Source organism: Syngnathus floridae, chromosome 1, assembly GCF_059516105.1.
Source record: "Syngnathus floridae isolate MCC-2025c chromosome 1, RoL_Sflo_1.0, whole genome shotgun sequence".
NCBI classification, from domain to species: Eukaryota; Metazoa; Chordata; class Actinopteri; order Syngnathiformes; family Syngnathidae; genus Syngnathus; species Syngnathus floridae.
Window position 1 is genome coordinate 23,641,018 of NC_142413.1, and position 280,960 is coordinate 23,921,977.

At 41.9% G+C, this 280,960-nt stretch overlaps 22 protein-coding genes and 2 long non-coding RNA genes across 55 annotated transcripts in view; 12 read left to right on the forward strand and 12 right to left on the reverse strand.

Moving 5' to 3' along the window:
• Positions 1-13,345, reverse strand: part of atp10b (ATPase phospholipid transporting 10B) — a 14,251-nt gene extending 906 nt beyond the window's left edge. The window contains exons 1-21 of the mRNA XM_088389011.1: positions 12,836-13,345; positions 10,607-10,811; positions 10,290-10,375; positions 9,652-9,758; positions 9,193-9,324; positions 8,823-8,950; positions 8,487-8,739; positions 7,928-8,127; positions 6,317-6,481; positions 5,237-5,729; positions 5,054-5,154; positions 4,841-4,967; positions 4,585-4,769; positions 3,284-3,551; positions 2,852-2,928; positions 2,662-2,787; positions 2,370-2,570; positions 2,018-2,098; positions 1,840-1,944; positions 663-835; positions 1-23 (exon numbers count right to left, since the gene is read on the reverse strand). The exon at positions 1-23 is cut by the window's left edge and continues 906 nt beyond it. Of these exons, the coding sequence (XP_088245137.1) occupies positions 1-23; positions 663-835; positions 1,840-1,944; positions 2,018-2,098; positions 2,370-2,570; positions 2,662-2,787; positions 2,852-2,928; positions 3,284-3,551; positions 4,585-4,769; positions 4,841-4,967; positions 5,054-5,154; positions 5,237-5,729; positions 6,317-6,481; positions 7,928-8,127; positions 8,487-8,739; positions 8,823-8,950; positions 9,193-9,324; positions 9,652-9,758; positions 10,290-10,375; positions 10,607-10,811; positions 12,836-13,245 (3,646 nt within the window). The 5' untranslated portion in view covers positions 13,246-13,345. The remainder of the gene's footprint in view (positions 24-662; positions 836-1,839; positions 1,945-2,017; positions 2,099-2,369; positions 2,571-2,661; positions 2,788-2,851; positions 2,929-3,283; positions 3,552-4,584; positions 4,770-4,840; positions 4,968-5,053; positions 5,155-5,236; positions 5,730-6,316; positions 6,482-7,927; positions 8,128-8,486; positions 8,740-8,822; positions 8,951-9,192; positions 9,325-9,651; positions 9,759-10,289; positions 10,376-10,606; positions 10,812-12,835) is intronic.
• Positions 13,346-18,162: 4,817 nt separating this feature from the next.
• Positions 18,163-51,927, reverse strand: gabrb2a (gamma-aminobutyric acid type A receptor subunit beta2a). Of its 3 annotated transcripts, XM_088389186.1 has the most exons (10): positions 51,761-51,927; positions 51,566-51,666; positions 51,273-51,340; positions 33,857-34,077; positions 27,587-27,669; positions 24,510-24,647; positions 23,810-23,962; positions 22,088-22,332; positions 21,477-21,617; positions 18,163-20,006 (listed from the first exon to the last, which is right to left on the reverse strand). In XM_088389186.1, exons 1-10 carry the CDS (start codon positions 51,832-51,834, stop codon positions 19,650-19,652), a joined length of 1,581 nt encoding a protein of 526 aa, XP_088245312.1. In that variant the 5' UTR covers positions 51,835-51,927; the 3' UTR covers positions 18,163-19,649. The 3 variants fall into 3 exon arrangements, with proteins under 3 accessions (XP_088245312.1, XP_088245320.1, XP_088245330.1); XM_088389194.1 differs by lacking the exon at positions 21,477-21,617; XM_088389204.1 differs by lacking the exons at positions 51,273-51,340; positions 51,566-51,666; positions 51,761-51,927 and adding an exon at positions 43,489-43,610.
• A 730-nt stretch (positions 51,928-52,657) lies between these two features.
• Positions 52,658-61,681, reverse strand: gabra6a (gamma-aminobutyric acid type A receptor subunit alpha6a). 3 transcript variants are annotated; one of them, XM_088389225.1, is made up of 11 exons: positions 61,301-61,681; positions 61,115-61,221; positions 60,676-60,767; positions 60,086-60,306; positions 59,924-60,006; positions 59,701-59,844; positions 58,736-58,888; positions 57,895-58,145; positions 56,895-57,142; positions 54,815-54,869; positions 52,658-54,652 (listed from the first exon to the last, which is right to left on the reverse strand). In XM_088389225.1, exons 1-10 carry the CDS (start codon positions 61,348-61,350, stop codon positions 54,848-54,850), a joined length of 1,371 nt encoding a protein of 456 aa, XP_088245351.1. In that variant the 5' UTR covers positions 61,351-61,681; the 3' UTR covers positions 52,658-54,652; positions 54,815-54,847. The 3 variants fall into 3 exon arrangements, with proteins under 3 accessions (XP_088245351.1, XP_088245340.1, XP_088245359.1); XM_088389214.1 differs by having other exon boundaries at positions 52,658-54,685; XM_088389233.1 differs by having other exon boundaries at positions 52,658-54,869; positions 60,676-60,743; positions 61,301-61,677.
• A 22-nt stretch (positions 61,682-61,703) lies between these two features.
• Positions 61,704-63,009, forward strand: nudcd2 (NudC domain containing 2). The gene is made up of 4 exons (XM_088389256.1): positions 61,704-62,070; positions 62,317-62,365; positions 62,431-62,582; positions 62,670-63,009. The coding sequence occupies exons 1-4, from the start codon at positions 61,882-61,884 to the stop codon at positions 62,751-62,753; spliced, it is 474 nt and encodes a 157-aa protein (XP_088245382.1). The 5' UTR covers positions 61,704-61,881; the 3' UTR covers positions 62,754-63,009.
• ccng1 (cyclin G1) lies at positions 62,979-67,028 on the reverse strand. The gene is made up of 6 exons (XM_088389246.1): positions 66,831-67,028; positions 65,502-65,765; positions 65,177-65,427; positions 65,009-65,087; positions 64,000-64,110; positions 62,979-63,907 (listed from the first exon to the last, which is right to left on the reverse strand). The coding sequence occupies exons 2-6, from the start codon at positions 65,763-65,765 to the stop codon at positions 63,716-63,718; spliced, it is 897 nt and encodes a 298-aa protein (XP_088245372.1). The 5' UTR covers positions 66,831-67,028; the 3' UTR covers positions 62,979-63,715.
• A 777-nt stretch (positions 67,029-67,805) lies between these two features.
• LOC148404687 (septin-8-A-like) lies at positions 67,806-75,553 on the reverse strand. Of its 3 annotated transcripts, XM_088389274.1 has the most exons (11): positions 75,382-75,553; positions 74,075-74,377; positions 72,230-72,344; positions 71,913-72,108; positions 71,529-71,715; positions 71,295-71,456; positions 70,954-71,050; positions 70,705-70,873; positions 70,286-70,418; positions 70,029-70,216; positions 67,806-68,315 (listed from the first exon to the last, which is right to left on the reverse strand). In XM_088389274.1, the coding sequence occupies exons 2-11, from the start codon at positions 74,102-74,104 to the stop codon at positions 68,261-68,263; spliced, it is 1,332 nt and encodes a 443-aa protein (XP_088245400.1). In that variant the 5' UTR covers positions 74,105-74,377; positions 75,382-75,553; the 3' UTR covers positions 67,806-68,260. The 3 variants fall into 3 exon arrangements, with proteins under 3 accessions (XP_088245400.1, XP_088245409.1, XP_088245394.1); XM_088389283.1 differs by lacking the exon at positions 75,382-75,553 and having other exon boundaries at positions 74,075-74,429; XM_088389268.1 differs by lacking the exon at positions 75,382-75,553 and having other exon boundaries at positions 67,806-69,111; positions 74,075-74,248.
• Positions 74,732-77,264, forward strand: sowahab (sosondowah ankyrin repeat domain family member Ab). Its single transcript, XM_088389308.1, has one exon. It carries the CDS (start codon positions 74,892-74,894, stop codon positions 75,999-76,001), a length of 1,110 nt encoding a protein of 369 aa, XP_088245434.1. The 5' UTR covers positions 74,732-74,891; the 3' UTR covers positions 76,002-77,264.
• A 79-nt stretch (positions 77,265-77,343) lies between these two features.
• On the forward strand, positions 77,344-79,904 carry gdf9 (growth differentiation factor 9). Its single transcript, XM_088389296.1, has 2 exons — positions 77,344-77,878; positions 78,255-79,904. The coding sequence occupies exons 1-2, from the start codon at positions 77,515-77,517 to the stop codon at positions 79,142-79,144; spliced, it is 1,254 nt and encodes a 417-aa protein (XP_088245422.1). The 5' UTR covers positions 77,344-77,514; the 3' UTR covers positions 79,145-79,904.
• Positions 79,905-82,401: 2,497 nt separating this feature from the next.
• Positions 82,402-84,305, forward strand: uqcrq (ubiquinol-cytochrome c reductase, complex III subunit VII). Its single transcript, XM_088389329.1, has 3 exons — positions 82,402-82,510; positions 82,984-83,171; positions 84,126-84,305. The coding sequence occupies exons 2-3, from the start codon at positions 83,018-83,020 to the stop codon at positions 84,218-84,220; spliced, it is 249 nt and encodes an 82-aa protein (XP_088245455.1). The 5' UTR covers positions 82,402-82,510; positions 82,984-83,017; the 3' UTR covers positions 84,221-84,305.
• Positions 84,306-90,635: 6,330 nt separating this feature from the next.
• hspa4b (heat shock protein family A (Hsp70) member 4b) lies at positions 90,636-98,793 on the forward strand. The gene is made up of 19 exons (XM_088389320.1): positions 90,636-90,972; positions 91,532-91,589; positions 91,745-91,885; positions 92,694-92,816; positions 92,933-93,032; positions 93,792-93,925; positions 94,004-94,248; positions 94,331-94,407; positions 94,494-94,645; positions 94,925-95,031; positions 95,121-95,254; positions 95,422-95,606; positions 96,820-96,915; positions 97,000-97,155; positions 97,228-97,353; positions 97,436-97,543; positions 97,627-97,746; positions 97,829-97,990; positions 98,260-98,793. Exons 1-19 carry the CDS (start codon positions 90,866-90,868, stop codon positions 98,461-98,463), a joined length of 2,535 nt encoding a protein of 844 aa, XP_088245446.1. The 5' UTR covers positions 90,636-90,865; the 3' UTR covers positions 98,464-98,793.
• An 849-nt stretch (positions 98,794-99,642) lies between these two features.
• Positions 99,643-102,633, forward strand: gnpda1 (glucosamine-6-phosphate deaminase 1). 2 transcript variants are annotated; one of them, XM_088389386.1, is made up of 7 exons: positions 99,644-99,899; positions 100,020-100,112; positions 100,247-100,348; positions 101,265-101,447; positions 101,541-101,725; positions 101,809-101,983; positions 102,418-102,633. In XM_088389386.1, the coding sequence occupies exons 1-7, from the start codon at positions 99,878-99,880 to the stop codon at positions 102,474-102,476; spliced, it is 819 nt and encodes a 272-aa protein (XP_088245512.1). In that variant the 5' UTR covers positions 99,644-99,877; the 3' UTR covers positions 102,477-102,633. The 2 variants fall into 2 exon arrangements, with proteins under 2 accessions (XP_088245509.1, XP_088245512.1); XM_088389383.1 differs by having other exon boundaries at positions 99,643-100,112.
• A 220-nt stretch (positions 102,634-102,853) lies between these two features.
• On the forward strand, positions 102,854-109,244 carry ndfip1 (Nedd4 family interacting protein 1). Its single transcript, XM_088389399.1, has 8 exons — positions 102,854-103,063; positions 104,465-104,558; positions 106,461-106,600; positions 106,664-106,751; positions 107,071-107,195; positions 107,272-107,338; positions 107,423-107,535; positions 107,786-109,244. Exons 1-7 carry the CDS (start codon positions 103,028-103,030, stop codon positions 107,527-107,529), a joined length of 657 nt encoding a protein of 218 aa, XP_088245525.1. The 5' UTR covers positions 102,854-103,027; the 3' UTR covers positions 107,530-107,535; positions 107,786-109,244.
• A 175-nt stretch (positions 109,245-109,419) lies between these two features.
• Positions 109,420-113,249, reverse strand: fgf1a (fibroblast growth factor 1a). Its single transcript, XM_088396492.1, is given in 5 exon segments — positions 109,420-109,982; positions 109,984-110,003; positions 110,096-110,199; positions 110,918-111,024; positions 113,245-113,249. Coding segments are annotated over 5 exon segments (402 nt in total). The 3' UTR covers positions 109,420-109,816.
• nr3c1 (nuclear receptor subfamily 3, group C, member 1 (glucocorticoid receptor)) lies at positions 112,131-128,932 on the reverse strand. 4 transcript variants are annotated; one of them, XM_088389361.1, is made up of 10 exons: positions 128,572-128,932; positions 127,865-127,913; positions 126,787-127,764; positions 117,500-117,663; positions 116,861-116,977; positions 116,508-116,789; positions 116,297-116,441; positions 116,097-116,227; positions 115,863-116,020; positions 112,131-115,692 (listed from the first exon to the last, which is right to left on the reverse strand). In XM_088389361.1, exons 3-10 carry the CDS (start codon positions 127,755-127,757, stop codon positions 115,540-115,542), a joined length of 2,121 nt encoding a protein of 706 aa, XP_088245487.1. In that variant the 5' UTR covers positions 127,758-127,764; positions 127,865-127,913; positions 128,572-128,932; the 3' UTR covers positions 112,131-115,539. The 4 variants fall into 4 exon arrangements, with proteins under 4 accessions (XP_088245487.1, XP_088245498.1, XP_088245471.1 ...); XM_088389372.1 differs by lacking the exon at positions 128,572-128,932 and adding an exon at positions 128,046-128,113; XM_088389345.1 differs by having other exon boundaries at positions 126,787-127,913.
• A 2,846-nt stretch (positions 128,933-131,778) lies between these two features.
• LOC148404696 (BTB/POZ domain-containing protein KCTD16-like) lies at positions 131,779-144,582 on the forward strand. Of its 2 annotated transcripts, XM_088389418.1 has the most exons (3): positions 131,779-132,689; positions 132,909-133,255; positions 143,309-144,582. In XM_088389418.1, the coding sequence occupies exons 1-3, from the start codon at positions 132,472-132,474 to the stop codon at positions 143,758-143,760; spliced, it is 1,017 nt and encodes a 338-aa protein (XP_088245544.1). In that variant the 5' UTR covers positions 131,779-132,471; the 3' UTR covers positions 143,761-144,582. The 2 variants fall into 2 exon arrangements, with proteins under 2 accessions (XP_088245544.1, XP_088245536.1); XM_088389410.1 differs by having other exon boundaries at positions 131,779-133,255.
• LOC148404697 (uncharacterized) lies at positions 136,117-139,722 on the reverse strand. Its single transcript, XR_015861255.1, has 3 exons — positions 139,649-139,722; positions 138,788-138,944; positions 136,117-137,154 (listed from the first exon to the last, which is right to left on the reverse strand). It is a non-coding gene; the product is annotated as an uncharacterized LOC148404697 (long non-coding RNA).
• A 17,974-nt stretch (positions 144,583-162,556) lies between the features above and the next one.
• Positions 162,557-178,619, forward strand: sh3rf2 (SH3 domain containing ring finger 2). Of its 2 annotated transcripts, XM_088389441.1 has the most exons (13): positions 162,557-162,840; positions 163,041-163,167; positions 163,484-163,635; positions 164,008-164,388; positions 166,456-166,743; positions 167,545-167,640; positions 168,451-168,846; positions 175,252-175,361; positions 176,317-176,487; positions 176,686-176,963; positions 177,042-177,349; positions 177,707-178,002; positions 178,089-178,619. In XM_088389441.1, the coding sequence occupies exons 4-13, from the start codon at positions 164,050-164,052 to the stop codon at positions 178,267-178,269; spliced, it is 2,463 nt and encodes an 820-aa protein (XP_088245567.1). In that variant the 5' UTR covers positions 162,557-162,840; positions 163,041-163,167; positions 163,484-163,635; positions 164,008-164,049; the 3' UTR covers positions 178,270-178,619. The 2 variants fall into 2 exon arrangements, with proteins under 2 accessions (XP_088245567.1, XP_088245560.1); XM_088389434.1 differs by lacking the exon at positions 163,484-163,635 and having other exon boundaries at positions 162,561-162,840.
• Positions 178,620-178,944: 325 nt separating this feature from the next.
• kif3a (kinesin family member 3A) lies at positions 178,945-187,332 on the forward strand. Of its 2 annotated transcripts, none has more exons than XM_088389454.1 (17): positions 178,945-179,071; positions 179,828-180,101; positions 180,553-180,697; positions 180,958-181,042; positions 181,187-181,292; positions 181,547-181,686; positions 182,027-182,224; positions 182,304-182,478; positions 182,579-182,674; positions 183,611-183,767; positions 184,234-184,414; positions 184,687-184,797; positions 185,071-185,196; positions 185,611-185,664; positions 185,789-185,857; positions 185,955-186,085; positions 186,381-187,332. In XM_088389454.1, the coding sequence occupies exons 1-17, from the start codon at positions 179,063-179,065 to the stop codon at positions 186,427-186,429; spliced, it is 2,106 nt and encodes a 701-aa protein (XP_088245580.1). In that variant the 5' UTR covers positions 178,945-179,062; the 3' UTR covers positions 186,430-187,332. The 2 variants fall into 2 exon arrangements, with proteins under 2 accessions (XP_088245580.1, XP_088245588.1); XM_088389462.1 differs by lacking the exon at positions 178,945-179,071 and adding an exon at positions 179,236-179,430.
• Positions 187,333-189,431: 2,099 nt separating this feature from the next.
• Positions 189,432-190,960, reverse strand: LOC148404700 (uncharacterized). Its single transcript, XR_015861250.1, has 3 exons — positions 190,258-190,960; positions 189,592-189,684; positions 189,432-189,514 (listed from the first exon to the last, which is right to left on the reverse strand). It is a non-coding gene; the product is annotated as an uncharacterized LOC148404700 (long non-coding RNA).
• Positions 190,961-209,830: 18,870 nt separating this feature from the next.
• LOC148404701 (uncharacterized) lies at positions 209,831-212,975 on the reverse strand. Of its 2 annotated transcripts, XR_015862154.1 has the most exons (6): positions 212,604-212,975; positions 211,742-211,875; positions 211,458-211,649; positions 211,261-211,332; positions 211,036-211,182; positions 209,831-210,682 (listed from the first exon to the last, which is right to left on the reverse strand). XR_015862154.1 is itself a non-coding variant. In XM_088394354.1 (4 exons), the coding sequence occupies exons 1-4, from the start codon at positions 211,656-211,658 to the stop codon at positions 210,476-210,478; spliced, it is 627 nt and encodes a 208-aa protein (XP_088250480.1). In that variant the 5' UTR covers positions 211,659-211,732; the 3' UTR covers positions 209,831-210,475. The 2 variants fall into 2 exon arrangements, 1 of the variants encoding a protein (XP_088250480.1); XM_088394354.1 differs by lacking the exons at positions 211,742-211,875; positions 212,604-212,975 and having other exon boundaries at positions 211,458-211,732.
• Positions 212,976-214,014: 1,039 nt separating this feature from the next.
• On the reverse strand, positions 214,015-226,493 carry LOC148404702 (uncharacterized). 18 transcript variants are annotated; one of them, XM_088389578.1, is made up of 6 exons: positions 225,409-225,554; positions 223,445-224,150; positions 223,258-223,340; positions 215,302-223,008; positions 215,079-215,204; positions 214,015-214,962 (listed from the first exon to the last, which is right to left on the reverse strand). In XM_088389578.1, exons 2-4 carry the CDS (start codon positions 223,459-223,461, stop codon positions 216,521-216,523), a joined length of 6,588 nt encoding a protein of 2,195 aa, XP_088245704.1. In that variant the 5' UTR covers positions 223,462-224,150; positions 225,409-225,554; the 3' UTR covers positions 214,015-214,962; positions 215,079-215,204; positions 215,302-216,520. The 18 variants fall into 18 exon arrangements, with proteins under 18 accessions (XP_088245704.1, XP_088245734.1, XP_088245739.1 ...); XM_088389608.1 differs by having other exon boundaries at positions 215,302-221,168; positions 221,302-221,385; positions 222,868-224,150; XM_088389613.1 differs by having other exon boundaries at positions 215,302-220,860; positions 221,080-221,168; positions 221,302-224,150.
• Positions 226,494-248,007: 21,514 nt separating this feature from the next.
• LOC148404703 (uncharacterized) lies at positions 248,008-251,127 on the forward strand. Its single transcript, XM_088389640.1, has one exon. It carries the CDS (start codon positions 248,008-248,010, stop codon positions 250,588-250,590), a length of 2,583 nt encoding a protein of 860 aa, XP_088245766.1. The 3' UTR covers positions 250,591-251,127.
• Positions 251,128-255,802: 4,675 nt separating this feature from the next.
• Positions 255,803-258,341, reverse strand: LOC148404704 (uncharacterized). Its single transcript, XM_088389653.1, has 2 exons — positions 258,326-258,341; positions 255,803-258,180 (listed from the first exon to the last, which is right to left on the reverse strand). The coding sequence occupies exon 2, from the start codon at positions 258,026-258,028 to the stop codon at positions 256,502-256,504; it is 1,527 nt and encodes a 508-aa protein (XP_088245779.1). The 5' UTR covers positions 258,029-258,180; positions 258,326-258,341; the 3' UTR covers positions 255,803-256,501.
• A 4,862-nt stretch (positions 258,342-263,203) lies between these two features.
• atrx (ATRX chromatin remodeler) overlaps positions 263,204-280,960 on the forward strand; it is a 29,779-nt gene continuing 12,022 nt past the window's right edge. Inside the window, exons 1-29 of the mRNA XM_088389631.1 lie at positions 263,204-263,420; positions 265,131-265,192; positions 265,315-265,361; positions 265,459-265,568; positions 265,631-265,711; positions 265,947-266,056; positions 266,153-266,220; positions 266,322-268,264; positions 268,348-268,426; positions 268,891-269,036; positions 269,126-269,290; positions 269,381-269,495; positions 269,603-269,693; positions 270,262-270,438; positions 270,736-270,877; positions 271,355-271,464; positions 271,704-271,850; positions 271,932-272,109; positions 272,307-272,444; positions 272,521-272,696; positions 272,768-272,885; positions 273,320-273,450; positions 273,878-273,972; positions 274,093-274,232; positions 275,402-275,555; positions 275,687-275,787; positions 276,523-276,631; positions 276,716-276,893; positions 279,595-279,786. Of these exons, the coding sequence (XP_088245757.1) occupies positions 265,136-265,192; positions 265,315-265,361; positions 265,459-265,568; positions 265,631-265,711; positions 265,947-266,056; positions 266,153-266,220; positions 266,322-268,264; positions 268,348-268,426; positions 268,891-269,036; positions 269,126-269,290; positions 269,381-269,495; positions 269,603-269,693; positions 270,262-270,438; positions 270,736-270,877; positions 271,355-271,464; positions 271,704-271,850; positions 271,932-272,109; positions 272,307-272,444; positions 272,521-272,696; positions 272,768-272,885; positions 273,320-273,450; positions 273,878-273,972; positions 274,093-274,232; positions 275,402-275,555; positions 275,687-275,787; positions 276,523-276,631; positions 276,716-276,893; positions 279,595-279,786 (5,298 nt within the window). The 5' untranslated portion in view covers positions 263,204-263,420; positions 265,131-265,135. The remainder of the gene's footprint in view (positions 263,421-265,130; positions 265,193-265,314; positions 265,362-265,458; positions 265,569-265,630; positions 265,712-265,946; positions 266,057-266,152; positions 266,221-266,321; positions 268,265-268,347; positions 268,427-268,890; positions 269,037-269,125; positions 269,291-269,380; positions 269,496-269,602; positions 269,694-270,261; positions 270,439-270,735; positions 270,878-271,354; positions 271,465-271,703; positions 271,851-271,931; positions 272,110-272,306; positions 272,445-272,520; positions 272,697-272,767; positions 272,886-273,319; positions 273,451-273,877; positions 273,973-274,092; positions 274,233-275,401; positions 275,556-275,686; positions 275,788-276,522; positions 276,632-276,715; positions 276,894-279,594; positions 279,787-280,960) is intronic.

The following is a 280,960-nucleotide window of genomic DNA, read 5'->3' on the forward strand; positions in this document are numbered from 1 at the left end:
TCCTCATCACGTGAAACGTGTACCTGGGGGAGAGAGTGCAATGGTGAGAAAGTAGGCCAGTGAAAAACATGCGGCACTTTGATGTAAATCAGGGCATTCCTTCTAAATATCCTCACTTTGAGAAGGCGTCAACAAACAGAATGATGAGAAGCAGCCACTCATGATTTTTATAATTCATTGTATTTGCCCCATAAGAAAGTTTTAAAATATGGTATTTTGTCATAAACGTAAGGGGAGTCAAAACAGTACCAATTAAACTTTATCTGCTTGTTTTAAAATAATGCTATTGCCCAAGAAGACTCAGTTCCAAATATATGGTAACATTGTACAATAAGTGTGTTTAAAGCACGTGGGAGGAGTAAAACTGTTTTTGAAAATGTTTTATACGGCCTCTATATTGCAGATTAACACTATCGTGGATGGGTCTGAAATATATGTGCAAAAATGAGGATCTGATGTGAAGCTAATATTTTTAATACCGCTCGTGTTTCATCTGATTGTTTATGTTCAGAGGCTAATGATGTGCCTGATTGCTGTGATAGTCAAATGGGTAACCTCTTTATTAAATGTCAATATTAATGAACATTAAATCATTGTGTTACCGTGCTATTGTTTTTTTTCCCCACAGAGTTGCAATGGTGGAAGAATCTTTTCAATATTACCTGGGCAGTAGGGCCACCACTGTTGTGATGATGCAGATAAGGTAGAAAATAGGGTCTGCCAGTTGCTTCTGAAGCGTCCAGTATGAATTGCAGGTAATACAAGAAGTGTATAACAGCGTCAGGATGAAGGACACGGCAACACTGCCCAGCATGATGATCCAATGAACCACAGTCTGCAAACCACCAAAAAAAGCAACAACAAGACTGTAGTTCCAAAACATGTCAGATACGTTGACAGTAGACATTCCAAAGTTGAACACTCCAAATTGTTGTGGTTGGAACAATGTTCATTGATGGAATGTGACATAAAGACCAGTACCAATTACTACCCTATTCTCCTGTTTGTTTGGGGTTTTTTTGGGTTGGGCACCCGTGGTCTTTCTAGTCAGGGGAGATGGATGGAACATTTTGCCACAAAAAAAAAACCCCTCCAAACTAAAGTGTGATATAACGTGAATGCTTTTTTGCCACGAAAGACCAGTGAGACCAAAGAGAGTGAGACTACCCATAGAAATGCATTACATAAATATGTCTGCTGCTCAGTACAATAAAAAAACAATAAGATAAATCGATTCATTTTACTAACTAGATTCACTGTAAATTTATGCATGATAGACATTACTATTTGTTAGAAGTGTTATGTTACTAAAAATAGTGCCTGTAGTTTTCTGATGGAAACAGTATGAGTTTAGAACAGTGGTTCTTAACCTGGGTTCGGTCGAACCCTAGGGGTTCGGTGAGTCAGTCTCAGGGGTTCGGCAGAGCCTTCACTGCGGAGATCTGAACACACCTGAATTATTGTGTAAATTTGTGACGACACATACTATCTGAACTGGTCTCGCAAAGGCAACAGCAGAAGTCACGCTGATTTGCAGGTATGTAATTTGTTTTGAGTTCATGCATTGTATTGGTTATGTTCTTTGAACAAGGTGATGTTCATGCATGGCTCATTTCGTGCACCTGTAATAAATAAACAATGATGTCTTGAATTTGAAAAAAGTAATTTGTTCACTAAAGAGGGGTTCGGTGAATGCGCACATGAAACTGGTGGGGTTCAGTACCTCCAATAAGGTTAAGAATCACTGGTCTAGAACAATAATTCCCAAATTCTCCATATGTTTTTTATATTTATATATACAGTGTCATGATTTTTTCGTTGTTCTTGTTTGGTGCTCACCCAGGATTTGATCTCTATTGACAGATGCAGCAGGATGGTAATTAAAGAAACTGCATTCAAAGGCATTCCAAATGTGAAAACGTCAACGTCCAAATCTTTATAAACCTATGGAAAAATGAAAAGTGGTGTTTCTAGACTGTAGAATGATGGTAGACTCCACTGCTGAACGTTGTCTTACCAAGTATGGAATGAAGAAGCATACGAGACTCTGGTAGAAGGCATCAAGCATGGAAACCCAGAAGGTGCAAAAACGATATTCCTAAAATAATGATGTCCAAAATTACCATCAAATTTGATGGTAATTCTGAATGGAGTGTCAAAAAATCAGAAGAAAATTGACTTTCTATATACAATATAATTTCCAAAAAATACAAACACTAGTAATTACTAACTAGTAATTACTAGTGTTTGCATCTTTGGAAATTATATTGTGTATAGAAAGTCATTTTTTTTTTATTTATTGACACTCCATCCAGAATGTACAATCGTCTGCCGGGCCCCCCCCAAAAATTGGATAGATTTTTACTGACCCCTGCACCTTGTCCAGTTCTATAGAGTTCAGGAACCCCGAGCAGCACTTCTGCCGAAACATCTCTGTCCATGATCCCAAACATGATGGGGGGTGCGGAGGTGAAGAAGAGGTTGAAGAAAATCAGCAGCCAATAGTCCAGCATAGCCGTCGCTGTAAAGCCACAAAAGAACTGATACCAGAAGAGCAGGTTGACATTGGCCTGGAGAGATCAGTGACATTAAAACAAATTTGGTTAGATGACAAGAGGACAAGCAGGACTTACACACCACCGCTCCATTTTATTTACCCACCAAATTCTTAAAGAAGAAGTAAATGATCATATTGGCCAAGCGAGTGTAGCACCAGTGTCCGTGAACCAGCAGGAGCTTTTTAAGATGTTTGAAGCGAGAGATAGCAAAGTCACTCGCCATGACTGCCTGCGAATGACAATGTGAAATTACACATATAGCACTGAAGTATTGGCATGTTAGTGATTCTAACCTGCATCCCCTCCTGACCGGAAATCCCGATCCCAATATCAGCTGCTTGGATCATGTTAACATCATTGGCACCGTCACCTGTGGTCACATGTTACATGTTGTCACTTGAAAAGCAGTTGCGGTAGTTATTATGAGGGCTTTCAATTGCTTCCAGACAAAACTTATGCAAACATTTGTTTATGCGACTCTCTAGACAAACAAAAAAGGCTGACCTCGGTGTCAATAGCATGTTGCAACAGAGCTACAGAGAGACTGGAAGACTCACAGAACGCACACATGACCCTGCAGGAATGCATTAGTCTATATAAGCAACCTGAAATCACACTGTTGTTTTTCTGCCTGAGAAGGGATAACATGCTCATTCATTCGATAAATGACAATAAAGAGCTGAACACAAGTCCAAACAACTGTAAAAAGTATATTTTTGACTTACCGACAGCTAGAGTCATGACTTTGAGCTTCTCCCTGATGAGCTTCACCATGCTGCTCTTCTGCAAGGGCGTGACCCGACAGCAGAGCACAGAGCGGCAGCGCTTTGCCAGATCCACAAAGCGACCGTGCAGATCCTTGGACAGAAGCATGGCCAAGGTGTGTCCATCGATCACCAGAGAGATGTCTGGGGTGGTGTCCACATTACGAGGGTCGTTTTCATACCTTCGCACCTCTTCCAGAGTAGAATCCAGGATGGAAGTGCATACAAGCTGAAATAAATGGTTCATATTATTTGGCGGGTCACAGACAGTACATAAAAAAAAGTTGTGTTACTTTACACATGATACAAAGTGGGCCACATATTTTGTTTCCAGCGATTGTATGCAGTCAAAATGTCATATAAAGTGTGAGCGATGGTCAATGAGATGAGAAGTTTATTCATGTACTATTTTGCCACTCAATAAATGTACAGTTGTCATATACACTACTGCTCTCATTGCCTATGTAAATATATTGTACATAGATTGTGAAAATGTTGTCACCCAAGCACTTACTGTAATCACGGTGCTAAACATGCTAGCTATGTCAATCTTAAATTAGCTTAGAAGTTAGCATAGCTTTGTTAAGTCCCCCAATGATCATCGTCACACACACATCTGGGTGTGGTGAAATTTGTCCTCTGCATTTAACCCATTCCCATGTGATTTTGATCCATCCCCTGGGGGAGAGGGGAGCAGTGAGCAGCAGCGGTGCCGCGCTCGGGAATCATTTGGTAATCTAACCCCCCAATTCCAACCCTTAATGCTGAGTGCCAAGCAGGGAGGCAATGGGTCCCATTTTTATAGTCTTTGGTATGACCCGGCCGGGGTTTAGAACCCACAACCTTCCAGTCTCAGGGCGGACACTCTACTACTAGGCCACTGAGCTTGTTTCTTATTAGCCGCCACGGTGAAGAAGGTAACGATTACTATAAAAATAGCACTCCACAAATGTAGCCGCATGAGTTAATCGCTGTCTTAAGTAGCTACTCACGTTAAATGCCGCTTAAAAAAAAAGATTGTCGGTGTATGTCTGTATATGTTCCTCTGTAGGTCTTTTAGATTGTACTTTTTTACTTTTTTTGTCAATTATCAGTTTTGCTATTCATTGTGTTTTGATGAGGTGCAAAATGCAAATTCTGCCTCACAAACTGCGATCCACTTATTTCGAGCCTTGGGTAACAAGCGGGGCTCCACTCCCTCATCCTCTTACCTTAGCTTGGACATAAGGTGGACATAGTAGGGCGGTGAAGTGCCTCCTCACCTTATTTTTGCAGCTCATGTTAATCACCAGGTCTTCGTCTTCCAACAGTCGGCAGGCATAGCCAATGTTGACGGCCGTTTCCAACTTGTCACCAGTCAGCACCCACACCTTAATCCCTGCTTCCCGCAGCGCCAGGATGGTATCTGGAACGCTCTCCTGCAGACGGTCCTCAATGCCTGTCGCCCCTGCGAGAAGACATTTACAGATAGATGTATGTTTTACAGGCGTGGGGATGGATGGGTTGTTAACTTGTTACCCAGCAGGGTGAGATTTGTCTCCAGCTGCACAGCGGTGTCCATAATGAGCTGCTCTCTGCCGTCGATGGCGGCCATAGCGCTCTGTCTGCTCACGGACCATACGTTGTAGTCTTGGGCGCTAACAACCTGCAGCACGCACATCACAACCAAGGAGCTGTTGCAGTAGCAGGGCACAAACATGCTTGTAATTGTTCACATTCTCCGCTGCGTACCTTCTTTGTAAAGCAAAGCGTGCGCAGCCCTTCTTTAGCATAGCAGTCGAGGTGATACTGAGTATCTGCTACGACAGTCTTCTGATTTCCACTGAGATGCTCTAGAAATGTAGAAAAACAGGCAAATATTCGCATGGTTTTCTTTTGGATTTGAGTTCTTCGGTCTGTATAAAGTGTCTTCACCGGCATATGGTGCTCCGAGCAGCTCCATGATTGAGTAGTCTGCACCCTTAGTGTACAGCACACACTCTTTGGTGATGGGATGGCGCACCAACACGGACATTCTTTTCCTGTTCGAGTCGAAGGTCAGCGTGTCCAGCACCTCAAAGACCAGGACTTGACCCGATGGCAGCCTCACTGTCACGCTGTCGGGGGTGCGGCTAAGCAGAATGAAACCGTACGCTTTGGCGGCATACACCAAAGCCGCCTCGTCTGGACTTTCGGCCTCATAATTTCGGCCGTTGGATTCAATGGTCTGACCACATGATGAAAAAACTCCAGAGTCATCCTCTTTCGGAAAGGGGTTAAAGCGGTCGTCCTCTTTAAAAGAGGCGTCTGAGAAAGATCGGTCCCTTTTGGATGCAAATACTTTGCGAAGAGAGCTTGCCTTCGTCAAGAGGTTGGAGAAATTATCCAAAGGATTAGTTGACTGGAAGGAAGATGGATATTTATGCGTCTGAAAGAAAATGAAACCATTTGTTTATCATGTGTTATTTTTCATCATATATTTCAGCTGCATTGTACATCTTAAATTACACAACTGCGGCAAAGCTATATTCTCCCATTTGTCAGGCTTCCAGAAATAACTAAATTAATGCAAGTAACCTCGGCTGCCCTGTATATCTCACCTTTAATACCGAGCTCATTTAGAAAAGGCTTGGTATCTTTGCAACTGGCAGAGACAAATTAGGAGCAATTTAGTACTGACCACAGATAAAAGTGAAGACTTTAAACAACTGGAGAATTCATTTCATTCTGGGAGAAGCAATTAAATCTGAGTTAAACCTGCAAGCTGGTCAAATCATATATAACTCAGAGACCTAAAGCCATTAAATAATGAGAATACAGTAATATATTTAATTCAGAATTTTATTTACAGGGGTATCAATTTGTGATATTTATTTTTAAAGACAGAACACAAGGCACTAGGCTTAGGGCGCAAAAATAAATGATTACTTCTATTAAAAGAAGAAATCCCTCTGTCATCTTTTCTCACTTCCTTTTTTATTTCCCACCCACAATGACAGTAAACAGAACACTCACCCTCTGTCTCCGAGCTGTTGCCATGGAAACCACCACCGTGTTGCAAATGGCAAGAGCCAGAAAAAAGTCTAGGTATGGATCCATTTTCTGACTGCTGCTGCTAATCGTACTCTCTGCTACGCTGACCTGCCCGAGCAGCTTCCTGTCTTGAATCACCTCAGTTTCCTGCGCCAAAGAAATGAATCAGTCTATTAATTTATAGCTGGTGGAAATTGAAAAAGATTTATTCAAATGAATTTTATTTTTATTTTACTTATATGCACTGTATAATAAATCTGGAATGAGAGTTTATCTCATTGGACTTTCTTAGTCTTGGTATGGCTCTTCTGGCCTCTACCCGCCACAGACAAACACAGAAAGTGAACTATTCTACCATATATTATGATGTATAGATAGTGCATGCTTTCCGTTTAAGTGACATCGGTGGTCTAAGCCAAATGGCGCCCAGCACGACCATATGCCCAGTCACGGACGCTTGGTCAACTTTCAGCCAAGATAAATGTGCTCACCACTGACGCCTCACGGATTGACCATCTGCAATGACCGCTGGTGTCCAAAAGGTCTACTGACCAAAAGGTTGAGCAAAAAAAAAAAAAAAAGTCAATTTGAGCTATATATAACAATTTATGTGTGTATAATGCGTTCACCAAACACACTAACACACAGTATTTGTATTTGGAGAGATTCAGTCTTGTGCAAAGGTTTTTGGTTTGTTTCTACTTCCACAACATTTCGATGTGATAAAAAACATTAATACTAGAAAACACATTCCAAGAAGGCGCAAAAAATATACAACTTACAACATTACAACACATTACTTTGTTGAGGGGCAGTGCAAGAGCCAAGAAAGATTCCATTAAATCACAGGGAGGACCTGGACAATGATGCTAATGTAGACATGAAATGCATTTTTCGAATTTTAGTCATTGACATCAATGGAATCTTCCATTCCACAATGTTATGGCCATCAGTCCATTTGTCAGCCTCCACGCACAAGGAAGTAGAACAAAGAAACACTATTTTCAAGTGGCCTTTGTGAGTAGTTCATCCTTGACGCAGGTATGTGCATGTTATTTTGTCTGTATGCTAATAATAAGATTGTAATGGTGATGAGGCCTTCCCCGAATCAATTGTTCTTACCAGCGATCAATTTAAACAATACTATTTTATGTTTAATTTGTCTTTTGATTAAAGTTTTTACACATTATTATTACAATTATTTATTATCATTCATGTTCCAGCATGGTGTCGTAGTGGTTGATATGTATCACAAATCTGGGTTCAAACATTCAATGATCTATAAATTGTTTAATAATGATTCATATAGTGTCATTATTAAAAAATTTAATAATAACCCTTACTAAGTGTAGGATCGTTTGTTTTTCATTCAATTAAATTATCGGTCCCATTACGACTATGGAAGAATGAGTGTTTTTGCAGATCTGACCTTGAGTGACCCTCATGCACGGTCAAGACAATTCTTCATGATTTCCCTATATACGTATATTTTTTTGGGGCTGCCTCACAGTGTCAGACCAAGCAAGTACACAAGCCCCCTGTGGTTCCCTCCAGCATCTCTAGAACCAAATCTTGACTGAGCACTCATCCTACCAGTCGACTGCTGAAGGCCACGTTGCTCTGGGCGTTTCCTGCAAACTTGTTCTTTTGTCTGCTTTCATGGTGCCGATGAGTGCCTTCGGGGCTGCTGGCCTCAGCATCCAGAGACCATCCGTGCTGTGGGGATTGTGGCTGCTGGGTATAGATGACCTCTTCTTCGGATTCTGGCTCATCAATAATAGCCAAGCGGATGGCTAAACCCGCCCAAACAATGTTGTGTTATTTAAAATAGAGGAGAGAGAAAGAGACAGAGAGACAGAGACTCTCACACACACACACACACAGGCATACAGTACTGATTTAGACACTTGCAGAAGTAAAACTTGTACTATTTTCTCAGGTACATGTTTAGTCTTGGTTTCCAAACAACACCTTCTAGCATGTCCACATTCCACTGTGGTGAACAATTGTTTGTAAAAGTTAAACAATGAATTTTCCTATGACGGAGTCACTATCGCTTTCCCTTTATGTACTGTTGACACTTATTGAGTGATTCATGCTTGAGGACAGCTTTCACAATGCACGAATGATGGAATGTATTGGTGATGTTTACCATTCTCTTTGTGCGGGTACTCCGTTCCCATGATGGAGCAACGTCGAAACACCATCTTGTTCTCAGTGAGCGTGCCCGTCTTGTCGGAGAAGATGTACTCAATCTGCCCTAGGTCCTCCGTAATGTTCAGAGCTTTACACTGTATTCGGCTGTCTGTCTCCTCATCGTAAAGGTCTATGTCTTGCGTGATAAAGAAGATCTGGCCAATCTTCACCAGCTCAATGGAAACATAGAGGGAGATTGGGATCAGAACCTGAAAGAAGATAGAACAATAACTCAAATGTTTATTTCTGGGGGGTTTTGGCATCAAAACAAGAGGTGAAGACTTGTTTCAACCTGCAGAAGGATGATCATGCTGAAGAACATGTAGAAGCTGGACAGACTGGGACTGTCCACTTGGTCGTTGCTGTTGGGCACTAGGTAAGGGGGCACGCCAGGTAGTGCCTGCCGCCAAAAGAAGTGACCTAAATGTGTAAGGACAGGAGTCTCAATCACATCAGCTGCCATAAAGGGGGAGGCTATTTTTGGCGCCACGCCTCTCCGCACCCACTGCCACCCATCGTCATTCAGCAAAATGGGCTTGGGGCCAAAGTGACCAATCACCGGCTAGTGCAAATTAAATGCCCCCTCCCAGGTTTCAAAGCTTTTAAACATAAAGTGATGTGCATAATGATTTCATGGTTTGGTTATGTAATTCGTCACCGACCTAGTGCTCCGACGAGACACATGGCGAGGAGCAGAATGACGCAAAAGATGACGTCCACGTTCAGTTTCCGCTCCAGTTTGCTGCGTTTGTATCTTGGCCCATTGTTGTTCAGCATTGACTTTGTTTCATGGCCTTGATGGTGGGACAAGAAGGTTATTATCATTATTATCATCCATCCATCCATCCATCCATCCATCCATCCATCCATCCATCCATCCATCCATCCATCCATCCATCCATCCATCCATCCATCCATCCATCCATCCATCCATCCATCCATCCATCCATCCATCCATCCATCCATCCATCCATCCTTCCTTCCTTCCTTCCTTCCTTCCTTCCTTCCTTCCTTCCTTCCTTCCTTCCTTCCTTCCTTCCTTCCTTCCTTCCTTCCTTCCTCCCTTCCTTCCTTCCTTCCTTCAGCAGTTAAGATGGTCGGAGAGAATGAACAATATGTACCTGCATACACCACAAAGCCGACAGCGTGGTCGGTATTTCTGACAGTGCAACCTCGAAGCAGCAGACTCCCAATTCCAGCGCCGACTTTTTCTTCATTTGGTTTCTCCCTGTGGCAGAAGAAAGAATACCCCTTGTTAGACATTCATTGTATACGTCCCGCATTTTCAATTGTCTGCCTTTTAGGCCACAGCTGGGCAGCAAGAAGAGATGAGCTATTCGATTTGTAACTCCCAGGGAAATTGATTAGAGTCTATTATAGCTCTAATGATGCCTCTGATGGCATCAGAAAGTGCAGCAAGTGGGTAGGAATTAGGTTTTACCCTGCTCTGAAAGGTTTCATAAATCCAGACATCCATCTGTTTGGACTGCGTAACTTCCGTCTACCTCCAACAGTTTTCATTTTATATCATTTTCCGTTGGTCAACTTCTACTGCAGTCAGTAATTTTAAAACGTTTCTCAAAGCACTGCCTGTAAATGTAATCCTTTTGTGATGTTGACTGTCTGGACTCCAGAAAGACTTTTTCTAAATATAATGAAGCTCAATTGAAAACCTTATTTTGAATTCAGAGCAATTCAGATTTAACCAGTGGTAACAGATTGTGTTTGACTTTGGAGAGTGACCGTATTTGATACTTACACATAACACTTGAAGTAATTCAGATTGCTGTTGGGCTTTTCGCATACCACAACACTGTTGAAACTTTCAGGTTCAAAGTCGGGCTCCTGGTGAAAGACAGTGGAGCTCCATGTCATGAAACCGGCTCTCCCAGAGTGATATGATTGTTATATCAGACACAGGCACATGAAGTACAAAATGTTTGCATGTCAATCAATTGGTGAGGTATTCATCTTGGCGGGCTGCACCACCAACTACGCATAAGACACGTAAGACACGTCAGATTACTTTGGTTTGGCCGTCATCAACGACGATGATGAATTACTGGTCGTGCTCACCGTGACGCAGAGTCCGGGAACCACCTTTCTCTCTTTGAGGTTGGTCTCGCCATCCAGGTTGGACGTCTCTATGTGGCACATCCCATTGCGGTCTGATGTGTGCAGAAGCAGGAGGTCTGCAGGGACGATTTCGTTGCAAAGCGCCTTCACAAAGTCACCCACGCGTGCATCCTTCCAACGCCGCTCCACAAATTGCTTGTCTTTTCTGGAAGACCCACGGAGACATGAGGGATTTTTGCACATGCCTGCCACTTGAAGTAAAAAAAAGAGGCCTTTTTGCCCCAGGTTGTGATACTTCTCACGGAAATTCTCGTCCATGTAGCTGTGCTGGAAGCGCTGGCTAACTAGTAGTGACAGACAACTGCAGGTATGCTGCCCTTCATGTACAACCTGATCGGGTGGCTTCCTCACAACACCACACCTGGGATACAATGAGCTGAAGTGTATGTATGTTTTAGCCTTTTGTGTTTTTTGATGAGTCACTAACAACATCTATCTATCTATCTATCTATCTATCTATCTATCTATCTATCTATCTATCTATCTATCTATCTATCTATCTATCTATCTATCTATCTATCTATCTATCTATCTATCTATCTATCTATCTATCTATCTATCTATCTATCTATCTATCTATCTATCTATCTATCTATCTATCTATCTATCTATCTATCTATCTATCTATCTATCTATCTATCTATCTATCTATCTACCTACCTACCTACCTACCTACCTACCTACCTACCTACCTACCTACCTACCTACCTACCTACCTACCTGTCTGTCTGTCTGTCTGTCTGTCTGTCTGTCTGTCTGTCTGTCTGTCTGTCTGTCTGTCTGTCTGTCTGTCTGTCTGTCTGTCTGTCTGTCTATCTATCTATCTATCTATCTATCTATCTATCTATCTATCTATCTATCTATCTATCTATCTATCTATCTATCTATCTATCTATCTAACGTGCTGCCATGATATATTATATTATATTATATTATATTATATTATATTATATTATATTATATTATATTATATTATATTATATCATTTTGAGCTCAATTTGCACGGTGATACACATCTCAATTGCCCACACGGTAACATTCCATTTTTTATCTCTCCAGAGCTCGGAGGCAAAATGCTAATTAATGGCGAGTAGGTATAGCTAGTATTAGTCAACATCAACTCTGTATCCAGATTGTTCATTTTACTTTTCCATTAAAACATACATTCTGCTATTTTGGATTGGTTTGGTTGTGTTCAATCTGTCATTATCCAAGGAAACAGTGGCCTCAGACAACCTTACTGAGCTATTCTTGCAAAACAGCAATAGTATCTTGTTTGTGTTGCTTGAACGCAAGAGGATTGACAGGACTATGAAGTCAAGTAGATTAGATGGTCTAGAATGATAAGGCGCATAATGCTTTCACTATGCGTTGTGTGGAAACCCACAATAGAATTTGTTGTTTTGGAAATTAGCCATCCGTTTTGTCACATTGACTTTTAAAACACTCCCTTCCGTAAATAGCCATAGGAAAAAAAAAAACGTCTAACAAGTCTAAAAATATTTAGCATGTCCAACCAGAGTGCTGGGTAGGCTGCTTATCTCATTGCTTGGGGCCAAAGTGACAAGTGTCTGTCGTCATTGCGTTCAAGGCCACCTAGACTGACACACAAACACATATACACACGCACAGGTGCATCTGCCTCAACATCCGCGCTGACTTAAGTGCAAAGGTTGAAAGCGTGCAGGTTCCGGTTCAAATGACAAACTGGGAACCCTTCAGCCTCACGTGCAAGGAAATACACATTCTCCACTCCTCCTCTCAATGTAACTCCAAAATCACACCATTGAGATGGTTGGTAAAATGACAAGAGTTTTATCCTCCTTTGTAAATTATTCATTTTACACCAGCGGTTCAAAAATAGATCCCTGCTAACCTTAGTGTCTCTGCTGACACAACACCCAGTTGAGGCTTTCATCAAATGCGCACAATGCCGTAGTGAGATATACTGTTGTGAGCCTCTTCAAAAGAGGAATAATCTCCCACACAATTTCTATTTCTAAGTCGAGAATTCCCACCGGGAGCTCAAACGCAGAGGAGGAGGAGAAAACACACACACGCACTGTGGGACACTGGCTGCACACACTCATGCAGACATTTATTTTGATCACAGAGGTGCCTTGAATGCACCATTTTGCGCTCAATGCGCACGACGATGTAGGTTGTTACCTGCTATAGATGAAGCACGGCATGTTATTGAGCTTCTTGTCTGACTGGTACCTCCTGAAGTCCTCCCAGGCGTCTTTAAGGGCGGTGAGGGACAGAATGACACAAATGGGTATAAGAGCCACCTCGGGCTCAAAGGCGTTCACCACGGGCACAAAGTTGAGGATAGCCAGGCCCACAAAGTAGATGTTTGCCAGACGGTGAAACTGCTCAAAGAGATTGAGTGGTATAAAGAAGAGAAGGGTGTATTTGGTGGTCTTGATAGAGTTCCCGGGAAAGTGGCGGTTGGGTTGCTTCTTCTTCCCCAGGCCTTCATAAGGCAGATTGGATACCAAGCGGCGAAGATCATTCTCTCGTACCCTTTGACCTGTCAGGACGTCCCTGATCTGGGCCAGAAGGTTCCACCAAGCCATGGAAGAGCTCTCTGTTCTCCTGCTTGTCAACAAGCTCCCTTTCTTTCCATCGTCTGGCTGCTGTGTCACTCTTCCAGCTTGTGTGTGTTTGAGGCCTCATTCACATAAGTGACACCACCTTTCTGACTCGCTCCGCCCTACGCATTGACAGGTGTGTTCACATTCCTTAAGTCATTCAGTCTACCACAGAGGAGGAATACAGTTGCTCTGCAAAGGTCAAAGGTCTCTCTTTTTGTTTCCACGTGTTCTGTTTGGTTGCTTGGTATTGCAGGTGGAGCTGGAATACTTTTTATCCTGAACTGTTTTGCTGTGCAATGGGGGAGCTTGATTTTTTTATATGTATATATTTATTTTGAATTATTTTGTACTGTATAGGATATTTTTAGCCTACAAAAGAGAACAAAGGAAGTGCTGGAGCCTATCCTAGGCGGCATTGGGCAAAAAGCAGACTACACCCTGAACTGGTCAATTAAGTTCTTTTGAAACTAATTACCTCCAGATGTTTTTTTTTTTTAATTTTCTGTGGTCCTAAGACTCTTTCATTTAAATCAACAAAGCAACACACCATATCCAGTTGATGCAGATATTTTGTCTACTGTTGTCGAGTTTTGCAATCTGGGTTGAATGATGGTGTTTAAATGTTCTTGTGCCTGCAACAAAGCAGGCTTTGCACAGATGGCATATACGTAAGATGCCTTGCACTTCTTCATGTTGACATATGTTGTCTTTTCCAGATCAGGCTGCTGAACCTGTTCAAACAAACCAGATTTGCACAGGGGTCATGCCATTGATTACGATTACTATATTTACACACTGAGCCGAAGCACACCTGCCTGACTGAATGTACCGTATTTTTCGGACTATAAATTTTTTCATAGTTTGGGTGGGGGGGGACGACTTATACTGAGGAGCGACTTATATGTGAATTTTTTCACAAATTTTCAAAATTAAAAAAAAAAAGTGAACCCGCGATGTAGCAAGGGATTGCTGTAATTTGAATTTCAAGTGACGTCAGCGGCGCGGCGTGGCGCGGCGCGGCGCTGCGGTTGTTTACATAAAGGACAAGGATTCAATCACGGAATGACGAAGGGCCCCACGTACTACTGGCATCATGAGCGGCTTTGTTTGTAAGTGACACAGAGGATGAAGAGTTTGAAGGATTTAATGATTTGGAGTGACACAGAAGTTTTGAAAAACTATTATGGCACAACCGGTCCTACTCTACAGAACTCTCTTTCCCCTCCATGGATGGAAGTTGGGGGCCGGCGCTCGGCCGGGTGGCTGTCCGGGGACGGTGGATGGGGCTCGGACATGGCTTTTACGCACGCCCAGTCCTATTCTATGGAGCTCTCTTCCACCTCCGGGGCTGGAAGTGCCACCTCCGGGGATGGAAGTCCACGCCGCCACACGCCTGAAAGTCGACGCCGGTGCTTGGGGCCGTGTGGCAGTCAACTATTATGTTATAGTTATTTGATATATTTTATTTCGTGTAGCAACTTGTTTTTGTTAAATAAAGAGCCGTTTACCAAACCCACGTTTTTCCTGGTACTTTGTTAACGCTACAATATAGTTATATACTAGATCTGTGGAATAACGACGAGGCTGACGTCAGGGCGCATGCGCGGCGTTGTTGACAAAGGACGACGAATTTGATCGATGGATTTAATGATTTGGAGTGACACAGATGGTTTGATAATATTATTGCTTATACAATAGTTATTTGATATGTAATTTATATCGAGTTATATGGGTCTGTGGAATGTTTACAAGTGCAAGCGCCGTCAGTGTTGTGCTCGATTTGGTTCCCCCTGCCGCGGGAGCGCGCACGCCTTGATTGGAAAGCGAAAAACCGATGCCGCACGGCGTCGTACGGCGTCAGCACTATGCTATTTTCAATAAAAACATGAAGAACTCACGTTTGCGTCAGTCAATTTTAATTTTTATAAAGGATTATTCTCATTTGATGTCTTTAAATTCATCCGCGTTCTGCCGTTGAAGCGGGGTGCATTCAAAGACCAGTCGTACAGACGAAACACTCATTCACTTCACCCAAAAGCAACAATATAATTACGTGAGCTCTTTTCATAAACCTCGATGCAAAGAAACTCCTCTTTTTGGGTACCGTTACATGCTACAAGGAGTATATATTACAAAGGAGACGTTATACTTAATTGTGATCATCATTCATCCATCCATTTTATTACTCAGGTATTTTCAAAGCAAATTAATATTGTTGCATTTATTAATTTGTTTTAAAATGACAGCGCAATATAATTAAAAGCTGACACTATAACAATGTCAAACATTTAAGAAAAAGGCACACACGTTTTGTGATCAAATCTTTCATAACGAGAATGATTTGAGTGAATTGATTTGAATGAATAATTGAGAAGAAATTTCAGTTGTAAAGCCTTCTTTTGTCCCAAGCAAAGTGACAGGTGGTGGGGAGGGGGGATAAAAATTGTAACAGGAAATGTCAAGCCGTGAGAATTTGTGCCCCCCTCCCATTTTGAGAACAGTGAGTCCTGGACATCGACCGGCTTTTTTTCTGTCTTCCTGGGGGTCTGTTCAGGTTGTGTGGCAAATTTGAACAGAATCCCTCATTCCTAGGCCAAATTACAGGGGGGGGAACACATCCTCACGGCCGCCCTGTGAGGATATGTTCCCCCACCTCATTTTGAGAATGGTGAGTGCTGGACTCCAGCTGTTTTTTACTGTCTTCCTGGGGGTCTGTTCAGGTACTGTGGCAAATTTGAACAGGTTCCCTCATCCCTAGGCCAAATTACAGGGGGGGAACACATCCTCACGGTGGGCCTGTGAGGATATGTCCCCCCCCCTTATTTTGAGAACGGTGAGTGCTGGACTCCAGCTGTTTTTTTTCTGTCTTCCTGGGGGTCTGTTCAAGTTTTGTGGCAAATTTGAACTGGTTCCCTTATTCCTAGGCCAAATTACAGGGGGGGAACACATCCTCACGGTGGCCCCGAATTTGCAATGTCCTTCAATGGTCAGGTGTGTGTGATCCGTGGTCAGCTGGCGCATGAATAGTACGGTGACGCAGCTGTGAATGCACTCTACACACACAGAGTGATACCAAAAAAAAACACACATGCTTTCACATAGCAGAGTCCTGTGCATACCTAATTAGTTCAGTGACACGGAAAGACTACAAAGTCAAAAGCATCTGCCTTTTCCCTCTTTTCTTATACGTGCCAACATGAATGCCATTTTTCCCCCACCAAGAGAACACAAAGTATGTGTCTATTGTAGATTTGTGTTTTAGCAATGGATGGAGGAACATGAAACTAGATCCCATGTCGGGTTACATCAAATTGAACACCAGTTTTTCCTTTTTTGCCAAATCCCCTTGAGCATTTGTTACACACATTCGTAAATGATGGGTAGCTCTGTTAAGAGCATGGTTATGGCTTCCCTGTGACCGCGAGATGAGCGGGTTAATCTGTATTCCATTTTTTCTAAATGGACCTAAAATGCTAGAAAATTCATACAAAAAGAGGAAAAACAAGTAGCAGAGCCACAAGGAAAAAGAGTTGAGAATAGCCAAAGCTAGCACGGCTACCACCTTATTTTCATATTCTCTGACCAGCTCAGACGTATGAAAACGAAATAGGGGGTAAATCGAAAATTCGCGCTATGAAACACAAAATACGACTAGACGAGTTTCTTGAAGTGAAAACATGCGCAGGATTCCCACTTTGCGTCCGACATCTGTGTCAAAGTATTTTCTTTTTCTAGCATCCTTTTACAAAGCAGAATCAGAATCATAACACATTCCAAACTATTTTCCCATTTCTACAATTTTGTAGATGTTCACGTCAAGGGGATCTTCCATTCTACTGGTGTTTTATTGTGTTCTTAGTTGGAAATCAAACATTAGTTGTACATTATTCTCAGCTAGGACAAAATCCCTTTTAAAATATTAAATATTCAGTGTTTTGCAATATGAAATATTCACCAGCAGCCATTTAAGGGATGCAATAGTGGTCAGGTCAAGGAAGTGAGTGCACTAGAGTGGAGCAATGGAGAACTCTTTTTTCCTCTTTTTCTTTCTCTCCCAATCTTTTTTTTTGGAGCAGTAATATTTCCAAGTCAACAGAGTGCCTCCATATGAATGCGGCTCTGCATTTACGTCACCTGTTTTTCATCCATTATGTATTCCGAGATTCAATGCTCACGTCTCTATTCAACAACACTATTCTACTCGCTCAGTGTACTGTTCTCAGTTATTCACCCACTGGTACAGACACAAAGCTACTAATTTGGTAACGGACATTGCATGCCCTGTGCACACCATTTTATGAATGCGATGTGATCATCTTTAAAATCAACTAATTACATTCTAACTCAGTAGTTCTTAACCTGGGTTCGGTGAGTCGGCTTCAGGGGTTCGGCAGAGCTGGTATGTCATTCCCACCCCCCCGTGGATGGCCGAACACACCTGAATGTCATGTAAATTCGCGATAACGCATATCTGAACTGGTCTTGCAAAGGCAACAGCAGAAGTTACACTGATTTACTGGTATGTCATTTGTGTGTATTGTTTATATGTTTATTTTTCCCACTCATTAAAATATTTGCTTTTTTTTTAATTTGAGCTGTATAGGTCACATTAATGGTGAAAAAACATTTTCATCTAAGTCTAGTTTTTTTATATGACAAACATGCAGCATTTAAATAACTAGGGATGTGTAGAATTTTTATGTCTACTCTATGTTGGACTGATCTGTCATTAATAGACATAAATGCTTCCACATTTTGCAAAGGTTCCTAAAGCAGACAAACACTATCAAATTCATTTTGGGGGGTTAAAATTGAATTTCAATTCATGTCAGTGAGTGCCCATTGAAGGTTGAATAGTTGTAAAAGCGTGAGGCCAGCCAAGAAAATGCCACCTTGCACTTTGTTATTGAAGTGATAGACTGTATTGAGTTTTAATTGAATTTAGGTACATCTTCATAGTTGTCAACAATCATTACACAACATATTTACAGTTTTTATGAAATATTACAATTGGAATTTACATAATCTTTGTACAAAATACGCCTGACTTCAATGCCTGGATAGTGGGATCCTTGTTAAGTTGTTTGCAGAGAACAAAACATGGATCCAGTAGCCACTGGTGTCTGGAAGTGCTTTAGTTTCAGCAAGGAGGTGCTTCAAGAGTCCATTAAAAAGAAAGAAAAGGGGGAAAAGTCCAAAAAGCACATAAACAGCAAAGTTGTGGATTTGTGTTTCATTTTTCTATTTCTTTTTTTTTTTTTGCGCTCTGCTGAATTGCTTGTTTGTCTCTCTTTTTTTTTTTTTTTGACGGTATGGAAAATCAGGTGTAATTCAACTGCAAAACAACAACAGTTAAATAGAATAAATTGATCCTATTTACACAACGTGAGTATTGATTTATAAAAATGAATCATCTCGTTTTCTTTTAACATGATTTATATTTATCTACATTTTTTTCAAAACAGAAACCTAACCACAATGAAATGTATCATACTTCTATCATTCAATTCTACTGATAAAGATGATTGTGGATTGCCATATTTATGCAGCAACTCATTGCAATGAAAGGGTAGCCGATTGATATCTTCTTCTACCAGTTCATCCCATTAAAGCCATTCGCCGCTTCTAAAGCTCTTCTCACCATGCCAGAATGTAAGGAATTGTCAAATGTCCTTTTTTTGTTGAAAAAAACAAAACAAAAGAGGGTGAAACGGACTTGATTTGGTCCGTGCCGCAAAAGCAAAAAGCAAAACATAATGGTCAAAATGTACAACAACTCCTTCACCAAGATGTCCATGATGTCTTTTTCCTTTTCTATCCAGCATTGGCACTGCCAATTCTAATTTCCACGCCATCAACACTATCATTGCAACTGAGATGCAAATGAAATCAAATGTGAGCATGCTTTTAAAAGGATGTTTTGGATTTACAGTAATTATAGGAAAATAGACTATCAAGGATGACTCCTTTGAAATCATTTATAAAGCTTTCCCAGATGCTCGGCTACGAAGTAAATAGATACTAAACAAAACAAATCCTTAAAGTATATGCAAACACAAGCATAAATATTTGATCCACAGAGAGTAAGCTACGAATGACAAATATTAGTGATATATTGAAATTCCTGCACCGTTACTGTCCTTTTTAAAACTCTTGTTTTCAAAGTGTTCGTCCAATACGCTGGTTTCCCAAATGCTAAAAGAGTCACCGTAGTGTTGGTGGTGCTGCTGTCTGTCCAAAATGTCTTTGCACTCTCTTCACGTTGTCTAAAATGAACCCGCTAAAAGGTGGTGCACCGTTCACCGCTCATTCACGCAATCACACCATTTCTGTATTCCAACTAAAATCCCCATCTTCACGAGCCTGCCTCAAGATGGCCGCCGAGCTTAATGGACGTAGTAGAGCCAGTAGACCACGTTGAAGAAGGAGAAGACGGTGGGGAAGATCATCCTGGACCACTTATCAATAGAGTTCACGTCGGACAAGTCCGGGATGTTGACCTTGAGCTGCGAGGCTCGTCTCCGTAGGCGCGACTTCTTCTGAGCGTGGCGCTCCAAGGCGCTGTGGCCATAGTTCTGGCGGGCCATGGCCGCCCTGCGGTACTGAAGCGTGGAGCTGTCGTAGGCCAGCATAGTGTTGCGGGGGTCTCCGGGCGCTCCCAGGCCCCGGGACAGATCTCCGGCGCCCCCCATTTCATTCTTCATCTCCAGGGTGCTGAACAGGATGTTGTCGTCGGGAGTCATCTGCAGCGTGAGGGTGCAAAGATAGGCGGAGCCATGAGAAGTGACTGCTCGTGGAGAATCGCAGAAAGCTAAGGTCGGCTACGGAATGGATGCGTAATGAGTGAACACATCACTGTGTCAAAAACTAGAGTACAGTGGAACCTCTTTGCCACTTGAAAGATTCTTCATTTAGAATGGGGCTCCATTTTCATGCCCAGGCCAAGTCTGACTTAGACAGGCTAGGTTAACTTTTCTTATTTTCACAGACCCATATAAGTGGGTGCTGTATGGCTCATTAAAATAAAAAAGGCATTCTGCGTCCTTTTGGGCATGAACTTAGCTGACTTGAATTTTCACCGATCAAAGTTTCGTTCTCCCTAAATGTGACACACTGATTGTTATAATTTTTTTCCCAATGTATTTCAATGGGCCTCAATTATTTTAGCTATTCATGGACCGTGCTGGTCCTAATGCTTCACAAATAGTGGAGTTTGATTGTTAAGAAGTCGCTCAAATAGATTGGATAGATTGGTCCATCACATCTGTGCTGTTTTTTTTTTTTTTTTTTGGATAAACTCCTTACGGTTCTAAGGTTGGAGGTTTGAATCCAGACTTTCACCCAGTCAGCTGAGGCCAACAAGCACTATATGCATGATGTCCCTTCGAGAAGACTACATAAATAAATTTGACTTGACTTGAATGGTTTGGTTTCCACTTTAGAGGTTCCACTGTGTTTTCAAAACTAGTGATCATCTGTCAAGTGTACGTGATAGTATAACCACAGCACAATGACACAAACTAATTTCATCTCAGAATTTCAACTGGCATGGCTAAAATTCTGTCAATTCACAACAAAGACAAACGGAATCAAATCAAAGAGGAAGTAAGGCAAAGGAAAATGTGACAGGAGAAGGTTGAGAGAAACTGTAGGAACTTTGGCAGGAATGGAGGAGAAAAGCTAAAAAGGTTCAGGTGGGTCAGGAAAGGTGAATTCACTTGAACATTTCTTCATCCATCGCCTGACTTCTGAGGAAAACGTCTCAATGTCAGCTAGACCTGTGAGTATTGTTTTGGAGACAAAGCCCACTACTTGTCATAACACCGCTCGCTGAATGATCTAAAATCGAGCAATCCCATTTTACCCACAGTCACTTTTCTCTATTTGTATCTCAATGATTCGACTGTAGCTACTGATGCTTTCTGCTCTTGTGTCATAATTGTAATTGTCCATCAATTTCGGTGTACAGCTCAAGTTGAATTTAGGCAAAGCCTGCAGAAAACAAACTGCTAAGCCGTGGACGTCAGGAAAATGCATGAAGAGCAAACCAAGGGGGAGAAATAACACAATGGTGGGAGTGATGGTCAAAGTTGCCTTAAAAAAAGTCTATGGAACTCAAAAAGATGCACAAAAAAACTAAGAGCATTTCCCTCTGATCGGGTTCGATTCAGATTGATGACATCATTAGTTTTGACTTTCAAAACCTCCAGTACCTTATTTCTTTGCTCGCCTAGTCCTAATGCGGCATCGTCCACAAAGATGGGATCCCACATCGAGTCATACGCGTCAATTTCCCTCTGTTTCATTCTGGCATACAGAGCATCATCTCTCTGAACTACATTTCCCACCAGCCACTGCAAGCATACAAAATCAGCACTGTTACTTCTGGGAAATTGTAGCTTGCCACACTCACAAGGAAAGGGTGCTTCATTTCTTCATTTTGAAATATCAATATGATGATGCTGTTGGCGCTAGCTTCAAGATACTTAAAGAGGGGAGGTCACATCCAGGGATTTTTTTTTCTTTTTGCAAGGCTCCTTGCCCTTTGAGAGACAAAGCAACAATGCCATTCATCGCTTCTGCATTCACTCCTTCGGATGCACACACAAGTATAAATGGAGTGTAAGAGGACATTTAGCATTGGTCACATTGATCTGGAGAAAAGTCATTGATTACCAGCGCGCATGCGCGCGCACACGCACGCACACACACACACACACGCGCACACACACACACACACACACACACACACACACACACACACACACACACACACACACACACATAAACAATCTTCTCACAAGAGCAGCGTGTGCATGAGTACCTTGTTGGGGTCAGGTCGAAGCTTCTCGTTATTGGCCGTGGCCGCCTTCTCAGCTGCTTTCTTCTGCCGCTGCGGGCCTTGGCCAAAGAAGATATAGTTGACAAAGGCGTACTCCAGCAGGGCGAGGAACACGAACACGAAGCAGCCCATCAGGTACATGTCGATGGCCTTCACATAAGGGATCTTAGGGAGCGTCTCTCGCAAATGCGTGTTGATGGTGGTCATGGTCAGCACCGTGGTAATCCCTGGAAAGCAACATTATTAGGGAAGAGATTGAGTTCAATCCAGCGCGTGGAGTGTCACAGCGTAACCCATTTTAATAAGTCGGAGAACACTGTACATTGTCAAAGCAGTAGTGAAGGCATAATTGTAGTAAATATATGGACGAAAAACACTTCAAGGCTGTTAATATGAAATAATAATATGAAAAAAAGCAGCTAGCAGTTAATTGTGTATCACTGGTGAAATCAAAACATACATCAGTAACGACGTAAATCGAGGAACTTTCTTATCATCTCACAATACGCATCAACAATCACGTCCAAAGATGTACGTCATGAAAGGAATCTACAGCCCTGGCTTTCTGCCAGCGTAAAAAGCAGAATCACAAAGGATTTAACATTCAATGATTTTCAGCAAAAGCGAGTGATGAGCTTGAAATAGGCTCTTCTTCATTTTTACAGCGTCAAACTAAATGATAGTTTCCATCTAGTGACAGATAGTGGAATCACACCTAAATTAAACAAATTGAATTATACGTAAACTGTACAAAAAAACAGCAAAATAGCCTGACCGCAAACCAGTGCTGGAGGGGGTGATACTGTATTATTATAATTATTGTTACTAATATCATTATTATTATTATTATTATTATTATGCCCATTATGAGCTTAAAATGAAGTCCTGCAAACTGCAAAGTCTCTTAAAACCTCCATGAAGTAAACAGGTATGTGCATGTTTTAAACCAGTGCTCATAATGTATGCAATCATGTATCCAAATGGACGATAAACCGTAGTGCAGTCAAACATCTGCTATTATTTACAACACGATTCACCTATTTGGTTTTTGTTTTGTTTTGTTGGTCTTTTTTTACATACAAGCACTGTGCTTGATCGACATTAGTCATCTGCATGCACAATCTGCATTTGGTTAAATTCACACGTATTATAAATAACCCAGCAGTTTGTTTAGCTCGCAGCCTCCTGTCTCATTGGCTGCACTCGCCCGCCACTGCGTGTTTGCAGGACGCTGCAAGCAGGCAGATCTTGAAATCACGTTCGCCAGCAAGCATCCCATGCGGGGCTCCAACCTGCAAGCGTCCCACTTCAGAACACAAATGGCGCGTGACAAGAATGACACACATAAACGCTCGGAGCAGCTCCGACCTTCCGAGCCCAACGCCAAATTTGATCTTCGTGGCATTTCGTTTTAGCGCGGCTGGAAATATGAAAAAAATGTGCATTATTGTAATGGGGCTTCACTTAGCTAGCCAGTGAGAGACAGACGGACACAGCGTAAGACAGCACGCTTCAAGGTCGAGCCGCTGCGCCTCTCTCCGCATGAGTCATGCATGGAGTCACAATCCGCTATCAGTGGCATGCTTAAAGCTAATGAGAAAACCAGTCAAAACACACATCAGACGCATGACAGGCACAATGTATGCGAAATGCCTTTCATGATGTAACTGGGGGTTATTGTTAGCAGCAGCCGGGCCATCCTACCCAGGGCCACTCTGGCGGCAGAGGCATCGTAGTTGATCCAGAAGGAGACCCATGAGAGGATGGTAATCAGGATGGAAGGCATGTATGTCTGCAGGATGAAGTAACCGATGTTCCTCTTCAGTTTGAAGCTGAGGGACAGGCGGGGATAAGAACCTGAAGGAGGAAGAAGGAATGCAAATATATTTTTACTCCATGACGCACACTAATGTGCACAACATCAACTGTCTAGGGCACTAATGCAAAATTTCAGTAGGTTTTCTCACACACAATTCGTCATAGGCCTGTCTAATAGGAAAGTAGTGCTTTGTCGCCATTGACATTAGGTAGTTTAAAGACTAAAGATTCACTATTTCTGTTGCTGGTGTCATTTTTTTCATAATTTGGAAATAATATTGATGAGAGTCGAATTCAGGTTGATTAATCGGTGATATCGATGACATTTTCTCAGGGTAGTAAAGTGGTCCCCAACCCAACCGCCATTTTGTTTTTGCACTCTCTGACCAGCACAGACATAGCAACATTTGTGTTGCCTTGTTGCTGATGCAGAATGTTATCGTTGCCTTGTCAACTAATCTGCATTTAGTGGCAATGATAAGCCAATTACATACATATAAGCAGGACTCGGTCTCTATCACACTTTACTACTTTGGCCAATGAGAAAGCATGTAATGAAGCAGAAGTGAATCATTGTTTCGGATACCTGTGGAGAAGACCACCTTCGTGGAGATGAGTTTATAGTCGACGATGGAAAACTGTGGCAACTCAATCCTGTCGACACCAGACACCGCACCTTCTCCTCCTCGCCAGTAGAACTCGATATCGTCTGTAGTGTAGCCATCTGTCGAGCACAAAGAAAATGTTTGGGAAAGACATTGCGTCAGTGCTGGAGCCCCTGGGAATATCACATTTTAGTTTTTCGCATAGATGCTAACAATGAATACTTATATTATATACGTCAATACTTAAAGAGCAGTTGGGCATAAATCATGTCCAAAACGTAGGTCAGTGTTTTTTTGAGTCTCTTATTGTCACAATATACAATGCTGTTCGTTATTTTATCGATTTTATATTGCCTTGCAGGCAAGCATTTTCTCCGCAAAGGGATTTATCATGTTTTTATTTGTAATACCGTATTTGCCGGTGTATTAGTCGAACTTTTTCGATCCAAAATCGACCGAAAAAAATCGACCTCGACTTATACACCGAGTCATAAAATTTAACTTCGTATTCATCGCTTCAAATGTGATGGTAACCAAGGCCGTTTCTCATGCATCTCATTGTGCGTGGGTGTGCGTCCGTCAGGCTCATTAAACAGCGAGAAACTGAATCATTATAAACCGTTCGTCGCATTAACACGCATTCTCAGCAACAATTTCAAATATTCTCACCTCAATAACGGACATCGAAAGCCAGGCAGCGACCATGACTGCTAGGGGGAAGTACTGGGTATTGAGCGAATGTGCGAGTCATCGTGCGTCAAGCAACGACAATAACTACCGGTATGTAAACATTCAATCGCCATGTCTAAATGAACGTCGTTGGCACTTAGAAAATATTCTTCCAGGGGAAGAGGCCGAATTTTCACTTGTTCTGGCCGACCGGAGGAACCAGCCGAGGCGGACACTTTACGGCGGTTGAGTCGTTGGCACTTAGAAAATATTCGCCAAACTTGGCCGGACTTCCAGGGGAAGAGGGCGAATTTTCACTAGTGGTGGCCGACACGGGGAACCAGCCGAGGCGGACACTTTAGGGCGGTTGAGTCGTTCGCACTTTGGAAAATATTTGCCAAACTTGGCCAGACTTCCAGGGGAAGAGGCCGAATTTTCACTTGTGGTGGCCGACATGGGGAACCAGCTGAGGCGGACACTTTACGGCGGTTGAGTCATTGGCACTTAGAAAATATTCGCCAAACTTGGCCGGACTTCCAGGGGAAGAGGCCGGATTTTCACTTGTGGTGGCCGACATACACTTAAAATAGCAGGATACTTGACCACCTAAAAGTGTAGCACGTAATAGTGTGACGTCATCCAATGGACTTGTGTTCTGAGGGGTCCAAAATATGGCAACCTGACCATTTGCTATTTTTAGAACTGGACACAGCCAGACTTGGATAGTATAATGGTACTGAATGGAGTAGCCACTTTTGACGGATTAGGCAGCGAAAGAAAACAACTGACATGATGTAGCTTACTGTATTTGTCTCAAAAACCTGTCATTTTGTTACGTTAACTTTAAAATCGAACAAAAATTGACTAAGCATGCAACAGGTCACATTGACCCACAAACCTTTTTGGTTTATGAAAGACACAAACATAAGCTATAGCCCCATCAGAAATCTGTGTAGCCCCACTTTGAGCATTTTATCTTTTATTAATTTGGCATTTTCTCCTTAACCATCTCGGTCAAGTCTCTCTTTAGCCCCCGGGAGAGAAAAATTCCTTGAGTTGTCCCTGAAAGAGAAACGTGAGTTAAAAGTATGCCAGATGTGCAAAAGATGAATTTGTGATTCTGAGCAAAGCGTGTCTTTGTGTGTCTTCACTTGCGCAGCCATGTTGTTTTTTGTTAGTTTTCACTCTCAAAATGACCCCCCCCCAAAAATTCAATTGAGCTGTACAAGTCACAGGCAACATTAAGATGGAAAACCTTTTGGAATGATTTATCTTGCCCTTCGCGTCATTCGAACAGGGGTGTGAAGACGTTTTATAGTAGCCACTGAACATTTGTCATCAATGATCCAATTTTATTTAGAACATGAGCTGTATCTTGTATCTTGTATTGATTTTATGTGAAATCCATACAAATCAGATTTGAAACAATGTTGGACCTCTGCGGCCACACAGCTGTAAATCTTTGACGGCTCAGTTGCAACCCAGCGTGCAAAACCAGTGACGGGAGGTCCTGTTGGTGGAGCACGGGGCTATCCGGGCTTTTAAGATTCATGTCTGTTAAAAATGCATCAAGTTTATCAAGTCAAGTGAGAGTTCTCTGCACTCATTAGTCTGAATAAAATAGCATGTTCTGGCATGAAGCGATTCCAACGTTAAAACCGCTGCCAGTTAATCCATATGAGAGCAGATACTGTCTGCTGATCAAAACCGGGCCTGCGTGCTTCAGAGTGTGTGAAGAGGAGGAGAAGAAGAAAGGAGGTTATGAGTGATGGATAGAAAGAGATAAAAAGGCTGTGGGATGAGAGTGTGCAAAGAAAAGAGATGAGGAAGTGAAGAGGAGAGCGATGGCGAGCGTAATGGGAGAGGAGCGGAGAGGGGCGGTTCTGACCCGCCGCTGTTTTTTGGCGCTGCCAGCCGGCGGGCACTTCATTCCGGCAACACGGCGATGAAACCCAGAAAAGTGAGCCCTAGACCCATAATGCTCCTCCCAGGGGACCCAGATAACGCACGACGAGGACCTCGTGTTCCTCGCGTTCCACCCTCCCTCCCCTCTTCCTCACAGCGCTGTAAAATTACAAACTCATGAGAAATGAGCCCTTTGTACCTTGCTAACATGGTGGCGTAACATCCACAAGCACTGGATCAAGCTAGTCTAGCTGAATTAATTAGGCTGGATGTTATCAGCCGGTGAACCATTAGTGATGTTCCCCTTCTTGATCTGTATCTCCTCAAATCTCATCAGCTTCTCTCAGCATTTTACATCTCGCCTTATCACGCCGCATTCTACCTTGCCCCCCCCCCAACCCAGAGAGCGGCACACGTAGGTGGGATCGAAATCTACGTCGACGAGTGGGAGTGAGAGCCCTTTGTCAGGGACGACGGTACTTACAGCTTTCAATCTCCAGGGTGCAGTTTTGCTCATCGAGAGGGTAACGGCGCAGGTCCATCATGCAGGCTGCAGTCGTGGTGATCCTAGACACGAAAATAGACACCAGGTTGTTCACCGTCATCAAGCATGATTATAGCAAAGATTCCCACATTCAAAAAATGCTTTGCTGATTTTCTAAACCACTCGTCGAGTTGTTGTGGATTTTTTGGCTGTTTTAGGGATGAACCGATAACACTGGTCAACAGCAAATCAGAAATTGTTTCATGTCTCCCTAAATGTATTTTTGACGCAGATTTTTAAAAAAGGTCCTCACTTTTTCCAGTGCATCAGGTTTTTGAGATATTTTAATGTTTGACCTTTAAAAGCTTGCACAATACATATTTTATTTGAAGTCAAGGTAAGACTGCATTTATAGTTTGAAAGAAAGTCAGCCACAATTGGAATTTTGCTAATATCTTAAATACCGTCAAAATTCTTTTTTGCTTCAACACGTGAGAACAAACCGTTGTACTGGAAAAGTGTTATTTGAAATGTTCCTCTGTAAAATATGTGCTCTGCCGGGCCCAGCCGGGCTGGTTGGGGATTTCATGTTTTGAGCTACAGAGAGACAGTCTTCCTCACACTCACATTCTGCCTCCTTTTTCTTGCTCTCTGGGCTCTTATGTAAGAGCCAGTTAGCAGAGCCGTGGCGCATTGGGGGATTAACGCAGGAGTCAAAATCCCGCCCTACTTTACCCATTTATGGCTAAAATGTTGTTTCAGTGTTAGTGTTCTGGCAAGTCATTGATCGCGACTCGTCAACGGTGCCACTAAATCGTTACAGAAGCGAAGAGGAAACGAAGTAGGGGATAGGAACAAAAAAAAAATGAGGCCAAAATGGCAGGGGTATAAATACCAGACTATTTATAGCCCACCTACATCATCAGCAGAAGTCTCGAAGCTTTTCTGTCTGACAGAGACTCCGCATTGCTGATCAAGAGCGGCTTGAGCTACCCTTAGCTGAGCTAGCATGGCAAATAGCAACGATTAATAAGAAGCAAACAATAAGCGGGGTGATGAGAGATATTTGTGCAGGAGGCGCCATCCTGTCTCCTTCCTCCTTTTGTCTTTGCTTCACTGAGTGAAAGTGGAGCTCTGCAGCATGCAGGCTTGTTTGCGCTTCATCTCCATCACGGCAGGGCCGGTCCGAGCCGGTCCCCCCTCTCAGCCCGACCTGCCGGAGGAAAGACCTCGCCAGAGCATATCACGCAGATTCAAACACGCTACATTTGCTCTGCGTCCGAGCTAATAGGACATGCAGTTCTAAAAAAAGGCTGTTTTTGCTGCATGTTCCCCGCCTAGCCGCTGCGTGTGCGTGTGTATGTACGTGTGCGTGGACCCCCCCTGAGGGGAGCCGCGCACCTTTGTTCCCAATGACCTTGTTTACGGACATAGCACAACCACCACAAATTCCCAGACAGAAATTCATTTTGAGGCCGCGTCACAGCTCAGAGTGAATTCAAGAGTGCCAGCGTACGAATGTGAGCGTGCCGTAATCAACCTGACATTTGCATCCAATCATATTTTACCCCGTAATGAAGCCAGACAATGAAGTGAAGATGGAGTAGACGCCTCCATTTTGAGTAGAGAGCTCCCTGCGCAGCCAAATTTCAAAATAAAATGTCCGCTGTGCCAAAGTCCAGGCTTATCCACACACACTGAACATACCAACCAGCCTTGTTTGATCATCGGCCCGAGGGTGAGATTGATAACTTTAAAGGTGCAGATTGTGTGTATCGATTTGAAGAGGGCAGGATTCAATGCCTCTTCCTCTACTCAGCATCTTTTTCTCATCCTGGCCCAAGCGATGCCTTTTATTGAGCTGCGAGGATACGTCCTCTCACAAAAGGAGCGCGAAAGATAGCAAGTGGGGCAAGGTAGTGAGAGGAGGAGGGAGGGAGAATCCTAATAGTTTCTCCATTTTGAATGAAGTCTGACCTTCACGTCTCTTTCTCTCTGCATCTTCCTCTCTTGACCTTTGCCTGTGAATTTTGAGCATCATGCTTCAGGAGGTCCTGTGTGGTCTTTCCTCTCTCACTACATGTTTTTGTGCAACATCTGAGTTGAAAATCGAGTATTCGCGTGTGCGTGTGTGTATGTATTGCTTGTGTATGTGTACACAGGTTCTTCTCTCCCACGCTCGCTCGCTCTCTCGCTCTCTCTCTCTCTCTCTCTCTCTCTCTCTCTCTCTCTCTCTCTCTCTCTCTCTCTCTCTCTCTCTCTCTCTCTCCACACACATACACACGAATGGTTGTGAGTTGTCGACTGTATATTATTTTGGAGTTGTCCTGCTAAGTTGTGTTTTGGCCTCTTCAGGGCAAAGGGAGGACAGTTTTAGTGGTATACTCGTAGGGGTGAATGCTGCAAGTCAATCTTTCACAACAATGTCCTTGGTCGTTTTTATAGGCATAGCAGTAAATCATGCAATCTTCTGACTATCTCAAGGCAATAAGTCATCAAAGGCTGTAAGGGAAAACAGTTTTATTTGTGTACTTTCAGGCTTAAAGTCAATCATTTACAAACATCTCCTTGGTTGTTTTATATCGACGTTAGCCTTGTATCATGTATGTTACAATAGATATGGAAATAAATTCATCTAAAAACACGCATCATTATAAGGTGGGGCAATTTGAAAGTGTTCTTATCCATTCTGAATGCTGAAATAATTTAGCATGCACAAATACTCTATGAGCATCCTGGTTCATTTCATAGGCATGACTTGACTCTTTGGAAAAATTCAAATGACACATACGCCTATCCATGCATCTTTGTTGGACTGGCTTAGTTAAGCCCCACCCCTTCAATTCCCGCCATCTTCATTTTTCAACACGTTTGGTCAAAATTAATGCCAGTGCACCGTTGAATTCTAGTATGTGAGACTTGGGACAGGATTTCCATGCTACTGAATGATGACTGTCATCACGGACACGCACTGTGATTCTGTGGATGCATTGACGTACGTTCTCTTTTCCCTGTGAGGACTCTTCACGCAGTTGGCCATCTTGCACACATCCACTCCAGCCCTGCTGTTGCAACCAGCCTGCCCGTCTCTGCAGGTATGCGTCAGCCTGCTCAGAGCACTCAGGCATCTGGACGGCCTGACTCTGACAGCAGCTTGTGTCTGGACGCGCTAGCGTCAAATAAAACCTGAACCAAACCCACGAAGCAAATAACGGAGGAGCCGGGAGGCACCCGGCACTGACAAGGACAACGTATGTGAGATAACTGCATCTCTCCGCAGCACGCACACCCACAAATTCACAACAAGCCCTCTCTCCCATCCTCCATTTCTTTTGGCAGTTATGCAAAGCATATGTGTTGGTCTTATATAATTGGCTCAGAGTGTTATGAATTACATTTCTCAACAAAATGTTGGGATGAATAATCTGGTGCAGTGCAGATGCTTTAATATTTTAAGGAGCCTTTGCGCAAAAAAAAAGGCATCTCCGTGTCTAGTGAGAGAATGACTGAATGCAGCAACATCTTGAATTAGAAACAATTTTTTCGTTTGTTTTTAATGGTGCAAAAGTGCCAACGTGCTGAAGGAGGGCGGAGGCGACGGATCGGCAGCACGGCGACAGACGGGCCGTGCCGGGCTGTGCTGCCACAGATTCAGATACAGATTTGGTGTTTGTATTGAACTGCTACATTATTGATTGGGAGTTATCAATTATAGATTGCATTCTCCTCCGAAGTACGCCGGTTCAATGCCAAGCGGAGACGACTTGCAGACGAGTTGAACCGGCTCGGTCCGATCCGTTGGCTCGCTTGTTTGTATTGGCTGCTTCATTATTGATGGGGACAAATCAATTATAGATTTTCATGATCATCAAGGGACGTGAGCAGCTAAATAAGGAAAGTGGCACTTTTGCCATACACACCTCGCGAAAATTATCAAAGCACCTCGGCCTCCCAAAGGTATTAAGAGGAACAGGACATCCAACAAGTCGCGGACCAGAAACACGGAGGACTGCATAAACTACAACAAGAGCCTTTCAAACAGAGGCTTGTGTAATATCCATGAAATTCATTGTCCAGAAACAACAAGTAATGAGAACTGATTTCATTATTCATTACCAACAAGCACAAAATAAAACATAAATCAAATGCGGAAAGTTTCCTCCAACATGGCTAGGCAGGCTTTATCCGAGAACCACTATAGAGCCAAGGACACCTGGAGGAGGACAGTTGAGATAAGAGTTCAAGGAAGTGGGAACATCTTGGAAGGCAGTGGGCAAGATCACGGGGACCCAATGGCAGCTAAACCGAAGTAAGCTGCTGCAGGAAGGTACGACAGGTTTCAACTTCATATTGAGCGCAACGAGACACGCTAACATACAGCAGCAGTGAAGGAGAATGGATGGTTTTTGCATTTATTTTTCAGCATATGGAGTTTTATTGGGGAAGGGATTGAGGGCAGTGAGAAAGACCGCTGCAGCAAAGTGAAGAAGTGTAATACTGCAGAGTTCAGAACCAAGGCACAACAACAGGGCACACTCTTGGAACTGCTGGGTCAAAAACAACCCAATTTTGGGTTAAAACTTAGACCGACAAAACAGAACACAAAGCAAGCCACTTTTATTTTTTTTTGCACCAAACAACAGATTTTTCTTTTTTTTCTGCAAAACACACCAATGTTGGGTGGAATTGACCCAATTTCTGGATCACTCAAATTTTTAATCAAGCAGTCTTAAGGGTTTTAAGCTAATGTGTTTATTTGAAGTGTTTCCTCAAATGCTACTTTGATTGGTTCACAGACAACTGTATTCTTCTGATTTCTGCAAGGTTATCATAGTTAACAAAAACTAAATTAATAAAACCATAATTAAAAAACATTTTCAGTGATGATAATAGTGTTTCTTAATAACAGATGATTACTAAACCATATTTAATGATTATAATAAAAATGCACCAAATCTTACTAGAAGTAAATGTAAAATGTCCTTCCTTTTTATCTTCTCAGTTAGTTTTATACATGTGCTTTTGAGCGTTTATTTGAAATATTTTTGAAGTATTTTAGACTGAATAACTACTGTAGCTTTTTTGTTAAAGTCAACTGTGCATCTTTAACAAATAAACAGATAAGTTTATGTGTACTGTATGTGACTAATAGTATGACATTAGACTGACGCCCTTGGAACACTAGTTATCCAGGTACGAGACATAGTATGTGATTTACTTTGACCCCAACTACAGTGCAAGTATGGAGCAGATCTTTAAAAAGAATCCTAAAAATTCTATAGTAGCCACTTTTTAATTGGATTTGAATGAATTCATTGATATATTGTGCGGCACTGTCATCCACATTGTTTTGTTGAATGTGTTCTTTGCATACAGCCTTGAGCTTCTTTTGAATTGCCTCATGAATTGCACAAACATAGTTTTTCCATGGCAACGGCTTTTTCTTTGCAGTGATGATGCCACGATATTCTGTGAGAGGTATGTTTAATTTTACAGTCAAGGGCAGACAAAAATGTCAGGAAAAACTTGACATTTTATAGGAAAACTTTGACTCTATTGAGAAAGAAAAATGATTTTAGTGATGCCGCACTCAATTGTTAAATTGTTACAATGATGGAAAGAACTATTAAAAATAAACTTCTAAAATCTTTTAAAGTAGATGTAGGAAACCCTTCTCAGCCATTTCCATTTTTTATGAAGTCGTCTTTTTCACTTACAGAGAAAATATGATGCAATGATCAAACAAATGTTTATTATCAGCATTTGTGGGTTACGATAAACCCCAACTTAAGGGTCGAGCCCTGGTGTGAATAGCAGGAAAGTAATTTGTGTCCACCAAAAAAATCCCAACATTGAAAGAGTTTGAACCATGACTACGATCCAAAAACACCAATTACTACTTTCCTATTGGCTAACTCTTTGGTGTCATCTTGTGGCATCTTTTTTAGCAACTAGCTGAGGATAGGTTCCACAAAATAAAACATGAATAGTTGAATTTGTGACAAGTAAACTAATAGGCAGGGGCTCAATGTAATTGCATGATAAACTGGATCAAATGCTCTTGAACCATAAATCCCAGCCCTGCTTTAGACATTGTGCCAGGCTTGAGTGAGTCAAATCTAAGCCACATTAGTTCCAATAAACCAGCATACAGTACATCATAATAACAGCCCGGTTAGATGCACCAGATACAACCTCGTTAGCTCATTACGCTTGGTAATCAATGTGCTAATTATGGCACACAAGAGAGGGCAGCTTTAAGCGACTTACCTGAGTCCATAAAGCACGGTGCCGTCGGGATGCAGGCGGATCATCCTGTTCTTGACGGTGACGCCGTGCACAAAGGACTTCTTGTCGTTGAGGAAGTAGGTGTCCGGGACCCACAGTTGGTCGGCCACTCGGTTGTCCAGAGTGAGGTTGTAGGCTATCTCGGAGTAGGAGAGCCGCTTATCCTGCCACGCTTGCTGGAAGTACATGGTCAACGTGTAGTCCTATGGGAGAGAGGACCAAGTCAGTGGATGAATTCTGAGCCCAATTACATGAATATAATAATCAATGTTCTCATGAGCGTTTTGGAGGATTCAACAACAAGGCACTTCAATTAGTAGCAAATAATCAACAATGAATTCAGTCATCCTCCACAAAGGTGGAAGTAGCTTGCTAAAATGCGAATGAGTAAATACAAATTGCTTTTACTAAAGGCTAAAACAGGAGGTCTGTGCTCAACTGAGTGTCATTCTCAAAGTTTTTTTCCAGTATTATTTAGACAAAATGTGCCTAACATGTCCGTGACATGCTTTCGTCAAATAACTATCAAATTACTCTCGCTGAACGATTGCAGTCCACATGTTGACATATCATTGTTTCATGAAAAAAACAGTTGAAGTGATAAAGCCAACCATTTGTTTTCATTATTGTTGTTTTTTGATTTATAATTTACTGATTTCCTTTTTATTTAAACACCTGATGTGTTTGGTAGAAGTTTTTTTGAAGGTAATGTTAATAAATAAACTGTCTTTCATATTAATTCATTAAAAAAAATGCTATAAGACCAAAACATTCATGTATGTATAATAAAACTCATGTTGTATTAGTATATAGATTAATTTATTACTTGTGTCTGCAAAAAAATAGATAAGACCGTAAAAACATTAGCATATTAAACCACAATTGCAATATTAAGGGGACATTTTTTTGTATTAATTTCCAAAACAATCCAGCTTTATTTGTTACTATAACATTAGAGATGATAAGCATTCTTGTATTTCTTCTTTAAATTTCAGCAACCATTTCGATCAGGTTTAGAAATGCGTCATGCGAGGTTTGCACATGAATTGAGCTCATGTGTACCAACAAACCATAACTGTCTTGTCTGTAATTTACTACAAACTGTCAACAAAGTCATCCTTCACATACATGTAAATAAGACCCTAGCATACATGTGTGCTCCACAAGCTAAGGAGGTCATCCAAAAGGTCGATCGCAGACTCAAAGGCCAGTGCTTGTGCCGTGGGCCATCGCGGCTGCGCTCGGCGGGTTGGAATTCAACAATCCTCTCTTAATTTTGACATCATAACCGGGGGTTAACGTTCTCAGCTGGCTGACTGTTGTCATGCTAAAAATATCCTCCTCCGCTGGAACAAATGACGAAACTTTCCGCTTTATTGAGACAATTTTGCCCGGGATGCAAATAGCCAATAGCTTTCTCCAGCTGGGACTTGGGCGCTCTCTCTGCTGCTCCTGGCTGGCTTAGATTTTAATTCGCCTTGGTGATGAATAGCCAGAAGTAGTGAAGATATGGCAGAAAGCGCTAAATATTTTTGCGTTTACACCTCATCTCTCTTTCTCTGCTTCTCACTGTTGACACCCACACACCCACGGAGAAATACAGCACTGCGGTGTTATGTGCTCTTTTACGGTGTTGCGCGGAGCCATTGCTGTAATGAAGGAATACAGCCTGTAAAACAAGGCCGTCATAATGCCTCGTTACAGCATTTTTTTTTTCCCACCGCACATCGGCGTGACGAAGCACTCCCCACTTTTTGGGTCTCACTCTTTCGCTAACGAAACGCTGCGTAAAAGGGCTCCTGCCATGTTGATGTTGTAAGAGGGAAAAGTCAAGTGAGGACTTTGATGTCCTTGCCCCGTTACCCGGAGCTCCCGCTGAAGCTTTTCCTCTCACGCTCGCTCCCTCTCTGTCTCATTATCCGCCTGCCGATCGCACAGCTCCATCACCTATGGGATCGTTAGCTGCTGCTTGACGGCGCTGCGCTTGTCGCCATCTTGAGCAAGCGCAGGCGGTTTGAACTGCTTCAGAGAAACACACTGAGTCAAAGCGTTTCTTCTAGATCCAGAATTTACATTTGAACTGAAATTTGTTTCAATTTGTGGGTCTTTATTGTATGAATGAAATAAAAATTGACCAGTGACCAGATTTTTGATTGTCCAACCTTTTAATCCAGTATCCTTTGCTGCAATCAACCAAATTTAGTCTGTTAAGATGCCTCACCTATATTTAAAAACAACAATTAGAGATGAGTATCTAAAGAAGTTATTAAAAACAAAACTCACAAACATTTCCAACACATTCTGCTTGTTGGTTTAAAACGCAACTATGATTTTAGGGAATGTCCTTCGGCTTTGTCACTTAATATCATAAATCAGCTTCAGACAGAGCACCAATAAAGCTAGCCCTTTATTTGTCCCTTGTAAATTACATGTAGCTCTAGCTACGGTATTTGCGCCGAATTTTCATGCACCATCTCGAGTAGTTTTAGCGTAAACTTGCTAAATAAGAAAAATTGCACTCAAAACTTGAGGGATTTGAGTGCCACCAAGGTGTCGGTGTCTTGTTTTTATTCGTGCTCAGTTAAGTGTGCGTTGTTGTTTAGCTTTGTGGCTTTGTTAATGTAGTGAACACCTGCATGATGCCCGCTGGCTGTGCTGTGACGTTGGGAGTGCAATTACGAGATTACAGATGGTGCCTTTGCATGCACACTACCAAGCATCTCTCGCTACTGATAGCCTTGAATGCAGCCCCCAACTAACTACACCATTTTGCATTGCAACATGTGATCTTGGAGTCGATCACATCTAACTTTGGTACACTTTGGACTCGTCGCAAGTCAATTACCGGGCACATATGCACAAATGAGAACTTCACCCTAGCGCTGAACGATCCTTGAAATTCCCAGGGAGTGAGATCACAGATTAAAATATATATTTTAAAACTTGCTTTTCATATTAATATTGTACAAGTCACAATTTTGTGTTTTCTTGTTTGCATAATTCATTTTATACTCTTCTGTGCTATTGTTCTACTTTTCATTATTTAGTCAGCCTGTCCTGTAAACTCATAATAAAAACTACAATTAAAATGTGTGCTTGTCTATTCATAAACGTGGTAAAACAAATACAAAACGGTGGAAATTGGTCCTGTAAGCTCATGATTAAATTAAAATAAAAGAATAAATCCCAAAACATCCACATAAGCGCAGCAAACAAGAATCCTTTAGAAATCAAAACTGTCTGTCCTCGACTCAACACAATCAGAATTAACTGGAATTTGGAATTCTATGTATTCAGAGCCGGTCGAGTGTCCGCATAGAAGACGGAGTTCAGATGGGGGAGGGGGGTGAGGTAGGTGAGAAAGGCTATGCAGCACGCAGCGTCCCAAAAACGCTGTAGATAACCGAGATCCCGTGGAGGAGAACGGGCTTGCACAGCGACCTTCACTCTCCTTGTCACAAACTCCATTAACGTGACGCAGACGGCTCAGTGAGCACCAATGAGGGAGACATTTTGTGGAGAGGAGAACATTGAATAAAAAAAGAAGCGTGACAACACCCCGAATGCATAAATGCAGTGAGAGCACAGCCGGTTTGGATCGCATCAAGGCTGGTTGCACAGCGACAGCGGCGCCGCAGTTGTGTTTGTGGGGCTAACAACCCCCCATTAGGAATCTGACAGATTGACAACGACTATGTTTGTGTTTCGCTGAGAAATCTGACAGGCGACTGTTGTTACAAGACCTCCATTATGACTACATCAGCCGTCACAGCCGATACGACAGGGAAGTGCCAATGAACACACATTTATGTTGCACAGATTTGAAGGCTCCCCTTGTAATGCACTCAGAGTCTCCTCATGGCGGAGCCGCGTCCTGCTCTGTAGAACCAACCAGTACAGCTTGGTTTAGTGTACCATAAGGATGAAACGCTTTACCTGTAAAGTGTAATCACATTACAAACCGCCTTGGTTTAAATGCTGCGATATTTGTTCTTGGTCGGCATATGATCTCAGAGGCAGGTTAGGCCCAAGGTTAGTATTATAGTAAAGAACGCTTTGGTTAACAAAATAAAATAAAATGAAAATGCTTTTAAAATCAAAATAAATTAACTCAAACTACCTCTTACATTTAGAAAACTACTAAACTATAATTGTTTGTTTCCACCTTCGTTGTCTTTGTGCTTTCTTATCTTGCACTCAACAAATACTCTATTTAAAAAATAATACTGTAACTAGTAAAAACCAAACAAATACAAAACATTTACAACGTACTAAAAACTAACCAACTTGCTTTAAAAACATAAACAGAATTCAAAAGTGAAAACAAAATAAAAATGATCAAAAATTAAAGCCAATTTCGCAGGCCACTCCAAGAGGGAGGGCTGCACCACTGTGAGGTGATCACAGCTAACTTCATTCACCGGCAATCAAAGAGGCTAATTTTATTTCCTTTAAATTCAACAAACAAGTCATGCAATAGAGACTCCACATGTCGGAAACACATCTGCGGCATGAAGTGGGCACTTGGCGAGCACCCCCTCCCCACGCCAATCGTTCATGTGCCCCCCATAGCTGTACATAATACAATGATTCAGCGGGTTTGGGAGCTGTTATGAAAGAAATATGTCAGACATCCACCACATGTCCTCAGACCAGAGAATCTGCCCGTTCCTTGATCAAACTCACCAAAATCCTGTTAGACTAGCCACACCAATATTTAGACAAGGACCAAATTGTCAGTCTGCTGGGTTCATGTCCAAGTAGAGGAAACTCAGGAAACGCCGACATTTGCGCCACAGCGCAGGTGGCTGTCTCTGAAAATAGAGACCTTCGTGACAGGTACCAAAATAAGTGAGCACTTTTTGGCACCGTAATGTTAGGGCACCAACTGCTGATGATGGTCATTCAATTGCACTCACTGCATTTGCTTACATGCAGACTTTTAATTAAATGAAACAGCATTCTGAATGATTTCCCGCCTTCCGCCGTTCCCCTAACCCCAAGGGACCCAATGATGCTCGTATGATTCTTTGGCGTTTGCAGTCAACGAGCTATTTTTTCAGCCACTTAGCTTCAGTGGACAAAGTGCCTGACAGAATCATTAAGAAAGTCATCAACACATTAAAGGCCTTTAATGGAGGTGTCTGACGACCAACCACCAAGAGCTTTTTGTCTCTGCACCAGCCTCGAATGAACAGCGAGGCTAATTTCAACCTCGTGCCCCTTTTGCACTGAACAGTCTTGAAAGAATGAGTTCTTAAAACCAAACATGTATTTATTATATTCATACCACCAAATTAGAAATTGACAAATCGAAATGTGGAATATTTGTGAATTTTTTCAGTGTGGTGACTTTGTTTAGTATATGATGAGGAAAAAAACGATTACTCTATTTTAGACAGTTTTCCAGGGTAAATAACGACAATTTTTTTTAGAAAGGTTGGAATAAAAATTTATTGGAAAAATCGTTTTTTATTTAAAAACTGTGACTGCATCAAATCAAACCGAATCAAATTGGTCCACTTTAATGTATATTATACCTATACATACGCATGGAGCCATCTTTTATTGGAGAAATACATTGAAGGAAATGCCGGGTCATATGCTGTGCTATGCGATGCCATGATATGAAATTAGAGTGTAAATAGCTGTCTATATGTGTGTGCCCTGCGAGTGACTGGCAACCAGTCCATGATATGCCCTGCCTAAAGCTCAAAGTCAGCTGGGAGAGGTTCCAGCTCACCCGTGACCTAATGAGGATAAGCAGTTCAGAAAATGGTTGGATGGATGTATAATGTAATCATATACAGTATTATTCAGATTTTACAATCAGGAACGCAATAATGGCTCTTGTCATGCATACAGACATACAGTACTTAGTATTTACAAACAAGGCCCAGTCACCACGGATTAAATATAAAGCGGAAAAACCCAGTTTGCATGCAAGAAAGCCCCGGGATTAAGTGTTGTTCTTTCGCTATAATTATGCTTCTGACCATATTAATCTGCGCGTCCACTTAGCATAACTAATGACTTTGTCCTGCAGCTGCCATTCGTATCTTGAAGCCGGCTGGAGAGCTCAGCAGAGTCAATAGAGCAGTCAAAAGACACAAAATAAGCTACTCTTTGTAACTAAGACATCTTTATGACAATAACAATGACAGATAGTCAGGAAATCAAAGTAAATCAATGATCATTGGAAAGATTCATATCTGCAAAATACTACAGTCGTTTATTATTCTTTATTTCAGTCATGCGAGCAATATAGCTACGGTGGGCTTGCTCAGGATTCTGTATGTAGCCGCATAGAAATTGGCATTATCTGGATGCAGCTGAGCATCTCATTGTTGATACCATGTTGATAATTGGCCACCAGGGAGCAGTATAATAAGTCATACAGGAAGTCAGCACTCTGTGCTTCAATAAGATGCAATAATATTACTGTAGTTGTTTTTCCATCCATCCATCCATCCATCCATCCATCCATCCATCCATCCATCCATCCATCCATCCATCCATCCATCCATCCATCCATCCATCCATCCATCCATCCATCCATCCATCTTCTTCCGCTTATCCAGGGTCGGGTCGCGGGGGCAGCAGCTTCAGGAGGGACTCCCAGACTTCCCTCTCCCCACCCACTTCATCCAGCTCATCCCGGGGGATCCCAAGGCGTTCCCAGGCCAGCTGAGAGACATAGTCTCTCCAGCGCGCCCTGGGTCGTCCCCGGGGTCTCCTACCGGTGGGACATGCCCGGAACACCTCCCCAGGGAGGCGTCCAGGAGGCATCCGGATGAGATGCCCGAGCCACCTCATCTGGCTTCTCTCAACGTGGAGGAGTAGCGACTCTACTCCGAGTCTCTCTCGGATGACCGAGCTTCTCACCCTATCTCTAAGGGAGAGCCCGGACATCCTGCGGAGAAAACTCATTTCGGCCGCTTGTATCCGGGATCTCGTTCTTTCGGTCACGACCCATAGCTCGTGACCATAGGTGAGGGTAGGAGCGTAAATCGACCGGTAAATTGAGAGCTTTGCCTTTTGGCTCAGCTCTCTCTTTACCACGACGGACTGGTACAGAGTCCACATTACTGCCAACGCTGCACCGATCCGCCTGTCGATCTCACGCTCCATTCTCCCCTCACTCGTGAACAAGACCCCAAGATACTTAAACTCCTCCACTTGGGGCAGGATCTCATCCCTGATCAGGAGAGGGCATTCCACCCTTTTCCAATCGAGGACCATGGACTCGGATTTGGAGGTGCTGACCCTCATCCCGACTGCTTCCCACTCAGCTGCGAACTGCTCCAGTGAGAGCTGGAGATCACGGAAGAAGCCAACAGCACCACGTCGACTGCAAAAAGCAGAGACGCGATGCTGAGGTCCCCAAACTGGATCCCCTCAATGCCTTGGCTGCGCATAGAAATTCTGTCCATAAAAATTATGAACAGAATCGGTGACAAAGGGCAGCCTTGGCGGAGTCTAACCCTCACTGGGAACGAATCCGACTTACTGCCGGAAATGCGGACCAAACCCTGGCATCGGTGATACAGGGACCGAACCGCCCTTATCAGTTGGCTCGGCACACCGTACTCCCGAAGCACCCTCCACAGAACCTCCTGAGGGACACGGTCAAACGCCTTCTCCAAGTCCACAAAACACATGTGGACTGGTTGGGCGAACTCCCATGCACCCTCGAGGATCCTGCCGAGGGTGTAGAGCTGGTCCACTGTTCCACGGCCAGGACGAAAGCCACACTGCTCCTCCTGAATCCGAGGTTCGACCTCCCGACGGACCATCCTCTCCAGCACCCCTGAATAGACCTTACCAGGGAGGCTGAGGAGTGTGATTCCCCTGTAATTGGAACACACCCTCCGGTCCCCTTTCTTAAAGAGGGGAACCACCACCCCAGTCTGCCAATCCAGAGGTACTGTTCCCGATATCCACGCAGTGTTGTAGAGGCGTGTCAGCTATGACAGCCCCACAACATCCAGAGCCTTTAAGAACTCCGGGCGGATCTCATCCACCCCCGGGGCCTTGCCACCGAGGAGTTTTTTAACTACCTCAGTGACTTCGACCCGAGAGATTGGAGAGTCCCCCTCAGAGTCCCAAGGCCCTGCTTCCACAATGGAAGGTGTGTAGGTGGAATTGAGGAGGTCTTCGAAGTATTCTCCCCACCAACTCACGACGTCCCGAGTCGAGGTCAGCAGCACACCATCCCCACTGTAAACAGTGTTGACGTTGCACTGCTTCCCCCTCCTGAGACGCCGGATGCTGGACCATAATTTCCTCGAAGCCGTCCGGAAGTCATTCTCCATGGCCTCGCCAAACTCCTCCCACGCCCGGGTTTTTGCCTCAGCAACCGCCAAAACTGCGTTCCGCTTGGCCATCCGGTACCTGTCAGCTGTTTTTCCATTGAGGATAAAGAATGTATGCCTTTGTGTATTGTTATATGGTTGGTCTACGTGTGCTGCTCCATTTGTTTTCAAATATCCATTACCAAAAGTTGTAGCATTCCAATTATCGATGCTACTTGTTAGCCAGTTTGTACTTATTCAAGATTCAAGAGTTTTTATTCGCCATGTTTGAGTGTGCCAAACAAGGAATTTGACTTCGGTACATCACAGCCTCTGTTCAACATTTAGGTGACTAACAACACTCAGGACATGTGAAAAATGACATATATTCTCAAACATCCCCTGATCTTAAACTCCCAGGAGGGCAAGGAAAAACTCAAAACTCCAGCTAGGGGAAATGAGAAACCTTGAGAAGAGACCACAGATGGGAGGGTCCCTCTTCCAGGATGACCAGGCTGCAATGGATGCAGAGAGGACACATAGTACAAACAGTGTAGACAATTCAAAAAAGGTGTGGAGAGCAGGATGTTATTGCACAGCAATGACTCTGAGACTCGAAGAGTGGTGTGAGTTCATCAGAGCAACAGCCTGGGGGAAGAAGCTGTCTCTGTGTCTGCTGGTTTTGGCGTTTGGTTGTGTCTTATGGCTTATTTGTCACACTGCTTTATATTTTGAGCTTACTGCCAACATACGGCGCTCGTCTCTAGATTGCACTTGAAAGTCAAAGAAAAATACTGTGCGAACATCATGGGTCACTTGTGTCTCAAGGCAACACTGTCGTCAAAATTGAATCAATAGAGCCCCTGCTGGATGCAGCCAATTAGTGCACTCCAGTTAGCCTCAATTGCTTCAAAAAGTTATAAAGTGATCCATTGCATGCAATGGACAAGATTCATACAAATAAATTTTGTAATATTGATTACTAGCCCAATTCCTGATAGTAACTTTGCCAAAGGTGATGAAATTATTTAGTTAAAATACCAATCACTGATAATGCCATAACATTTTTAGGATTACAAAATATTCAACAAAGAAATTCAGCACTCATCACATGAAAACATTTCCATTCATTTGAACAAAACGTGCTCTGTATGCTAGGCTATGTAAGTTGTATATGCTAGGTTGAAGCTACAAACATGTACAGCCACTGGAATTCAACACCCAACTCAGACAATATCACTAATTGCACAGGGACCGACACATCAAACTTTTAGTTAAAATTCTCTCACCAATAAGAGTCTATGGTCTTTGCGCCCTTACCTGGAATTTGTGTCATAAAATGAGACGTGATATATAGGTAAATGATTGTTTAAAAATCTGGCCATTAACTGCACTATATACCCTCTTATAAGATATGTATAATCTGATATATATATTTATTTGGATAACATTGTACTTTCATTTTATTACTTCACTTGTCTTGTTCATGGTGACTCAGCTGAACGGGAGGGCGGTGCCCTAGCGCCCTCTATTGACCAGCCGCCATTGTCCAGATGTAGGCCATATGGAAAATCCCATTTAGCCTACAGCTCAGTGTCGAATGTCAGGTCACGACTTCAACAAGTTCATAATCAAAATAGGATTGTACATCACTTTTGTCAATGATGACCTTACTGATGACTTTAGACATGGCAAATGTGTAAGCCTTGGTGAAATTCTGCATTCTCAGAGTACATGTAAACTCATAATGCACATGAGGACAAAACTATGTAAGCATCTCATAGAAAATAAATGTTAGAAAGGTGTTTTCTTCCCTTGACTTCCTCGGATTGAGCGGGAAAAAAACAGAGAAAGAGGTTGTGTTGTCATGGCAACACTGAATAAAAATAACACAAGCTTATTTTCCACACGCTGAAAATAAAACGGAACAGGATCGGTTTGTGTTTTTATGCCTGGTTATGTGACGGCCACGTCCTCTTACTAATGTCAGTGTAATGACGGTTCTGAGGGCAACGCTCACGCCCCACTAATTCCTCTGTCGTGGAAGCCACCACAGCTGGTTTGTTTAAATATTTTAATTCGCAGGCAGCTAATTAACATTCAGAGAGGAGTATTATATTGCAGGCGGCGAGCTCAGGTATTTTACATGTAATTAACAAGCAGGATGAGAAGGGAGGGGGGGGCAGTCTAATTCCAGCACTGTGTTGCATGCTGAAAATGCAACATGGAAGCAATGCTTGTATAAATCAATCGCAATGCATTTCTCTTGCACATTTGGATCACGCAAGTGTGGTTTTGTTGTTATAAAAAGATTGTGACATTGCATATGAGGATTTAATAAATAAACCCCTACTCCACTGCAGGTTCCAGGTTCACGGTGCCTCTAATTAATAACACTATTTTGGTCTAACTCTGCTGTATATTGGGTGTGTAGAGATTCCACTTTCAACCACTAGATGGCGACACAGTTTGAGATTATGTAAATTTGAAAGAAGAAGAAAAAAAAATGAGTGTATGTTATGTGCTGTCCTGCTTTTCAAGCCAACATAAAGCAACAGCTCTAGATGAATTTTATAATGTATATCTTTGGGCATGATTATTGATGAATATTTCAAGATGAAACGTTTTTTTTTAATTATTTTGTAAAAACGAGTAAACGCATAGAGTGATCGGCACACCGCTACACTATACAATATTTTATAGTTATCCAGGTCTGTTGCCCACTCTCTTAATATGTTTGTTATATGTTTAAATGTGTTGGTAATACTTTCAAATGTGTTTAAAGATCTTTTAAAAAATAAAGTACTATAAATGCATAAAAACATAAATACAGGATATATTCCATAGGGTATTTTTATGTCATCGATTTCTCTTATTGCAAAGGTGGTCTATAAGCTCAAATATTGTGACTTAATTGTCACCATTGTAATTCGAGATCTGGGGGGTTGTGCCATTTAATGATATTTATCATTCCATGATTGGAAACCAAATTTACACGTTAAACGTAAGTGTCCTTCTCAATTGCTGTTGAACGCTCATCGCACAAATTCTGACAGGTGGCTGATTTTTCCCTAACACCAGCACAAAACATAGCACAATGTGTGAATGTCATTTCAGATGCAAAGTGGGGAGGATGAGTAATGGGGTGAGAGAGGGAATGGGGGTGGACATGGATGGATTCATGGCGAAGGGGGGGTGTCTCAGCCATGATATCACAGTTTGCCAGCATGGATGTGTGGTCACACCTAAGACTCGGAGGACTCTTCCCTCTCCAAGTAGCATGTTTGTTATGTTGGGCTACCGTAGTGTTGACTTGACTTCTAACAGGCCATTGCTGTGCATCACACAAGGCTAAAAAAAATCAACAATATTGGAACAATATTATAAACAGATTCTTTTGTTCAGACAAATGTCTACCTCCTAGGTCATGAAGAATCAGACATACCCGAATTATACCAAGTGATAGTCAAACATTGCGATTGCAGTGTAAGCTCTACCCAAATTGTTAAAACAAATGAGCATTGGTTTATTCCTCAATGTGCCTCCAGGTCACTTCTTGGCTTATGAAGGATGATTTATTGAAAGGACAGGACTGACCTATTTATGGCTCATGGACAGGGCAACAGTTCAATCTTGACTCAAGGAAAGAAAATCAATCCCCATAACAAATAAAGTTTTGTTAGCAGTCTACTTCCTGGATCATTGTCGTCAGGAATAGACAAGCAGGATTCAACCGTTTGCATCCTGGGGAATGTGGAACCTGTGAATGTGGGTTTATTTTGTTCTTATATTTTGTATATGCCGTTTGTGTTAAGACATGAAACATTATAGAACACGGCCAATTACAAATTTCTGTTCCACTCCAAAACAAGCAGCCTCTCCGCCGCCTCAGCGACTTCAATGAGCCCCACCAAAAATGTTGAGTTCATTCTCCACCAGAGGCGTTTGGATCTTTAATTAGACGAGCGGCCAGCTGTTCACAACACAGGCGCGCTCGCTGCTATGATGGCAGGCCAACATGCAGGCCAACACTGATCTAAGGACAGCTTCTTTCACATCCTCCATTTTGCTTCATCCCCATATCATTAAACGGTTGTTCTGAGGCGATGATGCAAAGCTGCTAGTTAGTCTCATCTATGCATGAATTAGCCAAGCTGTGGAAGGTTCTTTAGTAACATGCTGCCTTTTTCAAATGTGCTTTCAGGGGTAAAACACTTTGGTATCTGATTTTGCCATTTTAGCGCTTCAAACTTGATGTATCAGGTATTTTTTACAGTCATGGACCAAATCAACTCGCAGTGTAAGGCAAGGCCAAGGAAGTATTACAATATTCAAGTCATCTGAATAATACTTTGTGATTGTGCAGGAGTACAAATACAACAATATGCACTGACTGGCCACAAAATATACAACACAAAACTTTCCGGACAAAAACACTGACTGTATTATGCATGTAGACAAACACAGTAAGCCCAAAGCTCTGAACTGTGAAACAGACATGCTAGCTAACCATTAAGATACCATGCTGCCCCTTAACATATAGAGATATTCTGTATTGATTTGACACTGCCGTCACAGACAGTCAAACTGTCCTGCAACACAATGAGTTTCTAATATTTTGCACCGTTTAATCGTGTAACCACTCAGGGTTGAATTATTGAATCTGTTTTGTAATGTCATGTCTCAAGTCAAAGTCAATGAATCGATCACATCACTGATATTTTTCAAGAGCAGTCCAGCACAAGCGTTCCTTTCAGAATCCATAACATGGTGTGATGTTGATGCATGTTGTATCATACAACTTTGATGCTGAATAAAGTTATCGTTAGAACATTTTGGCGGCACATGATTAGCAATTTGTCTATGTCAAACAATGAAGATCAACAGTAGTCAAGTCGACTCATCGATGCAACCGCTAGTAACTACGCTATTAGAAACTGCTTTCACTATGATGCAGGGCAGTTTAGGGTCTTTTAGACATTCCATCTGCACTGTGGCGCAAAGGCCGGCGAATCCTTATTTTCTTATCAGCGCAAGGCTCGCTGGGCGTCTTTTCTAGCTGGGCAGCCAGCGCAGGCATGACAGTTTAGTTGCAGAAAGTCCATCTAAAGCTAACGCCTGCTCAGACCATGTCTAATATCAGCGCAAATGGATAGCTGGTCTAACGTGACAATGGCCGTCAAATCATCTGAATCATTGTATTAAATTTTTTAAATAATTGCAGTAGGCGGCACATCTATAGGGGAAGGCACAAACTATCAGATGTCACGCCACAGATGGGCTTCCGTCATGTTGAGAATCTTGTGCGCAACTCGCCCACATACAGAAAATAAAAGAAGTCACTTTGATTGGCCATAATTTAAGATGGCCTTGTCCACTCCCACTGCAGCACAGGCCTCCCACTTGCAGATCCACCCAGGCATGTTTCACGCAGGACTTACTCTGGTCATGAAAATGGAGCCCTGATACTGCAGACCCCTGACAGCATTGTTGTTTTGATCTTGTTAGATTGTCGACGGTGTAAGAAAAACATGCTTGATGTGTATCATCAGCCGGCCACCATAGGGACAGAGAACAAGAGGAATAACCTTAACCTCTCTCCCTCTTTCCTCATCGTCCTAGTGTTGTTAAAAGCATTCTAGCTTGATGAGGAAAATCAAAGCAGCCCAGCACCAACTTCAATCCCCACAATCGCTCTTGCATCGATGATATTATTGATTTCGGAGAGATTGATTTCATCAGCTTCTCTGATTTCTTCCATGTGAAGAAAATAGGAGGACATTTTGACCCGTTACATAAGTCGCACGATGCTAGCAAGCGAGTTTGAACAGAAATGTTGCCATGTCAGATTCGAGACAGATGCGGCGGGCTTTTCACAGGACAAATTCTCTGTCATGGCCATGGGGGGCTGCGTGACGTCAGTCACCATTCAGCGTTTGAGCACAGTTTTGTGTTAGGCTCCACACACGGATGTAGGAAGCAGTGTTTTTTTCCACATGAATGCTCGCATGGACGCCCAGTTCTTAAGTAAGAGGAGCCTTTGGAGCAAGGCAGAGGTGGATTACATGGCTGCTGAGCCCAGAGTCACAGCCAGGGATCCAGTCAAAGCGGTGGGAGGGAAAGGATGGAGGCGGGAGGGAGAATAGGAGGTGAAAAACCAATGAAGGGGTTTCTATTTCAAATCTCCCCCGAACCCCCGAGGCACTTCCACCGTGGCTGCATCCTCCACAAAAGTAAACAATTTTGCTCATCTCGGACCGTTCAGTTGTTATGCTCGTGTCGAGCGTCTTCTAAAACATGTTGGACAGGTGCAAGGGCTGAACAATTTGGTAAAAGAAAGCAATTTCATTTTTTTACCAAATATTGTGATTTAGAATGCAATTCAATGTTTCAAGGTCCTCTTCCCATGTATTTTTTTTTAAACAAACATGAGTAATGAATGAATCTGTATTATTACAGACATTTGATTTATGATAAATATTTGGGTCTTATAGGCTTGTGTTAATATAAATGCAAATGAAGCATAAATGAAAATGAAACCCAGTGTATTTATTAGAACTGCGCATGAATCGGTGACTCGAACTGAGTTACAAATTGGCCTGAAACAAATACTGAATCAAAATTTGGCATCCTGGTAAATTGAGTTACGAATTGGCTGAAAACAAACACCAAATCAAGATTTGCCATCCTGGCATGGCATCCTGTCCTCACGGAGGAATTTTTGGATGGCCCTCACGTCTCTGGATGTGTGACGTATCTACGTACGTGAGGAGTGCACATGCGTGAAGGCCACGTACATGCGTAGGAGTTGCGTGTGAATTTGCGTCCGTTGGCTAATGAGCATAAAACTCAACTCTTAAGCAATTACTCAATAAAGCACAGGTAGGCAATGTGAATGTATATACAATGTGCCATTTTTGGGGTCTTCTGAAAAGAGATGATTTTGGAGACACGAGGATTCCACCCGAGGCAAGCAATTAATAAAAATAAAATGAAGCCTACCGATGTTCATTAATCGTTCAGTCCTAAGAGGGGCACAATTCAAAACCTACGGAACACACTTTTGCCATTCGCCTAAAAATGGCCCTATGAATAATTGAAAACATCACCACTTCCAATCCCTCTGACTATTTTTGAGCGATTATGTAACATTTCTTCTCTGTTAGGCCATTTTGTGAATCCCAATACATAGCTCAGACCTAAATAAGGTCTGTTAGCTCAATGATAACAATGTAAAAAAACAAAAAACAAAACAATGACAAGCTACTACACACAACATTTGAACAAATGGTACCGCAACATACTGTATATAAAAAGGTAACATCACAATACTCTACAAAAATTTGTTGAACAGTAGAAGAAGGCTATTCTTCTTTGTTTCTTTCAGCATGACCGTACTATACGGTACTGCTCCTGGTGGCCAAGGCGGGCACACCAGAAGGAGCAGAACACTTAATTGGATTTTTGCATGATATTGTGCCATTTCAGTTTTTATAATCTTCCAAGAGCATTATGCGTTCATAACAGAAAATATGACGAAATGATGAGGGTCTGAGCAATGAATTGTGGCCTTTCATTGGCCAAAAGTGTTTGATGAATATTTTTAGCATTATGTATTCTAACAATTTTACAACAAGTAACACTGGTTTCAATGTCTATTACACATAAATCTATACAACCTTTTATCCTTACAGATGTATAAAGAAATTTGTCATTCAAACCAAAGCAAATAATAATTTTTTACAATCAATAATTAGGTGAGCAATGCAAGTTGATAGATCGATCACTCGATCGATAGATAGATCGATAGATAGATCGATAGATAGATAGATCGATAGATAGATAGATAGATAGATAGATAGATAGATAGATAGATAGATAGATAGATAGATAGATAGATAGATAGATAGATAGATAGATAGATAGATAGATAGATAGATAGATAGATAGATAGATAGATAGATAGATAGATAGATAGATAGATAAGATTGTGTTAAGTATGATTGGTAACACAAACACACATGGCAAGGATTAATGAGCTCATAGCTAATAGCGAGAATATGCGTATAACTGACACTTATTGAAATGCATTGAGTGGCAAAACACATGATTAAACAGCCGATTATTCTGGAATCTATATTTTTGTTCTGCCAGGAATCTGCAGCATCGGGCTAAAAATAATTTATACATCAAATTACTCAGAAATAACTAAACGGAATAAAGTATTGATATTTTTAAAACAAAAATGGTAATTTTCACACACATACAACTATGAATGACAAAATCGGACAAAGTTAAATTGCAGTGGTATTTTTTTTTGCTGTGTATATGGGTCCTTTTCATAAAATTTGATAATTGAAAAGACAATCTCAACTGAATTTAATTTTGAAAACCAATTAATTTGACTGATATGCAAAATTAAATTCTTAGCTGTTGTTCTCGTTCAAAAGGTAATCAAAGTTTCTAATGAAGTGGGATTTTTCACACACATGGCAAAATGTCTTAACCGTTATGTCCCAAACTAAGTTACATGATCTGTTTGTATGTTCTTTAAAGATTACATTTTTCGATCCAGCACAAATTTGTCTGAGTGTCTGAAGAGTTCCATTTTTCTCTTTAAATATAAAATGGTCCTGTATGGCCCCCGGGCCTTAGGTTCCCCACCCATGCAGTAATACATGCCAGCCCTTAAGGAGAGGAGCGTGTGCGTGTCAACAAAATTACACTAGTGAAGCAAGAGAACGTGATGCACTCACACAAACACACGCGCGCGCGCACACGCACACATGCACGCACACAGCTCTGAGCGCGCGTAGCCGTGCCAGTGCGTCTGAGTGCGCCACTGAGCGTGTGTTCGGAATTCAAATGCGGCCACAGACCAACGCTGCAAATGCGGGACTGAGACGAGCATCGCGTCAGTAGACACGGGCAACCAAACCCCGCATTTAGCAAATAGAAAAAAAACAAAAAAAAATTAAAACATCAACTTAAAATACACATGACACCATAGTTTATATATCCACATGTAAAACAGTGCTAATTAGCCCAATCTCAACTGCGCCATGCATGCGCATGATTTTATGCGGGATTGAAGATGCACCTACCATGTTGACTTCAGACACCATGTCTATGCTGGCTATGTCTATGTTCATGCCCACGGCCACTGGTGCACCTGCAAAGACGGACAGCCATTAAGCGGAGGACAAATCTTCTCATATCAATTTCATCTTCGTGACACAACACGCAGATGACCCATTCGACTCTGTCGTATTGTCAGCGGCTTCCATCGACTTATTCGCATTTCGTTTGTCGCCGCATTATGTCAATTAATGCAGATTTTGCGAGCCATGTCACCACCGCGATAGATTTTTTTTTCCGGGGGGGGGGGGGGGTTTACCTCCAAAATCGGGCCTCAATCGAATGTCGTATCCGTTCATCAGTCTGTCCACCGTCTCTTTCACCAGAGGCATGTTGCTGGGATCTTTTAGATCCTTGACGCTAAAAAGGAGGAAAGGGGAAAAGGTGGTGTCATGCCCCCCAAAAAATGAAGATAATCAATGCATGAAGCACAGCCGACGTGAAAGCAGTTTACCTTTGTGTCCAGACAAAAGTGACGAGCAGGGAAAAAGTCAAAATCCCAAAGTGGTTTTTCCTGATCCTCCCCATCTCAACAGTTTTTGAGGCGGTTTCGGGATGCGAGTGAGGAGCGCGCACATCCAACTTGCCGGAGACAGTGCAGAGGAGCCAGTGAGGTGCGCATGCGCACTGCCGAGCCGAGATCAAAGCGCGGAGACGGCTGATGGTGCATGAGAAGCTTCCATTGCGGAGGAAGAAAATGTATGACAGGCACAACTGTATGTGCATAGTAAAGAGAGGAACACTTTTTTTTCTTATCTTTTCTTCTTTTTTTTTTGGGCCGTGCACACTGCACCTGTATTTGTCAACTAGGTCCAACAATAACAGTGGAGCGTTTACGTGGTAGACAAGTTTAGTCCCTCACGCTAAGGAGGTTGTTGTCATCGACTTTCTGGGCACATCTCTCAAGGTGGCTTGTTGGAATTCAAGCAATTGATCAAATTCACCATCAGAGTCCAAAACAGAACAATCTCACCAAGTTCCCTCTGTCATAAAGGACATCAACAGTCTCAATTAAAGTTGAAAATGGAAAATACCGTGCTTAGAATAAATTTAAATAAGATTAATTCAAACATTGAAATTAAGTCAATTGGAAAATACTGTGCTTAGATACAAATCTAAATCAAAATGTAATTTAATTTTTTTGAAACCAAATGAATTAAACGCATTTAGCATTAATTTTTTGTCCTCATGGGATTTGAATTGTTAGGCTACGGATTTTAGTTATTGATCTGACTCCAAATTGCGATCAACCCTTAACACATAAATTGCTATGTCCTAATCCACACACTGGCGCACCTAACGATTTTGCGAGTTCGTTCTGTCAAAGAGAAGACCAGTAGATCAATCAGACCAAATTTACCAATTGTTTATTCCTGACAAAGCGCACTAATACAGGCCTGGGTCCCGGGTCCCTCACACTAAAGCTCGTGCGTTTTTGTGACCTCCAAAAGACGACACATTCTTCCGGGTTGCCCAGTTTTGAAGAAACAAAATATGAATATTAAAGCATGCAAAATATTGTGAGATGATTGGTCGATGGTCATCTCCTCCCCGTCCAGGTGTTGCTGAGGTCAGGCGGTTGGGTTTTCCCCGCGAAGCCCGGCCACATAGACGTGCTGTTGTTCTCGTTTCTCACCGACCTTGAGGTGTTCTCGTCCGGTACTCCCTATCTGGGCCTATTCCACAACACTTCGAAGAAAACAAGTTCATGCAGTTTGCCTGCATGCCTGCACATTCTTCGCCACCCACCAATCCACACGAGCACTCCAATACTAGATATTAATATGATTATAAGTTTAAACAACCTTTAAAAATATGTTTGCAAACTCCCGAAAGTACATTTCCCTTTAGAATACAGTAAATCCCAAGGCCAGACACAAATAGCAAAAAAATTAGAACACCCCACTCACTGTATGTTTATAATTGCCAGACAGGAATAGCAAAAAAATAGCAACACCCCACTGTATGTTTATAATTGTCTACACAAACTAATACATTAAACCGTAAATAAATACACCGCAACATAACATGATCTCAAAAGACCTTAAAGGGGAATTCAAGACAGACATGTTTTTTGCAAAAATGTATCTAACACAAAGTTGGTTGCAATTTTGGACACAGTTCTGCATAACTCATTGGCTAACTTTGGACATGAGGCTCAGCATTCAAATCACAGTTACCAGTAACGTCCAGTTGGGTTCCACTTTAAAACATGTTGATGAGGCAATCATCCCAATTCTGTGCAAAAACGGGTGGCTTGTCTCAGGAAGGGCATCTGTTGTAAAACCTCTGCCAAATAGATTACGCGAGTGACTTGGCATGGCAAACCTGACACAGGAACGTTTTTTTTAAATTATCTTTTTAATAACCACTTAGCTGAGCGAAAACATACATCTAGTGATAACTTAGAATCCTCTCCATACAAAGATCCTAAAGCAGTCAAGATGGCTCCCAGGAAGTGTGAATCCTTGACACCAATTACTACTTTCTTATGAGCAAGTCCTGACTGTGTTGAGTATGTGTCATTCACAATAAAATCACTAATTACAAGATAAGCTAACAGTCAGCCTAACATGTGTTTTTCTTCTTCTACAACTACTCTTGCAGTACAGATGCCCTGTAGCAGAATGCTGCCTCTCACAGATTGGTTGCGGTACTACAATAGTTTTGCCAAGTAGACATGCCAGTGGAGAAATCTTTGTCTTGTGCTGTGCCGGTCAGCTAGAGGATCTGTCAATTTTTCTCCCAAATTGGGTTATTTCTTTTGCCCAACTGTTTTTACAGTGTAGGATGAAAATCTTAACCCAACTCCTCAACCCAATGCAGTGGGTGTCTGTCCCTTTTAGACTTAGTGCTGAGTTAGCCATTTGAGTTACTTTAAACCCTGCAGTTTTAAGAGTGTGGGGATGGTCGCTCTACTTGGGCAATTTTTTTATGTTGCATTTGTGACGAGAAAATTAAAAAGAATTGTGTTTTCCTCATGCAGTGTTTTCAGAAGCAGCCTGCAGTGCAAGAAAACGAACCCCCACAGAGTCATGCATGGACAAAGCCCACCCTCACTATTCATTCTCTCAGCTTTGATCACGTTTGAAGAGGGAAGTCGACTTTGATGTGCTTGCAGTGGGGGCTGTGACTCTGTAGAGGGCAGCCTTCTGAAAGCGTTGGTTCCTTCTTGCATCACTAGCAGGTGCAGCCATCGACGATGATATCATCCGCTTTCTTTTTCATGTAACATGTGCGTTGCTGGAGGTGGCGCGCATGCCGTTATCGGACCGTCGTCGTCTGGTTTGATGGGTCAGTGGGCTTGATCGGGATGGAGACCCGTGAAGGGCAGCTCTTCGGCCTACTGATCAGAACACAAGTGGGCAGCGGTCACAGCCTGTGAAATGAATAGATGTGCGGCAGCAGAATAAATGAGTTTCTGATTCATTTCCTCTGTCAGATGAGAGCAGAACAAATGCTGAGAGCTTCAGAGAGAGAATGCGGAGGGGGGAGGGTGGTCTCTCACTCTGCACGCGCCCTTTCCCTGGCCGTCTTGCTTTTAAGAGGCTGGATCCACATCCCTGCAAGACCAGAATATATACAGCACAAGCTTAGAGCCCCATCTATGTATATGCACTGAAACACGTGACTCCTAAGCACTGCCTCATCTTAGCAAAGCGATGCAGTGAAAATATGAAAATAAGATGTGATTCAGCTCTTCTCCACGTTCTGGCTCTCAAAACAAGCACTGAAAATTCTCTGACAGGAACACAAGAAGCATGATGAGCAGATTTGCACTCCCCAGGCGTTACATAATATCTATCTCCCTCTCTTCTCTTTCTTGGTTGCGTTGGAGAAGTGGCCCACTTATTATGAGTCGTCGGTCAAAGTGAGAGCTGATTTATTTTCCTGTGTGACCAAGTCGCGGTGGAGAAAGAGAGTTTTCATTAAAGCGTTTGGGGTTTTTGCCGGCCCTCAGGTAACCCTTATATAAAAGCATGATGCATTCATTGGCACGTGAATCTAATCTAACGCAAATCTATTATTATGACAAAAGCAAGCACACAGGCTTGAATGAAATAGTGCCTAACATTATCTGACTCCTATTCTCTTGGAGCTTCTTCAATATTAGACACCATAAACATTAAGGTACACGAAGTTATTGTTTTACTGAAGCACCACAATATTGGAAGGAAAAAAAGATTTGTGACTGTTTTACTTGACAATTTTTTACCTTTACGAAAAAGCTGAAGAGGCTCCAAGTTTGCCTCGGCAATAAAATTCACACGACCATTCAATTTGGTGGTCTCCAAAAGCACTTGCCAATAGCAGCTAGCTGCTACCCGCTAGCTACTAATGTTGGCAACTGGCGACATATCATACAATTTTAAAAAGTGACAACATAATGTTTTTTTTTTTTGTGCGTATTAAATTAGTGATTGGACATGATTTTGGAATGCTGGTGTATTGATGTTGGTGGCAACAGAATACCAACTTGAATGCGAGTCAGCTGAGTCGCGCGTTTGCCATTAGTGGATCTCACCGATGTGTAGCTAGCTAGCTAGCTTGATATTGCTGAATATTTACCAACTCTGTCTGCTTTTGCTGGTTAAGTAAAGAAGGTAGAAAGTTTCTGAGAACTGTCACAATCTTACAAATTCACAGTCTTTAAAGAAAGAAATTAAACCAAGCTGCCACTTGTGTGTGACTGCCGGCCACATGTAGCCTGTTGGCTGTCAATTGCATATCCCTGTTATTGGCTAAAGACTTTGCATATAAACAGTTTTAGTTTGTAATAATAACTTAATAAACGTTATTTTCAAAAGAAAGTTGGGAAAAATAAAACAACTTTAAATTCAAACACCATTACTGAATGATTTGTACTCAACCTCAGAGGTTTTACTGTATTCAACATTTCACAGAAGGCCTTCTGCTGCCTTTGTCACGTGTGTACGAGATGGAGGTTAAATGCCGACCAGCAAGGGTAAATGTCTGTACGGATGGCTTATAAGATATTCCACAGCAAAGTGCTACCTGACTCATGTTGGGGTTAAGCCATTCATCCGTCAATGTGGTGCCACTTTGCTCATGAATATTAGTGACCTGTCGCTGCTCCTGATCCCATCTGGCTCAAAGGCCAGCTGACATGTACGATACATGATACAATACATGCGTTGAATAGAATAATAGCCCGTTCATTTTCTTCACAGCCCTGTTGAATTATGCAAACTTTGTATATCCTTCATCCCAAATTCCTTGAAAACTAACACTAGGTCAAGCTGAAGTCACACAAAACTTTAGGGTCGGACAAATCTAGGACTAAAAGCAAAAATGCAGGGCTTTTAAGAATTCTGCAGTTAGTAGTGATACTGTTGGTGATATATTCAGCGCTGAACAAATATAACAACAGCTGCCATAAAAATGTGAAAACTCCATCCAGCAACATGAAATAATTAAATGCGGGCTCTTTCAAGTTCATTGAACTTCTGGTGATGAATTTCACAAGGAATACCCTATTTTATCATACTCACATTTGAGCTAGCTCACTGGAATTTTCATTAAGTATAATATTCATGCATATCCAATAACTTTGTGGCTAAGTGTACCTGGCTCTCTCCATGGTGTCCTTGGCCAGGTAGATGTACCAGTAGACCAGGTTGAAGAGTCCGAAGGTCAAGGGGAAGAGAATGCGGGCATATTTGTCGATGGGGCTGGTGCCAGCCAGCTGTGGGATTTGCGGGAAGGCTGAGCCTTGCTGAAGGAATATTGGCATGGGCGGCGCCTCGGTTGCTTCACTGGGGCACATCGAGTGGTTTCTCCTCTTAAGGCCTTCTTGAGGGCTGGTGTTAGACTCCTGGGAGGTGGGCAAACGGCATGAGTGCAGGGATTGTAGCAAAGTGTTGTTGCGTAGTATTGTTTGTTCCCACGGGAGATTTCTGATGGCATGCAAGCCTGCTTATAAAAGACAGCAGGTCATTTGATGAATGCCCATAGGATGCCAGCAGATTATGCAGTGCTGGAGTTCTTCTCACACTGAAGTTATTTTTAAAACATTTAACCATTTAAGCACATGAGACCCATCCCAAGAGGCCACGGATGAGAGCGTTATAACGGAAAATATTACTATTTAATGTGCAGTGAGGCGAGAATGGGAATGATAGAGGTGGGATGATTGATGGGTAACGCATCAAAAAAGAAGAAAAAATAAATTAAATAATGACTGCTTTACAGCAACAACATTATGTTCATGATTAACCTTCTCAATCCAACTGTAATGCACATAGAAGAGAAGAATGCTTGCCATTACTACAAAATATGCAAATGCATAAGAAGAGCTCAATAAAACTAACTTTAATTATAAAATATTTTTCATTTTTCTCTTTCAATTAATTTCAACCAAGAACTTTAGAGGAAAATTATCATTTGTAATTCCAGGGTAATATTGTAAAAGATGTTTTTAAGGTATGTGGATTTTTAAATCAATGAATAATCATGTTCATTAATCATGATTTAAGTAACAATTGAATTAAAAAAAAAAAGAAATACTTTTTGGGCTTCAATATTGCATAGCCTGGTGCAAAACATGTAGTGTGACTCTGTGCTCACCAAAATGATATCTTCATCGTCGCTGGTTGTAGCTAAAACCTCGAGCTTTTCTTGTCGGGCTTTTGTCCTCTTCAGGCGGTTGGCTTGCAGCGTGGCAAAGTAGTTGACTGCCGCAAACTCGATGAGGGCGGATGCCACAAAGGCAAAACACACGGCAATGAACCAATCCATGGCTGTGGCATAGGCCACTTTGGGGAGGGACTGGCGGGCGCTGATACTCAAGGTGGTCATTGTTAGCACTGTGGTGATGCCTGAGGGAAAACAAAAGCCAGTTATTGTTAATATTATTATTAAGAGTTCCAATATATTATGCAGTAATATTTTCATCTCTTTTTTTTTTGGGAATTCCAACAGCTGTTGCTCCAACAACTGTAGTCATCTATCCATCTATCCAAAAAATCCATATTGGTCAGGTTCTAATTTCCCCTATTTAATTGCACGTGATTGCTCACATTACATTACATCACTAGCTCAGTGGCCTAGTAGTAGAGTGTCCGCCCTGAGACTGGAAGGTTGTGGGTTCAAACCCCGGCCGGGTCATACCAAAGACTATAAAAATGGGACCCATTGCCTCCCTGCTTGGCACTCAGCATTAAGGGTTGGAATTGGGGGGTTAGATCACCAAATGATTCCCGGGCGCGGCACCGCTGCTGCCCACTGCTTCCTTCGGGGATGGGTTAAATGCAGAGCCAAATTTCACCACACCCAGTTGTGTGTGTGAAAATCATTGGGACTTTAACTTTACTGTTTTAAATGTTAAGATCACTTAAAGTATTCATATGTATTGTATAATAACTGTGCTGTGTGAATTTTTTTTAAATTCACAGTTAAGATGACATACCGGCGACTGTACGCGCAGGGACAGACTCCTTATTGATCCAGAAAGAAACTTGTGACAGCACGACAACCATGATAAGTGGAATGTATGTCTGGATGAGGTAGTATCCAAGCTTCCTCTGGAGATGGAAATGGACCACCTGCACAGAGTAGTGACCTGCAAGATAAACAGAATGTGTGAGGAGAGCAGCCCGAAGGGGGGGGTTGAAAGGGGGGGGGGGGGGGCAATTTCACAAACAATGCCCTTGCCTGCCCTTGAAACTAAATAGCTGCTGGGACATAGAATAGAATAAAAAAAAAACTGTATTGCTAATGTAGGAAAAAGGATTAGGCGGAGGTGGGGGGAGCTTCAGTGTCATTATGCGCAACTCCTCTGTCTAAACACATGCATGCTGTTGCAGAGCAAAAATAAGATGCACACACACAGATTCGCTTTCTGCTTGATGAATGAGCATCACATCAGCCATTCTGTCCTCTTTTCAGTATTCCGCTGAGTTCACAGCAGGAAACACTCCATTTGGTAGAAAGACAAAAGGCTCAGGTTGCCATCTTTCCTCTCTGTCCACTATCGCTTTAAACACTGTACAGTACTGTAAAGGTATTTATGGATACACTATTAAGCCTGAGACCTCAGACATCTTGGAAAGGTGCCAAATTAACTGTACAGTGCTCTGTCATGGTTTGAGGTTTGCATGGTGGAGTGAGGAGGAACCACACACGGGAAGCAGGGAGGCAATCCTTGGACTAATCTCAAAAATATCTAGACAAATCACGCAAAACAAAGCAGTATGGAATAATCAAACATACTAAATCAACCCCCCCTCCCCGAAACAAAAATAAGATTCAAAGGAACAAGCCAAAACTTGAATTAAACTCATCGCGCTGACGATGACAATAGCAACAAAAACGACAAGAAATGGAGCTGACTGGTTGACACTAGGGACTGGGCCGACAAGAACAAGTGGACACCTGTGTTGGACTTGAAAATCTCACTGGACAGCGTCTGTCCCACCAGATCATACTGCAAAAGGCTCATGGACTCTTTGGGACAATCAACAGACTTGATAGGTCCCTTTCTCCAAGTGAAAACGATTTCATTGCTGGTGTAGGCATCTAAAAAGTGACATTTAAGAAAAAAATTGGTCAATCTCTTCACTCCTTCTGTTTTATCATCAGAACACCTTTTACTCACAGCTTCCAAACCGAAGAGGACAAGTATGTCCGTCCATAGGGAAGTCCATAAGATTCATTGGACACTCTGAACTTATTGTTAGTCTATAGCAAGAGGTTGAACACAAATCATTGCCGCATTGTGAAAAAAAATGAAATTGCTCGCGTGTAAATGCATAATCACCTCATTGTGTAGAGTACAGTCCCGTTTTGCATAATCCGGAAAAGCTTGTTAGGTGTGGTCATGTTGTGAGAAATTGATTTTTTGGAATTTCGGAAGAAGGTGTCCGGTATCCAGATTTTGTCTACCATGCGATTGTTCAACCGTAGGATTTCAATGGGACCCTCAAATTTGAGCCTCTCATCAACCCACATCTGCCGAAAGAACATATCCGTGGTATATTCCTGAGAGAGGGGGAAAAAAACAGCACATGAAAATATTCTCATCATTATACCACACTTTGCTTTCATCCTCTCACAACAGTTCCTCAAGATGCATAACAACACTGAAAAGGTCATTTCAACTTTCTGCGCTTACAGAAACAAAATGACGCTTGTCACTCATTCCGGAAAATCATTCATCAGCCTATTAAGCCCTCCCACGTTAACATGTTCTCATATAGATTCAGAAGTCATCGGTAATGGCGTTATAGAGCTGGTCAAACAGATTACAGCTCATTAGACACGCCGATGGCAGGATGCCCAAAGGCAGCCCGTCACTGTATGGCTCATCATGTTAAGGTTTCTTTTTGCATTGCAGAATTAATATCGTACCATCTCAACATCAGACACAGGTCCAAAACTTGTCACAAAGATGTCGGTTTTCACCTCAGTAATACCACCTGCAACACAATTCAACATGTGCTCTAAAACAAAAGACATCAAATTAAAATTCACGTATGTGAAGACACCGATCATGTTAATGATTTGACCACAAGATAAATATCAGCATGCAACACTTATTTTCTATACATTTCATTTTCAAATCACTTTTACAACATTCCTAGGAAATCATAGTGACTCACTTCATATATTTAGAACAGGCAAAAGGGCAAGTCATGCGGTCCTTGGTCTAACATAACATGTAAACTGCAAACAAGACTAGAACCTCACAACGAGGAGGCAGATGTGCAAATATTTCGTCACCAAACCTAGCACGTAATGTTTCTTGCAAACTGAAAAGGCAATTTTCCTGTAAATCTTTCAGAATTACCTCCAGATCCAGGTCGCAGCCTATTGTCATAACCGTCCAAAAGTCTATCCAGAATGCGAGTGATGTTGTCTGAGTAAATCTTCTCATTTGAATTTACATTGCCGAGACTTTAAAGAGAGAAAAAAACACACATTCAAACAAAACATGAGAATCTATGACAAATGTTGGACGAAAAGAGAGTCTAACCTTATCCCACAGATACAGGCAAGAATCCAATACAACAAATATATGGCCATTCCTAGAGGAATTTTGGTTATAAATGGTGCGGAAACTTCCTTAACATCAAACTATAATTAACTTTTTCAACAAACAGTGCCGACGTGACCTGTTGCTGTGCAAAAGGCGAGTGAGTGGTCGGGACATCAGGAAAACGAGTAATCCAATTAACAGATTACTAAATCCTCTCCTACTTTAGACAAACTGTATATTCTGTTAGATTTTTCCACAATTGTGTCAGCATGTAGCCTAAACGCAGTGCAAGACCCAATGCAAAAAATATATAAGCTAAAAGAGGGCTTGAAAAGGATTTCTTTCCATGAGTTACCAAATAGTTCATGTTATTAGGCACTAGATGGCACTATGACGCCAAAGTTGAACGGAAATGACATCGCCGCAGTAAAAAGAAGAAGAACTTTTGCGGAAAGCGTCGAAACAGAACATACATTATCGAAGACTCTCTCTGTCCAGATAGTTATTTTGTTACATTACTAAAGTGCAAAAAAAAAAAAAAACTTTTGGTGCATTACAAATTATTTCTTCCGAGTGACATGTCGGTGCACTTCGACGAGAGGAGCGGGCTGGTTCCCTGTCAGACAAGCTGGGGCTCGTGGAGCCAAACCATGGAGGAGGTGTTCATTGAAGTCAACGTGCCCCCCGGGACATCGGCGAAAGAAGTCAAGTGCCATTTGGGCACCAGGGACATAGAACTCAACGTCAAAGGGATAGAAATAATCAAGGTTGGCTGCTCTTTTTCTTGGTCACAGCAAATCAAATCAGCCAGCATAAACTAGCAAAACATTTCTGTCGTGATCTGTATACAGTAATACATTGAATAATCAGTACTGTATCTCTGGTGAGTGTGATGTATTTTATTTTAAATGTCTGCCATTCAGTAGATGAATATGGATTTTGCTGGGTTGTGAGTGGGAAATAATAGTTTTCACTTAAGCCACCTTCACTTTACCATATCCATCTTTTTACAGGGCAGGTTTTTTGGTGCAACTGTGTCTGATGAGGCTACGTGGACATTAGGTAAGTTGTGATTTGTTAAAAATGCATGCCTGGTCTCACTTCTGTTTTACTTATTTAATCGACAGAGGACAAATGTCTCATTCGAATCGTACTGATGAAGACAAACAGAGAGGCGGGGAACTGCTGGTCCTCTTTGTTAGAGGGAGAATACAGCGCTAATGCTTGGGTCCAGGACCAGATGCAGAGAAAGCTCACTCTAGAGAGGTTTCAACGAGAGGTTAGTTTTGATTTTCACACGCATGTAATTATTCTCACTTAATCATTCAATGACATTTGTGAATTAATTTGAGGGTCTCCTCTCCAGAATCCTGGATTTGACTTCAGTGGTGCAGAGATTTCAGGAAACTTTGCTGGTGGTGGTCCTGACTTTTCCAATTTACAAAAGTGACCTGCACTATAAAAGCCATATTGGGGGATGTCAGGTTGGCCTAAAGAACACTATTGTCAGTAGATCTAATATGTAAGTGTTTCAGTGTCAAGAGACTTTGGAAATGTGCCACCAATTGTTTCCTAATGGAGACCAAATCATCTGGCAAACGTTGGACCAATCAAGAAGCAGAGTAATAGGTGTGTTGATCCGCATTGGTGATTTGGAAACAAGGATGAACTCACAACTTTTTAATAAAGTTTATTGAAAGGTACAAGTCCACTTGAAAACGGTCCTTTTGAAATGCATTTTGGAACCAATAGTGACACTTGTCATACTACACAAACAGCAAAATTTACTGCAATGCAAATTCCTAATCACATTTTAGACCGAAAAGGTACCATCGTGCTCCCAACGGAAATCAGAAAGAACATATGGCACTTCACACTGTGCCAATAAATCCATCAAATGGCAAAAACAACTCATCCGTAACCACTGATGACTGCTGCGTTAATACCTTCAATAATGCTTTATTACAAAAAAAAATATCACCTTGGGTAGGAGTGTGCATTCAAGACAGCTTAGCAACCTAGGGTGGAAGTTAAGGATTTTGGGCCCGATTTCTTGGTTCCATATTTTTGTTTCACAAAATCCTTCTCCCTCCTCTTCCACATGGTGGACTGAGGACCTAGGTGGTTCAATACTTAGCTTAAAACCAGGAACCCGTTCCAGGAAATACCAAACACCGTGGTACGGATTCAAAACAAGAACATACTCGCACACCCTCGGAAGAAAAACTGAGCAGAAATGTAGTGGGTGGTTTCCTATTTCCTGTTATTGGGAGAGAAAAGCCTTTTTACTTGAAGAACACCATCTCACAGATGATCTTTTTGTAAAAAATGTGCGAGCCTAATCACCTGACAAGTTACAGCCAATCACGGAAAAAGAAATTTGGGTCAGGGAACAAGAAGGCAGCTAAGAGTTTAACAAGCCGATTCGGGTATGGTGGGAAGGTGAGTGATCTTGTAGTAGCTGTGCTTCAGCTGGCGAGCGGTTCTTCCCGAAATTGTCCAGCGAAGTCTCTTGCCGTTGGGCCTAGAGCACTTGGCGGTGGCATATTCAGCCAGGCATTTTCCCACCAACACGCGCACGTATGCAAGATCGCCAACTCTGATCTGTTGAAGAGCAGGCCAAAGAGTTTTGGTTTAGTTTTAAATCTAAATTACAGTATCTTAAATGTTCACATACATACATGGATGGTACTTACAGTTAATAGCTTCTGCAGACTTTCTAATGCCTCAGAGAGTTGGTCCCTTTCCTCTGGGTCAGGTTGGTCGTCCACCTCAAGACACAGGAGAGCAATGGCAAGCAGAGATGGCTGGAAACAAATCAGAAGAGAGAAGACTCATTGAGTGAGTAGAATTCGTCACCTATGACACTTTACAAGACTTATTTAAACATTTGGCAGGCAGGACATTGTGTTGTGTTTTTGTTGCCCACGGCCGTACAGCGCTCCCCAAAATTTGATTTTGGGGGCCTTGCTGTTTTCATTGTATTTGTTGTCCCTAGGTTCCATCTTAAGAAAGCATACTATTTCCTTTTACTGCCATGTCAGCTCTGTGTCCCGCTAAACCAAAAAAAGAGACTTCACCCTTAAGGCCACTTTTGTCTTGTCTGGAGAAAATCAAAGTCTGGATGAAACTGAACTTCAACAAACAGAAGTTATGCGGTTTGGTCCCAGCGGTCAGTATCTTTGCACATATCACCCTGTTGACTTAGGCCCCCTAGCATCTTGTAAACCATGAAACGCCAATTCTGGTCTCCCTTCACTTTTCAGAATTCATTTTTTGTTGTTGTTGTCTTTCAATCTTTATATTGTATTTCCCCCACCTTACCTATCTGAACTTTTTCACGCACCTGCCAGGTGCCTCAAGCAAGCGGACCTGAAGCCACTGGATTTACAGAGGACCGAGTGAAGGCTCAGAGGGGTATATTCAGCGTTTTCGATTGCCAGTACATTCATTTAAATTACATTACGTTAAACACTGTCCATCTCAGAAACACCTTTTGGCTCAGCATGATACTTGGCAAATTTTGCATTGTTTTAGTGCGTTTATGTTGTGAATTTGTTTTGATTTTTATTTAATATACAGCACATTATGTGCAGCTGTTTTTATTTTAACAGGCTCAAAATAAAGCTGATTGGACCTTGAAGAAATATGGTCGACCGTGTTTTTGGCATGTATGGTGTCGTGATGGCAGAATGAGACACCTACCTTCATTTTGGAGAAGACGAAGGAGCAATGACAAGCTTTCAATTGCGCCTCCAGTCTCTCAAGGCTCAGTTTCTTCTCACTGAAAAAAAAACCGAATATACATCTTTTAAACATGTGACTAATGATTCTACTAAGTAACATTAACCAATTTTAATAACTTGTCATCACCTGTCTGCACCAAGCTGCTCCTGTACGCAGCTGTGAAAGAGGCGGAGAAAGCGCAGGGCAGTGGGGGCTTTCACCTTCCAGTTGAGTTTCTCCATAATGATCTTCTCCATCCGCATCATGTCAGACACCGTGAAGCGGTTCTGACTGATACGGATCAGGTCGTTGGCATGGGGGATGTTATTCTCTTCGGAGGACTTCACAGCAATGTAAAAGCAGCAGAGACCCACGCAAGACAGGTGCTTTGGTTGAATCTGGGAAGAACAGAATGACCGTCATTCAGGTGTTTTGGTGACAACCTCGACAATTCAGGCATCATCGTACAAACCTTCATGACAGACAGGAAGCGGTCAAGCAGGCTGACGACCAAAGAGAACGTTTCAGAGCCGAACCCAAAAAACCTGCTTAGAGTCAGCAGGTCTTTCACTTCCAGCTCCCGCAGTCTGCTGGTCATCCTCAGCCCATTATCCGACGCGCTCTCAATGATCCTCAGACCGCTGAGCTTTGGCTGGTAGCGGCCTTCCAGATCTGTCAAGGCCTTCAGCTGGACTGCAAAAGGCAATGCTCCGGGTCCTGTCACTGTGTCAATCATCTGTGAAGAAATTCACAGAAAATATTTTGGAAAAATAAAAATGGTGTCTACAGCAATGGTGTGCAGACTCTTGTGCGCAAAAAATGAAATTAATGAGGTAAAATAAATACTCTATTATTTCAGAAAATAAACAGTACATTTTAATTTTTTAGGTGAAATTATCACTTTTATTTCTAGTTCCACACGAAACAAAATGAAGACAAACAGAAGATGGCATCTTTGGTTTGACATTGACTATTTTATTTTAAATTGAGCTTTAACCAAGCATATTGTGAGGGATTTGGGAATGTATTTAGGGACAAAATACATATTTTAAGGACATAATCGTAATCTGATTAATGATTAAAAAAATATTAATTTCTATCTTTATATTGAAAAAAAAAAAAGAGTTTATTTCGAAACAACTGTTCTAGAGAGATAAATGCTCGGGCTTCTGATAGCAAGCTGGTTTACGTGCAGCGTGTCTTGCAGGCGCGACTTTGCAGTCAAGTTATTCTAGTGGCCTTTTGCAACTCAGCAGCTGTCAAACTGGGCTCAACCGGACTAAGGGGGAGGGGCAAACGACGTCACAGGGAGCAGCACTATAAACTTTCTTCCAATCAATTTATATTTGATCAAGTTAAGGTCGCAGACTGTCGTGTTCAATTAGATTGCGGTGGTCGTGTTGAACGTTTCCCAGCCTTGTTAAATGGGGGGCGTGAGGGTTAAGGCCGTTGATAACATGCCCGGGCATGTCCCTGCTCATACAAAGCTAAACCACAGCGCTAACACTAGGCCCGGTAATAACAACAAACCAAGGTCATATAACACTAGCTAGATAAAAAAGAAAAACTATAATGACACCTGAAGTGAGACACAACGTTGTGATTAATAACCAAGCAGGGAGACGTACAAGTCTTAACTGGAACAGCTAACGCTAACTATCGGTGAATATACAACAAACGACCAACCAAAGCTTTTATATTCTTACTACTTAGGGCGTTCAAAATATTTCATCCTCTCTTGTGAACTCTAGTGTTAAAAATTTGTAATTTCTTAAACGTAAAAGAGTCTGCTCTTACTTACCTTGGCTCAAATTGCGTTGGTTATACAATTTAAAAGAATCCGTAGGCGTAAAAGCGGGTGATCTAGGTGTAATATACCCCTAAAATTTTGAGTATGAACTTTCTCTTAGGAAAGTTTTAAGCAGAATTTTTGTATCTGCCTATGCACACTCCCGACCCTTGGATTAAGGCGACGGGGAAAAGGACAGATTTGCGTTTAGTAGCCCTTAAAACCAGGCCCATGTTCTAACACAGCGAGCTTTCATTGGCCATCCGTGGTGACGTTCAATACTCTGTAATTCTATTGGATAATTTTCTTGTCTTTCACAAGTAAGCCTCGCACGAGAAGCAATCGCACGATGGGAATGGAAGAGGTGGATACTCTTCATACGGTCATTTCAGTGTAGCCTACATACAGTATTCTAAAATACAAATTAAACTTCTATCAAACGTCTCTGAAATGCATGTTTTTTTTTTAAATTTAATGCAGCAAAATGACACCTCGTGGCTAAGACTACTGACACTTTTTCTAACATGGACTTTTTTTTTAATCAACATAAAGTACATGATAGTGGGAACTTTCTGGAACAGTCTGGAAGCAGTTTTAGCTCGTATATTTTCCAGGCACGCTTTATTTTGATGTCAAATTACGGGCCAAACAAGGTACATATCTAATGAAGTTAGTCTTTATTACATAGGATGGCCAACACAGATCAATAACTTGTGTGTCTGTGATTGTGTTTGTGTGTGTGCGTTAATGTTCAATCTTGACTCTTCACAAGCGCTGTAAAATGTACATTCACTGGCCACATCATAAGACGTAATTTTATAAAACAGCTCACCATATGGGGCCCCGTTATAAAATCCACATTTTTGCTTGGATTTATTTCTATTTATACTTACTGATAATGGCGTTCTTGCTTTGTGTCAAGTCATGGCTGAAAAATTCTTGGAATGTTAAGCAATAGTTCAATATAGTGATATTTCTATGCAGAACTGATAGCAGGGTTCTTTTATTAATTCACATAAGCATACACATTTCCAGTTATATGTTAACTTTTAGTATGACAAGGTGCTGATTATGCTAATGAAAGCACATTATAGTCTCTGCATGATATAGAATTTAAATCATTAAAAAAATAAGTTCGTAACTGTCGCCAACAATTTCATGTCACTTTATGGGGTATACAGTATTATGTATTATTTCACAGTGTAATCAGTCAAGACTGAAAAGTACATGAAAAATGAAGGAAGGGCACATTTAAAACTAGGACTTTTCTTTAAAGGAAGATGGTTATATGTCATGCAAATTCCATGCCACATAGCAGAGGAGAGACCACACATCCAGCGATTGAAGTGCATTTCTCTTCAAAGTGCTCATTCAACTGTTAAAAAAAAATATACACTTGCTTGTCCCTCTTTCACATCACATCAGCGTAGTTAGAAAATCTTCTAATTCAAATTCCTGGATGAGGTTAAGGAGCACGCAGAGGGAAGACTAAAGAAGCTATGGGAAGAAAAAACAAAACATGAGCAATATATTCTACCCACTTCATGTTATTTGTTAGTTGTTAGTGAAGCCAAAAATGCAATTTAGCAAATTGTTTTTAGCCTCACACCTGTTAATACACTAAAATGCTAGACACATTCTGTAATAAAAATGTCTGCAGGCTTTGTTATGCAAGATTACATTAGGGACTCTTACAAATCCTAATGAGATCCAATACATACATTATAATTGTATGCAATCAAATATTTTTACAGTGCAATACAGTACATTTCCACCTGTACTGGATATAAAAGTCTACACACCCCATGTTCAAATGCCGCCTTGTCGTGACATGAAAATGGAGATCATCACTAAAACCTAGCAATGGAACAAGGTCTTTATATACACTGTAATGAATCTCACTGAGTTGTAGTTAATGATTGACCAGGAAGTGTATATCTTTCTTCACATAATAAAATCTTCCTAATTTGATTCAGAACACTATTCTGTACTGTCCAACTCAATCATGAGACTAATAAAATGAATACGTGAAAGATAGTGAACACACATTCATAGCAAGATCACTAAAATAACAGCAGCTACAATTATTGAAAACAGTCCAATGATTTGTTTTAATGTGTCTCGCAGAGTCAGCATCAACGCAGCGAGCAAAGCTAGCATTATTATTGCTAAGTACACAGTGGATTACAGCAGGCGCATTCATATTCAGGCTCATACACCACAACGGTCTCTTTGAGCAACGCTGATGGCGGACACATTCATGGTTTTCCTGGATGATGGTTCTGTAAATCAACTGAAAAGGGGACAAGACATACAACAACAACAAAATATGGCGGGAGGTAAAAAAACAGGATTTAAAACACAAAAGGATGACGTGATAAGGGATGGGACAATGTGATCCGTCTTTCAGGTCATTTATGTCCTCACATCCTAGAAGGGTTGACTGTTTTCATCCTGACCATCAGGTGTGTCTATTTCGTGCACATAATTAGCTCCTGACATATGGTGTGTACTCCTGTGTAAAATAATTTGGTACAGTGAGGTCATCCATGTCAGCAGTGAGACCAGTCGTATGCAAACGCAATTGGCCCTGCCTGATACCGTCTGGCAGGTCAGCCTGCAGAGACAGAAGCATCGGGCTGTGTCAAACTGTGACACAGCCTACTGTGTCTGGACACGTAGTGTCGCTCTCAATCTGTCCCTGGATCACTATCTCAGCAATACATGGCTCCTGGGAGGACGTCACGACCTCATTAATCACACCCCGTCTGCATACGCTACTGCGGAGAATACTGTCCTTTAATCATGTATCCTTATTTGGCTTACTCAGCATAAGCACCGGAACCTCTAAGGTCAAACAAAACACGGTCTCGGATTATTTTTAAATTTGTTCCGAGGGGTTAAATTGTGATTATTCTAGAACCTTTAATCTAGACCTGTTTAGTTGACAAAACTTCATGCACATGTTGTTTGGATACGGGTTAATCGTACCTTGAGACATCTAGCAGAAGAGAATGTCCTGTTATGCAAGACGTACTATTTGTCATACATAGCTAATATTTGTCATACCAATTACGTGAGTCAAATTCTAAATCAAACGACGTGAAGGCTTGTTCAACTGGTTTGTGATAAGAATTTTTTTGGGCCATTTTTTTTACAAAGCAAATGTCATCAGCATCACCACCAAAAATGAACGAAAGGGTGACTTACTTTTTCTTGTCCTTGTCCTTCTTGAGAGGTTGAGCAGCACCCTGGAGAGCCTGGCCCATCAGTGTCTCTGCAGCAACCCTCCTCCTGTTGAAAGCATTCATCTCTTCCTCCAGCTCCCGTCGTTTCTCTTCCAAGTTCTTCTTTTCTTCCTGGTGCAGCCGTTTGAGCTGCTCAAACCTCTCGTGGAGCTGGAGACCAAGTGCAAAAACAAAAGTGGACATACATTCCCCGGACGTGTTATTTGTGCTACGTGTCACCTCTTTTTCCTTTTCTTTCAGCTCCGCTTCAGTCTCTTTTACTTTGTTGACAAACATCTGCCTCATTCCTTCCTCCTGGTGTTGCAGTTCTCTCAGAAACTCCTTCCTCTTGGCTTCATATGTCTCCTGCAGGCTGCAGATTATGGATTTGTTTTCATTTTATTTTTTACTCATTGTCAACTTGACTAGAGGGTTAAAAATCAACGGCATTACAAGTTAGTGGTAAGGCTAGGCGACCTTGGGAAAAAATAATAATCACGCTATTTTTTATTAGATTTTTAATTTTCTTTTTTTTGCGCAAAACTGAGCCTATGCCATTGTAAATCTCCTTGGCATAGATAAAATATATTAATACTGCAAAGTACCACAATAAAAAAGACATTGAATAGATAGCGGTAGACACCATACAATAGTCTCACCTGAACGACTGGCTGTTGGGGTCTACATCCTTGAAGCCCATCTCCTCCAGTTTACAACGGCGGTAGAGCTCGTAGTGGCGAGTGTGTGTTTGCTCATGAAGATCCTCCATGTTAACACGCAGCAGCATCTCCCTCAGTTTCACAAAATCACAATGATTCTCATTCTCCACTAGGGGAAAAAAAGATACAAAAGACATTCCAAATCTTGACTGACTTTTCAACACTTGGAGATGCATGACTTGGACTTACCTTGTACAGATCCCCAAGGATACAGTCTTGCTTTGACTATTTTATTGCCTACTTTGACGTCTTCTACGCTGCCAACGACAGCAAATGGCAGGTGAGTCTGTAAATGAAGATGAAAACCACTGCTGTTGCATTCATGCAGTCATTGTGCCTTGTTGAGTGAGTGAGTGAGTGAGTGAGTGAGTGAGTGAGTGAGTGAGTGAGTGAGTGAGTGAGTGAGTGAGTGAGTGAGTGAGTGAGTGAGTGAGTGAGTGAGTGAGTGAGTGAGTGAGTGAGTGAGTGAGTGAGTGAGTGAGTGAGTGAGTGAGTGAGTGAGTGAGTGAGTGAGTGAGTGAGTGGCGCACATTCATGGAAGAGTTGATTTCAGCCACAGCCTCATCCTCAGTTGGAAACTGGTATATCTGCACTCCATTGCTGACCAGCTCGCTCATGATCTTGATCTTTAATTTGTCCAGTTCACTCCTGGACACCGTGTCTGCCTTTGCAATGACAGGGATGATGTTCACCTGCACGCAAACAACAAAGCTGAACAATTGTAGCGGCTAGAAACAAAGCACACACACCGTCATGTGGGTCACCTTGCTGTCGAGCTTCTTCATGGTGACGAGATCAAGAGACTTGAGGGAGTGGCCGTTGGGAGCGATGAAATATAGGCAGATGTGGATTCTCGTGTCATGGAAATTGTACAGGGACCGTTTTATTTTTAGCTCCTCTTCGAGGTATGTTTCAAACTGAGTGTCAATATACTCTACAATGGGTTTATAGCTGCAAAGGGAAAAAAAAGTCACTTTTTTTATGTTCATTCTATGAGGAATGCGTTTTCATCTTGGTAAAATAATCACAAATCATTCACTGCTTTCAGAATCTATTCTTGCACATTTTTTCCAGGTCCATGACAAGAAACAAAACTCTCTTAATTAACCTCCAATTAGCTCCTTTCACGTTTTCTATACAAACATCACCTTTCTTCTTTGTTGACCTGGTCCCCAAAGCCAACAGTGTGTACGATGGTCAGCTTGAGGTTGACGTTGCTCTCCTGCAGGTCGTATGTGTGTGGTTGCAGAAGCACGTCTTTCTCATAGTGGCTGGCCTCTTCATTTTCAAACCTTGTATTGAAAAGTGTGTTCATTAAGGTGGATTTGCCTATCCCTGTCTCCCCTATAGAAGAAGCACGCAAAGAAATGACAAGGGGAAACAGATGTGAGGGGAAAAGAAAAGTCTGTTGTTTTTTTACAACAAAATTAATGTGCAGTAATGACAACGGCAAGCTTTGACTTGCCTATGCAGAGGATGTTGAAGCTGAAGCCCTGTGTGACTGATTTGCTGATCAACTGATCTGGAAGACTGTCAAAGCCCACATGGCCCCCGAGCTCCAAGGTTCGTTTGTCTTCATTCTGAAGTGATGGAACACTGCATAGTAATACCTCCTCCATCACCGGTTCGCTTTTTTTGTATTCTCTCTCCGTGTTTTTTGTTCTGCTTTGATTTTGATTGTACTTCCACTGTCGGCACAGTATTTAGTTTGACACAAAATTTGACAAAGGAAGAATAAAAACAAGAAGAATTTCAGCACATTCTAGTTTTTGCGAAGGATTATTGAATTATTTATCTCCTTCAATCCTGCTTTTTATACCTACACAAAGCAATGCATGTTGGTCAATTTGATAATGTATTGGTGTATATGTTGAGATGACATTGTAAGTTTGTTCATTTGGGAAAATTTGGATTTTATGAGCTAGGCTATGTTATGCTATTTTATGTTAAGATTTTTAAGTATGTACATAAAGTAACATACAATCCTGGCTCATATTGCTTTCTGACCACAGATTTGTAGTCTGTTGTTCAAAATCACAACACTCTGTCTGGTTATATTGCTAAATGAATTATTCTAATGTACATGTAAGTTGGCCAATTGTGATAGAATGATTTACTGATTGTCTTATATAATGTTTGACGGACTAACCAATTGACCTGCAGCATTTGTAAGCATAGTGATATGCGCCCCTCCATGCTGATGAGAAACTGGCATTTTCAAGCCGCTCAGCATGAGGACTGGGATGTGTTCAATACAACATTCATCTGCCTAGGCCTCTTCAACAAACACATACTACAAAGAGCTCTTTATCTAACTGTTGTTTCAGAGGATGAGAGCCTATTCAAGCTGGTGGTACCCATCGGCAACCCAATCCTCACCGATCAGAATGCCATATTTGCAAAGCACCCTCTTAAAACTTATATTGGTCAGAAAGTCAGAGCATTTCTGAATGTTAAAGCAAGTCATTTGATCCAGCTGCCCCTTATCCTCTTAAATGCATTGCTGCATGACGTCCAGTATGGAAAGCTGTTGGAGGATTTATTCAATATCCTTAATATCCATCTTAAGGACCATGTACTATTACGCTCTTTGTCTCAACTCACTCAAAAAACAACCACACCTGAAACAAAGTTGTTCTACTAATGTTCTGACATTTTTGCACACTAATGGGACAAGTTTAGAATTGCATCAAAAATAGCAATGGGCATTTTAATGCTGTCAGTAGGGGGTAGGCTTTTATAGTGCTTGATAGCCTACTTGCCTATTAGTCTGACCTATATTACTAATGCAGAACATTAGTTCCCTAGTAAGGCTTAATTTTTAGTCATAGGCCAAAAGTCGCACTATTAGTGGAAATTACGTTACACTTGGTTGTCTAACCAGTGAGGACAAAAGTAGTTAGTCCTAAGACTTTAATGTGTATATAAACGATATGGAATAAGTGTTCCAACGGCTTTCATAAAGTCGCAGAGCATTCTGAATGATAAAGCAAGTCACTTGACTCCAATGCCATTTATCCTTTTAACTACATCGCTGCATGCTGTCCTGTGTTTCATTGAAACTAATAGAGCCTCTTGACGCATTCGAGTGCTTGCTCCAAAGCCGCGTGCACGGATTTATTCACACACAAAAAAAGATGTCTCCTATTTCGAAACGACAGCGCATCATTTCTCTAAGTGCAGCCGTAGGAGAAAATCCTAATTTATCACCGAGTCATTGCGCATACGCATTATCAGAGCATCCCCACCGATTCACGTACATACACGCGAGTGAGAAAATTCAATTCGCATGAGAGACGATCATACTCACGGCGAAAACGTCCACTTCACTGGCCGACATGGTCACTAGCGTCTCCGTCCTTATCACAGACGCACGCTGCTTTTTAAAAATGACCACTTGGAGGCAACACCCCGTGACTACGGGAGGATGACATGACAGCCCTCCTTCCACTGGTGAACGAGAACAGCGCAGCGCTACTGCATAGTGGATGTTGTTTTGCTTGTAGGAATAATCCCCATCAACTGTTTTCCCAGTCGGGGCCTCTGGATGTAGCTGTTGCCATGGCAAACGAGCTGTGGTCTGAAACCATTGCCCTCGATGCTCACCCGTGTCCTGTACAATGGGAAATGTAAAGTTACATACGTCACTCAAAATAAAAATTTGGTGCAAGATAGTAAACACTAAAAATAAGGCTAATTACGACCCGACTCTTAATTTCCACTCAAAACAAATCGAGACGTTTCAGCGAGTTTCAACCTTATTTCAACAACCACAACAAATTGGAACAGTATATTTTGGCAAGTGAATTGTGGTGCTGTAAAGCTTTTAACCAATCAAGACAAGTCCATTGAACAGTCGCTGCATGGTTATTGGCTCTCATTAGACCACGTTGCAGAAATCCCAGTTATTACTTGATACAATATATGGCTGATGGTAGATTTTTGTCAAGGGATGTATGATGCTGACGAACGGAGTGTCACGATAAAAAAAAAAAGGGAGGTGGGGAGAAGTGAGGGGAGGGAGTCAGCGGAAGCGGCAGGTTGGAAGAGCACACAGCCACAAAAAAATACCGGAGGAGATCATCAAAACATTATTTCGACTCACACCCCAATCGGACTATAGCGCGATGTCTTTGACCCAAGAGTCCGTTTTGTCTTTTTTACTGGAGCGAGGCGGCAAAGTGAGAAACGCCGAGCTACTCTCCCACTTCGGCGTTCTCATCAACGGCGGCTCGCCCGCGGAAAAGCAACACAATAGGGAGCTGTTCAAGAAGTTGGTCAACAGCGTAGCCGTGGTTCGCCAAACGGACGGGGTGAAGTTCGTGGCAGTCAAGAAGCGGTACCAGGACTTTGTGAAAGATGTGCTGCATGGGACTTTGTCCTGTTCAAACTGGACTTTGCAAATTAGTCATTCAGACGTGAAAAATAACAGTGCATCACACGTGAACTTGCAAAGTAAGTCAGACACTACTCTCAAAGTGCTGAACATTTGTAGAGATCAAGTAGGCAGCAGATCTTCAGGAGCTGTGTTTGCCGTAGTAGCAGTCACCTCTCCTTCTAAAGGGAAACCACAATCTACATCGCAACCTCATATTCCAGCTTGCAATGAAGACAAACCCCTGCAAAGTTGGAGAAACCGTCACACCGATGACCAGAAGAAGAGGCAGGGCGGCGAAGCCGAGTGCTCCGGGTCAGTACCCCTTGACCCCCTGGTCCACGAGTGGCTGGTGAAGTGCGCCGCCGGGCTGTGGGGTCACGTCCATGCCATGCTCCTGCAGGACGCCCGCCTGGCCCAGAAGAAGGACTTCATATCAGGCTTCACGGCGCTGCACTGGGCCGCCAAGGATGGAAATGGCGAGATGGTCCACAACCTGATGGACATCGCCCGGAGGAGAGGGGCACATGTTAACGTTAACAGCAAAGCTCACGGGGGCTACACACCTCTACACATCGCCGCCATACACAACCACACAGAGGTCATGCTTCTAATGGTCCAACGTTACGGTGCAAGTGTTGACGAGAGGGACAACGACGGCAAGAAGGCCCGCCACTACCTGGGGGCGGGTGTGTCAGCGGAGGTCAGAGCCCTTGTGGGAGGTGTGCAGCTATCTAAATACTGGAACAAGACGGATGACGAGCATAACCGGGAGCAGCCTAAAGGTCTCAACACTATCAGTAAGCTGTTCCAGCCTCACAGGAAGCAGAAATATGCAACAAGACTCACGATTGATGCATGAGACTCAGCAGTGATTGTTTCTCTTCTGTCTGTTATGTACCCTATACACACATTGGATATGGTTAATCATTTTTTGTATAAAAAATGAGAAAACCCACACACGCACGAGGAGATCATGCAAACTTCACACGGGTGGGCCAGAATCAAACCCGCGACCTCCGCACTGTGAGACGAACGTGCTAACCAACGTGCTAACCAGCTTTCTACCGTGTTGTCACAAGGTCCATGTACTTCACTGTTAAAAAAAATGCTAAAAAATTGAGTCTCAAAGCTGCTGGACACAAAAGGGGCACATACAATACTGGGTTATTTACAGTATACACTGCAAAAAATGGACAATGAAATTTACTTAACAGTAATATTTACTCAAAATCTCTACTTGTGGAATTTATTCTGAATTTCGGAGTGGGAAAACTTGACTACTTTTTTTCACATAAATTTTAACCTACTAGCCTGCATGGCCTAAAAGTAGAGATGTGTCAATTTTTTGTTGCTATTGCTATTGATTTTTGGTATAGTTATTGTTTTTAAATCATACTTGAATTGGTGTAACAAATGTTTTTACATAATTAGTGGATATGAAAGTTCTGTGACATTTTATGATGTTTTCATCATGGAACTGAAATCCTTTGAAAATGCATTTGCATTTTGAGGGGACTTGTATGGGATTGGTTATGCAGATCAGGTCATTTTCTTGGTGGACTTGCGGTTGTCATGGATACAGGAGCATGGGCCCCATTTTCTGGCAAAAGGGTTGCATGGAGCCTCCAGAGTTGTAGATGGGTTCTGGATTAGACACAAATGACATATTTTCATTGAAATTGGTCTCATGATTTGTTCAAGAACAAATGAGATGTTCCAGTCTTGTCACAGTTTTACTTGGAAATGACTCAATACAAAATGATGACATGTTATTTATTATTGGGAAAGTATTCTGTCTGCATGATGATTCATTATTCACTTAAAAGGGCAAACAATAGCTGTCATTTGTGTAATGTTTTTTTTAAATTCAAATTGTTTAAAAATATTTGGTCATTTCATGGCTTTGAAAAGTTAGAGCTTTGTTTTTTTATCTATATCTCCCCATTTTCTGTAACGATTGTCCGCATGAGAGTCATAGGTGAGCTGCAGCCCATCCCTGCTGACTTTGAGCAAGCTGGCTGCAATGCCAATCACATGACCGATATAAACACAAATAATGGGGGACTTGGGTGCCCCCCAAAAAATCTGTGAATAATATTCAATAAAAGATGTTGCAGAACTATTTTTACTATACAGTTATTCTTTGCAAAAAGCCCATAAAAATAGCCCTGCTATAAAAACAGATGATAGACAGGGCCACCGGAAGAGTCGCGGCCTTGCCTGATGACGTCATAGACGTGACGGTTGATTGGTAACACCTGCACCTGTTGATCAACGGCGCCACGTACGTATAGTTGGAGCTTCAGTGCGGCGATTTTGCGTTGACATTTTGGGCCGGTTCCCCCTGTTTATTTTGGTTGAATGAAAAGCAAATGTTGACGTCAGTTGCCCTTCGTTGTTTTCGCGCTGTTCTGTTCCTGCTGCTGGTCAGTAGCAGCCGCCCGCCGACGGTTCGATGCTCCGTGGTCCGCACGGACTCCTGGAGCGATTTGAGCCAGCACTCCTATGGCACCATTTTCTCCCCGCTGCTCAAAGCTTTGACCGAGCACGGAGGCTCTAGGTGGAACCAGCCCCCCGTGAAAAAGATCAAACCCGAGCACAAGTACATCAAGTATTTGACGGACACGGCGTTCAAGAAAACGTCCAGAGCTCAGAGAAGTTTAGAAGGGAGCGCGCGCTACAACGTCGTCAGGCTGATCAAGCCGCAAGAGCAATGTCTTGCCAAAAGCAATAAAGGTACGCTCAACTGCGAAGTAGCCACAACACCAGCAGTGACATGGGAGTGTTGAGTGTGGGGGCGACAAATCTGAAGTTAAGGTCCGAATATTTGCCAACAAAAATGGTAAAGTACTGGAAAAATCTCATCTGCTCTATAATGTTCTATTTATGCTTAGAGTGCATTATTAGAGTACTATTGCCAACATATGTCATTCAATTAGTGTGGGATGATGATTTTCTCTGTTAATTTGATGCATATATTTTACACCTGCTTTCATTGACTGAGAAAAGTTGAATTATGTTATTCCGTCCATCTTTTTCCCCTTACTCAATGTATTAGTCCAATTTCAACTTTCTGAATCACAGTGCATTGTTTTCCCCTATTTTCCTGCAGAGGGTTTCACACTAGACCTGCCCTACAGTCTTGATCAAGTTAGAGAAAAAGAGCAGCTCACAAAGGCAACGCTGCTGTACAGTTCAGCCCACGTCAACTCTGTGTGCTTCCTGAGCATCAAGGAGCAGGAGCACTCCAACAAATGTCCCCTGTGTCCCGGCATCCACCAGGCTATAAACTTCACAGCCGCCATCGATGGTCCAGGAAGAGGAAACTGGGCGGAAGTTGAAGTAACTCCACTGATTCTTCCGTCTTCAAAATTCCCAAAACAAAATGTCCACCTTCAAATAGGCGTCATTTGCCTCAAGCAGCAACACGCCGGGCTCGAAGGCCCTTTGGAGTTTGCAGTGGGGTCCCCTCCGCTGTTGCTTTATCTCCATGACGACAGCAAAGCGTCACACCAGACGTTGCCGCCCACCGCTGCAAACGGGCTTCGCGGGCAGGTGTTTGTCAAAGCCCATCAAGTTCTTCGAACCAAGAGGCGGCGAAGAAGGGCGTCCGCTAAGAGCAAACGAGGCGATAAAAGCCTGGACATCCACTTACCGGAGCTTCTTCCAAGCTCGGAATTCCCAACAAGTTACTGTGCCTTGTATGATTTCAGAGTGCGCTTTAGCCAGCTCAAACTGGATCACTGGATCGTTTTCCCGCCCAAATATAACCCGAGGTATTGTCGAGGCATCTGCCCGCGGACAGTTGGCTTCATCTATGGGTCGCCCGTCCACACCATGGTACAAAACATCATATATGAGAAGCTTGACTCCTCGGTGCCAAGGCCGTCATGCATTCCGTCCCATTACAGCCCCTTGAGCGTCATGATCTTCGAGGAGGATGGCTCGTACGTTTACAAGGAGTTTGAAGACATGGTTGCCACCAGGTGCACCTGCCGCTAAACCAACCAATCAACCAACTGCCAAACCCCTCATTCTCTCCCTTTTTTCGAAATATGACCGTAAACCTTTGGCGCATTATTCAAATAGAAGATGTTCTGACCAGGCTCTGTGATTTCATCATGGTTAAAATCGTTGTGCATACAAAATATTTGTTCTGGAGCAGGTGTGTTTCCTTAAGCAATGTATTTTAACATTGGGAAAGTCAGTTAAACAATATTCATTTCTTTTTTTCTTGATGCCTTATTTGAAAGGATGCAAATGCATCCTGTGTTTCACCTCTCAAATAGGGCACTGATATGAAACACTGAAAAAAACAGTGCAGTTCAGTATATAATTTTGTTTTTGTTTTTTTTAACCTTAGATTTTGTTAACTTATTTTGTGTCTGTTTTTGATTAATTTAACACAGTAAGTATTAATTCGCCCTGTTCTGGATCAAAAATAAAAGAAAAATCTGTCACAAAATCTTATCAAACCTTTTACATATTTTATTCCTGAGCATTCCAGACAAGTCGTCTTGAGTGGCGGCTGTCTTCAAATTTTCCAGAATGAAAGCTGTCAAGGTGCCCGCGTGTATTTATTACTTCTGGTCACTAAGTGACTACATACCTATGAATTTGTACTGGTTACATGTGACTACATGCATGCCATGTGTATTTATGCAAATGATGTGAATTCACTGTGTCTGTGTTCAGCTTCTGCATATTCATACTGATGTTAGCATTCTCTGAAGAGTTGGAAAAATAAATAACAGCATGCATACATTTGGTATTTTCTTTCGTTTCAATAAAAATATGGGACTATCAATATCTTATTTACACTTAAAAGCAATATATTTTTAAAAAAATGTAATGTACACTCAGTGATCTGTCCATTGCTAAGTGTGTAGTGTTGGATTTTTGATCCACAATTTGAGAAGCGCGTTATCCGCGCCTCACGGCAAAAGCCATAGCCAATCACCTGTTATCCAATTTACTCACTGAGTGCTTGTTTTATTTCTTCAGTTTTAGGAAAAGGCTAAGACACTGAAACAAAATTTAGACTTGCACAGGTTGGTTGAGTTCAATCACAATTCTTGATAAGAAAGCTCTGTTTTCAGGAAAATACAATACAGCGCTGGGCCTTTCGTGCGACCATGCTCATGAGCAGAAAGTCTCCATTCAGAAAAGGCAACGTTCAAGGTTCTTTGGTCACCTTATATTCAGTTGCACATGCCAGTGTGGGCCGAGTTTGATGGGTAATGAGTCAGGGGGTGTGGCAAGTTCGCAGGAGAGCTTGATTCCATGGGAGTGGGTGCTGGTTCGGTGAGAGCTGGTTCCGTGGGGGTGGGTGCTGATTAAGGGCGATTCAGTGTGTGTGGGGGCTGTTGTTTTCCATCCCATCTTTTTGCTTTGGCGATCACCTTTGCTCGGGTTCTTGGTTTTCTGCAAGTGTCCTTCATGTAACCATTCTTGCACATACATCCACTTCGTCCACTGTCGCACACCGCCCATTCATCATTCTTGCAATTTTGTCATTTTGTACGGAATTATGTGAGCTTTTGGCTGTGACATAATCAATTTATTAATGTTCCCTGACTATGCAAAGTTTGTACTCACCACTTACCATGTTTTTGTTTGTTTGTTCTTTTGATACTCCATGTACTTGCTTACGTCATCATATTCTTAGTTTAATCATGCTTCCAACCATATCTTTTCTATTCTAGGCAAAATATTTCACTCTGTCCAGAACGTTCAGTAGTAATCGAAAACTGGCGTCTAGCATTAGTCAAAACATAAGATATAATCAAGTACTGAACATTTTTAGACGACTTTGGAAGTGTCCGTGATTTAGAAAATCATCAGGCATGGATTAAACAGTTCCTTAAGGGTCATTAAGCTATTCAGGCAATATATCAAAAAACATTTGTTATTTCAAAGTGCTCAGAAATACATATCAGATCACAAAGTTATAAAAACCTTTGTCATTACCCCCTATCAAAAATGTCAAGTTATGTCTTCTTCATTGATTTGGTGTGTAGGTATAATTATATGCTTAACATGTTTCTTTTATTGATTTAATATGTGAATATACTTGTCTGCTTATTCAGGGGTGTCCAAGTCCAGTCCTCGAGGGCCGCATTCCTACATGTTTTCCAAGTTTCCCTTGTTAAACACACCTGTGCAGGAGCCTGAACATTGAATCAGGTGTGTTTAACGAGGGAAACTTGGAAAACATGGAGGAATGTGGCCCTCGAGGACTGGACTTGGACACCCCTGGTTTATGTACTTTATTCAATGAGGTTTGAGCATATCTGTTTTTGTAGCGAGGCAGGACTTTTTGTATTTCGACCCCATTCCTTCACCAGCATTCCCTTTCTTCATGACTCAAATTTTACTCAAAAAAATCCGCAGAACTAACTAATCCAAATCAAAAATAGAAATTAAAATGATAATTTATTTAATAAAAAAGAGTTCAGTACACGTTCGTAGTACTCATTAAGTGTCATAGTAGGGTTTTAAATTAAAGTCATCTTTTCAAACTTTTAAACTAGGGCTTGGGTTTTGTCGTAGGGATTAAAATTTGCCTTAGGTTGTTTCAAACTAGGGCTAGGATTAGGTTAGGGGTTAGGTTTAGGAGTTAGGGGTTAGGGTTTAAAGTGTCGAAACTATTATTAATGAAATGAATCGTAGATTCAAAAAATGCTGCTGAAAAGCTAAATAAAGTTATATTTCAATAGAAAAAAAATCAGTTTTCCGTACGCACAAAGTGGTGTACCGAAACTGTAGCGACAACTGCAAAAATTGTACCATTGCTCTCCCTAGTGTACCACTGCTATCAATCAGAAAAAGTTACTAATTATCACATTTTTCCATAATCAATTGCGATTAATCACATTTTTTTTACTACTATTTTCTATACAGTTTGTAACAGATGGTTGAGTAAAACCTTGAAAGTAATGTAAAAAAGTATCAGAGAAAACATATTTATCTTCAAAAACGTTAATCCTTGATTTCATTTAAATATGCAAATTATAACTGTTGCTGGTAAATGTTTAATTGAAAGAATAAATGTCACAGTAATTACAGAAGCTTGTCAATACCTTAAATGTTTGATCCATTTAATTTTGTCGTCTAAAATAGACGACAATAAAATATTTCTTCATGTCTGCATAATTTTCTTAATTCTTGCCGGTGTTTACGCCTAATAGACGTCTATTAGACGTCAAAATGCTCGCAGGGATAAGTACTGCAGCGATTTTTTTTTGTCAAACCAGTCATTTGCCTCCAAACCGTTAGATGGCAGTAAAACAGTAGCTTTGAGCTCAGCGTAGATAGTCATAGAGGAAGAAGACGGGGACATTTTAGCAAAAGACGAGCAGCAGGACGGTAAGCCTCAATGTCATTCCTTTTTTACGAGAGTTTTCCTGCAATTGTTTTCGACGGCAATCTTGAATGACACTCATCAGCGAATTGAAAAGACGTTTCTCTACACGTGGGGCGCTTGCCGTAATGCCATTAAATGACATGGTTCAAGGTCTAATGTTTGTACTTTCGCCAAACCATCGAGGTTGTTCTGTTTCTTAGTCACCACTATCATGATCAATAAACTATTTCAAATTCTGCTCTTCAGATTACAAGTTTGTATATTGACATTCGTGTCAGGGAACTAGTGTGAATTTCATTGCAATGTTTATTGAAGGAATGTGATTTCTTTGTAGTTAAGCATAGCATTGGTGCATTAAGAAATGCTATTTACAGTCACTTAGAGGCTTGAATTTGCCTCGTTTGTTTTTTACTCCTTCTGTTCTTGTATTCACATCGAAAACACACCCTCAAATTGTAGCCTTTCTCCTTCACAGTTCTTCGACCTCTTTGGTTGGCATCCGCATCAACATGGGCCGCCACTTTGGAAACTTGGCCAGGGTCAGGCACGTCATCACATACAGTCTGTCACCCTTTGAGCAGAAGGCGTTTGCAAACTATTTCTCCAAGGGAATTCCCAACGTATGGAGAAGGTTCTCATCATCTTTCTTCAGAGTTGCCCCTCGTGAGTATTTGCTTGAATATTCAGTATTTTTAATTATTGTGGTTTAATATTATATATTACTGAATATTTGAAAATCTAATACCATCTGCAATTATACTAAGCGTGCTTTGTTTATGATGGTCATGACTTATATTTTGAGGTAACAGATGGCTCACGGATTTGTAAGACAGACATTTAGAATTGAAAACTGTTTACTGAAACACTAAAATGTTTAACCTAACCATATAAGTTTGTCTGATGAATTTTTGCTATGTGAAAAGCCATTGCAGGTTTATAAAAATGGTCACAGGTGTTATGGTATTTATGAACCTTCAATTAACAATGAGCAGCACCACATACAAATAGGCATATATATTGAGCTTGCAGTCATTGGGGACCTTATCTGCCTGTTGTTCTTACTTTTACCTTCTTAACTGCTGCTTCTGTTCCAGTAGAGGTCAATATGTTGTGGCACAATCTGGAGTTATTTTCCAACTCTAAATCAGTCTTGCCTATCAAATAAATAGCTGTGTAAATCCCAGAAATCATTGTTTAACTATCTCCATTGTAATAGAGGCAAAAATGCTGAATCACAATATAACAAAGTTCACTTTACCTCATCGAGCATATATTTTGACAGTTTTTTCTCAACTACAGCATTTTTTAATTCATATTTTGCATTTCACCCGTTTCATGTTGTTTCAAGTTGTGTTTCAAAATGTCATCTTAATGCAAATTCTCATTACCATCATTTTTTATTTTGCTTTTCAGAAATTGCTTGAGGTTAATTTTATAATGTCGTCTGAATACAAAATTTCATTAGCGTCATTTTTTATTTTGCTTTTAAGAATTTTTATTAGGTTCATTTTATTTTGACTTCACTATAACATAATACAGCATCTTTTTTCAATGGCACAGACAAGATTCAAAAGCAAATCTAATACTGCACATCTTGGTGCATCTGTTCAATTGCAGCAATGATCCTCATGTACGTGACCTACACGTGGGGCAACAGTGCTCACAAGCAGAGCAAGAGGAAGAATCCCGCTGACTACGAGAACGAAGAATAAACTTTTGTCAGTCACAAGGTTTCCTCTGTTGTTAATTGCTGCTTCTGTTTCACCAATAAAGATGAAAAAATATTTGTTTAATTAATTCAGCCTGTTTATTGTGCTCATGGCATAACCTGTATTGGGAGGTATACATTGTGTTTAGACATAAATCTTTATTGATGAAAAGAAGAGAAGTTTCATTTTGCAACATGACAAAGGCCCAAGCCACACTGTCAACACAACCAAGGACTTCATCTGGGGGAAAAGCGGAAGGTTCTGTCAGTCGTGCACTTATCTGATGTAAGTGACTGGCTCTCCGTTTAAAGGGTAAAATTCGGTACTTTAGCCCCTCTGCAGTAACACAGTCTGTAGGGGAGACGAGAATTGATTTAAGCCGGTACGAACAGAAGATTCGTTCCGAGTCTAACCGCTGTTCCGGTAACTAATCTATTGATAGATTAATTCCGTCATTTCCGGACGCCAGTCCTTCTGAAATCAAAGAAACCTGAGGGTTGAGTAACTACTTTGTCGAGACCCAGAATCTCCTCGATCGCGGACGTTTCAGCAGCTCTTCTTTCCTATAATGATTGGGGCTTTTGTTAACCGCTCGGAATACATTTAGCTGTCTTTAAGACCACAGGAACTCGTTTATTTACACTAGCGTGCACCCACACTATCTTAGCTCAAGTTAACGGTTTCGAACCAGATTCTGACACTCCCTGATGTCAAGGATTAAAGCTGTCTTCATTTAAAAAAGAACTGAACGGTTTAAAGCGGGGTGTTGCTGGATTTTGTCCACAATTTAGGGAGCGCGTTATCTGCGCCTCACGGCAAAAGCCTTTGCCAATCACCTGTTATCCAATTTACTCACTGCGTGCTCGTTTGATTTCTTCAGATTTAGGAAAATGCAAAGACACTGAAGCAGAAATTAGACTTACACAGATTGGTTGAGTTCAATCACAATTCTTGTTCAAAAAAGCTCTGTTTTCAGGAAAGTACAATACAGCGCTGGGCCCTTCAAGAGCGGAAAGTCTCCATTCAGAAAAGGCAAAGTCCAAGGTTGTTAGATCAGTTTTATATTCAGTAGCACATTGTGGGCCGAGATTGATGGGTGATGAGTCTTCGGGGTGGGGCAAGTTCGAAGGAGAGTCTGCTTCCATGGGAGTGGTGCTGGTTATGGGCGAGTCGGTGTGTAGGTGGGGGGCTGTTGGTGTGTGTGTGTGGAGGGGGGCTGTTGTCTTCCATCCCGTCTTTCGGCCTTGGCGATCATCTTTGGCCGAGTCTTTGGGTGGCTCCTTCTGGCACCTGCTGGTTTTATCTCCACGCGACCTTCCTGTGAACATTCTTCTCCAATCTTGGACATACACTGTCATACCTCATTCTTTTAATTTTGTCATTTTGTACGAAATTGTTAGCTTTTGGCTGTGACATCATTAATCTATTGCTGTTCTTTTGATACATCATGTCTTTGCTTATTCTTAGTTTAATCATGCTTCCAATCGTATCTTTTCTTTGTTAGGCAAACTATTTCCCTCTGTGCAGAGCGTTCAGTAGGAATCAAAAACTGGCGTCTAGCATTAGTCAAAACATAAGATACAATCAAGTACTGAACGGTCAAGACGACTCTGGCCGTGTCCATGATTCAGAGAAAAAACATCAGGCATGCATTACACAGTTCCTTAAGGGTCATTAAGCTATTTAGGCAATATATCAAAAGTCATTTGTTATTTCAAAGTGCTCAGAAATATATATCAGATCATAAAGTTATAAAATCACCACTTATCAAAAATGTCTAGTTATGTCTTCTTTATTGATTTGGTGTGTAGGTATAATTATATGCTTAAAATGTTTCTTTTATTTATTTAATATGTGAATATACTTGTCTGCTTATGTACTTTATTCAATGAGGTTTGAGCATATCTGTTTTTGTAGCTAGGCAGGACTTTTTGTATTTTGACCCCATTTCCTGCACTGTCCAAACTTTTTGCAAGGAGGGCCAAATTTGATAAAGTGAAGGGGCCCGGGGGCCAATACGTTTTTCTGACATTTTTTGACTACAGAAATTTCATGGAAATACATACTGTTATGAAACAAATTTCATTGTCCCAATTGTCTTTATTTTTTAAATGACAAAATAACCAAATATAAGCCACTCAGGCAGATGTGAACAACTTTAAAAACACAAATTCTGCCTTTCATTCATATCTGAAGAGTCATATAACATTGAACAAACTGTATGAAATAATTTAATTTACAAGAGTTTAAAATTATTTTTGCCTCATGAACATTTTAAACAGGAGTTATAAGTAATGCAAAGTTGTCTGTTATTTGTTAGGTTACGGATTCTAGTTATTGATCTGACTCCAAATTGCGATCAACACTTAACACATAAATTGCTATGTCCTAATCCACACACTGGCGCACCTAACAATTTTGCGAGTTCGTTCTGTCAAAGAGAAGACCAGTAGATCAATTAGACCAAATTTACCAATTATTTATTCCTGACAAAGCGCACTAATACAGGCCTGGGGCCCGGGTCCCTCACACTAAAACTCGTGCGTTTTTGTGACCACCAAAGACGACACATTCTTCCGGGTTGCCCAGTTTTAAAGAAACACAATATGAGTATTAAAGCATGCAAAATATTGTGAGATGATTGGTCGATGGCCATCTCCTCCCCAGTCCAGGTGTCGCTGAGGTCAGACGGTTGGGTTTTCCCCTCGAAGGCCGGTCTCATAGACGTGCTGTTGTTCTCGTTCCTCACCGACCTTGAGATGGTCTCCTCCGGTACTCCCTATCCGGGCCTATTCCACAACACTTCGAAGAAAACAAGTTCATGTAGTTTGCCTGCACATTCCTCGGCCCCCACCAATCCACACGAGCACTCCAATACTAGATATTAATATGATTATAGGTTTAACACAACCTTAAAATATGTTTGCAAACTCCCAAAAGCACATTTCCCTTTATATTAAAACTTAAAACAAGTGAATTTTGCTCTTGTCATTTACAATATTTTTCGGAAAGTAATAGTTTGTGTCACGTCTACAGGTTCATAACTTCAACAGTATTATGGCCACTTCGTAATATTTAATATTAAGTATTTTTTACTTTTGATTCACAGCCCCACGTGATGAATCGCTGTTGTGATGCCAGTTCAGCTTGGAGCTGCTTGACTTTATCAGCGCGGTCACTCCCTGTTAGCTTGTCGTATGTGTTAGCATGTTTAGTCTGATGGTGTCTATTTAGGTTGAAATCCTGAAACAAGGCAACAGTCTTTTTACAAATTAGACAAACACAATTGCCTTGATTTTCAGTGAAGAAGTATTGTAATTCCCATTTCTTTTGAAAGCGACGGCCCTCAATGTCAACTTTCCTCGTTTTCTTTGCAGTCGCCATGGCAGAAATGAGTGGAGAGGGCTGGTGCTGACACCTTTTGGTTTCAAGTTTCATGTTTTTTTTTTTTTTTTTTTTTTTTTTTAATTTTTTTTTTTTAATTCAGTTTGACAGTGCAGGCGGGCCATGAATAAGTTATATATTATAAGACCAAAGCTGTGGGCCGTATGAAATATGACCGGGGGCCGGATTTTGGACACGCTTGGTTTAAAGTATGACTATGATAGTGAAACAAAAGAGATTTAAAGCATAAAAGATCAAAATAATCATTAATCGAAATTAATGATTATAAAGTAGAAATTTAATGAATAAGCAAGAAATAGAATTACAAGTTCCAATTGTTCGAACATCTAACAATAATTTCCACTCACCATTCTCAATAGAGCAAAAATTATTCAGTCTCGAAGTTCTCTCGATTGAAAACTCAATAATATAGTAAAAAAGGGTAAGAGGCTAGAGGTCTAAAATGCTGTTTGGTGGAAAAGTCGAGTGATCAGTTCTCCTTGTTCCAAAATCCGAATTCTGTTTAAAAGAACAGGCTGGCCTAAAGAATGGAGATGACGACGCCCTAAACGCTCCTGCACCGAGGTCCGCATATCCTAGCCTCTCTTTAAGCTTAAAATGTGACTAAGTCCAATTTGAAGATAGTATAAATTCATTTTAATGGACCTTGGGTTAATCTCAGAAAGAATGAAATCTATCTTTGTCTAATCGGCGTTCTCGACCCACGGCAGTGGCCAGACGGGTATACCCCTGACGGGGAGAGCCCACCGGGCGAGAGAGAGCGCTGCTCTTTCTCCGAACGAACCTTTTATACCAGTCCAGTTCGTGGGTACTATGCCTGCTTGGTCACCTACCCGTTTTTTTTTTTCCCCCATGACGTCATACATTGGCCTCAGATGACCCAAATGCTTCCAGAATAGACTGCACCTGCATCTCGGCCGGTCTCAACCGGATTCAACCAGATGAGGTGACCACGTTCTCACGGAAGTAACAATTTTCTCAGGGATGCTTCATCCTGTTTCCCACTTCCAAATCTTGTCAACTGTCCGTCAACGTGACATTTGCAAATGTTTTTTCTCTGACTTGTGTTCCGTCAAACAGCATTCTGTTTATGCCTCAACTGGAAAAACGTGACCGAGGTCACACTCCTGTGTGGGATCTCAGTCTTCCACCACTTAGTATCACCATTAACCCTTTCTGCTTCCTTGTCTTCGCTCACATTTATATATTCGTGTGTAAATGGAACATCAATATTACATACATGTGTGGTGTATTTTTATTTAGGTCTCATGCAATGTATATTTCACTTCTAAGTTTAGAGGTGACCAGATCACGCGCGCATGAGATTTTATGGGGCCAGGGCCAGGAAGGCAGACTTCCTGGCACGAAGATACAGGAATCGGCCATTTGGTTAGAATCAACAAAGCAAGCTGGCGGGGGAGAAGTTGACAAGCTGCCCTCGTGTGCGTGCGCCCGAGTAAGGGGGGGCACGGGGTATAAGACCCAAGGCGGGAGAAGACAGGGGAGCTTCTTTTTTTGGCTAGAGAGAGACACTTCAATTCTGACATCGGTTGAATAAAATCTTTCCCCAATCATCTGTGTGTCACTGAAGTTTTCCTTCCCTGAGCCAGCCACCTATCCACCGTTTGATCTTGGAGACCAACAGAACATCGAAGAGAATTCACCACACGTTTGATACTGATTAAACATCGTGACAATAATATCGCATACTTTCACAATAGTCAATTTAACACATAATCATAACTATGATCGCGAATTCTCCTAGTTAGCAGATTAAAACACTCAAGCATTTTCAAAACGTATTTTGACAAGCTGGTGACCTCTAGGTCAAGCTCAAGTGTGGGATTGCCGTTGTATTTATGTTGTATTCAGCGCATAGTGAACACGGCTGGTAAGATAATTGGTGCTTCACTCCCCTCCCTGAAGGGCATTTACGCCTCCCATCTCGCCCGCAAGGCGGCCACGATTGTGAGTGATGTGAGTCACCCCGCTCACTTATTTCGATCTCTTTGTGTGTCTTGGTATGTGAAGAAATTGACAATAAAGCAGACTTTGACTTTTTTGACTTTGACTTTCCACCCATGAGATCACTGTCAACCCCTTGTCCTTACTCAACTCTTAATACATTCATGTGTAAATGAAACATCAGTGCTATGATGCTGCTCAAGTTGCTACTATACTAACTATACAATATTGCAAAGCACAATAAAATAAAGTACGTATATTGCAGCTTACTCTAACTGTGATTAACATGTCTCATTCTCATTACCTAACGATGAGCATGGGCTTTCCCTAGTTAGCAAATTAAAATAATCAAGCAGTTTCATATTTTTTATTTATAGCAAAATAAAATAATATAACATAATCCGAAATTGTGTGTTGCTGTGCTTCAGAACAAGTCTTCTTCTAATCGATGACTTTTTAAACTATTAAAATACTATGTTAGGTCAATCTGACTTTGGCACCATCCTCTGGTGAAATTTGGAACGGGAATGGAGGTTTACTGGTTCAACCAACAAATTCCCCTTTACCAATTTAACAATAGTTAATTTTGAAGAACTAACTTTTAAGTAACCCCTACTCAGGCCCCCTTCTTCAGGTCTTCCATGTCAAGCTTTGAAATTTGGAATTTCATCTTAGCCAATTCGTCTGGGCCAAATCCAATACACACTCACGCACCATCTTTTACCATCCTATCCACCATGTAACTCGACAGTACCCAAGTTGGTCACCGGACCTAGCCTAGAGCATCCATTTCACGTCTTGAAGAAACAAACCAGAACCCAAAGAGGCTGCAATAAAGACCTGGATAAGCATTTGAAGTGAAGGATGCAACAGTCTGATGAAGTAAATGAATCTCAGACTTGGAATTATTGCAAGTAAAAAATGATGCTACCAAATGAACAATTGATCCTGCCGTTCTACTTTTGTTGTAAATGACAACACAGCTCCCCTACGCTACTCTTTCTGGCCTGTAGGTGTCGCAGTCTCCTCATACCGGGCTCACGCACTATTGGTTGGCGACACGGATAGAAAATTCTTGAAGCCTCTCGCCTCATCTGCCGGTATACCGCATGCTGCTGTGCTCAGCTTCATGGAACAAGAACAAGGGTAGACCAACGACAGCCGCTGAGTGAAATCCTAACCCTGTAGCTGCTAGGTTCTCCTTTTACGCAGAACTGTACCGCTGCCCTTCTTGGTGTATTTGCTCTCCACAACACTATCCCGTTAGCTTGTTTTAAGATGTCAGTTGTTGGATTCGACGTGGGCTATTTGAACTGCTATGTAGCAGTAGCCCGTGCCGGTGGGATCGAAACTGTCGCCAATGAATACAGCGACCGATGTACACCGTAAGTATGAGCGATAACTTTACTTCAGTGTCGCCTGCACCTAATAACAAATCGGGAATGCTCGCGAATTCACCCGTGTTCATCATCCTCTTGTGTGACGCTAACGATGCTAACACGGCGAGTTAACAAGCTAACGAATTTTACAACAGGAAACAGCATGTGAGTGCTACGGCTAATGCTAGTGACCGTCGTGAGTTTAAACAAAACGACCCTGCCTTTCCTTTGTGCATAAAATAGGATTTTATTGTAATTCAAATTAATAAGGTAATGTCGCGTCAATGTTACAGAATTTATTGTAGAATAACGAAGCGATTTATTCCTCATGCCTACGGGCACTGAAATGCGCGTGATTGGGAGGAGGCCGCCATACACTAGCTGTCAAAACGGCTTGATCATTTAATTTTGCTTTAGGTTAGCTTCCAAATCACAGATGAGACGCTATTACACCGATACACTTCAATCCCATTGCATGAAACAGACTGAAATGCATCAAGTAAATGCTTGCTTGTTGCTTGTGCCATAAAGGAGGGCGAAACGGATTTGTCTTCTCTATTTATAGAGCATGCGTTTCTTTTGGACCACGGAATCGATCAATTGGTGCAGCTGCAAAAAGCCAGGTATGATTTTTTTGGAATTGGTACTTATTGTCTTGATAACAGCATTGTCTCTGGAGGATTTTGACAATGAGCATGCTTAGAATGTGGCATGGTAATATCAAGCAGAATAGCAACATGTGTTCACTCACTTGATTCAAATCTTTGTGGTTGATCAGGTTGTCACAAACTGCAAGAACACTGTGCAAGGCTTCAAGAGATTTCATGGACGAGCGTTTTCGGATCCATACGTGCAGCGCCTAAAATCCAGCCTGGTCTACGATGTTGCACAAATGCCCACAGGGACTACTGGAATCAAGGTAAGCATATAGTGAGGAAGTTCCTTAGAATTCCGCTTGTGCATGAAAATAAAATAGATAGACTTGCTGCCGTGACAAATGTGGCCATCATGCTAAACTGTGATAGTGTGAAAACCTATGTCATCAGGATAGTGTACAACTCATTAAATGCATTTTCAATTTAAAGAAACAGTCCAGTAAGTTGACTGCTATTATGTAACCGAGACTATTGAAAAATAAAATGCCTGAGCACAATCTGTTCTGGGGCACGGGTCCACTTCTGATATCGCACAATTAAGCTACTTTCCCCCTTAGTAAACAATGAAAATGGATTTAATCTTATCCAGAGACAAACTATCGCCATTACAAGACCTTTAAGTGGACAGGCAGTCTGTTAAGTGAGAGCTTAATATTATTATTTGTAATATGGTGTACAAACGTAAAGGTGAACAATAACATGCGGTGAATTTCATACTTGATGATGAGTTCCCTTGCGCTAAAGACGTAATTAATCATTCCTTTCTAACATTCTTGACTGTGATACATAAGAAGATTTAACAATGTTAGGATTAAAAGGTTTAAAGGTAAAAAGATGTGGATAGTGCATTATAAAAAGCTTATTGGGGAGGTTTCAATAACACACAGGTTTTTGCTTTTACCCTTTAGTGATGTCTTAGACAAAAAAATGAACAGCTTTTTCTTACTTATAAATTGTGTTTTTGTATTACGATTATTGTTACTGCTTCTGCTATTACCAATGTTACACTGCAACATCAAATCATGCTTAGTGTATGGGGATTAAATTGTGTTTATTTGGCTTCCCCTATAGGTCATGTATATGGAGGAGGAAAAGGTGTTCAGCATTGAACAGGTTACTGCGATGCTTCTCACCAAGCTGAAGGAAACCGCAGAAAGTGCACTAAAGAAGCCCGTTGCTGACTGCGTTGTCTCTGTAAGTAGGAAAAGACAGACAATTTTAAGGTTTGATAGAATTTCTGCAAGCATGCAAAGAGGACTGCGTCCACACTTGACTGCAACGCGCCCCAAAAATTTCCTGCTGTTTTCTAGGTTCCCTGCTACTACACTGACTCTGAGAGACGATCGGTGGTTGACGCTGCACAGATTGCAGGACTCAACTGCTTGAGGCTAATGAATGAGACAACTGCTGGTGTGTATCACTTTTTTTCTGAATGTTCTTTATGTACTGTAGGCTAAGTAGCCCAGTCGGCATTCACGATGGTTCCTCTGGCTGAATTTACACTTCTGGGTCAAGTGCCCAATCCTGAAACGAGAACCAGCCGTAGTTTTGTCTTTTCGTTCAGCTTTGTGCTAGCAGGCAAAATTATGGATTGAAACAAGCTGCAGATATCCCGCTACTGAAGTAAAGTTGAAGGAAAAAATACAGCTGTTTACTGTCAAACACCCAAAAACAAAAGCTCCCTTATTTCTGAGCACAGCCATGACCTCTTTTTTTGGGAGTTCTCTAGATATTTCTTGTTGCTAAGATACCGGCACATGTCTTCAAGGCGGTTAATATTACCTCCTTGTCAATTACAACAATTAGGAAAACAGGCATGACAAAGATTGCGATGGTCTACACAATTGTGACCATGAGTATCATATTCAAGGTGTTATATACTGTAGCTTTAAACTGTATAAGCAATATGTTTTTAGTGCTCCTAACACTGAAGCCCACAGGATTTTTGCCAAATGTAACACATGGGCCACTTGGTATTTATTTAGACACTCACTACAAGGAAAGAAGCAATAGCTGGTATAATCAGCCAGCCTTCATTTCACCCGTTACACCCACGCTTGTCCTGCCGTGACATGTTTACTTTTAGTACATGAGTTACGCCCAGATAATTCCAGGCTTTGTGTCTTTTCTGTCGATAATATTAATGATGTACCAACTGTTCTTTTGCAGTGGCTCTGGCATATGGCATCTATAAGCAGGATCTACCTGGTCCAGAAGAGAAGGCCAGGAATGTGGTTTTTGTGGACCTGGGCCATTGCGGGTACCAGACATCAGTATGCGCATTCAACAAGGGCAAACTTAAGGTTGGGAATTGTCCCAAAAAATTGCTATTCGAGCTCTGACAGGCTTTTTGCATCAACAAATCCTTCCCCATTTCCCAGGTTCTCGCCACAGCCTGCGATCCCGACCTGGGAGGCAAGGATTTTGATGAGGTATTAGTCAAGCACTTCTGTGAGGAATTTGGCAAGAAGTACAAGCTGGATGTGAAGTCAAAGCCCCGGGCTCTGGTCAGGCTCTACATGGAGTGTGAGAAACTGAAAAAGCTCATGAGCGCCAACTCCTCCGACCTGCCACTGAACATCGAATGCTTCATGAATGACATAGACGTGTCGGCAAAGCTCAACAGGTACGTAGATGAAATTTCTTTGTCATTAAGTCAGATGTCATCAAAGGTGTCATTGATTATTCCTCCTCTCCCCTGTCACAAGGGGTCAGTTTGAAGAGATGAGCACGGACCTTTTTGGCAAAGTGGAGCCTCCCCTGCAGAGTCTTCTGGAACAATCCAGTAAGCATCATACTGTTTAATTCTTTTATTATTTATGACACAAGTACCGTCCTCTAATTCTTTTGCTTGTCTCTGTGTCCCTCAAGAACTTAAAAAGGACGACATCTATGCAGTAGAGATTGTGGGCGGGGCTTCCAGGATCCCAGCCGTCAAAGAGAGAATCAGCAAATTCTTCGGGAAGGAATTGAACACCACGCTGAATGCTGACGAAGCAGTGGCCAGAGGAGCTGCTCTGCAGGTATATCGCACTTCCTTCCTTTTATTGATTGACGCACGTTTCTGATGCTCAGCGTGAATTTTTGGCCGAAACTTTTTCGACACAGAAACAATATCATTTTTTGGGTTAGTCTTACTAATGCTACAATTTCGCTCTGAGTATCAATTGGTCAATATTTTGAATTAGTCTTTCATTTTATTTGAAAACTGAGGTTCAGATCACCAAAGCAGTTTTCCCCTATATGAACGTGACGACTTTGCCTCCATTGCAACATGTGACGACAACGCTCCTTTCCCACAGTGCGCAATCCTGTCACCCGCCTTCAAAGTGCGCGAGTTCTCCATCACCGACGCTGTTCCATATCCTATCTCCTTGAAGTGGCATTCTGCTGCTGAGGAAGGTGTCAGGTAAAACAAACCACTTTTGCTCCATCTTTTCTACTCTCCAGTCTTTATGTATTGTAGCATTGACGCTTTGACATGGTTTTGTTTTGTAGTGATTGCGAGGTGTTTCCCGTGAACCACCCAGCACCTTTCTCCAAGGTGTTGACGTTCTACCGCAAAGAGCCTTTCTCTTTGGAGGCGTACTACAACAACCCCAATGCGTTGCCCTACCCTGACCCGACCATCGGTAAGCAACTAGAGTGAAGCCTCTAAAGTCAAACACAATCTATTCTGGGAAGTTGGTTGACCTTTGCTTTGTTAATATTAATAATTTTCCCATATATTAAAAATCGTCCGTTCCAGGGTGAAACTGTTGCTGTTAAAAAAAAATAATGTCAATTTTCTCCCAAACAGGTCAATTTCTGATTCAAAAGGTTGTTCCTCAAGCTTCCGGCGAGAGCTCCAAGGTGAAAGTGAAGGTCCGAGTCAACATCCACGGAATCTTCAGTGTGTCCAGTGCCTCCCTGGTCGAGGTGATCAAGTCAGATGAGGCAGAAGAACCCATGGAGACGGAGCAGGTCAATGACAAAGACGGGGAGGTAATAATGACATCAATACTAAACTTTATGTAGTGATGGGAAAATGAAGCTTCAAATTTGCTTCATGAACCAGTGGTATTTTTTTAACTCTCTATTTAGCATTGGGCTAAAAACACACAGACGTGTTTTTTTAAACCCCTTTATTTAAGCCATCAGTGCCATCTAGAGGAGTCAAAAATGCAATAACTGGTTCATGAAGCAAATTTGAAGCTTCATTTCCCCATCACTAACTTTACTGCCCTTGTGTTGGGTCTAAATACGATTAGACATTAAATCACTCGCTGGAATGAAGAGGAGAAGACAACCAGAACAGGTTTACTCGCGAGGAGAACGATAGAGAAAGCAATCTCAGTTACAACCTCCATCAGTTCTGAGTCCTTACTCCACGTGCCCCTCTTTTTAATGTTATGGTTGCCCTGGTTACAGAGGCGTTGCTACACTAAAGGGAGGGGGGATTGTGTCTGTAGCAACGCTGATTAGCAAAAGAATGTAGTGTGGTGTGAATTAGCACTTCGTTGTTGGCTCTTGAACCCCCGCAGAGACCGTCCTCAGCCGTCTTCCCTCACAGTTGGCTGACTCCTTCTCGACTGTGGTCAAATACCCTGAAGCACGTTGATTGCCGCTTTGCTGTGGAACAAATGCAACTAGACCTTTGCTAACTTTGTCTACTTGGTAATTAACACATAATAATAATAATAAGTAACTTGTCCTAAACACTTCAACACACATTAAACAAATGTGAGGTAACCGGTATGCAGTTCCTTAAACAAACATTGAGTAAATATGGGATAACTTTTATGCAAATACTTCTAACTGTATGTAACCTTTAACAAAGAAAAACAGGTCTGATAAACTACAATCTATGAACCAAAACTATATCTAACTGCAAAGGAATGAAGTTCCTGTGAATCAAACAAAGAACATGTCACCTATGCAAATAAGCCTTGCTCATTGTTAGTGAAGGCCTCTTACGGGAATGAAAACACACAGACAACATAAGGACAGGAAGGATACAAATGGCTGACAGGGATCAAAAGACATCCCTATCACTAAAAAGGAAGAACCTAGATAAAAGGAAAGATAAACTCGTAAAGTCGGGGCCTCCAGGTCTGGCAGGCCAAAGCTTCACTTAAAATTATTCCAACACCTTGTTAGCTGCAATTGGATTTGTGCTTGAGGGGCTTAAAACCATGACGTCTTTTGCTTTCTGCAGAACAAGATGCAAACTGACCAGGAGGAGCAGCAGGATGAGGGAGATGGTCAGAAAGAACAAGAAGAGAAGACGCCACGAGAGAATGAGAAGATGGAGGTGAATGGAAAACAAATGTATTGTTTTGAACAAGCATGCACGTCAGGAGTGAATGAGTTTGTAAAAGAATCTAATTGCGATTAGACTACCACAGAAGAGGGCAAAGGTGAGAAGAAGTCTGACCAGCCACCACAAGCAAAAAAGCCCAAAGTCAAAACCAAAGTCTTGGATCTTCCCATTGAAAACAGCCCACAGTGGCAATTAGCAGACGACATGCTGAATCTTTTTGTGGAAAACGAGGTACTCGCAGCATGGATACATTGTCAGCACAATTTGACGCTCATTTATTGACACAAAGTGGTCTCCCCACAGGGTAAGATGATCATGCAGGACAAACTGGAGAAGGAGAGGAATGATGCCAAGAATTACGTGGAAGAGTATGTGTATGAGATGAGGGACAAACTGCAAGGCATGCTGGAGAAGTTTGTGAGCGAAGCTGTAAGTTGGCATTCCAGACCACTTGGGTGAGCATCAATGAAACAAGGTGTTCCTAATGCGAAATAATATTTTGTATTTTCAGGAAAAGGATGCCTTATCATCAAAGTTGATGGATACTGAGAACTGGCTGTATGAGGATGGAGAGGACCAACCCAAGCAGATGTACATTGACAGGCTGGCAGACTTAAAGGTCATTTGCAGTTTAAATCAACTCTTATATTGCTCTGTCAAATCAATGAAATGATATTTTGACTTGTCTTGAAATTCCTGCAGAAACTGGGCCAGCCTATTCAGGAGCGCTACACAGAGGCCGAGGAGAGGCCTAAAGCGTTTGACGAGTTGGGGAAACAAATCCAACAGTACATGAAATTTGTTGATGCATGTAAAATGAAAGTAAGCATATCAAAGTGTGGCTCATCTTGCTGTAGCCCCTAAAAATGTACTTGTCATCTGACTTTGAATTTGTGTTGCTCAGGAGGAGCAGTACGACCACATAGATGAAGCCGACGTCACTAAAGTGAACAAGCTGGCCACTGAAGCCATGATGTGGATGAACAGTGCCATGAACCAGCAAAGCAAGCAGAGCTTAATGATGGATCCCTCTGTCAGAGTTAAGGAAATTCAAGAAAAAACCAGGGTGAGAAGCTCCATCCGTTCTGCGCAGTGCTAAAGAGATAGGTTCATGAGAAAAGCGCACAAATAGACATCTCATGAGGGATTAATGAATCAAATAAAAAAAGTTTTAATTTCAAGCCCCTCGATTATCAAAATTAAATTAATGAATAGGGATGGGTGAGTACCAATATCTGGTAAAGACAACGCTTTCTATCGCTGTAAACGTGACAGAATTTCATTTTATTGATTTATTTTTTTAAATTGTGCTCCTTTGTATGTGAACTTTTCCAGGAGCTATTCTCTGCCTGTAACGTTACCGTGACCAAGCCCAAGCCAAAGGTGGAGCTGCCTAAAGAGGACACACCAGCAGAACAGAACGGGCCCATGAACGGACAGGAGAAGGCTCAGGAAGAAAGTGCAGACAAGGGAATGGGCGAAAACACGGGCAACGCCGCTTCGGAAACGGAAAACAAGCCGGAGATGGACCTTGACTGAAGCGTCATCAAAGCTCCCAATTTTGGGAGCTGGTCGATTGAGATTGAGTTGCTGTCTTGCGTGTGTTATCAGTGCAGGTGGAATGTTTCAGGAAATGCACTTATATCAACAGCAGGCAGAGTTTTTAGCACACTAATCCCAGCTGCGGGTGGTGGCTCTGTCTGATGCCGTGGCATCCATCTCTCTTTATTTTCCCCCTCGATGACATCATTCTGAAGCCAGCTGCAATAAGCCTGTTTGACGAGCGCCATCATGATGGTATTTATTTCTGTTCTGTGCCCCATGTTCTGGTCTGTCACAATATGATTTTAATAAAGGTATTGGAAATCAGTCCCAATTCTTCAATGAGATTTAAACACTAAACTAAAACATGCTCTGACCGACCGCATTTGTGGTGTGCTAAATCAAATGTAACCAAACACCACGGTCTCAATAATTCTGCCTTTAAAATTAATATGCTGGTTTTAATGACACAAGCAGAATGGAATTCATTTAACAGTTTTTGTGGTCTCAGTAGTCGAGAAGTGCACTATCCCATCGAGTTGCTTCCTAACTTTTGGGTCATGTTAGTAATATTTAGGAAAAACTTAATGACAGACTGTATTAAAAACATCCAATGATGATTAATTGCCTAAAAAGTCTGTGCTGATTTATCAGAATTTATAATTTGCCTCACTCCAAAAATACCTTAGTGCGCTTTGCCGTGTGGAAAATTACATCACCAACGACGCAGGATGCCTATTTGTAACACATTGAGGTACATCTTTATAATACTGCAATTTATTTTTATAAACCCCTTGAGAAAGATAAACTTCTTCACAATTTGACAAGATTTTGATTTGATTTCTCAGTAAAGTTCTTTATTTTGTTGTGACGGCCAAGAGGGGGCGTTAGCGTCTTAACTCATCTTTGGCACAGTTTTGTAACATTTGATTGGTGTGAATGAATACATATACTACAATATAATTCATATAACCGATTTTGAATTTTTTGTAGTTACATATCTGACGGTTTCACTAGGCTTTCTGCACATCAGTAGTTACTAATTATAATGTAAAATAAGCACTTAAGCACATCGAGTTTTAAATTTGCTCGGATGACGAACCTTTTTCTGAAACTACGCACGTCAATTTTACAAAAATATGAACGTCTCTATGATGTGACGCAATTTCCGCTGCAAGTTCCTTATCCGTCCGCCACTGCGCACATCACATGATCAGACAAATGGTACACACTGAGGCAGTTGCAATCCACCGCAACTGTTTTCTTTACGATCTTTGGTGACAGTACAATAGATAGTTTTTTGCTTTAATGTGTTTTGAAAGTTGTATGCATCTTCTTTTGTAACTTGTTTAATAGCATATACAATACCAATCGTATTCGGAACGTACGTACTGGATTGGTTTACGCTTTGATGAGTCTAAAGTCTGTTGTAGGTGTGTTTTGTCCTTAGTTCCGTCCAGGTTAGCTTTAGTATCTGGTTTTTATTTTTCTTCTTTTTTTTCATATTTTTACAAACGGGAAAATGAAACTGATTATCCTTAATGACTACGAAGCGTCAAGCGAGTGGGCTGCAAAGTACATCAGAAATAAGATTTTACTTTTCAAACCTGGCCCAGACCGCTATTTCACTCTTGGCCTTCCTACTGGTGAGTATCTTCATTCCTAACCTCGCTATTTTTTAAATTCGACATTCAAGATGTATATGTGTTTTTTTTTTTGTGAGAGGGGGTTATAAAACCAGTGAGCAGCCCAAGCGTTTTTTTTCTTTGTTTTTTTTCAGGAAGCACTCCCTTAGGCTGTTACAAGAAACTGATTGAGTATTATAAGAAAGGAGTAATCTCTTTCCAGTATGTCAAGACGTTCAACATGGATGAATATGTGGGTAAGTCATCACTCTTAAATAGAAACAAATTGTGCCCTCCCCCTCAAACACACACATACAATTTACACATTGACACAATTTACAGCAATTGCCAATTGTCTTAACGTTTGTGACTGGGCTTTTGTCAGTGTACCCCAAGGATGAAGAATGAAAACATGCTTTGCGGACCAGAATTCTTCCAGTTGAAATTCACTCAGCCCCCAAATACTGCTGGGTCAAGAGCTTATGGAACTAATGAATGCAAGTCCTCAGAATGACATTGAAAGCATTTCAATTTGTGGGTTCTGCATTTCATATGCTTGCTCAAAAGTGACTCTTGCTTTGGAACTTCAGACAGCATAGCTGCAGATTCATTGAGTAGCTAAATTAGCCCCACTGTTATGCAACAGTGCAGCGGGAGTGCAAAATGCCTTTCACAGACATATTTTCAGAAATATGCTGCTAGTGGATTGACAGTAGTGCCTCGATTTACGACTGCCCAAACTTAATTTATTTTTTCTTTGTCTTGTGAGCCAAAAACAAATATGCTTCAACTCGAGTTAAGTAAAACACAAAGGTGAACCACAGCTACTGATGAACTTTCAAGCCATTATTGAATGGGACAAACAGTCAAACACAAATCCAAAATGATAACACATGCAAGGAGTACAAATCCTCTTCAGTCCTGCTTTTTATGGCTACAGAAAGCAGAGTCTGTAGTTTAGTTTTATAATCCGTCGGTCCATCCATCCATTCATTTTTAACAGTGCTTATCCTATTCAGAGTCACGGGGTAGTTTTATAATGTACATATAAAACACATGCCTAGGAGTATTCAAATAGAATATTTCCATATTGTAGATTTCACTTATTGCAGGGGTGCTCCGGGATGTAATGAAAGATGTAAATCAATTATTTTAATGTGCTTTGCTTTGTAGGACTTCCCAGAGATCACCCCGAGAGCTACCATTCCTTCATGTGGAATAACTTCTTCAAGCACATCGACATACGAGCCGAGAACACGCACATCCTTGATGGCAACGCTCCAGACTTGCAAGCAGAGTGTGACGCCTTCGAGAAGAAAATAACAGCGGCCGGGGGCATCGAGCTGTTTGTCGGAGGTATAGAACCAAACTCAGATTAAGACCGTGTGTTTACGACAGATCACATCATGACATCATGTCACATTAAACACAATCATTCCGTCACCTCAGGAATCGGGCCGGATGGCCACATCGCCTTTAACGAGCCGGGCTCAAGCTTGGTGTCGAGGACCAGGGTGAAGACTTTGGCAAGGGACACCATTGTGGCCAATGCAAGATTCTTTGATGGAGACCTCAGCAAAGTGCCCACCATGGCCCTGACCGTTGGAGTGGGCACCGTCATGGATGCAAAGGAGGTTAGACCCAAGAAGGATGTCAACACATCCTTAATATCTCGCTAAAATGCAAGAAGACAAGATATGTTTGCTTTGCTCCACAGGTGATGATTCTCATCACTGGAGCTCACAAGGCTTTTGCTTTGTACAAAGCCATCGAAGAAGGCGTGAACCACATGTGGACCGTGTCTGCATTCCAGCAGCACCCACAGACTGTTTTTGTGTGTGATGAAGACGCCACGCTGGAACTCAGGGTTAAGACTGTGAAATATTTTAAAGGTGATATTTAATCATACCGTTGCCTAAGTGTATTCCTGCCAGACAAAAAAAAAAGACTGCTCGTGACCATCTGAATATGGAATCATATAAAAAGTTGTTATAGCAATCTTTTTTATGCTTTTGTGGAATTTATGACGCTTGTATATATAGAGGGTGACTCCGTTCGTCAAAATCCCCCTTTGAGTACGGTTACTGATACGAATCTTATCAACGGTGCTCAATCAACAGTGCTCAATAACTTGAGCCAAGTATAAAGTACAATCTGGGTGAAAAGTAACTAGACAATAAAACTTGGTCATAAAATCCATATTCTGATTTGTGATACAATGAGCCCTTGAAACATTTTTTTATGCGGGCAGCAATATGCCTATGTACAGCATCAGTCAATATGAATTTCAAAGTGCTTATTCTTCTTTTGTTTTTCTCTCCTGTAGGGATGATGTATGTGCACAACAAGCTGGTGGAATTACCCGATGTAGAGTCCAAGAAATAAGGATGCTTTGTACAATTTTTGGGATCATGCATTAAAAAAAAAAAAAAAGTTCCAATAATTCATGTATATTTTAGCAGTAAAGCATGGGGCGTGACTGTGGAAACAAATCATTCGTTATTACTGCTGTTGCATATTTATAATAAAATGATTCACAATCTTCTTGTCCCTCAACTCGTGTTACATTTAGTTACACCAGGAACTCTTCATTATCTGGACTGTACAGGAAAAAAAATGAGGAGATGGTTTATACAACTCCAGTTGATAACCTCAGGTTGCCTACTATTTTGAATATCAGACAACTTGTGATGTTTAGTTTGTTTCCAGATTTGTGCTCAATTCGATTATCTGTGACGTGACAACAATCGATCACAAATTTTCCGAAAGCCATGAACGCATCATCAGACCGAGTTGGAGGCGCTCGTGAAGGAAAAAGTTGGCCGATTTAAGGCAGCGTAACAGCCCCTCGTTCATCGGCGAGGGCCGTTCTTCTTCAACGTATTTTGCCCTCCTGGGTCGGAAGAGGTTATTTTAATCAACACAAGGCGTTTACGATGGCTGAGCAAAACAGCAACGTCAGATATCAAGAGGTAAAGCCTAGCTCAGCATAATCAACCGACGCTAGCCGGATATTTGTTCCCACTAGCTTAGCCTGTCATTAGCGATAAGAAACGCGTCGCATTTGATAATGTTTCGCTTCTATTGGATCGTGCACAAAACACTTGAAACGCATCACGATCCGTGTATCAAGCGCATTTGACTACATATTAGCACCATCCTGCGTCAGTTAGCATTAGCTGCGTTTCGCTAACCACAACCCAGTGTTATTTTCCAAAGAAACAAATTGAAATGTCATTCATCAACAATGTCATAGAATACAAACTACACTGATTTAAGAGCATAACATCTTGCAACCATATCAATCATTACCATTGAGCGAAGTAGGGCCTGACTAATATGGATTTTTTTGGGGGGGGGGCAATTATGACATTTGGAAGAATAAATCTGATTCACAGAAAACACATTCATCGGTAGACTAATTCAAATATAGAAATTGTTAACATTACCAAGTTTTGTTCCTTCAGTCTTACAACAGTAATGATATGAAATGCAGGCAGAACATTTGACAGTTTTGCAGTACATTGTCCTTCACTAGCTAGATTTTAGATGAGAGAAACACTGCCTTTTGTTTGCATTTCATCATATTTATCTTGTGTTGTAATGTGCAATTGTGTAAGTAACCAAGAAAGAGCAACAAGATAAAAACAACTAAGACAATTGGCCAATTTCTAAAGTTCTAATTTCATTTGATTAAATGAGCCAGCCGCTTAATTGGTTGAGCACCATTAACATGTAAACCGGGCGTTTGTGTGTTCCTGCAATGTTTGTCCTCAAATTTAGTTGATGAAATTAACTCTGGTCAACAAATCATTACATATTATAATTAGAAATTCTAGTTAATTTTTATAGATGAATTTGTTTGTGCTGATTTAGAATCTGCCCAATTTTTTTCTCTAGCGCATCAGGTGTTCATAATAATGCAATAACTATATAAGATGTAATACAGTTTAAGTAACATTTATGAATTAAGAGTTAGGTTTAGCAACAAGTGGACTATTTTATGAAACATCATAGCTATAAACAAAATCTATATTGCGCTTTTACAGGTAAAACCTCTCAAAAACATGATGTGCTAGAAAAAAGTAGATAATCAGTCAAAAATACCTTTAGTGGCACATAAATCCACCTCTGACTAAAATTTGTCATTGTTAATCTTATCCATTATCTATTCAAATGTCACGATTATAAGTAAAATAATTTTCCCTATACTTGTTTCAGTTGAAACAAATGAACATTATGCCCTTTATATATTGATTTGGTCATTATCCTGTTGATCGATAGGTGATATTTGATGCATTCCTCCTCATCAGCATGTGGAGCTTTGGCCCAAAGCGGGGTTTGGTATTGACACGTTGTTCCTTATCACTCAGCTGGTGAACGAGGAAGAGCCGCTCCCGACATCCGAAGAGGATCCTTCCCAGGATGCGCCACCGCCCTACACCAGCGTCGCAGCAGCTAATGCAGGTTCGGGAGCTAAATTCTGCCTCATCTCATACGTACGGTAGACCTCCAAGTTGGTATGGGTGCTACTCAATTAATCATGCTATCGTGGAACAGTTCAATTCAGAGTAGAATTCTGATATCATGCCGATTTATTTAACACTTGCATTGAAATTGCTGCGTGTAGGCCAATTCATATCTGATTTTGGTGTTTAATTGTTTTTCATGTTATTTAGGTGTGAATTGTAATTGTTATAATTTGGGGGAAACAAAAATATATTTTACTGTGTGTGTTTGTGTGTGTGTGTGTGTGTGTGTGTGTGTGCTGAATCTTTAAAAAAAATGCTTTTGAGTTTCCCATTTTGAATTGAACTACTAAAATTGAGTGCATTGTCCTTGATATTAAAACTTTGTTTCACCTATACAATAGGAATTAATTAGTCATCCATCCATCCATCCATCCATCCATCCATCCATCCATCCATCCATCCATCCATCCATCCATCCATCCATCCATCCATCCATCCATCCATCCATCCATCCATCCATCCATCCATCCATCCATCCATCCATCCATCCATCCATCCATCCATCCATCCATCCATCCATCCATCCATCCATTTTCTTTCTCAAGGACAAATATTTGTTCACATCCACTTGAATTTTTCTTACTGTGATTAATGTGCGAAAAATGGATGCCAAAACTCCACCAGTATTGGAATTGGTCGACAGACCATACATGTTGTAAATGGATGCGAGTCCACTTACTCACTTGACTGCCCTCCGTTGTGTTTGGGCAAAACACAAAGGCGGCTGCTGGATGACAGCCACATGAAAGTCTTGCCTTGAATGGAATGGACCATTAACAGTAATGGATGCATTTCACTCTAATGCAGGGGTGGGCAATTAATTTTTACAAGGGGCCACATGAAAAACCTGAGTTGTGTCAGAGGGCCACAGCTACGATAACTTAAACGTGCTCAATTTTCTTCCATTGTAAAATGCACTAAATTATTTATTTTAAATAGTTGGTACTGGTAATTAGAAGAATACAATTATTCTGTTTTTATTTATATTAAGCTATGTGAAATTGTGGTGTAAAGGTCAAATAAAAAAACAATTATTAATCAGTACAATATATTCTTAACTTCTTTAACTTTTCCTCAAATGACAAAGCCGCTCCATCTCTGGGTGTGAAGTTTGATAAAAAGTCCTTGTTGGGCTTGCAGTTTTGCTAGCAATGAATCAGCCTCTGATGCGCCCTGTTTATCAGACAGATGTATTTTTTCTCATGCTTGGTCGTGTGGTGGTGACTCAAATTATATTCTTTAAACACAGCGACCTGTGTACCACAATTCAGGCACATGGCTTTACCTTTCATTTCTGTAAAGAAATACTTGGCAGTCCATGTCTTGTTGAAAACACGGCGCTCCTTGTCAACTTTTCTTTTCTTCGCGTCAGCACACATTTTGAGGGCAGCATTACTTCGCACTGTTCACCTACACGCACAGCTCACATGCACGCACGCTACACGGAAGTGCGACACCGTTCAAAATAAAAGCGAAACAGTTGTATTGTACGCACGACACAATTTTTTTTAATTTTTTTTTTTTAAATTACGATTGGCCTCATGCGGGCTAGACAGGGACGCACAAAGGGCCGGATGTGGCCCGCGGGCCGTAATTTGCCCAAGTTTGCTCTAATGTATTCCCCCCCCCCCCCTTTTCCTTGCTGCTCTGCTTTTAGTAAATTACCATTTACAGAAGGTCCTCGATTGCGACTAAGAGAAATAAGATGCTTTGAGGTTATGAGCGATGCTAGTTTGCGACGTAAGAATTTCTTCACTGCTTCTCCTCATGACAGTGTTAAATGCATACTTTCAGCAAAATGAACAGTTTCATGACAAAAGAGCTTTCTCCTTGCCAGCTTTCTTTGAATATAAGGAAGATAGCGGCAGATTCCCCAACCCTCCATCCTACAGCGTGGCCACCACTTTGCCGTCCTACGACGAAGCGGAGCGAAGCAAAGCGGAGGCTGCCCTCCCCCTCGTCACCAGAAGAGTCACGGTACTTTCTTCGCTCCGCTCATTTGTTTGCTGCTGCATCGCTTAATCAACTATTTGCTTCCAGGAGGATGAATTTGTGGCCCGAGACGACTTTGAGGATGCCGACCAGCTGCGGATAGGCAATGACGGCATATTCATGCTCACGTTCTTCAGTAAGAAACTTTCTTCAAGATGGTGTCAAAGCACGACTTTGATATTAGGGCAAATGCGTCTAAATGAAGCTCCTCATTCTACTTCAGCATTGTCTGTTGACGGCAAAATGACGTGAGACAAAACTGACCAAGTTAACATCTGCATGCTACTAGAACTCTTAGGAAGGTGCAAGATCACCAGTGTCATACTCAAGGCCCAGGGGCCAGACGTGGTCCCCCATACCTTTTTATGTGGCCCTCGAAAGCAAATCATGTCAACTTCCACAATCTTTGACAGCAAAACAAAATGTCAGAGTTCTGAAGTGTTTTTGTCTTTCAGTGGCATTCCTCTTCAACTGGATCGGCTTCTTCTTGTCCTTCTGTTTGACCACGTCAGCTGCCGGTCGATACGGAGCCATTTCAGGGTTTGGCCTGTCCCTCATCAAATGGGTTCTTATTGTCAGGGTGAGAAATAGTTAGGATTAATTATGTATGCCGACTGTAGCTCGTGTTTTGATTGGTTAATGGCTGCTCTTCGTAGTTTTCCACCTACTTCCCTGGCTACTTTGATGGCCAGTACTGGTTGTGGTGGGTGTTCCTGGCCTTGGGTGAGTAAAAACTAAATTTAAAACAGTTTTTTTTCTTCTTTTAGACAAAATGCTAGCTACGCTTTACCAATGTTTGCATTGCAGGCTTCATGCTGTTCGTCAGAGGCTTTGTCAACTACTCCCGAGTGCGCAAGCTGGCTGATCCCACCTACGCCAGTCTACCCCGAACAAGGGTGCTCTTCATCTATTAGACCGAGGTGAGTGTGTCTTGAAGTCAGGCGGGAGTGTAGACCGACATTTTCGGAACAACAAAAAAAATCCTCACTTCATGAGAAAGCCCGCCAGACCACGGTTTACGGTTTGTACTCGCGCGACAGTATATGTGCGTATGAAACTCAAAAGTACATTTTCCACATGTCCTCTAACATGAAGAAGTTGTTGAAATGTCACTTTTCCTCATTAAACACAATTTATTCCTGTGTGATAATTACTGTTTTCTCAATTCAGCTGATCGGATGTGGAGGCCAAGGACATGACACGACGCAGAAATCAAGACGGCTCTGTAGCGAATGAGCCATTTGAGGAAATAGTCGACATTTTGTTTGCCATTGTATTCTCAGAAAGCGGTTAGCAGTACTCGTCCCTCAGTGTAGTCAGTCATTAGCGACGCATGTTAGCTACATCTTGTGTGTAACGTTTAATAAGTGATGCCTTATTATTGCTTTGCTAGAATTACAAGTATGACTCTTGCTCTCTAAGGAGAGGCTGGAAGTCACAACAGGTTTTCATGATTCAACATGCGCCATATAAGCATGCAGCTCACTCACTTTATAGCGCCACCTCATGATTTTATTGTGACTGTTATATAGGCTCTGTTCACGCACTTGCACAGCTCCGCCCACATAGCTCACTCAACTGTTAGCTTGAGGGTTAACAGTGTTGTCTCCTGCCCCAAGTGACTCATTCAGGGCATTTTTTCTCTCCCCAAGTAACGATACGTGGACAAAAGGTTCCGGGACACAGGATGTATGTCCCAACAGTGCACTGTTTCCCAACCTTTATCAAGCCAAGGCATACAGCACCAAAACAGAAAAATGTCACAAAAAAGTACAGATTAAATGTGGCTTCTGACATCCAGTGGAAGAGCATTTACTTGTTCTGCTTGCCACTATATGTTACTAGCATGGACTGATTAACATATTATTCGTGGTAAATAAATATCTTTCAGACCAGTTTAGTGGAATTGTCTAGTTTTCTGTGGCACATTAGTGGTTGGGAATCACTGGTTCAATGTACATGCTCGTAATGAATGGTTTGTGCAACTCAGGTGCAGCGTCCAAAATTGCACCCTTGTGTCATGTGGTTATTGGCCATTTTGATGTTTATCCATTCAGATTAAATATTTTTAGTCTTCAAAATGGATTTAAATTCAGTGTGAGATGTTAAAGAACAAAATTTAGGCTCACCCAATGACAAATGAATAAAGTTAATCTTCTGAGTCATTTGTTAATGGCATCACAACAAACTGGGAAGTATTTGCCACTTTGTTATTGGATGCCTGCACTTGACTCTCAATGCAACTTTGTTAACCTTGTGATCTCGTTTATCTTCATGTAATTGAAAATGAGCACGGCGAAGGTGCTTGCCATCCTGTGGGTAGCGCGAGAACTTTATCAAAGAATGCCATATGCCGGCACACTTTGACTGAGGAAATCATCTTTTGACCTCAAGTTTAAGTCTGATGAATATTCTGATTTGCATGTCAGAAGGATTCTCCATTGAAACACAACTGTTTTCTTTTTAGCCTTAATGATTTCACCTTCAATTGAAATGGAAATTATTTCAACTTCACTGTCACAGCTTTGACGCTCATTTAAAGTGATGTAGAGTGACATCGATGAGGTTTTGTTGTCCTGACGCTGTACGGAAGGGAAGACCTAGTTCAATAAATGTCACTATGATATGAGTGGTCTTGAGTTCCTGTCGGCTAAGGCTACAAAAAGGCACTGTGGTATACAGCATATTTAATCATTATCTCTTTTCCCAAAACACTTTCAAATTAGGCAGAATGAGGTTAGAGGTTACGAGAACTGAGAATGAGTATTATGCAATTAACAAAATGACCACCAGGTAACAGTAAGATTGCTGCAGTATTCGTAGTATATTTCTAAACTCTTTAGAAAATGTCTATTCATCAGATTGACATTTCACATGACACATTTTAAGAAATTATTTCATATACAGGTGCGTTGGCCATAGTCCTAATATATGAACACTTTAAAAAATAATGCGTCATCTATATCTGACCAAGGTGTTTTTGTGAGCAGCTACCTGGTTAGCGTGTCTGTCACATACTTTGTGTTAAATATTAATCAGTTGTATTGGTTAGTGAACAGCAAGAACACAAATAATTACAATTATAAAGTAATAAACTGCTGTTAATGTCTACTCGAATGGTTAGCTTCACAGAAGGGCTACTAGATGACAGGTTTTCATTCGATCAGGTCAATTTTTGATAAGCATATTTGGGTGAATGTTTCAATCCAGCCGGCGGGGGAGGAAGAAGATGGCCTTTCGTCCAATGTCAGTTTGGGGACCCAGCTCAGGTTTCCCATTTCTCTTCAGCGCCACATACCAGCGTTTCTCCTGATACTTCTGGGACTTGTACGTGTTGTAGTTGTTCTCCTCCAGCCTCTCCAGAAAGTGACTCATCATTTACAACAGGCTGAGAGACATAATACGAATGATGGAAAAAAATCATTAGTCAAATGTTATCCTGTAATTACACATGAACTGGAATCATATTGATTGACTTACCGAAGCATACAAGCGACCCTCCTTGTTTATGGCCAAATATCGTTCTGATTTTTGGCCTTTGATCACCACCACACCTGGAGCCACAGCCGTGAGCTGCAAAAAAGCTGAGAAAAATATTGAGAAAATAAAAATATATAAATACATTCATCAATCCATTGTCTGAACCGTTGGCGCGCTGGTGCCCATCGCAGCTGATATTAATAATAAAACATAACGCATTTTCGAGTTTGCATACGTAATTGATAAACTCGTTTTAAAACACATTTGTATTTTTTCACTTTCGAGTCAGTGTGAGTCTGCGTTGTTTGTGTGTTTTAATGTTAATTTATTGTATTAAATGACTTTTTCTCTAATTTGGTACTTTGTCATCATTTTGTATGCAGGTACTGTTTTGAAAGTGTTCTATAAATAACGTTGGGTTGAGTAATTAGATCACTAACATTGCCTTATAAACTGCTTGACTGGTTATGACCCTGTCTTTTTCAGGAACCCTGTGTGCTGTATATGATATCACTAGCTATAGTAGCATATAGAAGTCGAAAGATGTCTATTAGACGTCAAAATGCTCGCAGGGTATCCAATGCAATACTATTAAGTTATCAAGTCAGTCTTGGCTCGTGCTTTCAGCGAGGTTTTAAATTGGTTTATAACTGCATACATGAAGCTACTTTAAATATTTATTTAAAATAATGTCATGTGTAATCGTTAATAAAACAAATTGTAATAAGCAGTAAAATATGCAATATTGTTTTAGTTTAGGGTTTCAGCTGGATGTTACAGGTATCTGTAATGTACATAGAGTCCATGAACGCCTCACCCTACTATAAACGTCCGTGTCGTCCCTCTGGCCGTGGACCGTCCCGTCGGGGAGAATCTGGAGGTGATGTCCGCCGCTCATGCAGTACAGTCGGGTGGATGCAGATGTTATCCTTCAGCAATCAGAGGAACGGAAATGTCAACTAAAAATGCTTTTGAGCGTGCATGCGCGGAAACACTTGGGATGGACGCCCGCCCCGGACCAGTGAGTCCCCACTAGTGTTGGCTCGTGAGTGAACGATTCGTTCAAAGGAACAGTTTTGTTTCAGTGAACGAGAGTGAGCGAATCATTTCCTAAAGTGATTCGTTCTTTTTTCAATTCATATGACTTCAACCAGTGTCAGTAATGCGCATTGAAGCTGGTGCCACCTCGCCGTAAAACAAAACAAAGAAGAAAATGACGTAACTTCCCGTTCACGAACAAGTCGTAAATTGCATTTCCCTTTCACCAACTGAACGGATCTGAGAGTGAACGAGTCAGTCAGTGAGTGATTTGCATTTCCAGTTCATCGCGAGAACGGATCAGTGAGGGAACGAATCCTGCCTTTCCAGTTGTTGAGAGACTGTTGCCAACGGATCAGTGTGGAGGTGTTGTATTACAGAAAGAAATGTGTGAACTACCTGAGCCAATTATTATCATTATTATTATAATAACTTCTTTGAGGGGGGTGTAGTTGTATTGTGTGATGTATGTTGTTCCCACAGGATGTTGTAATATAGAGAAAAATGTGTGCGTTGCCGTTGTCGACATTACCGTGTGTTTACGTGATTGTTTTCTGTCTGGTGTATTGCTTAGTTGTGTGTTATTGAAGTTAAAAAAAAAAATAAAAATGGATCAGTGCTGGTGTGTGGGGGGGACGATTCGTTGAACAATTCGTTTGAACGAATCTTTTGAGTTGACCGATTCTAAAGATTCAATTCACTTAAATGAACTGGAATGCACATCACTCGTCCCCACGGTCCAGAATGAGGAAAAAAGTACTGAGGGCAAGCAAGAACAACTTTTATACATTCTCTTTACATGTCAAGTGATTTAATATATTAGTCATGTCTACTTATTGGCCAATAAAGGCACACATAACGCATTTGGGTAATTCCAGAACAAACAAAAAACGTTAGAAAAATTATAGTGGAAATAAGGTTAATATATAAAGAGGATACTTTTAAATTTATGCCAGTCTAGTCTAGGCAGTTGGAACACAAATCAAGAATCACCTGCCAGGATGGAGAGCTCTTTTATTTTTCTAAACTGGTGCTTGAACAGTGACTTACAAAGAACTACATGACTGCATTTTTAAAAATCTGGCAAAAATCAGCATGGACATTAGGATGGAAGAGAGGTACAGAACATACAAAGCGAAATTGGGGGGGGGGGGGGGGGGGGGGTGCAAGAGTGGCATTACAGTGGAGAGGAAACAAAAAACAAGTGTATAAGAAAAAAAAAAAGTTCACTTTGTCTTTACACGGGATATACTTTATATATAGTATATCTATATGTATAGTGTATGTACAGGAAAACAAAGCTCGTATTTGCCCTTGACAAGTCTACAAACGTCTGCATATAATTTGTACAAAATTGATTTCCAAACAACAGTTGGCTAGTGCAAAGCTTTTCCCGTTCAAGCCGGCTGATGACTTTTACGGTTGGTGTGAAAAAGACTTGACTCCTATTCTAGTGTACTCGACTTACAGTTTAACACAATTTAACACAATGTCACAGAAGCCGTCATGTTTCGTTTTACAAACACACACGCACGCACACACAAACAAAAACAAAAAGTTACTTGGCGAGTTTGTGTGGAGAATAAGTGCTTTGGTCACCTTGTTGTCAATTGAACATTAAAATAGGCTTTGTGTGTGTGGTCTGATCCATGTTTGTTACTGTATACGTGTTCCTGAACATCTGGCCTGTATGACAATAGCTTATATGTGGCGTGGTGGTGATTAATTAATCTGTCATTTCTACTGCATATTTTGTTGAACAGGAAAGAAAGATAGCCACCTTTCTAAACAAGACGAGGCAAGTGCGTTATTAGTATTTAAAGTATTTGTATATATATCAATATACTATTTATAGGTATGTGATTTCAAAAGAGCAGCAGCAGAGATTTGTGTTCACTGAATGTGAAAGTAAACCTTAAAGATGGCAAAAATGTGACTTTTTCTGATAGGCAAACGTATGGAGAAAAGAGTTGATGACTAAACACTTTAAAAAAATAAATAAAAAAAAGTTGAATGAGAAAGACAATCAATCACCTGAGCCTGGATCAGACATTAGTAATAGGTGCCTCCACATTTGTGTTTAATGAATTTGTCCTTCCACAGAAGCTGACGCCATGGTCATTGTATGAATCAAGTGACCTGATGGGAAAGTGACTAACAACTGCATTATTTCCTCAAATAGTGGCCTTTGCTCTAATTAATTTCCGTGTAAGTTGTCCACTCCAAGAAATGCTAGACCAGGGGTCGGGAACCTTTTTGGGGTACAGAGCAGTAAATGCCCATTTTTTAAAAATAATTTCCCGTAAGAGCCATACCATTTAAAAAAAAAAAAAAAAGATAGGTTAAATACAATTAAATGCATGTATTTTAATTAAGACCAACGATTTTTGAGTGTACTAATGTATTCTTTTTAATAACGTTTTTAACGTCGCCAAAAGAGCCATATCTGGCTCGCGAGCCATAGGTTCCCAAACCCTGCGCTAGACAAACGTGAATTAGACAAAATCCAGAATGCGCACTAATTTCTATGGCAGATCATCTAAACATGCCAACCTGAAAAAGGAACCGTTCAACTAAATGACAGCTCTATTAATGACAGCCATAGCCATAAGTGGAAATGAAAACTTTTGACTTGCCATTCATTCTCTTGTGAGCAGGTGCGAGTATCTGCCTTGTCTGAGATGTGTCAGGCCTCAACATAACTCGGCATCAGAAGCTGTTTCAGCACTTTGGTCACCTTTTAAAAGATGATTTTTCAGCAATTAATCCTGACGATAGACTGAGAAGCGAGTAAAATCTTCAATTGGCAGCGAACGATTAAAGAGACGCATTAATGTGACGACGTATGGCTCGATTATTAAAATAATTGAAAACGTCTTTTGGGTGGAAAAAAAAACTTGATATAATTGTCCATCCATCCATTTTTCTGTACCGCTTGTCCCCACGGGGGATTGCGGGCGTGCTTGGAGCCTATCCCAGCAGTCATCGGGCAGTAGGTGAGGGACAACCCGAACTGGTTGCCAGCCAATCACAGCGACATAATTGTTTGGGTCCTAAAGATAGCTAATTCTAATATTTACCATATACAATATTCTAGTTATTATAATACATACACTATGCAATATGCATGTTACACTGCAGAACCGTTAAAAAAATAAGAACCATTATTTGACATGATAAAAAAGCATCAGTGCAAAATAGGTCTCTATGTCCTAACATTAAAAGACGCCTCGCCTCGTACTCTGCTGAAGTTAAATAACAAAGCCACTAGATGAGGAAACATGCAAACCCTTCAATGATATTATTGTTTAACATCAGAAGTGTTTGTGGGCATTTTGAGTAAAATACTGTGAGCTGATTATGTTGGCGACATTGATCACCATCACATCCTCGCCATCATGGCCGCACCCTTTGGATGCACTAATAAGCTACAAATCTGCATGAAAATAGGATCTCTCTTCTGATTGGTTGACGCAAATCGCAATCTGTTAAATTGATTCCAAGGTTAAAGTAAATAAATGAGCGAATATAGGGAGGGAGGTGCCAAATTGAGATTAGGGAGGCTAAAATATAAAAAGAAGCCGCAGTCAGTCACCCTTCACAGTCTTAAAGCCTTTATAGCTGAGTCCAAAGCGCTTGCGTCGCACTCGGGCAATTTCATGTGTGGTCTGGGGACTATTCACGCACATGCGCACGAATCCATCCACTCAAAGGAGCAAGGAAAAACACAGTCGTTTCAAAAGGAAGCGTTGTAACTGCGTGGAGTACAATCAGGGTAAACTTGCGATGGGCTGAGGAGAGGCACGCCCCCGACAGGTATAGTTGAGAGATAGCTGAGATGATTAGTAACGCAACAACAAAACAAAGGCACATTTTTTCCCTTTATGAATCGATGTGTGTAAACCTTGTAGAGGTCAGCTTGTGGAGTAATCCTATTAAATGTCTGTTTAAAAAAAAAAAATAATATACCAATCCTCGGGCATTGTTATTCATATCAAACCGGATCAAAGCATAAAATCAAGTCGGATCATTACAGAGGGTTGCTACCTAGTCACAGCCTCCTATGATAACTACAAAAACCTAATTAGTCACCAAGTTTAGTTTGTTCGCGTGTGACTACAACCTGGAAATCTGAACTGACTATTCAAATGTGTATAGAATAATTCATGTGTAGAATCTGTGAGATCTAGTTGTGTATTTGAAGGGAGTCACCTGAGACAACATGGTTGTGAAGTTCTTTCGTCCACAAGACAATTTTTGAAGAAAATTCCTAAAAAACCTCAGTTCACGCCCAAAGACGTTCTCAGTCTTTTAACTTCAACTCTTTAGGGTGAAAGTAGGTGATGCTGTTGTTTGTGGTGGTCTCGGGTATTAAGGCATGGTGTCCGTTTGGGAACTAACGACGGTCATTTCTGGTGGAAAAGGAGAGCTTTGACGCCCCCAGCCTTGACTTTGGGAAGCTGGTGGCTGATGATCTCGGCCAGCATTTCCGGGAACTCCACACTCAGTGATTTATTCACAAAGGTGTAAAAGCAAAAGTTGAGAAGCCCGCCGACCATCTGCGCACACACAACGTTCACGCAGGCAATCAATTGACATCACTTTTCCAAACCAAGTCAGAAGTGAAGTCATTTCTGTTTTGCAAGCAACCAAAAATCCCAAGTCTCCACTTGAACCGAACGAATGTAGATGACAACATGTTACTTTTCCATGTTATGTGATTTCTCACCTCATGCATGGAGTCCAGCAGCTTAGTGAGCTGGTAGAAACGCTGCCAGTTCTGGCTGGAGTTCTCCTCTCGCTTCACAATGGCTTTCCCCAGTTCCTTGATGTATGACATCCGGATCTCGTCAAAAGCCGCCTGACTCCTCAGGCCGTCCTTTGGCACTGCCGGAGTAGGGAGTTGGACGTTTACCGCTGTGGACCGCCGGCAAGGAAAGCATGACGGGACCAAGAGACTCACCCGTGCTGAGAAGCAGCAGGACCTTCATGCAAAGATACTCGTCGTGGGAAACCTGCAGCCGGACAAACTCGCTGGCAATCCTCATCATTTGCTCGCACTGTTCGGCCATGTAGGGCAACTTCATTTGTTCCCTTCAAAGTGGAAAGAGCGAGAGTCAAGGCGGGAGGGAGCAGTGCGCGACAAATGTTTGCCGCACATACTCGTTCATGATGAGGTCCGGCGCAAAAAAGAGGATGCTGCCGTTACACTGCTGGTAAGACCTCCAGCCCAGGCTAAAAGACATAAGGAAGAGCCACGAGCACTGGAGCAGGGTCATCTGGTCGTCGAGGTGGAGGTTCCGGAAACCTGAGCGGGACGACAGCACGATTGAAGACCGACAAAAGGCGAGTTAGCCTTGCCCGAGAAACCCACCTGGCAAAGCCTTGGCCCACTTGACGGCCGAGATGAGCTGCCGGCCACCCAGTCTGTTGAGGGAGGTGAGGAAACGAGCGAGGGTGTCGGGGAGGGTGTTGTCGTAGCCCGCATAGAGGGTGTCCGGCTCGATGGCCTTGAGAAGGGACAGCATTGTGGGGGCCAGCTGCGGCATACACTTGGGTACGATCGCCTGAGGTTCGGCCGGCTCCGGGGGGAGCAGCTCGGGCGGGTTGCTCGTCTGGGCACCTTTGAGGCGATTATTCTTCTTGGTTTTGCGTGCTGAAGACGAGTCAATGCATAAAAGTCAAGAGGATCATAAACGGACTCCCGGCGGGTGTGGCTGTGCGTACCTTCGAGATTCATGCCCGCCATCAGACACTTGCGGAAGCGGCAGGCTGGGCAGTTTTTCCTGCGGATTTTATCAATGATGCAGTCGTTTCTTCCAGCGCACAAGTAATTATGTTGACCTGAGAAGCAACAGGAGAAGTGCCATGTTAGCACAAAGTTCCAAGAACTAAATGCAGTCAACTCAACCTCCGTTCCATTGCAGATGCATTACGAATTTTAGCAACCATTTTAGGGGGTTTTAAGAAGTGTAGGTTCATCTGAATATAGAGTTGTGCCCCTCAAAATATTATTTTTATTAATATGGGATCTTTATTTCACACATTTTTTACCTGTTGCAGGCAACTCTGGAACATATCCTCTGCGAGAAACTGCGCGTCATAGTTCTTGTAAATTAATAACTGACTTCATATCTCATATTCTTGAACTTACACTAATGGCAGAAAAATAAACCTCCCTCAAAAAAAAAAAAAGTGTTGCGCGTTTTTGTTCTTTCTTTCTCATTGAGTGATTCATAATAGCAAACTTACCTTTTGATAATTTTTTGCCAGAGAAAATTTTGTATTCTTTCATTGTAATACGTTGCCATCACAATGTCCCCAAACAATGGTGTATATGTAGCAAGTATGGCATGGCAGCTTCACCTTCCACTGCTCTTTTGAAGAAGACCTTGCAGCTCCCGCATGTGAGCACACCGTAGTGGCACCCGGAAGCCTCGTCGGAGCACACCAAGCAGATTTTGTGAGCGCCACTCTTGCCCTGGGTTGATGACGACGGTGCCGTGGTGCCTTCCGGTCGGGAAGTCGAGCTGAGGGTGAGACAATCAGATCGTGAGAGGTGAAGGACGGCCTTGTCAACTCTATTCGCATTAAAAAAAAAAATAATAATAAATCTGATGAGCAGGAAAAACAAGTTTGATTCCACAACTTACATTTGAGGATTCAGTCCACAATTGTAACGGTCGCTTCAATGGCAGGCTTATCCATATTTGATGCACAAAATTTAAAACTAAAGGTCACCCTTGCAATTCATTGACGCACATATCCTTTCGAGTGAACAGCGGCTTCTTGATTTTTAAAACGGCAGGTATAAAATTCTGCACATTGTCCCGCCTCCTGAGATGCAGTTCATCAAAACCACCACAAGAGGTCATCTGACCTCTGTAAATGCATGCAAGGTCACAGCCCCGCTTTCCAATCCAGTGGCTTCATTATCAAGTAAGCCCATCTCAAGCTTGAGCTGCCATCATCTGTGTTTGTGCATCTTTGGGTCTTAACTCTGTGTGAGCTTGACAAAAAAACAAAAATAAAATAGGGGCCGTGAGCAGATCTGCTGCGGATGCACAGTGTGCCGTTAAGCCACGTTTACATAGTTGCGCAACGTAAAGCGTGCACGCGTGATGAATGGGGGCCAGACAGTGGCAGTCGGTGGGTGTAGTACGATGGGAAAAGTGAAAAGGAACAACAGGGCCTCACAGTCTAAGAATTCAGTGGCCTGCAAAAAAAAAAGGAAGGGCTGTCGCAGCAGCGCTCGGGCTAGTTGGATTCAAATTAATTAGCGCGCACGGTTTTTCAGAGCAACAACTTGAACAACACACAAAGCTCCACGTTTTGTAAGGACTATTTGATTCAAAAACAGTCATACGGTGAGGTTTGGCATTTATACTCCGGGGATCATTTGAATTAATCCGTCTTTAATTTTGATTATCTAGTGAGTGGTAAAGCCATTGCAGCAAACGTGCACCAGTGTGAAGGATCTTGTGGTTTGAGCCGCTGCAGACAAGTTTTACAAAAAGCTCAGAGCCCACACTGAGTGAGTGACAAGCAAGGTGGGACCAATAAGTTCACTGTGAAGAGGGTGATGTCACAGGGTGTGGATGGCAAATGACTCCACCTTTCATTGGCCCAATGGAGATGCTGTGCATCGGGAGCGGCTAGTGTGCTATCACTCTTATATGTTCATCTTCTTGTTTTATTTTTCCTGTGTTGTTTACTTGTATGTGCGTTGTGAACTCTGTCTTGTCACCCTGGGATAGTGAGAAACGTAATTTCGATCTCTTTGTGTGTCTTGACATGCGGAGGAATTGACAATAAAGGAGACTTTGACTTTGACTTTGAGTGGTGTCATTGGGACAGCTTCCCTGTCAACGCTTTAAGCTGCTCATTGAAATCCAGTTACTCTAACACATCTTAAAACACAGGTAAAATTGAGGCAGATTGGTGAGGAAATTAAAGAGTTGTAACAGCAACATCAACGCTTGTTTGGTTAACCCATCCACGGCCATTTTGCATCGTGTGTCATCATTAACCTGGCAGCCTTTCGCAAGACAAAATCATTTGGTCTCATTAGATCAAACCCGGGCAAAATACGGCCTGCGGGCCATATCCGGCCCTGTGTGCGTCTCTGTCCGGCCCGCAATCATAAATTACATTTGATTACAACTTACTAAATAAATAAAAAATCAGTGTCGTACATGCAATACAACTTTGCTGCTTTTATTTTGAAAGACGTCGCACTTCCGTGTAGCGTGCGTGCATGTGAGCTGTGCGTAGGTGAACAGCGCGAAGTAATGCTGCCCTCAAAATTTGTGCTGACGCAAAGAAAAGAAAAGTTGACGAGTGCCGTGTTTTCAACAAGACATGGACTGCCAAGTATTTCTTTACAGAACTGAAAGGTAAAGCCGTGTGCCTGGTTTGTGGCACACAGGTCGCTGTGTTTATAGAATATAATTTGAGTCGCCACTACACGACCAATCATGAGGAAAAATACAGAAATCTGTCTAATAAAGAGCACGCAACAGAGGCTGATGCATTGCTAGCAAAACTGCAAGCCCAACAAGGACTTTTTATCAAACTTCACACCCACAGAGATGCAGTGGTCAGGACAAGTTTTGTCATTTCCCACAAAATTGCCAGAAAAAGTAAGCCATTTACTGACGGAGAGTTTATTAAGGAGTGCTTATTGGACTCTGTTGCACTGATATGCCTGGAGAAAAAGAGCGCATTTGAGAATGTGTCACTCTCCCGACGTACCATAACAAGGCAGGTTGAGGACACATTGATATGTTTCTATAAATGTGTTGTAATTCACAGTTTGAGGAAAAGTTAAAGAAGTTAAGAATAAATTGTACTGATTAATGATTTTTTTATTTGACCTATACACCACAATTTCACATAGCCTAATATAAATATAAACAGAATAATTGTAGTCTTCTAATTACCAGTACCAGCTATTTAAAATAATTTTGTGCATATTACAATGGAATAAAGTTGAGCAGGTTTAAATTATTGTTGGTGTGGCCCTCTGACATAACTCAGGTTTTTCATGTGGCCCCTTGTAAAAATTAATTGCCCACCCGTGCATTAGATACTAAAAATAATTCTCATTGTTTCATTTTGTTTTACAGTAATCCTCAAATGGAAGTAGCAATAACCTGCTTGGAGCAAACAAGGACGCGCCAAAACCGGGTTGTCAATGATGAACATAGTGTTTCTCAACTGTTGAAATGAGTGCGCCCCATCAAAGGAAGTTGCTGCCTTCTTTTGGAGTTAACTTTGGCTCACCATTCATAGCCCAACGCGGCAGCATCGAAAGAGGCCGCTTCAGCCAGAGGTGTCGCTTACGTTTGTGTGAGTGTGTGATTAAACAGCGCGGCTTTGGAGACAAACTACATTTGGAAAAAAAAAAACTGGTGGCCCAGTGACCAGCTTAACAATTCATAATCTCCTGGTTACATGTAGGTTAACAGCTTCCTCCTCTATGCGCATTGAGTGTTTGTATCTACGTGTAAGCAGCAATTTTCCCAATACAATAGAGCAGACCATTTTACAATCACTTAAGCTATTATTATTATTGTTGTCATTATTATTATTATTATTATTAGATGTGAGCGCTCTCCTGCTCAATGTAACTATTAAGGTCATTGCTTGATCTGCAAGTGGGGGAGTAGATGAGTGAGGCCAACACATGGATATCCGCCAAGAGAATTATTGTGGCTCAACTTTTAAAATAATGCAGAGTATGGCTGAAAGCAGATACCTTTTTTGGATTTGAGCCAAGGAATAACAACAATGGGCATGACTGCAATTAAGTTCATGAGTCACTGAGGGTATCTTCAATAGCCACAGAATTCTTCCTGATGTTTGAGTTTTTTTTTTTTTTTTAAATTCAAAGACCAGATGAGTTCTCAGTTATTGTGGAACCGCTGTTACTGCGGCAGAGGCAGATTACAGATCGACTTGCACATCGGTAGCGCCTGGAGTCATGACATGTGTTGACACATAAATTGTATATGTAAGACTCGCTCATAAATAGCAGCTCAAAACCATGTGGGGGGAGGAATGCAAGTCACTGGGGTAATATTCAATACAACTTTGCTGATTTGGCGATTTGCATTTTCTTGCAGATATTAATTTCAAACTCGTGTCGATGCAGCCTTGAAGATTATTAAGGTTATTAGGCATACTGAGGGATTCCAGCGTATACAAAAAATGCTTTTCAAACCGACCCTCAAAATATGTCAACTTAAAACCTCGCCCACAAAAGCGCCTACATTGCTTCACTACAGAGAAGGACTTTAGTGGCAAGCTCAATACATCATGCTGTGATTCTCACATACTTTTTGTGTCATGCAAAAGGGAGCGGAGCAGACACAGGAGGATGTGCTCCTTCCCTGAGCTAAGAGCGACCAAAATAGAACTAGGAACTGCTTTTTCATGCATATGTGCGAGTACTTGTACTAGCCCACAAAAAGTTGCTTCAATGCAACTTACTCATCATGACATAGCGCAAATGAGATGTACACTTACTAATGAGAGACATATGGACTTTAGTCTGAGCAAGTAACTCTTTGGAACTAATGGCAGAGCAGATGAAAAACAACACTAAGCGACTTGACTTTTCACATTAGTAGCCATAATTGGAGCAGTGTGTGTGTTTGTGTAGGTGGGAGGAAGTTTCCTGCCGTAAGAATGAATTAGAGCCCCGTTGCTACTGTGCACACGGCTGCCGCAGCTGAAGCTGGAACGTGGGAGGAACGTCCTAAAATTTGCTGACTCGTCACGTAAGCACAATGGTAAGACGAGAAGCTCGACCCGCACGCATACCTCGATGGGAAAAAGTTCTTCTATGGTGTCAAAGCAAACACAAATATGATTATGCACAATTGTGGTTTGTGGTGAGAGCATTAGTAACTGGAATGGCCAGCATTCCATCGGGTGCGTTCAGGCGGCGCCAGCTGTGTACAGGCGGGAAGTAAAAGTAGGTCAGGGAAGTGAGGGCTTGCTTCACAGCCGAGCTCTGTGGTTCTGCCTGGCTGCCCGTGAAGCACATACACAAGCACACACACACCCACACACTCATGCATTATACACAAAGCTAAATGATGAATTGGAGTTGATATAAAAAGCAGCTCAGAGACTTTAGCGACAATAAGCTTGAGGTTGCCCTTGGCTAAAGTGAGCCGGAGAGGTGATGATAATGGAAGTTGGGGCCTGTCTGTAAACAACATATTGTATACACTATACACGGACCAGCCATAGCATTACAACCACTATAATTATATCCAATATATAAAATGAACCCCTTGCAAAGATAATCTGATCTGAGAAGTATTCATTCAATGTTCAATGCTATATTTGTAGCATGCTGTGGTGTACAACAATGGGAGCAGTGTCAAACAGTTCAATTACCTCAAATAATTACACGTCTTGTAAAAATATTAGAAACAGCAGCACTCAGTATGATGCAGAGCAGTTTGATGCCTCTGTGGAATTTTGTTTTTGCCGCCCCCTCCCCCACACAACTTTTCATTGCCAGGATGTGTGTTTTATTGAATTAGTCCAGTCTGAGATGCAACAACCAGTCACAAGATAAAAAGCGTCAAATGAGGAAGGCCTGAATGTCTTGCATCTGGGATGCGAGAACAACTCGATTCAATGAGATGGACACAAACAATGCTCGCCATTCACACCAACGTTGATTCAACAGCCCACCGGAAATTCCAGAACCAGAATGCGTTCATCGTGATTCATACGACTTGACAGACTAAAAATACTACTTATTTGGTAAGAGCAGCAGGGATCAAAATGTGGCTTCATCCACACGCTGCAGAGAAAATGCCACGTTTAAAACATAGGTTACATACCAGCAACTACAGGCTGGACGTTCGCCTTTCGGTTACGTAACTCAAATGTAGCGTCGATCATAACGTACAAATCAACTGCACCACCAACATGATCTAAACAATGTGGAAACATTTCTTTTTCTTTAGAATTTCAACTGTTGCATATATCGCTCATCCGAGATAACTGGAATAATGCACTTTTCGGGTGTACAATGTAGAAACTGTAAAACACATTTAGAAATAGGACTTCAGTTAAACTGTGTGGAATTAATAGTTTACTAGTAAGACTACAATCATGAGCCTAATTTCAATCAAGAGTAAAAATACATTCACAGCACTTCAACTTTCCCCTCAATGCTGACTAGTTTCCCAGTGCTATTTCTGAAAGACATTTCCACAGCATGATGATGCCAGCACCACGCTTCACTGGAGCAATGGTATTTTCAACTCAACTGTATTTATAGAGCAGTTTAAAACAACCGCTGCTGCATATGATGTGTCATTGCAGTGAGTGTTTTCTGACATAAAAAAAAAATAAATGCGGCAGATGCGATCAGTGCACATATTTGATTTATTGAAGGCTTTCTCTGATCAGAGGTTCCAAGCAACCTCTCCCAAAGAGCCTAATGAGGGCCCCCAGTAGGCAAGCCCTAAGAAAAACAGAGACTTCAACCAGCAGCAGCACTGTCTAACTTGAACAGGAAGGTCACTGGAAACACAATCAGGAAGGGGGAATACATTTGTCCTTGACCAAAGTGTGATCCGCTTCTTTACCTGCATATCATGTTTGCAGAAGTCTTTTGGGCTCTGCACTTTCCTAGTGCAGTTATTAAAATTAAACAAGGGATCCTGGGCGAGTTAAATCGTGCACACCCTGCATTTTTGCTTTGACTTGAAATAGGTAACCAAGAGTATAATATAATAATATCTACTAATGATCATGCTGATGATTACTCAACCACATGATAGGCAGCTATTTAGGCTTGAGGTGTTTAAATTAGTCTCCCTTCAATGTGCAGAACTAGTTGCATTTGTTATTTGTTAAATACACGACTATGTATAGTAAGATGCCATTTAAGGACGCCAACTCTGACTATACATGAGGCCATGGGGAACTAGATTATAAGATTTCTTGTAAAGATTCTTGTGTATGATTGCTGTTCTCAGACTTGAGCTGGAAATTAAACAAGCTCACTTAACAGCAGGTCGTACAAAAAACAATCACTTGGGTCTTGGGTGTAGCATTCTGCAACTGGTTGCTGGACTTCCTCACGGGTAGACCACAAAGTCGGCAGCAGCTCCTCCAGGACCATCACACTAAGCACTGAGGGCGTATGCTCAGCCAACTGCCCTTTATTGCGATCCCACGATCATGTTCCAACCGACAGCACCAACCGCACCATAAAGTTTGCGGAAGACAAAGATGGTGGTAGGCCTCATTACTAAAAATGATGAGGCCAACCAGGAGGGAGCCAACTGTGTGCAAAACACAACAATCTCTTCTTTGAGGTGGTAAAAATTTAAGAGATTGTTAAGACCTCAGGAAAAGTAGTTCACAGCACGTGCAACTTATTTTACTGCAACCACATATTGTCGTGATTAGCGTGGCAAACGTTTAGAGAATTCAAAGGCATCCACAGTCACCATGTCCCATCACACTTGCACATCACAAACTGTTGTCTCATTACCAGCCAGTTTAATTATTCAATCAATCTCTGTAGCATGATAAAATTGTCTCATGACCAGCCAGTTTCATTATTCAATCAATCTCTGTAGCATGATAAAACATTCACAGGTTAAAAAATATATATGCATCATTGCTCAGCAACTTAAAGGAAAAAAAAACAACATAACCAATCTGATCAGTAGATGGACCCATCCAACCCATCTATTGAAACAAGTCAAGAGCTATGCACGTTATTTCTTGGGGTGCAACTTCCTGTGAGACACCAGAAGTAGCAATTTATGAATCTTTTACAAAACAATTGTCAGACCCTTGTAGCATTTTAAAATGGGTGCGCTGTTTGCGGTTGTACTAACAAGAAGTTGAATCAGTGGCTACAAGAGCAAGGTTTTGAACAAGTGGCCCAAACAAAGAAAGGTTGAACCAAGGATTGGGGTGCGCATCTATTCTATTCATCACTTTTGAAAGGCATGATTTGTATGGAGCATCTGCAGATCACACTGGTCGTGAGAAGACTTAAAGACCTCCATAGCATTGTTGAAGGGGGAGGAGGGGCTTACGCATCGATCTGGAGCTCATATACTATAGCAGCTATCCACAAAAGAACTGGATCAAAGTTTTAAATTCTTTGTGATTCTTGAAAAATTTGAGGAGACACACTGCTGATGACTCTCTTGCGCGATGTGCTGTTGAAGAGCCTTCAGGAATGTGGTCTTTTATGACGACTAAAATGACGTGGTCTGTTTTATGACGATTAAAATGATGTGGTCCGTTTTATGACGATTAAAATGAATGCGCTTCGCTCAATCTTTTCAGTTGCGCTTTCTTCCTTGAGCCCACCTTCCACTTTCTCTGTACAACGGGTGCATGAGCCCCCCCTCCCCGTCTGACTGCCAACTCAATTGAAAATATAAAGTATAGCCTCCGCGTTTTTATGAAGGCATCAACCTTCATCAGAGGTGTGTAGTAATTAGTTACTTTCCAGATAAAATGTACTCATCTAGTTTACTCGAACACAAATTCTTTTTTGACTTGTATTTACGTAATTCTACTCTTGAGTAACAATAGTCATCATGAAATTTGTCTTGTTTTTCAGACCACCTCTGTACATAATTAAATGCAATGGAAATGATCATTAAAAGTTGCACACACACAGAAAAAAAAAATCAACAATGACTTTCTAAAAGAACGCCGGCAGCATGGCTGCAAGAGCGGCTTTTTCCTGAAACACAAGAACATAATGCTGTTTGCATTTCACATGATGTTGAAAACTTGAGACTAAAACCCAAGGTGAGAGATTTGAGGCAATTTGCTGGGCTCTGTCCCTCTACATCTGCTCTCAGGTATCTACATCTGCTCTCAGGTAACTAAGCCTATGTCCCACCTCCAATCAAAACGTGAGCAGACTTATTACGGTGCATGTAATTGTACCCCTGAGAGCTTTTAGGAGGGTTCAAATCTTTAGCCACTCATCCTTCCACCCCACTACAATGCAATTATAATGGTTTCTCCTTTCAATTGTGACAACTGAGGTTCTAATGTGGTTTATGATGGAAATTGAACATTGACAATGTAATTAAAAAGCCAGTTCCAAATCATGCTCATAATTCACGGTGGATGAACTGAAATTTGGCCATACATTGCCAATACATAAAGTACTTGAAAAATGATGTTCATACAACATAGCATATAATAGCAGAACGTGTTTGAGGACTTTTACGAACGTACAGTCCACAAGCTCACCTTTAAAGCCAATTATATAACGAGAGAATCAAAGACCAACCAAAAAACGCCATAGGACTCTTTATTTTCTTTTTCAACATTTTGATATAAATGACTTTTCTATAAAAAAAGAACAAAGAACCTGTATGTTGTTCAATTAAGAGACCGCAATAGTAAAGATATGCTTGTGAAGTTGAACGCCTGCGCTTATTTCTCAATGCTTCCATTCCTGACAAGAAAGAACAATACAAAGCTGTCTCCAATGGAAATGATGTTTGCTCAAACAAAATGAAATATGGCAGTGCAGCAAGTTTGTCAACTTGGTTTTTTTTTTAAAAGCATTATAAAAACAACCTTAGCTGCCTACAAAGACAATTTCTCTCGACTCCAACGTGTCTTACCTGGCAAAGCCGCTGCGGTAGGTAGGAGTGGCTGAGAAGGCCTCAGAGGCTTGACTCAAGCCTGAAGCTGGCCCAGGAGTCAGACCTCGGTTCCAGGGTGCGCCAACGGTGGCAACAGGAACATACTGACAGGTGACCACTTTCTGATCCTTAAGTGGCTGTGCGCCAAGTCCAAAGTGGAAGCTCTGACCTCCCGAGGTGCTCACCCCACAGATGGAGATGGGACTGGATGCGGGCAGGTCTGGGGATGTGGTACTGCTTATCTGGCAGTAGGACATCTTCTCATGTTTAATCACACCTTGAGTGCAGAGCTGAATGAAGCTGCCGTCTTTTTCTTTCTTAATCAAAATGGGGCTTGGCGCTACATTTGTGGAGATACTTGAGCTGGACTGATCGGGACTGGTGAGGATGTCGTTGCCATTGAAAGCGAGCGGGCCGCTGCTGTTAGCGTTCTCAGCCATAACGGACTTGATTTCCTTCTCCTGGGTGACATCTGCAAGCAGAGCATCATCTGCTAAAGTGGACAGGAAAGCGTCGTCCCCGACATAAAAATCCGAAGGAGAGCCGGTGAGCTCAAAGTCACTGAGCAAATCCATCGTGTTATCGCTGAATAACTTCTGGTTCATGTCTATGTCTTTGCCAATGTGCTCAAAGGCATGATCAAGGTCAATAGGGTCGTGACCTACTTTATCCAAAGAGAAATCCTCAGTTTTCATGGTGAAAAAGCTAGGATCGGATCCTCCGATAAGGGAATCCATGGAAGACGGGGTTAGGTGTGCTATCTTGCCCCCTGACTGTGGCAACTTCTCCTCTAAGTTTAGGCGACTAGATGAAAGCAACTTCTGATCTTTGGTCAAGCCCTTAGGTTGCGGATCTTCCTGCAACGCGCCAACGCTGGGAGTGATAGAAGAGGATGTCACTTCCACTGACGCAGGGCTGCTGTTGAGGCCGTTAGACTGTCCAGGCTGCATTAATTGACTGGAAGGGAGAATAACAGAGGCTGGAGAGTTGCTAACACTGAGTGGGGGCACTTTCAATGGACTGTCCCCCACTGGAGTTTGGATGTTGACCGGTTTACCTGTACGGTCATCTCTGCTCAGTGTTAGCTTTACTTCACTGTCGTCCATCTGTTTGTTTGGTGGGAGAGAGAGCGAGGGAGGGGGGGAGAGAAGGGAGAGAGAGATTGAGGCCAAGGGTGATCAGCTAGGTTGCATCTTAGCATAAACAGGTAGTCAATTTAACACACACACAAAAACGACCTTGTTTCCTCACTCCACGCTATTCTTGAGCATTTCTTTCCTTCTAAGCATATTTTTAGACTGGAAGCGCTTTTACACACGAGTGATGTGAAGTGACCAGAGGAATGTGGTTTTCAAAGGTAGCAGGCGGTGGGAGGGGCTTTTTGAGACTTAATGAATCTTTATGAAGCATTTTGTCTAGTCTTTATACAAATAATGGTAGACTGAAACAAAAACAAAGGGATTACCACCCGCGCTAATTAGCTAGCCACCAAAACCAAATGGCCACATAGGGCGAGTAAATATACCTGGACAACATAAATTAAGGTACATATTGAGATAATCGAGTGTGAGGCATATTAACACTGCCTTATCGGTAGTTGTTACGATGCTAAGCTAGCAGTGTGACTGGCGTGCCAACACGTCTCGTATAACGCTGAAAGTACTGCTAATATCGCCAAGATAGCTGCGTGTTTATCGTTCGCGTCCGTGTCCGAGTTTAGTCAACAAACACATCGAGCCAACCTCGAGAAAAACTTTGATTTACCCTTGAAAAGACTTCCTGTTGATGGGAGCCCACTTGTCGTCAGTCAACATTGTTGTGGTTGAATTTGGCCGACCACAACACGCCAATAGTGACTTGCTATTTATGAAATCCTCTGGCGTCGTATCTTCGTCCTACATTTGTCGATGAAAAGCTGAACTAAAGGCGAGCGAGGGGGTCGGCTTGATGTTTACGTCTCTTGATTCTTATTGCAGGCCTGAGAAGCAGAAGTGGAACTGCAAGTAAACAAGCTGAGCACAGTGCTCCCCAGCTAGCCATTAGGGAAGTACATACGACTTTATACGCTAACCTTCAAGCATAACACAAAATGGAGAATCAGGCAAGCTGATCTGTAGCAGATCTCTTTGCAATCTGCAGCGACATCTGTCGGCACTCAAGGGTAACAACAGTATAAACAAAACAGTTGGGTCCCAACAAATGGAGATAAGTTCATCGAGTTCAATTGCCCTTAAAAATGAAATTCATATGAAACGCAAATGCTTTTCAGAATAACAATCCACATTTAATTAACATACCACAGTAGAACGACAGACTTACTACTATCTTATTGTTTCCACTCTTGGCCTTATCTACTGCACACTAGTTTCACATTTTGGCTATTTATCTTTCACTAATTCTACGCTACAGGACATCCAGTTGTCCATCAGATGCTGCATCCCCTAGAGACAATTTCTACTGAATATGTGTAATTGTGATTGTGTCACCTTATTATTGTAAAAGAGAATATATGCCAGAGCTGGATCCTCGATATTACACAAAACGCAATGTTTCCCTCCTCAAGGCACACCACATCACAGTTTCACAACAAAATCTACTATAGAAAAGGAAAAGGGAAGGAATATAAAGCAGGATGCAGCATGAAATTTAACTGTACGAACATGGAATACTCAAAATGTCTGCAGATTTTCATTATTTGTGTCTCGTTTGACATTCTTTTTAATGCTTCACAACTTCTGCACATCATTTCCAGGTGGGAACCATATTGTATTGCATTTGTCATGCTGAAGCGGCATGATTTCCAATTTCTTTTAGAAGATACAATTGGAGCTGAGAAGTAGCTAATTAAAGGATAAAAATGAGATACTATACTGTTAAATACATTTGATGATTTTGCCTTTAATCCCCATGGATTAGAAATAAAACAAGATGTCTTTCAGAAATATGGAGTTTATCTTTTAGGCCATTTATAAAGTTCCACAATTTGTATCAAAATGATAGGGAGAAGAACATATTGTACAGTGAGAAGAAGGAAAGGAACAATTTATGATCCAAAGCATAAAACATCAAACAAGGTAGATTGATACATCATAGGTCAAATTAATTAAAGAATAAAATAAAACCTTTTTAATGTCTTACAGCCCATGACATTCTTTAGTGGGTAAAATGTGTGCTTTATGTTGTATGTGCCATTAAGAGTTCCTTTAACTTTTTGCTATGTTAAGTCTTTTTCTGTCATGCAAAACTGACTGCATTGTTACAGAAGTTGAGTTGCATTGAGTAAATCTCTATTTAATGGCAATTGTTTTCCATATTGTTCCTCTATGTTACCAAATAGATCTGTGAAACTCCAATGAAGCCATGTACCAAATTGTGATTTTTGGTTACACCACAAGCCATTAGACCAGGGGTGTCAATCTCATTTTTTTGTTGCGGGCCACATCGTAGTTATGATTTTCCCTCATGGGGCCATTAACTATTTTATATTATTGCATACACACAACAGAATCCAGCATAAAAAAGTTGAACCATTTTCTAATTTATTTTCAAAGTGGGATTTTCTTTTCTTTTTTGCAGTCTCTCACTGTTATTAAAAGGGAAGACAATTTTGGTATTTTAACAAGAAACATTGAGTTGACACACAAATTGCCTTTGAGGGCCACATAAAATAACGTGGCGGGCTGGATTCAGCCCCCGGGCCTTGAGTTTGACACTTGTGCATTAGACATTCATGTTGTTTCACCAATGCGAGCGCTACCCTAAGGGGGCTCATAACTATGATGTAGCCCATGATGAAAACAAATTTGACACCCTTGCCTTACATTCAGCAGCAACATTCAAGTACAAGCATCAAAAGCACGCACCATAGACACATATATTCATGCTTGTGTAGCTCTATATCCCAACAGTTTGAATCCCACTCAGTCCCTGGTGGCTGCTTAGCAACCCTTCTCCAGCACAATGTACTTGGAATTAACAGGGCAAAGCGTGACCGCTGCCTCCTCAAAACCAGGAGTCAAGTGTGCTCCACTATCATCAGCACTGTGGCAGTAAAAGCCTCTCCTTTGCTCAATGCCGCTCTAGGCATTGAAAAAGAGGCAGAAAAATGAGCAGTTGATTTGTCTCCATGTTGGCAGTTGTTTGTGTATACTAATTGTTCATCATGGATCCCACATAGGATACCTGGAAATTCCCAATGGCTACCACGCCATGGAGATGCCCTTCCCGACACAACAAATCCATTTTCTGTTGGTGGGTCATCCGCCCTTGACTTAGATTCAAACCCTAATCTCTGTGTCCACAGAGAGCAGTTACCCGCTGAGCTATAACATTTTCTAACAATGTTACATTAAATGTACTTCAGCTACTGTAAACCTGTCAAAAATGGCGACCAGCCTCAGCTCTTCAGCCTGAATCTCCAGTCCAATCTGCTGGGTCAATAATAATGAGTCCAATTCATAGGGATGGGCGAGGACCGATACCAGGTATCGGTGTTGGTGGCTATACCAGCAAGCATCAAAATCCCTAATATAGCCCACCATGTTAATGCATTCAAGTCAGTTTGATCTTCAAAATTTGAAAACGAATGAGGATGCAGGGTTGCCTTAGATCTGTCCGTGGTCCTGAAACCAGGACGAAATATTAATCGATGATGCCGATCAGATGGATATTTTTCAATTTAGCGATTTGGGTGACGAAGAGAAAACCGTCCGGGGTGACTTCATTTCCAAAGTATAAACCAGATGTTTAATGACAGCAGTGAGGCCCAGGCTGCGTTTGGTGCCACATAGCTGTCACTGATGATGAGCGCAAGAGCCCCTCCCTCCGCCCTTCCAGTCTCTCTCTCTCTCTCTCTCTCTCTCTCTCTCTCTCTCTCTCTCTCTCTCTCTCTCTCTCTCTCTCTCTCTCTCTCTCTCTCTCTCTCTCTCTCTCCTCTCTCTCTCTCTCTCTGGTTATAAACGCACATGTAAATATGGGACAGTCTAACAGGATTAAAATGGGCACGGCAGGATGATAAAACCGCATTAGTCGCAATTCCTGCAGGTCGCCAGTGTCTGGGTGATTTTTTTTAACCCACACACATCACATCTTTCGCCATGCAAATGTCATTTGTCTTTAAGATGATGTAAGACATTATTGGACCTCGCTCTCCCACTCCCTCTCTCTCCGATCTCTCTCTCGTTTACAGCTTCACTCAACGTGATCTTAAACCGTCTGCTGGCCATACTCAGCACTTTGGAGGGATGTGGGTACGCACCGGAGTCCCACTTGCATCCATTACCTATACGAGCAGCTTCCGGCGTCCAGCCAGAGTGGAATTGTGACTTTTACGCACTGATCTTGAACCGTGAGAAAACAAGACGCTTCCGAAAAAAAGATGTATACTTTATTGATGGTGGTAAGTTACAGAGTGAAGATTATGTAGTCTGGTATCGCAGTGGATGCGCGTAACCCGATGAGCTCGTGATGATCGATTGCGTTGAAAAAGGATGCGCACATTTACGCACGGACTCAAAGGATTTAAACGAGGGACACACCTTGGATTTTGATGACTGAGGCTTCGACTTGTGAGTGCTTTGCCAGCATGCATCTGCACCGCGCGCCCTGAACTTGACGCCATCTACCCACTTACATTCCAAAGCGAGATTTAAAGGAAAGGGGGAAATGACCGCCAAAGAGGCTGGCGCGGCGCAGAGCCCTCCATCGGATGTCATCGAGCTGAACGTGGGCGGGCAGGTATACTACACCCGCCACGCCACATTGACCGCATTCCCAAATTCCCTACTCGGGAAGCTGTTTTCCAACAAGAAGGGCTCCTCCAATGACCTGTCCCGGGACTTTAGAGGACGTTACTTCATCGACAGAGACGGCTTTTTGTTTCGGTACGTATTGGATTACTTGCGGGACAAGCAAGTTGTCCTCCCAGACCACTTCCCCGAGAGGGGGAGGTTGAAACGGGAAGCGGAATACTTCCAGCTTCCAGATTTAGCCAAACTTTTATCGTCTGAGGAGTCCAAACTCTTTCCGGAGGACTACAGTGATTTGGACGATGCGTCCGTGGGCAGTGAGCACAGGTTTTACCCGTCTTACTCTCTGGACAGGAGATACGGCTACATCACGGTGGCTCTGAAAGGAGCGGCGGGAAGCAAAGAAAGTGAGCCCGACTCCAAGCGTAGAAAGTTGCCGAGGATCTTCATCAGCAGCAGGATCGCTTTGGCCAAGGAGGTCTTCGGCGACGCGCTCAATGAGAACAGAGACGCGGATCGTCCCCCGGACCGCTACACCTGCCGGTTTTACCTCAAGTTCAAGCACCCGGAGAGGGCGTTTGACATGCTGTCAGAAAGCGGCTTTCACATCGTGGCCTGCAACTCCTCCCTGACCGCCTCATCTGTCGCTCATTACGCAGACGATAGGCTCTGGTCTAATTACGCGCAGTACATCTTCTACCGTGAGTCGAGTGCGCATGCACGCACGCACGCACACACGCACGCACGCGCAACACACTCACCGGCCATAGAGCTCATTCCATAAGTTTTTTTCTTGGTGTTTCTGTATGCTTGCAATTTAGCCTAAACTCTAAAACATAAAAAAAACATTCATTCATTCACCCTTAAAACCGCTGGATTAAAAACAACCCAGTTTGCATTAAAAATATTTAACCCAGCAGTTATAAGGGTATTCATTCATTCATTCATTCATTCATTCATTCATTCATTCATTCATTCATTCATTCATTCATTCATTCATTCATTCATTCATTCATTCATTCGTGCACTCATTCATGCACTCATTCATGCACCCATTCATTCATTTGTTCATTAATTAACTTGTTCATTCATTCATTAATTTATTAATTAATTCATTCATTCATTCATTCTCTGAAACAGCTGGGCCCCAAAAAAATCTGATTTAGGTATAAAAATCAACTTTTGCAATTGCTAAGTCAAAAATTGGACAGACCTATACAAACTTGGGACGATTTCACCAAACATTGGATTGTTTTGAACAAAAACAATTTTACACAATTATTTTTAGGGTGTGGGTCAAAAAAAGGATCTTTTACTCTTTTCCTTGAACCAAAACATTTGGGTCAAATGAATAACCCACAGATCAAGTAAAATTCAATCAAGTTATTTTAAATAAAATCATATTTTTCTTTATACATACAATTCATATGATAACTCTTGATTCACAAGAGCTGTTGCTGTAACAAAGCGCTTTACAGAACATAACAATACAATAGAACACATCACATAAAACATTGGCACAATCAAATACAATCATATCCTTGTTATTTGAAGTAGGAGTTGTTTTGTTTTTACAGAAATGACCCAATACTTTGGGTTGTTTTGTGGATTATCCAATTTTACCCAAAAACTTGGATTGGTGCCTTTTCGACCCATGTTAAGTTTCAACTCAAGTGATTTTAGAGTGTATTATTACAGTAGCATCATCGTTCTGGTATTTCAATCTGGACTTCGAGTTTGCTTGTTCTTGCATATTCTAGTGATGGGATTCCCACATTCCCCAAACATGCACATTAGGTCATGTGGCCCAAATACTGGAACTTGCTACTTTCACAGCAAGCTACACAACGCAACTCGGTCAACATTGCATAAGAACAAGGGCCATAAATGCACGTCACAGTCTCTGAAGTAGAACCCAATTTGTTCCAGAACACTGGACAACCAATTTTATTGCACTGGTGGTGTACAGTGGTGCATGCTGCTGCCTTTCATGCAGACAGCACAACTCTGATTTTCAACTAGTGTCCCGAGCCCAGACAAAAAATGGATGGGCAACCCCTAACTGCAAAAGCAAGGCGTCCCAAGCAGAATATAGTCCCTTTTTCTTTTTACAACACAAGAATGCATGTTAGGCTAATTTACAACTCCATATTGTCCATAAGTGAATGTGAGTGTGAATGGTAGTTAGTGCAGCAATTGGCTGACAACGCATCCAGGGTGTAGCCCAACTCTTGCCTAAGGTCAACTGGGATAGGTGGTATTTAGAAAAAAAATTAAGTAAGACAAAACCAGACCTTAATAATTTAGAACAATAATGAAATTGTGATTTTTTCCCTCAATATTGAAATTACAATTTAATATGCCATTATTTTTTTCAATGTCTTCTTATATCTGTATGTAATAAATAATCTGTAATTCAATAAACAAGATCAATAAATGTTTTGGAGTCATAGGCTAGGCTAGGCTATTTGAGGGACTGTTTTGTTTAGCAATCGGTTTAAAAAGGGCTCAGCATTTCAACTGAACTGATGCTTGGAGGGGTTAAGTCATAATTGTGCTGCACTTCAAGTACATGTGTCATACGTAGACATAAATGCTTACTGTGCCTATGAATCATATAGCACCAGTCGACAGCAGAAAAAGAGAAACTCAAATCTGACTGACTAAAGTCTGTGCTGCTTTCTCTCATATCAGCTTTTTGCTTGGAGTTCTTCATCAGCAAAAGCCAGATTTAGCTTCAAATATGGCATATTTGCAAGGAAGAGGAGGACCATATGGCCAATTAAAAATCACTTTGTTCATTGTTCTGAATGCTTCCCTTTGGAATTCAGGAAGAAAAAAAACGAGTTGGCTTGTTCAGGTTGGAAGTGCAGAGAAGAGAGTGAGTGATGCGACTTCTCTCTAATGTTACAATAGCCTAGATTTGAAAGGTGCAGTGGCCCGAGCCGAACTTCACAACAGCATGTGAGTCATTTGACATGTAGGAGCAGCTCCAGGTGTAGGTTAACCCCACTTTCTGTCCATGGAAAGCTTCGAGAGAGGGGGTGTATTTTTTAGAGCTGCTTAAGGGAAATAATGAATTCTAAGAAGAAAAGAAAGGAACATGGAGAGAGAATGTAAAGGCTCGGGCTAGAAGGGAAGAGAAAAGTGAGCAGATTGAGGCCGGAGCGGATGAGCAACAGGGATGAGAAACTAAAAGTTGCATGACGCCTGGCCAAAGGGGGCAGAAAAAAAAGACAAGGGAGCAAAAACACTGACATATAACAGCAAAGGTCATGGTAAAAAAATAAAAAGGCATCATCCCATTTTGCTGGTGGTGGCATGGGATAGGCGACTCACATCGTGATTCGTGATAGGACACCACGACCGGGGCCAGGACAGAGTTGTCATATTTAGACTGCAGCACATTGCTCAGCAGCCCCTTTCTAATGCTGCAACCTGATTCTGAACGTGAGACATTGAATGACCTCAGGCAGGCACCCCCCATTTAAAATTGCATTTACTGTACTGTGTACGTAAGGTCTTTGTAAAGCAAAAATAAATGTCTTTTAAAGTTGACACACCACAGAGAAAGGTGCTATTGATAACCCTGCCAGCTTGAATAATTAAAACCTTTGAAATTGTGAAAAATTTGCACACTCATGGCGCACAACAAGGCACAGTAAAATGTTTATGCAAGCGGAGTATCTGAAGAGACATTAACTAACTAGTGATAATTGCACATTACATTGACATAAGCAAATTTATCAAAGAGGGCGCAAGAAGAAAAATAGTCTTATTGTTACGTGCCTCTCTTGTAAGTCAGTGTTTCACTTGTATGGCTTGGAATTTGGGTCAGAATAAAAGGGGAAACAATAAAAAGGGAAAATCAAAAGTGTCAACTCCACATTACTCTTTCTTTGAAATCATTAAGGACATCTTTTGTGCCATTTTCCTGCAAGCAGGTTTGTCTCAATCGAGTTATCACTTCACTCCATTCCATCAAATTAGTGCAGTATTGCGCAATCTGGGTCATTAGTCAAGGGACCAGTTAAGATGCTCAACTGCCATTTCTTTTATATTCGCTCTAGAGTCCCCTGCTGACTAAATGAACGATTCCATCAGCAGAATCTGTCCTAGGTGTGTGTGTGTGTGTGTGTGTGTGTGTGTGTGTGTGTGTGTGTGTGTGTGTGTGTGTGTGTGTGTGTGTGTGTGTGTGTGTGTGTGTGTGTGTGTGTGTGTGTGTTGATGTGGGGGAATCAAGGCATTTATCAAAAAAGTGCTTGTTGGGTTGTTGTTTTTTTTGTAGCTGATAGTGGTTAAGTCCTCATTTGAGCAATTGCGAATTACGCATCCTTTCAATTATTTATTTGTCCCTGTGGGGCCATTTTCAACAAACTGTTCAACAAATGTGTCGTAAGCAGTTAGCAGCAGTCACTGCGAGTATGCAAAATGGCAGGCTTGACACTGCAATCCAATGTAGAATTGATTCTCTCTCACTGACTGGAGGTACAAACGTAACTTGTGGTTGTTTCTGTGCTTTGCGACCGACTTCCGACCAATCGGCAAGTCTGCCATTCACACATAGTCAGCTGGGACTGGCTCCAACTGACCGGTGACCCTGAAAAGGATAAGTAGAAAAATTGATGGCTGAGTGGATAGATAGCAGTGGGATGGATTTGCACACTTTATGTGACCCAAATCAGATATACGGCACTCATTCGTAACAGCCAAGTGGTATAAACACACAAAATATGTATTTACAGCCTCAAACAAAATGCGTGTGTGTTTTCAAATAGTTTAATATGTTCTAGTAGTTTTCATGGCAATATTTTATGTTTCTTAAGCTTTTAAAAATTATTTGATACCCCAAACGATAGGCCGATGTCATACATGGCATCACGTATGGTTGCCGACAGAACTGGTTAACTTGGATTTGTTGTGGTGAGTGGTGGCCAAAAAAAAGCAGGATGAATTCCGATACTGCGAAAACAACCAAGAGTTTTTGAAATCAAAGAAGTGCAGTGCTATGCAATGACCAAGGCCATCACCCATTCTCGCATGCATTCTACTTGCTGAAGACAAAAGTGAATGGAAAATGCCCCAGGCATTGCAAGCAGGAATTGCAGACAGTTGCAGCAGAGAGTCCTGGCAGAGCATCACCAGCGATGAAATCCAGCATCTGGTGATGTGTACGCATTCCAGACTTCAGAGTGGAATTGACCGGGACCTGATTATAGTGCTTCATTATTTTAAGTTTTACACTTGAATAACAGTTAAGAATGTTAATTTCTGTACTGTTAAGTTAAATAGTGAGTTTGCACCATGCCCTGCCTTTGTGTGTTAGATGTAATAAAAGTTTCACAAAACCTCTGAGGTGCATTATGTCATGGATGGAGGCTTGGGGGAAGAGAGGGAGGGAACCAGCTAGCCCAGACCAAATCAGTGCTATCATATGAAATATTTGGTTTACAATACTAACTACAGTCAGTACTAATTATTTTTATTTTATATATTTTTTTAATATTTTTAATTTATTTTTATCTGTCATTGTTTGTGTTTTGGGTTTGCGCCTGCGCAGTGATATCAGATCTACTGTAAGTCACCAAAATAGATACTATAGGCCTTAAGTAAGGTATTAGGCATACCTGCAGTGTAATGCCCCTGAAGTTTAATAAAGACCCTCTGGTAGCAGCATCTCAACAGACTCCAGAGGGACTGCTGAAAGGGTTATTTATCACAAAAAAAGTAGGTCATCCCGCACAATAAGCACATTGGCAGTGGTGATATTATTCCTGTTAGGACTTAGAATTCCAAAACTCCCAGCTGGCATTTGAGGACAGTCTTATTACCACTAATTATCTCTGGGGAACGTGAAGGGTGTTGGCTGATTAAAAAGCAATCTGGGATCCCAAAATACTACCCTGTCTACAGCCATCTACTGGAGACACAGTTTGGAAAGATGAAGGGTAACCTAGTTTAAGGGCTGCTTCTTCAAGTCATATAATGCTGGCCAGAGAAAAGGAATACGGTGAAGCCCCGCGTAGTTGCTGTAGTTATACTGGTGTGACGCACAACTCAAATAATAACGACTTTTCTTTCAACAACAAAAGGCACAAAATATTTAAAAAATCAAATGTAAACAAATTGACTTGTCAAGTGGAGTCTTTCAAGGTATTTGCCAAGCAAGTCGCAAGGCATAACATTAGCGGCTTCTGTAAGTCGACTTGAGTCATGTGACTCGAGTCCCTTACCTCTGGAGGAATGGAATCCATTCCCAGGCTGTAATGCAGGCCAGGCAGAGATTGGGCCCAGCTCGTTTGGAGTCAGAATGGATTGGCGATGCCTCTGACAGATGGATGGTGGCAGCCATGAATAACTCATCCACTTCTGATAGAGCACTTGTGCTGGCTGAGAAATGGTCAGAAGTAAGTTACGGCTGTGAGCTGCTGCCATTTTGCACTACATCACTTCAAGTAGATGTGCCACCTCACCTTGGCAGTGAATGGTTTTGAACAGAAATGTGCAGACTCCAACATAGTTGGATCAATCAATAGAAGCCGATCATTTGTATTTCAAAGTATGATGAATCACACGATTTATAGTTTGTACTCAAATCTGATCCTGAACCTTAAGACTCACTTTTTGGAGGCCAAAATGAATAAACAAATAAATCAAGGATTATTGAAACATGATTACGCAGTTAAAAAAAACATTTATGAGTCCCATGAGGTCTCCCCCACGTGTAATATTGTCACTCTTTGTCAGTGTCTTGGTTTCAGCTCCACTGGCTGGCTGAGGGTAAGCACTTTATATTGACACATTCAAATATATGCAAATATTTGTTGCGTGCGCTAACAATCAGTTAAGCTGCGGCAGAGATGCTTGTGCAGCAAATAGGACCGTCGTGGTCAAACGGATTTCTTTTCTGCTATAAGGCCGGTCACTTTGCAAGGCAAGCTTTTCCCCCCGCTGCTGCAAGGGCACACTGACCTAATTCGTAAGCTAACAAGCATGTAAACTACACTCCTCCCGAGGCTGCGCTAGCTAAGCTAAAATGTATTTGTGCAGATATGAGACAGGGTACGAGGCGCCTGAGACTGTTTGCAATTTACCTGGTAAATGAGGTTACTTGGAAGACAGTCTTGAAGTACAACTGTTGATGTAACACCCACAAGATGTGTCAACGACACACTTACCCAACTTTGAGACTTTTTTGCACAATTCCGATCAAAGTCAACAAAGGCTCGATTGTGGCATGTCTCAAAAACATTATGCGCTGATGTAGGGTAGGTAAAGTACATTCACAAAACTTTAAATTTGTAATAAAATGAGATGCCAGCACTTAGTTCCACTGTCACAACGATGATGACACCCACGAAGTAGAATCGTTTTGTCTAATTCAGTGCAATCATTCTCAATGGATATTACTCAATGGATCTCCTTGGGGGTTCGATCCCCGACTGTCAAAGTGTTCTTGAGCAAGACACTTGCTCCTGATGGCATGTCATCAGTAGTTGAATGAGGAAGCAGTGTGAGGCGCTTTGAATAGCCAATCCAGAAAAGCGCTACACAAGTATAGCCCATTTACCATTTCATCACGAAGATGAGGACTGCTTTATTAGTCCCTCAAGGCTACAAAAGAGGGCAGAAGTGCTCACTTGGGCAAATATGACAAGATAATGCAAACAAACTCATTGTAAAAATTATTCCACCGTTAATTCAAGTGAAAATAGAACAAACAAGGCCAAGAAATAGTCAGGGGTTCAGTGGCTCGCCCGAGGGCACCTGTAATTCCCAATTCCCTATTTAAAGCTGCAAAAATTTTATAGTTCATCTTTTGCTGTTCACTGAGCTGAGATCTCATAAAGTCCCATGACAAATGTCGCTGTGCATGACAGCGATTCAAACAGTGACGTGTCGTTTTCCTTTTGTATGAAAGACATATTTTTCTAAGGCGCATTCGGAACAGAGTATTCTTTCAGGCCAAGCCCCAGAACTGCTTTCCTGATGACGGACTGTATGCAAGAAGTGTGTTAATCTAGAGGCAAGCAAACAAACCCAGTGACATTTACGTTTGTCTGAGCCCCCTGCCTTCGGTCCACGTCATGTCCTACTTCTTCTGCCATTTAGGACAATTTACCAGCAAAAAAGTGTCATTTTAATGAGCATCCAAGCTGATGAAATGAGACCATTTCCTGTCAGGACAAGTGTTCCTGGTCTCATTAAAAAGAGAATTTAGCTTAGCATTGTTGAGAAATGCGGAAACAGAGTTTGCTCCTGTCTCTTAATGTGGCGGAAACAGGATCTCTTAAGAGAGGCTGTATGGATCTGAGAACAAAAGACAAAGACAAGCGATCAATGGCTTCCCTGAAAAGATTTCAGAAAATGGACGCCCACTTGTTTAAACATACCCGCATGTATGTATGCGTATCCTGGTATCATTCTTTAGTGGCATCTCCCTTCCTCTTCTGAACAAAACTCCACAAAATTGTACATCAAGTCAAGTGAGTGAACTTCAATCTCAGGCAAGCTCGAGATTTGAAAATACAGAGTTGCAATTTGTGCCAAATGCTTTGACAGTTCAACTGCTGCACCGGTTTCACATGCACTGTACACATCATCTGATTTTAAGGTCACAATTCACTCTGAAAATTGCACACAGCTATTATTGGGAGTTGGCGTATTGCCTTCATGCCCCCCACCACCCGGACTCCAACCTCCATCCATTTAGAAACAATACTTACAACCCCGCTCCCTTCCTCTGGATACCGGTCACTAAAGCGCCTCCATCCATTTGCCGAGTGCTGCTCGTCTGCTGGACTCGGCTCGATTCATTTTCTGCGGGGGGGGGTGGGGGTGCTGATTGGCCACTTTACTCATGGATTAGCCATTAAAAAGCTGTTAGTGACTCTCTTACTATCATTTCAATATAATCATTGCGTCTAGGATAAGGTCATTATTACAGTGAGCGCGGAAAGGTTCAAATCCCCCCTTGAACTCCGTTCACAAGGAGCTAATGGACAAATTATTGCTCCCAATGTGATATCATAGCAACTGAGGATATCATATTGGAAAAAGACCATTAAAGGGTGTTGCTTGCGTGGATGATTCTATTTCTTATAAACGGATGTTGACCCTACAACTGCACCTTCTTATCTCCGATTGCATGGAAAATAGCGAAATAGCGAGTGTATCTTCAGTAAAAGAAGCCTATTTTCTCTGTGTAATTGACAACGTGGGAGGACATGTTGAAGGAAGAAAAGTTACGAGCTGTGAAGATGAAGTGTATGCCCCGTTGTTGTCTTGTGGTACACTCCCCCGCATTACTTTGACTGAATGGGGTAAAAAAACGGCGCTCAGTGAACCACAGAGCTCCAACATGGCTGAACAATAATGGGAGATAATCACACCTGGCTCTTGACATAGCAGTTGGTGTAAGTCTATGTCAGGGGTGTCAAACTCATTTTTGTTACGGGTCGCGTGGTAGTCATAGTTTCCTTCGGTGGGCCATTATGACTGTCAACCCAGATAAATGTATGTTACGCCTCATATTATATTCAGTATAAGCTTCAAAACAAACTGGTGAATAATTCGTTTTCAAATCAGGGACTAGTAAAAACTGTTCAAATATTTTAAAAAGAAGTTTCTTAATAGTGAAGACGATTTACAATTTTCGTATCGGCACATAAATTTACTGCGTAATTTGTCTTCGCGGGCCACATAAAATGATGTGGAGGGCCGTATCTGGCCCCCATGCCTTGAGTTTGACACCTGTGGTCTATGTAATGGAAATGGATCCGATGAGTTTTAGTTCCTGTCTAGAACTCAGTCTAACTAGAATAGACAGTGCACTGCCATAACATTGACATAAACACATGATAACTCCTTAGCCCACCCCCACCACCATCAGAAAATGCATGGATTTATGACTACAAGGACTGGAGGTCTATGCCAGCTGATTTAAGGCGAAAGACCCACTACACCTGGACTGCTTGCTAATGATTCTGAAGAATGGGAATCGATCTTCTTGCCACACCACACGGAACAAAAGTGGTGAATATTCAAGAGTTCATTACTGACAGTGGCCCAAGAATTTTTTTTTCATTGCAGTATTGAAGTGGCATGACCCAAATTGACATTTTTGTATGTCCAAAGTGCTGCTTTTGTACACAGGTCCTCAACTCCTTGGTGGCATCGCTGGGTGCATGAGAGTGAAACACAATCCACATTCACTGCATATCGTATGCAACCTAGTTATATATAGTTTTGTGATATTGCTTCAGCATATTTTGCCTAGCTCTGCTCCCACACAAACAGCCACAACAATCTCCAAATTAGATGGCTTGGATGAGACACAGTGTGCCCCCCCCCCCCCCCCCCACACACACACACACACAATTTTAAATGCTTCTTGGGTGTCTTAATAAATGATATTGTTCAGTCACTAAAAAGGATTAAAAATTGCAGCACACTTAATAGCCATTTGTCATTTTCTCGCTCGACATAGCAACAAAGCAACAAATCTTGGGACTTTCTGTGGAGTTATCAGAGATTTCTAATAAGAAAGAAAGCTGAGTTTAGGCTCTTTGAGAATGCATGATACTGCATCAGTGATTATCATCTGAATAATGTTAATCATGTTAATAGCATACATGAATTTGATGTGCTTTAAAAGCCGAACCACCTCAGCTAACAAGCTAAAACCATAAATGTGTGTGCGTGTGTGTGTGTGTGTGTGTGTGTGTGTGTGTGTGTGTGTGTGTGTCACGTAGGTGGGCCCTCACGGTGGTCATCCTCACACTGCGACTGCTGCTGCAAGAGCCACAAAAGTGAGCGCGAGGGAGAAAGCGGAACTTCCTTCAACGAGCTCTCTACTTCCTGTTCCGAGACCCAGTCAGAGGCCAGCTCCCCTCAGGGAACCGTCATCTGTGGCCCCGTGACTCGACGCCCCAACATCCAGTCCCTGGACCGACCCATGCACAAAGTCCCCGCTCACATGATGCAGCAGGCGGAGATGCGGCATAAGACTGACATGCTGCGGGGCAGGACCTTCGGGGTCCGCGAGCGAGAGGCTGCCAAGAGGAAAGCCAACAAGGAGAAGATGACACCTGAGCAGGAGCTGGAAAAATGCATCCAGGACTTCCGTCGCATTAGGATTCCCGATCACTTCCCGGAGCGGAAGTACATGTGGCAATCGGAGCTCTTGAGAAAATACCGGCTCTGAGGATGGAGTGGAGAACGGCGTCATGTCACCAGGTTATAGTCAGCACCCACAACAATACACTTTACTATTAAAAATGCCCACCAAAAAAAGAGCAGCTTGGAATTTCAAAATCTTTGGCATTCAAACTTCTAACTGCTCTACGATGTTGTGCATCGCCACCACACATACGCAAGCACACAACTCTGGTCTGAGGTGAAACTTATGCCTCCCCGTTGACATTCTTATGTATCTATCGACCTCTCGAGAGGGTCCCAATGGAAAGAGTGCATCACAAGCACAGTTCATAGCAAGCACTATTTTTAGCGAGATTCTGCAGGATCGCACAAGGCAGTGTGAGCCATTGATTTGTCAAGTGTAGCACCATGTATGATACGCACACGTATGAATCAGGTTACTCCTGTTGGGGGGGGGGGGTCACATCACTCACCTCTCTTTACGTCAAAGGCGGCCACAAGCAACAAAGCAACCTCAGGGGCAACATCCTGTCAAGCTACCACATTATCGATGTGCTCTTGTCCCTTTTTCACGTGCTGATGGTGCTTTGAGTTCACTTTGCTCCACGGATAACACAAACTTGTAATAGGCTTTGACAACGGCACTGCATGTCATTTCACTCTTATCGTAATTATGCAATATCACAAAAGATGGTGTGGTCGGATGGTGAAAGCGCTGCCTGGTTCTGTCTGCCATTGTAAAACATTTTGTCTCATGTCATTGTGTCTCGGATTGATGATTGATGATGATGTGTATGTAATTCAAGTGGCTGTTGGATTAATCTTGGATTGTAAGTGTGAATAAAAGCAAATAAAAGGATAAAAATGATGGTGAACCTTCTTGGTGCAGGCACTAAATAAAAACTCATTGACAGACAATATCGAATTCATCATACAAAAATGTTTTGTTCTTATAAGCTAGGTTTACGCTAAAATAGAGACAAATGAACCATGAACTAATATAAAATACAGTTTATGTAGTTCAATTAGAATTTATCTTGCTACAAATTTTGGGCCCTTTTTTTGTGTCCAGCATAAGTCTTAATGTGCGCATTGGGTGGAATTTTCTTTCTCTTGGCATTTTCAGAGATGAGCATAATTAGAAATGGGCGTTTGCGCCGTTGTGAGAACACAGCCAACTTGATTCCCGCCCAATTGAAGCAGCTCCCTTCATTCTCTTTAAACTCTAAATGGAGGCAGAAGTCCATGCAGGAGATTGGTCAGTAAATCAGCCATTCAAAAGTCAGTTTGCACAAATTGTCACGCCCGTGACAGAGCACGCTCAGCGGTCAACTTCCCTCAGCCACACCCCTTCGTTATCGTCATGTCTGTCACCTGCTCCCTCTTGTTACCTGATGTATTTAAACCCTACCCGTGTGTTCCTCCTTGTCGGTGTCTACTGTTGTGTTCCGTCCCCGCTCCCGTCCCCGCTCCCGTCCCCGTCCCCGTCCCCGTCCCCGTCCGTGCCCGTGCCCGTGCCCAGTGTTCCTGGCGTCTGGTTTTCCCCTGGTCTGTCTGGAGGCTCAAGGTCAGAATTTTAACCTTGTCCCAGTGGACTTCTGTCTGTCGGTCGGTCTGTCTGTTTGCTGGCTGTGAGTCTCTATCCCGTCTGTGTATTCGGTTCCCCACCTACCTCCCTTCCAACTCCCTTTCCCTTCAATAAATCCTGGTTCAAGCTGCATTTGGTCGCCCTGGCTCAACTCATTCCTGGCAAAAATAATACAAACAGGTCTGTGGTTTTATCAATGTGTTACAAAACATATGTATGTAAACATGCAAACTGCGCTGCTTGAGAATTGAATTGATCTCCACTCTAAATATAAAAAAGGTCTACGGAAAAAATTGAGGATCCAGATTAAACCTACAAAAAAAAAGGAAAAAATATTAGCTATAAGGTTCATTCCAGTTCTATTTACTTGCCCCTATCCAGGAACCAAAATGCTCAAAATTGATTCTGTACAGTTCTATGCATCTACAGTAGTGAACATACAATATTGTAATATAATACCTCTCACATTGACAATAAAAAAGGCAGAATGTCTGATACCACTATGATATTGGGCAACATTAGATTTGTCAGTGGTGCCTAACGAAGGGTGCACAGACTTTGTAACTACATTTTGACTACTATTTCTAGCAAAGTCTTCTGCACTTGCTAGTTTCCTCGTGGCATCGACAAAGAGCGTGGCCTGGGGATCATATTGCATGCTGGGTAGCCTTAAAACAGCCTGTGTGATGATAGATGAAACAGTACTTCTCTCCTGGGACAGACAGTGTCCTCAATGACTATGAAAAATGCTGGAAGGGCTGCATTAGGCAGCAACGTGACAATATCCACTTTTAGCAAAAGACGCTTTATTGTGCTGCCACAACCCTTCTGTTCACAGAGTTGAACATTTTGATTTGGCACAGAAATGTAAAAACTGTTCATCCAAAGTTAACAAAAACCCTAACACACATGTATTCAGTATTATTTATTTATGTATTTATGTATTCATTGATTTATTCATTCATTCATTTTTACATTTTTTTAGTTTTATTTTTTTACTTTTAATTTTTTTTAATTTTTAGTTCCTTATTTATTTATTTATTTATTTATTTATTCATTTGTCATCTTAGTAGATAAATATTGGTTATGAACCACAACAGATGATACAGATGGCCCAATTGTATGCTGTTACATTGCATTTTTTTGTGTGTGGAATTGACGGTTTCTATAATTGTGACATGATAGTGGCAGCATTAAGAGGTGGATTAAGTCGAGTTAGTCTCCACCGAAAGTGCAGATGCACGGCCCTCCACTAATCAAAAGTATCCACTTCTAAAGCCATTTGGAGAGTCTATCAAAACCTAATCTGCTTTACATGGCATTTTTCTTTATACTTTGTAAGATTCCTATCGCTGTGAAATCCTAATAGGCTATTAAAACATAAATAAATCCATGACTTTGTGCATATTCGTCAAGGTGTGACCCGGCCGGTGCGAGTTGACCTTGGAGGCCTATCCCACACAAGCACCTGACTGTGGCCGTTGCCACTCCGCTTTCTCCACAGATCAATAAGCTCAGATCCTACCCCGGCCTCTCAAGCTTTATAGTGGATCGATAACCGGCATTTTCTTCTTGGATGCAAAGTTACATTAAATCTTAAATCAGAAAACATCACCGGCGCTGAGAGCAGGCTGCAATTATCCAGCAAGGCTGCCGGCCGACTTTGCAGTCCCCACAACGTCTCCCTTAAAGTACAAGCAATCGCTGACAGCGTGATTACAGTCTTTGTAATAGGAAATTACTGTAAAGGCTGAGGGGACTTAAAAATGTGAGAATTAGCCTGCTTATCAGAAATAGGCGACCGGACAAGATGGTTGTTTACATATTCACAAGAATAACGATGTAAAGCCAAGCAAACGGGATTTTATTTGTTTTATAGTGAATCCCTTATTAATCCCTTATTAACATGTATTATGAGAGAAGTCTTTGCGTCTTTGTGGTTGTGAATCATGCTAGTATATTGTCTGGATTTGCACATCAAGACAGCGGATCATTTCACAGCTGGGAAGCTGCAACAGAAAGATTAAATATTCAGCTTGTCCCTTTCATGTGGGAGAAGTTCCAAGCTCCAAGACAAGGTGCTTGCAGCATGGTCTCCATAAATATCTCACTTTATTTTCCTGCGCTCATCTAAATTTAGACGAGTGACATCAGAGTTGAATAAGCACGAGGGAAGTGAATGAAAATCTGGCTGACTAATGACAAGACCTAAAATCCTCCAGATCCACCTCAGGCTCACATCCTAGTGATGGATTTGCACAATTAATAATCACCACAGCGAATGCTGAAGGTTCAGCTATGCATTGAACTAAATCATTGGGTGGATTGAGACTGCTTTTGTATGTATTTCAGTAGAACTATTGTCTGACCTTGTTGTTTGATGGTGTTCTGTGAGCTTTTTCTAAAATATGTCCCTTGGTGCAATAAAGATTGAAAAACACTGCTGTAAATATTATGCCATAAATCCAACTCCCTGTAAAGTGAAAATAAAAGTCTTGTAATTTCGACACACTCGAGAAAAGAATGTTGTTAACAACCCTGCCAAATCTGAAAGTATATAAATTAGTATACAAATTAAAGCTTTGGAATTGTTCCAATCAAGCTTTTCTCCACACACTAAAATGCTGCAGGCATGTCCACTGGGTGCACTGAAACCAAGCCTCAAATGTCAACTGTCAATCAAATATCACTTCCGCGAGCTGGAAACATGGATGCTACTTATCCGCTTAAAGCCTCCGGTGGTTGGAATAGTATATCCCACTGAGTTGTCGCCGGGCTTTTTCATAGCGCAACAATGAGGCACTCTACTCTTGTGGATTTTCTTCCCAATGTGCTCACATTTACAGCCAACAATCATACGGTCTAAGACAGCATATTATCTGGAGGGAAAATGCTTTTATGGGGTTAGCTAGCTAGCTATATGATATGGAATTTTTTAGGCTGATTCAAATATTTGATAGAACAAAATTCCAATAACCGATTAATTGGACGAATAATTACAAAATACCTATAATGAATGAAATAACTTATTGCTTTGGGCCCTTAAAGCAGTTTAAATGTCGTTATCTTTGCTTTACATAGTAATGTGTTCAATAATCACCCAATTTTTGTCAATTACAAAAAAAATTAAATCAGTTCTTTGCTCTGGTTCTTACATCAGTTTGCACATGTTTTACACATTATCTTCAAATTTTTACAGTGTATTTAGGAACAAACTTCCAAATTCACTTGACCGGTTGTCATACTAAAGTACTGAAAACAAATTAAACAAATTTGAATGTTTATTAAAAAAGAAAAATCTCTAGAACAAATCTCATTAAAAATCAAATGGTAAAGGTTTTGTGATGTCAGAAGTTTGACCCCGCAACAATTCCATGATTTGCTGCAGCAAAAGTTCAAACTAATCAATCAGGAACGCGTTGTGTTTGACCCAAGGCAAGATTGTACAATCACTGCTTTTTCACCGGGACACAAATTTATAACCTCAGTGCATTGAGGAATTTATTTTTTATTTTTTCCTTCGGCCTGATTCTGCCAAGTCCACTGTGTGGGAACACGAGTGGAAGCACTCACAAACGTATCCAAGAAATGGAATGACAAAAAATGGTGACGAGTGTCATCACCATCAACCCTGACAGACGAGTGGGAGTCGAATGCTGCATGAGGCCTTCCTGCCAGGCTGCAAGTGCGGGAAGAGGAGCAGTCTAATTGGCGTCAAAACCTCCTCGGGAATATTTACACTGAGTCTCCCTGCACCCAGCTCCCGGGATTTATGTTATTGGCAGAGTAGGGGTTGGGTTAGAACAGGCTTGGTTAAGTGTCACCCGCTTCGATTTGCCGACCTTATTTTTTTACATGTAGGCGACTTGAAATGCAGATTCATGGCAAATGTGTTATGTCTTGGGCCAGACTCAAAACACATATCACCATCTGGCATTCAAAAATTCATTTTGTTCAAAAAATACATACAGGCATATTGCTTCATTTGTTATCAATAGGTAATTTTGTATTATTTTTGTTAGTGAGTTATCAAGTTTTGATACAATAAAATGCTGAGCCAATTTTGTTTTCTAGTATGAGCACTATGAAAATTAATAAATGAAGAAATTGATTTTGAATGGTTTGTGTGTCTATTTGCAGATTTCCCCCCTCATTGTGCCAAGTTATCAAAATGGATATTGTTGATAATTGACAGTAAAATAATTGCGTGTTTTGTTTTTGTTTCACTTAAGGAGTTGAATACTTTTACTGTTACTTTTTTACACAGATAACTGTACTTCTAGTTCCATATTGAACGTGAGCATGTTTGCTATGTAGGACTCAGTACAAGAACTGTATAAAAAAATCTGCTTTTACAAACACAATAACGCTCATCTTTATGACACTGGTGGAATATTCGATAGAACTCATACATTGGATGTGATTATTTCCCTACATTGTTGCATGCACAAACACATCGACACTGGCAGGTGTCACTCTGTAGTGCTGACTTCAGCAGTCCTCAACTGAGTGTGCTTGTCCATTTGTTTGGCACCCAATGTGCTCCCTCAGCTCGCTCCACTGGCGCCAGCACTGAGTTACTGCCACCGACACACACTCATCGACATCCTCAGACACCAGCATTCACCGTTAGTTATCACTCTAAGCATCCTGGAAGTCATCCTGGAACTATTCAGCAGTACTCCACTCTGCACTGCAGCCTCGGTAATAAATTAAACTTTGATACCACATATATATATATATATATATATATATATATATATATATATATATATATATATATATATATATATATATATGGTATATTGTTTTAACCATGTCTATGCCTTGGCTCAATAAAGGTTGGGAGACACTGGTCCTATATATATATATATATATATATATATATATATATATATATATATATATATATATATATATATATATATGATATATGACGATACCCTGCACGGACACGTTGAAGCCCTGATATATATGTGTATATATATATATATATATATATATATATATATATATATATATATATATATATAAAAAACTTTTTCCTCACCCCCCGTGGGTGGTATCTTTTTCCCTTCAAGCTCGGGTCCTCTACCAGAGGCCTGGGAGCTTGAGGGTTCTACGCAGTATCTTTGCAGTTCCTAGTACTGCACTTTTCTGGACTGAGATGTCAGATGTTTTTCCTGGGATCTGTTTGAGCCACTCCTCCAGTTTGGGGGTTACTGCCCCTAGTGCTCCAATGACCACAGGTACCACTGAAGTCTTAACTCTCCAGGTCTTCTCCAGCTCTTCTCTGAGCCCTTGATATTTCTCAAGTTTCTCATGTTCCTTTTTCCTAATGTTAACATCATTTGGGATGGCTATGTCAACCACAACGGCTTTCCTCTGCTCTTTGTCCACCACCACAATGTCCGGTTGGTTCGCCATTACCATTCTGTCTGTCTGGATCTGGAAGTCCCAGAGGATCTTGGCTTGGTCATTCTCTACCACCTTTGGAGGTGTTTCCCACTTGGATCTTGGGACTTCCAGTCCATACTCTGCACAGATGTTCCTGTACACTATTCCAGCTACTTGGTTATGGCGCTCCATGTATGCTTTACCTGCCAGCATCTTACACCCTGCAGTTATGTGCTGGATTGTCTCAGGACCTTCTTTGCACAATCTACACCTGGGGTCTTGTCTGGTGTGGTAGATTTGGGCCTCTATTGCTCTGGTGCTCAAGGCCTGTTCTTGTGCAGCCAGGATCAGTGCCTCTGTGCTGTCCTTCAGACCAGCTCTTTCTAGCCATTGGTAGGATTTCTGGATATCAGCTACTTCAGCTATGTTTCGGTGGTACATCCCATGTAGGGGCTTGTCCTCCCATGATGGTCCCTCCAGCACCTCATCTTCCTTTGATGCCCATTGTCTGAGACATTCACTGAGCACGTCATCCGTTGGGGCCTTATCCCTGATGTACTTATGGATCTTGGACGTTTCATCTTGGATAGTGGCTCTCACGCTCGCTAGTCCTCGGCCTCCTTCTTTACGGCTAGTGTACAGTCTCAGGGTGCTGGACTTGGGATGGAACCCTCCATGCATGGTTAGGAGCTTCCGTGTCTTGATATCTGTGGTCTGTATATCTTGCCAATGGCAAGCCACTTGCACACGTGACCATCAAATGTGGTATATATATATATATATATATATATATATATATATATATATATATACTGAAGTCCACTTATGGGTCCAATAGTGTAGCATCTCCAGTATGTGTGACTGTGTGTAGTTGTAAAGGCAAGTAGAAAGCTCCTAATGAGACAGAATGTCCCATGGGGGTGGGTGGAAGTTCATTGCACTCACCTACAAAATCCTGTGGGACAAAGAGTCCACAGTGCGTTGAAAAAAAGAATGTGATGTCACACAGGTGTATTTGAGGCTCTGGTGTCCTCAACTTTTTTTTTCTTTTTTTTAATGCCTCCACTCTGCAGCTGTGGCAAGGCTCATTTACTATACAACCAAAGTGTCTTGGACTTGTCATTTTCTTCCTCATTACCCTATCCCTTCTCCCAAGAACTGCTCTGGAGACTATCACCTTTCAGGGCTGCTCCTGATCACTGGGAAGAGCATCTCTCCGAGCAGGAAGGCAGGAGTTATAAATCAAAGGTGGAGTATATTGCAGAGGGTAAAAAATAGCTTTACACTAAGCTGTAAATTGGCAAAATCATAATGATACCAAACAACAAACGCAGGAACAGTTGTGGTGTCATTGGAGAGTGAACAAGGACGTGCAAACTTTGATTTGAATTTAACATCACAGTTAAATGCAACATTTATCGCCAAACTCAGCTGTTTGATACTTATATAATCAACAATGTAACGTGACCTATAAATGCATATCCTACCTTTAGGCAAGACAAATAGCTTCAGGTACTTTCCTTCTTTGGAACATTCTTAGAGTGCAGAAAAATAAAGCCTCACTTTTAGCGTTTTGCTCTTTAACAAGAGCACTGGGAAAACCTGACTCCGGCAAAATCATTACTACACAACATAGTACTATGTGCAAATAATGTAAGCATCATTAAAATGATTGCAGCTTTGCTAGAATGGAGGACGGAGGGGGCGTTACAGCAATGTCGATATACAACATCTCGAGGTTGACACATAACATTAACAGTTTTATTTGAGATTCGTATATTCACGGTCTCAGGTGTTTTTCAAACAACATAAGATAAAGACAAATGATCGATTTTTCTTTTTTTTTTTAAGGTAAATGCAAAGGACATTGTTTTTTAATAATCGGCCAATTAATCGGCTATCGGAATTTTATTTTGGCAAATATTAGAATCTACATCTGCCCCGCAGTATCCACATCCGTTGGACCTTAATTGTTCTATATACTCCCCCAAATTTTTTACGAGTAAACATGGCACAAAACAAGGTATTTTTATTCCAGCTATTTTTTTCTCGCAAAAAAACCCCAAACAAACAGTATAGTAGGCATGTAAGAATCCCTTGAAATTGCCTGTGGAGTGACAGATTAAAGCTGCCGGAGATTAGATGTTGTACACAGATGGTGTTCATGCCCGTCTGACCTGCTAACATTGCTATGACTACCAAGCGTGTGCTAAACAAGTCACGAGCATGCTGCCCTCTCCTGTGCCGTTGCGTTTCTTCCCTGCTACTCTCATTAGATGCCCTCTTGACCTCTGGATTTATCCCCCTGATTTATCTTGACATCACATTCCTTGTGTCTCTGTGGTGGTTTTACCTCAGACCACTTTTGAGTTTTTCAAAAATTAATGAGTCCAATAATTATTCCAGTGGGTCCCTTGTTGTGTATAATGGATTATACTGGAATGTAAACATACCAACCTACCCAAGTGAACAATTTCTCTCTTTTTCATAGATTTTAGTGAGACTCGCCACTAAGAGCTGAGGCTCGTTTTGAAAATTAGTAATTCACCAATTTCCATATGAGCACCAAAATCTTCCGCATGAAGCCTCGGAACGACCTAAAATTGGGTTTCACCAAAACATCTGCTGGTATGGCATCCAGGCCAGGCCTTTCCCTGGATTTGTGGAGTTTGGTGTTTTTGTCATGTGTGGTAATAGCAGGCCTTCCGAGTATGAGGAGAACAACACAAAGCCAAACACGTTGTCATCTTCCCACAGTGTTGACTCGCTCGCCTGCTCATTAATCCCCATCGGCCCATGTCACCGCTCGGCACGAGGGGCCAGATTACTCCCATTTCTGGCGTCCGACTCTCATTTAGCCCATACTTCACACCGTTATTCAACCATTCAGCCATAAAGCAAATGGTATTTATCTCAAAGGCCAGAACACCTCAGGCAGCAAACTAGGAAGCCAGGAGAAGGGGAAATAATTAATACGAGTGTGAAAGTAGAAAGTGACTTCTTTTGGAAGTATAAGCCTGTCATCAGTCATCCAAGAACACAAGAAACGGCTGAAATGAGCTGGAGAGGGATTTGACACAGATGTCTGACATTCCCATCTAATCCTTCACCACAACTGGAAACGCCTGGATGGAATGAACTTGATTGCCATGGCAACACACAAAAAAATAATCCCGCCGACCCCCAAAAGCTGAGGTGATTGAGTTTGATTTGGATTTCAAATCACTGGCCGGCTGCCATATAGTGCCTCAACGAGGAAGCTGATAATTAGTCAACATCATGGGCAGGGCCCGCGGTCCATTATCATCCACAGCCATGAAATTCTTTTCCTACGGCTGCCCAAGCCTCTTATGGAGCAGGAGCAAAGCTTAGCCTCACGTGTAACGCTGATTCCATCTGTTCTCATCTCCATAGCTCAGCCTCTCTGCCTGTCATTTGTTTTAATGCCACACAAACAATTCCATTTTACCAGAGGACATTAACATCTGGCTTGAAAAGTGTGCATTCCAAGACAAGCCAAGGTCAAAGCAAGTTCCCAGGATAATCTGGATGGTGCAGACCTCTTTGTGTCAACAAAGAACCAGACGGTTCATGATCTGACTTCTGGATGGCATTTGGTGTCACCTTAATAATTTCTGACATACTTTGCATCACGCCTGTGCTCACATGATCCAGTACTGACAGATGATTTGATTTACTTCTTCCTTCAAACAACCCCACCGTGTTTGTAAAAGACATAAAAATGTGGAACTTCAATCTCCATTCATATTTCAAATTAGGGAGTTACTCAGCCTGTTTTCTCAAATAGTTTCTGTCCATCTAAAATCTCGACCCCCACAAAAATTAAATTTGTCTTTCAAATAAAATACACTTCCCTTTTCCCAAGACATTGCTAATTATTTGTTCACATGCACACATTTAAAAGGACGTGATCAATTAAATCAAAATTAAAATTAAATCAATTTCCGCATGATCAATTAAATTAATTATCTATTTCGATATTATGCATGTGTTCTATTACGTTAACGTACATTTTTCATATAATTGTGGGTCAAGTAATTGGTAATTGGTTATATGACTTGGGTCACGCCTCCACCTGACGTATTTCGTCACCATCTTTCAGCTACGGATACCCAAAGGAGACTAATTTAGCGAACGTAGTCCATCAATGTGCATACACTAAAAATGCACAGCACTTGCTTTGTCACTTGAATGAATTCTAGAAGTCGTTTGTAATGACATTTTGATTGTACTGCTGCCAAAGTAATTTGTAGTAGGCTTGCAAGGGGCGGTCTCTCTGTGGCACAGTTGTGCGCGTGCTTGGAACTTGGGTCGTTGCATTCTCTTAGTTCAACACTAGATGGCAAGTTCATTTTAGACATTGGAATTGTATGAATAACAGTATTTTAACTCTATGGCTAACCAAAACAGAAGCACCGACCGTTCCATATAAACAGTCACTCAAAAGAATTCAAGTGTGGAATAAATTAGTTGCAACACAGAATGAAAGATGATCTTCACTAAAGAGGCGTCTTTAAAGTTTAGCAAAACAGCATATTGGTTTTTTTTCCGCTCAGTCATTCCACTTCAGCATATTGGTTTTTTTTCCGCTCAGTCATTCCACTTCTCCATATTAGTCCTTTTTTATAGTTTTAAAACTCCACTTTCACATGACATAAACTAGTGCACTAGTTTATTATTCATTTATTCATTAAAACATTACTAATAATGTCCACAGTATTTAATAATGTCTATGATTAATAAAAAAAAATGCATATGTAGAAAATGCCCCTTCTACGAGCAGCTGACTGAATAAACATCAATAGATGATCCGAAATTTACGGGGAGCGAACAATATCGCACGGAACTGCCCACTGAATGGGAATTAGGCACACAAACAGCACATCAAAGCATACATGACTGCTTGTGTTGTGCGCATAGATTACTTTCATGTGCACACACGGCATGCCACAATAATCCTGCTAGTGCAATAAAGGTTTGGACGCCCAATGAATGCACACAATTTTGGAATCTGTGAAGCATGTGATGCTATGTCTCACCATACTAAAATAATCTCTGATTTCTCACTCAGTGAGGTCTCGGACTCTGCTATTGTTCCTTGTTGTGGATGCTACATCATACTTTCAAATATAAATAATACAAATTTAAAATTTTGAAGAGCGGAGCAGTAGGAATAAATTGCACAGTGCAGTTGCTTTGAGATTTGTACACCACAGAACGAGTGTACGCAATAAACAGACAATGAAAATAAAAATAATCATAAGAAATGAATAAGGCAACGATTTAAATAATGGAGTTTTAAAATTTAAGCCAGTTTCTGGGTTCAGAGAGAATACAAAAACAAGATGCAAATCCTCTTCAAAAGGCAGGCTTGATTGGCTGCCAAAGATTTCATTTTTTAATTAAGATTGGTTATCACATGATAAACACTTAAATCTTTCTGTGGGTTCACTATGAACTTTTGTGGGCCTCTCAGATAATTTGATCTCAGGGCCATGGGAGCAAGACTTCACATTTTTTTGCATTTGAGTGCTCTGCTCCCTCATCAGGTTCAATAATGGACCACAGTGAAGGGAAGTGGTATCATGTTTCAAGTCTTTTATGTCAGGAGAGGACTGGCTAGACACATACACAGCCTGACTTATGACCAGCGGGAAAAGTTGGTGAAGAGAGAAACAGACAAAAACTAACAACAAGCACTCAGAGAGGTGGAGATGCAAAATGCAAAGAGGAGGCAGCTGTCTCCGAGGTGTGTGTGCGTCCCATATTTAGTTTGCCTAATGCACATCTTCCAACTCAAACAGCTGCTGGAGCATTTGCATAGCAAAACACTTGAGCACTGTTGTTGTTTCCTGCAGACGACGCCGGTCGATTCCACGCAACAGGGAGGCTTCTGCTGGCTCAAGTGTAGTTTAGCCGTACAAGAGGGTGAAGGCCCGCCTCTCAGTCCTGCGGTTATTTTTTTCTTAGCGTGAGTTACCTAAATGTAGCCGCACGACAACGAGGTGGGGCGTCACATCACCCTGAGTGCTGCAGCTGCGCAAGACGCCAGGAAATTGCTTGCGTCCCATGTGAGCATGTGAGTGGGACACAGCAAGCCGGAAGGGGTCATTAATGGAGTTAGTCTATCCCATGATGGGAAGGGATTGCAGAAAAGTAATCATTTGTTATTTACAGTAGCTTCTTTGATAGACTGCAAAGAGACGCATGTAGTTAAAAAAAAGCTTCATATTTTAATATTTAAACCATTGGGTAAAAAATAACCCAATTTGTGTCAAAAAAGGAATGACCCTTTTGACCCAAATTTGGGTTATTTTTTACTGTTTTTTTTATGTACACACACACACACACACACACACACACACACACACACAAAATGCGAACCCATTAATTGGGTAGCCATTTCTCGATAGTTTTAACTCATCAGTATGGGTAGTTTTAAAAATCTTGACTGACGTCCTGGGTCAAATTCTCAACCCAGCATTGACTTGGTCCCTCTTGGACTCAGGGCTGGGTTAGCGGTTTCACCTAATTTGGGTTACTTTTAACCCGCCAGTTTTGAAAGTGTGAATGTCTTGAACATTCTGGGCCCGAACTAAAGGTTGCCATTAGAAGTTCCTGCAAACGTAGGTAGGGGAGCAACATAACCCAGAAGAAGGAAAGGAGGTTGTTTCATTTATTTATCAAATGTAAAATATTTATAGGACTCAATCTACTGGCAGAGGACAACTAAGCAGGGCAAACTGTGGGTGGAAGAATAGCAAAGTTGCTTTATGGGTAGCTGTTTTAAAACAAAAAAAAGCATGTGGTGGAGAGCCTGCCTGCTGCTCTGCATACATTTTGGTCGTGAATTACATTTGCCGAGCTTTGAGGGAGTTGAAACTGAGTAGGTCAGCACACCGGGAGCCACTAATGCAGGGGTGTCCAAACTTTTTGCGAGGGCCAGATTTGATAAAGTGAAGGGGCCCGGGGGCCAATACTTTTTTCAGACATTTTTTAACTACAGAAATTTCATGCAAATACTTACTGTTATGAAACAAATTTCATTGTCCCAATTGTCTTTATTTTTTTAAATGACAAATGTTGGATTTTGTCCACAATTTAGGGAGCGCGCTATCTGCGCCTCACGGCAAAAGCCATTGCCAATCACCTGTTATCCAATTTACTCACTGCATGCTCGTTTGATTTCTTCAGATTTAGGAAAATGCTAAGACACTGAAGCAGAAATTAGACTTACACAGGTTGGTTGAGTTCAATCACAATTCTTGTTCAGAAAGCTCTGTTTTCAGGAAAGTACAATACAGCGCTGGGCCTTTCAAGAGCGGAAAGTCTCCATTCAGAAAAGGCAACGTTCAAGGTTCTTTGCTCAGCTTATATATTCAGTTGCACATGCCGGTGTAGGCCGAGTTTGATGGGTGATGAGCCTTTGGGGTGGGGCAAGTTCGAGGTCACCAAAATCATTGATACCACCAGGGTCCCTCTGTTGGCACACCACGTCCCTCTGTGGAGCCGCTTCAAGTCCTTCTGTGGGGCTGCCAATGAGTGAGAAAAATTAATATAGATAAAATTCATACCCAGACATTTGTAAAAGATGGAGAGTGGAAAGGCAATTGGCCTAGACGACATTCCAGTGACAGCATGGAACTATCAAGGAGAGATAGCAGGGGAGATTCTTAAAAAGCGAGAAGATTCCTGGAAAGGTGCTGACTCCTATTCTTTATTTCAGGCCACGGCGATGCGCAGAACTGTAGTAGCTACAGAGGTGCTATGTTGATTAAGCAAAGCATGAAGTTATGGGAAAGAATGTTAGAAGCGAGGCTTGGAAAACTCTACTGGCCAAAATAATGGAGAGTGTTTTGCAGAGATGAAGATGTTGCAGGACATGCAGATGGTTGGTGTGACAGGACGGAAAGATATGGAAACGATTGCATAAATAATCCACCTGTTCCTAATTCGTTTCTAGTCTGTATGTTATTGTTCCAATTTTTTGCATTTAATACTCTCCCACCTATTTGATCCTATTTTGTAAAGGTCTACAAATTATTATAAGCTATTTTAAAACTCTCCACACTTGTTACCAGGCTTTGGTTCCATTTCACGATGTTGTCTCCCATTAACTTCATTTCTGCCGAGCTACTTCTTCTCCTCCATCTAGCATGTTGAAGACTTAAAAGCCATCAAATCTGAAAACACTTAAAATCTCACAATTTTTCCCCCCTCCCCCTTTTGACACATTCTAAAAAATGTGTCACAAAATAACCAAATATAAGCCACTCAGGCAGATGTGAACAACTTTAAAAACACAAATTCTGCCTTTCATTCATATCTGAAGAGTCATATAACATTGAACAAACTGTATAAAATAATTTAATTTACAAGAGTTTAAAATTATTTTTGCCTCATGAACATTTTAAACAGGAGTTATAAGTAATGCAAAGTTGTCTGTTATTATTAAAACTTAAAACAAGTGAATTTTGCTCTTGTCATTTACAATATTTTTCAGAAAGTAATAGTTTGTGTCACGTCTACAGGTTCAGAAATTCAACAGTATTAACATGGCCACTTCGTAATATTTAATATTAAGTAATTTTTACTTTTGATTTACTTTTGACTCACAGCCCCACGTGATGAATCGCTGTTGAGATGCCAGTTCAGCTTGGAGCTGCTTCACTTTATCAGCGCGGTCACTCCCTGTTAGCTTGTCGTATGTGTTAGCATGTTTAGTCTGATGGTGTCTATTTAGGTTGAATTCCTTAAACAAGACAACAGTCTTTTTACGAATTAGACAAACACAATTGCCTTGATTTTCAGTGAAGAAGTATTGTAATTCCCATTTCTTTTGAAAGCGACGGCCCTCAATGTCAACTTTCCTCGTTTTCTTTGCAGTCGCCATGGCAGAAATGAGCGGAGAGGGCTGGTGCTGACACCTTTTGGTAATAGGAGGAATTACAGTTTCAACTTTCATGTTTTTTTTTTTTTTAATTCAGTTTGACAGTGCAGGTGGGCCATGAATAATACATTATAAGACCGAAGCTGTGGGCCGTATGAAATATGACCGGGAGCCGGATTTGGCCCGCGGGCCGGACTTTGGACATTTGTGACTAATGCATCGTTATGGAGTCGTCGACTGACACTGGGAGTGGGACACCTCGGCCGCATAAAAGGAGTCTGTCTGTATGTTTAGACACGAGAAACCTGCAGACGTTCCAGTTGAGCCAGTTTAGCAAGAGCGTTGTGTTTTCCCTCAAACGACAACTCCTTGACGCATCCCTTTACAAAGTTCATCACAGGGCTTTGATGCACCTTATTTGGTGTTAATCCGCACCAAACTGCTGTGTGAGGATTACACGTTTTGACTGACGTCGCATTCAAATTAAACTCCCGAAAAAGACATCGCCTCTGACGCACATCTACCCATACGAAAGACAGATGATCAAAGACAAAAGGGTGGATAGGAACTGTGGGGGGGAGCAATGCAGCGAGAGATCACATTCAGTGACTTAGCAGCGCTCTCTGAACATGGCGCTATTTTAAATAAAACATGAAAGCAGCAGAAGAAGGCACTTCTCCGGATGCTGTGACTTGTGACAAAACATGATATTGTGAGAGACCACACCCAGCTCGAAGCGACCCCTGGGAGGACTCTACCCTCCCCTTCAAGTGGACTCTAAGTGGAAGAAGCGGCAGTCGACCACAATTTGCTCCGAGATACTCATCTATTTGTTGTATGCGACAACTATGTTTCCCGTACATAATAATGGAAATCTAATCAAGGGTCTGAGTGTCATACAAGTGTGAAAATGAAAAACCCTATAGATTGAATTCAGAGATCCGTTTCTAAATGTTTGAAGGTTTGCTAAATTGTTTGAATCAGAGATGCAAGTGCTTTGTTTCTAGAGAAAAGAATGATCAAGATAATCAGGTATTAACTGTTTTATTTAGATTGCTGAATGCTGCTAGCTACAAACGGGTTTAGCTGTTCATTTGACCGCGTCTGTGCCGCATTATGTAAGTGTCGTCGTTGTTTGCTGATGTAAAGGAGCAGCACAAAGAGCGCCAACACCTTCCAAATGGCCAATTAGTAAGCAGTGCATTTTTTGATGCTCAATGACAGAAAGCTATGAAAACACCAAACATTTAAATAACGGGATTCTTCATTGGATGGGCAGATGATTCCGCTGGGTGGGCACGGCTTATCTCTGGGTGGGCAACCCCATAGCCACATCCCCATGTGGTTGCTTTAGAGCGCCTCGCTGTGGCGAGGAAAAGCCTCACAATGACCTGCCAGCAGAGGCCCAAACATGTATTATGTGTAGGCATAAAATAGATGCTAGACAAGGCCTGTTTTCCCACGACTCAACTGTGCTTTTTTTTACTCTGCTTGGTAGACCCTGACAGACACATAGGAATGCCAGAGCCATCACTCAGTGAAGTTTTGACAACAAGGAACATTATCCATGAACTGACATCCAGATCTGTTTAGGCATCCTTTCACTCGGTGCCATTAAACTCAGAGCCTGGAGAGGAAGCGCCTGTGTCAACACTGATATGAACATGTAAATAAGTCATGTCTCTCTCTCTCTCTCTCTCTCTCTCTCTCTCTCTCTCTCTCTCTCTCTCTCTCTCTCTCTCTCTCTCTCTCTCTCTCTCGTACATTTTTAGAATTCCCTGGTTTCTGCTGATGTAGAGAAACGCATGAAAATTTCATGTCATTTTGAAAAATTTACAAGAATGTTTTGAACTTCTGGAGGCAAGATGGATAAATTGTTTTTTTTCTCTTTGGACAAGCATTTTTTAAATCTAAGCAATGATATTAATGCAAGAGCAGAAAACAAACAAGCAATTATTTCCAATCATTTTTCAACATTAGCGATCTAATTGAGAATTTGCCAAATTTCAGGTGTGGAGCAGAGTTATAATAGTTTGGGGTTTGTCATGGCTAATGTTTACTTTGTTTGACTTGAACGTTTTAAAATTCAGTTAGTTTTAGTTAGTTTTTAGGGCAGACTAATTTGATTTGATAACAGTTTTTTTCAAAATGCTGAATTTTAATTTAAAACTGTAACAAAACACTTGAAAGAAAGAAAGAAAGAAACAAACAAACTCACAACGAAAGAAAGAAATCATGCTAACAACGAAACTAGCATTAATTTTTGAACACAAATGGTGCAGCAAACCATGTAGACAGACAAAAGAACAATCCGCATGGGCATGTTTATTTTTTTTTATCCTCCAGCAAAAATGACTAAAGTAGTCACTTTTTGAGCAGTTGTAAAAGTATTCTTTGTGTGTATCTGTATGTCTATTATATTGCACTCTGGTCCCCATGGTGCACAAACGATAAGACGCTGTACAACAAATTCGTAAAATCATGTCACACAAACTGTTAAATTCTATACATTGAAATTAATTGTTATTACTGTATATTTGATAAACATAAAATACCAAAGAGCGCTACTGATTAAAAACATGTTGCAACAAGTTTTGTTGGCCTCTTAAACAACTCACATTCATGTTCATAAAGCATGGACAATTTAAGCCCTTTACTTTCAGAAGTCATCTTCAATTCACCTACACTGGATACTTTAGGAATGAAGGACAAAGAAAATGGAGAAAGCCTTTAAGGCGATATAGCAAATTTAAAACTGAACTTCAGAACTGTGAGGCAGATGTGATAACCAAACACTAGTCCACCGTGTTCCTGTTCCTGTTTCACGAGTGCGGTATTTAACGTTCATCTTCAGTCTCTCAATCTACAATTAGAAATAGGTGGCAAATTGCACAGGCATTTGTATTTTATTTTAGAAGAAAGCAACTCTTTTATTGCGCTTACATTTGAGAATCAGTATACAGACGTGGAAAGGACAGAAAGACTTGAGGTTACGCTGCGTGGTCAATAAATGCACCAGCAGAGGGAGACCATGGCATATGACAAGTCTGTAAACCAGCGCTATCTCGTTACATTCATCGACATACTGCTAGAATACATTAACCTAGAGTAAATTCACGTCCTCAAATTGTAGATAAATATAAACCAAAGCAACTTCGTATTAAATTCATGATACGACTAGAACCTCGCAGCGCAAGAACCCGGAAATTGGATTACATTCTGTTACATAAGTAAGTAAATCTTAAATAATTAAAATGTTATATCATCTAGTCTTTTTCGCCTAATTACCCTTTTTAGTCAGCGACTATGTTAGCCCGTTAAGGGTTAAATCTCGACGGTAATGACATTTGATACTGTCCCTGTTGTGGGTGCGCAATTCTTAGGAGCTTGTTACCTGTTGCTTGTAAACGTTTGTTTCCACGCTACTCAGGTACGCTGTGATCGCCATTAGCCGCGACGACTACGTGTCGTGCTGATCAGGAGGACGTTATGGTGGCGGCGGTGGAAAAGAACTTCTCTTTTTAGTTGGGGGAATTTGGCAGCCTGTGGACGAGCATGTAAGTTATAAATGTTCCCAGTCTGTGTTGTTCAAACAAATGTACAGTCACTTTCACTATGACAGGTGAGCTGATATGTTGTGTGCCCATGTGGAGGTTGGAACAGGATTGGAAAAAAAATAACAAGAACATTGATTACTTCAAAGTACGACGTAAGGCAGTAAATTTCAATTGGGAATTGCAGTATAAGTTGCAATTCTGGTACCAAGATTAGCTGCATATTTTTTTTTATTTTACAGCTCATCACTAATGATCATTTTAATAATCGATTAATTAATGTGCCAATGATTTTTTTCAATTAATTTATGAATCCAAGGCATGGTAGTCAGCTGGTTAGCCTCACAGTCCAGAGGTGCAGAGTTTCATTCATGCTCTGGCCTTCCTGTGTGGAGTTTGCATGTTCTCCCGTGCCTGCATGGGTTTTCTTCGGGCACTCCAGTTTCCTCCCACATTCCAAAAACACGCATGGTAGGTGAATTGAGCGCTCTAAATTGTCCTGAGGTGTGATAGTGAGTGTGAATGCTTGTTTGTCTATGTGTGCCCTGTAATTGGCTGGCAACCAGTTCAGGGTGCCTACTTTCCAGAGACCACTGGGATAGGCTCCAGCACGCCCGCGACCCTAGTGGGGGATAAGCGATTCAAACAATGGATTCATGGATGGATAATGAATCCGATTTAAAACCCTACCAGAGCCCTTAGGCACTGTGATGTCATTCTCAGTCAATATTATGTGGCAGTATGGCCTCCCACTGAGATGGATAAAAATAGGTAGATGTTGCTGCTTAATTCATATTCTATAAACTCAATATTAATCAGAATACCTCTCTTCCTGTCTTTTAGTATGGTGGATTAAATGATCAAGAAGCTCCAGTCCCCACATAAATGGAGGGGCTCTCCATAATGGCCTTGCTGGAGTGCCCTCTGTGTTCCCAGCCGCTGGATGCATCAGCCAAGGTGCTGCCCTGCCAGCATACCTTCTGCAAGGCTTGCTTGCAGAAGCAGGAGGCCGCACACTCGCAGCTGTTCTGTCCAGAGTGCAGAGCACCTGTCAGGGCCCTGACAGTGGAGGAGCTGCCCGCCAACAACCTGCTGGTGCGGCTCCTGGAGGGTTTACAGGGGTCAGCGGGGCCAAACCGGAACCCGCACTACGCTGTGCCCTTTGCCAGGAGCAGTGGGACGGGCAGGGAGGGTCATTACAGAGAGCACCAAGGGCACAAAGAGGTCAGTGTGCATTTCTCTGTACCAATGCTGGATTGGAGAAAACTGGTAAATTTGTGTAATGACATGGAATATAAAATAAGGCATTTTGGATGTACCTAAACTTAGCATCTGATTCCATAAATGTGTTACACACAATGATGATTAAAGAGGAGGTCAACCCCAGAATTTTCTTAGCAATAACATATTGTTTGGGCCTCTGCTAGTCTAAACACGGCATTCTGATTAATATTACGTTTGTGGAATATAAACTAAGCAAAATCCTCCCGTTTGTATCCAACCCAGGGGCGGCCATTTTGCCAGTTGCTGTCGACCGAAAATGACATCACAGGTGCTCAGGTCAGAACCAATCACAGCTCCGCTTCAGAAAACTAGTAAGCCGTGATTGGTTGTTACCTGAGACGTGAGCAACTGTGATGTCATTTTCAGTCGACAGCAACTGGCAAAATGACCGTCCCCTGAGATGGATTAAAAGATGTGGATTTGGTCTGTTTAATTCATATACCACAAATGAAACATTAATCAGAGCACAAATACGTCACAACCTAAAAGCCATCTGAACTATCAAATTATTTCCCCAGGCAAACTGCAATTCAAAGGCTTCTCAGGGCTCGAGGTTTCTTTAAACCGGTTTCTACAATGACAACTTTGAACTTCTGACTGCCACTGGCTGACTTGGAAAGAAGTTATATCTTGCTCTTGTTAAATTAGCTCATTTTAGGAACTGTATAACCGAGTGGTTGGGATCTTCACCAGGGTGACACTGACACCCCAACCTTTAATCTTAATAATTATTTTCCCATGAACGTTCTTAAAATGCACGTTCACATTCGCGAGTAGTGCGACTTTAGTCAGAGACATGAGGAAGGAAATAAATGAGGCTACTTTCAAATCTTGCTAACAGTTTAAAAACTCCTAATTCCCCCTTTAATGTCAAACTATTAAAACAAATTTTTATTTATGAGAGAAAGCAAATGTAAACCAGGTTTCTCGCCTTTAAAATTCTCAATTATAAGACGGCTTAAAGGAAATGAAACATGATTCATTGAAAAAAATGAAACAATAACAAATCTTTTGAAAACAAATGCTCGCGTTTGATCATGTCCTCTTCACCAAAATTATGGTTTGTATTTTCATTCATCTTCACTTCACACACGTAGCAAGAAGCTTTTGCACTCAATAGATACTCATTTTATGTTGCTGAACTGAGATCTTTTGAGGTACTTTTTTGTTTTGTTAAATACTAAATTGTATAACTGTAGTCTGTTTTATAGAGAATGTATGAAAACAAATTTTAATCTGATATGCACGGACCTGAACTCCATCATTAGGTTAACAAAGCTCTCCATGTAGTCTGTATCAATTTATGTCTACTGACGATGTGGGAAACTCAGAGCAGCCATCACAGTTTTACATCATTTACAGAATTCAATGTTCACAAGTTGGCTGGTCAATCCTTAACTTCGGTTCAGTGAGAGTTCAAAAAGCTGGGCCGAGTTCAAGCGGGAGGGAGTTTGTGATCATCATGCTATTTAGACACCCAAGACAAGCTGCAGTTCAGAGCAGTCTTATATAACCTATTCTACGTATCCTCTCAATCAGACCAGGCTTCACAAAATGTTATTTTAGCGTGGTTGATCTTAAAATAACATCAACCTGGCCACGAGAAGCCCACTGTGCCTGAGAAGAAGCAAGCAGATGTCTTTGTATCTTTCTTCAGCTGAGTTACTATTAAGTTGTCTTCAAATGGCCCATCTGGAGAATAATGCGTCCACAATGCTGTTTTAATTCACTGGTACATTCTTCTTTTGCAAATAATGTTTCTGATATTTGCTCGTCCCATTAATCTTAATGTAACCAGAAAATTATCTCATGAAGTGAGCTGTGATAATTATAGTTCATATGGTGAGTAAAAACAACTATGAATTTAGATTGTAAACAGTATGATGATAGCTGCTGCAGGCTTTTGGCCCCGCCCAATGAGTTATTCGCTTAACACTCTTAATTGAGAAGTGTATTTATGTTTGAATTTGTGCATATGACTTGAAACTTGCTTTTTCTGTTTCCCAGGCTTCTTCAAGAACTTCAATGCACAGCCAACAAGGAGATTCAGAAGGGGAGCTGGTCCTCACCCCTGTCAACGGCATCACGGCAAAACACAGAGCGACACCGGGTGATGACTGGCTCCATAGACACGTTAGCGACAACAGCGGCACATCCGGAACGCTGCACGCCGCCAGCCAGATGCTGCAAACGTTCCCGCACCAGCAGTCGCTGGCTCTCTGCCGAACGCTGTGTGACTTTAGTCCCAAAGAGATGAGCGTGGAGAGCAGCGATTCTTGTCTCAGCTTTCGGAAGGTATGTCTCTCCCAATCCTACTTGAACAGGTACAGAAGATCCTTCACAGATCTTACATAGTGGAAAAGAAAATAGTTGTGACCACAGTCCAAATACTGTATAGTTGAACGTTAAAGATAACGATCCAGTCTGAATTCCTTTTAAATCAAAATCACGTTTTCTCACGAGAAACAATGAAATGAAATTCTTCTGTGCCCTGCAATTGGTTAGCAACGATCTCGCGCTCAGCTGGGATCAGCTTTAGCTCACTCACAAACATTGTACAGATGTTATCACGGGAGTTGAACTTTGTTCTAGCAGCTCAAGATTTTGAAAAGAGTATCTGAAATAATTGTGATGCTCATGACTTGACTCAAGTACAGCAATGTCCTTTTTCTGAAGTGTGCTCACGTGCTCATTGTGATCTCTCACCAGGTGTTTGGTGTCTCTAAGAACTTGCCAGGCACAGAAAGTTCCTTGTGGTGCTAATTTATAATATTCATGGTCATTCTTTTTCTTTTTACTGTTTTGCAGCATTGCTGCCCTGAAGGATTTTTGAGTTATATAAGGGCCTTGTTACTGTCTGCTTTCCATTAAAGCACAGTTGAGGCTTCCCTTTCTTTCTTTTTTTTTTTTTTTCTTTCTTGATGGAATAAGCCTGGCCACAAAAAGGCCCCGGCCTTCACACAGAAAAGGGAGTTGATGGTTGACCAGGCTATTTAGTGTGAGCATGAAAAACTGACAAGCTGTCATTTTATCACGTCACCTCTTTGTCACTTTTGCCTCCCTTTAAGTTTGCTCACATGTGCTTGAGCTCTGCAGGGAGAAATTCTCACTGTCATCAGACGGGTGGATGAAAACTGGATTGAAGCCAGGCTGGGCGACAGGGTAGGAATTTGCCCTCTCCAGTTTACCGAAGTGAGTGTTCTCCTCATCCGACATGCCGCCTGTAAATTCTTTTCTCTTTGCGTTTTTCCCTAAGTGTCATTCTATGTCTGCGAAGTGCTGAGGGTAGGGAAGTCATCTTTGAAGCAGTGCTGGGTGTGCAGATGCTCATTAGTCAGGTTCTCAGCGCTTGCTTAGCTCGCTGACTGTCACTTGTTTCCCTTTGAGCTTCCTGACTGCCATTATAAACCTGCTCCTCGCTGGGACATGTTGCTGGTTCATGCGCTGGGTTCAACGTAGTGGCGTCTGAGTTCCCTTGCTTCCCTCCTTTTTTTTTTTTTTTTTTAACCATATCACTCCTCACTTATTTTCCCAAGCACTTCCCCCCCCCCTTACTCCTCTGTATCGTTCTCCTCAAGCTTCGCCTCAGCAGCCTTCCAATTTTTTCATACTCCTCTCCGCTCTCCTCGTGCTGTGCAGCCGGGCGTAAAGACACAGTAATGCTTTCTCTGCTCGGATGGCATAACAGCACATCACTGTGGTGAGCGAAAGCATTAACCCAGCCTTGGCTGCCTGTGTCGCTCTGTATTTCACCTTGCCTCCTCCCGCTCGGCTCTCAGCGCCAGTCGATCCTTCCGGGCTTACTGGCTGCTGCTTTATCTTCCCGCCTGCCCGTTCAACAAGTTGGAGTGGGCGAGTGGAATGATGAGCAACCGTATGTAGACAGCAGCTTCACTGCTCAGCACTCAGCCTGTCAGGTGCTAGTGACAGGTAGACTTTGAAAGCTTTCCTAGTTTCAAGGAGCTGACATCACTTTCCCCTTTCTGCTTCCATCTTTCCCAGCTAAACTCAGTGGCAACCAAACTGCTGGAGGCAAAGAGTCAGCAAAGGAGTGACTCAGCAGAGTTTCAGCATTGGACGATCGGACGCAGGAGCAAAGACAAGGCCCCAGAGGCATCCAGCAGGACGGCAAACCAGAGAGTCACGCAAGTTCCGGCAAAGACTCCTCTTACTGGCGCTTTGATCCCTTCCAACCCACACAAACAGCCCAAACCCGGCAGCAGCAACTTTTCCCGCGTGGCCTCCGAGGAAGAGAACAACATTGGCGGCTTCAACCTCCAGCGACAGTTATATCGCTCCTCCGTGCGACCCACCGCCCGTGGACACGTGCATCCCTCCAGAGTTAACTCTCAGCGAGTTCGACGCCACTCTGACGGCCCACGCAGGCTCCTCTCACTGGTGAGTAATTGATTTGATTTGAAGACTTGTGGCTGACATAAGAGGTGCCGGTTCTGTGAGCTGAGAGATGTTTTCATCAACAAAGATAATGTTGTTCTCAGGGGTTCTGGGTGGGGTCCATTGTCGTAAGACCCAAGGAATGAAAATTGGCCCGGTGCTAGACTTTGCATGATCAAATGTCTCCTATTAAGATGAAACACATGTGAAAAGGGCTGGGAATGTAAACTACTGGGTTAAAAGATTGAGGGTCGAAGGTGAACAGAGTGGAACATTTGAGAATTTTGTCATCAAGAGTCCTGGGACCTGAGCCAAAGTTTCCTCTCAGAAGTGAATGTGACAGCGCGAGTCGTTTCCCTCTTCCAACAAAAACACAGCCAACAATACCATACTATAATTTTGCCACTCTTTATCTTTACTGTTTGACGATGTACCAAACTTTAAAAAATACATACAGTCCTTTAATCTTACTGTGACTGATTGCATAAAAGTTGGATTAACACATCAAAACCACTCAATTGGTATGCAAAATTGAAGAGAGCGGGGAGACTTAATGGAACAAGTTTATGTGACATCAACTCAAATGTTAACATTTTCAAAGTGTATTATGGTTGGAAGGAAAACCTACCTGTTTAAAAAAGGGCTTCACAAAGCCTTTTTTCAAACTGTTAACCTCTCTGTTTGCAGTGGTGTAGAAGTGCTCTTCATCACACTGACAGCTGTTTCTGCTATTTGCATTTGCACCATTTGGACCCATCAGAAGGGCAAAGTATTAGAAATGCCAACTCCCACACTTCATTTCGGTACTCATTGCTCTCTTCAGTTTAGATGCTGCTGCATTTGCATCGTGTATAGTGACCGCATCATTTTATTTCAAAGGGCTATTATAAATATTGATAGTCAAAACAGGTTGCTTTGGCAGAATGATGGATGGCTGATAGCTTTTGGATGCTGGATGGTGCTGTGTTCTCTTCAACTCAGCATAAAATCTTAAAAGGACACGTGTGAATGTCGCATATGTGCTGACCATCCATTCCATTTTTTGGAGCGAGTCGGATGCGACTTAATGAGGAAACTGCACAGAGTCACAGTAAGGTTATGCAGTCCCAACATGAAAGTTTGGTTTTCAGCATTTAACTTTCCGCCAAGTGACCTGCTTCCTGAGATAATGATTTCCTTTGATTCAGTGGAAGTTTCACAGCTCTGCCCTGCAATTAAACATGTCAGCTCATAACTCTCCCCCCCCACACACACACACACACCTCAAGTAGGTCTGAAGGTGAGATCAAAAATACAAGCGATAATGGCAATATAAAAAAAAAAAAAGGAATCAGCCTGGGAAGACAAAAACACAATTTTTGAGCTGTGTGAAGGCAAGTAAGTAGGAAGATGAGGAAAAATATGAGATACTGTAGATTCAGCGTGTAGGAGGTTCGGAGAGTCCCTCAGTGCGTCTGCTCATCTCTCTCATGCTGATGATGATGAGTCACTGGTGAAATTTGTTATATAACAAACCCTCGACTCCCCCCCGCCATGCTTTAAAACTCCTTCCTCTTCACTAAGCAGGTAACATCCACTCACACATCAGTTGGCTAGCAATAGCGGACAAGCCCTGCTTTCTTTAAGGAAGTGTGTCCTAAAACTTTCTTGAATCAGGTTTCATCCACTTGAAGATGAAGCGAATTTCCTGTCGTGTAAATTCATAGTGGATATGAATTAATGTGACCTAGAATCTGCATGTATTAAATTGAAAAAAAAAAAAACTTTTTGGGAAAGTCGAAGTATAAAAAAAACAACACTACCAACAACTGTAGTTGCACAAGTGTGCACACCCTTTTGTAACTGCAAATGTGGCTATGTTCAGAATTAACCAATCACATTCAAACTCATGTAGCACTCATGTTAAATGGGAGTTGGCACCTGCCCACATTTTGTCTCTTTGTTTAACCCCAACTAATATTCAGATGTTATGGTAGGAGTTTCCTGAATGTTATTGTAGTCACCTCTTACAGCAAGTCTAAGATTTCACAGCTCAATCTCATTGTTCAAAGATATTCGTCATAACCAGGATAGAAAATATTTTCCAAGGTATTAATCATACCATAGAATTCAGTGACGACAGTCATAATCAAGTGAAGACAATATGGCACAACAGTGACATTCCCAAGAACTGGACTTTCCTCGAAGATTGATGAAAAGATTGCGGGTAAAAAAAAAATGGTAAGGCCACCTGCCAAGAGGCAGTCAGCTACAATGAAAGAGCTGGAACTGGGGTCAACTGGGGTCTCAGTTGAAATGGGTGGAATTATAAACAAAAAGTCCTTGAGGCTACAAAAGGAAATTAAAAGCCAACTCAAACATCTGAATCTTTTGGGTGGATTTTCAAACTAACATTGGCCATCTAGTATACAAATTAATCATTATCAGATATATTTTTGGATGTGTTTTCTTTTTTAGTCTCAAAATGGCTTTAACTTAATTGTTTTACTATAATTCTTACTTTTCTTATCATTTTAGTAGTGGGAAACCTATAGCCCCTGGCCCAAATACAACCTGTAAAAACATGTGAGCCAGCCCACCATGCAATTTTAACATCTTTTATTTTTTTTTAAAGCCCTAAAGCCTTTAACAAACCCAAATTCTTACATGTTTGCACATTGCATCATATTTTTAAAACATTTAGAAGAATTTCCACAGGCTTCCAATGGCGTTCTATCTGTGATTTATCAGTCCACTATCTGTCCATTAGAGTTCCTCTCCCCCTGTAAATACTCTGTAGCGATTGCTGGGTCATTGCACATGGCAATTGCGTGACTGCTGCCTGAGTGAGACAGCCTCCTTGTAGCTGATAAAACAGACCGAGAATAGAAGACGGACACGTAGAAGTGACTTAAATAATTGAATACACGAAGAATGCAGTGCCGTGCTTTTCCCTTGCTGAATGACTTGCATAGAGTTAATGGCGTTCAGAAAGGATTAATTACCCTCAGTTTGTCTGAGTTTGTTCACATTTAACCATCTGCCTTCCCAGGAACGATGTCAGGGCTTAGATTTACACCAGAATCTCTGAGAGCTAGAATGGCTTCAGGACATACTCAATGCACTTTGTCCCCTCTTTTACATTGTGCCTCACAGCTCTGCTTTTCACAAGTGACTTGCAGGCAGTAGCAATGAGTCCATGTAAATTATAGCTTGCTTTATGTTTCGTGCTAGCATTGAATGCCAGTGTATGTGCAATGCAGCCTAATGGCCACAGAGCCTCAGGATCCAGGCACCTTCCAATAAAGACTACCTCTTGCTTCACTGGCCACGATTAATTCTTTAAGCACTAGTTGTGCTTTAAATAGCATCAAGCTTGCATTGAGGCCGTGACACGGAATATCATTTCTGTATTTTGTAAAGAGCAAACTAAAATAATCAAAGGACTGGTTGTATATTTCCTGGCCACAACATTCACTTGTGCAGTGTGTCAAACTCATTTTTATCGCGGGCCACATTGTAGTCATGGTTTCCTTTGGAGGGCCATTATGACTGTCAGCGTCTTCTATATACAGTATAGGCTACACAACAAACTGATGAATAACTAGTTTTGGAATAAGAGTGAGTAAAAACTGTTCAAATATTTTGAAAATACAAAAAATTGGAGAAAAGATCATTTGTAATTTTAGTATTGACACATGAGTTACGGCTGTGGCCGTAAGGTCGTTGGTGCCTGTCGTGGCGGCAATCCCCGAACCCGCTGGTGGACACCGGCGGTAAGGGATGCCGTCAAGCTGAAGAAGGAGTCCTATCGGGCCGTTTTGGCCTGCGGGACTCCGGAGGCAGCTGACAGGTACCGGATGGCCAAGCGGAACGCGGCTTCGGCGGTTGCTGAGGCAAAAACCCGGGCGTGGGAGGAGTTCGGTGAGGCCATGGAGAATGACTTTCGGACGGCTTCGAGGAAATTCTGGTCCACCATCCGGCGTCTCAGGAGGGGGAAGCAGTGCAACGTCAACACTGTTTACAGTGGGGATGGCGTGCTGCTGACCTCAACTCGGGACGTCGTGAGTCGGTGGGGAGAATACTTCGAAGACCTCCTCAATTCCACCTACACGCCTTCCATTGAGGAAGCAGGGCCTGGAGACTCTGAGGCGGATTCTCCAATCTCTGGGGTCGAAGTCACTGAGGTAGTCAAAAAACTCCTCGGTGGCAAGGCCCCGGGGGTGGATGAGATCCGCCCGGAGTTCTTAAAGGCTCTGGATGTTGTGGGGCTGTCATGGCTGACACGCCTCTACAACGTTGCGTGGACATCGGGGACAGTGCCTCTGGATTGGCAGACTGGGGTGGTGGTTCCCCTCTTTAAGAAGGGGGACCGGAGGGTGTGTTCCAATTACAGGGGAATCACACTCCTCAGCCTCCCTGGTAAGGTCTATTCAGGGGTGCTGGAGAGGAGGGTCCGTCGGGAGGTCGAACCTCGGATTCAGGAGGAGCAGTGTGGCTTTCGTCCTGGCCGTGGAACAGTGGACCAGCTCTACACCCTCGGCAGGATCCTCGAGGGTGCATGGGAGTTCGCCCAACCAGTCCACATGTGTTTTGTGGATTTGGAGAAGGCGTTCGACCGTGTCCCTCAGGAGGTTCTGTGGAGGGTGCTTCGGGAGTACGGGGTGCCGAGCCAACTGATAAGGGCGGTTCGGTCCCTGTATCACCGATGCCAGAGTCTGGTCCGCATTTCCGGCAGTAAGACGGATTCGTTCCCAGTGAGGGTTGGACTCCGCCAAGGCTGCCCTTTGTCACCGATTCTGTTCATAATTTTTATGGACAGAATTTCTAGGCGCAGCCGAGGCGTTGAGGGGGTCCGGTTTGGGGACCTCAGCATCGCGTCTCTGCTTTTTGCAGATGACGTGGTGCTGTTGGCTTCCTCAGGCCGTGATCTCCAGCTCTCGCTGGAACGATTCGCAGCCGAGTGTGAGGCGGTCGGGATGAGGGTCAGCACCTCCAAATCCGAGTCCATGGTCCTCGATCGGAAAAGGGTGGAATGCCCTCTCCGGATCGGGGATGAGATCCTGCCCCAAGTGGAGGAGTTCAAGTATCTTGGAGTCTTGTTCACGAGTGAGGGGAGGATGGAGCGTGAGATCGACAGGCGGATCGGTGCAGCGTCGGCAGTAATGCGGACCCTGTACCGGTCCGTTGTGGTGAAGAGAGAGCTGAGCCAGAAGGCAAAGCTCTCAATTTACCGGTCGATTTACGCTCCTACCCTCACCTATGGTCACGAGCTATGGGTCGTGACCGAAAGAACGAGATCTCGGATACAAGCGGCCGAAATGAGTTTTCTCCGCAGGATGTCCGGGCTCTCCCTTAGAGATAGGGTGAGAAGCTCGGTCATCCGGGAGAGACTCGGAGTAGAGTCGCTACTCCTCCACGTTGAGAGGAGCCAGATGAGGTGGCTCGGGCATCTTATCAGGATGCCTCCTGGACGCCTCCCTGGGGAGGTGTTCCGGGCATGTCCCACCGGTAGGAGACCCCGGGGACGACCCAGGACGCGCTGGAGAGACTATGTCTCTCAGCTGGCCTGGGAACGCCTTGGGATCCCCCGGGATGAGCTGGATGACGTGGCTGGGGAGAGGGAAGTCTGGGAGTCCCTCCTAAAGCTGCTGCCCCCGCGACCCGACCCCGGATAAGCGGAAGAAGATGGATGGATGGATGGATGGACATGAGTTGACGCACAATGTGTCTTTGCAGGCCATATAAAATGATGTGGCGGGCCGTATCTGGCCCCCGGGTCTTGTGTTTGACACCTATGAGTTCCATTATAAGAGATGTATTAGAAATTCAGTGTTTCAAAGACGTTCACTTTGTAACTGACACCGTCACATGGTGGAATAAATATCAAATAATGGTGTGCTCTAGCATTAAGACTAAAGTACTGCTACTAGCATAAAAGCATGGCAAAGATGCCACTCTGTGTCCATAAACGATTTGTGATGATGATGAGAGTAAATCATGCTGCAGTCATTTTAGTTTCCCAATCTAATCAAATACCTTCGGGTGATTTTGGACTGACGCAGTTCGCTGCCCTTGCCATTGCTATTCTTAGAAGACTGAGTCAAGCGGCACTGTATCTTTATCTAACATATGTCATTTGGAAAAAAACCAAATATCAAGGATGAACTTATTCCTTGGATGACGAGTTTATAGCTCTAGAAATTTTGATCACTCTTACGTTAAATGTCATTAAATTGGGCGGGTGTATGTAATGTGGCCTGTGAGTGTATGTTCTGGTATGTTGAGTCATGTCCTCATGTGAACTGTTGGAATTCCCCAACACCACCCTGTGACGACTTTGGACTGAGTGTGTGCTATGGTTTAAAAGTTCAAACGTCTTCCTTAAAATTCAAGTTGATGATTGTTTTGCCTTCATTTTGTTTACAGAGTGAGAAGATGGCCAACGAAGCTCCGCCCAACATCTCGATGGCTCTGTCAAATCCACAGATTTCCTCAGACAGCAAAAACTCCAACACACAGCAGCTCTCCATCAGTGTGTGAGTCCCTCAATAAAAACTTTTGCTGCGGTATCCCTAGAGTCAGCCAGGTGTATGCAATGCTGCGGCCACATTTGAATGAAATTCAGAAATTCTTCCAAAAACACACAGGGGTCAGCTGCAGCTTTAAATTGTTATATCACCATTCACCACTAGATAACAGTCTTGGCTTTTATATTAAGTCATATACTACTCCATACAACAATAGGAGTTGGCCTAATATTTTTTGGGGCGTATTTGTAATGGTATGTAGAACAAAGATAGTACCCAAATAAGATTTAAAAATTAGAGTTGCTTTTTGTTAAAAAATAAATGTACAAAATGAGTTCTTGCACTGTTGGATTGTTGTTAAGTCGCTTTGTGCTGACCTTGAATGGTACTTTTAAAGCAAGAGAGCATTGCACATTATGCATGCAATGAAAAATATATGATCAAAATTGAAATATATTAAGAGCTCGCATTTTGCATGGATTTTGCCCATATTTATTTTTGTCATACATTTGGTTAGGAAGTGCGTAGTCCTATGTGGTACTGATGGCACTGTTATAAAGCATTTAATATTGCCCATCCCTGAGCTAGACTGTTAGATTGCTTTGACCTTTATTTTTGCCAATGCTGCTTTGTGACTATTTGCATCCTTTCACACTTACCATTTGAAACCAATTAAGACCGTGAAGTTACACAAAGAAAGATTGTTTAGGAAATGCCACGCTCCTGCGAGGCGCATGGCAAAAGACAGAATAAGTGCAGGAAAAATTTGGACACCTTCTTCGGCACCTATGCTGTGTGATGATCTTTTTGAAAATTTGCAACACTTGTTTTTCCCTAAAACATTGGTAGAATTGGGGGATTCGACTTGAACTGTTCCATTACCTTAACCATTTAATGACATTTAGACCCATACGCCTGCTGTTCCTCATGGTGTGATAATAACATGGGCGACTTCACCCTTCAGGTGTGCTGTGCTGTACTCCTACAAGCCGCAGCGCCCAGAGGAGCTGGAGCTGAGAAAAGGCGAGATGGTGGGAGTGTACGGCAAGTTCAGAGAAGGCTGGCTGCGTGGGTTGTCTCTTCGAACGGGCAAAGTGGGCATCCTGCCCAGCAACTACGTCACGCCTGTGCTCAGGTGAAAGACCGCGATCCCTGACGGCAGAATGCGTCAGCCGAAGGACGCTTGTATGCCGACGCACTGCATTTGTATGGGCAGGAATATGTTAATCATTAAAAATGTAGAATGCAAAATGTATCATACGTGTAGTGGAAAAAGGATTGTGCAGAATGCAAGTGTGAATGGCTAACTTTAACCTGCTGTGTCTCGCTGTAGAACGTCAGCCAGACTCCTGGAGACCAAAGCAGCGAGCTCTTCTTCGTCACAATACTACGCAGCAGCGTCAAAGAAGCACACAACTGCCAGGAATCCTGCTGTGGTCCTTGCCCCTGATAGGGTAAATAATGATGGAGCGCTGTACTCAGCAGGACAGGTCCCACATGTGCCAAATGGAGCGCAGCACGCAATGTCATCCACAGACAGCGGAAAATCATCCTTCTACAGTAGCTCACCAGGTTGGGAGACAGTTAGGCGATTATTTAACCCACACAGAGGTGAATGCCGTCAGTCCGTCTCCTAATTTCAGAACTGTTGTGCATTGTCCCCTAATGTATCCTTTTTTCATTTTCCAGTATCCAACCCTTTCAACCATTCATCCAATTTGAACGTCTCCTCCAATTCGGAGCACTTTGCTCAAGTTCAGGCATCCGGCTACTCGCCAGCCCTGCAGAGAAAGAAAAACAGTGGGATCCTTGCCAACGCTGGAAGACTAGCCAGCTGGATGAATGAGCCGACAGCGCTCTCTGCTGCCCCACTGTTGAAAGACAGAGACTTCAGCTCTTTGAATGAGGCGGGAGGTTATCAGCATGAGCGCCATCCGTCCAGTGGCCCTCAATCAATTCTTGTCAGACCCGATTCGCATAAGAGCACTGCAGACAAGGTAAAGTAGTGCTCACATTAAGTTACACTGTAGTCACTCCTCCAGTCGCTTCCATTTGGTGATTTTCTGCTGATCGATCAGATTTTCCTGTGTTTATTTATTTGCATTGAAGCAAATATTTTGATCAATATAAAAAAGTGCACAGCTGTCATCTCCGCTGTGTTAGAACTCTAAAATTACCCGAAACTGCAGTTTTGATAGGATGACTTGCTCTCATAAAAATTTATGTGAGCAGCGACCCAGAGAAAAAAAACTCAAGATAATAATTAACGCATTCCAGTTTAAAGTCATTTTCTTCTTTGATTCATGTCCCATTGTCAAATTAAATTTTTTTGTCTATGTCCTGGTTGTTTCTAGCCTGCCAAGTCTGTGCGCTTCCTCACAGATGAAGACCACCCACCTCCACGGCTTCGGACCTCCTCCTGGTCTTCAGGAAGCCAGGTTTCGTCCAACTTTGCCCCAGCACCTCCCCCGCTCGAAGTATGGGCACCATCACTCACCTTGGGAAGAGATGGACCCGGTATCATCCTCAAAGACGGAAAAGCTTCAGCTCTCAGGAAAAGCATGGAAACTGGCTTTTTGGATCCAAACTCAAACCAGCTTAAACCAATGTCGCCACAGCCGTCGCTATCGGCTCAGTTTAGCCCCACCAGGTACTTTGACAATCAGAACAACCATTAACAAGAGAGTCGTTATATGACTTGTCTACATAAGTGTACACTGTTTTTTCCTCCCTCAGACACAGAGTGAATTCAACACATCTAGCCCAGACAGAGTCTGAGCTCAGTCTGCTCCAAGGAGAACTGGTCCTGGTCCACAAACCTCGACCTGATGGCCGTGTCCTGGTTACTCAGGAGACCAGCGGCCAAACGGGGCTATTTCACAGTAGTGTTCTTCATGCTCTGGAGAGACTCAGCTGACTTTGTTGAATTAATATATTTTGGATACCCTTTGTCAAGATCCAGCGATTGAAATTTTCAAAAAGAGATTTCCATGAGGGAGTTTATTTTTGCTTCGGGTTCATATTAAAATGTGTGGCGATATGTTTTGTTTCTTCAGTGTAAAGAGCATGTACTGTACTGTATGTCTCACGTGTACTGAGAATTTGCACACAAACCCACCAAACAGCTCTCCCTGTTTCTGCCCATGTTACATACAATACATAGGTGAGTGCCTTTGTCAAAACCTACAAAGTCAAGACAATTAATTTAACCACGTGAAGTGAATTATCTCTATTTTTCTCTGCAAATAAATTACCTACGACAGCTAATTGGATTTCTTGCTGGAGTTATTTGATTTATATGGGGCAAAGTAACTCAAACAAAAAATAATGATAAATGTGTCTACTCCAAAATTCACGTGAGAGCCATACAATTAATCAAGATGGCAATAAACAAGGCTATTTTCCCAAGTTTAAAATATATAAAGGAATATAGGTTCTACAAAATAACAACCGTTTAATGTTAAATATTGCACATTTATTCACAGATAACACATTTTATGTAGCTATTTAAATAAACGTGACTGCGTGACGGATTTAGTTTTGACCGTTGCCGTGGTGATAGTCGAAGACGTACGAAGGTTTGTCATCCTTTGAGCTATTCACGTATCAAACTAAGATGATTGAAACTGATGAAAATGTATACAGTTTTTATTTTATTTTTATTTTTTTAGCATTGATGCTTGAAGTCCAGACATTTGACACTGGGAGTGATGAAGCAGGTGAGGGTTCGTTCTTGTATTTGGAAACTTATTTCTGTACGACGGAAAGCACACCGTGTACATTTTGAGACCAAATTTAGTTTAGGTTACAGACGCCTTTTTGCGTTTAATTTCATTAATAAATGCCCACGTCACCTTATGATAGCTGTGAGGAATTCCTCCGAGTCGCCCCCAGCAGGTAACGCATGCGCACTATGCACAGGCTTAGCCGAGCTACGGAACGTGAGGCTGATGTTATGGATTCCACAATGGCTTTTAAATTCTTAAAATAACCAGTCTAGTGCTCAACGGACACAATAATACAAACACCGGTCGTTGCACGTATACTCTAACTACTTCCCTGCTGTTTTACCATGCCGGTAAGTCGCTCCGCCGAATTTGTATTTTGTGTTTTGTTCGCCAAGGGTTTCCTCCCTTCCTCCGATCCCAACGATGTGATGCTAACCGGTTAGCCTGTTAGCTCACTCGCAGTTAACCAGAATGTTAGGGAAATGTGCACTTTGCGCTTTGTCGTTGTCCGTTTCAACGAATGGGTTTAGTCACTGGAAATTTCTCACCGTTGATGTCATCTGTAATCTGAATTGTTTGCGTCTCGTCATCCTCAGCAACCAAGCGCCAACAAACAGAAACTAGTGGTAATTAACCAATCTACTCAGAGTCTTATGGCGTTAATCAATTCAAGCCCTTCCAATTTTCCACTGTAGCGTTATGACTGTGTCTACGTGTCGCGCAATGACCGACCGTGATATCTTGCAGAGCAATAAGGTTGAAAAGCCGGAGGTGAGCGATAACGTCAAGGTGGTGGTACGATGTCGTCCGCTGAACCAGAAAGAGACTGCGATGTGCTACAAGCTGGCCGTCGCCGTGGACGAGTTCCGCGGTACCATCACGGTCAACAAGCTGGACACTCAGCAGGAGCCTCCCAAAACATTCACTTTTGACACGGTGTTTGGACCAGAAAGCAAACAGCTGGATGTCTACAATCTTACTGCCCGGCCCATCGTTGACTCGGTGCTGGCAGGATACAATGGTATTAATAATATAGTAATATTATGTGATCATGTTTTGCTTAATAGCCTGTGGATTCATATACACTCACTAGACACATGAATAGTCAGCCCTCCACAGTCTGGTCCACATAAAGCTGAATGATGTTTCAATACATTGTCATGAATCATAAGCCATTGTTTCCCAGCCTTTATTGAGCCAAACCCCCTATCTTACATTTATATAATCTTATTTTACACCACCAAAGTACTCAAGATGTGTCAGAAAAGTTCTAGGTCATGTACTGCTGTCACAGGTGATATACACCAGCACATTTAAAAGGGATCCTGCTTCAATCATTGCAAAACCCATTTAATGTGTAGCCATTATGATATGTTACATTTTGCAACCCATATTGAATCTCAGTGGGATTTATTTTTATTTTTTTTTTATTATTTTTTTTTTTTGCATCTATGTGCTTCTGTTTATTTCAGGTACCATCTTTGCCTATGGCCAAACTGGAACCGGTAAGACCTTCACCATGGAAGGTGTACGAGCAGTGCCAGAGCTCCGAGGGATAATCCCCAATTCCTTTGCACATATATTTGGTCACATTGCCAAAGCAGAGGGAGACACTAGGTATGTAAAAATGACAGATTTGAGGCTTTTATTTCCTCATTATCAATATTGGCCCCTTCATTTATATTATTCCATTTCATTGTCTTTACAATCTAAAATTTCATTAAAATGTTAAATTTGCACCTAAAACATTCATGCCATGTGTTGTTTTTTTAACTTGCACAATCCATCTAAACATTGTGTTGCTTGGAAAAATTGAAATTGTATTGGAGCAACTACTAATATTTTGATGAGTCAGAGACTGTTATACACCTCGACAGGTTTCTGGTTCATGTATCATACCTGGAGATTTATAATGAAGAAGTGCGTGACTTGTTGTCCAAGGACCAGACGCAGAGACTGGAGGTATCATATCTGTTACCAAAAATGGTGTTGATTCAGTGATTCTAATTGAAACAGCTGCAAAAAATACTGCTTCATTTGTAGATTGGCTTCTAAGGGAATCAATCATTCTTGCGCATCATAACGTTTTGTTTTTTTCTATATTAGGTTAAAGAAAGACCAGATGTTGGCGTGTATATCAAAGATCTTTCTGGATATGTGGCGAACAATGCTGACGACATGGACAGAATCATGACTTTGGGCAACAAAAACCGTAAGAAGAGAATTAACAACCACTTATTCCAACTTTAGTGTTTATCTGTTTGCAAAGATTTCCAATCGAGTGATGTGGCAACCCCACCCTCCAAATAACGAGGAACTCAAAGTGACTGTAAAGAGGCTTTATCAACAAGCCTGTACTTTACACAACACTGAGTAGCCTCTTAACTCTCATACAATAGTTGTTTGTGTGTAGCTTCATCATTGTTTTGATCCAACCACCTGTTTTCTGCATTTTCCTCTCAATAGGCTCTGTTGGTGCCACAAATATGAATGAGCACAGCTCTCGATCACACGCCATCTTCACCATCACCATCGAGTGCAGCGAGAAGGGCGTAGATGGAAATCAGCACGTGCGCATGGGAAAGCTTCATCTTGTTGATCTCGCAGTATGTCAAACATCAGCTATATAACTTCCACAAACGGAAATGATCATCACAGTAACTTATCAATGGTTATGATCCACGTGTACATATTTTTTTCCTCTCTGTGGTCAAAACTAAACCTCTATTCACAATACTGGGGTAAGACTACATTTACTAGAGTGTCAAGCAGGAAAATTTGTGTAACACAAGAGTTCAGAGGAGTTATTTTTGAATATCACGTGGACAGAATTTGGCAGTTAAGGAAAACACTGCATCAAGTTTAGCCTTTACCATGGCTAAAGGTTTTGATTGTGGACATGGCCTGATTCTTACTATTAATTTAATATGTGTACCCCCCTCACAGGGTTCAGAAAGACAGGGTAAAACGGGGGCCACAGGCCAGCGCCTGAAGGAAGCCACAAAAATCAATCTGTCACTCTCCACTTTGGGTAACGTCATCTCCGCCCTTGTGGATGGCAAGAGCACCCATGTGCCCTACAGGAACTCCAAACTTACCCGCCTGCTGCAAGACTCCCTAGGAGGGAACTCCAAGACCTTGATGGTAAGGCCAAACAAAGGAGATATTTTCCGAGATTTGGCAAGACTTCAGCGTGCTGACGTTTTGGCGTGTCGCCGACCAGTGTGCAAACATAGGTCCCGCGGACTACAACTACGACGAGACCATCAGCACTCTGCGCTATGCTAACAGAGCCAAGAACATCAAGAATAAGGCCAGAATCAACGAGGACCCCAAGGAAGCTCTACTGCGCAAATTTCAGAAGGAAATTGAGGATCTGAAGAAGAAACTTGAGGAGGGTAATAAGTTTCCTCCTGACCCCACTTGAGCTGAGCACACTCTTCTTATGTCGTAGTCTTTGTGACCTTATACTGTTCCATAATGCCTTGACGGTCCCAGGTGAGGAGATCTCCGGCTCGGAGGGCAGCGGCTCGGACGAGCCTGATGAAGGGGACGAAGAAGGAGAAGCAGGACAAGGACGCAGGAGACGAAGAGGTAACAATTACAAGGCCTTGAATCTATTTTCTCCTCTTGTAGAGAGGAAATTTGAGTATGTGAACTGCTTACTTGATGCATTAATTTGACGGACGTTTTGTTAGTAGTTTTCTCAGGATTTTTTTTTTTCTATTCCACCACCATGCTGGTAGCAAAATGCATATGACACACACACCTCACATCCCTTTATTGCTGAAGTCGATGAATGTTAGATTTAGTTCATTTGTAACACTAGCTCAGTGGCCTAGTGGTAGAGTGTCCGCCCTGAGACTGGAAGGTTATGGGTTCAAACCCCGGCAGGGTCATACCAAAGACTATAAAAATGGGACCCATTGCCTCCCTGCTTGGCACTCAGCATTAAGGGTTGGAATTTGGGGGTTAGATCACCAAATGATTCCCGAGCGCGGCACCGCTGTTGCTCACTGCTCCCCTCTCCCCCAGGGGATGGGTTAAATGCAGAGGACAAATTTCACCACACCCAGATGTGTGTGTGACGATCATTGGGACTAAAAAAAAAAAAAATGCCCACAGTCAGCTCATGGCTCAGCTTTATTCTACTCCTTCAAGCCTTCACCTGTACCATTTTTCATTCACTGACCTGCGTTAAGTGTTCTTATTTTCTTTGTCTTTGCTGTATTGGTATTTGTCTAACATTCGTGTGTTCTTTCTCCTCCTTTTGCCTTTGTCTTTACAACTCTTCTTCCTCCAAGGAGAAAGAGGTCGGTGTAAGAATATTTATGGTCCATCTGTCCTGTAGCAAATGTTTTGCTTTTAACGAAAGCATATGACATATTCTGAGGTTATTTTCAAGTAGGTTGTTGCTAAACCACAGCTGACATTTCTGTCCAAGATTCAATTCCCACTGTGGTTTGTAACCATTGTGCCATTGAAATATTAGATATTGCAGAATCCAGTTAGCACATATTGTTATTTCAGGGAAGAAGAAGGTTTCACCAGAAAAGATGGTGGAGATGCAGGCCAAAATTGAAGAAGAGAGAAAGGCTTTGGAGGCCAAGTTGGACATGGAGGAGGAGGAGAGGAACAAGGCAAAAGCTGAGCTGGAGAAGAGGGAGAAGGATCTTCTCAAAGCTCAGTGAGTAAACCAGAAGAATAGCAACACATCCTCACATACTTAAAATGAATTTTTCTTTCACAGTGCACATCAAAGTTTTTTTGGGGGAACTTTTTGTGTCTAAGTCAAAGTCTGCTTTATTGTCAATTTCTTCACATGCCAAGACATACAAAGAGATTGAAATTTCGTTTCCCACTATCCCACAGTGACAAGACATAGTACACAATATACATACAAGTAAACAACACAAAAAGTAAAAACAAGAAGGCACAAACAATGAATACATAAGAGCGATGAATAAATAATAAATAAACAAATAACATAATAAATAAGAGGAGCAAGTGTGCACAAAGCAGACAGTCAGAACATAGCGTAACAGTTTTGGAGGTTACCTTATTGTTGGAGCCTGTTTCTGTGTATCGAGTTTTAGGATGTTTAAAAAAAACGTCACATTTCTCACCGCATATGTTCATATTATCACTCTTAGGCAGGAGCATCATCTTCTGCGTGAGAAATTGTCAGCCTTGGAGAAGAAGGTAATTGTAGGGGGTGTCGACCTCCTGGCAAAGGCTGAAGAACAGGAGAAGCTTCTCGAGGAGTCCAACAGTGAGTTGGAGGAACGCCGACGGAGGGCGGAGCGCCTTCGCAAGGAACTGGAGGAAAAGGAGGTAAACACATGGCATGGGAAATCAACTCTTGTTTGTTTGTTTGTTTGTTTGTTTGTTTGTTTGTTTGTTTGTTTGTTTGTTTGTTTGTTTGTTTGTTTGTTTTTTAAATACTGTAATTCATTGTGGGGGTCACATTCCAGACCACAAGCAAATTGCAACGCAATATATGGAGGGAGCTGTCTTAAAAATGGCTTGTCAAACTATTCCTACCTACGGTACCACTGCAGCCATGTGTATCTGTGTAAATCTGCATCTGTGTATTTCCAAAACAGCAAGAACGCTTGGACATTGAGGAGAAGTACACAAGCCTTCAGGAGGAGGCCCAAGGAAAGACCAAGAAACTGAAAAAAGTCTGGACCATGTTGATGGCTGCCAAGTCAGAGGTAAGTGACTCTGGCGGTGATGTATATTCAGCATAGGTTAAATTAGATTTCGAAAGGAACATCTGTGGACCTTCTTCAAGGTTGAACACCCTGCAGGTGGCAGAAACGTGCCATTTCACAAATCTGATGCCACATTGCTCCTCAATTTGTGTGAGAATCTGTTGAATTGTGCTCGCACTAAATGCTTGTGAAAAACGTTTATAGGCACTAATTGGAATTTGCTTGGATATGCCATGTGACCCTTCACATTGAGTCTTCTCCTTCCTACTTCAGTTGGCAGATTTGCAACAAGAGCATCACCGAGAGATTGAGGGCCTCTTGGAGAACATTCGCCAGCTGAGCCGGGAGCTGCGACTCCAAATGCTGATCATAGACAACTTTATTCCTCAAGAATATCAGGTCTGTGTCTATTTATTACTATTATAATTTTTTTCAGTTGTTCATACATGCTGAGAGCTTGTATAAACTCTGTTGACTAAAGTTAAAGTAACTTTACCACATGCTCAGAGCAGACAGCCAAAGAATGGCTCTGTTTTGTTGTAAATTTAGCTTGCAAGTTGTTTCTCAGTACTTTTTTTGCTAGAAATGTAAACCTAACTTTTAAGAATAAGAGTGTATGTTGATGCCATTGCTGTTCTTTCCCTAGCTAGAAGCATTGCTAACATTTTTTTCATTCCTTGCTGTGAGTGGTAATTTTCATAAAGAGTTCCCTGTAAACTGCCAACATGAGAGAGATCCATCCAGTCAAGTAGTGAATAAAGATCATTCTCTATAACTATGTATGTATAACTTTGACATTTTCCCTCTGTGTAGGAGATGATTGAGAACTATGTGCACTGGAATGAAGACATTGGAGAATGGCAGCTGGTAATTGTTTTGTTTTGCTAACTTGACTATGGAGCTGAGACCCACCGTTGTTTTTATTTGATGAAGTGAATCACGATGGTCCTCAAGATCCAGATTGTCTATCATTTGTATTTTCTCGTGTCAGAAATGTGTCGCTTTCACTGGCAACAACATGAGAAAACAAACACCTGCTCCAGGCAAAAAAGAAAAAGACGTAAGGTTTTTCTGCTCTACTTGTTCCCGTCCAATTGACAAATATTCGATACCTGTCGCTTTTCTTCTCAACACCGTGCTTGACTCTCATCCTGCAGCCTTTCGAGGTGGACCTGTCCTATGTGTATTTGGCCTACACAAAGGAGAGCATGCAACAGTCACTGATGAGGCTTGAGAGACCCAAAACCTCTAAAAGTAGCAAGAGTGGCCGGCCCAAGACTGGTCGCAGGTAAACACAACACAACACAGACCACAAGTAAAGCTTACTAGAACTTTAGTTGAGGTTTAATGGGGTTAGTTGGGGTTAATTGGAGGTCCATAACTAATAGTTTTTTATGAGATATGTACATTAGATAGAAATCTATGTGACAATGATGACTATTGCAATGTGAATTCGACCCGGTGTTGACCTAATGAATACATCGCAGCATTTGTGCTGACATCAAGATATAATCTTCGTTCTGAGAAGCCGCCTTCCAGATAGAGCACCACTAACGCTTATCTCTTTTATTAACCCCTAACAGGAAAAGGTCTGCAAAAGCAGAGGCGGCCGTCGAGTCCCCTCAGCAGTGAAGACATGTCGATGTCAAGAAAAATCGTATAAACTAATGATCCTTATTTTAAGAAAAATGATCTGAATACACTGACAGGTTTAAATGTGACGCGGCTGAAAAGCTATTTGGAGTATTATAGTCAATAGGATCCCCGGCTTCACATAATACTGTATCTTGGCAATGCATTTCAACAGCAGCGGCCCCAATGAGAGGGGCCGCTGCTGTTGAAATGCATTGCCAAGATACAGTATTATGTGAAGCCCTGCGTCTAACGGGAGATAAATCTGGGCTGCTTACAGGTCATGGCTACATTTGTTCTTTTTCTGCAGCAGCAGATCCTTTTCATTTAAGTCTGAAATTCCAAGTTAGTTCTACAAAGACTGTGTCACTGAAAAAGAACGGTCCAAATAGCTCAGCCTAACATTTGCATTAATAGATGTCAACATATGTTAAAACATTTTAAACTGGATCTGTATGTTCTGATGACCGACGGCAACTGTTGTATTGGTTGGAAACTCCATGCAGTCATCTGCAATGATAAAGATCCTAAAGTCAAATTGTTTTTGAAGATTCAGGCTGAAGAGAGATTACGTAGTTATAAGTATTTAGGTGAACGTGTGCTTTCTACTATTTCACGTGGGTGCAAAGTTTTGGGAACGTGCATGCCAGCCAGCTGTCTCATTAGTGCCACGTGTTCATCTATCATTTTGAAAAATTACAGCTGTATTGTTGAGATGCACCATATTTACTCTATGCCTTAGTATAATGCACTTGTATGAGGCTCTGTGAAGGTCATGTTAATTTCACGTGGGTGTTTCATAGTGGAGGCAAAACGGCTTTTGTTTGATATCACGATACATGTCAAATGTTTACATTCACCCTGGAAGTTTTATTTATTAAATTATTTTACACGTTTACCTCACATTTGTGTTGTTCTTTTTGTCTTTGTCTTGATGGTGTAGATGACAGTGGTGATTAGTAACGTGCATTTACGTACCGATTTTCCTGTATGCGTCGGGCTTGGATGACTTTCTTTGTAAGATAAGGCTTCCCTCTCACCACCTGACACCGTAGGCCAGACATATAAAGAAGATGAGTGATTATTGTCTCAAACCGGTACTTAGCAGAAAATCTTTTAGCTCCTTCAATGATGAAGTCGGCCTGTTTGCAGCCTTTTCTTGTCTTGTCATCAAAAAGACAAGGCAGTCATCAGTTCTTGGTAATGTCAGTTATGCCACATCTCCACTCGATGACTGTTTTCACTGAGTCCTATGGTGTGATTATTTTCCATCCTGGTTCTGACCGATACCTTTGAGCAATTTGATCCCTTTGTTGTTGTGAAAGCTCTCATCAAGATGTGACTGGAAACATTTTATTTGGTGCATCTGAAATGGTGACAAATGGTGACGCTGACTCCTATTTAGCATGAGTTTAAATTAGATTGGTTGATTCTGAACACAGGCACTTTTTGGGTTATTTTTGGCCCAACTGTTTTGAGAGTGAGAGCAATTTAACTTTTTATATCTGCTGTATGTACATGCCCTTGTAATTGACTGGCGACCAGTCCAGGGTGTACCTCGCCTCTCGATCAAAATCAGCTAGAATGGAGGAACTTTACATAAAATGGTTGTACTAAGTTCATCTTGTTTTCCCTTTTTAATCACTTCACTGGTTTCTTTTATAATATAAAAGACCATTGGTAATGGTAATAAATAAAAATAAAAGTACACAGAAAACCCACACGCATCGACCAATACCTCCTCTGGACCTCAGAACATCCCACCATACATAAACTGTCAGTAGTCAGAACACTGTACGAACGCACAACAATAATCACGGATCCGGATTATTTTTATTTATTACCATTACCGACCACTGTAAAAGAGAAAACCACATCGTGGACTGGGAAAAGGCCAGAGTCATCCGCACTGAAGAAAACAAACATCAGCGTTGGATCAGGGAGGCCATTGAGATCCGCAAGCGGGGCCCGAGGACCATCAACAGGGATGAGGGAGTTTACATGCTCTCTACAATCTGGAACAGCATTCTGGAGAGGTGAATGGACAGCAGAGGGCGTGACTCACCTGTCAAATCTTCATCCATCAGCTGATAAAGACGCGTCACAACCACATCGGTGAGACTCTGATGAAGGCGGAAGAAACCGCTGAAACATGTCAGGTAATGCACCTAAAATAATTTGTTTGCTATAAAAGAAACCAGTGAAGTGATTTACATAAAATGAATCATATTCCTGTGTGGTAAACTAAATAAATAATACAAATAAATGTAATAAAAATGTAAAATGTACTCCACTTTAGTCACTTTGGTTGTTTTATTTCAAATTCTTTGGTATGAAGATAGAGTCCAAAATTCTTCTAGACTTAAGTATACCATGTTAGAAATTATTTAACATTTTGCTAAGTATGAACACTTCAACACGATAATGGAAAAATGAATATCAGATTTTATAATTAATATACAAAATAATTTATAAGTTATTCTGATGAAAACATACAAGCAATCGTCACTTTTATCAGAACAACTGCTGGAGTGCACATTTTGCGATGTCTTCCAACAATTTGCACAGAGGATATTTTGTGTTGTTTCTCAGGTGACATGTCTCGACTCTATTCTGGAACAGAACATGAGCATGAGTTGAGTAACGCACAAGATTTGAAGAATAAAACTCTGTGCTCTTATGAACAACAACTATGTCTGTTAATAACGTTATCTTTTTATCATAAATGCAATCAAACTTTTCTAAATCTTTTTTTGCAGTGATTCCAAACCTGCCCTCAATTTTTTCTCGAGCACATCAGATTTTCATATTGACAACAATAATATTATTAATACAATAGCATAGCCGTTCATGGGGGTGAATGAGTTAAATGAGAATATCTCAAAAACCTGATGTGCTCATTTAAAAAAAATACATATTGACACTTCAAGCCATCTCTGATTAAAATTTGCTTTAGAGAAGTGTAATAGGAGTTTACCTTCTTATTGTACTGATGTAGATTACGGGCAAGTATTTTTAGTTCTTCACCAGTAGTTTTGTTCACGCCTTTCTCAGCTTTGCAAAAGGAACTTTTCTGTAAAGGTCACTGTTAATGATGTCAACTTTCTGTTCAGGTGACAACCTTACTTACCTTGTCATCTTACGAAAATGTCTCAAACTTACCTGACATGTTGCCATGTTTGGCTTTTGCGTCATTCCACGCGACTTTGAAAAACAATTTTTCAAGGTTTTCTCAGCTTCGCAAAAGAAACTTTTCTGTCAAGTAAAAAAACACTGTTATTAATCCGGTCAAGTGCCATCCATGTTGACATGACAAAGCCTACCTTTCTGTCATATGAAAATGTCTGAAACCTACTAGACATCTTGTGGTGCTTGGCTTTTGCACCATGAGTGTTAGGGTTTTCCAGGTTATCTTTATCATAGGATTATGTTGGAATGTAACAGGTAATAAATACCTTACCTTGTCCTCCTTATCACAAGGTCGTAAAACATCCCCTGAGATGTTTAGACTAGAGGACAAGGGCTTTCTATTCAGCCCACTCATACCCCCACTCTGTTTCTCTTAATAAATATCCTCTTGCAGGAAGGAGAGTCCAGAGCTCTATTCGAACATCGCTGCACACACAGCGACGAATGGACTCTCCACCTGCAGGTGTCCAAAAGGACTTACTTGTCTGCCGTGTGGTTCTTGCAAAATAAGTTGGAGTGAACAAATCTCTAACATTGAGAGTCAGTCGCGGGGACTGTAAAAAAGGCAAAACCTATCAATATAATAAAATAATAATTATATTTTTATCATTTTTATTTGAATATACCGTATGTACTTACTGGGAGAAGACATGCATTCTCCGTTGCTTCCTGGATACTCTTTAGCTGGATATCATCAGAAAGCACAAAGGATGCTGAAAAGAAGGCCATGAGTATGACTATTACATCAGTGTTAAGTGTCATCATGATTTCGAAAGCAAGCACAGGCCGACGCTGTCAGGTGGGGCAAAAAAACAATAAGCCCCACTTTCAGATGCTCTGCTTTACATAAGAGGCATAAGAGGAAAGAAAGACCATATAAGGACTTAAAGTAGCGTGGGTCCACGCATGTGACCCGCGCCCACATTGAGTAGCACCTCGACATTTATTGTATGTATTAGGGGTGTGACAAAAACTAATTCATATTGGAAAAATTGCTTTTAATTTGACAAATCGAATGGTACATTTTAAAATAGACGAGTAACGCACATCGAGATACCTCATTTTCTACTAGTATGATTGAATATTATTCAGTGTCCATTTCTTATTATATATAAGTGAGAATCCAATCTGCATTTCACGTGTGGATGAATACATTCACTGGTTTACAATGTCAATTTTAGCAAGGCCTTGGTGGTGCAAAGGTTAGTGTAGGCGCTGGTTTGACTCCTGCCTCAGGCCTGTTTCGGTCCAGAATATTTTCCAACTCCAGTTTGAACTCCTACTTACTCTACATAAACCCCTATTTCAAACTAGGGTTATTTATATATATTTAATTTATTTTTTACTTTCATTTTTTATTTTTTATTATTATTTTATTTTTGTATTGTTTTTTTTTTTATTATTGTTATTTATTTATTTGTTTATTTATTTATGCTGCCTACCCCGACTCTTGTTTTTGATTATTTTGCTCGTCTTCAAAAAACTTAAGAAGCCTGTATAACGCCATACAAAGCGTGTCTACAATCTTTTTGGCGTGGTGTTCGTGTGTGTCGGTGGTGACTTGGAAGCTTTTGCGCACACTTGTGTTACCGCCGAGCGCCGACAACGAGACAAAAGCTGACTGAGTTGACCTCACAAACGGGTCCACTCAACATATGATGCTGTCATTCTCCGTCCGTCTCTTGTTTACCTTCAGAGTGTGTCAGACCTGCACAGGTGAGTAAAATATTCACTTTATTTTTATTTATATATATATATATATATAAAACACCTCGGTTTTGTGCACACCGGGCAGGCTTTGTACTATCTGCAAAAAAAAAAAAAAAAAAAAATATATATATATATATATATATATATATATATATATATATATATATATATATATATATATATATATATATATATATAATTATATATAATATTATATATCTATATATATCTATATATCTATCTATATATATATATGTGTGTATATATATATATATATATATATATATATATATATATATATATATATATATATATATATATATATATATATATATATATATATGTGTATATACACACACACACACACACACACACCGAGAGATTCGCACCCGGGACGAGTGGCGAAAGAACCAAGCGGCCTTTCTCAGCATCTGGGGCCTCAGCTGTCTCTACGGCACCGCCTGGGCTCTCGCCTTCCTAGAATTCAGACCGTTCTCAGACTTTATAACGTTCCTCGCCTGCATCCTCAATTTCATATATATATATATATATATATATATATATATATATATATATATATATATATATATATATATATATATATATATATATATATATATATATATATTTATACATATATAAATATATATATATATTATACGGCTGACTAGCTTTATACGTCTGACTAGCTCAATCAGTAAGTGACATGACTTACAAACGGAAGACCCGGGTTCGATTCCCGGCAGGGGCACAATATGAGCAATGAGCGATTACCTTACCAACAGTCAGTGTGGGTCCTTAGGCAAGACCCTTAACGATACCGCCTACCTCAGAGATAATGAGAGTACAAGAAACGAAAGACATGCCGGCTCAGACGTCGCCCGGACAAAGAAGGTCTGCGTCAGGTGCTGGGGAACCAGAGCACCCTGATGAAAAATGGGCTACTGGAACAAGACACAAATGGCCGAGATGCGAGAATAAGGATCTATTGGAATGCTACTACTCCAGCAACCCGAGCGAGAGGGGTTACATGCGGAGAATGCGGGAACAATGGCAACTTCAATACCCACAGTCAACACTATCGGCCAAGCAACTAGTAGCTCAATGATCCAATATCCATAAACGGCACCTGCTATCACACCTCGAGATTGAGATACAACACAAATGCCATAGCGAAGACCAACCAGAGCACCAGGTCAGAGACGAGTTAAATCCATGTAAAAGTCCAGAGGTTGGGTACGAAACCCCAATAAGCACAATCAAGCTGAACGAGGCAGCAACTGACCTGAAGAACAAGATCACGGTGAGAATGAATGCTCGGGAACCTAAATACACACTGCAGAGGCTAAGTGAAGTACCCTCAGAAAGTCTCCTAGAAGATGTGAATGCAGCATTGACAACAATTCCTACGGCTACCATCACTGAAACCAATGAGCTGATATACACCTCAGCAGCAGTGATCCTAGAAATGCTTGGCTACAAGAAGAATGACCATATGCGACCACAACAGTGCCCACCATGGAAGAGAAGGCTGGAGGCCAAAATCAAGATAGCACGGAGAGAAGTGAGCCAAATGACAGAGGCCCAGAAAGGTGCAATGAAAAAGCAAGTTCCCAAGAAATACAGCCAGATGCCCATACCTGAAGCACTCGAAACTGCCAAACAAAGACTCCAAGCCTTGGCCAGCCGCCTAAAGAGGTACACAAGAGAGAACTGTACCAGGCTGTCAGTGAACAGCAAACGGCGCACCCTGACGGTTTAACCATCTTCGCTGGAGACTTCAATCATGCCAACTGAAGTCTGTTTTCCCGAGGCTTCACCAGCATGTTCCTTTTCCGACACGTGGAGACAGCTTCCTGGACCTGGTCTACTCGGCGCAAAAGGGAGCCTTCAAAGCCACCCCCCTCCCCCATCTGGGGCTTTCTGACCCGTTTTGCTTTTGCCCGCATACAGATAGGTGGTAAAGGCATCCAGGCCGGTTCGGAGGCAGGTTCGAGTGTGGCCTGAGGGTGCCTCCGATGCACTTCGTGACTGCTTCGACACCACTGACTGGGACTTGTTTAAGCAGGCAGCCACCTACAACGATTGGACGGACATAGAGGAATATACTGACTCTGTTACCTCTTACATCACGAAGTGCATCGATGATGTGACTTGCTCGAAATCCGTCGTAACTCGCGCGAACTGGAAGCCGGGGCTGACGGGGGCTGTCCTCAGACTGTTGAGGGCCAGGGACAAGGCTTTCAGAGCAGGGGATGAGGCTGGCTTGAGGACAGCGAGGGCCGACCTGTCCCGAGGCATCAAAGAAGCGAAGAAGGCGTTCTCGTGCAAGGTCTCCACCCACTTCAAGGACAGCAAGGACGCACGTAGCCTTTGGCGGGGCATTCAGACCATCACGGACTACAAGCCCGCGCCGAGGAGCTGTGAGGGCGACGTCCGTCTGCTGAACGATCTGAACCGCTTCTTTGCTCGCTTCGACGCCCAGAACAGCACTTGCCCGCTGAAGACCACTCCCCCCCCACACGAGCAGCCCCTGCGCCTCTCTGCCGACGGTGTGAGGAGGGCGCTTGCCGCTATTGACACCCGTAAGGCGGCGGGCCCTGACAACATCCCGGGTCGAGCGCTGAAGGACTGCGCTGGGGAGCTGTCGGGTGTCTTCACGGACATCTTTAACGTTTCCCTGCAGCAGGCCATCGTCCCCTCGTGTTTCAAGGCTGCCACCATCGTTCCTGTGCCGAAGAAACCTGCACCGTCCTGCTTCAATGACTACCGCCCTGTGGCACTGACGCCCATCATCATGAAGTGCTTTGAGCGGCTGGTCTTGGAGCACATCAAGTCCGTTCTCCCCCCCACCATTGACCCTTTCCAGTTTGCGTACCGTGCCAAGCGGTCCTCTGAGGATGCCATCTGCTCTGCCCTCCACTCGGCCCTCACCCACCTGGAGAGAAAGGACTCATATGTGAGGTTGCTGTTTGTGGACTTCAGCTCTGCCTTCAACACCATTGTGCCGCAGCGACTCATCTCCAAACTCGACGAGCTGGGCCTCAGTACCTCCCTCTGCAACTGGATACTGGACTTCCTCTGTCAGAGGCCTCAGGTGGTGCGTGTTGGCGACAAAATCTCCGCCAGCATCACGCTGAGCACGGGGGCCCCCCAGGGCTGCGTGCTCAGTCCATTGCTCTTCACCCTGCTGACGCATGACTGCACTGCGACCTACAGCGACAACCGCATAGTGAAGTTTGCTGACGACACGACTCTGGTGGGTCTCATCACGAAGGGCGACGAGACTCGGTACAGGTCGGAAGTTGACCTTCTGACCACGTGGTGCAGGGACAACAACCTCCTGCTGAACGTCGGTAAGACCAAGGAAATCATTGTTGACTTCCGGAAGGGTCACAAAACACACCTGCCGCTGATCATCGACGGTGCTGTGGTGGAGAGGGTGAGCTGCACCAAGTTCCTGGGGGTGCACATCAGTGAGGACCTCTCCTGGTCCGCGAACACCTCGTCACTGGCAAAGAAAGCTCAGCGCCGCCTGTACTTCCTGCGGAAGCTCAGGCGTGCATGTGCTCCTCAGGCAGTCCTGTCTACATTCTACCGTGGCACCATTGAGAGCGTCCTCACCAGTTGCATCGCTGTCTGGGGTGGTAACTGCACTGAACAGAACTTGAAGGCCCTGCAGCGCATAGTGAATACGGCTGGTAAAATTATTGGTGCTTCGCTTCCCTCCCTGAAGGACATTTACACCTCCCATCTCACCCGCAAGGCAACCTCGATTGCCAGAGATGTGAGTCACCCGGCTCACTCTTTGTTTGACCTTCTGCCCTCTGGGAGGAGGTACAGGAGCCTGCGCTCCCGCACCACCAGACTCGCCGACAGCTTCTTTCCCCAGGCTGTTAGGGCCCTGAACTCGCTACCCCCTTCTGCGCAGCGTGCGGCACTGTTGCGCTATTTTCGGGAATGTCTGCTGTACGCGCACTTGCTCTTTTTTGTTTTTTTCTTTTTGTGCTCCTCTTAATTATTTATTTATTTGTTTATTGTTGTGTTATTTATTCATTATTTATTCAGCACGCTTTTGTTATACTTGTTTACTGTTTGTCTGTTGTGAGCCATGTCTTGTCACCGTGGGATAGGGGGGAACGAAATTTCGGTTTCTTTGTGTGTCTTTGGCATGTGGAGAAATTGACAATAAAGCTGACTTTGACTTTGAATGAAGCCAGACGAATAAACAGGTTGTTCACAACACAACCAGCGAAAGTGTACGCTCAGTGGCAGGGGAATAATAGCAGAGCAGACCCACCAAGGCTGGAAACTGAACAGTACTGGAAGGATATATGGGAGCGGGAGGCATCACATAAGAAGGATGCACAGTGGCTGGTGGCTCTGAGAAAGGACCACAGCAAGCTCCCTGAACAGAACCCAGTAACCATCACAGTGGCAGACATCCAGAGAAGAGTCTCAGGAATGAAAAACTGGACAGCGCCAGGCCCTGACATGATCCACAGCTACTGGCTCAAGAAACTTACAACTCTCCATGAGCGCCTGGCAGCACAAATGAACCAGCTGCTAAGGGATGGGACTCACCCTGAATGGCTAACCCAAGGGCGTACGATCCTGATCCAGAAGGATCCATCAAAGGGTACAGTCCCATCCAACTACCGGCCAATCACCTGCCTCTCCACAACATGGAAGCTGATGTCGAGCATAATATCAGATAAGATCAGCAGGCACATGGATCAATACATGAGCACTGCTCAGAAAGGGATTGGTAAAAATACCAGAGGAGCAAAACATCAACTCCTGGTGGATAGAACAGTCACCCAAGACTGCAGAACTAGACGTACCAACCTGAGCACTGCCTGGATTGATTACAAGAAAGCATATGACTCAATGCCACATACTTGGGTCACGGAATGCTTGAGGCTGTACAACATCAATGGGACTCTGAGAACCTTCATCGCCAACTCGATGAAACAGTGGAAAACCACACTTGAAGCCAATGGCAAGCCACTTGCACACGTGACCATCAAATGTGGTATATACCAAGGAGACGCTCTGTCCCCAATGCTGTTCTGTATAGGACTGAACCCCCTCAGCCAAATAATCAACAAGACGGGCTATGGATACCAACTCAGGAATGGGGCCACCATCAGCCACCTCCTCTACATGGATGACATAAAGCTGTACGCTAAGAACGAGCGGGACATTGACTCCCTGATCCACACTACCAGGATCTACAGCTCTGACATCGGAATGTCATTCGGACTTGAGAAATGTGGCCGCATGGTGACTAAAAGAGGAAAGGTAATCCACACAGAGGGGGTCTCACTCCCAGAAGGAACAATAGCAGACAGTGAGGACAGCTACAAATACCTTGGAATTCCACAGGCAAATGGCAACCTTGACGAGGAAACAAGGAAAGCAGCCACAGCCAAATACCTCCATCGAGTAAGGCAAGTCCTAAGAAGTCAGCTCAATGGCAAGAACAAGTCCCTAGCCATTAACAGCTACGCCCTACCAGTAATCAGATACCCTGCAGGAATCATACGGCGGCCAAAGGAAGATATACAGACCACAGATATCAAGACACGGAAGCTCCTAACCATGCATGGAGGGTTCCATCCCAAGTCCAGCACCCTGAGACTGTACACTAGCCGTAAAGAAGGAGGCCGAGGACTAGCGAGCGTGAGAGCCACTATCCAAGATGAAACATCCAAGATCCATAAGTACATCAAGGATAAGGCCCCAACGGATCACGTGCTCAGTGAATGTCTCAGACAATGGGCATCAAAGGAAGATGAGGTGCTGGAGGGACCATCATGGGAGGACAAGCCCCTACATGGGATGTACCACCGAAACATAGCTGAAGTAGCTGATATCCAGAAACCCTACCAATGGCTAGAAAGAGCTGGTCTGAAGGACAGCACAGAGGCACTGATCCTGGCTGCACAAGAACAGGCCTTGAGCACCAGAGCAATAGAGGCCCAAATCTACCACACCAGACAAGACCCCAGGTGTAGATTGTGCAAAGAAGGTCCTGAGACAATCCAGCACATAACTGCAGGGTGTAAGATGCTGGCAGGTAAAGCATACATGGAGCGCCATAACCAAGTAGCTGGAATAGTGTACAGGAACATCTGTGCAGAGTATGGACTGGAAGTCCCAAGATCCAAGTGGGAAACACCTCCAAAGGTGGTAGAGAATGACCAAGCCAAGATCCTCTGGGACTTCCAGATCCAGACAGACAGAATGGTAATGGCGAACCAATCGGACATTGTGGTGGTGGACAAAGAGCAGAGGAAAGCCGTTGTGGTTGACATAGCCATCCCAAATGATGGTAACATTAGGAAAAAGGAACATGAGAAACTTGAGAAATATCAAGGGCTCAGAGAAGAGCTGGAGAAGACCTGGAGAGTTAAGACTTCAGTGGTACCTGTGGTCATTGGAGCACTAGGGGCAGTAACCCCCAAACTGGAGGAGTGGCTGAAACAGATCCCAGGAAAAAGTCAAGTCAAGTCAAGTCAAGTTTATTTGTATAGCCCTAAATCACAAACAGTCTCAAAGGGCTTCACATAGCCAAAAATTGACAATTATTCTCAAAGCATCCCCTGATCATAAGCTCCCAAAAGGGCAAGGAAAAACTCAAAAAACCCCTGCCAGGGGAAAATGAGAAACCTTGAGAAGGGACCACAGATGGAAGGATCCCCCTTTCAGGATCACCAGGTTGTAATGGATGCAGAGAGTGCACAAGTAATACATAATATGAAAATCAATGAAAAAATGGATGTCGGAGGTGCCCTCGATTGTCCTGGCCGTGTCTTCAAGGGGGTTGAGCTGCAGTTCCTTCATCTTGAATTGGTCCCCGAGAATCCAGCTAGCCGCGATCAGCTTTTGAGCCACCTAACCCCCTCCCCAGCCGGGGAGGGGGTGGGCAGAGAGAACAAAACAAACTCCGGCCAAATCGGCCATCACAAGTTAGTTAAAGGCCATCTCATAGAAATGTGTCTTTAAACATGTCTTAAATGTTTCTACTGAGGTAGTAGTTCTAATATCCATTGGTAGGGCATTCCAAAGCTCTGGAGCCCGAATAGAGAATGCTCTAGACCCTGCAGACATTTTCTTGGCCCTCGGTATAACTAAAAGACTAGCGTTTTGCGAACGAAGGTTACGAGACGGAACATAAGGAACGACTAGGTCGACGAGATATGAAGGCGCTAAGCCATGCAGTGATTTATAGGTTAGTAGAAGAACCTTGAAGTCACATCTTAAATGGACCGGGAGCCAATGTAATTTGGCTAATATTGGGGTAATGTGATCAAATTTTCTTGACCGTGAGAGCATCCTCGCAGCGGCATTTTGCACTAACTGTAGACTTTTGATACTGGACTTAGGAAGACCAGAGAATAATACATTACAGTAGTCCAGGCGCGACACAACGAACGCATGTATAATGGTTTCCGCATCCCCGGTCGAGAGGATAGGACGAATCTTAGCAATATTACGAAGGTGAAAAAACGCAATCCTGGTTATATTCTCGATGTGTTTTTGAAAGGAGAGCGTTTGGTCAAATATTACCCCGAGATTAGTTACCGTATCACTCTGAGTGATAGTCCGGTTATCTATAGTTATAGTGGTTTCCTTAAATAAGTGTTGATAACGAGTAGGACCAATTATCAACATCTCAGTTTTATCTGGGTTAAGACGAAGGAAGTTGAGAGACATCCATTGCTTGATCTCCGCAAGGCACGCCTCGAGATTACAACAGTCCCGTGGATCTGTCATCGATAACGGCATATATAATTGGGTGTCATCCGCGTAGCATTGAAAGCTAATATTATATTTACGTATTATGTCCCCAAGCGGAATCATATAAATATTAAATAAAATCGGTCCGAGTACCGATCCCTGTGGAACACCACACGTAACATTATAAAGCTCAGAGGACGTATTACCATGGACCACTCGGTGCGTCCTGCCTGATAGATAGGAATTGAACCAGCTGAGTGCTGACCCTGAGATACCAACACGACTTTTAAGACGCCCTAATAAAATATCAAAGTCTACAGTGTCAAAGGCAGCACTAAGATCGAGTAGTAACAATACAGACGACGTATTTGAATCCATAGCTATGAGGAGATCATTAGTCACTTTAGCAAGTGCTGTCTCTGTAGAATGATTAGCTCTAAAACCAGACTGAAAGGAGTCATATCGATTATTAGCGACCATGTAATCAATAAGCTGCTGCGCTACTACTTTTTCGAGAAGTTTTGCTATGAATGGGAGGTTTGAAACTGGCCTATAATTACTGAGACAGTCCGGGTCAAGATTTGCTCGCTTAAGTAGTGGTTTAATAATAGCGGTTTTAAAGGCTATTGGCACTATCCCAGAGGACACAGACAGATTGATTATATTTAAGACGGACGGTCCTAAAATTGGAAATAATTCTTTAAGTAGTTTGGCTGGAAGCGGGTCGAGTAAACATGTTGTTTGTTTAGCCGTACTAACCAATTTTGTAAGCATTTCAAGGGACACGCTTTCAAAATTTGAGAGGGTTATTGCATGATCCCCAGCGCTAGTAACCGGCGGAGCGATTGGCATGGTATTCTTGATCTCGTCCCTAATGGACTCAATCTTTTGAGCAAAAAATTTCATAAACTCGTCAGCTGAGTGGAAGGAGCTATCGGGGGTCGGCTGGCGCAGAGTTAGCTTTGCCACTGTATCAAATAGGTATTTAGGATTGTTTTTATTAAGATTAATGACTTGCGAAAAATAACGAGTTTTTGCTAAAATTAGCGCATCTTTATATTTCAGGAGGCTGTCCTTCCATGCCTGATGGAAAACCTCAAGTTTGGTTAAACGCCATCTGCGCTCAGGCTTTCTACATAATTGTTTAAACGTACGTGTTTCATCTGTGAACCACGGAGTTGGCCATCTACGGCGAGTTTTCAGACGTAGCGGTGCCACAGAGTTGATGGCTTTTAATAATGTCGCATTGAATTCATTTGTAAGATTATCGATAGAGCCGCTGTATGCGGGAAACATGGCGGTTGCCGGCGACAGTAACTCAGACAGCGCAGTTGCAGTCATGGAGTTAAAATTACGGCCGCTATAATTCCGATTGCTCTCTTGTCTTTGACAAGGAACTAAAATTTCAAATTTTATTAAGAAATGATCAGACAGAACAGTAGTGTATGGCAGTACTGCTATATTTGAGATTGCTAGTCCCCGGGATAATACCAGATCTAAGGTATTTCCATTCTTATGCGTTGCTGCTTGTACAGCTTGCGTAAAACCACACGTATCGATTAAAGTTTGAAATGCCGAAGTCAGTGGTTCTGACGGTGAATTCATGTGGATGTTGAAATCACCCATGATAACTATATTATCTGCATTTGTCACTAGATCAGCCACAAATTCTGAAAATTCATCCAGGAAGCCAGAGTAAGCCCCGGGTGGGCGGTAAATAACAACAAGATAGAATGACGGTAACGCAGTGGATCGCACAATGAGAACTTCAAATGTTTTAAATACGTGAATTGAGCGAGGCATAAATCTAAGCTCAGAATTTGAGATGAGGGCGACACCCCCACCCTTTTTTCGAGGACGTGCCACATGCGAGCTCACAAAATTTGGAGGCGAGGCCTCGTTAAGTGGCAGCAATTCATTAGGTTTTAACCAGGTCTCGCAAAGACCAAAAACGTTTAGATTATGTTCCGTGATAAGGTCATTAACGAGAACTGCTTTCGTATGAAGTGATCTAATATTCATAAAACCGAATTTAAGTGTAATCGGTTGATCAGGGTGCGTATCTATCGAAAGATTTTTAAACGGGATGCGAGTAAAATTGTGTTCTCTAGGCCTAATATCACCTCTCAAAAGTTTATTAGGGCGGTGGGATGAAACGACCGTGGGAATTTGATGATGAATATTTGTTACACATGTGAAGTTATCTAAAACAGGCACCATTTCATCAGCAAGACCGGTCGGGACGGAGTGATTGGATTTGTCTACTACCCCAGTAGAAAGTGTGTTTATGTGTATTGCAGCACTATTTAAACTGTCGCGCTCTAGTCTACACGAGGAGCTATGTGTATGCTGAAAGTCTAGCCTAGCGCTAGTTAACTTTAACTTAACAGACTCCAAACCCATCCTCACAGGTGGTCTAATCACCTGTGCCCTGGCCTGCTCTAGAGTGACCTGTCATGAGAGGCTCAAACAGTAATCTATATTCCTAGAAAGAGTGAAGGCGCCTTCACGGTTAGGGTGAAGGCCGTCCTTCCTCAGCAGGTCGGGGCGGCCCCAGAAGGATGACCAGTTATCTATAAAATACAGTCCCTGCTTTCTACAGAACCCAGCCATCCATCGATTAAGGGAGACTAATCTACTAAACCTCTCATCAGTGCCTCTCCCAGGCAGGGGGCCAGAGACAAATACTCGATGCCGACTCATCTTTCTGGCAAGATCACAAGTCCTCGCTATGTTTTTCTTTGTGATTGTCTCATCCTAACATCATTGGAGCTGACATGTATCACTATGTCCGAGTAGCTAGTGTTGTTGGAACTACGCTGTTGACTAGGCCTATTGCGAGTCAGCTCCCTAAGATTAGCTTCTATGTCGGGTGCTCTGCCCCCAGGAATACACATTACCGTGGCTGGATTTTTAAGCGTAATGTTTCGGGTAATGGAGTCGCCTATGACCAAAGTGCGAGGGCCAGTAGACCGAGATGACTCTCATCTGACATCTCAGTCCAGAAAAGTGCAGTACTAGGAACAGCAAAGATACTGCGTAGAACCCTCAAGCTCCCAGGCCTCTGGTAGAGGACCCGAGCTTGAAGGGAAAAAGAGACCACCCACGGGGGGTGAGGAAAAGTTTTTTTTTTTTTTTTTATTTCTTTTTTTTGCAGATAGTACAGACCCTGCATGGTGTGCACAAAACCGAGGTGTTTACGCCTATTTGGTTTGTGGCTGTGAGCGCAACGGCCTGCGTTGGACTTTCTCTTGTCTCGCAGCACCCCGCTGAGGTGCATATTTGCAATGACAAGATGGACACGCGAGAAGTGTTGGAAATAGTTACACAACGAGCCACCCCAGCTTTTCTTCTTTCTGCATGTTAAAGGGAAATGTGCTTTTGGGAGTTTGCAAACATATTTTAAGGTTGTGTTAAACTTATAATCATCTTAATATCTAGTATTGAAGTGCTCGTGTGGATTGGTGGGGGCCGAGGAATGTGCAGGCAAACTGCATGAACTTGTTTTCTTGGAAGTGTTGTGTATAGGCCCAGACAGGGAGTACCGGACGAGATAATCTCAAGGTCGGTGAGAAAGGAGAACAACGGCACATCTATGGGACTGGGCATCGAGGGGAAAACCCAACCGCCTGACCTCAGCGACACCTGGACGGGGAGGAGATGGCCATCCACCAATCATCTCATAATATTTTGCATGCTTTAATATTCATATTGTGTTTCTTTAAAACTGGGCAACCCGGAAGAATGTGTCGTCTTTTGGTGGTCACAAAAACGCACGAGTTTTAGTGTGAGGGACCCGGGACCCAGGCCTGTATTAGTGCGCTTTGTCAGGAATAAATAATTGGTAAATTTGGTCTAATTGATCTACTGGTCTTCTCTTTGACAGAACGAACTCGCAAAATTGTTAGGTGCGCCAGTGTGTGGATTAGGACATTGCAATTTATGTGTTAAGTGTTGATCGCAATTTGGAGTCAGATCAATAACTAGAATCCGTAACCTAACAATTTCTTGGTGACCGCGGACGTGATGTCAAGAGAAGGGTAATTGACAACTCGTGGTCTTCATCCAGGACACCGGACAGTGTCAGGGACATTGTCTCCCGGTCGGCGAACCGTTGGAAATAAGCGCACAACGTTGAGCTGGTACGACGTCTCCTCAACCCTGAGCTCACCACTGATAAGGTAAGCAGAATACCTGTTACTATAAGTCGAAATTCTGCAAATTGAAAGAGGAAATTTAAGAGGAGACTGTTGTTCAGATCAAATAAGGTGTGCATGAAGTGAAGATACATACGGTGAATAAGTTTGGAACTTACGTGTGTAACGTGTACGGTAAAGTCAGGGACTTACGCGTACTACGGATAGGTCAGGGACCTAGTGCTTCGTCGTGGCGGACAAGGGTACGGTGACGATCGTATTCAGATAGCTGGGGTTAATAAAGAGATCCCCGAGGGGAAGTGAGGCCTCCTCAAAAAATATCCGGTGGTAACAGTTCCTCCTGTGAGAGATCAGACCACTAAAATATCCAAAATGAACAACCAAATTGGGGGGAGTTTGTGTGATGAGGGGAGTTTGTGTGATGAGAGCAGTGTGTGTGCTGAGAGGAATGAGTGGAGTGAGATTGAAAGAATGTATGCTGATGTGGAAGCGCAAATTGTGAGTGGCATTGACCGAAAGAGAGTGGCGAAGGAGCGAATGAGACACCGAAAAGTCTTCGCGAAATTGGAAGGTGACAAATTGTTTAAGGGCTTCCCAACAGCTTGGGACATGGAACGCCTGGCACGGCAGTTGCAGCAAAAAGAGACTGGGGTGCTGAAAAGAAAGCTCGCCTTAGAGGACGAGAAAAAAGGCGCCGGCTGGCGTAAGCGGAAGGTGCTCGAGAAGCACATTAGGGAGAATGAGGAAGAGCGACGCTCCTTGCACAATTTTGCGACAGCTGCAACAGCCATTTTTGCCACTCAGAAGAAACTGCCCGTAGAAAGTGTTGTTAATGTGAGAAAAGCAGAGGAGGTAGAGAAAGCGGTGAAAATAGACGAGGAAAGAAATGAATACAAGGGCATTTATCCATCTTTGCATGATGTGACACACCCGAGTGCCCCCACCCTCGGAGTGAGCTATGTTGGACCGCCGCCGTACGGCGACCCCGGAGTAATGGCTCCGGTGGTGACGCTGGGTGGCAGGATGGTAGTGGATGTCGAGGGCGAAGGCGAAAGGGCGGATCAGAGTATTGTACAGTTGATTGAACAAGCAGTAAATAAAGAGAGGCGACGTGCCCGGGAGGGGGACACATCCCGCGTGGACACCTCCACCCCCGGTCCTAGCCCTCAACCGTCCAATGTGACGAAAGGAGAAAGCTGGCATAGACTTACGGCCGAGAATGAGGCGCTAAAAAAGAAAATTGATCAAGCCGATGAGCAGCGTAGACAGGAGACGCAGATGTTAAAATGGGCAACGGAGAAAGGGAGACGAGAAGACGCGAAGAGCGCGCGAAGACAGCAAGAGCGTCCACAGTGGGAAAGCAGCGAGGGTGAGGAAGAAGATGATGTTGTGATGCAACAGAGAAAAATGTTGGAGTGCGCGAATCAGGACAGTAGAAAGAAGTGCAGACAGGGAGAGAGAGAGACACGGAGAAAATATAATTTGCGGAGTGGTCAGGGACAGATGACACAGGCCGAGGTGCAGAAAAATGAATTGATGTGTCCGCTGGTGACCACATCGGGCGGTCAGCACTACGAGCCCATGGTGCTCCGTGATGTGACCGCGATGATGGAAAAGATGCCCCCACTTCACAGAGGAGGCAAGGTGTGGCTGAACAAATTTTTGGCTCTGATGAGTGGGCAGAGCTGTACACTCGGTGACATGCGCCAGATGTTGGCAGGAGCATGCTCTCTAGTGCAATTGCAGGCAATTGAGGAAGCAGCAGGCACAGCGAGACTGGGGAGGGAGGTGCCCTTGCCACAAGTAGCAGCGCCCCTGTTTGAAAACATTAAATTGACTTTCCCACAACCCACCGATCTGGCCCCCACTATGTTTCCTTATGATGTGAAAATGTCACCTGCACAACATTATGTAACATGTGTGGAGAGTTGGATTGAAACCACAGGTCGACATCCGGCTCTCACGCACGAGGCAGAGGTGCTCTTCCGAACGGCGCTGCTGGACGGACTTCCACCAGATGTGAAGAAGCAGCTAATGTCAGATCCTGACATTCTGGTTTGTGCCGAAGAACGATTTAAACGTCATCTTTTGCATCACTGCAGAATGTTCACTGAGTCACAAGCTAAAGTTGAAAACGAGACAGACGCATTATCTAAACAGTTGTTGAAATTACAGTTGGCAAAAATGCATGGTGAAGCTAAACAGTCTAAATCACAGAAAAAGGAAATGCAAATGTCACAGGCTCCTCAGGTGGTGGGGCGCGGAAGAGGCCAGTTCCGGGGCGGATACAGAGGCCGGGGAGGGAGTGCACCTGCTTACCCGGGGAGGGCAACATACAAGCCCCATTCAACAAACGCATGTTTCATCTGCGGCGAAACCGATCACTGGGCAAAAGAATGTCCACAGTATCGACCACGCGGAGCCACCCGCCCAGCCGGAGGCCCGCCATACCAACCCGGGGCGCCGATGCAACAGGCAGGAACAGCTCCATCCGGTGGACGGCCCTGGCAACAGCCACAAACGCACGGAGGTCAGTACTACCAACATGATGATCTCTGGTGTGGACAATTTGAATAGGGCTGCCCGGGGAGCCAGGAAAGCAGTGGCCCGGCGGAGCCAATGCTTCATGTGACAGTGGAAGGAAAACCTGTGAAGATGCTGGTGGACACGGGAGCAACTTATTCATCAACTAGAAAATGCAATTTCTGGAGAAATTGCGTGTGAAGGCGAAGACTTTGACTCACTTCTTGGGGAATGATGCCGAATGATGTTGAAATGAGTTGAATTACTTGAGAAATGTAGAAAACAGAGGTGAAAAACGGAATTTTGGAGAATTTGGTGGAATTTTGGAGGATTTGGTTGAATTTCGAATCTGAAAATGTGGAATTCATGGTAAGTGGGAATTTGGGGAATAGGTAGGAAAAAGATGAAGAGTTGAAAGTTGGAATGGGTTGAATCGGTTGAAAAATGTAGAAATTAGAGTAGAAAAACAAATTTTTGGAGAATTTGGTTGAATTTCAAATTTGAAAATTTTGAATTTTTTGTAAAGGGAAGTTGTGGAATAGGTAGGCAAAATATGAATACTTGAAAGTTGGAATGGGTTGAATCGGTAGAGAAATGTAGAAATGAGAGTAGAAAACGAAATTTTGGAGAATTTGGTTGAATTTCAAATTTGGAATTTTTGGTAAGTTGGAAGTTGTAGAATAGGTAGGCAAAAGATGAACAGTTGAAAGTTGGAATGGGTTGAATCGGTTGAACAATGTAGAAATTAGAGTAGAAAAAAAATGTTGGAGAATTTGGTTGAATTTCAAATTTGGAATTTTTGGTAAGTGGGAAGTTGTGGAATAGTTAGGCTAAAGATGAAGAGTTGAAAGTTGGAATGGGTAGAATCGGTTGAAAAATGTAGAAATTAGACTAGAAAAACAAAATTTTGAAAAATTTGTTTGAATTTCAAATTTGGAATTTTTGGTAAGTCGGAAGTTGTGGAATAGGTAGGCAAAAGATGAAGAGTTGAAAGTTGGAATGGGTTGAATTGGTTGAACAATGTAGAAATTAGAGTAGAAAAACAAAATGTTGGAGAATTTGGTTGAATTTCAAATCTGGAATTTTTGGTGAGTGGGAAGTTGTGGAATAGGTAGGCAAAAGATGAAGAGTTGAAAGTTGGAATGGGTTGAATCGGTTGAACAATGTAGAAATTAGATTAGAAAAACGAAATTTTGGAGAATTTGGTTGAATTTCAAATTTGGAATTTTTGATAAGTGGGAAGTTGTGGAATAGGTAGGCAAAAGATGAACAGTTGAAAGTTGGTATGGGTAGAATCGGTTGAAAAATGTAGAAATTAGAGTAGAAAAACGAAATTTTGAAAAATTTGGTTGAATTTCAAATTTGGAATTTTTGGTAAACGGGAAGTTGTGGAATAGGTAGGCAAAAGATGAACAGTTGAAAGTTGGAATGGGTTGAATCGGTTGAAAAACGTAGAAGTTAGAGTAAAAAAACAAAATTTTGTAGAATTTGGTTGAATTTCAAATTTGAAAATTTGGAATTTTTTTGTAAGTGGGAAGTTGTGGAATAGGTAGGCAAAAGATGAACAGTTGGAAGTTGGAACGGGTTGAATCGGTCGAAAAATGTAGAAATTAGAGGTGAAAAACGAAATTTCGTGAAATTTTGTCGGAATTTTTAACGTGAAAACGTGAAATTTTTGAATTTGGGAATTTTGGGAATGTCGAGAATCATTCTGAATGTGGTTTGAATGTGCTGAATGAGGTGAATTTAAAAGGGGAATGACGTAAATGTGAAATGTCGAATCTGCCATTGAGAATGAATGGGGAAAAATTTGTCGTAAATTCGCGAATTTTGCGAAATCGGAAAATTTTCGGAACGAGAAAAATGGAAGCGCTCATCTCGTGAATATTTGGAATACGTCAAAAGTGGAACGGAGTGAATCGGATGAATTATGTGGAAGAAGAAGCGGGACAAAAAAGTGTGGAGAATAAAATATAATAATAATAATAATAACTAGAATTGCAATTCCTGGAGAAATTGCGTGTGAAGGCGAAGACCTTCGCACTATTGTTATTCTACTTTTTTCGAAATGAAAGACAGGAAAAATGAAAAAGGGCAATTAATGAATATAAATGATGATGAATAAAGTAAATGGGTAAAATGATGTGTTAAAATGATAAGCAGGAAAAATAAAAAGGGAAATAAATGATGATGAATGAAATAAATGGGAAAAATAAGTGGTAATAATAAAAAGGGAAATAAATAATGATAAATGATGATAAATAAAATAAATAGGAAAAATGATGAGTGGGAAAAATAAAAAGGGAAATAAATGATAAATTATGAATAAAATAAATGGGAAAATGACGAGAGTTACAAATGAAAAGCGTGAATAATGATAAGCGGGAAGAATAAAAAGGAAACTAAATTATAAAATAAATGGGAAAATGACAAAAGTTACAAATGATAAACGATAAAAATGATAAGCGGGAAGAATATAAAGGAAATCAAATTAATATACAATAAACGGGAAAATGACGAGAGTTACAAATGATAAGCATTAAAAATAAGCGGGAAGAATAAAAAGGAAAATAAATTATTATTAAAATAAATGGTAAAATGACAAGCTACAAATCATAAGCGTTAAAAATATTAAGCAGTGAATAAAAAGGAATAAAAGCAGTACCCACAGTTGGAATTGAACTCACGCGGGGAAGCGGCTCGAGTTAATTAGCGCCTGCATTACCAAGTGAGCTAATTGATTTGCTATTTTGAAATGGTGTAATTTGCTTAATGTCATCAATGTTCATGTTGAATGCGCCATTAAGAATGAATGCGTAATTTTATACCACAAATGTACTAATTATGCAAAAACGATAAATGTTTATGGCGAAAAAACTGCAGCCAGTGTCGTGTGAGTTTGTGTAATGGTGAGACGCCAGATGTGGCACGTGTAAAATTCGAACCCACGCGGGAAAGTGGCTCGTGTTGAAATCGCCATTAAGAATGAATGGGGATTTAAAAGTCACAAATTTGCTAATTACACAAAAACGGTAAATGTTATCAACAAAAAAAATGGTAGCAAGCATGCCATGAATTTTTGGAATGTGTGAAAGTTTGAACGGGGTGAATCGGTTGAAGCATGTAGGACTAGTTAGGTGCCAAAAAAGCGGGCGGAATAAGTTTAATAATAATAATAACTAGAATTGCAATTTCTGGAGAAATTGCGTGTGAAGGCGAAGGCAAATGTTAAAAATGATAGGCGGGAAGAAAAAAAAGGAAAATAAATCATGAAAATATAAATGGGAAAATGACAAGAGTTACAAACGATAAGCGTCAAAAATGATAAGCGGGAAGAATAAAAAGGAAAATAAATTATTATAAAATGAATGGGAAAATGACGAGAGTTACAAATGATAAGCGGGAAGAATAAAAAGGAAAATAAATTATGAAATAAATGGGAAAATGATGAGAGTTACAAATAATAAGCGTTAAAAGTGATAAGCTGGAAGAATAAAGAAGAAAATAAATATTATAAAATGGAAAAATGACGACTTACAAATCATAAGCGTTAAAAATAAGCAGTGAATAAAAAGGAAAAAAGAAATTGCACTAAGTAGGAATCGAACTCACACGGGGAAGCGCTGCGTGCTGAGAAACGCCCGCGCCACCAACTGCGCTAACGACGTCTTTCCATTGAAGGGGTGAAAGTTGGTTAATGTGATGAATGTTCAAGTTGAATGGGCAAATGCGTAATTTTATACCACAAATGTACTAATTATGCAAACACGGTAAATATTTAGAACGCCCAAAACTGCATGAAGTTTTGTGACATGTGAAATTTGAAACCTCGCATGAAGATGGCTCGTGTTGAAATTGCCATTCAGAATGAATGGCCACATATTGAATAAGCCACATATTTGCCAATGACACAAAAACAGTGAATTTCATGAACAAAAAATGCCAAGAATAAATGCATAATGTTATACCACAAATGTACTAATTATGCAAAAACGTTCAATGTTTAGAACGAAAAATACTACAAACTCTGGCAGAAATCAATGCTTTTGACAAAATAATGCAGTCAAATATTTAAGTCAAGTCAAGTTTATTTGTATAGCCCTAAATCACAAAGAGTCTCAAAGGGCTTCACATAGCCAAAAATTGACAATTATTCTCAAAGCATCCCCTGATCATAAGCTCCCAAAAGGGCAAGGAAAAACTCAAAAAACCCCTGCCAGGGAAAAATGAGAAACCTTGAGAAGGGACCACAGATGTAAGGATCCCCCTTTCAGGATCACCAGGTTGTAATGGATGCAGAGAGGGCACAAGTAATACATATGAAAATCAATGAAAAAATGGATGTCGGCGGTGTCCTCGATTGTCCTGGCAGTGTCTTCAAGGAGGTTGAGCAGCAGTTTCTTCATCTTGAATTGGTCCCCGAGAATCCAGCTAGCCGCTATCAGCTTTTGCGCCACCTAACCCCCTCCCCAGCCAGGGAGGGGGTGGGCAGAGAGAACAACACAAACTCCGGCCAAATCGGCCACTCCAAGTTAGTTAAAGGCAATCTCATAAAAATGTGTCTTTAAACGTGTCTTAAATGTTGTAAAAGTGGCACGAAGAGCTATGCTTTCAAACAGAAAACTTAGTCTTCCCAATGAAAAGTGCAACTGCACCCCACCCACCCCTAACTCTGACAGAAACCAATTGGGCAAATGGACAGCATTGGCAAAATAAAATCTTTATTGACATATTTGAACTACTTCACCCTGTGAATAAATGAGTCGCAGTAAGAGTCCACCTTGTGGTATTGTAGGCAGCTCAGAAAAAGTGTTGCTCCACACACTCATGGCAATTTTTGTCTCAACGCCCTCCCCATCCACCAACATGACCTCTCCCTCTTCGACCATCAGCCCTATGGCCACCAAATCGACAGTTGCATTGTAGACCTAGTGAATAAAAACACAATTAGGTTTACTCAGGTGAAAACTGACAACAATTATATAACTCAAAGGTTACAAATAAGTCTATAAACCTAAGGTCAATTCATTACAGTCACACCCAGCAATTACTAATTCACAAGGTGTCCATAAAATCCTTCCATTATATGTACCGTTTTGTCCCCACCAGGGGGGGGTGTTTGCAAACAGGCTAGTCACAAGTCAACAGCATTTCTCATAAAGTTGTAAAATTTGAAGGAGATTGTATGGAAAGCCGGCATTCATAGTATTATACTCATTCATTCAAAACAACCTAAACTGATAACATTCCTTTTCCATTTTAAAGATTTTTCTTTACTCACCGATATCTTAGAATATTGCGTGGTGTTGAGCGACAGGCCAAATTCGTTCGTCACGGCACGAACGTGCGTGAAGGTGTAAAAGGCCCCAACCTTGATCGGGGTCAAGTTCGCCTCCCTCCACACAGCCACTCGTACGACATCTTCATTCTGCAATGGTTTAAAACCAAATATTACTTCAGTATGCATGCGTGAAGTGGAATAACAGTAAATCGACAGGTTGCTTACCTGTTTTATGTATACGATGCTCAATGGCACCAACCGAGCCCCACGTACAGAAACCATTCTGCTTGCCTGTTTCTAATTTGGAACAAACAGAAATACAATTGTGTTATCCTGCAATGTTTAATGGTAGAAAACAAGTTTTTATTTTTAGTAGTTCTAAATAGATATTTAACATGCATGTGTGCGTGAAGTAAACTTACACTTTCGACCTGTCCCTCGATGTCTACCAGCCCCTCAGGAGGGTTTCTGATCACCTCCCTGACAGACATTGGCAACGATGGGGGGAAAATGAGCTTGAGGGCCTCAGCCCTCAAAGCATCGCTGATCTCCACTTCCGCCCCCATATATATCTTGCTTGTCTTTTGACATAGAAGAACGTTCGGGTTTCCCGGCTCCGCCATGAAATGGACAAAAACGTAACTGTTGCCCTCTGTGACTTGGCACGCCAGATTACTGAAAAGAGTAATCTTGAAAGCGGCTGTACCATCACAGAGGGCAACAGTTACATTTTGATAATGCCCATCCATCTCACAGCCCGTAGCACCCATCTTCCACCCTCTGGCCCGAAGGTCATTCCGCACACCGACCACTTGGGCTTTAATGACTTTATTGTTCATTCTGAAAGATAAAGTGCCAAATGATAATGATCAGAATTTTTTCAGATAATGTTTTATATACACATTTCCATTTCATTCCAAGTCTGTGAAGAAAATTTCAAAAAAATGCAACAAATTGCAAAACGGATGACCGAAAGCGGCTAAGCAACTTGAAATGTTGCTTGTATTTGTAGCATGTGATTTTGCTAATCTTCCTTTGTTTGTTTGTGTAACCACTTTGACTTTAAACCACAAATGTGTCCAATTGCAAGCACATGGGTATGGCGGTGGCCATTTTGTCCCATTGTGCACACATGGACGGCCAATTTTCCACGTGCAAAAGCCTTGCGCGCAGACTTTGAACGGCCTTCTTATGATAGAGCATTAATTTTCACAGATAAAACAATATAGCAGATTTAAAAGTGCCACCTATGCTTGTTTTACAACTTATGTTCACTTCCATGCATCTGATGGCATTAATTCATTGCAAGTTCATCAGAATGTACCTCAGAAAAAGACCATTGCAACAACAGGACAATATTTTTTCCAAGTATAGTAATTGAACAGCAGAATCATAGAATACTTGATTAACTTCCACTCAGTTTGGAAACGATATTTTGCACACCAACACATCAGTCTAGGTTAAAGAAATAATAATTAACAAACTATGCACATGTCTGTGTTTACCAAAGACGTTTATCAAAAATTAAATTTTAAATTGGAGGAGAGATACCTGAGAAAAGCACTTACCTCTCTCTTCAGGTTTGCTGTAACGAGGTCAGCTTGGGGTCTCCACCCGCTTTTATGCATGGTGGAGTAAAAAAAAAAAAAGCTGTTTGGGCATAGCATCACAACTTTATTAGTTACACAGATAGATAAATAGATAGATCTTTATTGTCATTGTCACATGTACAACAAAATTAAAAATCCCAAACGATCAGTGCATCTGCTAAAAGTAGGTTAAAAAAAAAAAAGCTCAAAGATTATATAAACTAAAAACAACACAAATCCTTCAGCTCAGTGGCCTAGTGGTAGTGTCCAACCTGAAACTGGAAGGTTGTGAGATCAAAACTCAGCCACGTCACACCGCAGACTATTAAAATAGGACCCATTGACGTAAACCAGGGGTGTCCAAGTTCAGTCCTCGAGGGCCGCATTCCTACATGTTTTCCAAGTTTCCCTCGTTAAACACACCTGATTCAAATGATCAGTTCATCCTCACGTTCTGCAGGAGCCTGATCATTGAATCAGGTTTGTTTAATGAGGGAAACTTGGAAAACATGGAGGAATGCGGCCCTTGAGGACTGGACTTTGACACCCCTGCCGTAAACAATCACAACAATGTGAATAATATCCAGAAGTAGGAAATAAAGTCAATTCACTTGTTTTATTTTTTACCACAATAAACCGTCAGGACATGTAATGTTTTACTGATTCCATACATCAATTTTCTGAACCACTTAGTCCCCACAGGGGTCACCGGCGTGCTGGAGCCTATCCCAGCTGTCATCGGGCAGTAGCGAGGGGACACCCTGAACCGGGGGCCAGCCAATCGCAGGGCACACACAGACAAAACCATTTACACTCACACCTAGTCTTCAATCGGCCTGCCAAGCATGTTTTGGATGAGGGAGGAAACCAGAGTGCCTGGAGAAAACCTACGCGGGCCCGGAAAGAACATGCAAACTCCCCGCAGGGAGGGCCGGAGGTGGAATCAAACCCGCACCCTCCTAACTGTGAGGCGGACGTGCTACCCAGAGCTTCATCGAGCCGCCTGATTCAATACATTATAAACATAAGAAGAAACATCAGCAAAAAGAAAATGAATAAACTGGATTTGATCTAAATGTATTCAAATTCACATTTTAAATTGTGAAAACACAAAACATGATAAACCAAACCAAGTTGGTGATTTTTGTGGGCGAAAAAACAATGATTTATTTTATTACAGCTGAATGAAAGACAGTAGTGGGGTAAAAGTACTGTATTTGCCGTGAAAAAGTTATATTTGAACATGTTTTTTATTACTAATGTTAAAGTCAGCGGTGTGGTATTATCGTATATTGAAACTATAATATATACATATAGTGTAATAGAGGAGGTCTCGCTTAATGTCAGTTGGGTGCGCTGTGGTGCTGAATAAATTAGCGTTCATCTCTACTCCGCATAAACACAACAAGTGTTTTATTTAATTTAATAATTCAACTGTAGCATGATTGTAGATGCTATTAGACTTGGAATGCATATACATAAGGTAATGTAAACATGGTTTGAGGCAAAGAAATGTAGAAAGTCCAGCGATTGTGCAAATCAAAATGATTACAACTTCAGAGTTCAAAGCACTGTCGAAAATAAAGTAACCAAATAAATGTACGATTAAACAATAAATAAGCAATCAAACAAGTAAATAAATAAATAAATAAATAAATAAATAAATAAATAAAAACAGACTGTACTTATCTGAGGCTTAATAGAGTAAAACCAGAGGGACAAGTTTCCAAAAGTTAAAGGCCAGGCTGTTCTTTGTCTGCATTGCATGTCGACCCGCAGGCAATACCCAAGAAGATACTATAGAAACATGAAGGAGGTGTTGAGGAAAAGCAGCAAAAATAAAAAGGGCTTCCTGACAATTTTCCTTGCTGGCTACTCATAGAAGTAGAGTCAAATAAATATATTTACATAGATCCAAATCACAAGCAGTCTCAAAGTCTCTATGTCAACATAGACAAATTGGCAATTATTCTCAAAGCACCCCCTGATCTTAAACTCCCAAAAGGGCAAGGAAAAACTCAAAAAACCCCTACCAGGGCAAAAATGAGAAACCTTGAGAAGGGACCACAGATGGGAGGATCCCCCTTTCAGGATCACCAGGCTGCAATGGATGCAAAGAGGGCACATAATAGACATCATGTTTATAAAAAAAAAAAAAAAAAAAAATCAAGAAAAAAGTGGATGTCCAAGTCAAAGCGAAGAGCTGCCAGAGGTGCCCTTGATTGTTCCATGGAAGAATCAGCAGAAGTCACGATTGCTACGCTGGTTTGGGAGTTTGCGTTCCATGATGCTGGCCTCCATCGTACGAGTGTTTTTGAAAGACTTGGCTGTCGCTGTGCTACAATATAATATCATTATGAATTCATTTTTGAAAATCACATTACAATACTTCAAGCACATGTACAACTAGCATCCATGTACTAAAGAGTGAATGACGTGAACACATTCACGAACCTGTGTCGTCTTCTTCAGTCATTTCTCTGGCAAGACAGGCCATATCTCATCAAAGTTGAGTACCACAGGGGCCAAACTCCTGTCTTGACAAACGGAGCACGTGGAGTTACAGGAAACACGGAAAAACTGAAACAACAAACATTGAGTTGGTGAGGATACGAGTTGAAAAACATTTAAAATTAAGGGGTGTTTTGTGACAGTCAATAAAAGATTTGTTGCCTACACACGGAAGAATAAGTCTTGCTTCTTGCCTCCCTGGTTTGGGAGTCATTGGTCCACGATGAAAGTTTTTGCATGCTCAAGGTCTTTGTGGAGAAAAAAAAAAAGGACAATCCAAGTAAAGCGAATGGCTATGAATTACAAAATGTTACAATAAGGTGATATGTCATGCTTACCTCTGGCCTCCATTGTGGGATGAACTGCTTTCGCCAGATAAAAGAAACTCGTAAAATACAGAAGAGTAAAATAGAAGCATATAGTGTCTTTACAAAGACAAGGAAAAAACATGTTTATTGATGAGCAACTTACCTCGTCTGTTTTCTGTTCTCGCCTCGTGATTATGACGTTAAAATTTTTTAAAATAAAAATCTAACGATAAAAAAGTTTAAAAGGCCTTTCCTTAGGTCAGCTTTAAAATTTGATTGTAGGATTAGAATTAAACGTCCTTCCCTGAAATCATGTTTAAAATTTGATCGTAGAATTAGAATGAAAAAATGTAAAAATTTAAAAAGTTGCCTCTTAGTTCATTTGCAAAATGTAAACATATTAAAAGTTTAAAAGTTAAATATTTAAAGAGTTCAAAATTTTAAAAGTGTCAAATTTAAATCAAGTTGAGTCAAAGGAAGGCTTTTTAAAATTTTAAGAGCCTTCTCTTTGACGGACGATGAGATGGAATCTCTCGTCGATCCGACAGACGAGTAGACTTGCAGTTATTTCTACAAGTCTTACCAGCACCAAGATTGTTTTAGGCGTCAACGGCCGTGCCATCCCCTCGCGACCCTCCCGCCTTCAAAGGTTGTTTGCCCAGCAGGTGCAGATACTGCCGCATGCATGGGCGGCCCAAGAAGGTGCAGCTCTAAAGCAACCCCAGCTGGTTGAGCGCCTTCCCTTAACTCAACTTGATTTACATCTACAGACATGAGTTCAGCCATTTAAATATCAGCATAATATATAAATCATCATTTATACTATTAGCGTAAAATATAGTGTACCACTATTCACATTCGTCTGTATTTTATATGTAAAATATATTTAAAAAATATTTTTAAATCGTGAGGTGTATGCCTAATGTCAACATTACATTTGCCTTTCTGAGCCACCTACGCCTCTGATACCAACTCATCTCAATTCAACAAATCACCCACCGCACACCGCCATTTACACCATCTGATTTCCGTCCTTGATAATTTTCCAAATGCTGAAATGCACAATTTAGATTTGTCTTACCTTTCACTGTCCAAAACACAGAAAACAGGATTATGATAGCTGTAGTATGTTTGCAGGACACCTGAATAAAGAGCACACTGAGGTCGAGAGACAAAAATGAGGTCAATCAATGTGTTTTTGTCAGTGGTAGCAGTGGTTATGAGCTGCGTGTAACCCTTTGAGCAAAACAATTCAAGAACGGGCTTGTACGAGGCAGAGAGCGCATCTTCGTTAAAATCGCCACATACCAAGATTTGATGATGGTCCATGACTTCAAGATAACGTAACAGATTTTCCAAGCTTGGTAGAAATGCGCGCAGACTGTGGCCCGGAGGCCTGTAAACGGCAGCGATCAACAAATTGATGGGCGCTTCGAGTCTCACCGCAACAAATTCAATATCGGTCACACCCTGTACGTATTTTTTTTCCTGGGCTGCGATGTGACTTTTGACACAAATACCTACGCCACCACCAAGTTTTGTCGCCAAGTCGGGACAGGTTGTATAAGAATCACTTCGATTCCTGTGAAACATGGTATAGCCTTCCAAGCAGGCAGCCGCAGATCCTCTGAGGTGTGTTTCTGTGAGGCACAAAACATCAGCAAAACGCAGTTCATGGTGACACGCGATATCCTGCACGTGACAAGACAGCCCTTCGGTGTTATGATGGACGACGATCAGGTCCTTTGCTTTATCTACCCTCGGCATGACGTGAAACAGGGGCATTATACTGTCCAATGAATCCTCTGTCATCTCAGCAAGAGCAGCAGTGATTTCCGGATTCGCATGAATTCTTCTCTCATCCATATGCAGAATATGAAGACCGCTGAGCGAAGTCACTCTACTCAGAGCTACGTAGCCCATGCCGTGTTCGAAAACTCCTTTCAGCGAAACAGCGGCCTCTGATGTTGTCATGCCTTGTACCTTATGGATCGTGCAGGCAAAAGCAAGCTTAATGGGAAACTGCCGGCGCACCACTCCGGAATTCTGCATCCTCTCCTCCTGTCTGTCAATGAACACAGAATTCGCAGCACTTGTTGTCTTAGTGACACAGTCTAGTTCCAGCCCAAGTTTCTGTACACGCGCTTCATTTGGGTAGTTCACCAATTGCACAATTTTTGCAAATGTCCCATTGCACAGACCTGCTTGAACATCAATATTGCGTGTGATTATAACGCGAGCGCCGACTGCGACTTTGATCGAGTCGGGCAACCCGTTCTTAGGTCCTTGGACAGGGGTCGCTTGCCTTGCCATTCTGCCAGTTTTTTTGTCTTTCTTGTAGTCATCTGCGTCAATTTGTACAATGTCCTTGTGAAGCAGATCCAGCATTGCAGAATTATGGCCATCTACCTGTTTATTGGTGGCAAAAATATGCAGAACATTCTTTGGACAGCTTACTGGAGAAGCGTACCTCGTAGCAAGCAGAGCTGCGTCCGGTTCAGAGAGTTCGTCCGACCTGTCTTTGACGCGGAGTCTGTTCAGCACTTCGGCAAAGGCGGCATCGTCTTTCTGCCTCATGATGTCTGTGAGCGTGATCTTTTTGAAGTTGTCACGCCAGTGGTCCAGCCGAGTGGGATCGTACACGCACAAAGGTTTGGATTGTCTCACAGGAGGGAGCTGAAAGAAATCTCCGACAGCAAGTACAGACATACCGCCAAAAGGTAAATTGATTCCTTTGATTTGTTTCAATCTGGTATTCACATAGGCAAAGAGGTCTTTCGACACCATGGAAATCTCATCGATAATGAGTATTTCAGCGATCGAAAGCTCCGCTCTGACTTCGTCTAGTTTGTTGCCCAGGCCTTGATACGGGGATTTGAGACTTCTCGGCAGTTTGAGGAGAGAATGCAAAGTCGTCCCTGAAATATTGAATGCCGCCGTACCTGTGAAGGCTGCGAGAACAACCGTCTGTTTGGAAATGTCTGCTTCCTCAGCCAATCGTGGTAGTCTGAGAAGTATTTTCGTGGCCTCCGCATGGATACATTTGATCAGATGCGATTTGCCGGTCCCAGCGCCACCATTGACATAGTAAAAAAATTGCTCGATCGGCTTTGAGCTACATGCACGTTTTACGCACCAATCTCGGACTTTGTAGAAGACAGACGCTTGTTTTCGGTTCAAGTTTCGATACATACCGCGTAACACCGTGGGATCGATGGCAGCAGGTTCAGTCACAATAGCCATTTGTGTTGTCGCCGAACTCACGTTATAGTCGGGGACATTTTCCTCCGCGTTCTCATTCGGGTCGTCTCTCGCGTTGATTTCCTCAATGCATTCGAGTCTTTGCAGCTCACTCTCCGGAGCCAGGTGGCACCATTCGTTTACATTGAACCCACTTTCCTCCAACTCCCTGATGGCATCTTCAATGTCTCCACTGTGTTTCTCGTACATTTTTCTGTTCCTTTTGACAATTTCGGACACTCGCTCCACATGGTCGGCGTATGGTAACTGTACACAGGCGTGCGTGTGGAACAACTGAGACGTGGGGAAGCGTTCAGATTTTAACTGGCAATCGGCACGATGAGGCAGATACAGCTTGAGCAAGGTGCGGTGATATTCCTCTGGATTCTTTTGTTCCGAGACTTTACAATATTTGATGACCGCAGGTTTTTCTGTTCTTTTTTGTACAAACCCCATGTCGTTCAGCAGACGCAAAACGTTTTTACCTTTGACTTGTTTGCCGTAAACAATTCTGCACGTTGATGCAAAATCAGCCAAGCACATTACTTCAAATTCCTCCGCTTGAGGTCTGCATTTATATTTGTCTGGCAGGCCAGTCATCCACACTTCGTGCGAGTCCTGGGTTTTGCCCTCAAGCAGTGAGAGAGGATAACTCATTTTCAGCGCATTCTCACTCGTTTGTACAAATACCACACTGCGAGACGACTGTTTCATATGCAAGCCGCATGCGCGCGTCACACACTCCTGAGCACTCACTTCTCTCTTCTTGGAGTACGCTTGCATAATTTGTTTCATTTCGTCGTTCTCGTTGACGTTTTCGTTGCGGGAGTTTTCAATAACCGATTTCAGGTATTGGCTCAGACCGTGTTCCGCTTTGCTGATGTAGCTGCAGATGTATGCGATGCAAGAATAGGCATTCAGGATGTACTGGATGTCCAGGTTTCCATCCCAGGCAAGAAGCAAATGGCGGTTGTAGTAGTTGACCCAGCAGTCTTTAGGTTCTCGCTTAAGCACGACAGAACTCGACGAGGCCGTCTGGTGCAAACAGTTCATGTAGTCGTCACCAGTGAGGTTGCATTTAGACAGTAGCTGAGGCAAAGTCAAGGATGAAGTTTCAGACTCATTCAGCAGATTTAGCACGGGAACAAGCTTGGCGTTTGCCGCCGAGCGATTGTCCCCGTGTCGATCTCGATTGTCATCGTCAACGGGCGCAGGTCTGATGATCATCGTTTCGTGGCACGGTTGTTTGGGGAATCCAAAGCGGCAATTTGCACCCTGGTGTTTGACACACGTTTTGGAGTGACTTTTGCTGTGCATCTGAACTTCTGTGACTTTTTTGTACAGTTCGGGTTCCTTCAGCGGGTCAGGCAGCTCAGCAGAGATGTAGCGGGATACAAAATCACAGATGGCTTTGTCTGAAGACTCCTCAAATACAGGGGCACCTCGAACCCATATGAGGCAATGTATGTGAGGACTTCCTCTGTGCTGAAACTCTAATCGGTAAAAGTAGTCAACCACTTCACCAATCGGTTGTGCCGGAGAGAGGATCAAATCTCTGAACAGAGCTTCCACGCGTTTGTCAAACATGCGCATTGTCGTCACCGGATTGCCGCGTAGAATTTCACACTTGGTTGCCCAGTCCAGTTCAGCAAAATTCACTACCTCACCTTGTTGCGCTTTAATGGCAGTGATGACCTCTTCCCAACGCATTTCAGCAGCAGAAAATGTGCAAAAGAACGTGGGTGTACCCAGCTGTCGGATCATTGCAAAAAGATCTTTGGTGGTTCTCTCCCAATAGGCTGGCGTGCCTCTCAGTGGCGTCATGAAGCGGACGGCATCTTTGCTGCGCACCAGTTTTTCAACTTGACGTTTGTCCTGAAGCATAGCGTTGGTAATTCTTCGACCATCTCGGGTAAACGGTTTACCTTTGCGTAGCTGTATTGTCATGCTCGACGTCGCCTGGTAGATTTCGGTCACAAACTGAGCAAAGAACAAATAGGTCGGATCCCTCGCAAAACGTTCATCCACACAACACAGTCGGGTTTTGAAATACTTGCTCGGCGTGAGTTTTATCGGTCTGTCTTCATCGAGCGTGTTTTGCCCGGTCGGGAACTGCGCTGGAAAAGCCATGGCCTCGAGTTTGGGAGTCTTGAAAAAGCTTACTGGGTTATTTCTTTCTGCAGGAGCAACAGAGTAAATGCCCTCAGTAAAACTCATAATTTCCTCTGACACGTCACTTGGTTGGAGACATGATTCAAGAATAACTCCACCATCTTCTACATTTTCTTGTTGCTGATTGTTACCCCTGTTGACATTTTGCGAGTCACTGTTCATTCCACACAGAGCTTCACTCTCAAATCTGTATATCTCCTCCAGAGCTTCCTCATTGTACTCACTGTCGCTCATTTCCGCTTCATCTGAGCTGCTCTCATCATCAGTGAGGGTTGGGTCGCAAAGGTCCGGATCGTCACGGATAGTTATGCTTCTGTATTGAGGATGAATTTGCTTCAGTTTTATCAGAGCGCTCATTAGCTTGGACCAAGTGACAGTTTGAAAAAACTGATGGCCTTTGTAGCAAAGTCGTCTCTTCAGTTTCACTCTCAACATCTGCGACTTACTTCTTATCCTCGGCAAGGCATTGACTGTCTCCTGCACTTCCGACGGCACGCAGACAACATTTCCACGAATGGCTCGTTGTTGACCTTTGGGAAGTGGTACAATTTTGGCAAACGCTATGCATTTGGAAATGAGGTGTCTCTCTAATATGTTCAAGCCACGCAGTTCTGTTGGAATATCAGCTAGCGTGAGATTGTTTGCAACAGCGATTGCTGGCATTTTACCATCCTTGAGATGTGTATGGCAGGTGTGACATATCCACTCCAGTTTTCTTTCAGCCGGTACTCTACAGGACGTCTGACATTCATCATTACAAATATGAACAAATTGTCCCGTGAGACAACGCGCAACAACATCTCGGTTTTTCTTATAAAGGCGACGCCGGCAAGACTGTACCTGGTTGGGAAATAAGGCTCTGTGGCAAACTGTGCAAACAAATGTGGGTCCATACTTAATTTGGTCTTTGAATAGGTCGACGGCTTTCATTAATGCACATTCATTTCGCTCTCTACATAGCAGATTTATGATCTTGTATTTTTGTAAAATCGTACTTGCTCTGGTCATTGTTTTATTACGCAAGGAATCAGATTTGGTTCTCATGATGGACCTCATGATTTCCTGATGTTTGGCTCTGAATTCAGGATTGCTTGAATAACGGTTTTTAAAGTAAAAGCGCTGTCTAGAATTAAATCTGAAATCGTTACGATAACGCTGTGTAATATACATGCGCTGTCTTGTTTTAAATGCAAGATTGTCACGGTAACGTTCTGTAATGTAGGTACGTTGTCTTGCTTTAAAATCAGGGTCGTCACGGTAACGTTGCGTTATGTAGGTACGCTGTCTTGCATTATACTCAGGGTCGTCACGGTAACGTTGCGTTACGTAAGAACGTTGCCTTGCATTAAACTCAGGGTCGTCACGGTAACGTTCTGTAATGTAGGTACGTTGTCTTGCTTTAAATTCAGGGTCGTCACGGTAACGTTCTGTAATGTAGGTACGCTGTCTTGCATTATACTCAGGATCGGCACGGTAACGTTGCGTTACGCAGGTACGCTGTCTTGCATTATACTCAGGATCGGCACGGTAACGTTGCGTTACGCAGGTACGCTGTCTTGCATTATACTCAGGATCGGCACGGTAACGTTGCGTTACGTAGGAACGTTGTCTTGCATTAAACTGAAGGTCGTCACGGTAACGTTGCGTTCTGTAGGTGTATCGTCCCATTCGAAAACAATCATCCATCTTATAACGAAGTAAGAAGCGGGAATGATTTTTCTTCATAAAGATATGATCAGTCTTACAACGTTGTGTATAATAGGACTTTTGTTTAGTGCGAAAATGTACGTCTTGCTGATAACGCGTTGTAACATAACGCCTCTTCCTTTGTCTTATCTCTAGATATTGACTGTACCTTTCCTTATGTCTCAGATTTTTATTTATTCTCTTTAGTTCCTGTTTTGTAAGTCTTTGTTCAGATTTAGCATTCAAATTTTTCTGTGCCTTCATTCGTCTTAGAAATTTCCTCCTACTTGATTTTGGAATTTTTGACAAGCGTTGGAGCTCTTTACCTGTAGTCCAAGAAACCACTTCGCCATCGTCATCGATCAACTCGTCACAGTGACGTTGTTCACCAGCAGGTGTTGTAGAATCACTCATCTCCAAATATGACGTCTCGGAAACAGCTTTGCTTACACTGTCGTCATCAACATCTGCCAGCACAGATTGCGATGAAGTACATGGCACCATCTCAATGTCATTTGTAGGAACATCAATAGGTTCAAACTGGACTGGTACAAGCTCATACTGAGAATTACAGGAGCATTTCAAACATGTGTAGATCTCTGTCAATTTATTTCTAAGGTCATTGAGACGCACGAAAAGCATCATGACAGCTGTGCCATTGCGAGCAGGGAGGCCATCTCGTCCTCTAGAGTGAGGATCAAAATATCCGTACTTGCCTTGGTGGTCTCGGAAAACAGCAATGCATGTCGACTGCATAATCAGAAGAGCACAACTGACCTCTGATGTCAAGCACTCAAGTCTGTCGCAAAGGTTCAGAAAGAGTGCATCTCCATGAAAAGAGGTGAAAAAACCACACCTTGACATACTCCTAATTAACACATGCTGTTTTGTGGAACTACTTACAATCTCTGGAAGTTCATCAACCGTCAAAAAACTGTTTAGAAAGCATCCTCGGGCTTTCAACGCAACCACAGTACATGTATACAGTTCATTACCCACACTGAGAACAGCATCCAGGTCAGACGTAGTCAAGTTATTTATATCCTGCAGGAAAGCCAGAAATGTTACCGAATTAGCCACACATTGACTGTTTCTGGATTGGCCGTATCTCGGATGGTCTTGGCTGTGAGTTGCCATCACATACATTACCAAATCATGTTGCACTGGTACTGTTACACCAATGGAAACTTCAGCAGGAGTATTCTTCTCAGAGTGTCCAGTATTGTTTGTTATCATTTGCTTGTCATTTGTATCATGTTTATCCATTTGCAAATCATTTGTATCTCTTTCAGTTGCTTCAACAGCACGCTCATGCCGGGCAGAGATATCAGCAGAAGGTGGAAGAGGTGCTTGGGAGCGACATGTTTTAGCACGTCGCTCCCAGCACAACTTTACAGACTGTGATCTCCTGCCCTTTTTCGGCATGTCGATCTTAAATCGTTTCCGCCACTTATGGGGTTTAGACAGAAGGAAGGCAGAAACAATAGGTAGAACAGAGACAAGACAGGGTATTGGGGTATCAGCCACAGGTCAGCAGGATCAGCTCGAAGTCAGCTGGATCAGCCGCAGGTCAGCAAGATCAGGCACAGGTCAGCCGCAGTTCACAGACCTGTGCAGAGAGCCTCGATCTTATGCAGACTTTGTGGTGCAGAATTTTGGAATGGCATTATCCACAAAAGCTTGTTATACAGAATGTCTTGGAAGGGGAAATGATTCAGAGCCCCGTATACAGGTGCATTGAGAAATTGATGTTGGGAAACACGTTGTATGACGTGTTTGTATTTGGTAATGAAAAACTTTGTTCTGGGTAAAAATACAATATAGTTACAGTATTTTCCGCACCATAAGGCACGTCGGGATAAGAGGCACAGATTCAACTGCGATGAATACTTTGTACTTAACTTAGGGCAGGGGTGTCAAACTCAAACACACAGCTGTCCAAAATTTGAAATTTGGACAAGGTCGCAGGCCAACATCGATATTTATTATAAAGTATCTGCCTTCACATATAATAAACCTTTTCCTAGTGGCCCAAATTAGTTTTGATTATCAAATATGGAACAAGAAAAGCTTAATTTTGTTCAATATATAACTAAATATTGCACACATCCAAAGCCCACAAAAAGAGACACATGGTTTTTATTTAAATTTTATTTAAGAAATAAATGTTTTTTTATATATATATATATATATATATATATATATATATATATATATATATATAGAGAGAGAGAGAGAGAGAGAGAGAGAGAGAGAGAGAGAGATTTTTTCTTCAACAATATGACAGTAGGCTAACATTAGCTTACATGTAACGTCATGTTACTTTCTAAACCCACATGCTTGTAAAAGTAAAAACTTCGCTATTTTTTTTGTTGTTGTTTCGATGTGCTCCTCTAATGTTCCTAGCGCCGCAACCTCCATAGCTGATCATATCTTGACAGCGAATACACAAAACCTAAACATGCCGTCAAGGCGGGCGTGGGGGATGCTCGCGAGTCGCCGAGGCTAACGTTTCCCGACCAGCTGGCCGGGCACTCCCCCCTACATAAAAAAAATATTTTTCTCAACGAATTTCCACGATTCACGAAAATGATGCTTTCGACGGACAAAAAAAAACGGAAATCCGCGGATAATTCTCATTCCTGATTTTAACAACAGTGGGGGCTACTTTTTACTTAATCCACACAAACGAAGTTTCCCAGCTCAAGTGTATAAACGGGGCGAAAAGTCTACATCACACCACAATAACAGCCATGCGAAACTGCTCATCTGTTTGTACATTTCAATAATAACTTTAGGGTTAGTGTCGTGTAAATTGAACATTTACAATTGTTAATATTGCACCAAGACACCACATTTTTACTTACGTTTGGTCAGCCGCAGGCAATCTGAACAGGTGTGCAAATCGACCGCACTGAGCGAATAACAAATGATGCATTCGCGTACCCTTGGAAATGAATGCTTTATTCCACCGCCACAAGACTTAAAGATGCCGTCACGGTGGGCGGGGAAATGCTCGCGAGTCACCAAGACAACACGTATACTTACGTCTGGTCAGCCGCAGGCAATCTAAACAGGCGCACGTAATCGATGGTACTGAGCTATCAGATGATGCATTCGTGTACCATTGGAAATGAATGCTTTATCACGCAGTCTTTATTTTTCACGTTAAATTGGGAAAAGTGTGAAAAATAAAAAGGCAAATAAATGATATTAAGATAAATGGGATAAACGATAAATGTGAAAAATATAAAGGCAAATAAATGGGGAAAACATACAGTTGCCGAATGTGGGGATCGAACACATCACACTGAGGTCGTTGGTCTAGTGACGAGAGTTACAAATGATAAACGTTAAAAGTGATAAACGGGATGAATAAAAAGGAAAATAAATTATTATATAATAAATTGGAAAATGACGAGAGTTACAAATGGTAAGCAAATGGTAAGCATAAAGCGATAAATGGGAAAATGGCGAGTTACAAATGTTAAACGTTAAAAATGATAAGTGGGAAGAATAAAAAGTAAATTGAATTATTATTAAAATAAATGGAAAAATGACGAGTTACAAATGATTAGCGTTAAACATGATAAGCGGGAAGAATACTAAATTATGTTGAATGCCAAGAATGAATGTGTAATTTTATAGTGTGAGTGTTAGAATGATAAGCAGGAAAAACAAAAAGGGAAATAAATGATGATAAATGATGATGAATGAAATTAATGGGAAAAATAACTGGGAAAAATAAAAAGGAAAATAAATAATGATAAATGATGATAAATAGAATAAATAGGAAAAATGATAAGTGGGAAAAATAAAAAGGGAAAAAAATGATGATAAATGATGAAATAAATAAATGGGAAAATGCCGAGAGTTACAAATGATAAGCGATAATAATGATAAGCGGGAAGAATAAAAAGGAAAGTAAATTATTATAAAATAAATGGGAAAATGACAAAAGTTAAATGATAAACGATAAAAATGATAAGCGGGAAGAATATAAAGGAAATTAAATTATTATGCAATAAATGGGAAAATGACAAAAGTTACAAATGATAAGCATTAAAAATGATAAACAGGAAGAATAAAAAAGGAAAATAAATTATTATTAAAATAAATGGCAAAGTGACAAGTTACAAATCATAAGCGTAAAAAATATTAAGCAGTAAATAAAAAGGAAAAATAGCACTACCCACAGTTGAAATCGAACTCACACGGGGAAGCGGCTCGAGTTAATAAACGCCCGCGTTACCAATTGAGCTAATAGGTTTGCTTTTTAAAAGTGGTGTGATTTGCTTAATCTCATGAATGTTCATGTTGAATGCGCCATTAAGAATGAATGCGTAATTTTACACCACAAATGTACAAATTATGCAAACACGATAAATGTTTATGACGAAAATAACTGCAGCCAGTGTCGTGTGAGTTTGTGTAATGGTGAGACGCCAGATGTGACACGTGTAAAATTCGAACCCACGCGGGAAAGTGGCTCGTGTTGAAATCGCCATTAAGAATGAATGGGGATTTAAAAGTCACAAATTTGCTAATTACACAAAAACGGTAAATGTTATCAACAAAAAAAATGGTAGCAAGCATGCCATGAATTTTTGGAATGTGTGAAAGTTTGAACAGGGTGAATCGGTTGAAGCATGTAGGACTAGTTAGGTGTCAAAAAAGCGGGCGGAATAAGTTGTTTAATAATAATAATAATAACTAGAATTGCAATTCCTGGAGAAATTGCGTGTGAAGGCGAAGACCTTCGCACTATTGTTATTCTACTTTTTTCGAAATGAAAGACAGGAAAAATGAAAAAGGGCAATTAATGAATATAAACGATGATGAATAAAGTAAATGGGTAAAATGATGTGTTAAAATGATAAGCAGGATTAATTATAAGGGAAATAAATGATGATGAATGAAATAAATGGGAAAAATAAGTGGTAAAAATAAAAAGGGAAATAAATAATGATAAATGATGAGAAATAAAATAAATAGGAAAAATGATGAGTGGGAAAAATAAAAAGGGAAATAAATGATAAATTATGAATAAAATAAATGGGAAAATGACAAGAGTTACAAATGAAAAGCGTGAATAATGATAAGCGGGAAGAATAAAAAGGAAATTAAATTATTATAAAATAAATGGGAAAATGACAAAAGTTACAAATGATAAACGATAAAAATGATAAGCGGGAAGAATATAAAGGAAATCAAATTATTATACAATAAATGGGAAAATGACGAGAGTTACAAATGATAAGCATTAAAAATGATAAGCGGGAAGAATAAAAAGGAAAATAAATTATTATTAAAATAAATGGTAAAATGACAAGTTACAAATCATAAGAGTTAAAAATATTAAGCAGTGAATAAAAAGGAAAAAATGCAGTACCTGTAGTTGGAATCGAACTCACACGGGAAAACGGCTCTAGTTAATAAGCGCCCGCGTTACCAAGTGAGCTAATTGGTTTGCTTTTTTGAGGTGGTGTAATATGCTTAATGTCATGAATGTTCATGTTGAATGCGCCATTAAGAATGAATGCGCAATTTTACACCACAAATGTACTAATTATGCAAAAACGATAAATGTTTATGACGAAAAAACTGCAGCCAGTCTCGTGTGAGTTTGTGTAATGGTGAGACGCCAGATGTGACACATGTAGAATTCGAACCCACGCGGGAAAGTGGCTCGTGTTGAAATCGCCATTAAGAATGAATGGGGATTTAAAAGTCACAAATTTGCTAATTACACAAAAACGGTAAATATTATCAACAAAAAAAATGGTAGCAAGCATGCCATGAATTTTTGGAATGTGTGAAAGTTTGAACGGGGTGAATCGGTTGAAGCATGTAGGACTAGTTAGGTGCCAAAAAAGCGGGCGGAATAAGTTGTTTAATAATAATAATAATAATAATAATAAAGTAGAATAACAATGTGTGAAGGCCTTCGCCTTCACACAATAACGAGAGTTACAAATGAAAAGCGGGAATAATGATAAGCGGGAAGAATAAAAAGGAAATTAAATTATAAAATAAATGGGAAAATGACAAAAGTTACAAATGATAAACGATAAAAATGATAAGCGGGAAGAATATAAAGGAAATCAAATTATTATACAATGAATGGGAAAATGACGAGAGTTACAAATGATAAGCGGGAAGAATAAAAAGGAAAATAAATAATTATTAAAATAAATGGTAAAAAGACAAGTTACAAATCATAAGCGTGAAAAATATTAAGCAGTGAATAAAAAGGAAAAAAAACAGTACCCGCAGTTGGAATCGAACTCACGCGGGGAAGTGGCTCGAGTTAATAAGCGGCCGCATTACCAAGTGAGCTAATTGGTTTGCTTTTTTGAAGTGGTGTAATTTGCTTAATGTCATGAATGTTCATGTTGAATGCGCCATTAAGAATGAATGCGTAATTTTACACCATAAATGTACTAATTATGCAAAAACAACAAATGTTTATGACGAAAAAAACTGCAGCCAGTGTCGTGTGAGTTTGTGTAATGGTGAGACGCCAGATGTGACACGTGTAAAATTCGAACCCACGCGGGAAAGTGGCTCGTGTTGAAATCGCCATTAAGAATGAATGGGGATTTAAAAGTCACAAATTTGCTAATTACACAAAAACGGTTAATGTTATGAAAAAAAAAAATGGTAGCAAGCATGCCATGAATTTTTGGAATGTGTGAAAGTTTGAATGGGGTGAATCGGTTGAAGCATGTAGGACTAGTTAGGTGTCAAAAAAGCGGGCGGAATAAGTTGTTTAATAATAATAATAATAACTAGAATTGCAATTCCTGGAGAAATTGCGTGTGAAGGCGAAGACCTTCGCACTATTGTTATTCTACTTTTTTCGAAATGAAAGACAGGAAAAATGAAAAAGGGCAATTAATGAATATAAATGATGATGAATAAAGTAAATGGGTAAAATGATGTGTTAAAATGATAAGCAGGAAAAATAAAAAGGGAAATAAATGATGACAAATGATGATGAATGAAATAAATGGGAAAAATAAGTGGTAAAAATGAAAAGGGAAGTAAATAATGATAAATGATGATAAATAAAATAAATAGGAAAAATGATGAGTGGGAAAAATTTAAAGGGAAATAAATGATAAATTATGAATAAAATAAATGGGAAAATGACGAGAGTTACAAATGAAAAGCGTGAATAATGATAAGCGGGAAGAATAAAAAGGAAATTAAATTATTATAAAATAAATGGGAAAATGACAAAAGTTACAAATGATAAACGATATAAATGATAAGCGGGAAGAATATAAAGGAAATCAAATTATTATACAATAAATGGGAAAATGACGAGAGTTACAAATGATAAGCATTAAAAATGATAAGCGGGAAGAATAAAAAGGAAAATAAATTACTATTTAAATAAATGGTAAAATGACAAGTTACAAATCATAAGCGTTAAAAATATTGAAGGGCCCGCTTTACTAACTGAGCTATTTGGTTTGCTTTTGTGAAGTGGTGTAATTTTCTTAATGTCATGAATGGTCATGTTGAATGCGCCATTAAGAATGAATGCGTCATTTTACACCACAAATGTACTAATTATGCAAAAACGATAAATGTTTATGACGAAAATAACTGCAGCCAGTGTCGTGTGAGTTTGTGTAATGGTGAGACGCCAGATGTGGCACGTGTAAAATTCGAACCCACGCGGGAAAGTGGCTCGTGTTGAAATCGCCATTAAGAATGAATGGGGATTTAAAAGTCACAAATTTGCTAATTACACAAAAACGGTAAATGTTATCAACAAAAAAAATGGTAGCAAGCATGCCATGAATTTTTGGAATGTGTGAAAGTTTGAACGGGGTGAATCGGTTGAAGCATGTAGGACTAGTTAGGTGTCAAAAAAGCGGGCGGAATAAGTTGTTTAATAATAATAATAACTAGAATTGCAATTCCTGGAGAAATTGCGTGTGAAGGCGAAGACCTTCGCACTATTGTTATTCTACTTTTGTCGAAATGAAAGACAGGAAAAATGAAAAAGGGCAATTAATGAATATAAATGATGATGAATAAAGTAAATGGGTAAAATGATGTGTTAAAATGATGAGCAGGAAAAATAAAAAGGGAAATAAATGATGATGAATGAAATAAATGGGAAAAATAAGTGGTAAAAATAAAAAGGGAAATAAATAATGATAAATGATGATAAATAAAATAAATAGGAAAAATGATGAGTGGGAAAAATAAAAAGGGAAATAAATGATAAATTATGAATAAAATAAATGGGAAAATGACTAGAGTTACAAATGAAAAGTGTGAATAATGATAAGCGGGAAGAATAAAAAGGAAATTAAATTATTATAAAATAAATGGGAAAATGACAAAAGTTACAAATGATAAACGATAAAAATGATAAGCGGGAAGAATATAAAGGAAATTAAATTATTATAAAATAAATGGGAAAATGACAAAAGTTACAAATGATAAACGATAAAAATGATAAGCGGGAAGAATATAAAGGAAATCAAATTATTATACAATAAATGGGAAAATGACGAGTTACAAATGATAAGCATTAAAAATGATAAGCGGGAAGAATAAAAAGGAAAAGAAATTATTATTAAAATAAATGGTAAAATGACAAGTTACAAATCATAAGCGTTAAAAATATTAAGCAGTGAATAAAAAGGAAAAAAAAGCAGTACCCGCAGTTGGAATCGAACTCACGCGGGGAAGCGGCTCGAGTTAATAAGCGCCCGCGTTTTAACCAAGTGAGCTAAGTGGTTTGCTTTTTGAAATGGTGTAATTTGCTTAATGTCATGAATGTTCATGTTGAATGCGCCATTAAGAATGAATGCGTAATTTTACACCACAAATGTACTAATTATGCAAAAACGATAAATGTTTATGACGAAAATAACTGCATCCAGTGTCGTGTGAGTTTGTGTAATGGTGAGACGCTCAATGTGACACATGTAAAATTCGAACCCACGCGGGAAAGTGGCTCGTGTTGAAATCGCCATTGAGAATGAATGGGGATTTAAAAGTCACAAATTTGCTAATTACACAAAAACGGTAAATGTTATCAAAAAAAAAAAATGGTAGCAAGCATGCCATGAATGTTTGGAATGTGTGAAAGTTTGAATGGCGTGAATCGGTTGAAGCATGTAGGACTAGTTAGGTGCCAAAAAAGTGAGAGGAATAAGTTGAATAATAATAATAACTAGAATTGCAATTCCTGGAGAAATTGCGTGTGAAGGCGAAGACCTTCGCACTATTGTTATTCTACTTTTTTCGAAATGAAAGACAGGAAAAATGAAAAAGGGCAATTAATGAATATAAATGATGATGAATAAAGTAAATGGGTAAAATGATGTGTTAAAATGATAAGCAGGAAAAATAAAAAGGGAAATATATGATGATAAATGATGATGAATGAAATAAATGGGAAAAATAAGTGGTAAAAATAAAAAGGGAAATAAATAATGATAAATGATGATAAATAAAATAAATAGGAAAAATGATGAGTGGGAAAAATAAAAAGGGAAATAAATGATAAATTATGAATATAATAAATGGGAAAATGGCGAGAGTTACAAATGAAAAGCGTGAATAATGATAAGCGGGAAGAATAAAAAGGAAATTAAATTATTATAAAATAAATGGGAAAATGACAAAAGTTACAAATGATAAACGATAAAAATGATAAGCGGGAAGAATATAAAGGAAATCAAATTATTATACAATAAATGGGAAAATGACGAGAGTTACAAATGATAAGCATTAAAAATGATAAGCGGGAAGAATAAAAAGGAAAATAAATTATTATTAAAATAAATGGTAAAATGACAAGTTACAAATCATAAGAGGTAAAAATATTAAGCAGTGAATAAAAAGGAAAAAAAGCAGTACCCGAAGTTGGAATCGAACTCACACGGGGAATCGGCTCGAGTTAATAAGCGCCCGCATTACCAAGTGAGCTAATTTGTTTGCTTTTTTGAAGTGGTGTAATTTGCTTAATGTCATGAATGTTCATGTTGAATGCGCCATTAAGAATGAATGCGTAATTTTACACCACAAATGTACTAATTATTTAAAAACGATAAATGTTTATGACGAAAAAACTGCAGCCAGTGTCGTGTGAGTTTGTGTAATGGTGAGACGCCAGATGTGACACGTGTAAAATCCGAACCCACGCGGGAAAGTGGCTCGTGTTGAAATCGCCATTAAGAATGAATGGGGATTTAAAAGTCACAAATTTGCTAATTACACAAAAACGGCAAATGTTATCAACAAAAAAAATGGTAGCAAGCATGCCATGAATTTTTGGAATGTGTGAAAGTTTGAATGGGGTGAATCGGTTGAAGCATGTAGGACTAGTTAGGTGTCAAAAAAGCGGGCGGAATAAGTTGTTTAATAATAATAATAATAATAATAAAGTAGAATAACAATGTGTGAAGGCCTTCGCCTTCACACAATAACTAGAATTGCAATTTCTGGAGAAATTGCGTGTGAAGGCGAAGACCTTCGCACTATTGTTATTCTACTTTTTTCGAAATGAAAAAGGGAAATTAATGATGATAAATGATGATGAATAAAATAAATGGGTAAAATGAGTGTTATAATGATAAGCAGAAAAAATAAAAAGGGAAATAAATGATGATAAATGATGATGAATGAAATTAATGGGAAATATAAATTGGAAAAATAAAAAGGGAAATAAATAATGATAAATGATGATAAATAAAATAAATAGGAAAAATGATAAGTGGGAAAAATAAAAAGGGAAATAAATGATGAAAAAAATAAATGGGAAAATGACGAGAGTTACAAATGATAAGTGTTAAAAATGATAAGCGGGAAAAATAAAAAGGAAATTAAATTATTATAAAATAAATAGGAAAATGACAAAAGTTACAAATGATAAACGATAAAAATGATAAACGGGAAGAATGTAAAGGAAATTAAATTATTATACAATAAATGGGAAAATGACGAGAGTTACAAATGATAAGCGGGAAGAATAAAAAGGAAAATAAATTATTATTAAAATAAATGGTAAAATGACAAGTTACAAATCATAAGCGTTAAAAATATTAAGCAGTGAAAAAAAATGAAAAAAAGCAGTTCCCACAGTTGGAATCGAACTCACGCGGGGAGACGGCTCGAGTTAATAAGCACCCGCGTCACCATCTGAGCTAATTTATTTGCTCTTTTGAAATGGTGTAATTGGCTTAATGTCATGAATGCTCATGTTGAATGCGCCATTAAGAATGAATGCGTAATTTTATACCACAAATGTACTAATTATGCAAAAACGATAAATGTTTATGACGAAAAAAAACTGCAGCCAGTGTCGTGTGAGTGTGTGTAATGGTGAGACGCCAGATGTGACGCGTGTAAAATTCGAACCCACGCGGGAAAGTGGCTCGTGTTGAAATCGCCATTAAGAATGAATGGGGATTTAAAAGTCACAAATTTGCTAATTACACAAAAACTGTAAATGTTATCAAAAAAAGAAATGGTAGCAAGCATGCCATGAATTTTTGGAATGTGTGAAAGTTTGAACGGGGTGAATCGGTTGAAGCATGTAGGACTAGTTAGGTGTCAAAAAAGTGGGAGGAATAAGTTGAATAATAATAATAACTAGCAATCTGCAATTCCTGGAGAAATTGCGCGTGAAGGCGAAGACCTTCACACTATTGTTATTCTACTTTTTTCGAAACTAAATTCCGCCCACTGTAAAATTCGAACCCACGCGGGAAAGTGGCTCGTGTTGAAATCGCCATTAAGAATGAATGGGGATTTAAAAGTCACAAATTTGCTAATTACACAAAAACGGTAAATGTTATCAACAAAAAAAATGGTAGCAAGCATGCCATGAATTTTTGGAATGTGTGAAAGTTTGAATGGCGTGAATCGGTTGAAGCATGTAGGACTAGTTAGGTGCCAAAAAAGCGGGCGGAATAAGTTGTTTAATAATAATAATAATAATAATAAAGTAGAATAACAATGTGTGAAGGCCTTCGCCTTCACACAATAATAATAATAATAATAAAGTAGAATAACAATGTGTGAAGGCCTTCGCCTTCACACAATAATAATAATAATAAAGTAGAATAACAATGTGTGAAGGCCTTCGCCTTCACACAATAATAACTAGAATTGCAATTCCTGGAGAAATTGCGTGTGAAGGCGAAGACCTTCGCACTATTGTTATTCTACTTTTGTCGAAATGAAAGACAGGAAAAATGAAAAAGGGCAATTAATGAATATAAATGATGATGAATAAAGTAAATGGGTAAAATGATGTGTTAAAATGATAAGCAGGAAAAATAAAAAGGGAAATAAATGATGATAAATGATGATGAATGAAATAAATGGGAAAAATAAGTGGTAAAAATAAACAGGGAAATAAATAATGATAAATGATGATAAATAAAATAAATAGGAAAAATGATGAGTGGGAAAAATAAAAAGGGAAATAAATGATAAATTATGAATAAAATAAATGGGAAAATGACGAGAGTTACAAATGAAAAGCGTGAATAATGATAAGCGGGAAGAATAAAAAGGAAATTAAATTATAAAATAAATGGGAAAATGACAAAAGTTACAAATGATAAACGATAAAAATGATAAGCGGTCAGAATATAAAGGAAATTAAATTATTATACAATAAATGGGAAAATGACGAGAGTTAAAAATGATAAGCATTAAAAATGATGAGCGGGAAGAATAAAAAGGAAAATAAATGATTATTAAAATAAATGGTAAAATAACAAGTTACAAATCATAAGTGATAAAAATATTAAGCAGTGAATAAAAAGGAAAAAAAGCAGTACCCGCAGTTGGAATCGAACTCACGCGGGGAAGTGGCCCGAGACCTGAAGGGTCCGCTTTACTAACTGAGCTATTTGGTTTGCTTTTTTGAAGTGGTGGAATTTGCTTAATGTCAAGAATGTTCATGTTGAATGCGCCATTAAGAATGAATGCGTCATTTTACACCACAAATGTACTAATTATGCAAAAACAATAAATGCTTATGACGAAAATAACTGCAGCCAGTGTCGTGTGAGTTTGTGTAATGGTGAGACGCCAGATGTGACACGTGTAAAATTCGAACCCACGCGGGAAAGTGGCTCGTGTTGAAATCGCCTATAAGAATGAATGGGGATTTAAAAGTCACAAATTTGCTAATTACACAAAAACGGTAAATGTTATGAACAAATAAAATGGTAGCAAGCATGCCATGAATTTTTGGAATGTGTGAAAGTTTGAATGGGGTGAATCGGTTGAAGCATGTAGGACTAGTTAGGTGTCAAAAAAGTGGGAGGAATAAGTTGAATAATAATAATAATAATAATAATAATAATAATAAAGTAGAATAACAATGTGTGAAGGCCTTCGCCTTCACACAATAATAATAAAGTAGAATAACAATGTGTGAAGGCCTTCGCCTTCACACAACTAGAATTGCAATTCCTGGAGAAATTGCGTGTGAAGGCGAAGACCTTCGCACTATTGTTATTCTACTTTTTTCGAAATGAAAGACAGGAAAAATGAAAAAGGGCAATTAATGAATATAAATGATGATGAATAAAGTAAATGGGTAAAATGATGTGTTAAAATGATAAGCAGGAAAAATAAAAAGGGAAATAAATGATGATAAATGATGATGAATGAAATGAATGGGAAAAATAAGTGGTAAAAATAAAAAGGGAAATAAATAATGATAAATGATGATAAATAAAATGAATAGGAAAAATGATGAGTGGGAAAAATAAAAAAAGAAATAAATGAGTGGGAAAAATAAAAAGGGAAATAAATGATAAATTATGAATAAAATAAATGGGAAAATGACGAGAGTTACAAATGAAAAGCGTGAATAATGATAAGCGGGAAGAATAAAAAGGAAATTAAATTATAAAATAAATGGGAAAATGACAAAAGTTACAAATGATAAACGATAAAAACGATAAGCGGGAAGAATATAAAGGAAATCAAATTATTATACAATAAATGGGAAAATGACGAGAGTTACAAATGATAAGCGGGAAGAATAAAAAGGAAAATAAATAATTATTAAAATAAATGGTAAAATGACAAGTTACAAATCATAAGCGTGAAAAATATTAAGCAGTGAATAAAAAGGAAAAAAAGCAATGCCCGCAGTTGGAATCGAACTCACGCGGGGAAGCGGCTCGAGTTAATAAGCTCCCGCATTACCAAGTGAGCTATTTGGTTTGCTCTTTTGAAGTGGTGTAATTTGCTTAATGTCATGAATGTTCATGTTGAATGCGCCATTAAGAATGAATGCATAATTTTACACCACAAATGTACTAATTATGCAAAAATGATAAATGTTTATGACGAAAAAACTGCAGCCAGTGTCGTGTGAGTTTGTGTAATGGTGAGACGCCAGATGTGACATATGTAGAATTCGAACCCACGCAGGAAAGTGGCTCGTGTTGAAATCGCCATTAAGAATGAATGGGGATTTAAAAGTCACAAATTTGCTAATTACACAAAAACTGTAAATGTTATGAACAAATAAAATGGTAGCAAGCATGCCATGAATTTTTAGAATGTGTGAAAGTTTGAATGGGGTGAATCGGTTGAAGCATGTAGGACTAGTTAGGTGTCAAAAAAGCGGGCGGAATAAGTTGTTTAATAATAATAATAACTAGAATTGCAATTCCTGGAGAAATTGCGTGTGAAGGCGAAGACCTTCGCACTATTGTTATTCTACTTTTTTCGAAATGAAAGACAGGAAAAATGAAAAAGGGCAATTAATGAATATAAATGATGATGAATAAAGTAAATGGGTAAAATGATGTGTTAAAATGATAAGCAGGAAAAATAAAAAGGGAAATAAATGATGACAAATGATGATGAATGAAATAAATGGGAAAAATAAGTGGTAAAAATGAAAAGGGAAGTAAATAATGATAAATGATGATAAATAAAATAAATAGGAAAAATGATGAGTGGGAAAAATTTAAAGGGAAATAAATGATAAATTATGAATAAAATAAATGGGAAAATGACGAGAGTTACAAATGAAAAGCGTGAATAATGATAAGCGGGAAGAATAAAAAGGAAATTAAATTATTATAAAATAAATGGGAAAATGACAAAAGTTACAAATGATAAACGATATAAATGATAAGCGGGAAGAATATAAAGGAAATCAAATTATTATACAATAAATGGGAAAATGACGAGAGTTACAAATGATAAGCATTAAAAATGATAAGCGGGAAGAATAAAAAGGAAAATAAATTACTATTTAAATAAATGGTAAAATGACAAGTTACAAATCATAAGCGTTAAAAATATTGAAGGGCCCGCTTTACTAACTGAGCTATTTGGTTTGCTTTTGTGAAGTGGTGTAATTTTCTTAATGTCATGAATGGTCATGTTGAATGCGCCATTAAGAATGAATGCGTCATTTTACACCACAAATGTACTAATTATGCAAAAACGATAAATGTTTATGACGAAAATAACTGCAGCCAGTGTCGTGTGAGTTTGTGTAATGGTGAGACGCCAGATGTGGCACGTGTAAAATTCGAACCCACGCGGGAAAGTGGCTCGTGTTGAAATCGCCATTAAGAATGAATGGGGATTTAAAAGTCACAAATTTGCTAATTACACAAAAACGGTAAATGTTATCAACAAAAAAAATGGTAGCAAGCATGCCATGAATTTTTGGAATGTGTGAAAGTTTGAACGGGGTGAATCGGTTGAAGCATGTAGGACTAGTTAGGTGTCAAAAAAGCGGGCGGAATAAGTTGTTTAATAATAATAATAATAATAATAATAATAATAAAGTAGAATAACAATGTGTGAAGGCCTTCGCCTTCACACAACTAGAATTGCAATTTCTGGAGAAATTGCGTGTGAAGGCGAAGACCTTCGCACTATTGTTATTCTACTTTTTTTGAAATGAAAGACGGGAAAAATGAAAAAGGGAAATTAATGATGATAAATGATGATGAATAAAATAAATGGGTAAAATGAGTGTTATAATGATAAGCAGAAAAAATAAAAAGGGAAATAAATGATGATAAATGATGATGAATGAAATTAATGGGAAATATAAATTGGAAAAATAAAAAGGGAAATAAATAATGATAAATGATGATAAATAAAATAAATAGGAAAAATGATAAGTGGGAAAAATAAAAAGGGAAATAAATGATGAAAAAAATAAATGGGAAAATGATGAGAGTTACAAATGATAAGTGTTAAAAATGGTAAGCGGGAAAAATAAAAAGGAAATTAAATTATTATAAAATAAATGGGGAAATGACAAAAGTTACAAATGATAAACGATAAAAATGATAAGCGGGAAGAATATAAAGGAAATTAAATTATTACACAACAAATGGGAAAATGACGAGAGTTACATATGATAAGCGGGAAGAATAAAAAGGAAAATAAATTATTATTAAAATAAATGGTAAAATGACAAGTTACAAATCGTAAGCGTTAAAAATATTAAGCAGTGAATAAAAAGGAAAAAAAGCAGTACCCACAGTTGGAATTGAACTGACGCGGGGAAGCGGCTCAAGTTAATAAGCGCCTGCATTACCAAGTGAGCTAATTGATTTGCTATTTTGAAATAGTGTAATTTGCTTAATGTCGTCTATGTTCATGTTGAATGCGCCATTAAGAATGAATGCGTAATTTTATACCACAAATGTACTAATTATGCAAAAACGATAAATGTTTATGACGAAAATAACTGCAGCCAGTGTCGTGTGAGTTTGTGTAATGGTGAGACGCCAGATGTGACACGTGTAAAATTCGAACCCACGCAGGAAAATGGCTCGTGTTGAAATCGCCATTAAGAATAAATGGGGATTTAAAAGTCACAAATTTGCTAATTACACAAAAACGGTTAATGTTATGAACATAAAAAATGGTAGCAAGCATGCCATGAATTTTTGGAATGTGTGAAAGTTTGAATGGGGTGAATCGGTTGAAGCATGTAGGACTAGTTAGGTGTCAAAAAAGTGGGAGGAATAAGTTGAATAATAATAATAATAACTAGAATTGCAATTCCTGGAGAAATTGCGTGTGAAGGCGAAGACCTTCGCACTATTGTTATTCTACTTTTTTCGAAATGAAAGATAGGAAAAATGAAAAAGGGCAATTAATGAATATAAATGATGATGAATAAAGTAAATGGGTAAAATGATGTGTTAAAATGATAAGCAGGAAAAATAAAAAGGGAAATAAATGATGATAAATGATAATGAATGAAATAAATGGGAAAAATAAGTGGTAAAAATAAAAAGGGAAATAAATAATGATAAATGATGATAAATAAAATAAATAGGAAAAATGATGAGTGGGAAAAATAAAAAGGGAAATAAATGATAAATTATGTATAAAATAAATGGGAAAATGACGAGAGTTACAAATGAAAAGCGGGAATAATGATAAGCGGGAAGAATAAAAAGGAAATTAAATTATAAAATAAATGGGAAAATGACAAAAGTTACAAATGATAAACGATAAAAATGATAAGCGGGAAGAATATAAAGGAAATCAAATTATTATACAATAAATGGGAAAATGACGAGAGTTACAAATGATAAGCGGGAAGAATAAAAAGGAAAATAAATAATTATTAAAATAAATGGTAAAAAGACAAGTTACAAATCATAAGCGTGAAAAATATTAAGCAGTGAATAAAAAGGAAAAAAACCAGTACCCGCAGTTGGAATCGAACTCACGCGGGGAAGTGGCTCGAGTTAATAAGCGGCCGCATTACCAAGTGAGCTAATTGGTTTGCTTTTTAGGAGTGGTGTAATTTGCTTAATGTCATGAATGTTCATGTTGAATGCGCCATTAAGAATGAATGCGTAATTTTACACCATAAATGTACTAATTATGCAAAAACAACAAATGTTTATGACGAAAAAAACTGCAGCCAGTGTCGTGTGAGTTTGTGTAATGGTGAGACGCCAGATGTGACACGTGTAAAATTCGAACCCACGCGGGAAAGTGGCTCGTGTTGAAATCGCCATTAAGAATGAATGGGGATTTAAAAGTCACAAATTTGCTAATTACACAAAAACGGTTAATGTTATGAAAAAAAAAAATGGTAGCAAGCATGCCATGAATTTTTGGAATGTGTGAAAGTTTGAATGGGGTGAATCGGTTGAAGCATGTAGGACTAGTTAGGTGTCAAAAAAGCGGGCGGAATAAGTTGTTTAATAATAATAATAATAATAATAATAATAATAAAGTAGAATAACAATGTGTGAAGGCCTTCGCCTTCACACAATAATAATAATAATAATAAAGTAGAATAACAATGTGTGAAGGCCTTCGCCTTCACACAACTAGAATTGCAATTCCTGGAGAAATTGCGTGTGAAGGCGAAGACCTTCGCACTATTGTTATTCTACTTTTTTCGAAATGAAAGACAGGAAAAATGAAAAAGGGCAATTAATGAATATAAATGATGATGAATAAAGTAAATGGGTAAAATGATGTGTTAAAATGATAAGCAGGAAAAATAAAAAGGGAAATAAATGATGACAAATGATGATGAATGAAATAAATGGGAAAAATAAGTGGTAAAAATGAAAAGGGAAGTAAATAATGATAAATGATGATAAATAAAATAAATAGGAAAAATGATGAGTGGGAAAAATTTAAAGGGAAATAAATGATAAATTATGAATAAAATAAATGGGAAAATGACGAGAGTTACAAATGAAAAGCGTGAATAATGATAAGCGGGAAGAATAAAAAGGAAATTAAATTATTATAAAATAAATGGGAAAATGACAAAAGTTACAAATGATAAACGATATAAATGATAAGCGGGAAGAATATAAAGGAAATCAAATTATTATACAATAAATGGGAAAATGACGAGAGTTACAAATGATAAGCATTAAAAATGATAAGCGGGAAGAATAAAAAGGAAAATAAATTACTATTTAAATAAATGGTAAAATGACAAGTTACAAATCATAAGCGTTAAAAATATTGAAGGGCCCGCTTTACTAACTGAGCTATTTGGTTTGCTTTTGTGAAGTGGTGTAATTTTCTTAATGTCATGAATGGTCATGTTGAATGCGCCATTAAGAATGAATGCGTCATTTTACACCACAAATGTACTAATTATGCAAAAACGATAAATGTTTATGACGAAAATAACTGCAGCCAGTGTCGTGTGAGTTTGTGTAATGGTGAGACGCCAGATGTGGCACGTGTAAAATTCGAACCCACGCGGGAAAGTGGCTCGTGTTGAAATCGCCATTAAGAATGAATGGGGATTTAAAAGTCACAAATTTGCTAATTACACAAAAACGGTAAATGTTATCAACAAAAAAAATGGTAGCAAGCATGCCATGAATTTTTGGAATGTGTGAAAGTTTGAACGGGGTGAATCGGTTGAAGCATGTAGGACTAGTTAGGTGTCAAAAAAGCGGGCGGAATAAGTTGTTTAATAATAATAATAATAATAATAATAATAATAAAGTAGAATAACAATGTGTGAAGGCCTTCGCCTTCACACAATAATAATAATAATAATAATAATAAAGTAGAATAACAATGTGTGAAGGCCTTCGCCTTCACACAATAATAATAATAATAATAATAAAGTAGAATAACAATGTGTGAAGGCCTTCGCCTTCACACAACTAGAAAATGCAATTTCTGGAGAAATTGCGTGTGAAGGCGAAGACTTTGACTCACTTCTTGGGGAATGATGCCGAATGATGTTGAAATGAGTTGAATTACTTGAAAAATGTAGAAAACAGAGGTGAAAAACGGAATTTTGGAGAATTTGGTGGAATTTTGGAGGATTTGGTTGAATTTCAAATCTGAAGATGTGGAATTTATGGTAAGTGGGAATTTGGGGAATAGGTAGGAAAAAGATGAAGAGTTGAAAGTTGGAATGGGTTGAATCGGTTTAATAATGTAGAAATTAGAGTAGAAAAACAAATTTTTGGAGAATTTGGTTGAATTTCAAATTTGAAAATTTGGAATTTTTTGTAAAGGGAAGTTGTGGAATAGGTAGGCAAAATATGAATACTTGAAAGTTGGAATGGGTTGAATCGGTAGAGAAATGTAGAAATGAGAGTAGAAAAACGAAATTTTGGAGAATTTGGTTGAATTTCAAATTTGGAATTTTTGGTAAGTTGGAAGTTGTAGAATAGGTAGGCAAAAGATGAACAGTTGAAAGTTGGAATGGGTTGAATCGGTTGAACAATGTAGAAAATAGAGTAGAAAAAAATGTTGGAGAATTTGGTTGAATTTCAAATTTGGGATTTTTGGTAAGTGGGAAGTTGTGGAATAGTTAGGCTAAAGATGAAGAGTTGAAAGTTGGAATGGTAGAATCGGTTGAAAAATGTAGAAATTAGACTAGAAAAACGAAATTTTGAAAAATTTGTTTGAATTTCAAATTTGGAATTTTTGGTAAATGGGAAGTTGTGGAATAGGTAGGCAAAAGATGAAGAGTTGAAAGTTGGAATGGGTTGAATTGGTTGAACAATGCAGAAATTAGAGTAGAAAAAAAAAAAGGTTGGAGAATTTGGTTGAATTTCAAATCTGGAATTTTTGGTAAGTGGGAAGTTGTGGAATAGGTAGGCAAAAGATGAAGAGTTGAAAGTTGGAATGGGTTGAATCGGTTGAACAATGTAGAAATTAGATTAGAAAAACGAAATTTTGGAGAATTTGGTTGAATTTCAAATTTGGAATTTTTGATAAGTGGGAAGTTGTGGAATAGGCAGGCAAAAGATGAACAGTTGAAAGTTGGAATGGGTTGAATCGGTTGAAAAATGTAGAAATTAGAGTAGAAACACGAAATTACGAAGAATTTGGTTGAATTTCAAATTTGAAAATTTGGAATTTTTTTGAAAGTGGGAAGTTGTGGAATAGGTAGGCAAAAGATGAACAGTTGGAAGTTGGAACGGGTTGAATCGGTCGAAAAATGTAGAAATTAGAGGTGAAAAACGAAATTTCGTGAAATTTTGTCGGAATTTTAACGTGAAAACGTGAAATTTTTGAATTTGGGAATTTTGGGAATGTCGAGAATCATTCCGAATGTGGTTTGAATGTGCTGAATGAGGTGAATTTAAAAGGGGAATGACGTAAATGTGAAATGTCGAATCTGCCATTGAGAATGAATGGGGAAAAATTTGTCGTAAATTCGCGAATTTTGCGAAATCGGAAAATTTTCGGAACGAGAAAAATGGAAGCGCTCATCTCGTGAATATTTGGAATACGTCAAAAGTGGAACGGAGTGAATCGGATGAATTATGTGGAAGAAGAAGCGGGACAAAAAAGTGGCGGGAATAAAATAGAAGAATAATAATAATAATAATAGAGAATGGTGTAGAATAACATATGTGTGAAGGCCATCGCCTTCACACAATAATAATAGAGAATGGTGTAGAATAACATATGTGTGAAGGCCATCGCCTTCACACAATAAACACTGCCCTTCCTGTATCCTCACTGTCAAAGAAAACAACGACTTTAGTCGGCTTCTCGGGACAACCACGTACTCTGCCTTTCACCAAACCACTTGAAACTGTGATCACCCGGACAGGGTGTAGACTGTGGCACAAATACATCCATTCCACAGACACTCCGATCAATTTGATGGGAAGGGACTTGCTGTCAGCCGTTCAAGCCAGAATTCTGTGTGGGCCAGAGGGAGTGATTATTCAATTTCCAGATGGCATCAGCATCCAGTGCTCACAGCAGCTACAACAACATGGTCAGTGGCTGATGGCGCCCCTACCGGCAGAAGCAGAAACTGCAACCATCTACTGGGCCAGGCTGGAGCCAGAGACCCCTGCTGGTGGCGGTGTGTTCTCGACCTACCTACTGTGGAAGCCTTGGATCTGCTCACTGGCGCCATACCACCCACCTGTTGATCCTTTGCATTGCACTCTATATTATGACCGAAAAAGTGATGATGTATATCGGGATTTGTTTGAAGAAATTGAAGGGCACATGTGGGATTTAACTTCATCATGCATTTTGATTGGTAAAGAGGGAGTCGCAGCGGCAACTGAATTGACATATGAACAAATGCAGTGGTTCAAAATGACAGGGAAAGGGGTGCCACACATTTCGCTGGCTCTTGCCCCAGGACACGAGGCCAGACAATTGGGCTCAATGGTCAAGCAGTTGTTGCAACAGACCGATTGGCGAAAAACTCACATTCCTAATTTGTACTGGTCTGAGTCTCAGAATGCATACCAAATTAAACAAACCATGGTAGACACAGGATTGCTGGAAATGATGTTGGTGTCCCGCACACACGGTAGGGAGTTAACTGATCATGAGGACGCTGAAGTAATGCTGGCGGCCTTGCCCGACACACTGTGGTCCCAGGGTCCATTTGATGTCGGGTTTTGTCATTCGGTGGCTCCTATTGATCTCCAAATGGATGAGACGCAGCCTATCAAACGGCCTCAATATCGTTGGCCGAAAGAGGCGGACCAAGGCATGGAAGACACTCTGTGTGGCCTCTGGGACGCAGGAGTGTTGGAAGTGTCGTGTTCCGAATGGAATACCCCGCTGAGGCCAGTGCGGAAAGCAGATGGGAAAACATGGCGCATGGCACATGATCTGAGAGCAGTAAATGATGTCACCATCACTCCTGTTCTTCCCGTGCCGGACCCGCACCGGATCCTAGCGTCATTGAACCCTGCCTACCAGTGGTTCACAGTGATTGATTTGGCCAATGCCTTCTTCTGCCTTCCGCTTTCCCCCTCAGTGCGGCACGTGTTCGCATTCACCTACAATGGAGTGAAACTGCAATACACTCGCATGCCGCAGGGATTCAAAAACTCGCCAGGTTTGTTCAATCAGGTCCTCAAGGAACTCCTTGAACCATGCCAAATGCCGGATGGCACTTTGTTGTTGCAGTATGTTGATGATCTGTTGATTGCAGCAAAAGACGAGCAGGCGTGTCTTGCAGGAACAAAGAAAGTGCTGTTGTGGTTAGGAGAGAAAGGGTTCAAGGTGTCAAGGAAGAAACTGCAATGCTGTCGCCAACAGGTCACTTTTCTAGGTCGAGTGTTGACCCCTAGTGGCCTCGCCATGTCGCCTGAGCATAGAAACTCCATTCTCCGTCACCCACGGCCCACCACTGTCCAGGAGATGCTATCATTCTTGGGGTTATGCGGCTATAGCAGACACTACATACCCTGCTTTGCCGACAAAACCGGTGTCCTCCGAGCCCTGATCCGTGAACAGGGGGCCAGGAATCTCAAGGCTTGCCTGGTTTGGACACCGGAGGCTGCCGAAGTCTTTGTGTCACTGGTGCAGGAGCTGGCCTCTGCTGCGGCTTTGGCCACTCCTGATTACACCCTGCCCTTCCATTTAGATGTCTCCGTTTCAGGAAAAGTTGTGAATGGAGCTCTGTACCAGAAAATGCAGCATGGACGTGCAGTGCTGATGTATTGCAGCGTCCCCTTGGACAACATTGAGCAACGACAACCCGACTGTTCCAGATATGCTGCTGGTCTGGCGAAGATCTTACTCAAAACAGCCCACACGGTCATGGGACATCCCATCTATGTGTTAACTGATCATGCGGTATCCTCATTTGTCGCGTCAGCGGCATTCACGTTGACTCCGCTGCGACAAACACGGTTGTTGAAAATATTGACTGCTCCAAATGTCAACTATGTCCATTCCGGAGTGAACATGGCGGATCAATTGTTGGTGGGTCCACATGAGTGTGCATTAAAGGTCCAGACAGTGACAAAAGTCCGACCTGACCTCTATTCCACTCCGCTCGGGCACGGTCGGGTGGTGTTCACTGATGGCTGCTGTTGGAGAGACAAAGAGGGCTCCCTCCATGCGGCCGCGGCTGCGGTCGAGTGGAGGGATGGTTCCTTCCAGCCTCTTAAAGTGATGAAGCTCACCACCCGCCCATCAGCCCAGGCGGCAGAAGTCTTTGCCTTGGTGTTAGCCTTGCGGCAGTGTAAGGGGGAAGCCGTGACCATCTATTCTGACTCTGCCTATGCGGTGTCGGCGGCCTTAATCGATCTGGTAGGGTGGCTACAGAACGGGTTCACAACGGCCAGAGGCCCGGAGATTGCACACAAGGACTTGATGTTGCAGCTGTTTGAGGCGTTGAAATACCCAAGCGAGGTGGCCGTTGTCAAAGTGCCTGGTCACTCTAAAGCTGACACCCTCGTGGCCAGGGGAAACCAAGCGGCTGATGAATTGGCCAAACAGACGGCCGGGTACGGCAGGGCAGCGGACATGATGGTGTCCCACGGTCCAGTGATTGTGGACGGGGAACACCCCGACTCCTGTTTGCCTCTGTCGCTTTCACATGCCGATCTGTGTGCCGCCCAGGATGCCACGTCCCCGCAACAAAAATCAGTCTGGCTGGCAGCAAAGGCTGTCAAACGATCAGATGGCTTGTGGGTAGGACCCAAAGGCCAGCCCGCTCTTCCGGAAGGAAGGCTAATGGCAGAGGTCCTGGCACAAGCACACACACCTTCCCATGTGGGCCACCATGCCATGATGATCCATCTCCGGAGTTGGTGGCATCCCAGACTCTCGGACGTGGTCTGGAATTTCGTTGCGGATTGTGAGTCCTGCCAGACGTTCAATGCACGCCCTACGTTGAAGCCAAAGCCCGGCCTGTTTCAGCCGGCCCCGTGGCCGGGGGCAGAGGTGATCATTGATTTTACCGACATGAGTACAAGAGTGAATGGGAAACGCTTTTTGCTTGTGATGGTTGACGCTTACTCAGGCTGGCCTGAGGCATATCCGTGCTCAAAAGAAGATTCTACTGCTGTGATCAAGGCTTTGATCACCCATTACATCCCCACGCATGGTTTCCCGGCCCTGATCCGCTCTGACAATGGTACACACTTTAACAACAAAGCCTTGGCCAAGGTAGAATCAATTTTGGGGTTGAAGCATCGATTCGGCTGTGTCTACCATCCTCAGAGTCAGGGCGGAGTTGAACGTATGAATCGAACACTGAAGGAGAAATTAGCCAAAATTATGGCTCAAACGACAATGAATTGGCTCCAAGCGCTCCCGCTTGCCTTGTTGTCTGTGCGGCAATCCGTTAACAGGCGCACTGGATTCGCACCATTTGAATTGATGACGGGTCGTCTAATGCCGGGACCAGCAACGACGCTCGTCCCACCAGAGGATGTTACGGTACCAAATTTGTCTCATGCAGCATACTGGTCCTATTTGTCTGCTTTGGTGTCCAGTGTTTCTGCACAGATTGGAGAGAAATCCGCTGCGGCTGCGGCGGAGGACGGCGTGTCGGCGGAGAAACAGCTCACGCCGTACGTGTACGTCCGAGTCATCTCCAGAAAGTGGACGGACCCCCGGTGGAAGGGCCCCTTTCGTGTCTTGGCCAGGACGTCTCACGCGGCCCAGCTCGACTTCAAAGGACGCCGGTGGTATCACTACTCACAACTCCGTCCGGCCCCAGAGTTTGTTCCGTCAGGATGAAGGTATTCCTGTTTGGCCGTGTCCCGGACCCGGCCAAAGGGGGGGGAACAGAAGGAACAATACGGAAAAGGAAAGGTTTTTGGGAATTTTCAGAATTATTTTTAGTAGGAGTGCTATGTGTGAGTTGTCTTTTTGTGTGGGCATTGATGACAATTGATGAGACCATCCAGCAGAAAACGTCCCAAATTCAAAATTCACCCACCAACAGACAATACCGATGCAGAGGAAAAGTAGTCTATGAAGCTGAGGTGAACACAACAGAAGAGCTCTCACGAGAGGAACAGGAAGGTTTGAGACAGAGATGTGACAGCAAAAATTGGCAAACGTATGTCACGTTGTCTAATTGGACAGAGACCAACCAAACCTTACATGACAAATTGGAAAAGTACCAGAGAAGGGTGTGGAGCAACCAAATTCAACAAGTAAAGAAAGTATTGGATTTAGCCCCACCCGATAGAGAAGGGACATGTATTTACCAATGTAAAGAAGATGGACAGTTTGTTGTTGCTTCGTGTCATGGACAAAAGAAGTTAACATATGGAGAAATGTGGTTGTTTTATTCTCAATGCTCAGAGAATGAGTTTGGTTTGTTCTCGGTTGAGAGGGCATTGGAGAGTCATGGCATACAATTATCCACTCAGATGACGCAGATGGCGGTGGAGGTAAGTAAAGGGAGGTTGAACGATAAATTGAAAAACCCCGCCCCAATCAAGGAACCATTGTGGTACTGTAATGGAACAGGGTGCCCCACAGCATATTACAATGTGTCTGAGTACCATTTAAACATCCGGTCCAAAAGACAAGTGGTGACTGGGGTCACTCAGACACACCGCGGGCTCTGCGAACCGGTTCAATCATTCAAATGGGGGATCCAGGTTTGCATCCCTAAAAATGTGACAGTACAAATTACCATACCGTTTGATAGTTTGGTAAACGGGCAGATTAGAGGACAAAATTATCGGGATTATGATTGGTATTTGACCAATGAGTTGGTAAACAGGGGTTGGAAAAATTTGGTATGGGACACCAAAGATTGGTATAAATCATGGGGGACTAGTGTTCAAGCGAAACAACATCAGCAAATGATAAAAGGGGACAAAACACAGACAGGCATCACCTTGTGGGTTAATACTTCGCACGATTTACATTTGGGAAGCCGCACAATTGGATGCTGGGGTTTCCAGTTAAACATATATATGTATGGATACCCGTATTGGCAGGTGTTCCTATGTCAAGGTGAGGATGCCGAACAAGAAATATCCTTGAGTCCCTCGACAAACCCTCGAATCCTCGCAAAAGCAGTCAGGAGCGTAGATGATTGGTTTAGGATCACCACGGGAGTCACTGCTATAAATAATAATTGGCTTTTGATGGCAGAACAAGCTGCTAATACTACTGGTGAAGATTGTGTGGTCTGTCTTAAGGCAAGAGTAGTGTTGAAAATTGTACCAGCGGCAGTAGAATCATCTTGTATCTTACAGGTGTTGACCCAGCCCACTACTAGTGGTAATTGTTTGATTTATGAGGATATTTTCCCAGTCGTAGGCTTGGAAAAAAGAAAGCCCATTTTTGACAACCATGTGACTCAACAAAATATGACATGTTTAAAGTTAAACGGAACCGGCATGAGTATTGGGACAATAGATCCCACATGGTGCAAAGTCAATTTGTCACTGAATGTAACCTCTCCTCTCTCTCGTGCAGACATCTGGTTGTGGTGTGGTGATGACAAATTATATGATCGCTTGCCGAAGAACGCATCAGGTATCTGTGCCCTCGTGTCTTTGATAATGCCTGTGGTGGTTGTCCCCATTGAAATACAGAATCTCAATTGGGACCTGGAGTTCCCACTGGCGGAGCTCCTGAAGCGAGCCAAAAGAGACGTTTTGCCCCCGTGGTTGAACGACGACGATCCAACATATATTGACGCTATAGGAGTGCCCCGGGGTGTACCAGATGAGTATAAACTCGCTAATCAAGTGGCCTCGGGATTCGAAAGTATCTTCCTATGGATCACCCCCAATAAAAATGTAGACCGTATTAATTACGTTCATTACAATGTCCAACGACTGGGTAATTATACAGCTGAATCATTCGCCGCAGTTCATGAACAATTGGCTGCAACGTCGTTAATGGCGTTCCAAAATAGAATTGCGTTGGACATGCTATTGGCTAAGGAACATGGTGTATGTGGAATGTTTGGTGACGCATGTTGTACTTTTATCCCAAACAACACGGCACCAGGGGGCCGACTGACCAGGGCGTTGGAAGGACTAAGGACACTGAACAAAAAGATGAAAGATCATTCAGGTGTACACACCGATATTTGGTCTGATTGGATGAAAGCGTTTGGAAACTGGAAAGGGCTCATCATGTCTGTGCTTGTTGCTGTGGCTATTTTCACTACAATTATGATGTTATGCGGTTGTTGTTGTATTCCATGTATTAGATCACTCACTGTCCGGTTGATCGAGAAAACCGTTGGCCCGTTGCCACCGATGGGGCAATATACCCTGTTGACTCAACATGAGCCGCAGGGGGAAGGAAGGATCGACACCGCGCTGGTGGCTGTTTGCTAGGGTAACGGGTGATGACCTCATAAATGAGGTCATGAGAGGGAATAAAGGGAAATGTGCTTTTGGGAGTTTGCAAACATATTTTAAGGTTGTGTTAAACTTATAATCATCTTAATATCTAGTATTGAAGTGCTCGTGTGGATTGGTGGGGGCCGAGGAATGTGCAGGCAAACTGCATGAACTTGTTTTCTTGGAAGTGTTGTGTATAGGCCCAGACAGGGAGTACCGGACGAGATAATCTCAAGGTCGGTGAGAAAGGAGAACAACGGCACATCTATGGGACTGGGCATCGAGGGGAAAACCCAACCGCCTGACCTCAGCGACACCTGGACGGGGAGGAGATGGCCATCCACCAATCATCTCATAATATTTTGCATGCTTTAATATTCATATTGTGTTTCTTTAAAACTGGGCAACCCGGAAGAATGTGTCGTCTTTTGGTGGTCACAAAAACGCACGAGTTTTAGTGTGAGGGACCCGGGACCCAGGCCTGTATTAGTGCGCTTTGTCAGGAATAAATAATTGGTAAATTTGGTCTAATTGATCTACTGGTCTTCTCTTTGACAGAACGAACTCGCAAAATTGTTAGGTGCGCCAGTGTGTGGATTAGGACATTGCAATTTATGTGTTAAGTGTTGATCGCAATTTGGAGTCAGATCAATAACTAGAATCCGTAACCTAACAATGTGCACAGAGACTCATCTGGTGCTTGTTGTTGTTTCAGAGCTGCTTGGGTGTCCGACTAAATAGCAGAACTATGGAAAATACTGTTACTTCTTCGGATTGGACAAGATTTCGTGGAGTCAGGCTGAGATCATTTGTGTTATGAAGGGAGGCCACCTGGTGAGCATTGAGAACAAACAGTTAACGTGTCTCTCTTTCTCAATCGCTCACTCACTCAACCCAACTGTTTTGTTCTCTTTCCACTTTCTGTCTTTCTTGCAGAAGTGGCTGGCATCGCATATATCAACTTTGCAGACCTGGATGGGCTTGCACCGCAAGTTGCATGAGAGCCAAGTGTGGCAGTGGACAGACGGAACACCTTACTCCAACATGTCCTTCCAGTGAGCACCATATTGCTTTAGATGATGACGATGATGACTAAACTTGAAAAATACCTCAGGAACGGAGACAAAAGGGGGAGTGGACAACACATGATTGGCGTTATTTATCTTTAATATTTCATTTATTACTTGACAATTATGATTTATTGTTATTTATTTCTGCTTTATTTAGGCAATGTGATTTATTTCTCTCCTCTGTTTGTTACTCATGTCCAATATTATTATTTCTTTGAGCTACTGGAACTAAAATTTCTTGAGGGAGCCATCCCAAAGAATGAAGAAACTTGAGACTAAGTCTGAAATACCAGCAGCAGCTCTTGTCTGCTGCGGGCTGCACCTTGGCACCCGCTGCTCTGTGCCAAGGATTTCGTCACTTGCAGGGCCTGGGATCGCTTTGAGCAAAACAACATTCGTGGAAAACTGCAGTAAGATATGTCCGACTCGCATGGGTGCCTGGAGCGACCTCCTGTGTAACTATTACCAGCGGTTCATCTGCAAGCAGCCCTTGGGTGAGTGCAGTTCTGTGGCTGCAGCCTGTTACTCGCACTAAACTAAAAAATACTTTTTGTTGACTTATCTGGTTGAAGGCATGTGCTCCTCCAATGCGTGTTCCTCTCAAAACACGTCCTGCATGTGCCTGCTCGCCATGACCACCACGGTGAGTTGATGGTTTGTGCTGTGGATGTCAAAATCATTTTTACTCTCTTTTCGTCCCCTCAATCATGTAAACCTACCACCTTCAAAAATCAAGCGGGCATTCAAGATATGCAACACAATGGCTTTGTGCGATCAAATTTCATCTTCATGGGCAAAAGTGATTGGACTCACTGAGGAAAGTTTGCCCAGCGTTGTCGGTGAAGAATTTGAGTTGCCCGTAAACTGCAGTAGTTGTCATCTTTCCCTATTGTGTGTGCGCAGGGGGGGGGGTCGAGTTCCAAGCTGTGCTCGACGGTCTCAGCGTGGGCCGCAGCATCGTCATCAACGGACAATCCAATGCCCAAGCAAAGAAGTAATACCCCCTACACACACACACACACACACACACACACACACACACACACACACACACACACACACACACACACACACACACACACACACACACACACACACACACACACACACACACATACACACACACACACACACACACACACACACTAAAGGGAAATGTGCTTTCGGGAGTTTGCAAACATATTTTTTAAGGTTGTGTTAAACTTATAATCATAATAATATCTAGTATTGGAGTGCTCGTGTGGATTGGTGGGGGGCGAAGAATGTGCAGGCAAACTGCATGAACTTGTTTTCTTCGAAGTGTTGTGGAAGAGGTCCGGATAGGGAGTACCGGACGAGAACACCTCAAGGTCGGTGAGGAACGAGAACAACAGCACGTCTATGTGGCTGGACTTCGCGGGGAAAACCCAACCGCCTGACCTCAGCAACACCTGGACGGGGAGGAGATGGCCATCGACCAATCATCTCACAATATTTTGCATGCTTTAATATTCATATTGTGTTTCTTCAAAACTGGGCAACCCGGAAGAATGTATCGTCTTTTGGTGGTCACAAAAACGCACGAGTTTTAGTGTGAGGGACCCGGGACCCAGGCCTGTATTAGTGCGCTTTGTCAGGAATAAACAATTGGTAAATTTGGTCTGATTGATCTACTGGTCTTCTCTTTGACAGAACGAACTCGCAAAATTGTTAGGTGCGCCAGTGTGTGGATTAGGACATAGCAATTTATGTGTTAAGTGTTGATCGCAATTTGGAGTCAGATCAATAACTAAAATCCGTAACCTAACAATTTCTTGGTGACCCTGACGTGATGTAAAGGGAAGGGTAATTGACAACTCGTGGTCTTTAGCCAAGACACCGGACAGTGTCAGGGACACTGTCTCCCGGTCGGCGAACCGTTTGGAATAAGCGCACAACGTTGAGCTGGTACGACGTCTCCTCAACCCTGAGCTCATCACCGATAAGGTAAGCAGAATACCTGGTACTATAAGTCGAAATGCTGCAAATTGAAAGAGAAAATTTAAGAGGAGACTGTCGTTCAGATCAAATAAGGTGTGCATGAAGTTAAGATACATACGGTGAATAAGTTTGGAACTTACGTGTGTAACGTGTACGGTAAAGTCAGTGACTTACGCGTACTACGGATAGGTCAGGGACCTAGTGCTTCGTCGTGGCAGACAAGGGTGCGGTGACGATTGTATTCAAATAGCTGGGGTTAATAAAGAGATCCCCGAGGGGAAGTGAGGCCTCCTCAAAAAATATCCGGTGGTAACAGTTCCTCCTGTGAGAGATCAGACCGCTAAAATATCCAAAATGAACCAAATTGGGGGGAGAGTGTGTGTGCGCGCAGAGGATCCTCATGAGTGGGTGTGTATATGAGTGTGTGTGAGTGAGATGTGTGTTCTATGGAAGAAATCAGTAATGGAGAATGTTTAGGAGGCTTTTGAGCGATAATAGGGAAATTGAGAAGTGGACAATGGTGTGTTTAAGTTGGTTAGAGAAACTAAGATGAGCAAGGTGTGGCAGTAGAGAAAATAAGGCGTGTGACAGAAAGTTACTAGAACGGTGGCTTGATAGGATGAGAATAAGAGACAACAAATTTTGTGTAGAAGACATTGAAAGATGTCGAATGTGAACATGATGAAGGGCGCAACAGCAAAGTTGGCCTGCCCTTTGAGAGGTTGAGACTGATGAGCGTGCCTGCACTAGCGCGTAGTCGCGGGTCTGGGCTGTGCGCGTGGGCCTGTGCTATGCTTGTGCGGGCGGTGGGCCGGCATCATGATTGTTGCAGGAAATGGCCAGCCTGTAACCGGTCAACATTGATGCCGCGCCCCCCTCGCACGGGGGGTGCTATGGCTGCGGGCGGGGCAGGGATAGTGTGAGTTTCTCAGTGAATGTTTGAAACAGTGAGACTGAGCGGTTGTGTGCGCGCTCGGTGTGTGCGTTTATGTGCACACCCTGTGTGGGTGCGGGCGTGTGAGGAGGAAGACGGCATGGATCATAGAATGTTCAAGAAAGGAGGACCCACTCGTAAATAATGATAAAGATAGGTTAGCAACATGAGCGATTTAGAGGTTCAAAAGAAAGACAATTAAAAGAAAATAACATTTTTGATTTGGACAATTGCAGGCTAACAGGAGCATGAGAAAGAAGAGCTGAGAAGCGGGATCCAATTTGATCGGGGTGATTAGAAATTCACAGCACCATATTCTAAGGCACATTTTTGAGCAAGCACGACACAGGTAATAACGTTTGAGAGGTCAAGACATAGATCAGGGCTAGATGTAGAACGCAGACCTTGATGAGTTAATTTTGAATAATGATACTGAAGACACAATGTACTGTCGCATTAAATTGGAACTATAGACTAAACGCAGCTCGGAAATAGGATGAGTTGCAGGACTTACAAAATAAAGACGAGATCGCTGATACTAGGAGAATTTGACATTTGGTAAACAAACGTTATTAGTGAATTGATGGCAGCAGCTACATTTGGAAATAGTCTTACAAGTTTGATGTCCCAGTCTGTCACTCTCAGTGCCAGGATCCCTGAAACTCGATCCCGAGACTCCGCCTGCAGCCGTGGACAACTACAAAACGGTGCCTGGCTTTGAGGCACCTTTGACCTTTGGCAAGGACAAAGAAAGACTGTTGTTGTGCTTGGAGGGGGCAAGTACACCCCGGAGGAAAGACAACATCCTCGGGGACGAGAAAAGACAGTGAAAAGCGGAGGAACTCACAATGATGAAAATGGACTCATTTGAACAATGGACTCATTCGAGAGTGATGGATGGGTTGGCTCTGAAGCAACCACAAAAGAACACCAACTTGAGAGTGTGAGGTGCTGCAAAAGAAGTGTCCGACGGCCAAATCGCACTCCTTGCTGTGGCGTTACCAAACTGGGTGGAGCTTGGGTCAAGGTGGACAGGAGCTTCATTGTGCACTGAGTTTGACAGAACTGAGGAGATTTGATAAAAAATTGAATAATGCGTAGAGCTACAGAGAAAAGCATCATAGTCAGAGATTGAACAGATTTGGATAAAACAAATAGGCTAAAACGGTAAGAAACAAGAGCGAGATCTGATATTTTGGCTCGTCAGGCTTAAGAAGTAGAAGTTGAGTTAGATTCAAGATTCAAGATTCAAGAGTTTTTTATTCGCCATGTTTGAGCGTACCAAACAAGGAATTTGACTTCGGTAAATCACAGCCTCTGTTCAACATTTAGGTGACTAACAACAACACTCAGGACATGTGAAGAACGAAAGATATTCTCAAACATCCCCTGATCTTAAACTCCCAAGAGGGCAAGGAAAAACTCAAAACTCCAGCTTGGGGAAATGAGAAACCTTGAGAAAAGACCACAGATGGGAGGGTCCCTCTTCTAGGATGACCAGGCTGCAATGGATGCAGAGAGGACACATAGTACAAACAGTGTAGACAAAAAAGGTGTGGAAAGCAGGATGTTATTGCACAGTAATGACTCTGAGACTCTAAGAGTGGTGTGAGTTCATCAGAGCGACAGCCTGGGGGAAGAAGCTGTCTCTGTGTCTGCTGGTTTTAGTGTACAGAGCTCTATAACGGCGTCCGGAGGGGAGTAGTTCAAACAGGCTGCAACCTGGGTGCGAAGGGTCTGTTGAGATGTTACTTGCACGTTTCCTGGTCCTGGACAGGTACAAGTCTTGGATAGATGGGAGGTTGATTCCCATTATCTTTTCTGCAGTCCTTATTGTCCGTTGCAGTCTGTGCTTGTCTTGTTTGGAGGCCGATCCAAACCAGACAGTGATGGAGGTGCAGAGGACAGACTGGATGATGGCAGTGTAGAAGGTCTTCAGCAGCTACCGCGGCAGGTTGAACTTCTTGAGCTGTCTCGGGAAGTACAGCCTCTGCTGGGCCTTCTTCCGGACAGAGTCTATGTGACCGGTCCATTTCAGGTCCCGAGAGATTGTGGTTCCCAGGAACTTGAAGGTGTCTGATGAGAGAATAGCCAGCTGCTCAGCGCAGACTTTCAAGCAGGAAGGTGACACGCCGTCTGGGCCCGGTGCCTTCCTGATCTTTTGTCTCCGGAACATCTGGCGCACTTCCTCCTCGCGAATCTGGAGTGCGGGCGCGGCCTCTGCAAGAGAGAGAGTCGGTGACCACGGTGATGGAGGTGTGGACAGAGCAGTTGTGGGGGGAGGTGAGTATGTGGATTGTGCTGCAGGAAGTCCCGTTGTGTGGGAGGACCGATCAAACCTGCAGTAGAACCTGTTTAGCTGGTTAGCGAGCCTTGGGCTCTCCACAGGACGGGGGGTTCGTTTCTTGAAGCCCGTGATGCTCTGCAGGCCTTTCCACACTGTTGAGGGATCAGGATTGGCAGAGAGGTGTCTCTCCAGGCTCTCCCCGTAACACCTCCTGGCTTTCCTGACCTCTCGGTTCAGTGTGTTTCTGGTCTGCTTGAACAGGTCCCGGTCGCCGCTCCTGTAGGCCTCTACCTTGACTTTGCGCAGCCTCCTAAGGTTCGGTGTAAACCAAGGTTTGTCGTTGTTGTACGTGCAGAAGGTCTTAGTCTGCACACACAGATCCTCACAAAAACTGATGTATGATGTGACAGTGTCAGTGAGTTCATGCAAGTCTGAAATTGCAGCTTCGAAAACTCTCCAATCGGTGCAGTCAAAGCAGGCTTGAAGGTTCTGCCTTGACTCCACTGTCCACTTCCTGACAGTCCTCACCACAGGCTTAGAAGTTTTTAGTTTCTGTCTGTAGGCAGGGATCAGATGAACTAGACAGTGGTCCGAGAGTCCTAAAGCTGCACGAGCCACAGAGTGGTATGCATCCTTAATTACGGTGTAGCAGTGGTCCAGTGTCTGTGCCCCTCTGGTGGGACACGTTATGTGCTGTCTGTATCTGGGGAGTTCGTGTGCGAGGTTCGCCCTGTTAAGATCACCCAGAACAATGATTAGTGACTTTGGTAGAAGTTTCTCCATGTCTGTCACCTGGTCAGCCAGCATCTGCGTGGCTTCAGTCGCACGTGCGTGTGGTGGGATGTAAACAGCCGCCATGACGATCGAGGAGAACTCCCGTGGTGAATAGAACGGCCGGCAGTTTATGAAAAGTGTTTCTAGGAGAGGGCTGCAAAACTCTTTCAACACCATGACATCGGTACACCAACATTCATTAATGTAGAAACAGAGACCACCTCCCTTTGATTTTCCGGAGAGCTCCGCGCTGCGATCTGCACGCGTTAGCCGAAACCCAGCTAACTCCATGGCGTGGTGGGGGGTTCGTTCGCTAAGCCACGTTTCAACAAAACACAGCGCGGCGGATCTGCTGAAGTCTGTGTTCCTTGAAGTGAGGAGCAGCAGTTCGTCCATCTTGTTCGCCATGGAGCGGACATTCGCCAGATGAATTGACGGTAGGGCAGAACGGAACCCTCTCTGCCTCAGCTTTACGAGGGCTCCGGCTCGTTTTCCGCGTCGCCGCCGTCGCGCTAGCTTGTATAGCACCGCCGCTCCGGCTAAAATCTCCGACAAACAGTCTAAATCAGAGAGAACAGGAGAGAAAATACCAGAAGAAGACTGACCGATGTTTAACAGTGCTTCTCTAGTAAAAGTGATCCGGGATGGACAGCAGAAGACACAGAAAACACACAAAATAAGACAAAGAAACAGAGAGCGACTCACCGTGGCAGCCATCCGCGGCGCCATTTTACATTTTACATTTTAGAATAGGACATTTGGACTAAAGTGGATTCAGTCAAGAGGAACAGGGGCATTTTGGCATTTTAACAGGGATTGACAGCAAGGGAGATTGAGGATAGAAGATCTGGACAGCAATGACGTAAATTACATTAAAAACTGCCCATTCTAGGGAGAGGGCTTGGCGCTCCCTGTGTGGAGCTGCAGCTTTGCAGAGGGGGGCAGACCGCGCGAGGGAGTGGATGAAAGGAGTGGAAATAGGTGACGATTTAAGGAAGCAGGGAGAGGTGCTGGATGGTGTGACAGGCAGGATTTTTAGGAAGAGTAAAAGGGGGGAGTGAGACTCGCCAAGAGGGGCAATAAAGAGAAGCAGACTGAGAAACATATTTGAGCTAGACAACAGGAAAAAGGGGGAGAGCCAAATGATGACGTAGAAATCCAGAGGGAATAGTCGGACCCATCTTTATTGAATTTAATTAGGATAAGTAATAGAGATCGAGGTTGTAGGAACAATCTGAGGTTATGGAGGCTCCCCTGACACGCGGGTCCCACAGTCGCCCCCCCCCAGATAGACATATATGACAATTTGCGATGAATCTGATGGGCGAGTTTATGGAAAATTGAATTGGAGATTTTACAATAGGTCATGTTGACAAGTATGTCCAAATGTGAAGAGTTACTATTAGGAGTCAATGTTTGCCTGCACACTAACATACTAACTTTGCTTAGTGTGGGAGGAGAGCTGAGTGATAGAGACGGATGTGTGTGTCTGCGAGTGTGTGGATGGGTGCGTGCGCATGTGATCATCTATGAGTGTGTGTGCGCAGTATGATTGGCCAGAGAGGTCTGAAGTTGGGGTGATGTGTTTGCAATTGAGGATAAAATTCCTCTCACCTAAAGGGGTGGTACAGACTGGAGGGTCTGGAACTGGTAAGTGATGAGTTCTGACCGGAACCATGGCTCAATGATCAATCAGGGGCACCATCGACAACAAAACGGTGTGATGGAGAAGGCCCATTTCAGTGATATGGTCAGACAAGACAGAACTAGTATCGAACAGCAAGACTTTGGACGATTTGACGTGTGACGACTTTGAGCTCACCCGACGGGGTGACGGACTAGGTGGACAGTGACCAATTGTTTGACGCTTGAACGTGTTTGCGACAATAGCACGCTCTGCTTTGTTTTTCTGTGTGACTTGATTTTTTTGCAGCATCAGCCACCAGCCAAGGAGCGGATTGCGCGTTGCTTGCGTAACTTGTTTTCCTTCTTGCAGGTTGTCGATTGCATTCGTGGAAAGTTTGTGTTGGATTTACAAGAATATGTTAACCCTTGCCCTTTTGGTTTTTATGATGAACCTGTTGATGACGTGGTTTTCAGGACATGATCCGCGGGCGCCAGGATTCATTTTATGACAGTTTTTATTTTGATACTTGATGTCTGTTTTTGTGTGTACAAATGTCCGCTGTCAGCCGGGCTATAAGCTCACTGACAGGAGTGCGATGATTTTTGTTTGTGTTGCCGAGTGTGTGTGGTGGACAGTCAAGTTTCAAGGACTTGGGGTGATGGTCCCGGGGCCCAGATGGTAACTAGAGGTTCCGCGGGCCTGGCTACAATGAGTGTGGTGATGAGAGGGGACGCTTTGCAGGTTCCTTTTGATACGTAATGACACATTGGGTGAATGTGTCAAAGGGGGGGAGTGGTAAAATAGAAATGGGTGAGTAGGTTTCAATTTGTAATTGTGATATACAAAGTTTTTTTCCAAATTCACTTGCTTTCAAGCTTTAACAGGACATGCCAGAATTCACCCAGCAGTGATGGAAGGAGCAGAGGAAGACCAGTGACATCTGGTTGTGGTGTAGTGATGACAAATTATAGGATCGCTTGCCGAAGAATGCATCAGGTATCTGTGCCCTCGTGTCTTTGATAATGCCTATGGTGGTTGTCCCCATTGAAATACAGAATCTCAATTGGAACCTGGAGTCCCCACTGGCGGGGCTCCTGAAGCGAGCCAAAAGAGACATTTTGCCCCCGTGGTTGAGCGACGACGATCCAACATATATTGACACTATAGGAGTGCCCCGGGGTGTGCCAGATAAGTATAAACTCGTTAATCAAGTGTTCTCGGGATTCGAAAGCATCTTCCTATGGATCACCCCCAATAAAAATGTAGACCGTATTAATTACTTTCATTACAATGTCCAACGACTGGGTAATTATACAGCTGAATCATTTGCCGCAGTTCATGAACAATTGGCTGCAACATTGTTAATGGCGTTCCAAAATAGAATTGCGTTGGACAGGCTATTGACTAAGGAACATGGTGTGTGTGGAATGTTTGGTGATGCATGTTGTACTTTCATCCCAAACAACACGGCACCAGGAGGCCGACTGACCAAGGCGTTGGAAGGACTAAGGACACTGAACAAAAAGATGAAAGATCATTCAGGTGTACACACCGATATTTGGTCTGATTGGATTAAAACGTTCGGAAGCTAGAAAAGCCTCATCATGTCTGTGCTTGTTGCTGTGGCTATTTTTACTACAGTTATGATTTTATGCAGTTGTTGTATTCCATGTATTAGGTCACTCACTGTCCGGTTGATCGAGAAAACCGTTGGCCCGTTGCCACCGATGGGCCAATTTACCCTGGTGACTCAACATGAGCAGCGGGGGGAAGGAAGGACCGACAGCGCGCTGGTAGCTGTTTGCTAGGGTAACGGGTGATGACCTCATAAATGAGGTCATGAGAGGGAATAAAGGGAAATGTGCTTTCGGGAGTTTGCAAACATATTTTTTAAGGTTGTGTTAAACTTATAATCATATTAATATCTAGTATTGCAGTGCTCGTGTGGATTGGTGGGGGGCGAAGAATGTGCAGGCAAACTGCATGAACTTGTTTTCTTCGAAGTGTTGTGGAATAGGCCCGGATAGGGAGTACCGGACGAGAACACCTCGAGGTTGGTGAGGAACGAGAACAACAGCACGTCTATGTTGCCGGACTTCGCGGGGAAAACCCAACCGCATGACCTCAGCAACACCTGGACGGGGAGGAGATGGCCATCGACCAATCATCCCACAATATTTTGAAGAATGTATCGTCTTTTGGTGGTCACAAAAACGTACGAGTTTTAGTGTGAGGGACCCGGGACCCAGGCCTGTATTAGTGCGCTTTGTCAGGAATTAACAATTGGTAAATTTGGTCTGATTGATCTACTGGTCTTCTCTTTGACAGAACGAACTCGCAAAATTGTTAGGTGTGCCAGTGTGTGGATTAGGACATAGCAATTTATGTGTTAAGTGTTGATCGCAATTTGGAGTCAGATCAATAACTAAAATCCGTAACCTAACAACACACACACACACACACACACACACACGCACGCACGCACGCACGCACGCACGCACACACACAAAGAAGGCAGCAAAGACGACATGGCATTTGTCCGGCAGGCTGGTCAACTTCTGCGAGGGTGACGGCAAAGGCAATGCAACTGGCAACACGGTGCTGCACCTGCATTTCAAATTTGCGACACAAGACTTCATCATCAGCACCAGACGCCTGTGGAACTCCAAGAAGACTGGGACGCTTTCCTTAGCACACCCATTCGGACCAGGACGTGCTTTTGAGGTGATCGCTACGTCGTGGTTCAGTCGTCACCTAAATGAAAGTGGACATGGGCATTTGGAAGCTTTTCCCTTTTCTGCACCGAGCGTCTATGATGCAAAGGCTTTGTGTCCCTCAAACTTAAAATAGCTTTTGAAAACGCTTGAAGTGGTAACAAGTCGTAGATATGCAGTTTTGGGCGACGATTGAGCACAGTAGTCGGGAGTTGCGGGCTTTACCCGAGTTGGTGCGCTTACTGAGCCTGCTGCCGCCTTGTCGCCGTGCAGATTGGCATCAAGTGTGGCTGGGGCGCTTTCCAATTGACCTTCAACAACGAGCACCAGGAGGACTTTGCATATCCAATTCAAAACCTGCAGAATATCAACTGGCTGGAGGTGTGGCAAGTGACGCAGATCGACGTCCAGCTGAAGTGATGAAGTGGCTTCCTGTCTGGGCGTTGTCGACAGCAATCAGCTACCTCCATCCTTTTTTATTTCAGCGCTCGGTTGCCGCCACCGGTAAGACATTTTCACAGCCTTGTTATGCTTGTGTGGAAAATCAAATGCTGCTAATGATAAGTTTAAACACACATTCTTATGATTTCTTGAGTTTTTTTTAAAGAGATCATGTAAACATCCCCCCTTTAAACTGACAATGTAAACTTGTTTGAACCAGAATAAAGGCAATGAAATTTGCAATTGGTTTGTATGTCAATTCCATATACTACTGAATATTGCGTGTGTGCGTGCGCGAGGCTAAAGAAGCGGTCCACTGTTCAATGTCACTGATGTGGAATTCAATTACTTTTGGTGAATATTTTTTCTCAGCCCCTCTCATTTGTTCTCATCGGGAAAAATAATTCAAAATAGGGTCAAGCTTGGGACCTGTCGAACGAGTTTTCCAGACTCTTGATTTAGACGGCTTTGGTATTTGTGCAATTTTGGCACCCTCTTGTGGATAGTTTATTAATGCAATGGCGATCTCAAGAAGCACCTTTAGGTCGAGTTTAATTTCACTTTAAATTTTAAAGTTTCCTGTTTTCAGGAATTTTTTGGTGTGTTGTCTGGGGGCAATCCTCGTCTCTTACAGTGAATGTTTATAACAATCTACGTATTTTACGCATGCTCGCATTTTAAATTGTTTTAAACCTTATCTGCGAATGACCTGGCACCACTGTGGAACCAAAGTTTACCATCAGGCCGTGGACCAGTAGGAGCGCGAGGGAATCCGTGACCATCAGCCAATAGGAGCTCTCGCAGGATTTGGGCTCCATGCGCCATTTTAGCGCGTCCACGGCCATCCGGTAAGATGGTCTCCGCGCTTTGTCTCCACTGACTGGAGTTGTTACGCTTATTTGTGGACTTGTGTCGCTTTCGTATCGCCAAACATCGCCACCTGAGGGCCATCTGAACTGCCTGCACCGAGAACAAAGCCCGTCTTCGTGTATCAAGAAATGGCGACCGCAATCAGCAGGTAAAAGGCTCGTTTTCGTGTGTTTACACAAGTGTGTTGTGCATTGATTAGACTGGAGCGGGCTACCTTTTTGCTAGCGGGACGCCGAACCATTTAGTGCTTGTTGGTGTTTAGCACGCTAAGCTAACTAGCCGCTACCGACCGGCAATGTTCAACTTAGTACAAATGCAAGTTCTGATTTTCTCGCGCATGTCTCTGAATGGTGGCCAGTTTCGGGACATTAATTTAAGACGAGTTCGGTAAACGAACGTAGTCTGTTACGCGTCAAAAAATGGCTAAATGTTGTAGCAGCTAGGGAACTTGAAGTGCCACCCAGCCTTTTGCGCTCCATTTCTTGCCGTGATATTGTCCGTGGGATGCAAGGCCCCGAGCATTGCATTTTTCGGTGCATGCCCATGCATTGGGGCTGGCATGCATAACTGAGAGGGGGTGGGGGTTGCTAGGTTGCCAGGGCAACATGGTGATGGAGGGTATAAAGAAGAGGCTCACCTCGCACGGCGGCTGCCGAAGCTGCGAGCTTGTCTAACAAAGTTCTGGTGTGTTTTCAAAACACGTACGTTCAGTCAGATCGACATCGCAATGTAGGACAAGGCGATTTTTGTATTGTAAAGGCAGCTTATTGTTTAAGAAAAAAAAAGCGTTTCATTGCGTCGGAGCAGGGCGCCCGACAGCCGCCACATGGTGGCATTTTGCTATTAAAAATTGACAGTGCAAGACGATTTTTAAATGAAAATTTCAATGAAAATTGTCTTGCACTGCAACACAGAAAGTATTAAAAAATAAAAAAATAAAGACAGCAAATTGACTGGTCGCAGAGACACGAGTAGATGAAAAACGTCTTTTGGGCCAGTCAATTTGCTGTGTTTATTTGAATTTAGTTTTGAATATATTTTTGTGTGTGTTGCTGACAATCCTCTGCTCCATACTTCAGCCCATCTTTCAGAAATATATTGATTTAGCAAGTAAGCAATTCATAGTGTGCACCTCTAAAATTTCTGGTTAGGGGCCACTGTTTTCTTGGAAAAAAATAGTCTGGAATAGGTTTTATTTGTCTTATGTATGTACATTTTTTCATTTCTAATTTCTTTATATCGTGTCAAATAGGGCTGAATAATTTCAGGAAAAGATTGAATTGCAAATTTTCTGTTAAATATTGTGATTTCCATTTACGCCAAGTATGGAAAATTAGATCACAGCATTAATCACTAAAGAGGCTGTGACAATGAAGCAGTTCTTTTCCTAAGGTTTTTAAACTGATTTGGTAAAGCAAGAAATGCGCCTTATAATAAATATGTAATTATGTGGTACAGTGAAAAAAGGAAGCAGATGTTTTAAATTTTACACAAAGACAAGAGGATCCAAAATATATCCTAAAATTCAGATCATGGTATAAATTGAATTCCACCACACAGTAACTGTACCTATCGTGACATAAAGTTAATTGTATAAATTATGATGGAAGTTAAAAGTTGTTTCAATGCAAAAAGTAAAATGTTTCCTATTAAAACTCTCTCTGCTTATTTCATCCAAATTCTCTGCCATCAACTCATTCATTCCAGATAGAAATAATTCCGGAGTGTCTGGAAAACAGACCAAATCGATCTCAGTCGAAATCTTACTTGTCAAAGTCTTGTTATTATTTAATGTCTGTTGAGATGCAAAAAAAATAAATAATCAATCACCAACATAAAAGATGATCTGTTCCTCCAGGTAAAATGAGTCAGCCTATTCCTGAATCCAGTCTAGACCAAATGGCTGAAAACACAGAGGAGGTTGGTCGTCTTCCATTGTGCTCGTTTGCTTGTCCACTAGAGTTTGTCTGCTTCTTCATTGCAAGGATGCCATGTTGTCCAGTTGACTCTTACCTTTTTTTCTTTATCTCTTATGCTTCCAGCCTTGTAGTTCCGCGGAAACAACACACTCCTCTTCCCGTAACAAGAGGTGGGCAGCACTTAAACATTTTTTTTATACCTTCCAATCGCGCTGTTGTTCTCAAAGTGTTTTCACGCACTTAATATTTTGCGTTCCTACATTATAGGAAGCCCAATACTGTAGATAAGGTTGCTGTACAGAGTGACTCTGGCAAATCTGACGACAGTGAAAATGAAGCAGCCACTTCTGACAGTAATACAGGCAGCACATCCAAAGGTATAAACATGTCCCCCCCCCCAATTAAGATGAAGCTCATCTTATTCTCTTTGTCCTCCAAGGCACCTTAGTGTTGCGCCCTTCAGGGAGTGAAAATAAAGGCACTTTGAAGTTCAGAGTGGATTACAAACAGAAAGCTCCAGGTAACTCATTATATTGCATTGAAGTGTGTTTTTCTGTGGAGCTGCACAGTCCAAGCATAAACTGGAACCTTTTTATTTTATAATTTTACTATTGGAAGTTAATATGTAGGTGGGTGAGGACATGGGGAGCGTGTTTAGACAGACAAGGAGAAACACGAAATGCACTGGTGCAGATCGATGATTTGTTTTTTTTAATGCTTCTAAGAAAAAGCGAGTCACACTGTTTTGTCCACAGATGACACACTTCAAAGGAAGATAAACTGCACAGCCTGTGGAAAGCAAGTTAACCAATTTCAACGAAACTCTGTGTACCAGCACCCTGCTCTTAAAGTGCTTATTTGCAAGGTACATTAATGTTTTTCCAAATAGTTGCATACATTTCACTTGTATACACAAGACTCTAATGTGATAGTCTTGCCTATTATTTTTCTTTTCCTCTAGTCATGTTACAATTATTACAAGAGTGATGACATCAGTAAAGACTCAGATGGAATGGACGAGCAGTGCAGGTGAGATGGATCTATGTAGCGAAACCTTTTGGTGTACTGTACTGTAGTCGTAGTTCCAGTCAGAGAGTATATTAACCATTATCCAATCCTCGACTTGTCAGGTGGTGTGCTGAAGGCGGAAAACTAATTTGCTGTGATTACTGCAACAATGCTTTCTGCAAGAAGTGCATCCTTCGCAACCTGAGCAGAAGAGAGTTATCAGCCATCACTGATGAGAACTCCAAATGGCACTGCTATGTGTGCAAGCCTGAACCCCTCCAGGATCTGATCTCCAAGTGTAACGGCATCTTGGCAAAAATCGACAATGATAAAACCAAGCAGCGCAAATCCAGTAAAGGCGAGGGACGCAAGAGCAAGACGTGTAATAGCAGTGAAGTCAAAGGGCAAAAAGTGGTTGTCAACGGGAAGGAACACGCCGACGGCTCAGGGACAATATCATTCTCTAACAAAAAACTGCAGATACCCAAAGAACTCTTAAAGAAAACAAAAAAGCTGGTTGAAACCACGACCGGTTTAAACAATACATTCATCCAGTTTGGGCGGCAGGTTGCTGCCGAGCAAGACGACAAGTCTGTCCGGTACAGGCATTTGAAAGCATTCAAGGCGGTTCTTTCTGATCTGAAAAAAGCTCACGCTGCTTTGGAGGAGGCCTTGGAGCCAGTGTTCAGAAGTATGGAACTGCAGAATGGTGACAAAGGGCAACATCAAGTCAGAAAAAGCAAGGATGCAGTGCACCCTGTCGACAAGGACGACGACAAGGCAGACTCAACTGGGGAATCTGACACGGTGCAAAAGCTGCACGAAGAGCACAATAAGGAGCCAGCGGCTGCGTGCAAAACACCTCAGGTGGAGCATCCCAACCAGGACGATGCCAACCAGGTTATTGAGCCAAAGGAGGAGCTAGTCGAGACTCCATGCAACACACTGGAAAGCTCGCCGGATGAGGAACCAGAAAAGGAACTGCAAAAGGAACCAGTTAGTAAAGGCAGCAGAGCAGAAGATTTCACCGGAAATGTGGTTAAAAGAGAAGGTGGTGGTGAGCTGCTCTCTCCTGGTGAAATATCACTTGATCATGACATCATGTCTGTTCCTCCTTCAGTTCCGGACGAGCTTTTTCAGATGGTGGAAAGTCTTGCTGATCCCCACATGCTGACTCAGACCGATTCGAACTCGGCCGCAGATGCGGGTCCAAAAGAAAATGGACGCCCCCAACAGAAAGTGAAGAACCTCATCGTTAAACTGACTCCGGTGCCGACTGTGAAGACAAGTAGGTCAAAGTCCTCCAGGTCCAAAAGCCAAGAACAAGATGAGGAAAATGGTGGTTCTGATACAGGAGATGAACCAGCCAGCCCACCACCCAATCGGCACTCCAGTAGAGTAAAGACCACTCCCTTGAGGAAGCAAGCTGTTAAGAACTCTTCCGAATCAGAGGAGGAGTCCGAGAAGGAAAAGAGTGACGAGTCCACATCCTCCAAGAAATCGAGTCAGGCTAAGAAAGAAGATAAGAAGCGGAGTAATACTTCCTTGTCGGAAAAAGATGCAGGGGCCTCTGACTCAGATGAAGTACCTGACATATTGCTGGAAAAGGTGGCAGAATGCAATAGTAGTGATGAGGAGAAAGAAATGACCAGTTCCAGAAAATGTCTGTTCAAAGAGAAACCCTCAGCAGATACAGACCAAACATCCAAACGCAAGAGGAAGTCAGAAGGCTCAGAGTCAGACATGGAAAATAAAGGCAAGAAGGCATCAAAGAAGAAAAAACATGTCTCAGACTCTACCGACTCGGAGCATGACAAAGTGAGAACGGCAAAGAGGCGATCGAGCCGCGTGACGAAACAAAATAAATCAAAGGAGCAAGACAAACCCGAGAAGAAGGCCACACCTGTGAAAAGATCGTACGAGAAGAAGCGCAAAGGAAGGAGCTCCACAGCCGTTTCCAAGTTGGAGTCGTCCTCCAGCGAGGATGAGGAAGAGCACCAGGCTGACGACGACTTTGGAGACGACAGTGACCAGCCGACGTTCAACTCTGCGATGGAAGACGACGGTAAATGTGCTTCACAGCATTTGAAGCAAATTCACAAACTAATGACTTGCTTGTTCTTGACTGCATGGCACTTTATTGTCAAGGTGATGAAATGCCTGTCAAACAAGAAGCCCCTCAAATTGGTGACGACGACGACAACGACGATGATGATCCAGAGAACAGGTATCGTGCACACGACACTTGATGACACAATAAAGGACAGCAGTGAGTTAATTTGTTATAACCTTTTAGGCTTTTAAATTAACTCTGCAAGACTAAAAATATTTGTCACAATGCATAGTTAAAAAAATAGATAAATATTCCACAATAATTGAAGTCTGATATACTTTTTCACTTTCACGGAGCAAGTTGGATGTTTTTTGTACTCCATGTCAACTCAAACCATGCTGTTACTCCAGTTTGTGGGTACTCCACGACAAGCCCAAGTTTGCCGGAGTGGTGCATTGACTGGACTTGTTAACCGCATTAGCATGCTAGCTGATCATCCGCACCTATTTGTACTCTTAATGTGTCATTAATCTTCCATTAATGTGTGCTCATTAGTCACACGATCATTAATATCATGAGAGGGATTGATCCTGTCCTCACCAACCTTTTTGAAGTTGATTATTTTCCTTGTCTTTAAGAATCGCAAAGAAAATGCTTCTCGCCCAGATTAAGTCAAATTTTTCCTCTGGGGCTGAGAGCTCCTCAGAAAATGAAGATGAAGACGTGAACAAGAAGCCCTCCAAAAAAGTTAAAGAAGAGGAAGACGACGACCAAGAACAGCAAGGTAAAGGGACTTTATTGACGTTCTTCTGTTTTTAAAATGTATTATTTTTTTAATCTGTTACGGATCGTGTTCTTGTTCCTCAATTGAAGATTCAGAAGACTCCAGTTCTGATGTAGAGGTGAAGAAGAGTGGTCGACGGCACAAGTTGCTTCGTCAAAAGCTCTCGCTGAGTGAGGCAGAGTCAGATGACGACAAAGATGACAAAGCAGAAAAGAGCAGGAAGTCGGTCAAGAAGAAGAGAGAAAATAAAAAAGGTTCATACTCGAGTTACTCAGCAATGATTTATAAGCTATTTGCTTTTCACGAGAACAGTGAGCAACTTCTTTGTATCTTCTGTCTGACAGTGGACAGCGACGATTCGGCGGATTCTGACTTCAAGAAGTCAGCATCCAGTGGGGAGTCGGTGATGAGCGAAGCACTTAGTGAATCGGACAATGGCGAGAAGCGTCGAAAGACAAGGTGAAAAATCCAAGCACTCACGACCAATCTATCACTGCTATTGATTCTAGATTGACTCTGCTAGCTTTTGGCCTTGCTGAGAAACTAATCCTGTTGTGCATCCGTAGAGCTTCGAAGAAAAAGGATGATGAGAAGCAGAAAGCTCAGAAGAAGAAGAGACGTAGAATCAAAGTACAGGATTCCTCCAGCAATGAGAAGGTGAAATGCAAATATGCAACCGAAATGAGCACACAATTGGACAGTTTTAATTTGTTGCGTAACGATTAATCGAATATCAAAACTGTTATCAATTAATCTATTGGTGCGCCTCTTCAGTTTTTATTCACACTTTTTTTTTTTTATATATACAAGATTTAAGCAACTACAACCCACTTGTCACTGTCGCCACAAAGTTGTACATATGCATTACTTTTTTTTTCCAACTTAAAAAAAAAATCATCAGGACTTTCACCACAGATTTATTGGTGAACTTTAAACATAATAGATACTGTTCTTCATTCCTGGATAGATTAAAAAAAAAAAAGGAATACACTCATTGACCAACATCCAAATGTACTAATTCTCGTTCTGAGGGAAAAAAAAGTGCAAGAACATTTGCCATTGACTTGCTTAACTTAAGCAAGTACGGTCATGCATGAGATAAGAATACCTACTTATGATTGGCACACATTAATCGAGGATCTTGCAGGCTACTGATCAAAGGTAGCCGTTTTCCCCCCGAAGGGACTGAAGATTTGAGAGCTTAACTTAATGTCCATTTCCACAGAGTGGAGATGAAGACGACGATGACCCAGATGGAGAAGATCGCAAAGGGCGCAAAAAAATCCGCAAAATCCTCAAGGATGACAAGCTGCGAACGGAGACGCGGGATGCTCTGAAAGAAGAAGAAGATAGGCGGAAACGTATAGCGGAAAGAGAAGAGCTGAGGAAGAAACTCCGAGAGGTAAAAGTGAAGTTTTGACTTTTGTCACTTTCATTTCATGGCTTGAATTTCAGCACGTTATGACTTAAAAATACAGTCCAGTTGATTTTGTTGTTAGAAGAGGATTAAATGGTGTATAATTTCATTTTGTTTAGTTCATATTCCCATTTTTCCCCAAATATCAATTTATTTTAATGGAAATACACCATGTATTATTTTCTGGTTTTGTCCATACCAGATAACAAAAGTTTTAGTGTGGATGCACTTGAAATGAATTTTCTTTCAAACAATGTTACATAGTAACATTTTTGTGTTCAGACGATTGTGCTGGAAGAGTCTTCCGAGGTGACATGTCCCATAACCACCAAGCTGGTTCTGGATGAGAATGAAGAGACCAAGGAGCCAATCGTGCAGGTGCACAGAAACCTCGTCACCAAGTTGAAACCTCACCAAGTTGACGGTAAGGACAAGATGAAGGATGCGGGGGATGGATGGGCATGATAAATGCAATTGCTGTGGATTTTATATGTAATTATTTGCACCGTGACTCGCTTAATAATGGGGAACAACGTAGGCAAGCATGGGAAAAACAAAAGCTAAATGTCCATTTATTTATATCAAATTTAGCCCTTGAACACAAATTAAGTAATGATTCAAATAAATGCTTTTCACATGAAAATTAGATTAAAAAAAAAACTAAATGTTTTAAAACAAGTTGTCAAAGATTAAGCGAAATGCATTTTTTAACATAAAAGTTATGGGAATTATTTTAATTTTTAAATACAGCAGAATTATAAAAATAGTTCTATGAAATTAATGTAAATAAACGAGTTTCTTAAAACCTACCCTGGCAAAGACTATCGTCACAGGGTATTGCCCCCACCCCCAAAAGAAAGTTTCTATTTGAGAAGCTCATTCATATTTTTTATGTTTCCAGGGGTGCAGTTCATGTGGGATTGTTGCTGCGAGTCTGTGAAGAAGATTGAGAAGTCACCTGGCTCTGGTTGCATCCTTGCCCATTGTATGGGCCTAGGAAAAACACTTCAGGTAGGTAGAAAGAAAAGATATGACCAAGTGCTTAGGAGTGCATGAGCCTGTACATCCCGGGTTACACTGCTCCAGTGTGGCATGAGTTGTGTTGATGGGTTAAATGCAAAATCAATAGAAAATGTGATTGATCCGAATCATCGTTTTGTGCTCTGTTTAACTCGATTGTTCGTTACTGTCTTACACAAATGACTTGTCGACCTAACTTGTTAACTGCAGCATTCCCTTCTCCCCTGTAGGTGGTGGCATTTCTTCATACTTTGCTTCTTTGTGAGAAGCTCAACTTCTCAACTGCACTGGTGGTTTGTCCCCTCAACACTGTTCTTAATTGGGTCAACGAGTTTGAGAAATGGCAACATGGGATGAAAGATGATGAGTGTTTAGAGGTAATAAACTGCTTTGGCAACTGTTTGTCACCAAACCTTACTTAGGGAGGATTAACCGGTGCTCCGTTGTGTGTTTTACAGGTCACGGAGCTGGCCACAGTCAAGAGGCCGCAGGAGCGATCGTTCGCTCTCCAGCAGTGGCACGATTTAGGGGGTATCATGATCATTGGCTATGAGATGTACCGAAACCTGACACGGGGAAAGAATACCAAGAGTAAGAAACTGAAAGAGACATTCCTGAAGACTCTGGTAGACCCAGGTATGGTCATGTAATATTTATCATTTGCAGTACAAGTGTGAGTGCTTTAATGGAAATGAAAATACAAAAACATAAATGTAATCAAACAGGAAATTGTCTCAAAGGTTACTTGCATCTCTAGGTCATAAAACTGTGCTATCTGTGTCATTGGAATGAAATCCAGATCGCATTTACAACATGCTCAACGTTCCCTTCAGGTCCCGACTTGGTGATATGTGACGAAGGTCACATCTTGAAGAATGAGTCTTCAGCTGTGTCCAAAGCCATGAACTCCATTAGGACAAGGAGGAGGGTTGTGCTGACTGGGACGCCTCTTCAAAATAACCTCATTGAATGTAAGCTTGCCGAAACTTGTTGAAACTTGTTACATCTGGAAACAACAATCTTGTGACTCCCGTGTCCCCCTGTCAGACCACTGCATGGTGAACTTCATTAAAGAGAACTTGCTTGGATCCGTTAAAGAGTTCCGCAATCGTTTCATCAACCCCATCCAGAACGGGCAGTGTGCCGATTCCACGATGCAAGATGTCCGTATCATGAAGAAGAGGGCTCACATCTTGTATGAGATGTTGGCTGGTTGTGTTCAGGTAACATGCACACTCTGATTGTTGTCTGTCCGCACATGGTCGGTGCCGAAATGATCTTTTTGTTTTCGCAGAGGAAAGATTACACAGCACTCACAAAGTTCCTGCCTCCCAAGCACGAGTATGTGTTGTCTATCAGAGTTACTCCACTCCAGTGTAAACTCTACAGATACTACCTGGAGCACTTTACTGGTGAGATCCAAGCTGCATTGAAACTTTCTTTCTTGTATCCAACTATTTTGATGTATCAAAAATTGTGCACCCAAAATCAAAACAATGAAATGGAAAGTTGGTACTTACGAAGGACTCGTGGGGTCAGGGGGGTTGTTGCAAGGTGCTGTGGTTCATTAGCAGCACTATTGTCCACGGGGTACAGTACAGTGCTGATGCTGTGGCACTGACCTCCATGTAGTGTCTTTGTTCCACCACCAGGCAAAATAGTTGATATTGGTGCTGACAATTATGCCCTCTGTTGTTGTACCATGTTTTTGACAAAGGTATGCAAGTTTCAGGCATAAATTAGACCCCTCTACATGTTTTGTGCACACCATTTTCTGTTAGAGTTAGACGAACCTTCAGGCTGACTTGTAGAGTTTGGGCACCTCACCCTCTCCCTCATATTGCAGGTGTGGGAAATGCAATGGAGGGAGGCCGAGGCCGCGCAGGAACCAAACTCTTTCAGGATTTCCAGATGCTCAGCAGAATCTGGACCCATCCCTGGTGCCTTCAGTTGGATTACATCAGTAAAGAAAATAGGGTAGGTAGTAGGTAGTATTTTTCCAATATATTGGAAAAATAGAGATATTATGATATTGGCACATGCAAAATGTATATATAGATATGCAATATAGTATTGTGTGCTTTTATGCATCTGAATTAGTTAGCTAAGAATGCATTAAGATGTCTTATTTTGGATCATGAAAAAATAAAATTATTTCATTAGATAATAAAGATGTCATTTATTTGGGTACATATTAAATATCTCAATATCGATATTGCTTCTCTCAACAAGCATTTCACATATTGCATGTTTTTCCCAGTATCGTACAACGAAACCTTGCTATGTGATTTACTGGAAGTGAACGAGTGATTATCATCCATTTTTCAAAAGCAACTACGATGTGCATTAATTCCGCTTCACTCGTCTACCACTGCAAGTTTGAACGTACTTTTCTCTCTTTCAGGGTTTCTTTGACGAAGACAGTATGGAGGAATTCATTGCCTCAGAGTCTGAAGAGTCGTCCCTTAGTCTGAGCTCAGAGGATGAAAAGCAAAAAAAGTAAAGATTCCACTTCTCCATGTTGGATATTTATAAAAGCAGAAACACATTTGTACTCCCCCTGTTCTTCCATCTGTTACTCTCGCTGACCCTGTGTCCTCCACTGTCCCTCCTTAATAGGAAAAAGAAGAAAGGCAAGGGAAGAAAGAAGGGATCTGATGACTCCGATAGCGATGATGTGGAAGTCATCAAGGAGTGGAACACCAGTTCTCGGGGCAGGAATGGAGAGGGGCGAAACAGGGCCGAGCCTGTCGAAGAGCGTGAGTTTGGAGCCTCAAGAATAGATTTGCATGTTCTCATTGAACCTAATTGAGCTTGACAACCAATGCGGACACGATATGACGATGAACAACGAGGGGTCGCACAAACCCAGATGTGGCTTCATGGCTTGTACTGTAGGCCTGTTGATACTCTATAACAGTGTTTCCCAACCACTGTGCCGCGGCACACTGGTGTGCACGTTCAGCTGTGCCGTGGGATTGTCCAATATTAATTACGGAGCGCATTGTAAACAGGATCGCCAAACCACTGGTCAGTTCGCGCAAGGCCTGGTCAGCCACTTGCTAATCGTGCATGTGTGGAGAATCGGAGAATCTTGAGATTTCATATTGTGTCGATCTGATTGTATTGCATCGGCACATATTCAGTTTATGTGTGTGTTGCCGTGTGCTTTTGCTAACAGTGACAGACACTATGACGGTTGTGGTGCGTTTGTGGTCCAATGGAAATCAGAGCATGCAGTTCAACCAGAGAACCTGGATTGGTTATTTTTCACATACGTGAAATAAGCAGTCAAGTCGAGATTCCTCGACTGTGATAGCCACTCAGCTGCTGTCAGAACAGCAGAGCGTCTTTAAAAGTGACTTTGTTCTTATTGTTGCAATATTTATAGACCTAGTCTAAAACAGTAAACAAAATCACGTTGATTCTTTTATTTTAATCACAATCACTTTAAATAGTTTATTTCTTACACCGTCTAAAACCTTTTTAAAAAACTGTCACTTTTATTTAAAAAAAGGAATACAATTTAAAGAATATTTAGTATTTATTTCTATTAAATTATTCGACTCTCCATACATATATAGGAATAGGACTGTACGTGTTTCGTTGTAATATAACTGATTTTAATATAGGAGCTTAACAGATTTTTGTTGGCGGTGTGCCGCGAGATTTTTTCCAATGAAAAGGTGTGCCGTGATTGAAAAAAGGTTGGGAAACACTGCTCTATAAGATGAGGGCATTCATTCATTCATTCATTCATTCAGTCATTCAGTCATTCACCCACCGTGTGCAAATTGTAGATTTTTAAAGAATCTAACGTACGGTAACTCACCCAACAAGAATAATTAACTTGTGTTAATGAGCATTATTAATGTGTTGCTGTTGTGAGGGCGGAGTACAGAGTTAAGAGTATTTATTTTGTGCAAAGAACCGGAACCCTCTGGCTCGGCACCAGGGAGTCCCACTGCCGACTGGCACAAGGAGTTTGTCACAGAGGCCGATGCTGAAATCATGGAACACTCTGGAAAAATAACAATCCTCTTTGAGATCCTGCGCATGGCAGAGGAAGTGGAAGATAAAGTGTAAGTATGTCTGCACTCTGAGAATGTCTGCACACATCTCTGGAATGTGCTGTTTGTGTGTAGATGATTTGTAGTGTAATGGGATAGCGTTTTGGAAAGTGACACCAAGGAATCTTTGTACCCATCCACAGGTTGGTGTTTAGTCAGTCCCTTATATCGTTGGACCTGATTGAGGACTTCCTGGAGTTGTCTTGCAGAGCTGCAGATGAAGACAAGATCTCACCATACAAAGGTAGGCTTTACACTTCCATCCCACGTTCTTTTATTCAAGATCTCATTTGGCTCTCCTGTTAGGCTGCTAATTACTCCACTGAATGATCCTATCCTGTCTTTGCCTGTGATCAGCTTCCTACTAAAGGTTTTGCAATGCTGTACTTATGTATTCAACCTACCAAGTAACTCTTTTTAATAGTGGAAGCCAGCTACTGATTTTTATGGACCTTGATGGGCTTTGTTGTGTGTCCCAAAATTCATTCATCTTGGGTAATATTTTCCCATGCATTTCTTGAAGCAAGCCCACACGTCGCAAATGTTGTCCACGCATTTCAGCCTCAAGTGTGCAAACATAGTCGCATACATCCAAACACGGGGCCACTAGCGTAAGGTCATGTTCCTAATTAAACTGCAGCAGCTGTTTTTACTTTCATTTTGAAAATGATTAGACCTTGACTTTTTATTCCACCCAAAATGTTTGCTCAAGGGTTTGTAATTTGTAATGAAAAGATCACAGTACTCTAATTGGAAACATGCTGAAGTGCTGCTTGTGAAGGCTAGCGAGGGGGTGGCCATCTTGAAGGTTACATGCAGAGGGCCTCCATCCACCGTGACCGTCCATGTGCTCATACCCACACCAGGTCCTCTTTCACAAGAAACGGCCTAGTTGATGGCAACATGTTGTCAAAGGTTCCTCAGCAGTTTGACGATGACATTGAATAGCACGTCTCGGCACTCTTGTGTGTCTGTGAAGGTGAGGGCAAGTGGTACAGGAACATTGACTACTATCGTCTGGATGGCTCCACCAACGCCACCACCAGGAAGAAGTGGGCTGAGGAGTTTAATGATCCTGAAAACACAAGGTGAATTTATTGATTCCCATTTCTTTAATGAAACAATTCAGAGATCATTTGTACAAGTCTTTTCCGCTCTCCAAACCACACCAGGGGTCGTTTGTTCCTCATTTCCACACGAGCTGGCTCGCTTGGCATCAACTTGGTGGCGTCCAACAGAGTCATCATCTTTGATGCCTCCTGGAATCCTTCATTTGATATCCAGAGTATCTTCAGGGTGTATCGTTTCGGCCAACTCAAGACGGTCTTTGTCTACAGATTCCTGGCACAGGTGATCTTTGCAGGATTGTTTCTTTTTTTTAGGTCATTGTCTGTTTAGCAGCAAAGAGATTTTGATGCCGTTTAGGAAATGCACATCTGCATGAGTCAATTGACCTTTGTCTGTTAATAGAGGTGGTTCTGTGAACTTTGCTTACTTATAGTGCTAAATTAAAACTGCCACACTATTATTTTACTTCTTGGAAGCCTCCAAAATATATTTACCGTATTTGCCGGTGTATTGGTCCACCTTTTTGATCCAAAATCGACCGAAAAAAATCGACCTCGACTTATACACCGCGTCATAAAATTTAACTTCGTATTCATCGCTTCAAATGTGATGGTAACCAAGGCGGTTTCTCATGCATCTCATTGTGCGTTGCACTTAGAAAATTTTAACCGGGCGGCGTGCGCGAGTGCGCGGCCCGCTGGAAGTCGAATGAGGCTCCGCGATTTCATCCGCGGTGCTTATAAAGTGCCGATCCGCTCGGCGGGAGCTATTTTCGGCCACTTGGCGCGTGCGCACGGCCTCCCGGATGTGCCGGGCGGCGTGTGCGAGCTCGCCGGCCGCTGGAAGTCGAATGAGGCTCCGCGATCTCCTCCGCGGTGCTTATAAACAGCCGATCCGCTCGGCGGGAGCTATTTTCGGCCACTTGGCGTGTGCGCACAGCCTCCCGGATGTGCCGGGCAGCGTGCGTGAGCTTGCCGGCCGCTGGAAGTCGAATGAGGCTCCGCAATCTCCTCCGCGGTGCTTATAAAGTGCCGATCCGCTCGGCGGGAGCTATTTTCGGCCACTTGGCGCGTGCGCACAGCCTCCCGGATGTGCCGGGCGGCGTGCGCGAGCTCGCCGGCCGCTGGAAGTCGAATGAGGCTCCGCGATCTCCCCCGCGGTGCTTATAAACAGCCGATCCGCTCGACGGGAGCTATTTTCGGCCAATTGGCGCGTGCGCACGGCCTCCCGGATGTGCCGGGCGGCGTGCGCGAGCTCGCCGGCCGCTGGAAGTTGAATGAGGCTCCGCGATTTCATCCGCGGTGCTTATAAAGTGCCGATCCGCTCGGCGGGAGCTATTTTCGGCCACTTGGGGCGTGCGCACGGCCGCCCGGATGTGCCGGGCGGCGTGTGCGAGCTTGCCGGCCGCTGGAAGTCAAATGAGGCTCCGCGATCTCCTCCGCGGTGCTTATAAACAGCCGATCTGCTCGGCGGGAGCTATTTTCGGCCACTTGGCGCGTGCGCACGGCCTCCCGGATGTGCCGGGCGGCGTGTGCGAGCTCGCCGGCCGCTGGAAGTCGAATGAGGCTCCGCGATCTCCTCCGCGGTGCTTATAAAGTGCCGATCCGCTCGGCGGGAGCTATTTTCGGCCACTTGGCGCGTGCGCACGGCCTCCCGGATGTGCCGGGCGGCGTGTGCGAGCTCGCCGGCCGCTGGAAGTCGAATGAGGCTTTGCGATCTCCTCCGCAGTGCTTATAAACAGCCGATCCGCTCGGCGGGAGCTATTTTCGGCCACTTGGCGCGTGCGCACGGCCTCCCGGATGTGCCGGGCGGCGTGTGCGAGCTCGCCGGCCGCTGGAAGTCGAATGAGGCTTCGCGATCTCCTCCGCAGTGCTTATAAACAGCCGATCCGCTCGGCGGGAGCTATTTTCGGCCACTTGGCGCTTGCGCACGGCCTCCCGGATGTGCCGGGCGGCGTGCGCGAGCTCGCCGGCCGCTGGAAGTCGAATGAGGCTCCGCGATTTCATCCGCGGTGCTTATAAAGTGCCGATCCGCTCGGCGGGAGCTATTTTCGGCCACTTGGCGCGTGCGCACGGCCTCCCGGATGTGCCGGGCGGCGTGTGCGACCTCGCCAGCCGCTGGAAGTCGAATGAGGCTCCGCGATCTCCTCCGCGGTGCTTATAAACAGCCGATCCGCTCGGCGGGAGCTATTTTCGGCCACTTGGCGCGTGCGCACGGCCTCCCGGATGTGCCGGGCGGCGTGTGCGAGCTCGCCGGCCGCTGGAAGTCGAATGAGGCTCCGCGATCTCCTCCGCGGTGCTTATAAAGTGCCGATCCGCTCGGCGGGAGCTATTTTCGGCCACTTGGCGCGTGCGCACAGCCTCCCGGATGTGCCGGGCGGCGTGCGCGAGCTCGCCGGCCGCTGGAAGTCGAATGAGGCTCCGCGATCTCCTCCCGGTGCTTATAAAGAGCCGATCCGCTCGGCGGGAGCTATTTCCGGCCACTTGGCGCGTGCGCACGGCCTCCCGGTGGTGCCAGGCGGCGTACGCGAGTGCGCTGGCCGCTGGAAGTCGAATGAGGCTCCGCGATCTCCTCCGCGCTGCTTATAAAGTGCCGATCCGCTCGGCTTGAAGCTATTTCCGGCCTCCCGGTGGTGCCGGGCGGCGTGCGCGAGCTCGCCGGCCGCTGGAAGTCGAATGAGGCTCCGTGATCTCCTCCGCTGTGCTTATAAACAGCCGATCCGCTCGGCTGGAGCTATTTCCGGCCACTGCGCATGCGCACGGCCTCCCGGAATTTGAACACATTTCGTCAATAAATTTCGCATATTTCTGATTGAATTTTGAAGTTTAATATAATGCAACAATTGAGCTCGACTTATACAAAGGATATATCATAAAATCGTAAATTTCCGTCGAATTTTAGGGGGTCGACTTATACACCGAGTCGACTTATACACCGGCAAATACGGTATTTGAAATCCTTTTGTTTCATTTCCTTCTCTCAGGGCACAATGGAAGAAAAAATTTATGACCGGCAGGTTACCAAACAGTCTTTGTCATACCGTGTGGTGGACCAGCAGCAGATTGAAAGGCACTTTACTATGAACGAATTGGCAGAGCTCTACACATTTGAGCCTGATATGCTGGATGATCCCTCAGAGAAGAAGAGTAAGAAAGCCACGCCCATGCTCCCAAAGGTAAACCTTCACTTATATACTATTCCTATACTTTACACTTGTAGCCCAAACCAATTAAATTTAATATGGACTATGTGTAGTTAACATTTAACGGAGTTCATTAAGCACCCAACAACATTTAAAACCGTTGACAATGTTGACAATGACATGTTTTTGGTCCTCCTTTGTAGGCTAGTATGGTGTGGACATTGGCGTGAAAGAGAATGCTTGTGATTATAGAAGGTTGACAAAGAGAGACAAATAAAGACTGTCAAAATGGCTCGATTGAGCAAAGCGTTTACTGCCACACAAAAGGTCGTGCATTGCTCTTAAATGTGTGCAAGCATATCATTAGACAACTATAATATCTCCTTTAAACACTTGCATCTGTGTTGTTGGCAATTGCTGGAGAGATGCTGCACTGCCCTCACAGTAATTCTGCAATGCTCGCTTTGCTAGCTGATTTTTGTGACCTTTTTTGAGACGTGAATCCGCATTCTTATGTGAATACTTTTTCCCCACCCACTTTTATGTTATTATTTAGGCCCCCTGGGTTTTTAATGAGAACATACTGCACTCACATGAGCCATCCAGCATAGAGCAGCTGCACGCATCTGTTTACTGCTATTTACTAAATAGTCTTCTACTTGCGATGTTGCTATAAACCTGCACTTTTTCCTCGTTCCTTGCCATCATTGTCTTTGTTGTTGATCTTTTCATTTCTCCTCTTTGCCTTCACTTTTTTTAGTCCCCAGAGTTGATTCATTTTTGTTGTTGTGTTGAGATGCTCTTGATTTGGGTTTAACCAAGGTTTCCTAGCAGAAATGTGTAAACAGGGCAGATAAAATAAACACGGCTTCTGCAAACCTTCACACGACCCATCTTGGCTCCATTCACAGTACTGAGCCTAAGTCACTTTGCACCATTCTCTCGATGGGTTAATGAACAGATAGCAGCCCAAAACAACGCACAGTAAAAACTGACATTGCGGCTCCAAACCCTTGTAGCTTTCAACTGTAGTTAGTCACTTTTGAAGTTATGTATCACAAAGGGGTGTGTTTGGTGGGCCACGACAATTTAGACGTGTATGACATTTGGTGAGATATCAACATTCATTTTATGTTCTACTATGGTCAAGGTCGCAGTCATTGAGAAGGGGAACTAGATGATGATGATGATGGCAGCAGAGCTTGAG

What these genes read in the sequence shown, in the direction of transcription:
- LOC148404702 (XM_088389495.1), bottom strand. Translation starts at nt 223,966, where the DNA reads ATGCCGAAAAAGGGCAGGAGATCACAGTCTGTAAAGTTGTGCTGGGAG.
- LOC148404704 (XM_088389653.1), bottom strand. Translation starts at nt 258,028, where the DNA reads ATGGCGAACAAGATGGACGAACTGCTGCTCCTCACTTCAAGGAACACA.
- LOC148404703 (XM_088389640.1), top strand. Translation starts at nt 248,008, where the DNA reads ATGAAGGTATTCCTGTTTGGCCGTGTCCCGGACCCGGCCAAAGGGGGG.
- sowahab (XM_088389308.1), top strand. Translation starts at nt 74,892, where the DNA reads ATGTCTTTGACCCAAGAGTCCGTTTTGTCTTTTTTACTGGAGCGAGGC.
- uqcrq (XM_088389329.1), top strand. Translation starts at nt 83,018, where the DNA reads ATGGGCCGCCACTTTGGAAACTTGGCCAGGGTCAGGCACGTCATCACA. An exon ending in TTTCTTCAGAGTTGCCCCTC is followed by an intron (nt 83,172 to 84,125) that starts GTGAGTATTTGC and finishes GTTCAATTGCAG; the next exon opens with CAATGATCCTCATGTACGTG.
- gabra6a (XM_088389225.1), bottom strand. Translation starts at nt 61,350, where the DNA reads ATGGCCATATATTTGTTGTATTGGATTCTTGCCTGTATCTGTGGGATA. An exon ending in GCCTGTATCTGTGGGATAAG is followed by an intron (nt 61,222 to 61,300) that starts GTTAGACTCTCT and finishes CTCTCTTTAAAG; the next exon opens with TCTCGGCAATGTAAATTCAA. An exon ending in ACGATGAAGATATCATTTTG is followed by an intron (nt 57,143 to 57,894) that starts GTGAGCACAGAG and finishes CCCACCTCCCAG; the next exon opens with GAGTCTAACACCAGCCCTCA.
- LOC148404687 (XM_088389274.1), bottom strand. Translation starts at nt 74,104, where the DNA reads ATGTCGGCCAGTGAAGTGGACGTTTTCGCC. An exon ending in CTTCAACATCCTCTGCATAG is followed by an intron (nt 72,109 to 72,229) that starts GCAAGTCAAAGC and finishes CTTCTTCTATAG; the next exon opens with GGGAGACAGGGATAGGCAAA. An exon ending in TCCTTGGGGATCTGTACAAG is followed by an intron (nt 70,874 to 70,953) that starts GTAAGTCCAAGT and finishes TTTTTCCCCTAG; the next exon opens with TGGAGAATGAGAATCATTGT.
- ccng1 (XM_088389246.1), bottom strand. Translation starts at nt 65,765, where the DNA reads ATGATTGACACAGTGACAGGACCCGGAGCATTGCCTTTTGCAGTCCAG. An exon ending in GAGCAGCTTGGTGCAGACAG is followed by an intron (nt 65,088 to 65,176) that starts GTGATGACAAGT and finishes TTTTTTTTTCAG; the next exon opens with TGAGAAGAAACTGAGCCTTG. An exon ending in TCGTCTTCTCCAAAATGAAG is followed by an intron (nt 64,111 to 65,008) that starts GTAGGTGTCTCA and finishes ATTTGTTTCCAG; the next exon opens with CCATCTCTGCTTGCCATTGC.
- gnpda1 (XM_088389383.1), top strand. Translation starts at nt 99,989, where the DNA reads ATGAAACTGATTATCCTTAATGACTACGAAGCGTCAAGCGAGTGGGCT. An exon ending in CACTCTTGGCCTTCCTACTG is followed by an intron (nt 100,113 to 100,246) that starts GTGAGTATCTTC and finishes GTTTTTTTTCAG; the next exon opens with GAAGCACTCCCTTAGGCTGT. An exon ending in CCGTCATGGATGCAAAGGAG is followed by an intron (nt 101,726 to 101,808) that starts GTTAGACCCAAG and finishes TTTGCTCCACAG; the next exon opens with GTGATGATTCTCATCACTGG.
- LOC148404701 (XM_088394354.1), bottom strand. Translation starts at nt 211,658, where the DNA reads ATGGCGGAGCCGGGAAACCCGAACGTTCTTCTATGTCAAAAGACAAGC. An exon ending in TCGAGGGACAGGTCGAAAGT is followed by an intron (nt 211,333 to 211,457) that starts GTAAGTTTACTT and finishes GTTCCAAATTAG; the next exon opens with AAACAGGCAAGCAGAATGGT. An exon ending in CGCAATATTCTAAGATATCG is followed by an intron (nt 210,683 to 211,035) that starts GTGAGTAAAGAA and finishes TTTATTCACTAG; the next exon opens with GTCTACAATGCAACTGTCGA.
- sh3rf2 (XM_088389441.1), top strand. Translation starts at nt 164,050, where the DNA reads ATGGAGGGGCTCTCCATAATGGCCTTGCTGGAGTGCCCTCTGTGTTCC. An exon ending in GCCCTCTCCAGTTTACCGAA is followed by an intron (nt 167,641 to 168,450) that starts GTGAGTGTTCTC and finishes CATCTTTCCCAG; the next exon opens with CTAAACTCAGTGGCAACCAA. An exon ending in CAGCAGCTCTCCATCAGTGT is followed by an intron (nt 175,362 to 176,316) that starts GTGAGTCCCTCA and finishes TTCACCCTTCAG; the next exon opens with GTGTGCTGTGCTGTACTCCT.
- LOC148404696 (XM_088389410.1), top strand. Translation starts at nt 132,472, where the DNA reads ATGACCGCCAAAGAGGCTGGCGCGGCGCAGAGCCCTCCATCGGATGTC. An exon ending in CGCGCAGTACATCTTCTACC is followed by an intron (nt 133,256 to 143,308) that starts GTGAGTCGAGTG and finishes TGTGTCACGTAG; the next exon opens with GTGGGCCCTCACGGTGGTCA.
- kif3a (XM_088389454.1), top strand. An exon ending in ACCAGACGCAGAGACTGGAG is followed by an intron (nt 181,043 to 181,186) that starts GTATCATATCTG and finishes TTTCTATATTAG; the next exon opens with GTTAAAGAAAGACCAGATGT. An exon ending in AAGGATCTTCTCAAAGCTCA is followed by an intron (nt 183,768 to 184,233) that starts GTGAGTAAACCA and finishes TATCACTCTTAG; the next exon opens with GCAGGAGCATCATCTTCTGC.
- ndfip1 (XM_088389399.1), top strand. Translation starts at nt 103,028, where the DNA reads ATGGCTGAGCAAAACAGCAACGTCAGATATCAAGAG. An exon ending in ATTCATGCTCACGTTCTTCA is followed by an intron (nt 106,752 to 107,070) that starts GTAAGAAACTTT and finishes TTTGTCTTTCAG; the next exon opens with TGGCATTCCTCTTCAACTGG. An exon ending in AATGGGTTCTTATTGTCAGG is followed by an intron (nt 107,196 to 107,271) that starts GTGAGAAATAGT and finishes TGCTCTTCGTAG; the next exon opens with TTTTCCACCTACTTCCCTGG.
- gabrb2a (XM_088389186.1), bottom strand. Translation starts at nt 51,834, where the DNA reads ATGGGGAGGATCAGGAAAAACCACTTTGGGATTTTGACTTTTTCCCTG. An exon ending in ATTGAGGCCCGATTTTGGAG is followed by an intron (nt 51,341 to 51,565) that starts GTAAACCCCCCC and finishes CCGTCTTTGCAG; the next exon opens with GTGCACCAGTGGCCGTGGGC. An exon ending in CACCCTGGAGATTGAAAGCT is followed by an intron (nt 24,648 to 27,586) that starts GTAAGTACCGTC and finishes TGTGCTCGACAG; the next exon opens with ATGGCTACACTACAGACGAT.
- hspa4b (XM_088389320.1), top strand. Translation starts at nt 90,866, where the DNA reads ATGTCAGTTGTTGGATTCGACGTGGGCTATTTGAACTGCTATGTAGCA. An exon ending in TACAGCGACCGATGTACACC is followed by an intron (nt 90,973 to 91,531) that starts GTAAGTATGAGC and finishes CTCTATTTATAG; the next exon opens with AGCATGCGTTTCTTTTGGAC. An exon ending in TCAATGACAAAGACGGGGAG is followed by an intron (nt 95,607 to 96,819) that starts GTAATAATGACA and finishes TGCTTTCTGCAG; the next exon opens with AACAAGATGCAAACTGACCA.
- gdf9 (XM_088389296.1), top strand. Translation starts at nt 77,515, where the DNA reads ATGTTGACGTCAGTTGCCCTTCGTTGTTTTCGCGCTGTTCTGTTCCTG. An exon ending in TCTTGCCAAAAGCAATAAAG is followed by an intron (nt 77,879 to 78,254) that starts GTACGCTCAACT and finishes ATTTTCCTGCAG; the next exon opens with AGGGTTTCACACTAGACCTG.
- nr3c1 (XM_088389345.1), bottom strand. Translation starts at nt 127,913, where the DNA reads ATGGACGACAGTGAAGTAAAGCTAACACTGAGCAGAGATGACCGTACA. An exon ending in CTTCAAAAGAGCAGTGGAAG is followed by an intron (nt 116,978 to 117,499) that starts GTGAAGCTGCCA and finishes GTTGCTTCTCAG; the next exon opens with GTCAACATAATTACTTGTGC. An exon ending in TGCTGGACTCCATGCATGAG is followed by an intron (nt 115,693 to 115,862) that starts GTGAGAAATCAC and finishes GTGTGTGCGCAG; the next exon opens with ATGGTCGGCGGGCTTCTCAA.
- nudcd2 (XM_088389256.1), top strand. Translation starts at nt 61,882, where the DNA reads ATGTCGGTGCACTTCGACGAGAGGAGCGGGCTGGTTCCCTGTCAGACA. An exon ending in TGAGGCTACGTGGACATTAG is followed by an intron (nt 62,366 to 62,430) that starts GTAAGTTGTGAT and finishes TTTAATCGACAG; the next exon opens with AGGACAAATGTCTCATTCGA. An exon ending in TAGAGAGGTTTCAACGAGAG is followed by an intron (nt 62,583 to 62,669) that starts GTTAGTTTTGAT and finishes TCTCCTCTCCAG; the next exon opens with AATCCTGGATTTGACTTCAG.